General features: G+C 39.9%; 2 protein-coding genes across 4 annotated transcripts; one reads left to right on the forward strand and one right to left on the reverse strand.

Annotated features, from left to right (window-relative positions):
• Positions 1 to 10,184: 10,184 nt before the first annotated feature.
• HSPH1 (heat shock protein family H (Hsp110) member 1) lies at positions 10,185 to 36,115 on the reverse strand. Of its 2 annotated transcripts, XM_055317303.1 has the most exons (18): positions 35,651 to 36,115; positions 33,151 to 33,208; positions 30,756 to 30,896; positions 29,917 to 30,039; positions 27,696 to 27,795; positions 26,398 to 26,531; positions 25,757 to 26,001; positions 24,564 to 24,792; positions 22,815 to 22,921; positions 22,425 to 22,558; positions 20,157 to 20,365; positions 18,375 to 18,506; positions 15,709 to 15,846; positions 14,713 to 14,838; positions 13,428 to 13,535; positions 13,212 to 13,331; positions 12,657 to 12,818; positions 10,185 to 11,085 (listed from the first exon to the last, which is right to left on the reverse strand). In XM_055317303.1, exons 1-18 carry the CDS (start codon positions 35,755 to 35,757, stop codon positions 10,879 to 10,881), a joined length of 2,580 nt encoding a protein of 859 aa, XP_055173278.1. In that variant the 5' UTR covers positions 35,758 to 36,115; the 3' UTR covers positions 10,185 to 10,878. The 2 variants fall into 2 exon arrangements, with proteins under 2 accessions (XP_055173278.1, XP_055173277.1); XM_055317302.1 differs by lacking the exon at positions 18,375 to 18,506 and having other exon boundaries at positions 35,651 to 35,896.
• Positions 36,116 to 69,648: 33,533 nt separating this feature from the next.
• Positions 69,649 to 197,046, forward strand: B3GLCT (beta 3-glucosyltransferase). Of its 2 annotated transcripts, XM_055317461.1 has the most exons (15): positions 69,654 to 69,946; positions 84,808 to 84,857; positions 94,645 to 94,684; positions 100,553 to 100,662; positions 114,033 to 114,109; positions 114,584 to 114,695; positions 122,033 to 122,169; positions 135,250 to 135,313; positions 141,125 to 141,244; positions 142,913 to 142,982; positions 149,956 to 150,069; positions 152,792 to 152,891; positions 169,906 to 170,025; positions 177,097 to 177,241; positions 194,921 to 197,046. In XM_055317461.1, the coding sequence occupies exons 1-15, from the start codon at positions 69,700 to 69,702 to the stop codon at positions 195,086 to 195,088; spliced, it is 1,674 nt and encodes a 557-aa protein (XP_055173436.1). In that variant the 5' UTR covers positions 69,654 to 69,699; the 3' UTR covers positions 195,089 to 197,046. The 2 variants fall into 2 exon arrangements, with proteins under 2 accessions (XP_055173437.1, XP_055173436.1); XM_055317462.1 differs by lacking the exon at positions 177,097 to 177,241 and having other exon boundaries at positions 69,649 to 69,946.
• The last annotated feature ends 87,321 nt before the right edge of the window (positions 197,047 to 284,367 follow it).

Genomic DNA, 284,367 nt, shown 5'->3' on the forward strand with positions numbered 1-284,367 from the left:
AACCCCAGGATGCTTGGTCAGCTGCCTCTGAGATTCAGAACAGGGGCAAGACCATCTTCTAGACCGTGGAAGCCACTCGGCCCTACCTGAATCCTGACTAGTCCCAGGCCCCTCTTTGAGGCCAGCCTCTCCTCTCCATCCCTCATACCACCACCTGCCCTTTCTGATCAGGTCAGCCCCTCACCCTTAGTTCCAAAATCCCAAGGAGAATATTCTATAGTTTAGATGCTAGTCTGAAATAATATGGCCGGTTTGATATATCATGCCCTCTCCTCCCTCCCATCCCAATACACACTTTCCAGCCTCCCCTTTCACTTCTGCCTCTTGTTGTGGGAACTCTCATGAAGAAAGATGTCATGTGTGTGCCTCTTTATGATCATCGGAGGTATTGCTAAATGCTTACAAATTTTAATTACTGGCTTAATATTCCTATACAACAACAAAGGAAGCATATTTTCTCTGGGAGATTTTTCTCTGATGAAACACAGACAGGAAAACACTGTAAGAAAGACATAGGCAATATTTCTTCTCCTCCACTGTGGGGCAGTGTATGGGCTGAATGATGGCCAGCCAGAGCTAGCGCGTTCCAATCCCCAGAACCTGTGGATGTGACCTCACTGGGAAGTGGGTCTTTACAGATGTGATTAACCTCAGTATCAGGAGAGGGGGAGATGACCTTGGATTATTTGAGTTGTCCTTAAATGCCATCGTAAGTGTCCTTGTAAGAGAGGCAAAGGAGATAACATGGGGGAAAGATGACATGAAAAAGAGAGATGTGGCCACATGCCAACAGACACTTGGAGCCACCAGAAGCTGGGAGAGGAAAGGAAGGATCCTCCCTGCAGAGCCCTCAGAGAGAGTGGGACCCTGCCACCAATTTGATTTCACACCTCTGGCCTCCAGACCAGTGAAAGAGGAGCCAGACATGCAGAGCAGTGAGTGCTACAAAGCCACCAGAGGAGATGAGGCCCAAAAGATCACTAGACTTAGCTCCCGAAAGTTCATGGGTGATATCTGAGAGCAGAGCAGTTGGAGCGAATGAGCGTAAGGAGACAATGGACGCTGTGTTTGCAGAGCACTCCCCCACATGTAGACTTAGGAGAGTGGGCAGTAAACTGGAACCCTAAATTACCCACTGAGTAAACAGCCCCTGGAAATCAGAAGCACGTGTTTCAGGCACCAGCATCAAACCTAGAAAGAACCCCAAGTGTCCTGGGTCCTCCCTTCTGTCCATCTGGTGTCACCCTGTCCTCGCCCCATTGCCTCTGCCTGTTTCCTACCTGGGGGACCCTCTTGAATCTCGGCTGCAGCTGAGAATTGACTTTCTCCCCTTCCACATGCTGTCCAGAGTTTTAGCCAAGAGTGAATTTCAAACTCCATCTCTCACAGACACTGTAAAGTTGCATGACACAAAGACTTCTTTGGAATAACAGGGTTGGAAAGAGAAATCCACCTGTGGCCTATCCTGCTTTGGGTTTGTCTCATGGGGGCAGAGAGAGGGCATGCATGGGGCAGGGGGCTGCCACTGGCCCCTTAAAACAAGTCTGCAGAGAGGTCTTGCAGGCTGTTGGGACCAATTCCAGGCTGAGGCCTACACAGATCATGTTCCTGACAAGGTGCATCATTTCTTACATAAGCTAATAAATCCTCATTTACTTGTAAGAGGAGAAGTCAGAGTGTCACAGCCAGTCTGGACAAGCAAGGAGAGCAGTCTGAAGCTATTCTCCTGTTGTTGCTGGGGAAGTCCTGGGTCCCTAAGACAGTGACCAGCCTCTCCTCGGAAAATGGGATGATGTGGAGATGTTGGAGCAGGACTGCAGCTTCCACTGGAGAAGGAGTGACTCCTAGGGACCCTGTGCACCCCATATCCTGTTTCACTGGACACAGTGGCCCTGCTCTCCCCACCCTCCAACCACCCACCCTTCACCCGGGTCCATATATGGCCCAGTTGTTTGTCTACACTGAGAGCTTGAGGCACTGCCTCCACTCTAACTGGCCGTCTATTTTAGCTCAGACCTCCCTTCTGGGTTCTGCACCTGCGAGCCCCCCTACTCACTGGCTGTCTGCCTTGGTTCTCTGCAGACATCTCTTTTTCTTTTTCTTTTTCTTTCTTTCTTTCTTTCTTTCTTTCTTTCTTTTTCTTTCTTTCTTTCTTTCTTCTTTCATCTTCTTTCTTTCTTTCTTTCTTTCTTTCTTTCTTCTTTTTCTTTCTTTCTTTCTTTTTAAGATTTTATTTATTCATGAGAGACACAGAGAAAGAAAGAGGCAGAGATACAGACAGAGGGAGAAGCAGGCTTCATGCAGGGAACCCGATGTGGGACTCGGTCCCAGGACCCCGGGATCATGTCCTGAGCCGAAGGCAGACGCTCAACCACTGAGTCACCCAGGCGTCCCTCTGCAAACATTTCAAACTCAACACGCACGACGGTGAAGTCAGCTCTCCTCACTTCCCCCTCTAGCCTGGTCTCCTCCTCTGGGCTTCGTGTTGAGGAATGGCATCACTTCGCCCTGACACCAAAGTCAGAGACCTAGGAGTCAGCCTGGCCCTGCCCCTGCCGTTCATCTGGAGCCCACAGTGCACCAGGGCGGAGTGGAGCCCAAGCAACAGATGAGTGGGCTGAGATGTCAGGGGAGGTGAGCCTTCTGGGGCAAACCGTGAGGGCTGAGTTCAGAGCAAGGGACATTTATAACTAAGGAATTGCTTCGTTATTTCCCATGATTCCCAGTGACAGAGAAGGAGTAAGAGCTCTCTGCTTCCCTCTGGGCATGGCAGCCCATCTTTCCTGTGTACAACTTCAGGATTATCCGTGGGAGGTGGACTCCTAAGGCTGCCCAGCACGCACTGAAGAATCACTTCCTAGCCACTTCCCTAGCCCTGTTAGGGTGCTGCATATCTGCTCTGAGCTGCTGGGGGGAGCCCAGGGAAAGCGAATTAGGAGCTGGCAGGCACTGGCGGGGTGTGCCAAGCATCCTTCCATTCTTCTGGGAGCAGCAGCTCCTGCCCTGAGAAGTGCTCCTCCCTCCACTTTGCCCGGGGCTTGAATGGAAGTGCTCATGTTCTTACAGAGCTCACCTGTGGGCACAGTTTGGTCCCCAGGATGGCCCCTGTCACAAGTTTCCCCACCCTCTGACTCCTTGACCCAGGGAGGTGTGTGTCAGCACAGTCTGCCAGGGGACTTCTCGCCCTGCCCAGGATGCAGGTGTGCATGCAGAAGGCAGAGCAGATATCAGCGAGGACAGAGGAGAGGCATGCCATGCTCACACCAGGCCCCACCTTCTGGAAGCCCAGTTGCCCCAGGTTATCCACACGCTGGTTATTCAGTGCCCTTTAGTTATGTGCCATCACTCCTCTCATAAATTCCCTCCTTGAACCAAAGTACTTTAGGTTGGGTGTCTGAGAGGACTGTTTAGTACAGTGAAGGCAGCGCCTCCTCCTGAGGATCCAGCACTCATACCCGGAATATATCAGCTGTGTGTGGAAAATGTAGCGACCAGCTGTGTGCAGGACACACACCTATATCCCACCGAAACAATGATTATAAAGTGGAGATCTGCTATTCTGGATTTGGTGTTTATTTTATTTTATTTATTTGTTTATTCATGAGCAGCACACAAAGAGAGGCAGAGACCCAGGCAGAGGGAGAAGCAGGCTCCCCTGCAGGGAGCCTGGGATCATGACCTGAGCCAATGGCAGATGCTCCACCACTGAGCCACCCAGGTGCTCCTGGATTTGATTTTCGTAACTGTTAAGCAGTGGGCCTCTTTACTCTTGGATGTGTCTTATCTACTAATGGAAGAATGTTATGACCCAACTCATGAGATCACCCCCAATTTCTTTTATAAAGATGCAGTTGACCTAAGTGAATACAAGTACTATCTAATTATTTGACTAATAAAGAACCATCTTCTAATTCTTCAATAAAGCTCTTCTTAGGCAAAACACAAACAGTATTTCTGTAAAATGTCCAAAGTTCTCATACAAATTTAATTTACATCATTTAAAAGGAAGTTGGGCTGATAATGACAATCAAGGTATATAATCCTTGATTGTATCCTGGATCCAAAAAATAGCTCTAAAGGACATCTGGGAGACAAATGGACCTGATAATGCTATTGTGCCAGTGAGGGGTTCCTTGGGTGTGGCAACAAACTTGTGGTTTGGGAGAAGGAGGTCCCTGTTCTGAGGAGGTAGGTGGGGAAGAAAGAGGTGAGTGGAACCATGACTGGCCAAGTGTTCACTGCAACATTGTTAACTTTTCTAAATAAAAAGTTAAGGCACTTAAAAAGAATGCTACCTTGGTATTTATTGTTATTTTAAGGAAAAGGGATGTTATTTAGGCAACTCTTTCAGAGGCATTTGGTTTTTGTTTGGTTGTTTGTTTGTTTGTTTTTTAAGTAGTCTCCATGCCCAGAGTGGACCCCAGCATGAGGCTTGAACTCAAGACTGTGAGATCAAGGCCTGAGCTGAGCTCAAGAGTCAGATGCTTAAGCATGTGAGTCACCCAGGCACACCCCTCTTTCAGAGGTTTTTATGCTAGTAAACAGGATAATTCACAAATCCTGACAACTACCCCTTCTTCGGAACTGGGAAAATATTGTCCTCTGCTTATGGATTATAAAGCCATGGTTCCCAAGAGCGGTTTTGGGCACCATCTGTCTTTTAGAACATTCCTATCCTGAAGTGGTTAGCAAAAGGGTAGCCCTGGGCACCCAGCAATAATAAATAGACCGAATTCCCACGAACCCCACAGCAGCTGGTTGGTTCACTGAGCAGCAAGATGGGCATGCTTTGACTGCCTATGTCTATTTAAAGAGTCACGCTTTTCACAGAAAACATGAAAGGGAGGAAATTAAAAATATCAATGTGTTTGTGTGTGTGCAGTAATAACAGTAAGTAAACAGTATATGCTGATAGTAGAGAGGAAAAGTAGCAGAGGAAGTGATTCTCTACTCTTGGTGTGGCAAAGCCTTCACTGGGTGCCTGCTCTGTAGCAAGATCACCAAATGCTTCATGTATAGAAATGCCTTTAATCCTCACAACCACTTTATAGAGGGAGGAACTGAGCTCGGAGGAAATTGGCTGGAGCGGGAGGGGTGGGTGTCAATGCCAAAACCATGCTGATTGTAAAAAGTGGAGCCAGAATGGAAACTGCAGTATGTTTGACTGAAAAGCCATGCAAACACTTAATTTACTACCCCCTACAACCCCCAACTGAGAGCCAGTACTGGGTAAGTAGGAGATTGTTTCCTGATTCTCTCTACTATACTTATTTGATTTTTAATAATAAAAGACCAAAGCATCTAAAAAGAACACATTTGTAGGAGAATATGCAGAGGATGTTGGGGTGAGGGGTGGTGGTGATGCTGGGAAGGACCCCCAAGAGCACTAGCACAAATAACTACTACCATTCATTCAGTTGGCTGCACAGTTGGCTCATTCTCAATATGACTCAAGCCTTAAGGGATGAAAGCAGAAGCCATTAAAACGATGTACACAGCCCTATGGAAAAGCTCGGCAACCATTTCACATCAGTCCCCAAATTCTCCTACTGTGAAGTGACAGGACAGGTGTAAAGAAATTGGAATTGAACATCCCTAGCCAATGAGAAAAGGCTAAGTACAGAAAAATGTAAATAGATGAACATGAACATATACCAGTTTACAGAACACAGTATCAATGCTTGGGAAATGGAACTTCAAATTCTTAGGGCTGAAATGTCGGTTAACATAGATGCCATATAGTCAACAGCCCAGTGGTTCTTGCACTTGTACATTAGCCTCATCTGGGAAGTGATGAAAATCCTGATGCCAGGGTCCCATCCCAGATCAAGTAAACCAGAACTTCTGAGGGTGTGTGTGTATATATATATTTTTTTATTTTAATTTTTAATTTGTTAATTAATTATTTTTTAATTTTAAATTTTTTTAAAAAAAATTAAAGTTTTTTTTTTTTTTGTTTTTGTTTTATTTTAAGCCTCTGAGATCTTTTAAGTTGCAGCCAGTGTTGCAAATCACTGCTTCTAGGGCAGAGTTTAATGAAAAAGGCAAGCTTGGTTTTTGTTTTTTGTTTTTTAAGGAACAATTGTAATAGCCTAACAAAAGCGTGATAAACAATTGCAATTGTCTCACAGAACCAATACTCATCTTGACTGTTTTAGATTCACTGATATTTTGCTTAATCCTCATTCCCATCCCCTCTTCTTTAATGTCTCTCTCTTGATCAGGGTCAAAAACACTGGATTAAGAGTCTGTATTTCATAAAGAAAAGCTTTGGTGTTTCATATAAGCATGAGTTTAGGAAGCTATATACAGCCTGGTGAAAAAAAAAAACAGCAAATCTTAATATGGTTGAATTCAACATAATTTCAAAGAACAGAATGAGTCCTCTCATGAAGCATTTGCAATGATGCTAAAAGTGTATTTTGACAGTGCTGACCAACTTTTACACCTAAGTGCATGCTAACATTTATCACTCTACTGTCACAGAGAACAGAGGCTTTGAGTCCATCACATCTAAGTTAGTCGGACTGTCTTCCACCCCATTTCTTCACTTGTAAAATGGGAAATAAAACACCCCTCAAAGGATTGTGAAGCCTGAGTAAGAGCACCTGGCAGAGTGCTGGGTCACTTAGAGGCAGTTAAGTGCCAATTTCTGTCCTTCACTTTTTGTAGGATTTTGAAGTTCACTTTCCTTAGAATGGATCTCAAGGTACAGGGGTCAGTTTTGGTTGTCACAACAGGGGCATCTAGTGGCGACTAGTGGATGAGGGATGCTGTTCAATGTTATACACGGTACAGGGCAGCCCCCGACAACACATTTTCCAGCCCCAAGGGTCAATGGTGCTGAGGCTGAGATGCTGCCATCGAGGGATGCACAACATGAGAGACTTTGCCAAGGGTATGTGATATAGCTTCGGATAAGGAAATGGGAGATTCAGGAAAGTCAGGTGATCTAAAAACCATAGTATTTGGGGAGGGGCCTGAGGGAAGCACAGTTTGAACCCTTGGATGTGAAACTATATCCTTTTTTACCTAAAAAAATGTTCTTTCCACTATATCATAGTGCTACCTGTCCTTAAGCAGAATAAGAATTATTAAGGACCCACACTATGCTACAATTCTGAGAAAATAAAACCAGTAGACACTGGAATAGCGAATTATTCTAAAGCTTTCAAATGTGTCACACATGTTCATATTATTTACAAAACACATGCAAATACAGATTCAAAAGTAATGAATTTTGGCTGGTCGTCCTTCAGGAAGTACCCCAGTCTAGCAAAGCTAGACAGTCATAGCACATTTGCCACTGATAGCAGCAATGGCATAGCAGAAACTTCATCATCCTGCCCACTACAAGAGCTTAACCATGCGCAAATTACTCAGTTCTTTGGGAGAGTGAATTTATCTTGCCAAATACCTTTGAATCAAGACTCAATCTCTCCAAAAAAGTATGATATGGTTGTTTTGTGCTGATTACATATAGATAGTGAGATATTCCTTCACAGCAAATACCACAGGCAAGACAACAATCTGGGTATAAATTGACAAATGGTTATGTCCAAAAAAAAAATATTGAACACTGCTGATAAAAGCAAGTCATCGACAACAGCTAAAGTTTATTTCTTTGGCCTTTCTAAAAGTAACTCTTGATAGCTATTTTGTAAAGAAGCATATACTTTTTGATGAGAAATCAAGGACAAGAAAAATCAAGTAAATATTGAGGAATTTTACCCAAGAAAGTTAATCATTGCTCAGACTTCACCAATGTTCATGATGAACTAGACTTTGGGGGTCTATTAATGATTACTAAAGTCAGTATTTTTATTTTTTCAAGTTTTTATTTACATTCTGATTAACGTATACTGTAATATTGGTTTTAGGAGTAGAATGTAGTGATTCATCACTTACGTATAACACCCACTGCTCATCACAAGTGCCCTCTTAAATGCCCATTACCCATCTAGCCTGTCCCCCTGCCCACATCCCTATAGCAACCCCCAGTTTGTTTCGTACAGTTAACTGTTTCTTGGTTTGTCTATGTTCATGTTTTCTTAAATTCCACTTATGAGTGAAATCATATGGTACTTGTCTCTGACTTATCATAATACCCTCTAAAGAGCTCCATATACATTGCTAATGGCAAGATCTCATTTTTTGATGGCTGAGTAATACTCCATCATATAGACCACATCTTCTTTATTGGTCCATCAGTTGATGGACACTTGGGTCTCTCCATAGTTTGGTTATTGCTGATAATGTTGCTATAAACATCAGGGTGTTTATGTCTCTTCAAATCAGTATTTTTGTATTCTTTGGGTAAATACCTAGTAGTGTGATTGCTGGATCATAGGGTAGTTCTATTTTTAACCTTTTGAGGAAACTCCATACTGTTTTCCAGAGTGGCTGCACCAGTTTGTGTTCCCAGCAGTCCAAGAAGGTTCCCCTTTCTTTGCATCCTCGCCAACACGTTTCCTGTGTTAATTTTCCATCTTGATAGGTGTATCTCATTGTAGTTTTTAGATTTCCCTGATGATGAGTGATGTTGAGCATCTTCTCATGTGTCTTTAAGTCTTCTTTGGGAAAATGTCTATGTCTTCTGCCCATTTTTTAACTGGATTGTTTGGGTGTTCAGTTTTTTAAATTCTTTATATACTTTGGATACTAACCTCTCATCAGATAGGTTATTTTCAAATATCTTCTCCCATTCCAAAGGTTGCCTTTTCATTTGTTTCCTTGCTGTACAGAAGCTATTTAGCTTAATGAAGTCCCAAGAGTTTGTTTTTGCTTTCGTTTTTCTTGCCTTGGGCCTATCTAGTAAGTTGTTACCACCAGTGTCAAAGAGGTTACTACCTATGTTCTCTAGAGAGTAGACATTTTTAAAAATAATTGTCATGAAGTTACAATTTAAGTAAAAATTTAATATAAAATTCAACGCTTTGTTAAAAAGAGCACTTACCCAAACTAGTCCATGTCCTGAGGATTCTAGGTGATTACTAGATATATCTAACGCAGGCTCACACAATTGTTAATATATATCACAAAGAAGTCAACGTTGACATTTTTTTCCCCCACATCCAAAAACGCAATCCTGAGGTCATTTTATAAAAGACTTTACAGAAAAGTGATTGTACAGAAAATTTCTAACCTTTAATTACAACAACTTAGGCCAGATGATAGCTCCTTTATCATCACCAGGTACTTTTCTGGGGTGGAAGAAAAAGTTCTCCCATTCATATTTTTAAAATCTTTCATTTTTTATGGGCTTCCCAATAGTACACAGATCACTAACCTATCTTCATGTCTCAATGGGGGGCCACATACCCAATGAGTATATATTAATATGCATTAAGAAATAAGAAAAACCACAAGAGACAGACTCTATATGGTTACAAAAGGTGCAAAGAAATTACAAATTGGGAAAATGTGTGAAGTATCGGCAAATGGTTAAGAGTGTTACTAAGAACATTTTCTAGAAGATCAACATTCAAACATTATCAATAAGAATAAGATATTTATGAACTACAAATAGGAACACTTACAATGCTAAAGTACACATCACATACACAAAAACAAACTACTTAGTACTTAGTGGCCATTTTTGGAGTATGGGCTTTAAAATTTGAGTAACTGGAGTGCCTGGGGTATTTGAGGACTGTATCTAACCTAAGCATGCATGTCTTCCCCAGCAAGCCAACCCTTCTTGTCCTTAGAAAATAAGCAGATAGGATCCATTGCAGCCTCAGATAACAAAAACCTTCTCTCCACCAACACTGGGACTGGTTAAAATATTTGTATGTCTTTATATTGGGACTCAGGAAAGCAGTGAAGTTACAACACCTGACTATATTCACTTCTTTCCTTGGTTATACAGTTTTAAAAAACAGCCTACACAACCATGTAACACGCATACCTGTCCCAACACATCCCCATTACTAAGACAAGGCTTGAAGGATATGCAACAAGTTAATGTTCCCCTCCCCCCGCCCCGTGCTAGGGCTATATTCAACTTTATATATTAAAAAAAATTACTATAATAAATATATGCTACTTTTCTATCAGGAGAAAGCACATGTAATAACAGCAAAAAAGGAGAATCAGATTTTCATACTAAATAACTTCATTTCTGCTACAATGTATACACCTTCCCCACCCCTGATTCCATTTTGGAGTTAGTGACAAAACCGTTTAGAAATAACACCATAAGATGAACTTTATTTTAAAGCTCATAAAAGGCTTCACAATATCAGTTACAAACAGAATCAACATTTCTTCCAATTTACACCTCCACATGACAATGTACTGTATAACAAGAGATATAGTTGAAAGTTTTTGTTCTGCATGCTAACACATTTCACTAAGCTTTTGCTTTACTCATTGATTTTTAATATCAAAGCAAAAAGTTGTATTCTATTTTTCAGAATTAATATTAGAAAGCCCTTATGAAGTCAGACTTAGTCTTGTTTATAAACATCCACACCCACACACATGCTGAAATGGAGAGCAAAATGCAAGAAAACTACCTTGGCAGGAACAAATGCCTCAAGATTTTAATCACAGCCTTCTTGAACAAGCAGTACAGTTTTAGTTTCTCCAAAAGACAAAAGTCAATTTCATCCTTAGTGATGCAAATGGTAATACTGCACAGAAGCTTAGTATGAATTCACAATTCCACAGGAATCTGAAAGTTACCAAGGCAATTTTCCCTTTTAGGATCATAAAGACTACAGACTTAAGCTTTTTTCTCTTTCCATATAATACACAAAATTTCTAAACATCCTTAAAAAAAGAAAATATAAATAGTCTCAGTATGTTATGTAGAATCACATACTATGGCAAAAATATTTTATTCATTGAAGGACTCAGCCAACATAATATTATCTAGTCCAAGTCCATATTAATGGAATTCTTCTCATTAGGGTAACATTCCCCATTCTGATGTGGAGGCTCGGCACCAAAATTTTCTTTGCCTTCTAAATCTTCTTCCTTTTTATCAATATTTGGGCCATTTGGAGTTCTTTCCAGTTTGGGCGATTCAATTTTTGGCTTGGGTTGTGTTACGACGGGTTCACAAGTGTTATTCAACTCCTAAGCAAGGAAAAGAAAACCAATAAATAGGTTAACTCTGATCCATCTAGTCATTTTCAATTACTTTCCTAACACACCTGAACTGTTACTTTTCTACCAATCCCAATCATACACATCTCAAGGAATTCAATTTTCCCATTACACTTGCCCAAAACTATGGCTTCAATTCTGATCAAAAGAGAAAAGAGCACTGAATATTTTTCTATGATGAGTCAGGAACCTGCAAAGTACTAAAAGTACTAACTCAAATCTTATTACTTCATTTAAACCTCACAACAGGGATCCCTGGGTGGCGCAGCAGTTTAGCGCCTGCCTTTGGCCCAGGGCATGATCCTGGAGACCCGGGATCGAATCCCACGTCGGGCTCCCAGTGCATGGAGCCTGCTTCTCCCTCTGCCTGTGTCTTTGCCTCTCTCTCTCTGTGTGACTATCATAAATAAATAAAAAATTAAAAAAAAAAAAAAAACCTCACAACAATATTGAAAGGTAGAAATTATTATCCCCACCTATGCAAGAGGAAAGATGGTTCAAGAGAGGTTGGGTAACTCAACCTCAAGATCAAGAAAACTAGTGAGTGAAGAACAGGGATTCAAGCTTATAGCCCCTGACTTCAAAGGCTCACGATTCTTGGAGGCACCTGGGTGGCTCCCTCCATGGGTTGAGCTTCGGGGTCTTGGATTTCAGCCAATGTCATGATCTCAGGGTCCTGGAACCGAGCCCCATGTCTGCACGACTCCTGGGATACTCTCTCCCTCCCTCCCCCAAACTAGCATGCATGCTTGCTCGCTATCTCTAAAATATGTAAGTAAAATCTAAAAACAAAACAAAAGGCTCACAACTCTTTCACTGTGTTTGAACATTTTTCCAGATGGAAAGCATTCTTTGGTTTTCTACTCAACTTTCTCCAGAGCCTCACACACTCAGCAAGGCCTTTCTTGATAAAATACCATTCTGAGTCCTCCTCCAGTGCCCAGAATCTCCTAACCCTTTTGTCTACTTTATTTTTGTCTTCAGCATGTGACACCATCTGATACACTTCCTCTCATACTTGTTGCTGACAAGCCTTCCTCGAACCAGATGACTGCAACAGGGGCAAGGACTGACTTTGTCTGAAATTAACCTGAGAACAATGGCTACCATGTGGTAGGGGCTCAACAAATATGTTTTTGAATGAATAATGAAGAAATGGAAATTTTGAATGAATAATGAAGAAATGGAAATTTAAGAAAAGCATATAAGGTCTTCAATATTTTGTAGTATCAATGATGAACTCAGAAATCTGGTCTCAATCAGGAGGAGGTAAAAGATTGATCAAAGAAAGAGCTTATTTAAGGTTCACATGATTGCAGGATGCCTGGGTGGCTCAGTGGTTGAGCATGATTCCGAGGTCCTGGGATCGAGTCCCATATTAGGCTCCCCACAGGGAGTCTGGCTTCTCCCTTTGCCTGTGTCTCTGCCTCTTTCTGTCTCTCTCATGAATAAATAAATGAAATCCTAAAAACAAAGTTCACATGATTGCAACTTGAGTCCCGAAGAATACACAGCAGTAAACATTAGACAGTAATGCCTACCTTTATTTTTGCTTTAATTTCCTGAGCTCGTACAACTGGATCCTGATCAAGACTCTTTTTAGCCTGAGCATTCATGATATTATTCATCCATTCCATCACTTCATTAACAGACTTCTCCACCTTTTTCATCTCAGACTCATCAATATGATTGTATTTCTCATCCTGAATGGAAAAAGGCATGGTCATTCTGTAGACTTAATTACGTACAGTGGGGTGCCTGGGTAGCTCAGTTGGTTAAGCATCTGCCTTTGGGTCGGGTCATGATCTCAGGGTCCTGGGATCAAGCCCCGCATTTGGCTCCCTGCTCAGCAGGAAGTCTGCTTCTCTCTCTCCCTCTGGCCCTACCCCCGCTCATGCTCTCAAATAAATATTTTTTTTTTAAAAAAAGTATTTAACAGTAACCTCTAACCTGGCCCAATTTTCCATGAAGTTCAAAACTACCTCTGGTCTGAAATACCAAATTTCTTATTTAAGAAGATGTGTTCACAGTGAAGGTTCCTCAACTTACTATTAGCTTATTAAAACCTAAGGTAACTTACAACATACAAGACTTACATTATTTCGGAAGTCTGCTGCGATCTTGGCATAGTGCTGCAGCCTCTGTCCCAATTCTTCAAACACTGTTGGTCGTTCTTCAGCTTCTTGAAACCGAACTTTAACTGGAGTGCCAATTTTCTAAAACAAAATGTAATAACTTAACATTTGTTTAACTGCATTTCCAAAGTCTGTAGTCTAAAACACAGTGCTTTCTAGGGGGAGAGAAGGGCCTACCATTAATTCTTCCAACTTGTCCACATAGGCTTGTTTAGCTTGGTCCTCTCCTTCTTCATAAAGCCAGTTTTCTGTCTCTGTAAGCAGTCTCAAAAAATTTTGGTGATCCTGTACATGTAATGTGAGAGTCAGTGTATCAGTGGTAAGTTTACTTTGAAAGTTTTCATAACAAAACAGAGTCATCCTAGATGTGTTAAAAACGAAGTCACCAATCTTATTTCTCAGAAGGCACTCTGATTAGCTGGATTCTCCTTATGGAAAAGGATCAAGGAGCAATGAACACTAGTAGCTCCATACTTTTTACATGATGGATTAACAGTAATTCCGCTTACTGACTTAACAATAATATATCTCACAAGTCCACTCTAGGACAATCTGTACATTGGAATGGGGGGGGGGGAGGGTTATGGAAGAGCAACGATCTTGCTCTCCAAAGCAATTAGGTCTTAAGTAACTTTCTAATCACTCCCACAACTATCCAATACTGGAAAGGAAAGAGACAAGTTGACAATTCCATCACTGAAAAAAAATCATTCCGAACTAACTCCCGTAATGTATTTCTACTCTATCCTTAGGAGGCCTATCCTGCTTTGGGTCATCTCTCCTTCAGAATCCCGATTATAAGAAATCCAGGAAATGTCAGGGCAGAGCCAAAAACTAACATGTATTACAAGGTAGCCCAAGGATCCTAGAACTAAAATTGACCCTTAAGTTTCAATTCTTTTAACTCCAGAGTTAATCCCAAAACCATCCCAAATTTCTACCTGCCAATTGTTTTCCAAGCCCCATTTTCACAGTTGTGCTTTTGGGATTTACTCAGAGCCACACGACAACTGTGGGAGCTTAGAAAAGGCCTAAAGGGAATAATGTGCCCGATCAACTTTGGAATGACTGGAGGAATAAGTCTTATGGGATAAAACAATGACCATGACCAACCAAGGGAACCAGAGTCATAACAAAAAATAGAAACAAAAGGTCTGAGGTGTTTAAAACCAAGGATTTTCCCTTTTTCTCCTTCTAGCCCCCATACCTGTAGTGTCATGACTCTGAATAAATGTTTGATAGGTTCTTTCTGGATGGTAAAAACTAAAAAGTCATTGGGACGAGTTAAGAGTAAAACCACACCTCACTAATAAGCCTCTCTTCAGGACTTTGTTTATACAATCTGTTTCAAGTTTTCTGTTCTCAGAAAGCTCATTAGATAATCTAGTAGAAACATACATGTCAAATTTGATGTGAAACACTTTATGAGATTACCTAAATAAGAACAGAGCTCCACACATACCTGCTCAGATATAAATTTTTCATATGGTCCACACAGCTTGTCCCTGAACTCATACACATATTCCTCCACTGCATTTTTAGCATCGTTCCTTTCCTTTTCCAATTTATCCTGCATTATCATCTTACCCTGTCAGAAAACAGAAAAGGTTAATTCCAGCCTTAATCTTCTATTGTCTGTAACTAAACGTTAACTAGACTCTAGTGTAAATCAACAATTATACCAAAAAAACAAAAAAGTGTTAACAGTTCTAATTTATAACTCATGAAACATAACAAATCTTACAAAGTTCTTCATTTACTAAATACACATAGTGGGTTTTGATTTTTTTAAAGTTATGCAATAAATTACATAGCTTTTGCATCTCAGGTTTAATACCAAGAAAGAAAAAACCCAATTCGTTTTAATTTTCTTTTAGATCATTCTATGGTTGTCTCATATTGGGATTAATATTGGCCAATATATAATGTTCATAGGATGCTGGAACCATATTTGAAATCAAGGACTATAAGTAAATTTATTTACTTATTTATGAAATATTAACGAGGTATGATTATTAAATTTTGAAACACGTTGCCATCTCACTAAAACAAAACAAAACAACAAAAGCAAATCTCAAATTATTTCACATACTCTAGACTACAGAGAGGTACAATGTATTTTAACAGAAATATTTAATGTGGCCTGAGATACCAACTGTATTGTGCCCTGTGCTAGGACATCCTGGCATCCAATTTCTTCCAAGAACTTGGGCTATCAATTATCTATCACACAGAATGATCTATGGTATACATCTCTCTCATAGGATGCAAAACTGTGATTAAAACTTGTTAAAAAAAATTAAAGAACCACTGGTTTTGGATTCATCTTATTCCTAAAACTGTATAAAACTTGGGGTATGAGAAAGAAGTACAGCTATTTCTCTATTACAAATATGGGTAACAGGGCCAAACTACTTAATAGATTCCAGAATGGAAAATATTTACCTGTAGTACTTACCTCTGTCTCAATATACATGTTAAGGAGGTCTTTTCCTAACTGCCAGACCAAGTTGGCTTCAATAGGCAGCTCAACATTCACCACCTTTATTTTGGGCTTTTTAGCTTCTGGAGGCTGGTCAACTTTCTTTTCATTTGCCTTAGAAAAGGGGTAAAAAAAAAAGGGGGGGGGGAATTCTTAAATAATCCTTGAAAACAACAGCAAAATCTCCCTATCATACTTACTAATGACTTAGGCAAAAATAAAGCCCCTAAAATTCTAAGTTAGAAGAGTGCAGATCATCTAATTCCCACCCACTCCTTTTAAGCTGGCCTGCAATTACAAGTGAAATAAGTCATATTTTTCCTCAAGAATTCACCAGGATATTTTTCTCTTTGCATGTTAAACTTAATCTCTCCTGCTAACACTTTTCTTTATAGGTCCTTAATTTTTAAGCCCCATAAGCAATGTTCAGGACTCCAAAAAATCCAAAACTATTATTAAATTATCACATCTTTAAATACCAGTCTAGAATCTAACAGTAACTAAGATAGACTGTGACCAATGCTAAGCATATTAGAATCAATTCTATTCCTGTGATACAGTCCTGAGTCCCTATATCCCAGTATTATACCTGCTTCAATTACAATTAGCACTACACTGATGAGTCCCTTCTGAAGTTTCCTCCTGAATTTGGGGATTGTATATACACACACACATACATATATATGTATATACATACATATACGTATGTATACATATAAATATCCTTATTCCCGCCCGCTATCTGCCTTTCAGTCATAGCCCTTTTCACAAGCAATTCTGGGAGGTAAAAAGAGATAAAAGAGCCTTAAAACAGAAAATGAAATGATGCAGCAAATTCTAATGGTTTACTGCAGATTTTTCAAAATACATAAATACAGGGCTAAAGAAGTAAGTATCTCCTATGGCTTTTAATTTTCCAAGACTTTTCTATGTATTTCCCATTTCTACAGGTTCCTACCAGTTGAGAGGACAAAGACCACAATTTAGGAAACTCAGCTGCAAAACAGATCAGAAAATAACCGAGGGAATAAAACATACACCCTGACTGGCTGAACTGGTCAAGCAGGAGGGACTCATCATTATAATGAGCACCACCACTGGTTAATTCTGGCAAGTTAAAAGGTTGTTAGAACTCTAAGCAATTCATAGAAGAAACTGGAACTTGAAAGCGGTTCAGTGGCTTGCCTAAAATGGCAAAGACAGATGTGGGACTAGAACTCCTTTTTCTCAGACTTCTAGTTCAGTATTCCTGTAAGTCACAGGTCTCAGAAGTGTAGCCAGTTGTCTCACCAGCAAGGATCTAGTCAATCAGCAGCAGTCCCCATGTCTTCTTCACCCTAGAGCACCTGAGAACCCATCAATATACTGTGTATGCTCTGGGGGCACAGACCACAAAGAAAATGAATTAGAGGACACCTATACCTCTCAAAACACAGGCGTACGACGGATATTTGATAAACAAATGGATGACAGTACACATGTGGCAGTTAAAGTCAGCATAAGACTCTGACGGTACAACATTAAGACCAACTACTGACTAAACCAACATTATTACAAAATGGCACTCGACAAGGCATAAAGAACCCTCCAAAGGAGTGTGTGAGAACGTTCCAAAAGGCCTGACGCCAGCAGTCCCACTTACAACTAAGAACATTAGATAGTACCCAATGGCATGTTCCAGACAGGCACTGAGACTACCAGCACAAGTCAGTTAATACTCAATACTAAGTGAAGGGGAGGGATGGGACATTAAGCTGTTGTGGCAAAGAAAGCAATGCTGCTCTACCACCATCATTGTGGAGGACAGAAAGGCAGCTTTCAGAGTCAGGAACTAAAGCTCATAGGAGGATCCCCACAGGACCAGTCAGGGCATGGTAAAAACTGGAAACTTTACCAAGTGTAAAATGTATATTTGCCAATGAACAAGTCTGTAATTCATCTAAAGGTAAGAGAAATACAAACCACTAATGAAAGGCTAGGAATTTAACAAGCAACCTGTACAAAGAGTGAAGTTCTGCAAAGCACGGAATGATCTGAATTAACAATAGGAACTTTCCAGTATCTGACTATGAATTTTAAAAGTCTGATTAGAAGCTGTTGTTTTTCAAGGGACAAAGCACAAATATTGAATTTAGCTTCCAATACATACTGTGGAAGCCTGGCAAAGAAAAAGGACTTTGAAGTACAATCTGGTTAACAGCAGACCATCATCATTAACTTAAATTTGACAGGTGATTTGACAGGAGAAAAAGTTTACTAGACTCCTATAGCCCATGTATTTATCATCAGACTAATTCAAGTGAAAACTCATCACACAGGACAGGAATGTATCGATTTCTGTCCCTCACATGCAGATACCTCTGGCATTAGAGAAGACAAGAAATAATATGCATTTGCCTCCTGGTGCTTGAAGTGGCAGTTAATCAAGAGAAGCTTTCATGTCTAAAGCAGGATATTCAATTCTCTTAGTTGAGTTTGAGCACCTCTAAATCGTTTTAATTGAAAAACATGTAAAAAATTAGAAAACCCTATACAGAATAAGGTAACTTGGTGCTTGCTCTTGAAACTGCAGATTTAATGATATCATTAATGATCACATGTTGCAACATTGTCTAAAGGAATGAACTAGAAGAGTCACTCACTTTGTCAGCATCTGGGATTTTGTTTTCTTCTGAGGTAAGTTCAGGTGAAGGGGGAGACTGTGAGGTTTGTTGACCATCAGTTTGTACCTGGGGCTGTGTTCCAGCTTCACTGTTGTCTTGCTGGATATTTTTCTGAAATGAAAGCCCAGGCACAAAGGATGTAGAAAGCAGGTGTACTTATATAAATTTAAAAGGTTATAGGGCACCAAAGACAGTACACTCAATTTCTGAAATCTTAGTAGGTGGAAGAGAACAGATACTGGATAAAAGCAAAATAAACACAAAATATTTGAAAACTCCTTATGAATCTTAAACCTGTAAGAAATTCTTTGAGTGATAGCAGTTAATATTGTTAAATAACCAAGCAGTAGGCATTTTGATGTGAATGACAATCAAGAACTCTCCTTTAAGAAACTTTCACCTCACTTTACACAGCTATTAACTCTCAAAAGCAGAAGAAAGAGGTTAACTCCAGGCCTCTCTCCCAGAAACAAGATTCCAAAACTTAAGTTCACCAGCAACCATCAGCAGCTCGACTTACTGCCATTTCAATGAACTGAACAGTTGCATAAAGGAACCAGCTATCAGTAGTTCAGGGACTCATCATTTCAGCTTACAGATAGATACCCAAGACTCCTCTCTTCTCACCTTCTTTTTGTGATCCAGCTACTTCCAACTCAGAAGAACTCAGGATAAAGAATATGCACTACAACATGTTAGTAGACCTCAATCCCCTCAATCAGTGCTTGCTATAGTCTTCTCATCTTTGGGAGAAGCCCAAAACATTCTAAGTTACCTACTTTCTGCCCACCCTGAAGTCTCTCAAATTTTTCTTTCAGAGCTTCAAGATTCTAAGGCAGGTACTGAGTATACTGAAACAAGGCACTCATGATGTAAATAGATCCAAAAGATACTAAGAGATTGATACAACAGGCATTAGAATAATGGTGTCTGTAGCCAAATGGAAAAGTACAAGGCACTGATCATTCAATGCATTATTTTGAAATTTTTAAAAATGAGAACACAACTAAGGCTCAGATATTAATGTTCCTGAAATGTTCTAAAAATGATAATTAGGGATAAGAGTTGTCTGACCACAGGATACCACACTTAATCATATTCAACTAGAACACTGTTCCACTTGCCTCTTCGTTTAAGCTACTTCTGATTATTATCCAGAAGTAAACTCTAAGAGCTAATTTATTTCAAAGTTTCTTTAAATTCTTCTGCACTCATGCTAACTGGAAACATATAAATGGTAACTTTCTATATTCCATGCAGATAATTCTCTCCCTTCCCTCTCACAATATATCTCCCTTTCCTCTCACAATATAACAAATCATGTAAATTTTAAAAAAAGTCTTAAAATACTTAAGTCAATTTTGCAATAGATTTTTTTATGAATCAGCTTTAATATTTGGTATATATGTCACCAAATTAATTTTTTAAGTCTTTTTCTTTTTTTCTTAATCATCAGTCAACACTGCTTTCTCAATATGTGGTCAATGCCTTAAAAAAAATTCAGAGATACTTTATTATTTTGTAATCATTTATTACAGTCTTATTATATAATGTGCCTGTTCAAATTAAGCTATACAGAATTTAAGCAGAAGTCACCAAATTCTGGGCTATACATTAGCACCATCTAGCAACTGCTATCATTATTCCCCAAAATTCTAAATAAAATTAAGGAAAACATTTTTGAGAACCCTTCTCTAATTCTTTTCCTCTGGAGCTAAGTCAAATATATATTCAAACTCAAAGGCTTATACACAAACTTACATCAGTGTCCAAGTTTTCTGCTGGTCTCGGATTTGGACACTCCATGTCTCCTTCAACAGAAGACACTTCATTCTCCTCAGTTGGGATTTTCTCCACCATAGATGCTGTAGAGATGGTGAAAATGCCATGTGTATTGACTCGCACTTTGACTTTCACTCTAGATTTTTCTCCATCTTTCTGAGCAGAAACATTCTGAACTATGAAACGGCCTGGAACAAAAAGAAATTGACAATTTTTGAAGTGAATCTAAATGTCTGTAAAGAAGACATAGGCCAAGAAATACAGTTGAAAGTACGGCTATTCCCAAATCCTCCCATTTTCTCTACCAATTGAATTAAGACATAAATAACAAACATAAACTTAGTTGTATGGTATACTTCAATGCCTGGAATTATTCTCAATGTGCCAGAAAACCTTCAAAGGTAAAGCACTCTTGGGATTTTTATTTAATAGATACTGTAAGACACTAATGATAAATAGTCCTTGCATCCTCCTACCCTATTTCTCCAGATGGGTAAGCACAAACTAGACATGAAAATCTGTTACACCAAGTAAAAGGCAGAGATCTCAGGCAATATCAAGCACCAGATGCATTTTAAGCCTACAGGGTCTTTAGGGAATACTGTTTTTCTGACTGAATAATCAAAACATTTTCCTATGCCTTCAATAGGAGAGGTTTGATAAAACCTATTATCAAAACCTGAAATAATTATGCAAAATACAATAGCTCCAGAACATTACTGAGTAGGAGTTAAGAGTATGGACTCTGACCCAGAGTCTCTGGACTAGAATCCTAGCTGTGTAATCTACTGCAAGTTACTTAACCTATGTGTGCTTCTGTAGATAGAGTCGGTAAGTATTTACAGTGAGCACGTAAAACTACAGAACCAAGTGGTAGGCGTTAGCTATCATCTCCAATGGTCTTGTTATTTCAGAGGCTGCTAAACCAAAATGAAGTATTTGGAACATAGTATGTGCAAAGCACTATGTATGGGGGTTTGACATCTTCAAATTTCAGGTGCTGTCTACACAAGCACAGAAAGTTGCAGATCTAATTATCAGGTCAGTGAAAGATGCTGGAATAGGTATTCAGTAATGATCAAATCAATGGACCCTCAGGAAATAATTACTGTAAGACCCATCTAAAGTAACAGCATTTACTGTGGGGCTTCCAAGCGAAGATGAGTTAAAGGAGAGAGAGATGTAAGATCATTCTTCAGGTATGTGCAAGCTTTTCAGTTTTGGTGATAACCTATCGATTTAATGTCATACTGAAAAGTTTGGATTTCATTCTTTGCACGATGGAGAATTAATGCATAGAATCCAACCTATTAAAATTTTAGTTTCTATTCAACAATTTCTCTAATTTCTTAGCAATAAATTCGTAAAAATGGTTTAAAAACATAACAGCAAAAAACTCTTCTGCATCAGAATATTTTTAGTGTTAAGCAATAAGAAAGAAAACATAACTCTTCAGGTTAGACTTCTTCAAATAACTGTTATGAAAAGGTGTGGGGCAAGGGTGAGTCCCTCAACAGATGTAGCAATACTGGCAAATTTTACCCTCAGCCTGGAAAAGACACATGGCCGCTTAGGAAGATATCTCCCATAAATTTTCAGTTATCAAGAGTCAAAAGAGATGGATATTATCAAACCTCTCCAAGAAAAATGTACCAAAAAAGATGTACAAAAAATGTACCAAAAAAGGATTACAATAGAAAGGTACATTTGAGAAGTTGTCACAACGGTTTTAAACTGGAAGTAACAGTCTACCTAGAAGAAAGGTTAATATTAAAAATAGAGAGCGACTGCGTGGCTCAGTTGGTTAAGCATCTCCCTTCAGGTCGGGTCATGATCCCGGGGTCCTGGATCAAGCCCTGCATTGGGCTCCCTGGTCAGTTGGGAGTCTGTCCCTTTCCCTTTCCCCCCCGCTCATGTTGTCAAACAAATAAATAAAATCTTAAAAAAAAAAATGAATAAAAATAAGTGGTAATCCTTTAAGTAGAGACTGTATCAGAAGAGAAAAAAAAATACTAATGTGTCTGTCCCTAAACACAAACACATGGAAGAAACAGCAGCACTATAAGCAAGCTGATCTCTACAGGCAATTTATTCATGAATAAAAGGAAGAGATTTCTCCATCATCATTATTCTAAACTGACAATGCCTTTAACAAGGAATTATGTTCCATTCAACATCACTGAGGAGAAAAAATTTTACATTGGCACATCAAGTCTTTAAAAGTGTAAACACACAAAACTTACTTACCTATTTTTGCTTCGGGATATGGAACTCCCTGAGGATCAGAATAGAAAGCTTCTAACTCAAAAGGCCCCCTTCTCAAGAAAGTGAGAACTTTGGAGAAAGGAGCAGCATGGTTTCGACTAAACACTTCATGGACCCTAGAGGAAAGAAAAAGGCATTCAGTATTCCAAGCACTTAAGATTATGCTACACAAAATGAAAGAAATGCTCTGAAATCTTCACCAATTCTACTTCGCGATTTATTTACACCAAAAGGAGAGAAATATTGATAGGTTTGGTTGTTAAAGATCCCAAACAGATTAATCAGACCCTCAACTGCAAAAGTCATTTGTGTCAATTTTTCTTCTCCATATTAAAATACAGTATCTGAATAAAGTTATCTTCCGTTACATACCCTTCAGTATCTTCTGAATCATGGTTCCACACCAGAGAGATTGGAAAAGGAACTGCATCTGTGATGGAAAATTCTCTAACTTTAAATGCCGGGGAAAGAATTGCACACTTTAAAAAAAAAAAAAAAGAAGAGGAGAAAAGAAAAAGGATTACTGTAAGATCATGAAAAACTACATTCACCTTTTAATATAAAACTCTATTCAAATTGGATGGTATGTTTAAACTCAAATTCAGAATTGCTTACAGTAGAAGTCATTTTAAGTACAAAGGATTTTAATATCTAAGTACTAAGCCAATCAATAAATATAGGCAGATAATATAATGACTCTTAGGGATCCCTGGGTGGCGCAGCGGTTTAGCGCCTGCCTTTGGCCCAGGGCGCGATCCTGGAGACCCGGGATCGAGTCCCACGTTGGGTTCCCGGTGCATGGAGCCTGCTTCTCCCTCTGCCTGTGTCTCTGCCTCTCTCTCTCTCTCTCTGTGTGACTATCGTAAATAAATTTAAAAAAATTAAAAAAAATATAATGACTCTTAGGACAATTATTAACTAACAGCAACTTTCATAGGAGCTTAGGAATAAATCACTGGCCTTGCCAAAAATGCCCTGATAACAATTTCAATCATAAGCTGTATCGCTTTTGAATCTCTGTATATATCCACAAACAGCTCTGCCCACATCACCTTTCAAATGTTTAAGAAAGTCAAAAAAAGATAAAACCCAAAATGTTCGTATTTTTAGGTAATTTTATAAGAGAAGCAATGGTAAATTCAAATCTGGGGTGGATAACACCCATCGACACATGGATTTAGATTAATCATATAAAACTGACTACACGACTAAACTAAAAGTTAATCTCTGATTAGCACAGGATCCTTCAAAAGAGAGGCCAGAATAGCTCTACATCTATAGACATACATTTCCAATGTTCCGGGGAATTAGAGAAAAAGGCATACTCCATTATCAAGGAAAAAGCAAAAAGGAAAACTCCATGATGCATCCCAAGGATCCAGTGGATTTATCAGCAGTCATGAGCATCAACATAGTCTTCCTTTTTTAAAGTACTAAGTATACTCCTTCCAAAGATCTTTGTGTACAAAGACTCTTGCTGTTTTGTATTAAAAATAACTGTGCTAACTAGATTAAAATTTAAGAAGTTACCTTGAAACTTTAGTTAAAACTACTTAGTGACTATATTATTATCCTAAATATAAGTAGTCATTTTCCTATCAGTAACTTCCAGTTTTGGTGCTTTTGCTTTGCTGAACAAACTTAAACCTCTGAGCGGCCCTCTTACTTGATAAGGAAGTTACAATCAGTTTGGAGGAAGAGGAGTTATTTTCTAGAATCACTTGTTAACAAATACTTTTAGCCCTGCAAATCTTGTCCTAAATCATTTCCTTATTACACCATGTTGCAGTTCTCATTCTCTCTGCGCTTGGGAACTACTGTCACCACCACATAGCTAATTCGTGCTTTATTGTTGTTTCCTGTGTGCCCTCAGAATCATGCCTTTTCCTTAAGAAACATCAGCTGCCAATTTCCATTAATCAAAAATTTCCTCAATCCTCCAGATCTGAAGATCCTTTTTTCCCCACAGCCATGTGGATGTGCTTAGAAGTGAACTCCCCTGTGTTACCTAACTAGACGCAGGGCCTTGCTTATTACTATATGACCCCACCACAATGAAATAAAGTAGAAATGGGTTTAAAGAATTAGCCCCAAGAGAAAGAAGGGCCAAGAAAGCAGTACCTGTAGTGCACACCCTCTAGCTACTGCTTCATCTGCATTGAGTGTTGTGCTAATGTCCTTTCCGAAGAATCTGGCAATTTTTTCTTTCACAGCTGGAATTCGCGTAGTGCCTCCAACTATCTCCACAGCACTCACATCTTCGACTTTGAGCTGAGTTTGTTCCATCAGTGAGTGAAGGGGAACTTCTATCTTCTGCAGGAGGTCCGCACAGAGTTCTTCAAATTGTGCCCTTGGCAAACAAGACGAACACTATAAATCTTTAGAAACATGATCTTAAACCAGTATCCTGTCCAAAATTTTTTAAAACAGTATTAACTCCGTGAATTTTTTTTTCCTTAGACAACCTTGATTCCACATGGGCCAAGTTTAACGTATTATAATTTGTAACTTTAAAAAAATATATACATCTACAAAACAGGTACAGAAAAGAAATGGGGGAGAAAACTAGTTCTACTGGTATTACTGGAAAAAAAAATCACTTTTTTTTTAATTTTTTTATTTATTTATGATAGGCACACAGTGAGAGAGAGAGAGAGGGGCAGAGACACAGTCAGAGGGAGAAGCAGGCTCCATGCACCGGGAGCCCGACGTGGGATTCGATCCCGGGTCTCCAGGATCGCTCCCTGGGCCAAAGGCAGGCGCCAAACCGCTGCGCCACCCAGGGATCCCCCAAAAAAATCACTTTTATATTAAGATTGCTGTTTTACTCCAAAAACTTTTGTGAAACCATTATTCAATTACTGGCCTAGAAATACTAAGAGATGATATATAAAAAAAAACAAAAACAAACAAAAAAAAAACCTCCAACATGAGGGCACTTAGCAAAGATGTTTTTTAAAAACCTCTTTGCATGGGGCGCCTAAGTGGCTCAGTTGTTTAAGCATCCAACTCTTGATTTTGGCTCAGGTCATGATCTCAGGATTGTGGGATCAAGTCCCATGCCAGGCTCCGTGCTGGGCAAGGAGACTACTTGAGATTCTGTCTCTCCCACTGCCCCTCCCTGCCCTAAAAAAATAAATAAACCACCCCTTTGCAGAAGTGACCCTAGTTTCTAGTGATGTGAACAGTCCTAGTGTATAGATACAATCTTGAAATGTGGGCCACGACACTCAACACCACAGCTAGATTAACATCTGGGCTGTAGTTTCAGCAAGAAGTTCCTTCTATTTAATCTAGCAGAATGCAAGACGCACCTGTTCATCTTTCCTGAAACATCTTTGTCATTCATAAAGCACTCGATATTCAGTGGTAGGTCCGTGCTGTTAGAGCTCATTAGCTTTTTCAATTTTTCACACTCTTGATACAGACGAAGAAGTGCTCGAATTTTAGATTTTGCATCTAACTTGTACTTAGTTTTAAATTCTGTACAAAAATGTTCCACTAATTTTGCATCAAAGTTTTTTCCTCCTAAGAAAGGATCAAAAGCTGTGCCCAGTACCTAATTTAGTTAAAACAACAAATAATCTGGTTATTTTCAATCATATTTTTAATTAGAATCTTAAATATTGCTACTCAAACACTAATAGAATCAAAACTTTTATCTAAATTACAACATGAAATCCAAACAAAACGCTAAATCGCTGATTTACTTTTAATGGTTACATACAAGACCATCTTAAAAAACTGCTCTTTCTTAAGCAAGTATACTTACAAATATGCTAAAATAATTACATCATCTTTAGAGACAGCAACCTTAGGAATAATACCTTGTTGATATTACCCAAAACTCTTCATTACCAAGAACCACAAAGTCAAGAAGCTCAGTCGCTTTAAGTAATGACAAATACAACACATTTAATATGTTTTTGTCACTGAGTTCCATTTTATAACTTACCTTCAATTTTCCCTTGTTAAAGGCACAGGCAGACACTTGAAAAGCGGAGTGTCCCATATCAACAAAAACCACTATCCGAGGTTTCTCATCCAGGCCTGGAAGATCCTGCTTATAAATTCCATAATTCAAAGCAACTACAAAAAAATAATTATTTCAATTCTTTGGCTCACATTTTCTCACGAATTTCATCACTACCAAAATTATTATACATGCAGAAAACTTGACTATACTTCAAACACTTAAAGGTGAACACATTCCTTTTTTACCTGACTTTGAACTAATTTTCATGGCATCAATAACTTTTTCCCTTTCTGATTTTAGAACAATGCTCTATCACTTTCCAATGTATGAAGAGATGTGACAGAGAAAATGTACAAGGTGCAAATACAATGAAATGTAACCACAAACAGTAGCAGGCTCATTACACAGTACTTACATTTGAACCACAACCTGCCAGGAGACTGCTTATCCAAAAAAATTAAGAATTTAATACACAAGCTACAGCAACTGCAGTTCCTATTAGTTTCTTTTTAGACCCAAGGCAAATAAATGATCTACCTTAAAGAGAATGTTAGCTTTTTCCAAACTCTGAAACCACTGAATTTTTAGATACATATACCTTGAGAACACATCTTTATCGATGCTTTAAGAGTTTTAAAAAACATATATATTAGATACACACTGGAAAAAAAGTCTTACTTGCTTTGTCTGAATACACTAAATTGTAACTGACTTTTTGTTCACCTATAATCATAAAAAAACAGTAAAGGCTCTAGGAGGAACAGTGATTGCTTTGCTTACCACTATATCTGTGTACACAATACCTGGCAAATGATACAGTTTAAGTCAATATTTGACAGAAGATGAATGATCAAATGACTAACTGCATATATGCAGGAAATATAAGAGGGAAAAATTTTTTTAACTAATATTTATAGTCAAGGCAGTTGTGAAACCCCAAATTCTAAGGTTTTGAGAAAACTGAAGTATAAAAACCATGTAAGGAAATAAAAAACTAAATCCAAAACACGTGATTTAAAGGATTAAAATACATACATAAAAGAATTTCTTAATGAAAACAGATTCTCACATCTGGTAAAGTGACAATTTCTCATTAAACAAAAGCATTGGAAAAGTTATTAGAATTCTTTACTTTCAAATCTAACCCGTATTTTTTAATAGGCTAGGTTTTCTACAAATACATGAAAAAGTGTTTGGTGATGGTACCTGATGTGTCTTAACTCTAATTTTGATAGTATAATTCATTTCTACACAAAAATATAGTTTATTTTCCTTACCAGCTGTCATGTCATTCATAAGTCTTAGGCAGTTTAGGCCAACTATTTGTGCAGCATCTAATACAGATCGCCTCTCAGCATCTGTGAAGAAAGAGGGGACCTGGGAACAAGAAAGGAAAATTTTAACTAGTCTAGAATACGCATACAAATTCCTCACAACCACTTACTTATAATAAATCAACAACAGTCCATCTAAATAGGTGCCTAGTGAAGCCATAAAACATTAGAACTTCAGACTTAGTTTCCAGTAAAAGCATCTTAACTTTCAGAAGAATTAAAAAAAAAATTGCCCCCTTGGGCAGCCCCGGTGGCGCAGCGGTTTAGCGCCGCCTGCAGCCCAGGGCGTGATCCTGGAGACCCTGGATCGAGTCCCACGTCAGGCTCTCTGTATGATGCCTGCTTCTCCCTCTGCCTGTGTCTCTGCCTCTCTCTCTCTCTCTGTCTCTATGAATAAATAAAATCTTAAAAAAAATTGCCCCCTAATTGTATTATTAAAGTAATCTTTACTGTAACCAAATTTTAAACCAAAATAAAAATTAATCAGGAGTATTTGCTAATATTGCCGATTCTGTCTAATAGAAAAGTTTTTTGGGGCAGCCCCCCAGTGGCCCAGCGGTTTAGTGCCGCCGTTGGCCCAGGGCGTGACCCTGGACACCCGGGATCGAGTCCCACGTCAGGCTCCCTGCATGGAGCCTGCTTCTCCCTCTGCCTGTGTCTCTACCCCATTCTCTCTCTCTGTGTCTCTCATGAATAAATAAAATATTAAAAAAAAGTTTTAAGTGTATGCAATACCATTTCTAAGCTAATCTTAAATTTCTGACAGCTGGAAATCACAATGCTAAGTCAAAATTTAATGTTAAATATATAATTGAACTACAGATAAATACTGCAGGACCTTAAAGATAATATGGAGCTAATTCTAGCATATGCCACTACCCTATAGTTTTGCTATTTATTGCATTCAAGCATTAATAAATGGCGGGGTACATTCTAATTCTGTAGACCTGTTAATATTACAAAAACATTTTTAGGCAAAGCCTGTGGATATTCTTAAAAGGAAAAAGAGCAAAAACAGCTCACGGATAGGATGTAGTTTCTTATGGTGCTGACTTGTGCCTACAGCTAGGTTAATTCTTTTGATGACTTTCTAGGACAGCACTTTAACTAGGACACTCTTTAGGAGGAACATCTAACAATACAGCCACAGAATCACTTAACTAGAAAGTACCGAAGAGAAAACTTAGTATAGTGGCTTTCATTTTTTTCCCCAAAGTATTTGTAGCTGCTTCAGAAAGGGGCAAGAGCAGAAGTGGGTCTCTGCTCACCTTTCAAATCAGGAACACTGCTTTCATCAGTTTTCCATATTGCTTATTTAAACAAAGCAAAAAAGGAAGGAAGAACCACTGACTTATAATTCTTTAATTTTACCATATATTATTTTTTCCAAACGACAGCCAGATACTCCTTTAGTAGAATACCTTCTGTCCTGCACAGGCAATAGGAGAAATTTTTAAAGCCTCTGTCTCTATTCTTTCATATCCTAGGATACACTGCCGTAAAAGCTTCTGAATGGTCTGGGCAGGCCACCCTGCCTATGTTATAATACAAAGACCATGCATGATGTAGGTTAAGTCCAACACAGACGGCCTTAGCCCAGGGTATAATCACAGCGGATCAAAGAGTAACCACAGACATCTGGGAGAACAGAATTTACAGCTGCCTTTTTAGTGTTCAAATAAAAGATGACTTTTGTCCATTTCAAATACTCCTTGATAACCTACCAACTGCCCATTGAGGGTAACAGGCTTGTCAGTGTTAAAAACCTTAAGTTTTGTCACTACTGTTAGGGGACATTGTAAACCTCCTAATCAACCTGTTCTCAACTGATGATTCAATTTTGAAAATCTCCCATAAAGCATACAAATTGTCTAACAATGTGTAAACTCAGTGTATTAGAACATCTCTTGATTCAACCAATCAGTCTTTTTTTCCAAAGAGCCTCACAGGAGATTCTGATATGCAGCACATCCAGTCAAGAACCTCTGCAACTTCCGGCTAAAAACACCACTCAAACATTCTGAAATGCTCCTGAATACTATGGTAATATGGTCCAGTAGAATTCTGATCTCTAGTAATAGAACAGTTTCACACATTTGATACTTAAGAGTAGCAAAAAAGGCAAATTAAAATAAAACACATTGCCTTGCTGAATTCTACTTACTGAAATAACACAATCTGTTACTGGTTTCTTGAGGTTGTTTTCAGCAGTTTCCTTTAATTTAGTCAACAGCATGGCTGTGATCTGCTCCACACTAAAGAGATGTTCTTCATCCATGTACATTACCTATATTGAGGAAAGAAAATGCATAAAACATTATAGTACTTAAAGCTACATGCTAATACGAACTTCCAAATGTTATTACATATTCTGTTCCAGAAAATCTTTATTGTTGCAGTGGTTTAAAAAGAAAAAAGAAAAGGGAAACCAAAAGAACCCCCAAAAAACAATAAACTCTCTCTGAAAATGCAAAGGAGCAGAAGAAAAGCTAGGGCAGATTATTCCTCCATCCAAAGTACTAGTCAAAACATTATAGAAATCAGTAAATTTCCGCTCTAACTGAAGAAATGAATCACTATGACAAATACTACTTTGTGTAGATCCTTCTGCAAGTTTAAAAACAGATTTCTGGTTGCATTACATTACTGCTCTCCAAACAACCACAAATGGGCTGTTATGGAATAGACTTTAGTTTGATAAAACAACACAACTGAGATTTTTTTTTTTAACCACCACTAAGGTGACCTAAATTTTAACAGTTATGAAAGTTATGACACAAATTAAGTTACAGCAGTATATGCCACTTGAATAATTTTCAGACATTAGAACATACACCTACAGTTTACAACAACTGGACAAAAACAAAACAAAACAAAACACAAAAAAACAAAAACCTCACCTAATTAAGAAATTGAGTTAAATATTTATTAAGAATTAAGCATTTTTTCTATAGGTGAATTCCATTGCCTACTAAGTATTCTAAGGTTGCTCGGTTATATTACCTTTATTCCAACTCCACCATTTTTCATTGGAACCAAATCGTAACTTAAGTTCTCCTTCTCCTTTTGAATGAAGGGGTCATTGAATGCTCGGCCATGAAATCTTTTGAAGTTAGACACTGTATTGTTTGCATGAGTGATTTGCTGCAAAAGAAATTAGAAATTTCAATTTTTTTCTAATTTGAACATCAGCAATTACAATTTTATAAAAAGTCAACTGTACAACTCAAACCATTAAGAATATAAATAACTTTCTCCACAACCCTGGGAAATGCCAGAAGGTAGGCAGTGAGAGGGAACAGGAGGCGATACTGTCACCAGACTTTTTAAAAATCTGCAAGATAAAATCTAAGATGGGGAAACTAAAGCCCTGAACAAATCAACTGCATCCGTTTATTTCAGCCTTTCTCCCCACTAAGATTGTAAATTTTATACCTAATGTACAAATGAATAAGGAGATCTAGAAGCACTACAAGTCAAATTACTTTTTTTAAAAAAGTTAATTGTGTGTGTGTGTGTTTTTTTAAGATCTTCTTTATTCATGAGAGACACAAAAAGAGGCAGAGACATAGGCAGAGGGAGAAGCAGGCTCCCTGCCAGGAGCCTGATGTGGAACTTGATCCCAGGACCCTGGAATCACGACCTGAGCCAAAGGCAGACACTCAACTACTGAGCCATCCAGGTGCCCCCAAAAAGGTAATTGTTAACAGCCTAATAAATTGCCAATTGGTCAAGATAAACCTTTTGTGTAATAAAATACATAGATTGGGATAATAATTGGGAATGTTAATTATCTATACCAAAAAGCAAAAGAGGCAAGGAAAATTCAAGAAGTTTCTAAGTGAATGCCTTCAACTGCATATTTTTTATGATTAGGCTCTGGAATGAAAAGACCCATACTTCAAAGGATATTTTACTCGCAGAAGTCAGCAATGGGAACTTTATTTAAAATACAGAAATAATTCAAAGATTAAAAGCTGAGACTTCTTAAGTAACGAAAATACCAAAACAATTTAGTATTTACTGTTTCCTCTGGTCCACTTCTTTTAAAGGAAGACCACAAGTTGGCAGTGCTAGTTTTCCAAATAACATGGAATTGAAGCACATTTATACACTAAAATTCCCTGGAATTCTGAAACTGACTTGAACTGTATCTAGTAACCTATAGACCGGATCTGAGCCTCAACGGACTCTCCTCATATAACCACAAAAAAATGCAAGAGAATTTTAGGTCTGGTTATCAATATTCTAAATGGCCATATTTAGGAAGAGTTACTTCGCTAATGTGTCTCTATCCTTTTGAATATGTCATTTTGAGCGTTCATAGCTATCCTTCTTTCCTTCCTTTTTTATTTATCTTGTATCTCTCCCAACTAGCCTTATTATAGCATTCCGGGATTTAGAGTTTTGTTTCTGCTTCAGCAGTACTATTTTCTGTATCTAAAATAATTTTTTCAGGCTCTTTTCAAAAGCCTCTCAGGAGATATTTCATACTTCGTGCTCTTTTAACTTTTATTTTTTCCTCCCCAACCATAAGGGCCCACCAGTTATAACATGAGCATACATAAATTTTCTAGTCATGTTAAGCAGCAGGAGAAATTAATTTTAGTAGCCTATTTTAAAGCCTAATAGATCTGAAATACTGTCATTTCAATATGCACTAAATATAAAATATGAAGGAGATACTTATTTCCCTTTAAGACTTCAAAATCTCACGTGTACTTCATACGTACTTCACATTTGTACATTTCAAGTGTATCTGACAGATAACCCCTAAAAATAGCAAAGGTCTATGTAGAAAGTTTTTCCAGTCTTACCCTAATTATTAAGTAACCTGAAAATGTTTTGTTTGTTTGTTTATTTATTTATTTATTTATTTATTTATTTATTTATTTATGATAGTCACACACAGAGAGAGAGAGAGAGAGAGAGAGAGAGAGAGAGGGCAGAGACACAGGCAGAGGGAGAAGCAGGCTCCATGCACCGGTAGCCCAACGTGGGACTGGATCCCGGGTCTCCAGGATCGCGCCCTGGGCCAAAGGCAGGCGCTAAACCACTGTGCCACCCAGGGATCCCTGAAAATGTTTTTAAATACAGAACTTCTAGAAGGAATCTTTAACTCTTAAATGTGTATCATAAAAAAATCCGTATAAAAGAACTTCAAGGGCCTTATTTATAATTTTTAAAAATCAAACTAGAAGGTAGTAAAATTACTAAAAATTAAAGTTGGCAGATTAGGAAGTTACGGCAGATCTTAGGAAGAGGAAGGGAACAGAAGGAAAAATATCTATCTAAGGGCTCATAAATACTTACATTTCTAAAACTCAAATGAGCCAAGATATTTCATACTTTTGTATGCCTTTCAGATTTTACGTTGAAATTCTCTTAAAGAACATACCTGATTTTTGGCTGCAACTCCAATTGTTCTGTTTTTTGATCCAAATGAAATCACTGATCTAGAAGATATACAAACGACAATGTCTTAAAAACGTTAAAAGGCATAGACATGGATACCTTTAAACTGACAATATAGAAACTTCATCCATTGAGGAGGAGGGCAGCACAACTATAGCACAATTTTGAACTCTAAAGCTTTGGTCAGACACTCAGTGGAAGTCCACTTCATTGCCAATCCAGGTGGCCATCTTACCCAAGAACTCTGCTCATGGTTCAGGGGGCATTTGCGAATACTTCAAATACTAGTATAATTCTCCAGGTCCCCAATTATTAGGAAGTGGACACCAACTCTGAAAATACTCTGAATAAAAGACATTATTAACCTGTCCTTGGACACATAATTAACAAAATATATGTTATAATTCCACTTTTTGGTTGGCAACTCCACATAAATCTAAGTGTCACTGTCAAACCCACTGCTGTCTTGATACACCATCAGCCTCTTTAGAATCAAAAGGTTTATATAAACCCAAAGAAGTGTGCCTAAGTGATGTTTCTAGAGTCTAAAAGCACAAGAGAGGGCCGGGCCTCTATGGAAGACTCTACTTAAGGAAGCCAAGTAAAAATGATGCAGAACAAGTACCACAGCAGAGCGGAGTTGAGGGAAAGCAGTGAATAATAATTAGTTACATTAAGTGAGCCTTGAAAAGATGAAAAATGACTTCTGTGAGACAGGCTTCTCTGCAGTGGAAATGGAGTGGTACCACAGAGCACACAGTCTTATCAGGAGAAGGTAAGCAAATTAGGTTTTAAATCAGAAAGCAGGTAGGAGCGCTGAACAAAATGGGAATATGCGGAGGATATTAAACATGAGACTAAATCAACTTCAAATCTGCTATAAAGGGAGATACCCTAGACCTAAATTATCTGAGCAGGTGCTAAATAGCATCCTAAAAGCCAGAGAAGTGTTCAAGCAAAGGCCAGAACCTTCCAAAAACAGTGAATCATTCCAGGCTCAGAATAACTATTCACTTGCAGAATGACTTAACTCATTTTCCACACTGAAATTAATAGTAGCCAAAGCAAATAAGTGAAACGTCTATTATATCAAAAGATTAAAAGGAATTCCAATGCTGCCCCTGTTTACCTTTTATAGACCTATCTGTCGTCCTTAGTTTCACAGTGGTCACTACAGCTACATACCCAATTTTTTCCTACTCTCATTTGAACAGCTTTTCTTCCTTTTATTGGATCAAAGAAAACAAAGATACAAACTGTACCTAAGCACAAAAGCCTGACATACTGTCTTTCCTACTACACTGCAATTATAGAGCCCTTTACACAGCTAAAGAACAGACTGTAAATTTGCAAATAGGTAAAATCACAGAATAAGTCTTTCCAATGCTACTCGTTGTCCAATCTTTGCTTATTTTCCATGCACTTTCATAAATGGCCATCTGTACTCAAATAGTGACATAAATACAGTCATTTTACCTTTAGGCTTACTCTCTCATTCTACGTTTTTTACCTTGGGTTTAAGGCATTTAAATACAAACATCTACATTAATTTTCCGGAGAAGTAAGCAATTATTTTCATCAATGAACACGCAGATATATCTGCATGTATTATCTCCAGAAAACAAGCCCCTAGAGAAAAAGTTGCTTTAATAAAATGTTCTCTCTGTCCACCCCATGCCGCTGTAGAATATAACATTTAATTCAGTGACAACACTCCTCTCCGAGTTCTAGCACAAAGTGTGCGATTTTCACTTTACCTCCTTTATTTAAACTGTGCAAAATCAACAAACTACAACACGATTTAGGATGGCTCTCAGAAAATGAGCAAAAGGACGTTTCCATCTTCGCAAACGCGCCCAGGCACTAAGGCTGACAGCGTTAGCAACCGGGAGTGCGCAGGACGAGGCTTCAATGAAAGGAGAGATTCCGTGGTCGCTAACAACAATCCGCCCGCTCGCTGGGAAGCAGCAGCACAGAGGCTCTGGAAGCTTCCGTTCGTTTCGAGATCCACAATGCGGAAGAAAAGACTCCGCAGCCCCGCATCTGCGGTGCGCAAAGATGTGCTCGGGGGGAGGGGGACAAGCTGGGGGCGGCACCGCGAGCTCGGAGAAGCCGCGTGGGGAAACGGGGGCGGCCGCGGAAAGAGCCAACCGAGGCTTGCCAAGAAAAGGGACCAAGTCCGGGCTCGCCCGCAGCCCCGCGCCACGCCACTCTAGGACTTCCGCGGACCCCGGGAACCGCCAAGACCCCCCCACCCCACTCCCGCTCGCGGCCCGACCGCAAGCCCCCGCCGCTCCTCCGGGGCGAGCACCCGCGCCCGCACCCGCACCCGCACCTCCGGAGGGGCGCGCCGCTCCCCCACACCGCCCTCCGCGCGGCCCGGCGCTCCGCAGCCACCCCCACCCCGCACGCGCCCCCGGCCGCCGCCGGCCTTCTCCCCTCACTCCAGAACCTCTCCCAGCGCCCCCGCAGGCTCCACTTACGGGGTGCACCGGTCGCTGAACTCGTTGGCGATGGTCTCGATGCCCCCGGCCCGGGCCACCGCAATGTAGCAGCTCTGCGAGCCCACGTCCAGCCCCACCACCGACATGGCCGGCTCGCGATCCGGATCCGCCTCCGCCTCCGCCTCCGCCCGGGCTCCGGCTCTGGCTCCGGCTCCGGCTCCGGCTCCGGCTCCGGCTCTGGGGCTGCGTCCTCCGGAGGCCCGTCCGCTCCTTCGGCAGCCGCTTCCTGCCCCGGCCGCGCGCGGCTCCCGCGGACTGCGGCCGCTCCCTGTCACTCGGGCGGACGCGCGGACTGTCGGCCTGGCTGGCGCCTCCGGCTCCCCGGGGACGGCGGCGGCTCTCGGAGCGGTAGGCGCGGGAGAGGGCGGCGATCGGTCTCCGCGGGTCGCTCCGCAGGCTCGGGCTGACTGCCGCGGTCTGCACCCACCGCTCACCCGCGCGGGGCTGAACTACAGACCCAAAAGGGGAGGTCCCAATTGCTCAGCCTTATGTATCGCGCTGATCAGAACTTTCCAGAATCTGCGGCATTTACTCACCGGCGCCTCCACCGGCCCCTCCACGTGCCACTTCCGCTTCCTCCTTCTCGAGCCTTCTCGAAAGATTCTACCCAATGGGTGGCTGGTCCCTCCGGGGACGGCCGCGGTTGCCATAGTGGCAGAGAAGCCGCTCCAGCGCCATTGGCTCGAGCCGACCAGGCTGGCTCACCTACGTCCCCGCCCGCCCGAGCCACAGGCTCTGGGCCGTCCTAATAGAACGGACAGTGAAGAACGACTGGGAAAATCGTAATCCTTACAACTGACTAGCGGGTGATGGTGTGCGGCCCTGAGAGGCTGGCCGGGGGGAGGGGGGAACAAACCCCACGTCTGCGGAGACCCGAGACCCCGAGACCCCGAGACCCCGAGGGGGCCGACCAGCTGTCAACAGAGCATGTCGGGAACCGTAGTCCAACTGGCCGATGACGTGCGCCTTGCATGCCGGGATGTGTAGTCCCGGCCGCAGTGCGTGCCGGGACCGGGCTTTGTCTTGGGGGACTCGCGGGAGAGGCCGCGTTCCCCGTGGTGGTTTTGCGCGCCTTGTCTGCGGGAGGTGTTTTGTTTGCTGCTTGTTCTGCGTTTGCTTCTGTTGTACAGATTCCGCATTAGAAGAGGGGATTTCGGCTTAAGCCGCTAATGCTAGGCATAGGGTGTGTGTTAAATGTTCCTGTATTCGTCAGAGGGCAGGATATTCTTTTGTGGAATAAATAGGGTTTTCGTTGTTTTGATTTGTTTTTAAAGAAATCGTTTTTAGATGTGGCGGGATATGCAGGGCTGCCCGCGGTACCACTTGCCGCTTATGTTTCATGTCTGTCTGGAGCGGACCTTGCCCTCCCCTGCCGCTTCTCCCCGTAAATTGTTAAGTTGGGCTTCTTGGTTTGATCAGAAAACAGCTTTTGTTTCTTTCCCTGAACAGTGATGTTGCTATCAACTTATTTTCAGTAAGGAGACAAGTATGAAAAGAAAATAAATAAATGAATAAATAAATAAATAATAAATAAATAAATAAATAAATAAAAGGTGGAACTCTGCTGCTGTGATCAGGTCTTTTATACACTTCCTCTATCTTCAAGTTTTCCTAGAAACACAAGAAGCAGGGTTCAGAGGTGTAACTGGTGAAGTTGGAGGAGCGGTGACCTGAATCCGAAAATCTGTCTCCTGAAGAGTATGACAATTATTAGAAGGTTGTATCAGAGGGCACCGGAGTGGCTCAGTGGTTGAGCATCTGCCGTCCGCCCAGGTGGTGATCCTGGGGCCCTGGGATCCAGTCCGCAAGGGACTCAGCGCAGGGAGCCTGCCCCTCCCTCTGCCTGTGTCTCTGCCTCTCTCTCTGTGTTTCTCATGAATAAATAAATAAAATCTTTAAAAAAAAAAAATTGTCTGCTAGAAGGCTGTATTAGAGACAAGCTGGGAGGCCCAGCTTTTGTTAGATGTAAATTATACGTGCTTTATGATGGTTGGCCCGGCACTTAGACAAGCTACTGGAACTTTAGATGCTTCATCAGCTAACTAAAAGTGATTGGATTCTTAAGTTTGAAAATACTGGTAGCTGTAATTTTTGTTTTGCCTTGCAAAAACTTCTCTTGCCCCCATGTTGTTTTCATAACAAAATCTTATATTTTAAAATCCATGGAACCATAGCATTTTTGAGCAGAAATAGAACTTTGAGTTTTTTTGGCCTTCTCACTGTGGTTTTTTTTTTTTTTTTTTTTTTTTTTTTTTTTATGAGGAAACGGAAAGGAGAAAGGAATGGTACTTGGTCTTTTAGAACTAAACACCTTTGAGTCGGGTTCAAATCCTGGGCAATAGTAAAATATTTTATAGCTTAACCTCTACAAGTAGTACCAGCCTCCCAGAGTTAGACTTCATGGGCTTTAATTCTGGCTCTTTATATTTAGTAATTTGCCCGCTGTGAGATCTTGAGATAAATGCCAAGCCTTCTTGAGTTCTGCCTTATAAGGTTGTATATAAGGACTGAAAATGTATATAAACCACTAAACATATGTCATTATTATGTGATAGCTGTGTAATCTTCCAATACTTATTTAGGCCTCTGTGTCCTCATATGTAAAAATGGAGATCATACTATCTCATTTGGAGTTTGGAAGGATTATATCTAAATAAAACATCTAATATGGTAGCAGGCACTCAATAAATTGTAGCAACAGTAGTATTTTTCAAGAAAAGCCATACCAGAACTTATATCTCAGCTCACACTGCTGTGAATTCTGAATTGTACATTTTGTAGTCCCCTTTTATTCAACATTAGCTAATCTTTGGAACAGGTGAATAAGTAGGGGCCATATGAACTACCACATTTATTGCCTAATTAGGTAATGCTATGTTTATTATCTAATTAGAATCCTTGTTTTTGTTACTTTATCATACTTTATTATTTTATTACATTCTTAATACACATAATCTCTCACTGTCATAGTGTCAGGAATTTTAGGATGAAACTAAGAACAGATAAAAATAATACCAACACATCATTATTATGTAATTATGGAGCCAAAGGTAAACAAGCAATTACGGTGACTTTATTGTAAATCTGCTAGCAGCTATCATTGCAGTTACTGGGGTTTTTTTTCCCCATATTTGCTCTGGAGAATAAGACAGTCATCAAGATTAGAAGCAGAAGCAGCTCCCAAAGAACAATAAAACAAAAATGCAAAGACAAAAGACAAAAAGCCCAAACCAAAATGCCATTCAAAGAGGTAATGTGCAGTCAGTATAAAAAAGTTGTGATGGGCTTCCTTATAAGGAAGAGATGGTCAAAACAGTGGATATGTAGGTAGAATAATGAGTATGAATGTGCTCATGATCTTCAACTTCTGGTGTGAATCAGTATTATTGTGACCACCTCTGTATTCAGTACCGTGTCAGGTGGTAGGGGTTACAGAAGTAGGTAAAACTGGTTCTAAATCAAGATGAGTTTTGTATAGCTTCTCCAGAGTGCCCCTACATCTGAATACTCACCTATCTGAAATCCTGTCCACTTGAGTGTCTTTTTTTTTAAGATTTTAATTTATTTGTGACATACACACACACACACACACACACACACATACACACACACACAGAGGCAGAGACACAGGAATAGAGAAGCAGGCTCCATGCAGGGAGCCCAATGCTGGAGCCCTATATGGGACTAGATCTAGGGACTCAATTCCGGGACTCTATACCAGGACCCCAGGATCACGCCCTGAGCCGAAGGCAGATGCTCAACAGCTGAGCCACCCAGGTGTCCCCACTTGAGTGTCTTTCAATACTTGCTTTCTAAAGGATTTTTTCTTCTCATATATTAACTTGAAAATTATTTTTTGAAAGTTCTGATAAAACCTATTTTGTCTTACTTTTAAGTGACATTAGAAAGATTGATTACCTAAAAGTAGGAATGCATGGAAAAATCCTGAAGGAAATACTGTTGTTGTTTTTCCAACCTAAAAAGGATCATCATATTTTATAACAAATGTGGTTAGCAAAAATCAAATTAGATGATACTGTTCATATCTGCCCTTCCAAGTTTACTGTGGACCACTTTCCCCTTGGAACACCATGGCCTCCTTTCCCCATCTCAAAACCTTTGTGCCCCATACTTCCCGCCTAGTTCCCATGCTCCTCCTTGGGCCCTTGACTACGCCAGCTCCTTCTCATTCTCCAAGGCTCAGTTTGAAGCTCATCTTCTACAGAGAAAATTTCTGAAAGCCACCCAGTAAGTAAGTCCCAAATTGACACCAAGTGTTTGTTTAGTTGTTGAGGAGAAGCTGATTCCAGACCCCATGCCCGGGTGGGCACTCTTTGGCTTAAGCCAATCAGCATATTCCATTCCCCTTGCCCACAGTCGTTGGTTCAGGGGTGGGTACGTGACCTATGCAGTCCAATCAGGTGATTCTCAGTGCTATTGCTTAAAGCGCTGAGATGAGACTGTTACCTGTGTGCACCATCCCATCTCCCTTGCCTTTCTGCAAGCACTGTGATGTGAAGTTATGAGACCTAATGATTACAACCAATCTTACTACCATTCTGAAAAGGAAGCTGGATATAGACCCTTGGATAGACATCGGAGCCTAAGCATTAATTCAATCCTAAAACCCATCCTACTTCTGGTTGTAAGAGAAAACCATATTTTTTCTTACTGTTTAAGCTGGCCTAAACTGGGAGTTTCTGTTATTCGCTGCTAAGAACATCCTAATTTCCTCAGCGATGTAGGTCTTCCTTGGTTATATTATCAAAAGCATCTTCTGGTTATTCTCTATTGGTATCCATTTATTTCCTTTACAATATATACCACATTCTGAAATTATACTGTTTATTTATTTAGTAAGTTTATTTATTTATTTCCTCTCTTTAAATTGTATGGCTCAGGAAGGCAGTGACCTTGTCTTCTTTACAGTGCTGTAATGCTCAATAAATATTTGCTGAATGATTTGGATGATAGAAATATATCACAAATTTATTGGGGGAAAGGGGAAGCTTTGTCAAGCTTTTCTCAGATACAGAGTTTCTCAAGCTTGGTACTGTTGACATACTAGGCCAGATCATTCTTTGTTGTGTGTGGGCTATCCTAGAGTGTTTAGCAAAACCCCCAGCCTTTACCCACTAGATACCAGTAGCAGAAAAAAGAAAAAGTGTCCCTGATTGAGAACCTCTGCTAGAATATTCCTAAGATGTTATTTAGGCTGAACTGGCACAAATAGAGCATAGATGTGTTTGAGAGAAAATAGAATAATGTTTGATTCCGAAACCAGAGGCTATATAAGAGATGAAAGAACAGTGAATGAATGAACACTATGAATAAGACAGACAACTCCATCCTGTATTCCATTGAGTAGGTGAGGAGGGATGATGTGTCTCCCATTAGCTACAGGACCTGTTTGCTGTTGTGAACATGTGCCCTGCACATTCCAAGGAGTTGATTTTGACAGTGATTGAGAAGTCCTCTTGTGATTATAAAACATTTCAAACAAATATATGTAATGCGCCTATCTTCTTTGCCTTGGTTTTCTTACTTATGAACTAATCATTAGAATTCCTGCTGTTACTGAAAATTATTAAGCATTTCTTATATCATGGTTACCTTAACCATTCTATGATAGTAGATATAAGAGATTTTGTATTTGGATAACCAGGATCATTGTTGCTCTACATAATGTTCAGATTTCTCATCCCCAAAACTAAATTCATAGGCCAGAAACAGATTCCTCTTTTTGTTTTTCTTTTCTTTGTTTCTTCAGCACATGTGAGAGAAAGGAAAGGAAGGAGAGTTAGTATCCTGCATCTTCTCTTTTTTGAGCTATAAGGGGGTAAGTTCAAGTCCTTGATCATAAAGATGAGTCGTTTCACTACAGACTATTTAGATTTGCCTTGTTGAAAGGATGCACCTTCATTTCAGTGGGAAACAACCACCAAAGTGTTAGTGTTTTTGTTTTTTTATGAATCAGATAGATTCTGAGACCAGGATGTGTCTGAGTTCCAGAGATTTCAGCATTTTTATGGATGCTATTGTTAGATGGCACCTTAGAGTCATGGAACCAGAGTGTGTATATTCAGTTTCCCAAATGAATTAATAATCCAGTCAGGAGGGTAGGAGTGCTAACATGTTGAGGATTTCTTTTCATTGGGCAAGTTGGACTGTTACTTCATTTGTGCAGAGTGAAATGAAATCTCTCTTTCTAGATCCTTCAGGAAGAGTCGGCTACCTGATTACAAAATCAGATCTTGGAAAAATGGATATAATCACAAAAGATCAGTTGTCTAGCAGTGGACAGCTTGAATAATTGGGAAAGAGAGACACATGAGAATTAAAAGTCATGCAAATTAAAATTGCTTTAATTCCCCAACAAAAAAGGAGAAATAGCAAAAAGGCAGCAGAAATTCTTGCCAACTCCAAATGGTGAGGCACTCCAAAATAATAGCACATGCTTTCCAACTGCTTTCTATATCAACAAACATAAGGTTTAAGGTATGTTATGAGTAAAGCATTAGAGAAGATAAATCCCTCCAACCTCCCAGAGAGGGAAAAACACAATTACTGTTAGGAACCTGATATTGCTCATGACCCTGAAACCAGCTATTTAAATTGTGAAATATTAAGTCTCTTTTTCCTGAGGAAGTTTGTGTGTTGTTATTTTTCATTAAAAAAAAGTCCCCTCCACAAATATGTTCTTGTACTTTATTCTGTACTTGCAAAATCTCCCTTCTGAGGAGGTTTACCATTTGTCAACTGTTGATTGATTTTTTGACAATGTAAATTTCTCCTCCTTTGTCTCTTAAGAAAGGAACAAGGTCAGCCCCAAAACAAAAGGTCGGGGAATGTCTATAGTTCCTGACTCCTGCCTTTTCATACCTGCCTCCAGCCTCCTCATTTGCTATTGATTGTGTTTCCTATGTGGCCCAGAATGCAAATCTCTGACCTGCCTCTGCTAAGGTTCTTAACATATGTATGTTCTGTTCCTACCTGATTTGTCTCTGACCTTCCAAGGCCTAAGAGGCTTACCTGCAAAAGGCAGCCCCAGTCCTGTTTTATATTATCAACTACATCAAAGCAGTGAAAAAGGGGCTTCTTTCTCCTAGAACAAACCACTACAGAACTTTATTTCCTCTGGCCCTGCACTGGTCTTGCTTTATCTTTCAATGGTAAGAACATCTCCTAAGGAGGAGGAAGTATTGACTATGGCTTGTTACCCTTGAGGGACAGAGATGAAAGAAAAGAACATTTTTTGTTCCTCGGGAGTACAGGAAGCCCCACCCTTACAACTGTAACCTATGACCTGTCCTTGAGGATCACATCAGTCCTTGAACAGAACTCTTCCCTGGGGTAGGACTTATACATAAGAGAATGTGGAGATGCTTGGCAGGGATGGTGGCAGGAAGACTGTAATATTGAGGAGTGTTAGTGTTAGGCTGTTTCCAAGAAGGATTGCAAGGATCTTGCTGACTTTTTTCAATAGCAGTGGGTCTTTAGGAAATTAATTACAATACAATAAAACTAATATGGCCAAAACTTTGTGCTTTAAATATGTCATTACAGTTTACATAGTTAAAATGCCTATTGGCCTTCACCTTGAAATGCTCTTTTTCTAACTAGTCAACTTTGCACCTTGCTTATTTCAAAGTAGTCCTTACTATCACCTACAATGGACGAGCACCTTTGGTGTGCAAGGCCTTTGCTTTGTACTGAGACATGGTGGTGATCAGTCCACATCCTCAGCAAACTGAAGAGGACAGAGCTCTTAGAACCAAGCTCTGGTAAGGTTCAGGGCCTGGCCAGCAGGGTTGTGAATTTTCCTTTACAGTGACAGTCACAAGACAATCCACCAGCCTCTGTGTCTGGAATCAGATGGATCTGGGTGTAAATCTTTGCATCTGTAACATTTCTTGGGGAAATTTCTGAAATCTTATTGGTGAAATGTAGATAAGAAATCCTATTACATCATGGTATTGTGGGGACAATTAATTCAATAATATAGCATAAGCAAAGGGAGCATAATGGACAGTAGCTATGATTGTTACTGCTTTGATTACTTAATCTCTTGGTTGCTCCAATTAGCTTCATTCCCCTCCTAATCCTCTCCGGGTAGGGGAACCTGAAACTCTTTACTTATCCTCACCTTTCACAGTGCGCTACTTATATAGCTTAGACGATCAACCATCCAGATTTCAAAATGTTAGATCTGTGTTAATATCTCCACAGATAATTTAAAATCAGAGAGTCAGATTTTAGCAGGGACGTCAAAATGCCTCCTGTCATAAGAGATTCTTAAGAATATTTTGAATACCACAGATTTTAACTTTGTCACTGTCCTGGAAAGATAAACTTTATTTTCTTTACCTTTACTTCTGTTGAATTGCTTTTAAAGCCCTTTACCCACTGTTATTTTATCATGCGTTATTTTTCTGCTTAAGGGATTGCTACACTGATATTGCACATTTTCTAAAGGAGTAGTTTAATACCATGCACTAAATGGACCAGTCAGCCACCCGTGTTTATTCAGTACTGGAAGTTTCCCCTAGTCTAGTCATTCATCCACTCACCCAACAAATATTTGTGGAATTTTTCCCATCAGAAGTCATTGTGTAAAAGTGTTACAGTTGATTCAAAGATCATGATCAACATAAAAAAAAAAATTGCCTACCTGCTTGGGTGAGGGATATAGTGAGGCGTGGAAGTGGAAGACTACAGGGAGGCATAGGTGGGGCCAGGGCATGGGGACCAGAGAGAGCTATGTTCAGATCTTAGCTCTCTCACTGTAACTGGGCGACTTCAGAAAGTAGCTCAAGCACTCTGAGCCTTCCTCTTCAGAATGTGGATCTACCATCATTCACTCAATATGCATGTCCATTTTGTGCTAGGTATGTCTGCAGGTCATTTATTTATGCTCTCTTGTTAAATTCTTACCACAGTGCTGTAGGCATCTGGCCAGTAGGTCCTCACCCAATGCTATTTTATGTTTTCCTTTCCTTCTAAGTCATATATTCATTTAATAAACTTTGGGCCAAGCCCTGTGCTAGAAAGCACTTTTTAAAGAAAAAAAGACGGGGATCCCTGGGTGGCTCAGCTGTTTAGCGCCTGCCTTCGGTCCAGAGCGATCCCAGTCCTGGGATCGAGTCCCGTGTTGGGCTCCCTGAATGGAGCCTGCTTCTCCCTCTGCCTGTGTCTCTGCCTCTCTCTCTCTCTCTCTCTCTCTCTCTCTCTCTCAGTCTGTGTCTCTCATGAATAAATAAATGAAATATTAAAAAAAATAAAAAAGACATAAAGACCACACCTCAAGCTTCACAACCTCGTTGAGGAAACACAGTTTATAAGCAAGTAATTAATTATTCATGTAGTTGCTGTAATGGCACATAGAACATCATTGAAAATAGAAGTGGGACACTTACCCCAACTTGGGCCAACAGTGTACAATGGGGGGGATAAGATAGATACACCTGAGCTGAGGTGAGGAGGATGGGGAAAGGATACTCCATTTCTCTATCAGAGTATGCAGATACGCAGGAGGTGAAGGATAACCTGTAAGGACAAGCAGGTTAGTGTTTCTGAAGTGCAAGGGTTGAAGTAAGGAAAGAGCGACAATTATGTAAAAAAATGTAAGCACAACAGAATGGTACATACCAAAGACATGTCTCCAGATGGTCTCTGAGTACTAAAAGGTTAGTGAGGGTTCCAAGAACGTTCTTGACACTCCAGGAAATTGATCATAATAAAACCAGTATGGCCAAACCTTTGTGTTTTTAAATGTGCCTTTACAAATTGTGTAATGAAAATGACTATCAGCTTGCACTTTTTTTCAATTCTGTACGTTCTTCATCCAGAGAAATTTGGATAAGGCCAATTCACACGGGCAGGGCTTTTAGAAGCTCAATAGAATCTGGGCTGGTTCACATAGTTGGTTGGTGAAACCTGTAATAATACCAAAATGGTGCCTTGTGTCCTGACTGTTTTTGGATGCTGGGGACCCTCTGCTCCCTTGACTTGGGTCGTTCACTAGGCAACTGAACCCAAATCCAGTGGCCACCCCAAATAGGACCAGCGAGAGGATTCGACTTCCTCACTGCAGACACAGCACCAGCTCGCGGCGGTGAGGTGAGCGGGGAGTGGGGATCATGAAAAAGAAATCTCTGTCAAAGGATCTATGGGCCAAGAGTAAACCCAAATATGTCTGAGACAAGAGGTGCCATGTGAATAAACTGTAGAAATGAAAATGCTTATGTAGAGAGTAGGAATCCTAGAAATGTGAATTTATTCTCTTTGCCACCCAGGGGAGCCAGAGACTCATGAAAATCTTATACGAAGCTGCCAAAGTTAAAAGCCAGGGCATGGAAAAGCAATTGCAGGCAACAGAAAAACCAACCAAACAAACAAAATAAAACTAAAGGGAATTTGTTGATTCATCTAACTTGGGAGTTTTGGGGTGCATCTGGTTTAGGCTTAGCCATATACAGGGGCTCCTTTGAGCTTATTAGGACATGTTCTGTGTTTCTCTATCCAACTCTCGGCTAAGCTCTGCTCTGTGCTCCTGTCGTCCTGTCCTGGGGATGAAGTCAGGCCCTTCAGCTCCAGGTCGAAATGCTGTTTACTGCTCAGAAGAAGAGAGCGAGTGTGTGTGTGGAGGGGTCACATGTGTTCTCCAGATTAGCTCCCAAGGCGCTTCTAAGATAGGTACCTTCTATTGCGTCCTCATTTGACAGAGCTCAGCCTCACTGGATTAAGTGATTTCCCAAAGGACAGCTGGTAAGTGGTGGAACCAGCTGTTAATTCGGGAAGTCCTTCCATGATCGAAAGGGGCGGGTAAGTGCAGAGGGAGGGTGGAGAAGAATAGGGGAAGGGTAGGGTAGAGGGCATTGCCTGGCAGGCTTGGGTGACAGAGGTAGTGGGCGTGGGTGCAAGGCAATAAGAGGAAACAGAGCAAAGTGCTTCTAAGTAATTCCTTCCCTTTTCTTCAAGCACAGCCTAAGCCACAAACTTCCTCACAGGCAAATCCCAGAGAATGGAACAATGTTCCTCTCACTAAAAAGGCACAGGTTAATGTATCTGGTATTGAGCACTTTGTAGGTATAGAATAGGGTGAGGCCTCTGGAGTGTTGGTGGGGATTGTACTCCTCCTGTCTGAGCTCAGAGCAGATCCTAACCCTCCTCTAGGAAAGGGGCGCAGAGAGTCTGGAGCAGCTTTCAGATGGTGAGGCTGAGTTCCGAGGGGTCTCTTCTAGGATCTGGGGCCAGAGAAGTGTATCTCTCCGAGCCAATGAGGGCAGGGGAGGAGGCTAACAGGAAGAACTGAGGATTAACTGCATTTAGAGAAACCATAAACTGAACTGAGGTCTCTAGCAAGCAAGGGTTTGTGGCTCAAAAAGTTGGCATTCCAGTTTCTCCTTGAATTGAGGGCAAAATTTAGGAGTGTACTGGGTAATAGGAAATGAGGGAACGCCCAGAGCACAAATGAGCTGGAGGCAGATGAAAGCTGAGGCTGGAGGGAGCCAGGCTTTACCCTTGAAAATTTAATCAATCTGTGATGTGGCTATTGTAGGATCATAACCCAAGCCCTACGGTAATCGGTTTTATACTATTTGGATTTCTTTTCATTTTACCTAAGAATTTTAAAAGCGCTGTATTCTGTTTTAATTGTGTTTTAAAAAAAAAGGAAAGAAAAAAGGAAACACACACAAGAGATTTTTGTGAGCTATTTTAGGGTTGATAGTAATTGGATGACACCTAGCATCCCCAGGTCCTGTCCTGTCCTTGAGTTTCTACAGAGAATAAAGTCAGGCAAAGGGGACCCCGTTACTAAGAGGCTTTTGCCTGAAACCCCAGAGTAGAAATCTATTGGTGGGGAAGGAGATCCTTTTACTTAGGCTAGTGGCAAACCTCAGGGTCATCCTGAGCTTCTCTCCACTGAATCCACACACATTTACTGTTCTGATATTCATTCGTTCATTACATATTCATTAAGTGTTTACTACATTCCAGACACTGTTCTAGGCACATGGTTGTCAGCAGTAGCAAATAGTCTTGCCCTATAAGTGGAGGAGCCCTATAAGTAAGTGGAGCTTACTTTCTAACAGAGGGAGACAGAAAACAGAAAAAAAAAGAAAAGAAAAAGAAAAAATGATGACTTATGGTAAACCCTGAGAAAACTAAAACAGAATAAGGAGGGAATAGGTGTCTCAGGAGATTGTTCATGTGTGTGCGTGTGGGTGCATGCATGCACTTCTATTCTGAACAGGGTGGTAAACAAAAGAGTAGAGACTTGAATGAAGTGAGGGAGTGGCATACCAATATCTGGAGAAAGGGATTCTGGACAGAGGGGAAAACACATGCAAAGGCCCTGGGGTAAAAGCGTGGTTGGCATGTTTACCAAGGAGACCAGTGTACCCTGCATGGAGTGGTAAAGGCAAAAGTGGTAGGAGAGGGGTTTAGAGTGGTAGCTGGGATCATCTATGATCACATAAGACCTTATAAGCCACAGTAAGATCTGTTACTTGCCTCTGAGTGAAATGTAAAAGCCTTTGGAGAGTTTTGAATAAAGGAGAAACATGATATTCATGATTACCAAAGAATGACTCTAGGTGCTGCATGAAGTCTAGAGCAGTGTTGTCTGATAGAAACATAACATGAGCCACAAAAATGAGTCATACATTTTTAAAAAATTTTTCCAAGCAGCCACTGTAAATAGCAAAAAGAAACTGGTGAAAATAATTTTGGTATATTTAACTTAACCTTATGTCTAAATTATTAAAAGTATAACACCTATAATCAATGTAAAAATTAAGATAGAACATACCCATCTTTTAAAAATACTGAATCTTTGAAAACTGGTGTATATTTCATTCTTAAAGCAGAGTCACAGTTCAGAGGCTTAATAGCTCTGTGTGGTTGTGGTTACCATAATGTGTAACACAGGTCTATGCTATAGAGGCCAAGGGTGGAAACAGAGTCACCAGTTTGGACATTCTTGCAATGGTACAGATAGGAGATAATGGTGAAGAAAGATGATGCTAAGGGCAAAAGTGCACCAAGCATAAGCAATCCCAAGAAATAATAGTTTCTTCTTAAGGCATAAGCTAGAACTTGCAGAATTGCTCACCCCCACCTCTTGTAGGGAGAAGGAAGAACCACACTGGGAACAACTCCAGGCCTGACAAGACCTAATGGAAGAGAAGAATCCAGAAGTAGACTGTCTGTTCTGGCTTATTAGCATTGTAGCCTCTTCCTCATCACACTCTATCATGCAGCAAAGCTCCACTACCTCTTGCTTCTCAAATTATTATGTAGACCTTGAACATCTTTTTTTAACCCTCTTCCATATGTTATGCCTTGGGATAGGGAGCACGGGGAGGCCCTATTTTCCCCCTGAGGCCAGAATTTCCTCATTTGTGTTCTTGGTTTATTAATCCCAATGTATTCAATGATTGGGTTGAGTCAACCATATTTCTATTGCTCTCTAGAGAGATTAGGGGAGAATTCTGGGTTCCCCTTCCAGCATCACATTATGACTTTCATGGGTCTTAGCCACTTTTGTCTTCATGAGTGCCTTCCTCCTAATAAAATAAAAATTATTTTACTAAAGCATTGGTAAAAAGATGAATATATTAATAGTATATGTGAAAACTTTTTCTTCAACATAGAAGCTCTCTTTTTTTACTTCTGATTTTAAAAGAACTTTCTGAAAGAACTAGGGGTCTCAGACTGCTGTGCCAAATGGAGAAGTTTACTCATGCCCCTTCACAGAATTGTCCTATCTTCTCTGAATATCCCCCAAAGTCTGTAAGGTAAGTATTTGAGCCCCTCAGGCCTCTAAACTGGATCAAGATGAGATATTATTATACTCAGTGTCATACTGTATAATACGCTGAAAAGTCATCCATAGTTTACTTCCGTGGCTAACTAGGTTTGTCTGGCAGGTTTATATAGTAAGGTCAGATAGGAACCCAGCCCACAAAATGGAGGGCTAATATATAAAAATAACTCAAAATTTGCATCAACATATGAAACTTTAACCCTTTTATTTTTTCCCTACAGAGAAGTTAAAGTTGAGGAGACATACAAAAGGTATACTTTTTTTTTTTCATTGTCCCCTATTCTTTGCAATCTAGCCAAAGCAGTCACAGGTGGTCAGTAGATTCTGGAATCTTATTCCATTGCTCAGCCCAGGGCAGCTTCAATACATTCTGTGGTAGTCATCAGTTAGTTCAACTGTGGTTTGGTTCTCCTCCTTCCAAGCACATTGTGGGATAGTGCTTTCTCTTTAAATTTGGACATGTTCATGTGATCTACTTTGGTCAACAGAATGGGAGTAGAAGTGTCATGTGTTACCTCTTGGTGAAAGTCTTTAGATAGAATGTACAAATTCTATGTTCTCGTTCCCTGCCATGGGTCCACCGTGTTGCAGATGTCGGGGTGAAAGCCTCTGTCTTGGATGAGGACACCATAGATTAGACCCCTTCAGATGGACATATTGTGAGCAAAGATAAGCCTTTTAACTTTCTTTCTTTCTTTCTTTCTTTCTTTCTTTCTTTCTTTCTTTTCTTTCTTTCTTTTCTTTCTTTCGAGTATTTGATAATGAAGCATATCTGGGGCTGGAATATGTCCTTAGTTGTATTTCTCCATTTCCAGATCTCCTTTGAGTCTAACTTTTCTAAAGTTCTCCAGGGTCGATATAAAACATAAGAACGTAACAGCATGCATTAGACTATAATATAGTTTAATCATATTCAGTGACCTGCTTCTGGTGACCTCTCCTAGAAAGGATGACACATCCTATCACCCACATGTGTCTGCACAACTTCCTTTTCCCAGTGAAATGTGAGCAAAAGTGATATATAGTTGACTGTATTCTTCCCGTCCTGCTATGGCAACTGCTAATGTCCCGGGTAGAAGCTGTTCTGTCACCTTGGGTCCTAGAGTCAAAACGACATAGTACAGAGGTACAGCTGACCTTTGATAGACACGTAATGTGAGAGATAAATAAATCTTTATCATGTAAACCTCTTAGAGTTTGGGGGTCATTTCTTACTGCATCATAACATGGCCTAACCTGACAGATACAACCTCAAACCCATGAAATTTAGAAAACCTCAGAAAATTATGGAACTGAATATTACCATTGAAGAAGAGGAATCTTCAGACCTTCTCATTGTGTTAGGCCTGCTTCTCCAGAGTGGATGGAATACTTTAACCAATTTTATCCTTATACTCAACTCTATTAGTACTTCTACAGAAAGAGGACTTGCTGGTCCAGTGGACTAGAATTCAGGGCATTACCTGGCCTATGATTTGCTTGTGAGCTGGTCTTAAAGGTCAGGCTGGACAAGAGGCACTGCCTTTTTTACATTCTGCCTCCATAGAACTAGGCTCTGGGAAGAGTATGTCAATCCTGCCCATTCAGTTGCTTGGGCAAGTGGACTCGCTGTGCTCTACAGATCCAGCCATCTAATAGTTGGAAGGAAAGCCTCCTGACCTCAACTTTACTCAGCTGTATTAACCATGGGTATATCCTCAACCGTATGCATCCAGCTTAATGATAGCTCAACAATAGGGTTATTATTCAAGCAGTAGCTCATCTACTATTCCTCAGATGTGGGACAGTCAGGAATAAACCCCCATAGGAAAGGAGGAAATGAGTGGTCTCTTACCCCAAACATGAACTCAAACACTAAACAACTTCTTTCACTGCTTTAAACTTACTATCAATTTCTTACCTGTAGGATTCAGCAGAAATTTAACATTGTCTTGAGGGAGAAGTAAACAGAAACAAAATAAAGAATAAGTGCTCAATCAAGACTCTGTATAGACATATTTCAAATAAGCTTTTTTAAATGGAGTATTTGGGGGTTGGTTATTGGAACAATGCTGGGAAATGAAGCTATAGAACATCATGTGGAGTCAACATGCACTTACTGAGCCACCTTCCCATCAGGCAGGTGCATGCCGGCTTTCCTCCTAGAACTCACTAATTATTAATACATAATATGTTGCCTACATAGCTTGGCCATCAGCATATAATTTAAACAAAGTAGGATGAACATTGGAGAGGACCATAACATAATAGTATTTTTTAAACATTCTATTTTTAAACAAGTATTTCACAGTCAGATAATTCTCATAAGAAAAAGCACTGAGCCTTATGCCCAAAATGAATAGAATTTTCAAAAATGGGAATTGTGACTATTTAAAGTATATTCCTATTGGTTTTTTTCTTTGATTCAAGTCTTGCATGAATAACTGGGCTTTTGGCTTATTTGGGGAGACTTTCACATTTGTAATTAATGACCCAGTCCTAGCTGTGATGGTAATGTTCAAATACTTCATTTCAAAAACAAACCCCAGATTCTGGAATTTTTCATAGCTCCAGATCCAGGATTGGATCATCATTTATTTGTGCTCTAAAGCATAAATCCAGGACTGACAGAAAGAAAACCTAACTGAGCCCAAGATTGGGGCAGTTTAAATGAAGGAAGGTGATTCACTTGACTTTAAACTGTGGCTGTTTGGATAACTCAGTCAATATACCAATTTCTTCACTGTCATCCCTGAGAAATTATGGGAACTTGAAATAATTTATAAGAAGTGATTTTTTTGTTATTAGGCTAATTCAACAGATATATATAAGCACCTAGTTTATGTGCAGATGGAAAGGCCAATTCAACAGGGTATTGAAACAGAATTGTAATAGGATGCAATAGATGCTACACACGAGATAGAATTATGTACCAAGGGAAAAAAAAGAATTGGGTACAAATGATGTGACTGGGCTGGGGGTGGGGTAGGGGCAAAGAAAAATACTAGAATTTGTTTTGTATTTTTTACCTCATATTTTAAATTTTTCTGTTTTTGTGTGCTTTCAGATAATATATAGCTGGTATAGTGACACCCATGTAATTTATAAATAGATATAGATAGATATATTGCATAATTAATTGTTTAGAAAGCAGTGCTAAAGGAGAACAGGAACAGGAATCATTTGATCTGAAGTGTGGGAACTCGGGATGACTTCCCCAAATAAGCAATATTCAATCTGAGTCATACAGGAAGACTGTGATTTTGCCAGGCAGAGAAGTGGGGGGACCATCTTAGTCAGAAGAAAAATATAGCAGTGTTTTCTCCTATGTGTGAAACAACATGTCACTTTTATGAATGGGAATGTGCTCTGAGAGAGTCCTGCCACACTGGTGGGACATGTGAGGCAAGGGAGAGGTGGAGCCAATGGTGGAAAGGTTGAGACCAGAGTATGAAGAACTGTGTATGCAAGTTCATGAACCCATCTTTTACCTCACAGGAAGCAGAGGAGGAGAATCAGATCTTTCTACTGCCCCCATTGGACCAATCTGTGGGATTCTCCTCTTGGCTGCGATCCTAAGAGTGGTCTCTCTCTGTTGGAGGAAGAAGGAAGGTGATTCAAAACACTCTCCAGCCTTACCTAATACATACAATGTAGCTCTGAACAAGAAAAGGTCTCAGGCTTTTCACAACTGGACTGTGATGAGTCCTCCAGCACTCTGTAACCAAATCAATATTGTTGGTTAGCACAATATCGATCTCAGACATGTGGTTAGGTAAGTATTATCATTGAACTCACTCTTTTTTCCACTGTTAATCATATTTTATTCCCATTACTAGATAGCCATCTAAAAATCACAAATAACCAAATCATGAAATTGAATGCAATAATCAGCAGTACATTGTTGGCAACTTGTTGTATTAGCCATAGTTCATAGTTGCAAGCAGCAGAAGTCACTCTGGCTGATTTAAGAAGAAAAAGGACACAAAGGTATTGATTAGCTCAAATAATCTGGGGGGGGGGGTGATGGGATGCACATAGGGTGAAGGCATGGAGCCAGGTTTGGAGGCCAGAAAGTCAAGAGTAAGTCCTCCAGTCATGCTGGAAATTGATCCATTGAATCTGCTGCCAGCCCTGGGTGTTGCTGCTTACATTGTTGGTGGTACCAACACTAGGGGAACCAGATGTTCACTGCAGAGTGTATCCTGCAGCACCCCCAGCTTCTTGTTCAGAGCCTGGGGAATAAATGTCTAATTGGCAGAGTCTAGATTTTGCCCCTGCTTTCTAGCTGCAATGCAGCGGGGGAAAGTGATCAGGCTCTGCATATAGTATGATGAGGAATTTCCCAAATGGAGCAAAGGGACTCAGATGCTGGAAAGTAAAAGGGAAAGCTAAATGTCCACTTTCTTCCTCCATCTTATCTTCCTGGCACTGCCAAATCTGGTTCCTGCCCTACCTGTCAGATTGCTTTGTCACTAGCTTCTTTTCCTGCCCTTGACTCTTCAATGAGGACAACCCGATGGTGTTATATAAAACAGCCATTTTGGTTTTCCTTGGTTCCTGGCACAGATCTCCTAAAACCCTTGGAATTTCCTAGGTGATAAGGGTGACAGAAGTTTCTTTTGTTGAAGTGCTTCCTTGGGATCTCCTAGATAGCTTCAGGATAGAGTCTAGTTGCCAGAAAGATCAAGCCTTGATTAGAAGCTTGGAACTTTCAATCTCAATCCTTACTGCTTTGCCACCCCATCCCCACCCCCACCCCCCCAGGAGAAAAGAGATTGAGGCTAGAGGCTGGAGATTGAATTAATCACCAATGGGCAGTTATTTAATCCATCATACCTATGAAATGAAACCTCCATAAAAACCTATAAATGATGGTATTTGGAGAGCTTCCCTCAGTGAATGTATCTATGTGCTGGGAGGGTGGTGTACCCCAGCTCCAAGAGGTCCAGAAGGATCCTGAACACAAGTGTCTGCCTTCGGCTCAGGGCATGATCCTGGGGTCCTGGGATTGAGTCCCACATCGGGTTCCCTGCATGGAGCCTGCTTCTCCCTCTGCCTGTGTCTCTGCCTCTCTCTCTGTGTCTCTCATGAATAAATAAAATCTTAAAAAACAAAACAAAACAAAAAACAAAACCTCTTGTGCTCAGGATCCTTCTGGACCTCACCTATATACCTCTTCATCTGGTTGTTCATTTGTACCCTTTATAATAAACCAGTAAACTTAGGCGAAGTGCCTGTATGGGTTCTGTGAGGTGTTCTAGCAAATTATTGAAACTGAAGAGGTTATAGGAACCTCAGATTTATATAGCCTATCAGTCAGAAATATGGGTGGTCCTGAACTTGCAATTTAGCATCTGAAGAGGGGGCCATCTGTGGGAGCCTTTTAACCTATAAGATCTGACACATACTCCAAGTGAATGGTGTCAGAATTGAATTGAACTGATGGATACCCAGCTATTGTCAGAGACTGAAGATGTGGTGTTGCAAAAGACACCAAATATTTGGGATCAAGATGGAAAAAACCTAATAGCCAACAGGATGGTGCCCCTAACTTGGTGTCTTGCCATTTGCCCCTCTCTTTTCTTATTGACTCCTATGGATTTTTTCCAATTCTTTTTTTTTTTTAAGATTTTATTTATTTATTCATGAGAGACACACAGAGAGAGGCAGAGACACAGGCAGAGAGAGAAGCAGGCTCCCTGTGGGCTGCCCAGTGCAGAACTGGATCCCGGGACCGGGATCATGACCCGAGCTGAAGGCAGATGCTTAACCACTGAGCCACCCAGGTGCCCCTTCCCCCCCCCCCATTCTTTTGTGGTTCCTTTCAAATCTGTATTTCAGCCACTAACCCTTCTCTGAGTCCCAGCCCTCCCATCTATCTGCTTACTGAATGTTTCTATTTAGATGGCCCAGCCTTACCTCACATACAGTTTGTCAGAAAACCAAAATCTTTTACATCAATGTGTTCTTTTCTCTCACTAATCTCCCCGTGGTACTTAGCAACGAGGATTCCCAAGTTCAGAATCATGTTTAATTCCTTCTGGCTAATCCTAAATCTTGGGATCCCTGGGTGGCGCAGCGGTTTAGCGCCTGCCTTTGGCCCAGGGCGTGATCCTGGAGACCAAGGATCGAATCCCACGTCGGGCTCCCGGTGCATGGAGCCAGCTTCTCCCTCTGCCTATGTCTCTGCTTCTCTCTCTCTCTCTCTGTGACTATCATAAATAAATAAAAATTAAAGAAAAAATTTAAAAAAAAATCCTAAATCTTTCTAATTTATCCTTCATGACAACTCTTGCATACACTTTCCTTCCTAATTCTGCACCCGGGCTCCAGTTCGGCTCCTCTTTGACTTAAGCCTGGACTATTACAACAGTCTTCAACCCACCTCACTGTCGTCTGTACTCTTTCTCGTGCATCCTACACTTTGCCACGAGAGTTTTCTTAATGGGCTACGTCCATGAGTGTATCAGCCTCTTGACAATGCAATGGTTTCCTTCTGACTATTGGAGAAAGTCAGCCATCTTGATTCAACTCCTTTCCTCTATTCTAGCTTTATATGGTCTCTGATTTAACCTCAAACATTTAAACAAAGTAACAAATATTATCCTGCAGGAATCATGGAAGGAAGATGTTGATTTCAATCTTTCTGAGGTCCTCTAAATTCGATGCCTGCAGTATGTCTCCTTGCAGTCTCTTCTCTTCCATTACTGCTGCCCCATTTGATTTGTCCCCACTTTCAGCCAACCTCTGAGTGCTTCAGTGAGTCAGGGCAGCTTCCCTGAGCAGAGGCATAGGAAGTTTTGGCGTCTCGAGTTTTGGGGTTTCCTTCCTTCTTCCCTTTCATTTTATATTCTTCCAAAGGAGATGTCAGTAGATGTCACAAAGCACGAAAACACACAAACAGGATTTGCCTATCTTTGAAAGCCACTGACAATTATTTAAGCAAGATACCCTGACATCTGCTTGACTTAAACTTACTGAAGCACTATTTCTGAAAATTGTATTTTCATTTGCGTAAGATATTATCATGCCACAGCTATTTTATTATTCTAGAAGTTGAAGAATTACAAAGGAAGTACCTTTTTTTGGAAAAAAAAAAGAGATAAAAATTTGGTTCTATTTTGGCTCTAGTTTTTTCGATTAAAAATAAATGATGTCTGTATCTCTAAGCCTAACATTTCTCTTGTTGATTAATGAGAAGTCCTCAGGGCCCCATGGCCTACTTTCATGGGGGCCTGGTCAGCTGTACCCTCCCTTCCTAGGGACTTAAGCCCTCAGTGGGGCCAGGGCTCCTCTCCTGGGCTTGCTCCTATCCTCTCCAGACAACCTCCTGTCTATTCTCCCCCTTGTGCCATCTTTGTGTACTACCAATACATTTTCTGACATGATCCCCTGTAGCCAATTAGTCTACTGGCTCTCTTGCTAATGTGTCTGTCACTTCCCTGGCTTTATGTCTTTTTCTCCCCCACCACTTTTCCATTTCTACCGGTTTGGATCCTTCGCTCATTTCATGACTTCTATTCAAACCCTACCTTCTCCCTGAAATCATCCTTGATTATCCAACCCAGAACTTTCTTTTTCCCAAGAACACTCAAAACTCTTCAGTTCATCTGGACTTCCCTGCTAGCCGCCTCATTCAGCAATGATTATCATGGTTATTTGATAAATAGTAAAGATCTATACAAAGGTCAGCTACAGAGACATATTTGTAGTCTTTTCTTTCTAGATAAATGGTGAGTTTCTGAAGGGCAGAGGCTAAGTACTGAGGACTGAACCTTACTCTTGCCCTCTAGTATCTAATGCAGCCTCTCTTCAGAGCAGCTCCTGGGGTGATAGAAGATGGGGGGCTCACAGGGAGTGGATCCCGGACAGTCATTGGCAGGATCCAGCTCCCCTCTGTTCTGGCTATGAGGATGGCACCTGCCCCACCCTGCAGTAAAACCCGCGCAGAGATGACTGTTCACTGTTGCTGGAGGCCTTTGATGGCTGGTGTTTGGCTTTCCAGCAGGCGCCTCTACTACAACGATGACTGTGAAGGAGAACTCCAATTGAGATAGCAGGCAACCTGCCATCAGTGACAATGTTGCACAGCTGGCCTGGAGGGTCACCCGGGCCAGCAGCAGACTTGGCAGGACCAAGAAAGCCTTTGTAATTGTAAGCGACTGAAATGTTCAGGTTGCTTGTTACCACAATATAACTTGGCCCACCTAACTGATACTTATTTTAAATCCCTAAGGATTAGGGGTTTAATTAGGCAACGGAAAGCCAAAGTGGTATCCTTGGAAATTAGGATCGTCTATTCACGCAATAAATCTAAAACCAAATGGAGCAATTTAGGGCAAGAGAAAGGATTTTGGAATCAGACCAGGGTTTGAGTAATGGCATCTACGATTTACAAGGTGGTTTTCTTACCTTTTGGTCCCAGGACCACCTTAGACTCTTAAAAATTTTTGAGGACCCTGAAGAACTTTTGTTTATGTGGGTCATTTCTATGAATACTTACTGCATTAGATATAAGACCCAAGAAATTATGATAAATAACTCTATTTTATATGATAAATAACTATATTTTCCAATAGAAAAAAGTCGGGAGGGGAGTGTCACTATTTCACATTTTTTAAATAAATTCTTTAATGTTTGGTTTAATAGATGAGTGGATTATTTTCATATTTGCTTCTTTATTGTATCTGGAGGGATATATTGTTTTGGATGAGAAAAGTGAAGAAAATCCAGCTTCACAGATACACAGTTGAGAAATGGAGAGATTTTAAGTAAAGTTTTAATTGCAGACATTCTTTGATACTACACCAAAACTTGAGATAACTGGGAGTTTCTTAAACATTTGTTGTGACATGGAATCTGAAGCCATTATCAGTGAACTTTTTTATTTATTTTTTTAAATAATAAATTTATTTTTTATTGGTGTTCAATTTGCCAACATACAGAATAACACCCAGTGCTCATCCCGTCAAGTGCCCACATCAGTGCCTGCCGCCCAGTCACCCCCACCCCCTGCCCTCCTCCCCTTCCACCACCCCTAGTTTGTTTTCCAGGGTTAGGAGTCTTCCATGTTCTGTCTCCCTTTCTGATATTTCCCACTTATTTTTTCTCCTTTCCCCTTTATTCCCTTTCACTATTATTTATATTCCCCAAATGAATGAGACCATATAATGTTTGTCCTTCTCCGATTGACTTACTTCACTCAGCATAATACCCTCCAGTTCCATCCACGTTGAAGCAAATGGTGGGTATTTGTCGTTTCTAATGGCTGAGGAATATTCCATAGTATACATAAACCACATCTTCTTTATCCATTCATCTTTCGATGGACACCGAGGCTCCTTCCACAGTTTGGCTATTGTGGACATGGCTGCTATAAACATCGGGGTGCAGGTGTCCCAGCGTTTCATTGCATCTGAATCTTTGGGGTAAATCCCCAACAGTGCAATTGCTGGGTCGTAGGGCAGGTCTATTTTTAACTCTTTGAGGAACCTCCACACAGTTTTCCAGAGTGGCTGCACCAGTTCACATTCCCACCAACAGTGCAAGAGGGTTCCCTTTTCTCCGCATCCTCTCCAACATTTGTGGTTTCCTGCCTTGTTAATTTTCCCCATTCTCACTGGTGTGAGGTGGTATCTCATTGTGGTTTTGATTTGTATTTCCCTGATGGCAAGTGATGCAGAGCATTTTCTCATGTGCATGTTGGCCATGTCTATGTCTTCCTCTGTGAGATTTCTCTTCATGTCTTTTGCCCATTTCATGATTGGATTGTTTGTTTCTTTGCTTTTGAGTTTAATAAGTTCTTGATAGATCTTGGAAACTAGCCCTTTATCTGATACGTCATTTGCAAATATCTTTTAGTTTTGTTGACTGTATCCTTTGCTGTGCAAAAGCTTCTTATCTTGATGAAGTCCCAATAGTTCATTTTTGCTTTTGTTTCTTCTGCCTTCGTGGATATATCTTGCAAGAAGTTACTGTGGCCAAGTTCAAAGAGGGTGTTGCCTGTGTTCTTCTCTAGGATTTTGATGGAATCTTGTCTCACATTTAGATCTTTCATCCATTTTGAATTTATCTTTGTGTATGGTGCAAGAGAGTGGTCTAGTTTCATTCTTCTGCATGTGGATGTCCAATTTTCCCAGCACCATTTATTGAAGAGACTGTCTTTCTTCCAGTGGATAGTTTTTCCTCCTTTGTTGAATATTAGTTGACCATAAAGTTCAGGGTCCACTTCTGGGTTCTCTATTCTGTTCCCTTGATCTATGTGTCTGTTTTTGTGCCAGTACCACACTGTCTTGATGACCACAGCTTTGTAGTACAACCTGAAATCTGGCATTGTGATGCCCCCAGCTATAGTTTTCTTTTTTAAAATTCCCCTGGCTATTGGGGGTCTTTTCTGATTCCACACAAATCTTAAAATAATTTGTTCCAACTCTCTGAAGAAAGTCCATGGTATTTTGATAGGGATTGCATTAAAAGTGTAAATTGCCCTGGGTAACATTGACATTTTCACAATATTAATTCTGCCAATCCATGAGCATGGAATATTTTTCCATCTCTTTGTGTCTTCCTCAATTTCTTTCAGAAGTGTTCTATAGTTTTTAGGGTATAGATCCTTTACCTCTTTGGTTAGGTTTATTCCTAGGTATCTTATGCTTTTGGGTGCAATTGTAAATGGGATTGACTCCTTAATTTCTCTTTCTTCAGTCTCATTGTTAGTGTATAGAAATGCCATTGATTTCTGGGCATTGATTTTGTATCCTGCCACGCTGCCAAATTGCTGTATGAGTTCTAGCAATCTTGGGGTGGAGTCTTTTGGGTTTTCTATGTAGAGTATCATGTCATCGGTGAAGAGGGAAAGTTTGACTTCTTCTTTGCCAATTTGAATGCCTTTTATATCTTTTTGTTGCCTGATTGCTGAGGCTGGGACTTCCAGTACTATGTTGAATAGCAGTGGTGAGAGTGGACATCCCTGTCTTGTTCCTGATCTTAGGGGAAAGGCTCCCAGTGCTTCCCCATTGAGAGTGATATTTGCTGTGGGCTTTTCGTAGATGGCTTTTAAGATGTTGAGGAATGTTCCCTGTATCCCTACACTCTGAAGAGTTTTGATCAGGAATGGATGCTGTATTTTGTCAAATGCTTTCTCTGCATCTATTGAAAGGATCATATGGTTCTTGTTTTTTTATTTTGCTGATATGATGAATCACATTGATTATTTTATGTCAGTGAACTTTTATATCCTGGTACATGAAACTCCATTGGTCTCTGAACACAACTTTCTAAAACCCTTTCATGATTTTGTAACATTATGCACAGGTCATTTGGAAAATATTGTTTAATAAAACTAACAGAACATCTTCCAAATGTTGACACAGGTCAGTATATGATATAAAAAATGACATTTTTTACTACCACCTTTGATTTCGTGGAAAAGTTTTTAAGGATTGGGAAGCTATTTAGCTCATGTTGCAGATACAAATTTTCCAAAATTCAAGTTTCATGCCAAAGCTTGAATTTTATTGTTGGCAACAAATACCATCCAGTTGTTTTCCTTGAAGTGATAGGCTCATTTTGTTTATTTTTGAGAAAATGTATGCCCAGTCCCTAAGGTTGAACAGCCATATTTTGTCAGTCTGTCAACTAAAAATGGTCTTCTGTGAAAAAAGAAGCTAGTCCAGCTTGCAGCTTAAGCAATCACACAAGTGCTTTTTCTTGAGATGACATGATAGTTTGATGTACAGGAGGAGCACTTTTATGCCACACCTCAGTTTTGCCCACAAAATATAAAAAAGATATGTACTCAGTGTATAATTTAATAAAATGAGTAATTTGTAGTGCTTCACTAAGCAGTAACTTGGCTTTTATGTCATTGTTGCTACTGCCTTGATTAGTGCTAAGGCAATAGCACTTCTCCCCACACTGCTTTTGTACCAGTGGTAGAAACACAGAGATAAAAGCAAATAACATTTTAGTATCATCACAAAAAGTTTTGAGAATTGAAAGAAATATTCGCCTGAGAATTGAATAAAATATTATTTAACAAGAAGTAATGCATGTAAAACCCTTAGTAGAGTGCCTGGTATATAAGTGCTTATTAAGTGTTAGCTATTACTATTAATCCATAGATTTTGTAAGGGTATAGCTGTCATTAGTAATAGTAGTAATACTGATAATCTTCCATTTTTCCCCAACAAATACTTCCTCTGGCAGATCTCCATTTTAGTTAATTGCTTCATCTGTCTCCTGTGATCTCTTTTTCCAGCCGATGTCTGTTCACCCACAAGAACTGTACTATTGATCTGACCTCTGTTGTACTTTCACAGTGATCTCTTCTTTTCCTGCTGCTATCACCTTGGTTAAAGAGCATGACATTGTGGACAGAATTGCCACCAAAGGCACTTCTGGCTCTTGGTATTTGACCTGCCTAAGACTCAGTTTACTACTCCATAACTTGAGAAGAAAAATAGTCCTTTTCCACACATTTTTTTGGGAAGGTTACATGAAGTAACATATTTGAAAGTTAACTAGCTGAGTGCCCAGCTATAGTGTATGTTCCACAAAAATTAGTTTCCCTTCCTTTATCCTTTTCTCAGGATTTTGTTTTGTTTTCTTTTTTAAAAAAGTTTTTATTTTGGGCAGCCCGGGTGGCTCAGCAGTTTAGCACTGCCTTTAGCCCAGGGCATGATCCTGGAGACCCGGGATCGAGTCCCACGTCAGGCTACCTGCATGGAGCCTGCTTCTCCCTCTGCCTGTGTCTCTGCCTCTCTCTGTGTGTGTGCATCTCACATGAATAAATAAATAAAATCTTTAAAAAAAAAGTTTTTATTTTAAATCTAGTTAGTTGACCTACTGCATTATATTAGTTTCAGGGGTACTGCTTTGTTTCTGTAACCACTCTTGCTTCTTTTCCTTCCTCTCTCCAATTCATCCAAAATGTCACCATTGAATTACTTTTTTATAGCAGAGCTCTGTCATGAAATTAGTACACAACACACATGAACTGGGTACACATTACGTACTGGGGTTTTTGATAGCGGTTGCAGACTTAGGACAAAAGATATACCTTGAGAGCTACAGTCTTATGGTGGAGGGTTTGAAATATCTCTCCCATCTCTCCATTGTGGTCCCTGCCACACTCCACTGAAGGTCAGTCTCCTTAGCATGGCATTTAAAGTCTTCTGCACAGTGGCCCAAACTGGCTTCACTCTTCCTATTTCTTATGTGCTGGCCAAACTGAACTCATCAGTCTTTGATCTCAGAGGTCTCGGCTTCCATGTTTCTGTGCCCCATGTTCTCTCTGTTGGAATGTCCTTCTCACCTCCCCTAGCTGTGAACAGCCCATCTGTTCCTTAACTCCAGTTCACCTACCCCATGTGTGAGACCTTCTCTGGTCCCCCAGGTGGAGGTGCTGTCCTCTGTGCACTTCTGTCCTATTTCCTTCAAATGCATCTTAGTTAGGGTACTTGTCATATTCTACGTGAGCTCATGGCATTTATGCACCTTTTAGTCCTCTCAACCAGATTGTGATCTTCCCAGAATATGCATTTCTCTTCCCAACCTTAGCAGGTCATATGAGGGCCTTATATCTACAGTTATACTCTATGACATGCTTATTGATGGATAAATGAAAACAAATTTTTCTTCATTTTGTTGAGTTTATTAACCAAGATCCTACACCTGGAAGTGGATATTATAAAACAAATGACTAGTTATTAGCAGCAGCACCAAAAACACCAATACATTTCCTGTAAGCTGCTGTGCATTCATGGCCCACAGCTTTTATTCTTAAAAAAAAAAAAGTCTTAATAAAAGCACAATATGAATATTTATTTATTTATTTACTTACTTACTTATTTACATTCTCTTCATTTACTTTCATTACTTTCTGGTAGTTTCCAATATACAAGTCTTTCATCTCTTTGGTTAAATTCATCCCTAGGTATTTTATTCTTTATAATGCAATTGTAAATGGAATTCTTTCTTTCTTTGTCTTTTTTTTTTTTTAAGATTTTATCTATTTATTCATGAGAGACACACAGAGAGAGAGAGGCAGGGACACAAGCTGCAAGAAGCCCGATGTGGGACTTGATCCCAGATCCTGGGGTCACGCCCTGGGCCAAGGGCAGACGCTCAACTGCTGAGCCACCCAGGTGTCCCTCTTTCTCTTTCTGATAGTTAACTATTAGTATATGGAAACACAACAGATTTTTGTGTACTTTGTATCCTGCAACTTTACTGAATTTGTTTTATTAGTTCTAAGTATTCTGATAAATTCTTTAGGGTTTTCTTTTTCTTTTTGTCTTTAGGGTTTTCTATATTTAATATCATGTCATCTGAAAATAGTGCAGATCCCACTTTTGATGGGAATGTAAACTTGTGTAGCCACTACGGAAAACAGTATGGAGTTTCCTCAAAAAAATTCAAAATGGGTGAAAGACCTAAAAGTGAGATAGGAATACATCAAAATCTTAGAGAACACAGGCAGCAACATCTTTGACCTCGGCTGCAGAACTTCTTGCTAGAGACGTCTCCAGAGTTAAGGGAAACAAAAGCAAAAACCCCTATTGGGGCTTCATGATGATAAAGCTTTTGCACAGCAAAGGAGGCAATCAATAAAACTAAAAGGCAATCTATGGAATGGAAGAAGACATTTGCAAGTAACATATCACATAAAGGGCTAGTATCTGAAATTTATAAAGAACTTATCAAACTCAATACACAAAAAACAAAGAACCCAGTCAAGAAATGGGCAGAAGGCATAAACAGACATTTCTCCAAAGAAGACACACAAATGGCCAACAGATGCATAAGAAAGTGCTCAACATCACTCATGATCAGGGAAATACAAATAAAAACCGCACTGGTCAGAAGGGCTAAAATTAACAATTCAGGAAACAAAAGATGTTGGCAAGGATTAGGAGAAAGAGGAACCTCTTACATGGTTGGTGGGTATGCAAACTGGTGCAGCCACTCCCTAGAACAGTATGGAATTTCCCCAAAAAGTTAAAAATAGAACCATCCTACAACCCAGGACTAGTACTACTAGATATTTGTCCGAAGGACACAAACATAGTGCTTTGCATGGGGCACATGCACCCCAATGTTTATAGCAGCAATGTCCACAACAGCCAAACTATGGAAAGAGCCCAGATGTCTATCAACAGACGAATGGATAAGGATGTGTTATATACATACAATGGAATACTGCTCAGCCATTAAAAAGAATGAAATCTTGCCATTTGAAACAACATGGATGGAACTAGAGGGTATTACACTGAGTGAAATAAGTCAGTTAAAGAAAGAGAATTACCATATGATTCCACTCATGTGGCATTTAAGAAACAAAACAGATGAACATAGGAGAAGGGAAGGAAAAATTAGATACAAACAGAGAGGAAGGCAAACCACAAAAGACTCTTAACTCTAGAAAACAAACTGAAGGTTGGCGGAGGGCAAGTGGGTATGAAGATGGGGTAACAGTGATGGCCGTAAGCAGGGCATGTGATGTAATGAGCACTGGGTATTATATGCAATTGATGAATCACTAAATTCTACCTGTGAAACTAATAATATGCTATATGTTAACCAACTTGAATTTAAATTAAATAAAAAGTAAAAATAGAACTAGGATATGATTCAGCAACTCTACTTCTGGATATTCATCTGAAGGAAATGAGAACCAATTCAAAAAGATATCTGCACCCCAATGTTCATTCACTGCAGCATTATTTACAATAACCAAGCTGTGGGAACAACCTGTGTCCATTGATGGATGAATGGATAAAGAAAAAAGAAATAATAAAGAAATAAAAAAATAACAGTCTTACCATTTGCAATAATATGTATGGACCTGAGGGCTTTATGCTAAGTAAATAAGTTAGACAGAAAAAGACAAAAGCTGTATGATCTCTCGTATATGCAGAAAATAATATATATATATATATTGTTATTATTATTATCAAGCTCATGGATGCAGAGAATAGCTTGGTTCCCAGAGGCTGGGCATGGGGGAGAGGGGATGGAAGATAGGAGATATGGATGAATTATGTGTTTGTTTTTAGTTTAAATAGTGTAATAATAAAAAAGAATCATCACAGAGGGGAGGTAAAATATACTTAAATTGCTTTATTTTCTATCTTTTTAAAGATTTTATTTATTTATTTATTTATGAGAGACACAGGGAGAGAGGCAGAGACCTAGGCAGAGAGAGAAGCAAGGCAAGCTCCATACAGGGAGCCCAATGTGGGACTCAATTCCGGGATCACGCTCTGGGCCAAAGGCAGATGCTTAATCACGGAGCCATCCAGGCATCAAGGGAGAAGCAGGCTCCATGCACCAGGAGCCCGACGTGGGATTCGATCCTGAGTCTCCAGGATCGCGCCCTGGGCCAAAGGCAGGCGCCAAACCGCCGCGCCATCCAGGGATCCCTGCTCAATAGGGAATTTGCTTGAAGATTCTCTCTCTCTGCCCATACTCCTGCATGCATGTATTCTCTCTCTCTCCCTCTCTCAAATAAATAAATCTTTTAAAAAATGTTCCTGAGGTGCCTGCGTGGCTCAGTTAAGTGTCTGCCTTTGGCTCAGGTCATGATCTCAGGGTCCTGGGATCAAGCCCTGCTTTAGCTCCCTGCTTAACAGGGAGCCTGCTTCTCCAGCTCCCTCTGTGCTCCCTCTCCCCCCGCCCCCCGTCTCTTTCTCTCTCACTATTTCTCAAATAATTTTTTAAATAATTTTTTAATGTTTGTAAGTAATTTTATTGCTCCATGATAAATGCTACAGGACAGGTGTAGGAAACACTTTGGAACATACAGAGGGAAACACTTTGGAACATACAGAGGGAAAAACAGAGTGGTGGCCATGGGAATCCATCAGTAAGGCAGAAGTGACTTGTGCAAGGTCTTAAAGGAGAAAAAGGTTCCTGGCCTGAGAAAAAGAGGAAAGGCATCCCAGATGGAGGCACAACGTACACAAAGCAAATCAGCCCAAAGAAGTGTGGTGTTCTGGGAAGTGGCGCAGACTTCTTATCCAGCCCCCTCCCAGCCTGCTACCTCTCTCCCACAACTTGGAAGTTTCTGTTATTAGCAAAGACTAAGAGACAGATTTCAACTCTCCACTCTCTAAGGGCCCTCTCACATGGCTTCAGGAGAGCACTTCTCTTCGCACACAGAGAAGCAACCGTCCTTTTACCTAAAGAGGCTTAACTACAGGATTCTTAGAAACTAACAGACCTGAACCTAGGTCCAGGAAATAAAAGTTACCATCTTGGCAGGCCCCAGGACAAGTCCAGAAATCCAAAGTTATTGCCACTTCGTTTTCTGTACTTTTGAAGATACTGTATGGTAATAAATACTTCTCTGCAAAACAATAACACAAAAAGCTATATCCTAGAAACTTCTGATCAGAAACAGATCATCTACTTGACTGTTTTGTTCTCCTTTCTAGAATCACATATCCTCCTGTTTCAGTAAAGATCAGGAATTACTCCTAATAGGTGTGTCAACAGGAGCAATAGGAAATAACTGCACTTGACTTCTTTTTTAATTTTTATTTATTGATGATAGTCCCACAGAGAGAGAGAGAGGCAGAGACACAGGAGGAGGGAGAAGCAGGCTCCATGCACCGGGAGCCTGACGTGGGACTCGATCCCGGGACTCCAGGATCGCGCCCTGGGCCAAAGGCAGGCGCCAAACCGCTGAGCCACCCAGGGACCCCTGACTATCTATGGTTTTACGCATATGTCTTTATATTCTTTCTTGGCATTTAGAAGATTCTTTTATAAATTACTAAACTGTTTTAAGTATGTTGTAATAGGCCCTCCTCCCTCAAAAGAGGGGACTCCTTGCTCCAGGGGAGGGCCATACTTTCAGGGATCAGTATGGGGCTGGCATCTGAAATCAAGATGAGTGAATCCCAGGAAGAGAGAGTTAAGGCTTGCTCTTTTTTCAGATCACAGTCCTAGAGTTTATGAAATTTATTTTTTCCTGTTGAGAGCTGTCCCCCTTACAGCTGGTGTTTCAGATGGCAAAGGAGGCACCGAGGTAAGCAGTTACCACAAATCCGTTAGTGTCCTCACGAGCACAGTTTGTTCTCAGAAATCCTTAACTTGTTTTTGGGAGATGGAACTCCCAGGAAGTCCATTTGTCATATGACTAGAGTAAGTGAAAGGTAATCCTTTTTAAAATGTGAGTTATGGAGCTTTGTAATGTGCCATTTATCTATGTCTAGCGTGGAGCGGAAGAAGGCCAGGGCAGGTTATTACATAGAGTGTACTGTCTGTTGTCTTGAGGTCTCCATTCCCCACACCTTGTTCCAGCACACAAAATACTCTCAGGGGGTGAGTTTTGATGAAAACATTGATTGAGCACTTAGAGTTGCTAGTTACCAAACATCAAGTAGGTATTTGAACACATTCATGGTAAGCAAGCTGCTCAATTATTAGGCTTCTGTGTCTATTGACACATACCTTGGTTTAATATTCAATATCAATATAGGTGAGGAATAATTTTCTGGAAGAAAGCTAAACACCTTTGAAAATTGGAAATCTTCCAGAACTCTTTACCAGGCAGGTACATTTTGGAATATAAAAGGGATCAATGCAATCATAAATTTGAAAAGCTTCACACACACACACACACGCACACACACACAAAGGATGGATTCTTACATTTCTTTTCCCGTTTTATAAAAATAATATTGACATGTAGCCACAAAACCTGGCTGAATGGAACAAGATGGTACTATTTGCATTCACGCAAAATGGCTAACACACAAGATATTTAGTTCCTAGTTTTAGGAAACCAGAGAGAGAAAACCCACAGTCTCCAGACTTCCTTTTTTTTTTTTTTTTTTTTTTAAAGATTTTACTTTATTATTTATTCATGAGAGACACACACAGAGAGGCAGGGACACAGGCAGAGGGAGAAGCAGGCTCCATGCAGGGAGCCTGACGTGGGGCTCGATCCCAGGTCTCCAGGATCAGGCCCTGGGCTGAAGGCGGTGCTAAACCGCTGAGCCGCCGGGGCTGTCCTCCAGACTTCCTTTTCAAAAACACTTGCAGATGTTGTACCAAATGACGATACCACCCTAACGTATTCAAGGTTAAACCCCTTAATGGTCTTCACGTTTATAAGGCTCAAGACAACCTTTATTCAGCACCTGCTTTGCTGTTATCCCAACATCCTGTATTCCTACCACCTGACACTGGTCTTCACTTAATATTTAGCGAGTGGGTGAATGCTGCGCGTTCATGTGAGAGACAATGGTATTGTGCTTAGCACAATCCTAGGTAAGAAGCAGGCGTCCACAAAACATGATAAAGTATGAACGGCCACACGGACACAACCTGCAGGGGGTCATATTCTAATCTTAGGTAAGTGATTGGCACTTGGTTCCACATAGTTTCTGTGGGAGAGCCAGGAGTCAAGGCTGGGGGGAGGCGCAAGGCAGTCAAGAACCATTAGAGGGTTCACCGTTCGTTTGTTAGGGCTCTGCCAGGCCTCTGCCGGCGCCACCACACCCCCTGGGGGGCTGGGAGCCCCGTGACAGTCCCATGGGGACGAGAGGGACCCTGCACGTGAGCTCACTCCCTTTCTCTGTATTCCACGTTAATTAATTATTATCAGACGTTTTGAATAAAATCACACCCTCCCTCTTCCATCGTGAACACTTAGAGTCACATTTATACGAATTTACATCTACACAAACTTCTACTGAAAGCCAAATTCCAGGCCTAAGCTGTTGGCCAAACCCCATTAAAAAAAGAGGATAGTAAGTAAATTAGTTGAGCCGATTAAAAACACCTTCATCAACGCAGAGCATGGGTGCCGACAGTATTAAGCTGAACTACCGATGCTTGTCTTTACAGCAGACGGTGCGTTCGCGGGGAGGAGAAGCGACTCCGGTTTCTGTGCCGCGTCCTCCACCCCCCAGTCCCTCAGTTTGGGAGTAAGGACGGGACCTGCGGCGGTCCTCCAGGAGACCCTGGGAAGGGAGGTGACGGAGTAAGGTGGAAGGACACGGAGGCGGAAGCCGGGGCCTAGTGAGGGACGAGGAGGCGAGGCGAGGAGAGGCGGGGCGGGGCGGGGCGGGGCGGGGCGACTACCGGCCGAGGGGGCAGGGGCCCCGCGTGGACCGGGCCGCGGTGCGGGCGCGGGGCAGCCGCCTCTGCCGGGTCGGGCGCGGGAGCCCAGCGCCGCCGCGAGCCGCGCAGGACGCTCCCGATGCCGGCCGCCAGGGGGCGCGGCCGGAGCCGGCGCGGCGGAGCCCGAGGAGGGAGGAGGGGAGCCGGCGGAGAAGGGTCAGCCGCGGCGGCAGGGGCGGCAGCGGCGCAGCTCCGCTCCCCGAGCGTCTCCCGTCCCGGCGCCCCAGGAGGGCGCGCGGCTCCCGCCGCAGGGATGCTGCCGCCCGCCCGCCGCGGCCGCCGCCTCGCGCTCCCGGCGCTGCTCTCGCTCCTCACCTGCTCGCTGGGTAAGTAGCGGGCGGCCCGGGCGCGCACGGGAGAGGCGTGTGCTTCCCGGCGCTGCCGCCCGCGTCCCGCGTCCCGGGTCCCGCGTCCCGGGTCCCGCGGCCGCGCGCGGAAGGAGCTGCCGGGCGGCCCACCCTGCCCCGCGGGCGCCCGTGTCCCGCCGTCCCGTCCCCGCCGCGCCGGCGGCAGCGCCCTCTCGCGGCGTCCGGGAGGGGACCCGGCTCTCCGGGACCCCGGGGCGCGCCGCGCCCGCCCCTCTCGACTGCCGGGTCCCGCCGCCGCCGCCGCCGCCGCGGCCCCCCTGGCGGCCGCCGCCCGCCGCCCGCCTCCTTCCGCCGGGAGCTGGCGGCCGGCCGAGCCGGGGGGGGGGGCGAGGCGCTCACCCCCACAGGAAGCGCCGACTGAGTGTGCAACTGCGAGAAACTTTGGGAGCGGGGACGCGGCGGCCGCGGCCCGCCCCCTGCCTGCCGCCGGCGCCCCGCCCCCTCGCGGCCCCCGCGGCCCCCGCGCCCCCCGCCCTCCGGAGCGCCCCCCGCGGCCCCCGCCCTCCGGAGCGCCCCCCCCGCCCCGCGCCCCCGCCCCCCCTCCGGAGCGCCCCCCCGCGGCCCCCGCCCTCCGGAGCGCCCCCCCCGCGCCCCCCGCCCTCCGGAGCGCCCCCCCGCGCCCCCCGCCCTCCGGAGCGCCCCCCCGCGGCCCCCGCCCTCCGGAGCGCCCCCGCGCGGCGCCGGGCTGGAGGGAGCGGGCCCTGCGGCCGGGGCCTTGCGCTCGCCCCGCGCCGCCGCGTCCCGCAGGCGGGCCCCGCGCCCCCAGGGCTCTCCGCGAGGTCTTCCGGCCGCGCCGCGCCGCGCGGGGCTCGGGGCTCGGGGCTCGGGGCTCCGGGGCTCCGGGGCCGAGGTGCCAACTTGGCGGAGTCCTCGGCCGGGAAGGGAGGCTCGGGCGGGGCGGGGCGGGGCGGGGCCGCCCGGGTGCGGCTCGCGGCTCGCGGGCGTGGGGCGGCCCCAGGCTCGGGTGGCCGCGGCGGCGAAGCAGAGGACACTTGTGGAAACCGTGCCCGGGGCTGCTGCCGCCGTCATGCCCCTTTGCTTTTTGCTTTTTTTCTTCTTTTCTGCTCACGACCGTTTTCTCCTCTTTATCGTCACGTGATGTGGCAAAAGTTTTTTTTTTTTTTAATCATTCTAATTGACATTTATGAAGAGATTTGCTCAAGTTTGACACCGTGGGGGACCCGTGACGCCCTTTTCAGTGTTCTCGGGGTTATTTTCCTCTAACCCGGACTTCTGTGCGTCCAGTCCGCCAAAAGGCAGTAATTTCAGATTTTTAGAAATGGCAGAATGGTGCAGTTTAGGAGCAGATGCAGCGTTATTGCACACTGCTTTTTGGTAGCCCACCGGGACCTTTACAGCTCATTTTTATTCGGATTTATTTATTTAATTTTATCTATTTATGATAGTCACAGAGAGAGAGAGAGAGATGAGAGAGAGAGAGAGAGAGAGGAGAGAGAGGGGCAGAGGGAGAAGCAGGCTCCATGCAGGGAGCCCGACGTGGGACTCGATCCCGGGTCTCCAGGATCGCGCCTTGGGCCAAAGGCAGGCGCCAAACCGCCGCGCCACCCCGGGATCCCTTTATTCGGATTTAAACTCCCCGAATAAGGACGTCGTTTGCGTTCCCCCTTAGCATTTCGGTAGGTGCTCAGTCAGTGTGGGAAAACCGAGTGAGATTAATGGTTAATTAATTGTCCACACGCATGATTAAGTAAGCGACAGTGTAATTAAAAATTTCCGGGCACCTTGGGCACAGAAAGCTACAATTGACGGCGAGAGCTTCTGAACTTGGAGATCTGCTTCAGTGGAAGGAAGACGGCACCGCTGGGAGGGGGTCAGCCCTGGAAGAAGGGGAGGTAGGGGGGTGGGAAATGGGGGAGTGACTCTTGGTTGCCTTGGCTGGCTCGCTGCCTGGGAGCTTTGCACCTAATCCAAACGGGGTGGGTGGTAGCTGAAATTGGCCTTCTATTTATGGCATTGCGCTTTATAATGGGGTACTGGGGCTACAATATTTGTACATGATATAGTCCAGATATGGGCTGGAATACATATTTGTATTGCCATGTGCATCTCCTCCCTCCTCCCTCCCTCCCTCCCTCCCTCCCTCCCTCCCTCTGTTTCATTGCGCTTAAGGGAATATCTGTACTGCCCAAACTTGATAATACATTAAAGGACTGTCAGAATGAACCAAAATGTCAACACATTTTTAGAGACGTCTGTTAACATTGTGAAGTTGTCAGATAAGCACAATAAATAAGACATAGAACCTATTAAAAGGTCCCTGTGAGACATTTGGCTTTGTGAACTGGCTTTCACGGGTTGGTACAGGCACGAAGCTGTATTTTTATTTTTTTATTTTGTTTTATTTATTTATGATAGTCACACAGAGAGAGAGAGAGGCAGAGACACAGGCAGAGGGAGCCCGACGTGGGATTCCATCCCGGGTTCGATCCCGGGTCTCCAGGATCGCGCCCTGGGCCAAAGGCAGGCGCCAAACCGCTGCGCCACCCAGGGTTCCCCCACGAAGCTGTATTCTTTGACGTCTGAAGTAAATCATAAGCTCAGTTGATGGAGCTCTGCTTTGGTGGTGGTCGGGGAGCACCAAGATGTGAAAAGATGTGGTACCCACTCTCTGTATCTCCAAACCAAATATCTTAGAATCCGGCTAGAACAGAGATTATGATACAGGTTCTGAGGCATGTGAACAATGTTGATTGCTTAAAAATACTCTTAATATACCCTTAGAAGTTTGACTCGGGTATGTATAGTTTTAGCTTTTTTACCACAAACTGTAGCATACCCATTGAGTTTTTGGAGGACAGTCAATATAGAAAATTTATTTTAAGCCCATATGATTATACAGACCAAATTCACTGCAACTTCAATTCTTTAAAGTCCAATGCCAGTTCTAGAATCAGATTTATTCACACCTCTACGTCAGCCACCGTGTGGCTTCTAGTGGGTTGGAGCTTGGTTTTCTCCTATAAAACAGGAGGCATAGACTAGATAAAATACCAGAACTTTGCCATTTCTTACGGTTTTAACATACTGATTCTATTGTGGCAGAGACTGCTCTCTGCCAACTCAATAACCTGTAGTTCCTTCTTTTCCAGACTAAAAAACCTCTTAGATAATCAAGAGTGTTGGGTGACTGTATTTGGAGATAGAGCCTCCAAGGAGATAATTAAGGGTTAATGAGGCCTTAAGGGTAGGGCCCTAATCCAGCAGGACCTATGTCCTTATCCTTCTCTGAAGTGGAAGAAATGCCGGGATGCATGTGAACAGAGAAAGGACACAAAAAAGAAGACTTCTACCTATAAGCCAAGGAAAGGGGACTCAGCAGAAGCCAGCCCTGTTGGCCCCTTGATCTTGGACTAATAGCTTCCAGAACTGTGAGGAATACATTTCCATTGTTTAAATCACTCAGTCTATGGTTGCTGTTAAGGCAACACTAGCTGACAAATTCATATAGGGAGTGAGGGGAAGGATGCAGGAATGTCATGGTGGTGATAGCAGTGTGTCCAGTGAGAAAACATTTCCCAGTGGTCCTTGCAAGCCGGGGTAGCCACTGAGTTATCTGTAGAGATTTTTGGGTGGGTCTCTTGGTAAAGCTTATTAAAGGTAGCTGACCCAGTTGGGGTGCATCCTTTTTTTTTTGGTCTTTGTTTCATCTTCTTTCCCATTGTCTGTAAACCTGATGACTGGAGCCATGGCGGTTATCTTGTGACCATGAGGTGACCTTGAAGACAGAAGCAAGTGGTAAGGATGGTAGAGCAGAAGGGATAGCACCACCCAGGTGCCAGATAGATGTGGGAAACCATGCCAGCTCTAGGTCACTTATTTCTGACTTCTATTGCAAGAGATTAAAAATAAACCTCTATCTTGTTTAAGCCTCAATTGTTTCGGTTTTCTATTACATGCAGCAGCTAATGCAATATCTGTGAGGAAGCTCAATTGAACCAGCGGTAAAATAATAAGATACTTTTATCGTTCTTATCCCTGTTTCTGCTCTGTATGTGTCAAGATTGAATTTGTTAGCATCTTTCAAAGTTAGGGTTGATTTTTCATTCTGGTCCAGTTCTTGCTCAGATTCTTTTCATTGCTGTCAGTTAGACATTTTAGGACACCAAGAGCCAGATTCTGATCCCAGGTTATTTTGTGTGTGTGTGTGTGTGTGTGTGTGTGTGTTTAAACCCTGTTTATTTCTTAAGCAAATATGATTGATACAGATTTCACCCATCTGGATAGATTCTTATCCAGGTAGCCTGGGGTCCCCAAGTTGGTATGGGTCATGGGCTTGACCCACAGGAGTTTGCCTTTAGCCAACAGTCAAGCTCTTTATGGGGGGGTCATCTGTTTCAGATAGGATAGTGGGGGGTGGGGAGGAGCTATCCCGACCCTTTTGTTAACTTGCTCTAAGGCAAACATTGTGGATAGAGTTCTTGAGCCAAGTTCTAGTAACTGACCTCATTTGGATGACTAAGGGCCAGGTTGTTTTTTGGTTTTTGTTTGCTTTTGGGTTTTTTTTTTTTTTTTTTTGTTTTGCTGCTTTGCTTTTCATTAGAAACAGTCATAATTTCTAGGCACAAAGGGATTATTTATGGGGAATTTGCAAATGTATATTTTGCTTCTTTGTAGCATTATGGGTAATCTACCTTTGGTGTTGCCAGATTCTTGCTTTATAAAGGTATATGGGAGTGTTAATTCCATCTTTCCCAACACAAAGGAAAAATTCTAGTGTCAGGGGTTCATCAGATCTATTATTGATTGAGAGTTTCCCTTAATTCCATGTTTCAAAGCTCTATTCACTAAGCCACTCCCCAGAGAAACCCAATTCAGTGTAGGCGCTGATTTGCACTCCTAGGAAATGTTAACAGTTCAAAAATAGTATTAAAAGAAAGAACTGAAAAAAAAATAAAAGAACTGTACTTGGAATTTTTTTCATTTATTCAAAAAGTGTTGAGTATCTACATGTGTTAGGCACTGGGAGTATGCAGGAAGAAGACAGATCTAGTCTAGCTTTTCCCTATGGAGCATGCAGTCTCAAGGGGAAGGTGATATTAAACACTACACAGAAACAAATTGCATTGTGCTCAGTGCCTGGCCAGGGAGTTTGGGGATACTGTGAGAATGTTTGGCAGGGAGATAAAGGGCTTTAACCTGGAGTCTGGAATGGTGGTTCTCTACTGGGGGTTGATCTTGCCCCTCAGGGAACATTGGACAATGGCTAGAGACTTTTTGGTTGTCAGGGGGATGATTTGGCAGGGAATGCTACTAGCATCTGGGGCTGGGGTGCTGCTGAACATCCTTCCAGTGTACAGGACAACCTCTCCTCCAAAGAATCAGAGATCTGGTCTAGTGTCAATAGTGTTGGGTTCCGGGTTGAGAAATCTTGGAGTAGGGGCTCGAGGAAGGGATATGGGGACTCAGACCTGAAAGAGAAGCAGAAATCAGTTAGGGGAGGACGGGCATATGCCCAGCAGGGGCAGGAGGTTTTTGCAGGAGGGATACAATGGAGAAAAGACAGGACTGGAGAGGTCCAGAGAGGGGCTGAGAAGTTTAGTAGGGCTTGGGCAATGCAGGGTCTCCCAGAGGAGCATAAGGCTCTTGGACTTTGTCCTTAGAGCAGTGGGAAGTGGCTGAAGGGCTATAATAGGACAGTGACATGATTTAACTTCCCGTTTTAGAAACTCACTCTGATTGTCCTGTAGAGAACAGGGATTAGAGGGGGCCAGTGTGGATGCGTGGGACCAGTGAGGAGGCTGCTAGAACTAACTACGCGAGAGATGATTAAGAGTCTCTGAGACACGGCGGTTGATGGGTACAGTGGGCCGAGAGAAAGGAGGGGGTCACGGATGAATCAGGCTTTTCTCATGAGCTGTGGGTGGCTACTGGTGCTGTTTACTGATACAGGCGCTAATGGAGAAGGACCAGATTTAAACATTTTTAAAAAATTGTAGTTAAGTAACCTAAAATTTCTTTTAACCATTTAGAAGTATACAGTTCAGTGGCATGAAGTACCCAGACACTGTTTCTAAAGTTTACTTTTAATTTGAGGTGATGATGAGGAATTCAATTTGGACAAATTGAGTTTGGGGGGATGTGAGATGTTCAGGTGCCATTTCAGGTGGGCAGTTAGATTTGTGGGTCTGGAGCTCATTGGAGAGGTCGACTGCAGAGATATTTGGGAGCAATTTGAGTAGATTTTTATTTTATTTTTTTTTTAAGAGTAGAGTCTTAATTGTCAAAATAAATCCATTTGAGCTCTTATTCAAAATCTGTGTGTACCCAAGATTTGGTAGAAGCTGGGGCAGAAAATAGTTTTTATCTGTATGATGTAAAGCTATAGGTTTTACACACACAAAAAAAACGAGTAAAGGTATCATCGAATAAGATTTGAATGTATCTCAATTATAGCAATGCTATTTTCTCCTAGGGATATGACTTATTTTCACTCCTAAAAGAATATTTTATGGTCTGTAAAGGTGATATGTTTTAGTTTACATCATTGCTTGCTGTAGGATGCTCGAGGCTCTTTACACATCATGCTGAATTTATCTTCTCTAGATCCTTGAGGGTGGCTCTTCATTTATGAGGTGAATGAAGTAAAGGAAGGTTAATGGCCAAGGCCTGTTGGAAAAATAGCCCTTGTTCCCTTCCTTTGAGCATCTGGCTAGTTATGCACCCCAGTGTGTCAGCACACAAGAGAATCACCTTAGTGTCTTGAAGAATTCCCTTTGTTAAGGGCTGCTTTGTTAAAATGTAGATTAGGGCAACCTAGCTCTAGATTTTTCTGACTCAAAAGATCTGAGAGGAGGCCTGTGGATTTGCATTTTTGTAAGGCCCCACGTGGGTCTTGTGTGCTGGCAGGTGCAGGAACCCTGCCTGGGCTACCCGAGGCCCAGGTATAAACTGGGACTCTTGCCAGATATTTCCTCATGTATCTGTACAATGTAAAGATGATTGCTGGTTGCTTTGTCTTTAAAATGAAATAAGGAGCTGTTTTGGAGACAGCAAAGCATGGATTTGAGACCTGATGTGTCCTGCTCAGATATTTCATCTCCTTGGGAAAGGAACCAGAAACCCCAGAATTCAAACTAAGCAGTCTTTCTCTGGTTCCGGCATCCTTTTGGAACTGGCAGGTTTTCAAATGCTACTGGAGGGGGTGTAGCAGGGGCAGCAGGAGTTTCAAGAACTAGAGAGTAAGTCGTTAGAGCAAAGGTGTTTGGACAGTTGATGAGTTCCTAACAGCATTAGGACATCTCAGACTGTGGCTCCCATGGATTCAGTGGTACTGACAGGGAGAGCTTCTAAAACCACTTTTTGTGTTGCAGAAATAAGATACCCCAAATTTAAGCGTAGATTGTATTTTTTTTTAGATTGTATTTTTTTAAGTTAGACACCTAATTATTGAGTACTACTCTTACAATGCAAAGGAATTATATGAAGTGCTGATTTTTTTTGTGGTTGAGTTTGTTCTGGAGTGGGTTGGGTGGCCAGGGATTCTTCTGCCCCTTACCTATGACTCAGCCTATGAAACATGCTTATGAGGGTGGTGTTTTGCATCTCTCCCCCGAACCTCTGTTTCAGTTGGCATATGGGTCTTCATAATATTTGTTTAAATGAGATATGAACCAAAGAACCAAAAATGACCTTTTTCTTTCTAAAATATACAATTATTTCCTATTTCTTTCTATTTTCTATTTACTGTCCTTCCTATAAGTACATTTACCCTCCGGCACAGGGAATATATTGGTCCTGGCCAAGTTTGTTTACCAAGTGAAGAAAAATTTGTATTCCAACCTCCTTTTTCCCATTGACTTTTTTTGATAAAACAGAGGATGTGTTTCAGGTGGAGTAGGATCAATAGGGGTAGGTACTGAGCGGCTCAAAAGAGGACTATCATGTCTGTGTGCTCACTGCCACACTGAGGCCAGCCCCCCACCCCCGCCAAAAAAAAAAAAAAAAACCCTCCATCACTTCTCTTGGTGGATCACCTAGTAAATGTTGCATTCGAACCCATGGAATGGGGCATAGCAGTTCCCTGGCCCTAAATGATGTCCAGCTGTCTCCTTGCGGAATTGTGGGGCATCCTCCCCAGTGCAGCACATCAGTTCCTGAATTTGCTCTTTGGTACCTGAGCAAAACTCTTTCTTCCCATAGGCTGGGTACTGTCCTGAACCTGTACATGCACCAACTTACTTCGTTCTTGTTTTGTTACCCCCTTTTACAGGGATGGAGGCAAAGACCCTGAGAGCTCAAGTCACTGGCCCTATGGCACCTAGCTACTAAGTAGCAGAGCCTAGATTTGATGGCACGAGGTGTGAGTCTAGATTCTGTGTACCTGACCAGCGTGCTGTGCTAGTCCTCCTGGTGCAGTGGGGCCTGGAGGCCAGGTCTCCTGTACTGCAGCCCCTTCCCATTGCACTTAAGAAGCTTTAGGGAGAGAACGCCTTAAAAGAACATCTTATAAACTCCTTAAACTACTGCCATCTCTCTAGCTTCTCTCTGCCTGGCCATTCATTTTTGTCATCTTTTTTTTTTATAAATTTATTTTTTATTGGTGTTGAATTTGCCAACATATAGAATAACACCCAGTGCTCATCCCCTCAAGTGCCCCCCTCAGTGCCCATCACCCAGTCACCCCCAACCCCCGCCCACCTCCCCTTCCACCACCCCTTGTTCGTTTCCCAGAGTTAGGACTCTCTCATGTTCTGTCTCCCTTTTTGATGTTTCCCACTCATTTTTTCTCCTTTCCCCTTTATTCCCTTTCACTATTTTTTATATCTTTACAGTTGTGTCCTGAAATGTTGGAGTTCCCTCGTTCCTGTCTTTCCATCTAGTCTTGTGGCTTTGGTTCCCTTGGACTGTGGGGACACTGTTGGCACCTCTCCTCTTGACCTGGGTACAGGCTAGGGCTGGATATATCGCCTTGAATGTCCCCAGCATCTCAGGATATTGGGAACTAAGCTGACTTTTCTGCTCCCCTTGCTTCATTCTCCAGCTTGTGAAGGGCCCTGGCGCATACCTAGCCACTCCCTCTGAAACCCCAACTCACCCACACTGCTCTCTCTCCCTCACCGGCCCCTCCGGACTTTCCCTTCCCCACCCCATCCACTGGTAGGGTCTGCTCTAGCCTGTAGGTTCTGCTGCTTTAATGGCCCAACACCTGCTTTTGCTAACAACCTGCTGTGCCCCCGCAGTGCCTCACCTGAATTCCTTCTCTTATCTCATTACCTGGCTCCATGAGCTTCCCAGGTGGCATGTTTATGCCTTGTTTTTTTGTCCCTCCACAGCCCACCCGGTGCTACTCTACAAACCTGTCTAAGACACACATTTCAGCATGGCATTGGTTTTCTTAGAAGCTTTTCATGGCCCTCACAATAAAAACAGACTCTGACTAACACTGACCCCTTTCATAATACGGCCTCTATTGTCTCATCTCTAGCCCCAGTTACTCCCCTTCCCCAAGTATCTGTGCCCTAGTCTCTCCCCTCCACTACAAGTGTCCATGCCCCAGCACTTCCCTCCCCCATATATCTGTGCCTCCCTGTCTCTCCTGCCCCTAGGTGTCCATGTGCTAGTACTCTCTCCCTTCAGGTGTCAGTGCTCTGGGTATACTGGACTATTAACCAAGCTTTGTTGCAGAAGCCTATTTCCAGGCCTCCTTGCTCTTGTAACCTGAAGTCTCTGCTGCCTAGAATATACTGCCTCAATCATGACGGTGAGCTTGGTACAAGTAGTGCTTAGGTCTCTGGAAGCCTCCCCTTCCCTCTGCTGCCCTGCCTTGGGTAAGATGCTCTCTGTTCCCACCCTAGGTGCTCCCTTAGGGACTCCCGTTAGAATGACAGTCATTAGAGTGGACACTTGAGGGCTTGGTTGTTGACCAAGGGACCTGTGTGTCACTTAGCTCCTTGGGCAGCTGCTGCTTCATCTTATCCAGCCCCTAGCATGACATGTGGCACTAGTAAACGCAGCCACTCTCTGATTTTCTGTTGCACAAATGAAAATGTAAACTAATAGTAATGACAATAGCTGCTAAGGCCCAAAACATTTAGCATGTGCCAGGCCCTGTTCTAGAAATATAACGCATGCTAAATCATTTGATCTGTGGCTGCATGTCAGGGCTGGTTGTGTCCTGGGCCCATGTGGAGTGCGAGGAGGTGGGGGCCCCATCCTCAGATTGGGTGGTGGTGCCTCAAGGTACGTGGATGGAGCTGGTGCCCAGCATGTGCACCACCCCAGGGACAGCAGATTTGTCTGAAGAGGAGGAAGGAAAGGCAGGCTCGGTCCCCATCGCTGGGTTGATGCGTTTGTTGTTTCCCTGTAGCTCTGCTGCCATGGATTATCTTCAAAGCAGGTAATCAGAGCTAAGTAAATGATCTGTGGGCTGTGCATCCTGGCGCTTTGGGCCTCCCCTCCTCTGGACCACCTGGAATTCAGCCTGGAAAGCTCTGGGGAGCTGGAGCCACTCGGGGAGGAGCTGTGCTGGGTGAAACATTTTGTAAGTAGGTCACAGGAAAGCGAGTGAAGCCCCACAGGCTCCCTCTCACAGTGTGTCAAAAGGAAATGTGGGGCAGAGCCAGTATGAGACCCTGGGCCTCCCAGGGGTCCCGGCTGCAAGCTTCCGGGGGTGTGCTGGGGCTTTGTTCTGGATGGTGGGGCTGGGGACACCCACTTTCATTTCCTCCCTCCCTCCCTCCCAGCTTTAGCGTAGGGCCTGCGACCACCTAGACACCGCCCAGACTGACAGTGTTCATTGCACCACCAGCGGCATCATTGCAGCATCTCCTGAGCTTTTAATATGCTGAGCTGCACGCTAAATGCTGTGTCTATTATCTCACTTAATCCTGGCAGCACCCCTCTGACTGGGCTTATTTAGTGTCTCAGTGGTTTTTGTTTTTTTTTTTTGTGTTTAACACGGTTTCTATGATGGATGTTCCTGGGAGAATCTGGGAGGACATACCAGGGACTAGGAACAAAACGGAGTTACGAGCTAGGAGGTACACTCATCTTTCCTGCATGGGCATGGGGTCCTTCACTCCCTCCCAGGAAAAAGAAAAGAAACTTGATTAGTGTTGCTTAAATGTGTTGCAATTAATTTCTCTCCAGTTTTCTGGCACTCTGGGGGCTTAGGCTGGCCTATAAATTTTAGTCCCAGGTTACTTGTAAAATCTTGATTTATCTCTTAGAATAGGTGTGCTAACACATTAGTTGGCTTGAATTATTTAAAGTTATCTCGGAAAGGTCTTATTTCTATTGCCCGTCCTGATTTGCACTTTAAATATAGTTCCCTGTAGCAATTCACAGGAATTCATGTTGAAAATAGAAAAGGGAAAATTACTTTTAAACAGCAGTTTGGCATATAAGAACATGATTTACCTTGGAATAGTTCTCCAAGTGCACATTAAGGCCAAGCTTTCAAGAATATTTTTTCCCCACTGACTCTGGAAATTAGTATGAAGCTAAACAGCAAACATCCAGCCCCAGGTGGCCACTCCCTTTGGCAGAGTTGGGGGATCATTTCCTCCCTCCTCTTTCCCCCCACCTCTCAGGCACGCTGTGTTAAAGCCCCACTGTGTGTTCTTATTAGGGTCATTGAAGGTGACAGGTAATTTCTTCGCTTGCTGATTTTTCTCACTTTCTCCTTTAATTTTACCATTTCTCCTGCATTTGCAGCAACTGTGAAAGCCAGGATTTTGTTGGTAGGAATTTTGTAAAGGATTCATTATTTTAAGATTGGGTTTATTAGTGGCATAGCATATTCTGTGCCTTCAAAATGCACTTGGTTCCTTGGTGATTTGTTTTATTTAGATTGTAGAAACATAAAGATAAAACCAACTAGTATTTCTGTAAATATTAAATGAGGGTTATCTTGCCATATGATTTACTCTTATACCTAAAAGTAACTGATACATTTCTTACTTTATTGCTTAACTTGTTTATTTTTTAAGTAAGTTCCATGCTCAATGTGGGACTTGAACTCATGACCCCAAGATCAAGAGTCACATGCTCTACTGAGCCAGCCAGGCACCTCCTTGTTACTGCTTTAAATATTGTCTACTTTATTTCTGTCATGGGGAAAAAAGGAGTTCTTAATTTCACAGCAGAGTGTGATCGGGACAAATGACAGGTGTGTGTGTGTGTATGTGTGTGTGTGTTTTAAAGATTGTATTTATTTATTCATGAGAGACACACAGAGAGGGGCAGAGACATAGGCAGAGGGAGAAGCAGGCTCCCCGGGGGGAGGCCGATGTGGGACTTGATCCCAGGACCCTAGGATCATGCCCTGAGCCAAAGGCAGACGCTCAACCACTGATCCACCCAGGCGTCCCTGTGTGTGTGTGTGTGTGTGTGTGTGTGTGTTTAAGGATATTTTAACTTTAGGCCTTTGTATTTTCAAAGGGAACTAAAGTCTAGTTTACTCTTCATTTAAGTGTTGCCTGGATAGAAGTATGCTATCTTGATTATGACAAGGAGGATTTGTGGAATTCACTTATTTTATTGGGAATGTCTTCCCTCCATATAATTCCTACATGAAACATTGTCAAATGACATTAGTTGCTTGCTTATGAAAGGCGATGTGTTAGTAACTCTCAGAACCAATACCAAATAAAGACATGTTTTCTTCAGTATAGAGTCTGCATTCTAAAGGGCTTTCATGTTGACATACTCTTCTTTTTACATAGCCATCTGGCCTGCAAAAAAAGTGAGGAAAGACTAAATCCTGGTTATTAGATGATGAGTCACTGAACGTGTTAAACCGAGAAGGTTTTTTTATCTTGACGAAAGAAGGAATTCTAGCCCAGAGAGCTTTGACTGTCTGTTTGAAATTAAGAATTGATGGAGTCAGCAGAGAAGGATTTTGAACTTAGAGTTGTGTCTTACTTAGATTGACCATGGTTTTTGTATCCTGCAAGTTGTTGGAATGTTCTCTCTCTTGGAAATCTGTGGTGCTGAGTGATATTAACGTGTGGTGACTTCCCTATATACTATTCATTAATAGTTCCTATTTTTGGTATCTTCTTGAGGGCTTTAAGTATGCATGCTAGTTTGGAGGAAATAAAATATGACAAAAACAAAGAATTAAATACCCAGAAGAATTTAAAATGGTGTTTGGGGTTAAATCTCTCCTTTCTTTTTAGAATTTAATGATGATTTGGGCTTTGTGGTTGCCTTCTTTTGTCTGTGTGTGTGTGTGTGTGTGTGTGTAAAATGAGAAAGCAGATCAGACACTCCTGAGAATAAGTTGATGTTGGAGGACACACTAAATTCCTTTATTTTGCTTGGTGGATGCTACTTAGAGGAAGGAGTAAACAGCCTGTAAATAATGGGATCCCAGCGCCATTGTAAAGAATTGCATATATTCATTCATTGATTCATTCATTTGATATTGATTGTCCTCTGTGTGCTGGCTGTGTCCTAGATATGGGGCAGATGGTAAATAAAATCACATTCCTGCCTTCATGGAGCTTACAATAAACTAATATGTAAGACAAGCAAAAAACACATCAATATGTATTATATTAGTGGTGGTAAGTGCTCTGGAGGAAAAGAAAAAGTGGGGAAGGTAAGGAGGGGTGGAGTTGGGGACTTATTATTTATATGAGGTGGTCTCAGGGAGGCCTCCTGTAACACCTGCTGTTAACTAAATTCTACACATAGAGGTTCCTTTGGCTTACATTTCAGTTCCACCCTGCCTTTTGAAATGTCATCCCAGAAATGGAAATGATTAAATGACGTCAGTCATTTGCTTCTTAGTGTGAATGTTTTCGATTATTTCCTTTGAGCATGTGTTATGTGGAGAGAGAATTTGAGGCAGTGGCTGTCTGGGCTTCAGGGTGGGGAGGGACCAGAGGGGGTTTCTGAATGGGGGAAGTGGTCTGTTGCTTCTCAGGAGGGCCTCTTCTGTTACATGGGGGAAACCTGCTGAAACTCCTTGTATGATACTACTGTTTCATGGAATCAGCTGTCCTGCACTTTTAGTACATTACTGCCCTATGCCATTGCCCATTTTCTCCTGGGGATGCTAATTAGAGAAAGCAGACTCTATGAGGTGTTTTCCTCTTAGCTCTTCAGGAGGGATGCACTATAAAATTAAAGTATGTTATTTTTTTGTCCACTTAACCTTCCTGACTATTGGGTTTATTTTGCTTTGTATTTTCCAAGTGTTTCTGTCATGTTTTGTTTTTCTTGTTCTTCTAAATGTAGAGCCCAGGTGTGTCTGTAGGGATATCTTTATCTGTTTATGGGCTCCAACTCAAAACATTAAATCATTTTAAATAGAGAATGATTTTAACTCCCTGACTCTCTTGGCCACATCGCGGTAGTGGGCTCTGTTACCTCCTGCCTGCATGTGGCAGCATTACCTGCACCCCGCTCCTAACCTGGCAGCCCCGGAGACTGAAAGCTTGCCCCAGATTTAGCTCTGTTGCCTGCCAGGCTCTGGCAGTGATTATGTGAGTAGGAATTTGTACTGCTTCCCTCTGGATTCTCGGGAATTCCCCTTCCCAGAATCGAGGTTGCTAAGAAGGTGTACTTTGTACCCGTAGACACAAAACAGTATACAGATTCTAATTTCTTTGATGTAGTATTTTTTAAGCTGGTAGCCTAAGCACGTTGGCTCCCCACCGACGAATAATTTCAGGTCCAGTGATGAAGGTGGCCTGCGGTGCTGGTTTGTAGCAATGCAGCTGCTTTTAAAAATGAGCAAAGTGTGTCTTATTGAAGTACTCTTTTTTCCTTATTTTAAGCACCAGTGTTGAATGTGAGAATGAATCCTGATTGATAATTTTCATGTAAAAATGTTTTCTCTTTTCCAGCTTTTGCTTTGGTTTCTGAAGATACAAAGGAAGAGGTCAAGCAATCTAAGGTACTTTTCTCATCAAATTTACTCTTCCTGTCAGAGATTCATTTGTATTTTTTTTAATGGGTGCTATAATAATTTCATCTTTCAATAGTTACCAATTTTTTTAATGAATTAATGAAATGTTGGTCAACATAGATTTTTAATCCCTAGTGGCAACCTACAGATAAGGTTGATGAAAAAAAACCCTTTAATAGTTAAAGCAAAAAAAAAAAAAATAGTTAAAGCAGACCAAGTAGGTTTCACATTTCATTTTAAGAAAAAGTATTTTGAAATGGAGTAAGACATTTTAGAAGCTTGCCTGGATACTGTGGTTTTTTCTAGTCTGATTGTATCTAAACATGGGCTTCATTTTCCCAGTCTGAGAAAGTAGTCTTAGGCTATGTCCCCGGGGTCACAAGAGCCTGAGTATCCTTCTCCCTGAAGGTGGCACTGTGTAAGAGACCCCAAAGGTGACTTCCAGGCTCCTTGCACAGTTGTACCCAGGAACCTCGGATAGACCCCAGGGGACCAATGGAGATAGGACAACACTTACCCAGATCTCAGAGCTGCTGCTTTTTTCATCATTGATTATGTTCAAGAACTTCACCTAGAGTTTACCATTTAGGCTTTGCATTAGATGAGTTTAGCAGATGCGAAAGAGAAACAATATATTTTTTTTTTAATTTTTTTTTTTTTATTTATTTATGATAGTCACACAGAGAGAGACAGAGAGGCAGAGACATAGGCAGAGGGAGAAGCAGGCTCCCTGCACCGGGAGCCCGACGTGGGATTCGATCCCGGGTCTCCAGGATCGCGCCCTGGGCCAAAGGCAGGCGCCAAACCACTGCGCCACCCAGGGATCCCCACAATATATTTTTTTAAATGAGAAACGGTAGTTTAAGAATATCAATTGTCTTGGGATGCCTGTGTGGCTCATTGGTTTAGCGCCCGCCTTTCGCCCAGGGCTTGATCCTGGAGTCCCGGGATCGAGTCCCACATCGGGCTCCCTGCAAAGGGCCTGCTTCCCCCGTCTGTGTCTCTGCTTCTGCCTCTCTCTCTGTCTCTCATGAATAAATAAATAAAATATTTTATTAAAAAAAAGAATATCAGTTATCTTTATCATATTAGTTAAGGCTCAGTTGACTTTAATTTTTTTATCCCACAGTTAGTGTAAAAGCATTTTTTAATAGGAAGTCTCTTTTGTCAACAGAGTATTATCTGTTCTAACTGTATTGTAGGTTTCCTATACAGGAACAATAATAATGATTTCCTTTGGTTTTAAGATCCTTTGTGTTTAATAAAACATTTTCCAACATTTCACTTAATTTGATTTTCCCAATGATCCTCAATGATCTCAATTGCTAAGCAAACAGATATTCCCATGTATAGGCATACCTCGGGGCTAGTGGGTTTGGTTCCAGACCGCTCCAGTAAAGTGAATACTGCAATAAAGCGAGTCAAATGAATTTTTTGGTTTTCACTGCATAATGAAAGTTGTGTTGATACTATATTGTAGCTTGTCAAGTGTGCAATAGCATGGTTAAAGCATATACCTCAAATGAAAAGTACTTTATTGCTAACAAAAAAAAAATGCTAACCATCACTCCATCACTTTTGCTTTTAGCGAGTCGTAATCTTTTTGCTGGTGCCTCCACCAGCTCTTGCCTCAGTGTCAGTAGCTACTGACTGAGCTGCGTGGTGGTTGCTGAAGGCTGGGGTGGCAGTGGCAATTTCTTAAAATAGGACAACAATAAAGTTTGCCCCATCAATTTACTCTTCCTTTCACCAATGACTTCTCTGTAATGTGTGATGTTGTTTGATAGCCTTCTGCAGTAGGACTTCTTTCAAAACTGGAGTCAGTCCTCTCAAACATCTGCTGGTGCTTTATCTCCTAAGTTGATGTACTTTCTAAACCCTTTGTTGTCATTTCAACAATCTTTACCGTGTCTTCACCAGGAGTAGATTCCATCTCAAGAAGCCACTTTCTTTGCTCATACATGAGAAGCAACTCCTCATCTGTTCAAGTTTGATCATGAGATGGGCCCATTTTTTAAAAAAGTTGAATTAGAGTTGACACATACTGTTACATTACTTTCAAGTGTACAACATACTGAGTAGACAAGTCTGTATATTCTGCTGTGCTCCCCACAAGTGTAGCTCTCATCTGTCACCGTACAACGCTACTGTAATACCATTGACTCTATTCCCTGTGCTGTGCCTTTTATCCCTATGACTTATTCATTGCATAACTGGAAGCCCGTACCTCTCACTCCCCTTCATCCATTTTGCCCATCTCCTCCACCAGTTCCACTTCTAATTTTAGTCCTCTTGCTATTTCCTTGACAAATGTAGTTATTTACTGCCTCTGCTGAAGTTTTGAATCCCTTAAAGTCACCCACAAGGGTTAGAATCAACTTCTTGCAAACTCCTGCTAACGTTCATATTTTGACCTCTTATCATGAATCCTGAATATTCTTTATAACAGGTAGAATCTTCTTTGCCCAGATCCATCAGAGAATCATTACGAGGTCATTAGCCTTATGAAATGTGTTTCCTTTTATTTATTTATCTTTAATTTTAAAGAATTTTCATTCCAGTTTAGTTAATATACAGAAGTCATATGGTTTCACATGTACAATGTAGCAATTCAACAATTCCATGTATTACTCAGTGCTCATCAAGATAAGTGTACTCTTAATCTCATTCACCCATTTCCCCTATCTCCCTACCCATCTCCCCTCTGGTAACCATCTGTTTGCTCTCTATAGTGAAGACTTTTTTCTGTTTCTTGTTTTGTCTCTTTTTTCCCCTTTGTTCATTTGTTCTTAAATTCCACATATGAATGAAATCATATGGTATTTGTCTTTCTCTGACTAGCTTATTTTGCTTACCATCATACTCTGGCTCCATCCATGTTGTTGCAAATGGAAAGATTTCATTCTTTTTATGGCTTAATATTCCATTGAATATATACACCACATCTTCTTTATTCATTTAATGATGGCACTTGGGTTGCTTCCATAATTTGGCTATTGTGAGTAATGCTGCAGTAAGCATAGGGATATCTATATCTATCTATCTATCTATCTATCTATCTATCTATCTATCTATCGCCCTCCTTTTGAATTAGTGTTTTTTATTCTCTGGGTAAATACCCAGTGGTGCAGTTGCTGGATCATAAGGTAATTGTATTTTTAGTTTTTTGAGGAACCTCCATACTGTTTTCAATAGTGGCTGTAAACAGTTTGCATTTCCGCTAACGGTGCATGAGGGTTCCTTTTTCTCTTCATCCTTGCCAACATTTGTTTCTTGAGTTTTTGATTTTAGCCATGAAATGTGTTTCTTAGATAAGACTTGAAAGTCAAAAACTCTGATTCATTGGCTGTAGAATGGATGTTGTGTCAGCATGCATGAAAATAACATTCATCTCATTGTCTCCATCAGAGCTCTTGGGTGACCAGGTGCATTGTCAATGAGCAGTAATGTTTTGAAAGGAAATTTTTTTTTTGAGCAGTAGGTCTCAACAGTGTGCTTCAAATATTTAATAAACCATGTTGTAAACAGACGAGCTGTTATCCAGGCTTTGTTGTTCCATTTATAGAGCACAGGCGGAGTAGGCTTAGCATAATTCTTAAGAGCCCTTGGATTTTCAGAATGGTCAGTGAGCATTGGTTTCAGCTTCAAGTCATCAGCTGCATTTGCCCCTAAAAAGAGAGTCAGTCTGTCCTTTGAAGCTTTAAAGCCAAGCATTGACTTCTCCTCTGTAGCTATGAAAGTCTTCAATGACATTTTCTTCCATTAGAAGGCTGTTTTATCTATGAAGAACCTTTTGTGTAGTGTAGCCACCTCCATTAATTAACTTAGCTAGATAATTCTGGATAACTTGCTATTGCTTCTATACCAGCATTTGCTGCTTCACCTTGTACTTTATGTTCTAGAGCTGGCTTCTTCCCTTAAACCTTGTGAGCCAACCTCTGCCAGCTTCAGACTTTTCTTCTACAGTATCCTTACCTCTCTCAGCCCTCACAGAATGACAAAGTTAGGGCCTTGCTCTGGATTAGGCTTGGGTTTAAGGGAATGTTGTGGTTGCTTTATTCTTCTGTTCAGACCACTCAGAATTTCTCCATATCAGCAAGGTTTCTCTTTCTTATCATTCATATGTGCAGTGGAGTAGCACTGTTGATTTTTTTCCAAGAACTTTTCCTTTGCATTTACAACTTGGATAATGTTTGGTACAAGAGGTCTAGCTTTCAGCCTATCTAGGCTTTCAACATGCCTTCCTTCCTAAGCTTAATTTAAAGTGATTTAAATTACTTAAATCATTTAAATCACATGTGACTTTTCCTTTCACTTGAACACTCAGAGACCACTGTAGGGTTACCAGTTGGCTTATTTCAGTATTGTTGTGTCTCAGGGGCTAGGGACCCAGAGAAGAGGGATGGAGATGGGGAGCAGCCAGTTAGTGGAATGGAACACACACATTTGTCATTGATGTTTATCATCTTATATGGATGCAGTTCGTGGCTCCTCAAAACAAATACAATACTGACATTAAAGATCATCATAACCACATGTAATCATAATGAAAAATTTGAAATATTATGAGAATCATTAAATTTTAACACAGAGACACAAAGGGAGCAAATGCCATTGGAAAAATGACACTGATGGACTTGCTCGACAAAGGGCTGCCACAAACCTTCAATTCGTAAAAAACACAGTATCTTCAAAGCATGCTAAAGCAAAGTGCAATAAAATGAGGTATGCCTTTATAGCAGAGAAAACTCACCCTCAAAGAAGTTACATGATTTGAGTGAGGTCATGTGGCAATTAAAAGGTGAAGTCAGAATCTAAATTTCCTGAATCCTTGTATTTTTTCACACTGTAATTTTATATTATGCAGCTTTGTGCATTATAACATGTATGTGTGTTTGGCAGTAATAAAGCTTATTTGTAATGAATTTAAAGGGCTACCTAAGTGATATTAATAGGGAATTAAAACTGCACAGTGAATTGAGAATTGCAGCATATACTTTCAAGCATAGGTTCTAACTCACCTTTTTAAATAGGGAAATATATATGTCTTCTTAAATATACACACACACACAAACACATATATGTACACACACACACACACACACACATATATATAAATATATATAGAAATAAGGTGAGTCTTGTATCTTAGTGTCATCTTTCATGTAAAGGTATTAAAGTCCTTGAAAAATGTCCTTAACCCCACCTGCAATTAGGCCATGGAGCCAAAAAAAAAAAAAAAAAAAAAGCCATTAATCCCCTGAGGAGAGGCAGCGATAAAATGTCTACTATAGACCATACCTGAGACTGGGAGCTAGAGAAGAATTAATTTGTCTAAGGTCGCCCAAGGTCTGTAGATGAACCTGGAGATAGGAGTTAAGGCTCTTAACAACAACCATGGTAATTTGCGATTATCATTAGTTGATTGTCCATGAGGGCTGGTCTCCCCCATGCTGCTCAGGAACAGCCACCTTCTGTCCCCCTCACCTCACTGCTGGCCTTAGGGGCCCAGGCAGGGCTCTCTCTAAAAGGCAGGCAGCCCCGCTCAGGGAGGGGGGTGGGCCCACCCCATGTAATGTTCAGACTCCCTGGTTGGCATCAGGTAGCTTCACATCCAAATTATGGGTGCGGCCAGTGCCCTGTTGTACCTCCTGGGGCCTGCCCTTTGGGCCAAGGTTCCTCTCCTAGGTTCCTGGTCCCTGGCACTGACCTGGACTCTGACCTAGCTCAGCTCTCAGGGGAACCTGCTCCCCGCCCCCCCGCCACTCCCTGGCTTATGCTTCAGGCTGTGATGCTGCCTCAACCATGGCCATGTATGTGCTTCAGCTTGCACTTTTGCCTGTGGTGGCTTATGACATTGTGCCCTGGGTGATGGAGGGATAGAGTTGGACACTGTGGTTCACTTCCCTTCTCTAATACTGATATGCTGTGGGATTGACTCACCTTCACTGCCTTGGTTTCCTCATCTATGAGATGGGATGATCTAATTCAAAAAAGCTGTTTTGAAGATTGTGTGTGTGTCCATCCCTTTAAACAGTGCCACACCCTATTTAAATGTGTACCTGATACGACAACAAGAAGTATGTTACTCAGCCTTGCAAGAGGAACTTTAAAAAAATCAAAAGTAAAAAGAAGGACAATAGACCTTATTGCTTTTTATCAGTTAAATTTCTTTTATGGTGTTAGTTGAGTTCATATGAAATAGATGATGTTCATGATGAAACAGAGTTGGATTTAACAACTATCGAGCATTTCCTTCAGGTAGATGCTATCTATGCTCAACATTTTATTACTAAATGAAACTCCCACAGCAATCTTGTGATGTAGGTCTTCTAATTATTATTCCCGTTTTACAGAAGAGAAACTGAGGTGCTAGTCAGTAAGTGGTGGGGGCAGAATTAAAACAAGGACCAGCTTATAGCTGAGTCCATTGATGAACACATCTTGATCAATTCTTTTTTTTTTAAAGACTTTATTTATTTATTCAGGAGAGAGATTGAGAGAGAGAGAGAGAGAGAGAGAGAGAGAGAGGCAGAAACACAGAGGGAGAAGCAGGCTCCATGCAGGGAGCCTGATGTGGGACTCCATCCCAGGACTCCAGAATCACGCCCTGGGCCGAAGGCAGGCGCTAAACCACTGAGCCACCCAGGGATCCCCTGATCAATTCATTTTATTCAACATCGGGGGGTGGGGGGCAGTTGGTTGTTTGCGACTGGGTACAAGATGCCATTTTACTTCTCTTCCTAAAAGATTTTTTTAAAAAAGATTTTTATTTACTCATCAGAGAGAGAGAGAGAGAGAGAGAGAGATCGAGAGAGAGGCAGAGGCAGAGACATAGGCGGAGAGAGAAGCAGGCTCCATGTGGGGAGCCCCACGTGGGACTCCATAGCAGGTCTCCAGGATCACGCCCTGGGCCAGAGGCAGGCACTAAACCGCTGAGCCACCCAGGCGTCCCTTAAAAGATTTCATATCAAATTCTTTTGAGGATGTCTTGTCTTCTTTTCATGGAGGATTTGTAAATGAGGCAGTACATATGTGGATTGTGAATGTTGAAATCTATCGTGCCTTAATAAATAAAACCTGTACCAAAGGGTGATTTGGATTTGTCTTTTCTCAGCTAGGGTAAGAGCTGTTTGTGGGGTGGATACATGAGTAAGAAATCTCTTTCCTATCTGAATAATAATTCAGTTGACTCACAAAACTTTGAGTTTTGTGAGCACATTTTGACTGAAACTGATAGTCGGTGTAAGAAACATGTGGCAGCAGAGATAATAAAACAAACCACGTGTTTCTTCTTAGGAAGAGCTAAGCATTTTCACGAGGGAAGCTGGAGACAGAATTTTAAATGTCCTGTCAATTCGTTCATTTAGTCTAATTTTCTTTCTCAAAGGGGAAATTGCCCAAGACCATTTTGGTTCCATTTAGTTCACTTAACCATTCTAGGATGTTTTATTTTTACAGTTTACAAATTGAGCCATTCACAATTGTTAATCATTTCTGAGCTATTGTTTTCAGCCAGTTGGAGCTGCAGGGCTTAATAACAAATGGAAAGATTTGTAATTTTGGTTGATTTTCTTTGGTTTCACAAAGAGATGTGGTAGGAAGTCCAGTTGGTTTCCAGCGTAAATTAGGAAACAAGGAGTTGAGGGTATTTTTAAAAAATCTTTCAGCTTATTGCTAAAGGAGACTTTTGTTGTGGGTATCACTTGGAGCTCACTCTCAAGTGTGCTTTCTTCTGATGCATATTTTCTGAAGAATACCTCTGGAGAAAGACGGCATACATTATCACTTGGATGTGCAAAAAGAACATTGGAAGGAGCTCAGAAGACCTAGATTTTTATCCTGGTTCTGTGGCTAGAATGCCTGTTGGACTTTAGGCAAATCCTTTACCTGTTCTGAGTCTCTGTTGTCTCATTTGTAAAAGGGGAGCATTGGTTTACATAATCTCTAATGCTCTCTCTTTTTAAAAACATTATGGTAAAATAAACATAACATTAACCATAACCATAACCGTTTCTAAGTGTACAGTTCAGCAGTATTAAGTGTATTCATACTGTTGTGCGAACAATCTCCAGGACTCTTTTCGTCTCACAAAACTGAAACTGTCCCCATTAAACAGCTCTCAATTCTCCTTCCCCAGCCCCTGGCAACCACCCTCTACTTTGTTTTTATGAATCACATTGTGTAGTGGAATCATACAGTATTTTTTGTGTCTCGCTTATTTCACTTAGCTTGAGGTCTTCAAGGTACATTGGTGTCATAGCATGTGCCAGAATTTCCTTCCTTTTTAAAGCTGAATAATATTCCATTGTGTATACACTATATTTTCTTTACCCACTCCAATGCTATTTTTAAATCTAAGCTTTCAAGTTTTCCATGATCCTCACTTCCCAGCCAAAGCTGTGGCCTTGAAAGGAGTGGGCAGCTTGGCCAAGGGGTGGGCAGCAGGTTAACGGTGAATGCTCAGCGGCATTTCTGGTTCTGAGGCTGGCGCTTCTTCTCCGAGGGTAGACAGACTGTGGAAGATGCAGAGTCGATTTGTGCTAACTTATGATGGTAACCTGACTTTGGTTCAGCACAAAGAAGTGGCTAGAGCATTCCAGTGTTTTTTAGTGGGCTTTTCCAAAAAGTCCATGTTTCATTATGATTAAGTAAAATGTCACTTGATCCTGAGGCACAACAGATCAATACACCACAATGAGGTTCTCCTCTGCTTTGGGGTATTTCTACTCTTGAGACAAAGATAATGGCAGGAAATGCTGCCAAAGGTAGACGGTATCCTATGTTTCCCTCTCTATCCTCCCTGTCTACCGTCATGATCCCTTTGGCATTCTGAGAATTTACATCTCTGTGTGGCTGTATCTTGGCTTGGAAGCTGTTCCCCATTTTGTTGGTAAAGGCTCATGAATGCATTTCTTGTTGCAGCCTGTGAAGAAAACTGAAGGATATTTGCCACTGTCCAGTTGTTATAATTATAGTGAATGGCAGTCAGAAGCAGAAAAGGGCAATTAGAGGGAAACTTCTTTTCCTCGTTTGCTGGAGAAGACAGGGAGGATGGCAGATTTAGTGGCTGACACTTTGCACTTTGGCAGAGAAATCTTTTATGAGCCCCTCCCCTAATCTACTCAGGATCAGGACCAGGTATTTCTGTGCCCATGTCTGGATTTCTGTCTTCCAAGCTCTGTAGCTGTGAGATGCTTTTTCTGTGCTCGTGAGTGCTCCTGAGCCACAGGCTGCCTGCTTCCTCGGGCTCTGCTGAGGCCCTCAGTACTGCTCCTCAGGTGGAGGAGCACATCATGGTGATGTTCTGGATGACAGTGTGTCTGAGCCCACAAGATGATAAATACCATAATTAGTGGAGCTCATCTTTGTGAAAAACACACTGCCAGCATTGATACTGTTTGTTTTGTTTACCATGCTTTTGAATTCACAGGATTTTTAAATGAACTCACCCCAGAACATTGTGAACCAGTTAAGAGTTAGCTTTAGCTCCATCTTACCCAGGAGGAAAGAGGCTCAGTTCAATTAAGTGACTTGTCCAAGATCACATAAGAAAGGGGCAGCCCCGTAGGAGGCTCCTGTCATGATGCAGAAGTGTATCATCTCTGCTCACTCCCCCATACATTTTGGTTTGTTTCTTTAGGGAAGCATTGCCAAGCTCTCCTCTTCACCGTTTTCACCTAAATGTTACTGTGTACCATGCATATTTATTTGGTGTTTTGCTAGCTTTGATATGTGGAGAGATTTATCTTTTTCTCTTTTGTCCAAAATACAGAATTTGGAGAAGAGTGGTGTCTCAAGGAAAAGTGACATAGGTAAGTAATGCTTTTTTTTTTTTTTAACTTATGAGTATATACCCAGGTATATATTTCTTTTTTTTTCTTTTTTTTATATATTTCCTATAAATTATATTTCAGTGAAGTGAATTTCTGTTTCTTATTTTATTTATGAGGTAAATATCCTTGGGCAAATACATGTTCCATCTTGGGCCTGACCCAGCATCTACCCTCATGAAGACATGGGGAGAACACTTTTCAGATTGACATGGTGGCATGTGATTTGTACCAGACACAACTGCCAATATGTTAGATTGAATTCGTTGACCCTCATTTATTGAGTTTCCAATTAGGGTGGATGACTGTGCCAGGTGGCCACTGTAGGGGCGATGGGGATGAGTAAGACACAGTCTCTGTCATTAGAGGCCCACACTTAGTGGGAGAAAAGGACTAACCTCTGCCTGGAGCCAGATTTTCTACATGTTGACTTGCAGTCATCACTTTCCCTGGAGATCAGCTTACCAATCATATCAGTCAAACTCATCCTGAGAACCCTAGTACAGAAGCAGCTTCTTGGATCCTTGTAGACATCCTGTAGTTTCCCTGGCCCCTCTGTACCCTTACTCATACTCCTTTTCAGAAGATTGTAAGCATCTTCAAAAATGTGACCATGAAGTCACAGTTGTTGTTACTATTGTCATTTTCTTATGAGAAAAATGCCCCAGTGTGTTGAGAGGGTAAAGCTGGTGTCTCCTTGGACAGTAGAGAAAGGGCACATTTTCTTTTGTAGGCTTTCCTTTCATAGGCCTGGGTTCTGTGGAGTCTAGAAGGCAGGAGAATGACCCTGGGTTTTTTTTGGGAGGATAGCTTGTGCTGGGGCCCCAGGCATGTATGCCTTCAGTTCTGAGACTGGCAGATTGAAGGAGCCATATTGGTTCATTGTTTTTTCTTCTTTATATTATGACATCCTGGATGCTCAGCCACTCCTCCCCATGTGGAGATGTTCTCTATGCAGCCAACATTTGTGATTTTGGGTGTTTGTATGTTTATTTTATGGGAGCTTATGGGGTTTCTGGGGCTCCTTATAGAAAATGATTATATTTTACTTTTAAGGAGGGGGTGGAGGGGGGAACTAAAGAGAGAATCTTAAGCAGGTTTCACCTCTAACATGGAACCCAATGTGAAGCTTGATCTCACCACCCTGAGATTGTGACCTGAGCCAAAACTGAGAGTCAGACACTAACCAACTGAGCCATCCAGGTGTCCTGAAAAATCTGAAAATGGTGATTAACAAGTTGCTAGTCTGGGATATGGGCTTTAAAGTACCAAGGGAAAGTTACCAGAATAAGTAAATCAACATTCTTACAATTACAAATGGCAAATCTAATCATATGTGATTTGGTATCAGCCTATCCAGAGAAGACCCAGGGGCCTTATTTGCCACAGTGTTAACATGGGTCTGCAGGACGGGGATGGGCTACCAAAGCAGTCCTCTTAGAAGACCAGTCTCACCACACTCAGGTTGGGGCGGCCTTTTTTCTGTTTTGGCTCACTGCCTAGTCAGTAGGTTCATGGGTGACAATTATTTTCACCAAGTAGAACACAATTGAAGTGGTCTGTCGTGTGTGTGTGTGTGTGTGTGTGTGTGTGTGTGTATGTGTATTTATCCCTCAGCCTCAAGTCCTAAGGCCTCTTGCTATTTGACTTTTATCAGAAGAACTGCACACCGATTCCTCATCAGAAAGACAGCAGCAGGATGGAATCCATGTTTTTAAATTACCTCTGACCAGGAAGGATTAGCACTTAGTAGGGCATTTGGCACATGATAGGTGCTCAACACCTGAGAAATAGAGAACCTTTGATTTCTTTCTCCTTCAAAGAATTATTATTTCTCCTTTAGGGATCTTTCCTAACCACTTCCTTGGTTCTGTCATCTTTTCTTAGTACTCTGCTGCTTACTGTTGGCCTCAGAACTGTACGGGTTCTTTCCCAGCCTTGACTGATTTCTTTACCTTCCTCTTCTGGCCCATCATGCCCCTGATTGTTGTCAGGCACTCAAGGTATGACCCATTTATTGTCCATTCCTGGAGGAGAAACAATGACCATCTGTCTTGAGTTTTGATAGTGTTTTCTGTTGGCAAATTGCAGTGTGTTCAGAGAGGTGTGACCGACGTGAAGAGGAAATAGGGGGATCGTCTTATTTAGCTCAGTTGACTGGGCAGCAGGAGTTTGAGAATCAGAGGCTGGAACAGCATAGGCAGAGAAGACTGCCACTAAGGTCAGTCCTGGGGTCTAGACTCAGACAGAATGTGATCAGTTAGGGAGAGCTCAGGATGTCTGTCAGACAAGTCTTTCTTGGAGCTGAGATGAGGAACATCAGGAGTTTGAGTATATAAACAGTTTTTAGCACCTAACTATGCTAACTTGTCCCTCCCAGTCACCTCCCCTGCCAACCCCCAGAATGGAGGTGGGGCTGGATGGCTTCTCAGTGATATTGTGTCATTCATTATTACTAGGGTTTTAGGAACTGGGTTGGGTACACCCTTCCTCTTTTGCCTTATCACCGGTAACTGCCAATCCAATAAGAATGGATCTTACTTCTTAGCCATACTGTTACTGTTTTCAGAGCCCTAATTTCACTTACTCTCCCAAACCTTCACTGTTTCCTCTGTCCCTCAAACTCCTCTCACCTCTTCTCTGGGCATCCCCAGGACAGTGTCCTCATTGCTTCTTCTGGGAACTCCCCACTCTTTGGGGTCCCGGATGGCTCTGTGGCCCTACCCCAGTTTGAAAGCTTTTAATCTATAGATCCATTCTCTTAGTGTGGCACTTAAATCCTTCACAATCTGATCTGGTTGAGCCAGCCTCCCTCTCTAACTTTATCACTGACTGTTCCCTTCATCTTTTTCTCAGAAATGCCTGACAGACTCCCCCGGTCATCTACTCCTGATGCTGCAGAGAGAAGGCAGGCTGTGGGCTCTGTGATAACCCTGCTTCCTTCTCTGCCACCCTCTGTACCTGAGTCTGCAGATAATTGCTGCATTTTAAAGGAAACTCAGGAAATGCCCCTTTCCAGAAACCCTCCTTACATTTGCTCCCCCTCCTCTGTGCTTCTCTAGTTCCTCTGCTTGGCTTTGTGTTGTGAGGGCTGCCTTCTGAACTAGGCTCAGGCTTTTACTTGCTGGGACTGTGCAGCCTTGCACAGAGCTTTGAACTCAACACAGATTTAGAGATGTTTGCTGGACGAGTGCTCATAGCTCACGTGATCAAGGCGTGATGATTTCTTAGTAGCAGAAAAAACAAATACAGCTCATAGCATGTGACTCTGGTCTAAGCAAAGGGGAAGAATTGACTTTTTTCCTCCTTGTAAAGCCTCTTCCCCATGAGGAAGAACTGTTGTTTTTGTGGGATCGGTGAGAGTTTTGCTTATCTGGTAGAAGAAAAGGCAGAAGTTGATTGCTGCAGAATTAACCTTTTGACAGATGGATTTGCTCTTTTAAAAACTCTATTATGAATTATTTTGAACATACAGGAAGCTACAAAGAGTAATGGGCATCCACGTATCTACCACCTAGTTTAAGAAATATAACATTCCTAACATAGCTGAAGCCTTTTAACTATGATCTTAGTTTGGTGTTTATATCATTCTCATGTAATCTTTTATATTTTCTGGTCACATATGATATGGTATGTGTATATATATATTTTTTGCATTTATATAGTATATATCCATCTTACATATATTTGTGCTTATCTTCTCACAGACCATTGATTTATATGGTTATTCCTTTGTAGCTGTTTTTTTTCAATCTGTAGGATTCATCTATAATATCCACCTGGATTGACGCATCAAGTGCTAGTTAATTTCCATTGCTGCGTAGTATTCCAATTGTGTTGTTGTTAGTGGATATTTGAGTTGCTTCAAAATTTTTACTTTTACACAATCCTTCTGTGAGCACTCTTGTTATATATCCTTTTTTTTACAGGTATGCAAGTTTCTCAAGGATGATTAGTAGGAGTGGAGTTTCTGGGTCATTGGGAATGTGTCTTCAGCTTTATTAAATTTTGCAAAAATTATTCTCTGAGGTTTATTTATTTCATTTCTAACAAAAGTAAGTCTTTATAACTCCTCTTTTGATATGTCACTTAACAGCAATGTTTCAGATAGTATAGAATGATAGATAGAATATTACATTTCTGTTGAAATTATAAGATACTTGTTTAAGTCTTATCTGTGTGTCCTATTTATACAGCCAAGAAACTGATTTGAATTAGGTAGGTAGGTACGTGGAATGTTCATATTTATATAAACTCCTACAGGAAAAGAATTAGGTCATATTCAGTAGGTTGTTGAGCATTTCCTTTTAAATTTTTTATTAAGTTTTAACCAAAGAGCATTTTGGATTATTTTTAGGATCTAGATGGCTCACTGTGGAGCTATTTGTTGTATGAATATTTGAATGAGTGAATAAATGAATGGAACTATGGAACTGAACATAGGAACAATAAAATTTAAGGAATAAAATTAAAACCAGGTTACGTCTCTGAATCGAGGTATTAAAGGGAAAGGCACATGGTAGGGGGCAGGTCCCCACCATTGCTGTAAACCTGCCTGGAAGCTACAATTTATATGAAGTCTGCCTTCCGCCAATGCCCCTGTCTGGTGGCAGGCTGCTGACATGATGGCTGTTTCTATCTGTTGCTTTATTGTAAGCTCAGAACCTAATGTGTTTCTCCATTGTGGGGACTGAGCAACCATCTTTGCTGTCAAGCAAGTAGTCTTCCCTGGTCAGGTGGGCCTAACATACGAGGGTTTACTTTTTGCTAGCCATTGTGAGAAAGCTGGCCACCCTGAGGTGAGTCCCTAGGGGGCTAGTAAATACTGCCAGTGTTATTGTAGATGGGCTTTTATGCAACACTTCATGTTGAAGCCCTGCTCCTATAGAATTGTGGCTGTTTTCCTGGAGATAACACTTAATTCTGGCTAGGTGCCATGGTAAATAGAGTAGAGATTATTGAGTTATTTATTTGCAAGTACTTGTGACCTAATGGGTCAGAAGCAGTCCCTGTTGAGTGTCATCTTAAAGAGCCATCCAGAACATTCTTGAAGTCATGTATTAGTTTGCTAGGGCTGCTGCAATAAACTACCACAAATTGTGTGCTTAAACAATAGAAATGTGTCTCACAGTTCTGACGGGCAGAAGTCTGAGATCAAGGTGTGGGCAGGGTTGATTTCTTCTGAGGCCTTTCACCGTGGCTTGTAGATGGCTGTCTTTAGTGCGTGGCTTCACATCATCTTCCCTCGGTGTATCTGTGTCTAGATTTCTCTTTTTGTAAGGATACCAAGTATACTGGGTTAGGTCCCCCACTAACAACCTCACTTGAACTTGAGTGCCTCTCTGTAAAGACCCAGCTCCAAGTAAGGTCACATGCTGAGGCCCTACATGTTAGAACATGAACATATGACATTTGTGGGGTTGGGGCAGGGGGCACACTTCAACTCATAGCAGGTAATAGTGCAGTGTAGGATTATGTGTGAGTTGTTAGGCGGCTAGTTGCAAACAAGATTTTCAGCTACTGGGGAGACTAGCATTGTAGACACTTTCCTACTTTCTCACATTTACAGTCATCTTTCGACAGATGTAGGAGCGGATTCACAGTTTGCTACCACAGATTTGATCTAGTACAGTGAGCTTATTTACTTGCTAACTTCTAGGAAGGATGTTTCAGAGATCAGTTTAAAAAGAGATTTTTGTTGCTATGATTACATTTACATTGATTTTTTTTTTCCCTTAAGAGTTTATGGCCTGAAGGCTTGCCTTACAACTTTTTTTTTTTTAAATCCATTTTTAAGTTTATTTCAGTTGAAAAATAAATACCTGAAAGCTTTTTTTCCTTTGGTTCTAGATTTAAAAGGAATTGTATTTGTCATCCAGAGTCAAAGTAATTCTTTTCATGCAAAGAGAGCGGAACAGTTAAAAAAAAGCATCTTAAAGCAAGCAACAAATCTCACACAGGTATGTAGTGATGGCTGGGATGTCTGCTAGTTACTTATTTGTTGTTACTTTCACGTTTTCCAAAGTCCTCCTTCTGTAGATAAAATCCATTTTATTTAGATGAGAGTAACTCTTCTGACTTGTTTGCTTATTTAATACTGACTTGTTTAAAATGCTCTTGTTAATTCCTGATGCTCAAAGCATTGTCTTCTAAATTCTTCCTATTTTTTTTAAGAGACTTGCATAATTCTGTAGGACTCTTGTGGTTTTGTCATAAAGTATAAAAAAAGTGGAAGGAATAACATTTTAAAAGCAAGGCTTAAAATAGCAGGGATAATTAATGTTCAAAATTTTAGTAGCAGGTTCTAAGGCAATTTTCATGTTGAAATAACATTTTCATTAACCTTAGTGTGGTGTTTCCTCCATGAGTCTCTTAATCAGTTTTTTAATTGGATATCATTAATTGAACTTTTGAGTTGATTTGTAATGTAATATCCAAGAAGGATTCTGGAGAGAAAAATCGACACATGCACGTACATTTTAATAATGTTTAAAATAGGCATGAACTGAATCTACAGCTGCTATGAATAATGCTGAAGGTCTGAGTAGACCTTCAGCAGGAAGGTAGGAAGGTCTACCTTCTTGTCTTGCCATAGAGGTGCTTTCTTCTTTGGCTGAGCAGAAGAAACAGCCCTCCCAGCGTGGTCGCTACACTGCATTGCTATGGCCTTTAAGACAGAAGTGCTTGTCTGTAGATGAATTCTATCCCTCAGCTCTCGGCAAGAACTCTTTGACAGGAGATGTGTATCTCTGACCGATTGCTTTCTTTCTGCAATGACTTAAGGAAGGTGGAGATTTACTTCCCCTCACAAATAGTCCTGTTGGTGGATGGGCTAGGGGTTGGCAACTCTGCTCCAGGATCCTTCTGTTTTATTTCATGGGCTGAAATGTCTTGTCCTCGTTGGCATGGTTGGAACTGGTTTACTACCACTACATGGGCATTCCCATTTGTGGAGGACAACCAGGTTCCTTTTAAGGATATGACCTTGAAGTAGTATACATATTTCCATCATTTCCCCCTATATACCATTGTCATGTGGGCACACCTAGGCTGGGAAAGGTAATATCTAGTTGGGTAGCCTATGGATCCAGCCAAAACGCCAGGAGTTCTAGTCACTGAAAGGAAGAAGAGACCAATTGACATCTCTACTAAAGTCAGGATTTTGTTTACACATCAAGGACTCACCTAGTCAGTAGAATTTATCTATGAACCTCTCATTCATTCTCATTCATTCATTCATTCAATATTTACAGAGCAAAGCACTGAGCACACAGGTAGCAGCAAAGTATAGTCCTTATACTTAAAGAACTCAAGTCCAGGAGAGGAGAGAGGCCCATTAAACAGGCAATTTCAAAGCAAAGTGGCAGTGCAGAAAGACAGTTACTGCATGATTCCACTTACATGAGGTATCTAAAATAATCAAATTCATAAATCAAAGACCAGGGTGGTTGTAACCAGGGGAAGGGGAAATGAGTAATTATTACCTGGCATAAAGTTTCAATTAAGTAAGATGAATAAGCTCTGGGATCTGCATTCCAGCATTGAACTCTGTTGGACACTAAATACTTATTGAGAGGACAGAGCTTATGTTAGATGTTCTTATCACGATACAATAAAAATAAAAAATAAGGTACTATTTCCTAAAATAAGGAAAATAGGTGAGGTTAAGGAGGGGGATAGGAGCAGGGGAGGGTTTCTCTGTAGACAGCCAAGTGAAGGCAGCCAGGTGAGAAGCAGAAGCATGTTGCATAGGAGGCGGGCAGTGTGGATACCAACCTGGAAGGTTAGGTAGGGACCTGATGGCCAGAGTAGCCATGAGCCCTCTTAAGGCCCCAGGGCCTTTCTCAAGGCCTCTAAGGGGGCACTCTGAGCATTTGAGAAATATTTGAGATCCGAGACATTTAGCATCCCTGGCTCTTGGCAATACATGTCGGATGAACCAACAGTCACTGTTACCAAAAGCATGGCCAGTTGAAAATGACTGCTAGGGAGAGCCATTAGGGCCTCAGCATGTCAACTCTATATTTTAAAACCATCACTCTGGTATTTGTGAGGAAAGCAGCTGAACTGACCCAAGACTGCGGCAAGGAGTCGTTGGGGGTTGCCTGGGGGTAATGCTGCTCAAAATGAGGGTGCAGACTTCTGCTAGTGCTTCATCACAGGCAGTGTGAGAAGCACTGGACCAGGGGCAAGAGGCAGAGCTGGTGGTGGCGGCGGCCTTAGAGAGGATGTGAGGCCAGAACCAGGGCAGTTTGGGTGAAGGGCTGGAAAGTCAGGACCAGTGCCCAGCAAGGACTGAGGTGGGGTAGGGTGGGGCCACCATCTGAGTCTGAGGATGGGTTTGTAGGTACAAGATGACTTTTGGTTTCTATAGGTGATGTCTGAGGTGGAGGTGTCAGCTGCTGGAGGCTGGATATTTGTTTGCTTTAGACTCAGGAGAGCAGATTGTCCAGAAGGTGGTGGATTTGGGATCAGGAACATACATAGGTAGTGGCTGAAAGCCTGAAGGTGCTGCTTCCAAGGGGAACAGTGGAACCCTGATGAAAAGCAGGGTTTGGGGGCTGGGCAGAGCAGATGCAGCCTTCTGGGGACACAGGAGTGCGTGAGACACAGAGAAAGTGCGTTGTCTGATTTCAGGAAAACTGAAAAGTCTTGCAGGAACCCCTGCCTGTGCACTTACCTCAGGAGGTGTTGCCACCCAGAGGGCTTTGCTGTTGTTATTGTTATTGTTATTTTTATTCTTAATTGTGGTTAAAAAAAAAAAAAAAGAAAGCAAGCATGTAAAATTTGCCCTCAGCCATTTTTAAGTGTAAGTACTGTAAAGTACATTCACGTTGTATGCCAATTTCCAGAACTTTTTGTCTTCCCAACTGAAACTGGATCCATACCCATCACACAACCCTACTTTTCCTTTTCCTTCAGCCCTTGGCAACCAGTGTTCTGCTTGTCTCTATGAATCTGACTATTCTATGTACCTCATATAAGTGGCATCACATAGTATTTGTTTTTTTTTTTTTCTTTTTTTGACTGGCTTATTTTACTTAGTGTAACATCCTCAAGGTTCATCCATGTGGTAGCCTATGACAGGATTTCCTTCAGTTTTATGGTTGAATGGTTATCATCATTACTTGGACAGCCTTTCCTTTGGGTCCTGGGGGTAGCCTTGGTCTACCGTGATGGCCGTTTTCATCCACAGGCACTACTTTCCTGGAATGCTCCTTTGGCATTCCACATGGGCCCCCCTGCGGTGCCCTTTCTCCTACAGGGCCTCTGGCCTGCTTTCAGAATCCAAAGGGAAGCAAGACCTGCTCTGTCCTCTTTGTACCCCCTGACCTGTGGCATCCAGGGTAACGCCACACACTGACATTAGAAACCGCATTTTTAACTGATACATTTTCTTAGCTTTTAAGTCTTAGAAAACAGTTCATTTCACTGAAGTATTTACCTTCTCTAGAACTTTATTTCATGCTTCTAATTTTAGGTTTTACATATACTGAATTTTTATTGTCCTTTCTGTTTATCCTTTGTGGTTTAGATAGCCTGTTTAGTAGGTGTCTTAGATTGCCACTAGGTGGCAATATTGGTTTTACATTTAAAGACACGTAATTAAGCAACATCATTAAGCAAACCCTTAATTTCTGTGATAATAAATGGAGTATAGACTAAAGCAATAAGGAAGCTTCCTTTTAATTATAAGATAGTCTATTTTTCTTATTCTGAAATTCTTTCCTGGGATGGAAGCCAGCTATGAATACTGAGGTAGTTATGATAAAACTTTAACACTTGGATTTGATTTGCTCACAAGATCCAGCTCTTTGGTAGTTGAAATGGCCAGAAAGATTTTAGTGTCTGAAACTATGCTTGATACTAGTTATTTTTTTCTCCTTATAGAGTTTTTTATGCTATGTATGTGATTAAAAGTCAAATTTTAAAGATCCAAAGGCAGTTGACAGCTCATACAGGGTCTGTGGACAATACTTGGGGTGGTATTGAGATACCCTGACCTAGAACTATGTGAAAATAGGGCAACAAGGTTGACTTCGGAGAATTAAATGAGATGCACAAAACATGGGGAGTGGGGCCAAGTCCCTTTAAGAGGCAGGTATGGCTCCCTACTGAAAATTTAACTGGAACTTGTTTTGAGAGATTGACATATTCTTGAGAAAGAATTGACAACTCATTCATCAGCCATGGAAGTGGAGAAAGGGAGAATCTAAGGTAGAAGTTGTCAGGGCATCCCCAGCACTGTGATGGGGAGCATGCTCACTCCTTCGAGGAGGGGTCAATCCCATGGTTTGGCAGGTGTGCGCTTTAGCTCTAAGTGAACAAATATCTGAGGCCCTCACATTATTTGGGACCTGAACCATGAAGTGTTCAGGTTTCAGTTTTGCATTTCCCCATAGATTTGCCCACCATGAGCATTCACCAATGTTGCTTGCCAAGGGAGGAATCAACAGTGTTTTACCATTTGAATATTTATTTGATAGGCCAAAATATCTATTCCTCCCACACTACCAGATGTCTAGAACTGCTGTTTATTTATTCATTACTCTTGTCAGGTTGCACTTGACTACAAAATCTGCCAAAAATTAAGGTGCAAAAATTTAATGGTTTCTCTGATTATGCATTTCGTTCTAGCTGTTCTCTTTGCTTTGGCAAGTCATTATGTATGCCTGCTTTGCCTCAAGGTGCTAAGATGTGGTCTTATTAAGAACACAAACATTTTTATCCTTCTAAATGTGAATATAAAGACAGGAGGCTAAACTAACTTTCTGTCTGAAACCTAGCTCTGTACTGGGAGTTGTGGCTAGAATGGTAAATCTTTTTCTCTTGTTTCTTTTTTTTTTTTAAGCATTTTTTTTAAATTTTTATTTATTTATGATAGTGAGAGAGAGAGAGAGAGAGAGAGAGAGAGAGAGAGAGAGAGAGGCAGAGACACAGGCAGAGGGAGAAGCAGGCTCCATGCACCGGGAGCCCGACGTGGGATTCGATCCCGGGTCTCTAGGATCGCGCCCTGGACCAAAGGCAGGCGCCAAACCGCTGCGCCACCCAGGGATCCCTTTCTCTTGTTTCTAAAATAATTTGGCTCACTGTGAGTTGTCATGCCCATTTCCAGTTTTGAAGCTTATAATGCAGCTTCTAATGGCTCTGTAGTTTATAGTTATATGCTTTTTCTAATCAGAAAGCCAGCAGACTTTACCAAGTGCTCTTCTGTGTGCAGAGTACTGTTCTTGATTGCTATGGAATAAAGGGTTAGAAAAGATGATCTAGCTGTTTGAGTTCCTTATGAGGTAGACGGTAACTGTTTCATAATGGAAATGGAAATGACTGTATCATTAAGTAGATTGGCTGTTTAGAGTTTCACAAACGAAAAAGCCACATGGAGGGCAGCCCGGGTGGCTCAGCGATTTAACGCCACCTTCGGCCCAGGGCCTGATCCTGGAGACCCGGGATTGAGTCCCACGTCAGGCTCCCTGTATGGAGCCTGCTTCTCCCTCTGCCTGTGTCTCTGCCTCTCTCTCTCTCTCTGTATGTCTCACATGAATAAATAAATAACATCTTTAAAAGAAAAAGCCACATGGAGCTGAGGCTAACAGAAACCCATAAGAGTTTGTGCAACAATCTCTTAAATAATCAGGCACTTGAGTGTATTTTGTTTGTTTGTTTGTTTATTTATATTGTATTATTTATTTATTCATGAAATTAACAGAGAGAGGTAGAAACACAGGCAGAGGGAGAAGCAAGTTCCCTGCGGGGAGCCTGATGTGGGACTCGATCCTAGGACCCTGGAATAGTATCTTCAGCCAAAGGCAGACGCTCAACCACCGAGCCACCCAGGTGCCCCATGTATTTCATTTTCAGTGCTTACTATGTGCATAGCATCTGTGGGTCGGTTATGATTTGACTTCCCTTTTTTCTGAACCTAAGAAAACTCCTTCTTGAATGGATGTTTCTGTGAAAATACTTGTGAATATATATATTTTGTGTGTGTGACAAGAAGTGGGAGCAAACAGGTTGGCCTCTGTGAAGATACAATGGGAGTATCTTATGCTTATGTTGTTGCTGGAGAGGCCATACTCTGAGGGTTGTACCTTCCCTCCTGGTACCTGGGATCTAGTAACCAAGGGGAACCCAGACTGTGAAGTATTAGATATTAACACTTACCTGAAGTTACAGAAACTAGTATTGTTCTCCAAAGGAACTTCAAAATAAGATTAAGTTGGAAACAATAAAGGGAAGAATATAAAGCATCATGGTTTTTTGGGGCGGTGGTTTGTATTTTTAGTAGGTTCTGGTAAAACAAAAATTCTGGCACCATTTTGAAGACTCTAAAATGTGAGCTTCAACCATAGTATAGGGCAAGGGTCATACTTGTTTGGGGAACCACTTTGCATGGGGAAGTCAGCCCCTATAGGAGTGAGTGCACCAGGGAGGGAAGGCCCAAGCTCACAGTGGACACAGGACCTGAGAAAAATATGGGCAGAAGCACAGACAACTTAACGGTTCTGTTTTTCAGGCAACCTGCAAATACAGAAAAGAAAGTTCAGAAGTGGGATATTATGAGTTTTTGGGGGGGTGAGCAGCTGTATATATTACATTTGGTACATTTTCTGCTTTGGGCCAAATGGAGCTGAACTGGCTGCTTAGGAACTCTCCCGCACTCTCCCCACCCACAACTAAATAGCTTTTGAAAAGAACAGACACTTCTAATTTACTGTCTTCTTTGGTGGCGTGAACTTTATCTGAAACCTAGAAGAATCTTGGGCAGCCTGGGTGGCTCAGCGGTTTAGTGCCACCTTCCGCCCAGGGCCTGATCCTGAAGACTGGAAATGGGGAACCAAGTCCCCCGTCGGGCTTCCTGCATGGAGCCTGCTTCTCTCTCTGCCTGTGTCTCTGCCTCTCTCTCTGTGTCTCTCATGAATAAATAAATAAAATCTTTAATAAATAAATAAATACCCAGAAGAATCTCAACCTTAACAAATAAATGCATTTTTTTCTTATTCACAGAAAGTTTTGTAAATCACTAGTTTCTTGAGGAGACTTAGTCCACAGGCTTTGGTTCATAAGTTAAAAAAAAAACAAAAACACACACACTTGTTTCCGTGAGATAAGCCAGGAAAGCCAGAGCAAAACCTTTTGTAGATCAGTATGAAGAAGCTTGAGAAAGATGATTTTCTGTTTTTAGAAATTTTTTTTATTGTCAGGGAGACTGTGTGAGGCACTCCACTGAAAGGTTAGCTTTGACAGTGTGTCACTGGCTATCACTAAAATCTTTTTAGGTGAGAACAATTGGATGCCTAATTACTTACTAAAGATTCACGTTTTGTAGTAACTGATAGGTGTTAAGACATCACATTAATTCATTAAACTGGAGACTTTATTACATTGCTGTTGAGTAAGAATTTATTCATCTATCCCCTCATTTAATAAATCCTTATTGAATATTTATTTTAAACAAGGACCTGGGCAAGATGCTGTAGGAGAAAATAGGAATTGAGACCCACATTGCTCCAAGGGCGGTTGCTCAGCAATAATGAGTTCATCCATACTGTGGAAAAGGCCCTGTTGTGAGCATTTGTCTCTTTTTGACAGAACCCCTTTCCTGTTCTGGAGAACTCTATCCCTATGAGTCTGTTGGGAGCTGGGTCTTGGCCCAGTAAGAATGTCAGAGGCCAGATGCTGGGTTTAGGGGGAGGCAGCCTGTGATGGAGTGTGGCCAGGCAGACCTTGCCACATAGAATTGAGTCTGGAGCCAGGGGTCCACAGAAGCCAGTCACTTGAGAGAGCTCACTGTTTGGGAAGTGACACCCATACCCGGTGGCTAGAGGTGGCCTATTCCTGGTGAGTGGCTGTGCCCGTCCTCCAGCAGGCTCATCCTAGTAGGGGAGACACCAGACGTTGCTGCGTGAAGCAATAGTGGCCTTGCACTCTGAGAACACACACAAGAAGACACCCAGCCTTGCCTGGAAATGTCAGCAAAGGCTTTGTTAGGGCATTTGAACTGAGCCTTGAACAAATGGTAAAGAGTTTGCCAGACTCCTGCTGGAACAGGTGTGAGGACTCTCATGGATGAGGCAGTAATCATGTGTCTCACTGGGTATCAGGGAAAGGGTGACTGAAAGGAAAGTGAGGTGCTCTGTGAGCTAGCGTATGAGCTTATGTTTAGAGAGGTGGGCTTGCGGGGACTAGTGAGACATCTGGTCGGTGAGGCCAGGGGCTGGAGTGCAGAAATCAGCTCATTTAACTCTGTGAGGTAGTTCCTGTTATTCTCCCCATTTTGCAGAGAGGAAATTGAGGCTCAGAGAGATCGAGGGATTGTGTAATAAGACTAGAAAAATGCATTTGTTCTAGAATTCTTTTAAACCTTTACCCAGGAGAAAAAAAAGGATATTACCAACTGAGATTGATCAGTTCATCTAATCACAGATCATCAAAAACAGTAGTGTTCCTGCCTAGGAGTTTTAGGAAGTTGTTTTGTACTGCAAGCCGAAAAACTGAGCTCCAAATGAGCACATTCAGCTTTGGAAAACTATGTTATTTAACCTAGGCTATTTTGTTTTCAAATTTAGACGTTTAAAAATAAAATACTTTGTACTGTAAAAAAAAAAATGCCCATGCTGGCATCACTGATAAGTAGTGCAATACCATGCACCTTGGTGCCAGTGGGCTCCAGAGCCTCTGCTGTCTGCTCTGCTGCCTTCTGACACACAGATTGGGCTTTGGTGCTGCAGCTGCTGTGCAGAAGTAGTTCCTGTGGCCTCTTCTCTCTATCCATTTACCTGGCTTCATTTTTTTTTTATACCATGTATCTCCGACATGATATTCTAGATTTATTTGCTTCTTGCCTTTCTCCTTAATTGGAACGTGAGATCCAAGACGGCAGGGATGCAGCCCTGTCTTTCTACAGCTGTTTACTGTGTTCTTAGAACAGTGCCTAGGACACAGTAGTTGCTCAACAAACACTGTAAGATCAGTACTAATCTTAATAACCATCACATGTGTAGCATGTGCCAAATGTGTGGCATGTACTAACTTTCTCGATCCCCAGGGCTAATGTTGTCCCCACATTAGAGATGAGATAGTAACAGCCACAGACAGCAAGGAACTTGCTCAAGTTTGCATGGCTCAGAGGAGCCAGAGTGAGGGTTTTTTTTTTTTTTTTTTTAAAGTAGGCTCCACACCCAGCATGGAGCCCATTGTGGGGCTTGAACTCATGAGCCTGAGATCAAGACCTGAGCAGAGATCAAGAGTTGGATGCTTAACCGACTGAGCTACCCAAGGCACCCCCAGAGTAAGGATTCTGATGCAAGTACCTTGGCTCCAGAAATCAGATCCTTAAACACTGAGCTGTATGGCCTTTCATGAATGAATGAATGAATGATTATTTAAAACAGATGTATACGTACTATAAAAATGTACTTAGTAGCGCATTTCAAAGTAAATAGTTAATAAAAATAAATGTTATAAATAATGAGGTAATAGCTTTCTCTTATTAGGAGACTGGTATCTGGGAAAAAATATATTTTAATATATAGGGTCAGGTTCCTGGGAGATATGTTATTACAGCATCACATGTAATCTATTGGTTCATAAATGAATACTGGATTTTTAGACTAGTAAATCTGTCTGATATGTGTTCCAAACAGCATATCAGACATCTTTATCATCATCCTCATAAGATATACTTCCTTCTTAGGGGAGAAATTATAACAATAAACAGATGTTACTTTTCATCATAATTCATGTATTGGCCTAAAAGCTCAGTTCAATGGATAAGACTTATATACAGTTGGAATTTGGAAACACAGTTGAACTGGAATCTTTCAGAGCCATTACCTCACACTGAACAAATGTTTTGGCTTTTGCTTTCAAATTTAGTACTTTGTCTGAATGATGAGGTTGAATTAGACCATAAACTCATATACTGCTAGGTTTATACTTTGAATTAAGGTACAGGCAAGTTACAAGTATTGGGAAACAGTCTGCAGAGAAGGAAAAAGGCCAGCAGCATGAAGTTAAATTTGTTGAATCCTTCCCAGACAGAGATACAAAGAGTAAAGTGATCCAAAACCAAATTTGCCTAATAATTAAAGTTATTTATGATATTTAAAATATTAATCTGTTTTCATCCATGTTCAAGTGTTGGTTCTTTCATTTATACTTTTTCCTTCTGTATGCTCAGCTGTGGAATCAAACCCCTTTGCCAAATGCAGGTGGTGGATTTGTGTGAGAACCAGGGAGCCAATTAGGGTGTTGATTTTGAAGGTGTTTATTCTTCATAATTTTTAGTGGCTTTAAGTGTGAACATATGCCTTGATACAAAATGTGTTCAAAGGAAGTACTGAATGCATGTCCAGTAGGCTTTCTGACCTCACAGTGCTTGTTAGGGGATCAGTAGATGCTGATGATGGAAGTGAAGGTAGACTGGTTCAATGAGATAAATAGAGTTGACATAAAAGTTTAATTACTGTTCAACTTATTCATTTTCTTTTCCTCTTCTGTCATATGCCCATAGTAAGCCCTTTGTATTTTTAGCCTGTTTATGCTTGCCTCTGTTATGGCATGATCACATTATTGATAGAATTTTCCTTTAACCTTTTGTTTGAAATAATAGTATTGTTGGGTGAATAGGTATCATTTAGATTGCCACCAGACAGTGCTGTATGCATGAGTGCCTTTACTATAGCTTTTATTCCAAATGGCTCTTATAAGGAGGCCTAAATCTGGTGGTGGTAGATAGAGCAATTTTATATAATTCCAAGTAGTAAAAACTGAGATGAGATCATTTGATGGAAAATTTTATTGTGACCTTTTAGATCTTAGAAGTGCTAGTATATACGTACATGTATTATTTATATGTAGTATATATGTACATTTATACACATGTATATAAATACACATATATACACACATATACATATATACATACACACATATATATACATATATATATATATATATAAAACAAGAATAAAAGCTCTTGGGCCTTTTTGAGTATTAGTGGATGAAAATTTATCTACAATGAAATGACCTTGGGTTAATCAAGAGTTAAGACCAGGTTTTGAATGCCAAGGTAGGCATATTTTTGAGATAAAGGTATTCACACACCTTTGGAGATAGTTATCAACACAGCGCACTAGTTTTGAAATGTTTCTATTTGGAGATAAATGGGTACAGAAAACTTGATTGCCGTTTTGTGTTCACTGACTGAAGCAAATATGAAACCCAGGCATATGATTTAGTAAACAGGAATGGAGATAGGGATGATTATAATTCCTTAGTAATCCACAAAGTTTATTTTAGAGTAGAATTTAACTCCTTTGTGCTAAGACTTTGCCTTTTTACTTTTATTGTCATGACAAGTTATTCATTAAGTGTGTCTTGGCATCCTTGCCAGGAAGGTGCCCTCACAGCCTTTCCGTGATACCTGTTGACATCACTTACATACTTCTTATAACCAGGAAGGGTAGGATTTGTATGGAAGAAGAATTCTGAAGTCTATTTATTTTTCTGCAAGAAACTTTAAAACTTAACTATGTTTTAACTACATTAAAGAATTTTAAAAGCATAGATATAATACTTTGGTCATCTTGACATAAATTTTTTCATTTTTCTGGTTTCTTTCCAGTCTCTGTTCATATATGAATTTGTTTTACAAATTGGGAATCATGTGTTTTTCCACTTAACATAAAGACATTTCCATGGTTACAAAGTCTTCATTATTATACTTTCAATTGTTACAGAATAGGTCATCTTTTTTTTTTTTTTTTTTAAGTAGTCCCCATGCCCAGCACCCAGCGTGGAGCCCAGTGCAAGGCTTCAACTCACAAACCTGAGATCAAGACTTGAGCTGAAATCAAGAGTCAGACGCTTAATGGACTGAGTCACCCAGGCGCCCCTTACTTATTTTCTTGTAAAACCTTTTAAAGTATTTTGCTATGTTTCATTTCTAGCTAGTTCATATTAGCGTGCCATAATTATTTGAAAATTTTATGCAACTATTAATATCATTAGTTTTCTTCATACATGAAATTTGTTAATATTATTAGTTTTCTTCACACGTGAGTTTTGTTCTCATATAATCCCTTATGAATATACATGTATCTATGTACGTATATATACACATATTCATATATATATATATATATATATATATAGCCATTTCTTAAAAGTCAGTGAAAATTACTGCATAATTCATAGTCAACAGCAAGAAAGCCTGGAATTATATTGAGTATACCGAGTAACTAACTGTTAATTCAGCCTTTCAGCTTTTTTTCTCTTTGACGTGTCATACTGTTAGTCTGATTTAACCTTTGATTACTATTCTTGCATTTCATATTTATACATGAAAGTTAAATACTACATAAAATAAAGACATGAGGCTTTATTTGATAGTTCCCAAGATTTATATTGAAAACCATTCTCCTGAAATAATGAGCTTATACAAACTTAAAGGCTGGTATGGAATCTACATTAGTATAGTAATGGTTCAGATATTTAGGCACTTATTCTTAATGTCTTTTGTCTGCATCAGTTACCAAGAAATAGAATAAAACACAGAATATACTAAAGTTTGTTAGGGTGATATTCAAGCATATTACTATATATCTGACTCTGGGCTAGTAATAATGTGAAATATATTGAATAGTGCTTCAAAGCTAACATTCATAGCCTTAAACATATTAATCTCTCTCTTTGTGTATATGTATGCATATTTATTTAACTATAGATGTGTATTATTTTTGAATATTAGTTCATCCTATACTTATAAATTTTGAATTTTCTATTATTACTATCATTGTTTGAATACCTAAGGGTTATATTTCTAGTATTTAGAACCGAAACTCTTCATTACTATAGTGTTTTAGTTTTTTAAGGGCACTTAAATTTCTTTTTACAGGAGATAAATTGGACATTCTATATACCCTCTTGTTTAGCTGAAGTGTTTTATTTTCCATCTGCTACCTGTGGTGTGTAAACAGTGAAAGTTGTTTCTGTGCCTCTGCATTATCTCTGACTACTTCTGGGCTCTTCCCTTCATATCACCTTTGCAAGTCTGCAAATTTCAGGTCATCTACTGGTATCATCAAAGGCCATTCTTGGAGGCCCTCAGTACTGTTTCATGCCTGGGTGATACAGAGATTCTGTGGATTCAGCCAACATCCCACATTTCTAGTATCTCCTGAGAAGGAAAAAGAGAGTAGTTAGGAGAGTAAAATGCCAGGTCTCTGAAAATACCTGCATTTAAAATTGAGTCTTTTTTTTTCTTTAATTGAAGTGATCGTATTGTATTTTTATTTATTTCTCCCCTTTGATAATGTTTCTTTAGGAACTCCCTAGAGTCCTCCTTCTTCATCAGCTGTCTAAGCAGGAAGGTGCATGGACGATACTTCCACTGTTACCACAGTATGTTTAATTTGAAATGTGTGAATTTTGATGTTTCTGCCTGAACACTTCTCTGTTCCTTACCTTTCTTACTAAAAGTCAATAAGTAAATTTGAACTCTGTTTTTATGATTACTACATTACCCAAATTTCTTGATTCTTTTAATCATGAATGGCTTCTATTTTTAAATATGTTGCTTTCTTAAAAGCTAAAAGGTTGATAGGTCTGATATTTATATTTGAAAATAATCTACTTTTCTGGACTGGTGTCATCATGGAGAGAATTAACTTTAAGAACACTAATTGTTTTTTAAACCATTAATATCTTGCTTTCCCATAATCTGAAACTATCCATTGAAGAAAAATGTAGGGGAAATTAATCTAGATTTCTTACAATCTTCTATGTCTTTCATCTGTTTCTTGTCTGTCAGTTTTAAACCTTTATTATAAAATCATTTTACAGAAGTGATTACTATAACCTGTTTCTCTTTGTCAGCTTTTCTGTAACATATAGCAGAAATTCATCATGGATTTTCTTCTGTGAAGAAGAAACAAGGATACAAATTCCAGAACTCTTAGAAACACTCAGAAGATATGACCCATCAAAGGTGAATACAGTTTTAATACCTGTATTTATCCTTTGGGGGAAATGCTTAAAAGAAGATTTAATTTTGATGAAGAGGTTTTCCAATCTAATAAAAACACTTAATTTAAAATTAAAAAGAATGAAATAATAGTTGAATATCTAGAAGCAATGTTAAAATAATTCTTTTTGAGGTTTTTATAGCTTTTGGAGGGATAGAACCTAAAATGAATCATTTTTAAATGACAATCTATTTACATGTGTTAGCAATTTCAGAGAGGTAAAAAGCTATAATGTAGAATTAAGAAATAAGTTTAAATTGCTTGTCTCTCTTTATCAACAATAACCACATATTATTTTAGATGAGAAGTGTTTCTTGGTTGCCAACTGTTTATCAAGCACTATGATAGCAGAGGCTAGGACAGACAAGGATCTTGATGATGTGGATGGTACAGAATGGCAGGGAGAAAACAGACCATTAAGGGAGCAATGAAAAGTGAGAGGTCTTATAGTAAGGGAAACATAGGGTGCTGTCAAAGCACATAGCAGGGCATCAAACCTTACCTCTGAGGGTCACGATAGGAGGTGATCTTTAATCTGAGTCCTGTAGGATGAGTAAAAGTTAATCGGAAAGAGTGTTTTAAGCAGAGGGAACAAAGTTTGAAGAGGTGTGGGGGTAAGTGGTGCATCTCATATTAGAAGTTCAGTGCTACTTTCTGTATCCTTATCTTTCATATTTTCAGATTTTATTTTGGGCAGATGTGATGTAGCAATTGGATCTTTTATTTCTAAGTTTCTAGCACTGAACAGAGTACTTAACACTTAATATGTGGTCAATGAGTTTTTGTGAATGACTGATTAACCCTGTAATGTCCACTTTTTTGCTGGGCTAGCCCGTGTCTCAGGAGGATGCCCTAGAGATATGTCGAGAGTAATCAGGCTATTCATTTCTCTTGGAGAAGCCCAGGTTATACCCTGATCACCATATGGAATCCTTTAAGCTTGAAATAAGTAGACTTGGGCCCTTTCAGGTACCACTGGACACCTGCCCTACCCCTATTCTGGTGTCCACTCCAGAACTAAGTCAGGTTTATTGAGAATGTGGGGAAGGAAAGGTGGCTTCTGGGTGCCTGCTTGGTTGTTTGTTGATGTAGATAAATAATGTTGAGCGACAGTGATCATTCTCAAATACTGGAAAGTGTGTTACCTTAACAAAGCCACTGGTTTTGATGTTCTTTAAAAACTGTTAAGAGTCCATTATGATTTCTCTTTATGCTTTTGCTTTCTAGAAAGATACAGATATAATTGAATGAGAAGGTTGTTAGGTTAAAAAGAAAAATCCTTCAAAGGAGAGAAGAATTATGAATGTGTCTTATCCCATCTTTTCAGATGATGCTAACCAGCATCTATGTACTTTGGCCATGTTTTGTGTAAAACATTTGTTAGGCTGTTATGTTTCCTTTTGACTTGAGAAAAACTCCCAAATCCTTTTTACAATGTAGGAGTTTTAATCTCCTTCTAGTGTTCATTTCACCTGGAGATTATTTTTCCATTATCCATATAGCTCTAATTCTGTGCAGAAGATGGTGACTCACTGTGCTTTTTAATGAAAATTGGAATGATAAATTTAAAAGTTCAAAGCAAGTTCATGAAAAGCAAGTACAGAATAGAGGTAAAATGAGATGTTTTCCCCTCCTTTCTGAGCTCAACCTTTAAAAAAAAATCAAGGATGCTTTATTTCTTTTGAAACTAGCATTAGGAAATAAAGATTACATAATGTTCAAGTTAGCTCAAACTAGTGTGCTTCCCCCCCACCCCCACCATTTGAAATTTTAGAAAAAAGGTATAAAGTAAAACTGGCTTTGATAGTGATACAATAAACTATATTCAAATAATAATTGTGTAGTGTGTTAGAATATCAATCTTTTTTTGGATTCTGTTTTTTTTCCCCTTCACTCTGTTGTTCTTACTAATGCAAATTTATATTGTTACACAGTATTTTACATGGAAAATTTAAATCCTTATTAAAGTAGTCATCTTTGTTAAACTGCCTTTCTAGGTGATTTCTATAAATTTCTTATCTTGCTGAAGTCTTTCTTTTTTTTCCCCACTGTATGCTTTTAATATAAGTGTGCATTTGCTGAAATGTATTGACATTTTAATAGAGGTAAAACACAGGTGCTGGTAAAGAGTATTCTAAGATACTAGTAGAACATTGTCTGAATTGTTATTTTACAGTTTATCTTGATTGTAATTGTCTTAATTACAATTATGTAATTGTTTTTATTATATATTAAGAAAGTTGTTAAGAAGGATGAGGGAATGCCTCTTTCCACAGATTTTGTATAAATTTCTCCCTTAGTTTATTTTTTTATTTTTATTTAAAAAAAAGATTTTATTTATTTATTCATGAGAGACACACAGAGACAGAGACAGAGACAGAGACATAGAGAGAGAATCAGGCTTCCTGCAGGGAGCCGGATGTGGGACTCGATTACAGACCCCAGGACCATGCCCTGAGCCAAAGGCAGACAGACGCTCAGCCGTTGAGCCACCCAGGCATCCCTCTCCCTTAGTTTAGATAATAACCCCTTCCCCTCCAAATATTGGAAAACAGTCTTAACAATCTTAAACAATCTATTCCTTGGGTAATAGCTGGACACTGCCACTAGGAGTTAAAACGTAGAAACAGGTTCTGCATAAAATTATGTTTGCAGCAGGAAATTATAACAGTGAAGGATTAGCAAGCAATGTACTGAAAATCTCCTGAGGCATTTTTTTAAACAAGCTATATTGATATGGTATGTTAAATGTGATGATTTTCATATTCGGTAATGTTTAGCAGTTTGATAAAGTCCTATGTTACTGATTTTTTAAAAAGATCTTGAATTTCTCTCTTAAGCCAAAGCCATTTACCTTATAATTATCCCCCTTGCCCAGTGATGATTTAAAATATCCATAAAATATCAAGAGAATCAAGAGAATCATGATGTAGCTCTATACCCTAAGTGCACAGTTGTATTGATGGGTTGCACACAGGTTCAGTTATGACCTATTGGTGAATTGACCAAAACCAAGGGTCTGGGAGGTATTTGGGACAATTTCACAATCAGAAGAGAGAATATGTTGTCCTGCCTGTTTTTTTATTTTCTGATCAGGAACAGGGAGTGTGTTGGTGATGGTTGGATAACAGAGAAAATATGCAAAACTTTTAGAATTTAGGAAGCTTGAATGAAATTACTTTTTAGAGAAACTTCTCTAACAGGGTGGTTGCCATTTGAAGCTCTCCTGGGCTTGCTCCATTCATTTAACTAGTGAGCACTTATTACATGTTAGTTATTCTGGTGGGGATATAGCAGTCCATAGCAGCAAAATGGACAGTTTCCCTCCTAAGGAGGGGGATGTTCTCGTGACAGGGGGAGATAGGCAAGGAGCAAAAATGCAAACAGCGTCTGATGGTAGTAAGAGCAGAGCACAAAAAGAATGAGAGGGATAAGGGATAGATTGGGGGTGGGCTTACTATTCTGTACAGGGTATCAGGTCACTTTTGAGCAGAGTATGAAGGAACCCAGGGAGTGAGCCATGTGCTCCCTACTCCTGTACCAGACGGCTTACTCCATACCTCTGCTTGTCTAATCAGAACCCACATTCAACATATACAAGACTGAACTTAATGCGCCTTTCAAACCTCTCCCATCTTTAGTCTTCTTCATCTCAGAAATGGCAGCACAGTCTATCCAGTTGCTCAGAGAAAAAAACCTACAACTCATGATTGATTCTTCTTTTTCTCTCAATCCTATGTTGGCATATCTCATTGACTCCACCTCCAAAATATACCTTCTTCCATCCTCTCTCCATATTTATTACTGCCTCTCTGGTCCAGGCTACCATCATCTCTTGCCTTGAAAATTATTAGAGTCTCCTTGCTGGTCTCTTGGTTTCTACTCTTGCCATCCTAGTAATCTAGCCTCTTGGTAATTCAGATCATACCACTCATCTGTTCAGAAACTTCCACTGGTTTCCCATTGCAACTAAGATAGTTTCACTAGATTCAGCATTTTAGGTTGGCAGTGATTTTCTTCTATCACTGTAGAGATGTTCCATTGCCTTTTACATTCTATTGTTTCCATTGAAAATCCAACCATATGTCTTATTTTAATTCCTTTAAAAGAAATGTGTATACCCCTCTCCCCTCAAGCTACTTTTAAGATTTTCTCTATCTTTGGTCTTTTCAACCAACATATGCCGCTATGTGGTTTCCTCTGTACTTTATTGGTATTAATAGAGCTTTTTGAATCTATGGCTCGGTGACTTTTGTTAGTTCTGGAAGATTCTAAGCCTCTATTTTTTCAAATGTTGATTCAGTTCCATTCTCTTTCTCTTCCTATTCTGGCCTCCTAATTTCATATGTTTTAGACCTGATTCTCACTGTTTCTCATATTGCTTTAGTGCTCTTTTCTCAATTTTCCTCCTTTTGTTTTCTTTTTTTTTGTGTGTGTGTGTGTGTGTATCACACAATAGTGTTTACTGACTTACTACCTTCCAAGTCACTAAGCTTTCCTTGTTCTGTGTCTAATATCCTATTGAATTCCTAAGTTTGGTTATCACATTGGTCAGTTTTAGAATTTCCATTTGACTTGTTTTTATTTTTCTAGATCTTTGATAAAATTCTTCATCTTTTTACCAATTTCCTTAAATATATGAATTCTACTTATTTTTTTAAAGTTTTTTTTAATTTTTATTTATTTACGATAGTCACAGAGAGAGAAAGAGAGAGAGGCAGAGACACAGGCAGAGGGAGAAGCAGGCTCCATGCACCGGGAGCCCGATGTGGGATTCGATCCCGCGTCTCCAGGATCGCGCCCTGGGCCAAAGGCAGGTGCCAAACCGCTGCGCCACCCAGGGATCCCGTGAATTCTACTTATTTTTTTAATAACTGCAGTACTTATCTGTGTATCTTTCTATTTCTCATTTTTCTCTTTGCTTTTGTTCTGGTGCTGTTCCTTGGCATGCCTGGTAACTTTTTGCTAAATGCCAGATAGTTTACATGAAAAAATCAAAGAGGTGGTGGATGATATCGGTGCCTACAGGAGGATTTAATATTCTTCTAAGTTGTAGACCTTGTTTAGGTAGATCTATTTACAGACTGCCCTTACTTCTAGACCTCTTTCTTCCAGCAGACCCTGTACATGGGCCTTGGGCTCCCCAGTACCCCTGCTGAAGACTTTGATCAGCAGTTAGCCTCTCTCCTGCTCCTTTCCACTTGGTTCTTGATTCTTTTCTATTTTTTTTTCCTTCCCAGGCTAGGAGTTGAAAAGAAATCACATGCAGTATTTGGGGCTCACTTTTCTGGATCCTCTTAAATCTGGATCCTTCTAAGCCTCTTAAATCCTTAAATATCTTCTTGGCAGCCTCCAGCTCCAACCCTTCTCTCAGTCCAGCAAGGCTGTGGAGTCCCAGATGCTGCTTTCTGTGGTGTGCCCTTCTCTGCTATGGGAACAACTGGTAAATTCCTTGAAGGTAAAAGGAGGTGATTACAGTGTTCTCATAGATGGGCTTCTCTTCTCTCTTGGATATTTGCCCTCATCTACTATTTGTTTTTGTTTTCTGATGCCCTTAATTATTTGGTTTAAGTATTTTTCTCCAGCTTTAGTGCTTGTTCTCAGTGGGAGAGCCAGTCTGATCCAGGCTATTCTGTTGTGGCCAGAAGTGGCAGTCTTCCACTGCATTTGGAGTAAAGTCTACATTGCTCCCCACTGGCATCTGAAATCCACCCTGGGCCGTCTCCTGTCTGTCTCTTTTATACCATGTTTCCCCATATCCAGTATATTCTACCTCATTGGACTTCTTTTTCCATCAAATGTATCAAGCTTGCTTTCACCTTGGGACTTTGTAGTAACTGCCTTGATGGCTCTTCCCCAGATTTGTACCTAGCTGGCTCCTTGGTATTGTTTATTCTCAGTTCAGTTGTTAGCTCACGAGAGGTTTCTCTCTCTTTCCAGGGAAGTCCCCAGGCACTTGGTTTTATTTTTATCCTAGCATATTGCAGTCACCACCTGACCCTACTTTACTGATTTTCTATTTCCCTGCTATTGTGTAAGCTGCGTTCCCACCTGGTGTGGGATAAATGTCAAATGTGAATTGATAACAATAATAAATGTTAATCGAATGAATGAATAAATGAATAAGATAGACACTAATTCTGGAAAGAATTTTTCAGATTCTCCTTTGTAAACCTCAGTAGGGCATAAAGGAACACTTGTTTTCTTTGCCTTAATAGCATTTTGGTATGGAATTTTCTGTAAAATACACTTTTATATGTCTATGGCATAATGATGACTAATATTTTGCTCATCTTGTTGATAAACTAAATTACTCTCTTTGTAAAGATTATGTCATGTTCATTACCATAGAGCATTAATTATGTTTTTGTTAAAATTCTTTAGAAAGTAATAACCCATGCTAATTCTATATCACCCAGAGTACTTAATTAGCTAAAATTAATGATATGACTTTGTTTTGGGTCATATGTGAAATGGCTTTTTAAAGAAAGTGACATTTATTTATTTTCAGTTTTTATTTTTTTTGGATATACATTCAAAATACATTTTATTTTTATTTATTTTATTTAAATTCAGTTAATTAACATATAGTGTATTATTCATTTCAGAGGTAGAGTGCCACTGAGTGATTCATCAGTGTTTATTTATTTATTTTAAAAGATTATTTATTTATTTATTCATGAGAGACACAGAGACAGAGACACAGGCAGAGGGAGAAGCAGGCTCCATGCAGGGAGCCTGACACGGGACTGGATCCCAGGTCTCCAGGATCACACCCTGGGCTGAAGGTGGCGCTAAACCGCTGGGCCACCGGGTTGCCCACACTCAGTGTATGTCACATCAGGTGCCCTCCTTAATGTCCATCGCCCAGTTACCCCATCCCCTACCCCCACCTCTCCAGCAACCCCAGTTTGTTTCTTTATTATTTATTTTATTTATTTATTTTTTCCCAGTTTGTTTCTTATAGTTAAGAGTCTCTTATGGTCTGCCTCCCTCTCTAATTTTGTCTTATTTTTCCCCTCCCTTCCCCTATGATATTCTGTTTTGTTTCTTAAATTCCACATATGAGTGAAATAATAAAATTGTCTTTCTCTGATTGACTTATTTCACTTAGCATAATACCCTCTAGTTCCATCCAGGTTGTTGCAAATGGTAAGATTTTATTTTTTTTGATGGTGAAGTGATATTCCAGTGTGTGTGTGTGTGTGTGTGTGTGTGTGTGTGTGTGTGTGTGTGTGTTGTGTGTGTGAGATCACGTCGTCTTTATAAGAAAGTGACATTTTATATCTTTATTTAACAGGAATGGTTTTTAGGAAAAGCATTACATGATGAAGAATCTACAATAATTCACCATTATGCCTTTTCTGAAAATCCTACAATTTTTAAATATCCAGACTTTGCTGCTGGCTGGGCCCTTAGTATTCCACTTGTAAACAAGTAAGAACTTATTATAGACTTTGTGTGTGTGTGTGTGTGTGTGTGTGTGTGTGTGTGCGCGCGCGCGCGCGCGTGCATGCACATACAGGTCAACTTTTATTTCACGGAGTACGGTAATTGATGGATCTCAAGTGAGCTTTGCTGCTGGAGGCAGTGTGTGGTAGAGTGGGAAGACCTGGAGCAGGAGTCGATATCTGAGATTCTTGCTTCTGCTCTGTCACTTACTAGTTCCCTCAGACAGATTACTCAACCATTCTTTATTTTCTTTTCCTCACCTGCAATACAGTGAATAAGAAATTGGGGGCCCAATGGGAGGGCATATAAGTACTCTGAGAACTCTACCTACAGAGGTGTTATTACTATTATTAATGGATCTAGTTAGCTATAAGTATGCCTTTGATCATCAGTAAGAAAATGAATCAGTAAACATGTCCAGGGTGGGAGTTGATGGCAAATTATGTATGTCAATGTTTATGTTTCAACAGAGGCCAGACAAGAAGGACAGTTACCAGAGTCTCTGTAGATATCCATACCTAGCTATTTGTGTGTATAATTGCAATAATGCTTTTTTCAATGTGAAAAGTAAAGGTAATTAAGTTGTAATTCAGGAGAAATATGATTGTTGACAGACTCTTAATTCAAATGCTTCAGGTTAATTATTATGTTTTTTTTCTTTAGGGAATGGAAAGTTGATAAAACATTTGTGGCCTTTATATCATCAGAGATGGAAGGGCTTCTGTTATTTATTACATTAGATACACTGTTTCTAGGGTTTTGAGTCTTGGGAAACTTTATAGCCGATTGTAGAAATACAGCATAGTCGTACCTTGTCATTTGTGACTGGCCAACACTTATTGACTACTCCTTTGACATTTGAAAGTTTTTACAATATAAGACCCTGCTTCCCAATGTAGAATCCAGAAAAGGACAACAATAACACCTCCATGTTGTGTAGCCTTCCTTCCCAGTAGACAGCAGCTACATGAGGTAAGCTCTAATAGGTTGATGCACTGTGGAAAATGGTTTTTGGGAACTGAGTTATATGGAGAAAGAGACAACATATGCTGGTCCATTTGACTTGAGAGGTCATATTAGAGGAGGGGTCATTTGGAGGCTGGCAGCTGAGAATAGCTTCCTGATGATGGCAGAGGCCACAGCTCCTCAGCTACCCATTTCTGTAGTATAAATCTGGAGGTTGTCCTTGGAGTCTTAGCCTAGAATATCTTTATTCTGATTTTCCAGTAATCTGTGAGATATTATATGTATTAATGAGTCTACTTTGTGCTTGAACTGGCCAGAGTGGATTCTGTTATCTCCAACTAAAATGTGTGTTGGACCCATGGACCCATCCTGAGAATACCAGGCAGGGATGCCCTGCCCCCAGCCTATGCCAGACATGCCTAGGAGGGCCACACACTCTCTCTGCTCCATTCTTGGAAGGGTTGGGCAGGAGGGGAAGGGGAACTAGAAGAGAGAGTTGTTATTCCCTTCTTACCCTACACTGATTTGCCTGGCTCTGCTCTGCTGGAGTGAAGGGAAGATAATTGTTTCAGTAGCCCAGGGTCATCTTTATTCTCAAATTAATTAAGCTTGGGTTTGCTGCAGCTTGAAGACCAGGAGCCCCCAGGACGCTCTCTTCCCATTATGTCCAGAAGCCTTATGTTTGGGCCCAGTTCAGCTACCTCTGTTCTGTCTGGACTCTCCAGAGCCATGAGTGGCACATCCCAGCCCTGGTTGTTCCTTGTGCCTTACAGATTCTCACCCTGGCAGTGGCTTTCCTCTGGTCTGTCCTCACTCTCTATACTTAGCTTCATAGCCTGAAATTATGTGAGCTCACTTCTCTACAGAAGTTCTCGAGGTTCTGGTTTCTCTGACTTGGGGGTTATAAGCTCTTCCTAAGTCTACTTGTCTTCCATTTTCTGGAGAAACAAGTCCCTTGATAGAGGGACAGGTACAGCTATAATTTGTCTTGTGCAGTATTCTGAGCACAGATCCCACCTTCTTCTCCCAAGGTGGAAGAGAAACCCACGGACCTGCAAAGACCCCATTCAGTAAGCCTGGAATATAACTGTCTCTCTGAAGCCAGCATAACCCCTTTCTCCATTCTTCCCTTCTGATATAGGAGACCACTCATCCAGGAAACAAATCCTGTAGTTTAGAAAGTTTCACTTTTTCCATCCCGCATCCAGCAAAGACCTTGAAGGCTCCCTAATGCTGGATACAATTCACCTTTTACTGAGTTCAGTGTGATAAGGAACTTAATTATTGCTTTCCTTTTGACTTTTAAACCAAGTGGATGGAAGTAATCTGTGTTGGACAGATCTTTGACTCCTAGCATCCACTTAAAGGACAGTGTAGCCTAACTCATTGCTTGGCAGACAGGCAGTTCTCTTCTACAAAACCTCTTGGGTCTGTGAATTCTGCCTTCTGGCTTCACTGCTTATAAGCTGGAGAGGCAGCCAAAGTTCTGACAGGTTCTGTTGGCTCTGGCTTATGCTTGTCTTATAACTACCTCATGTTCACTATATGACTAACTGCCAGGGGCTTTGTGAATTGTGGCTGCAGTTTCTGTACTAGCCAAGGTATTCGTCTTATTGAGGGGAGACTGTGTTATGGATGATTTGGTGTTCCATAGATGTCACACCAGCACATGCTTCTCTTCTTGTCATCTTTACGAAGTCATTGAAAACATCTATTGATAAGTGCTGCTTACTGTCTTTATGGTCAAGCTTTGCAATATTTTCTACTGAGATATGGGAGAGGACTGAGGGCTTCATGTCATTGTGATATGGTATGTAAGGAACTTCATATGGGAATTGGGGCCAAAAGACTAATCTTTTGTATAAGTTTCAAAAATTTCCAGCAGTTCACCCATAACTCTGGCATGATAGAGGAACAAGGCACCAGTTAACCTTCTGCATTCAGTGTCATCTGATTTCATAACACTGAACGATTGCCAACAAACTGCACAATGTTTGTAGTTAATTAATATCCATGGTCTTCTCTGTGCTTCATCTCCCTTTTTCTGCAAGTGAAAACAATCCTGTTGTTGAAGATGCTGGTCCTCAATCTCTCATGCTTAGTACACAGCCTCCTGAAACCACATACAGCATCAGTTCATCCTAAATTTGGTTCCCCTTATTGATTTAAGGCAAAAAGGGCTACATGTTTTGTTTGTTTTTTGTTTCTTTGTTTATGTTCAGCAGTGGAGAACCTCTCTAACCATGGAATGTAAGTGCTATTCCTCAGTCACTAGTTGGATCTTATCTGATTGAAGTTGGTTGGGTCAACTTTAGGCAATACTAAATCCTGAACCATTAATGGTTACAGCGAATTTCAGTGCTTTGGTTAGGATCAAACTAATTCTGACCCTGAAGCCCATTTGTTGGGCTTAGTAATTAATCAAAATAAAAAGTCTCTTTTAGGGCATCCCGGGTGGCTCAGCGGTTTGGTGTGGCCTTCACCCGGGGTGTGATCCTGGAGACCTGGGATCGAGTCTGGCATTGGGCTCCCTGTATGGAGCCTGCTTCTTCCTCTGCCTGTGTCTTTGCCTCTCTCTATCTCTCATGAATAAATAAGTAAATAATCTTAAAAAAAGTCTCTTTTAAAAATTTTTTAATTTAAATTCAATTAGCCAACCTATAGTACATCATTAGTTTCAGATGTAGTGTTCAGTAATTCATCAGTTGCGTATAACACCCAGTGTTCATCACATCTCATGCCCTCCTTAATGCCCATCACCCGATTACCCCATCTCCTCACCCACTTCCCCTCTAAGAACCCTCAGCTTGTTTCCTAGAGTTAAGAGTCTCTCATGGTTTTTCTCTCTCTCTGAAGACTTCTCCTTCAGTTTTCCCTTCCTTCCCCTGTGATCCTCTGTGCTGTTTTATACTCCACGTATGAGTAATACCATATGATAATTATCTTTCCTGGTTTGATTTATTTTGCTTAGCATAATACCCTCTAGTTCCGTCCACATTGATGTAAGTGGTAAGTATTCATCCTTTCTGATGGCTGAGTACTATTCCATTATATATGTGTGTGTATACACACACACACACCACATCTTCTATATCCATTCATCTGTCCATGGACATCTTGGCTCTTTCTAGTTTGGCTATTGTGGACGTTGCTGCTTGGACATTGGGGGTGCAAGTGCCCCTTTGGATCACTACTTTTGTGTCTTTGGGGCCTGGTAGTGCATTGCTGGGTCACAAGGTAATTCTATTTTTAAGTTCTTGAGGAATCTCCATACCATTTTCCAGAGTGGCTGCACCAGCTTGCATTCCCACCAACAGTGTAAAAGGATTTCCCTTTCTCTGCACCCTCACCGTTTGTTGTTTCCTGTCTAGTTAATTTTAGCCATTTTGACTGGTGTAAGGTGATAGATATTTCATTGTTGTTTTGATTTATATTTCCCTGATGAGAAGTGATGCTGAGCATTTTTTTCATGTGTCTGTTGGCCAGGTGTAGGTATTCTTTGAAGACATGACTGTTCATATCTTCTGCCCATTTCTTGACTGGATTCTTAGGGGTTTTTTGGTGTTTGAGTTTGAAAAGTGCTTTATAGATCTTTGATACTAGCCCTTTATCTGATATGTCATTTGCAAATATCCTCTCCCATTCTGTAGGTTTCCTTTTAGTTTTTTTAGTTATTTCCTTTGGTGTGCAGAAGTTTTTTTTTTTATCTTGATGAAGTCCTAATAGTTAATTTTTGCTTTTGTTTCCCTTGCCTTTGGAGATGTGTCTTATGAGAAGTTGCTATGGCTGAAGTCACAAAGGGTTGCTGCCTGTGTTCTCCTCTAGGATTTTGATAGATTCCATCTCACATTTAGGTCTTTCATACATTTTGAGTTTATCTTTGTGTATGGAGTAAGAAAAAGGTCCAGTTTCATTCTTCTACACGTGGCTGTCCAATTTTCCCAGCACCAGCACCATTTACTGAAGAGACTGTCTTTTTTTCCATTGGATATTCTTAACTGCTTTGTTGAAGATTAGTTGACAATAAATTTGAGGGTCCATTTAAGGGTTTTCTATTCTGTTCTAATGATCTGTGTGTCTGTTTTTGTGACAGAACCATACTGTCTTGATGATCACAGCATTGTAATACAGCTTGAAATCAGGCATTGTAATGCCTTCAGCTTTGGTTTTCTTTTTCAACATTCCTTTGGCTACTTGGGGTCTTTTCTGGTTCCATACAAATTTTAGGATTATTTGTTCCAGCTCTGTGAAAAATGTTGATGGTATTTTGATAGGGATTACATTGAACATATAGATTGCTCTGAGTAGCATAGACATTTTCACAATATTTATTTTTCCAATACATGAGCATGGAATGTTTTTCCATCTCTTTGTGTCTTACTCAATTTCTTTCATATGCATTCTGTAGTTTTTAGAGTACAGATCCTTTACCCCTTTGATTAGGTTTATTCCTATGTATCTTATGGGTTTTGGTGCAATTGTAAATAAGATCGATTCCTTAATTTCTCTTCCGTCTTGTTAGTATATAGAAATGCAACTGATTTCTGTGCATTGATTTTGTATCCTGCCATGTTGCCGAATTGTTGTATGAGTTCTAGTAATTTTGGAGTGGAGTCTTTCAGGTTTTCCACATAAAGTATCATGTCATCTGTGAAGAGTAAGAGTTTGACTTGTTTTCTAATTTTTTTTGAGGTTTTATTTATTCATGAGACACACACACACACACACAACACAGAGAGAGAGAGAGAGAGAGAGAGAGAGAGAGAGAGAGTCAGAGACATAGGCAGAGGGAGAAGCAGGCTCCATGTAGGTAGCCCCATGTGGGACTCAATCCTGGGACTCCGGGATCACGCCCTGAGTCAAAGGCAGACGCTCAGCTGCTGAGCCACTCAGGCATCCCTTCTTTTCCAATTTGAATGCCCTTTATTTCTTTTGATTGACTGATTGCTGAAGCTAGGATTTCTAGTACTATGTTGAATAGCAGCAGTGAGAGTAGACATCTCTGTCGTGTTTCTGACCTTAAGGGGAAAGCTCTGTTTTTCCCCATTGAGAATGATACTCACTCTGGGCTTTTCATAGATGGCTTTTATGATATTGAGGTATGTTCCTTCTATCTCTATACTGTGGAGAGTTATAACCACAGGATGCTATATTTTGTCAAATGCTTTCTCTGCATCAATTGAGAGGATCATATGGTTCTTGCCCTTTCTTTTTTTAATGTGGTGTATCATGCTGATTGATTTGCAAATGTTGAACCACCCATGCAGCCCAGGAATAGTCCCACCCAGTCATGGTGAATAGTCCTTTTAATGTACTATTGGATCCTATTTGTAGTATCTTCGTAAGCATATTGGCATCCATGTTTATCAGGGGTATTGGTCTGTAATTCTCCTTTTTAATGAGGTCTTTGTCTGATTTTGAGATCATAAGTTAATGCTCACTTCACAGAACAAGTTTGGAAGTTTTCCTTCCATTTATATTTTTTGAAACAGCATCAAAAGAATAGGTATTATTTCTTCCTTAAATGTTTGGTAGAATTCCCTTGGGAAGCCATCTGGCCCTGGACTCTTGTTTTTTGGTAGATTTTTGATTATTGCTTTAATTTCCTTGCTGGTTATGGGTCTGTTAAGATTTTCTCTTTCTGGGCAGATGGGGTGGCTCAGTGGTTTACCACCACCTTCAGCCCAGGGCCTGATCCTGGAGACCCGGGATTGAGTCCCATGTCAGGCTCCCTGCATGGAGCCTGCTCTTGTGTCTCTGCCTCTCTCTCTCTCATGAATAAATAAGTAAAATCTTAAAAAAAAAACAAAAAGATTTTCTCTTTCTTCCTGTTTCAGTTTTGGAGGTTTATAAGTTTCCAGGAATGCATCCATTTCTTTCAGGTTGCCTAATTTGTTGGCATATAGTTGCTCATAATATATTCTTAAAATTATTTGTATTTTCTTGGTGTTGGTTGTGCTCTCTCCTCTTTCATTCATGATTTTATTTGGATCCTTTCCTTTTTTTTTTTTTTAAACGATTTTGTTTTATTTATTCATGAGAGACACAGATAGGGAGGCAGAGACACAGGTAGAGGGAGAAGCAGGCTCCATGCAGGGAACCTGACGTGGGACTTCCCTGGTCCCCAGGATCACGCCCTGGGCTGAAGGCAGGTGCTAAACCTCTGAGCCACACAGGGATCCCCCTTTCCCTTTTTTTTGATACATCTGGCTGGGGGTTTATAGGTCTTAATTAATTCAAAGAACCAGCTTATAGTTTTGTTGATCTGTTCTATTGTTCTGGTTTCTATTTCATTGATTTCTGCTCTAATCTTTATTACTTTTCTTCTTCTGCTTGGTTCAGGCTAGATTTGCTGTTCTTTATCCAGCTCCTTTCAGTATAAGTTTAGCTTGTGTATTTGAGATTTTTCTAATTTTTTGAGGGAGGCTTGTATTGCAAAGTACTGCCCTCTTAGGACTGCCTTTGCTGTATACCAGAGGTTTTGAACAGTTGTGTTTTCATTTTCATTAGTTTCCATGAATCTTTTTATACCTAAAGGATATTAATCTTTTTAATTCTTCTCTAGTTTCCTGGTTGACCCATTCATCTTTTTTTTTTTTAATTTTTATTTATTTGTGATAGTCACAGAGAGAGAAAGAGAGAGAGGCAGAGACATAGGCAGAGGGAGAAGCAGGCTCCACGCACCAGGAGCCCGATGTGGGATTCGATCCCGGGTCTCCAGGATCGCGCCCTGGGCCAAAGGCAGGCGCCAAACCGCTGTGCCACCCAGGGATCCCACCCATTCATCTTTTAATAGGACCCTCTTTAACCTCCATGTGTTTGAGTTTCTTCCAAATTTCCTCTCGTGATTGAGTTCAAGTTTCAAAGCATTGTGGTCTGAAAATATGCAGGGAATAATCCCAATCTTTTGGTATTGGTTGAGGCCTGATTTGTGACCCAGTATGTGATCTGTTCTGGAGAATTTTCCATGTGAACTTGAGAAGAATGTGTATTCTGTTGTTTTAGGTTGGAATGCTGTGTATATGCCTGTGAAGTCCCTCTGGTCCAGTGTCTCATTTGCCTGGGTGGAGTTGATCTGCCCTTGTTTCTTTTTTTTTTTTTTTTTATTGTATCTTTTTTTTTTTTTAATTTTTTAAAATTTATGATAGTCACACACACACACACACACACACAGAGAGAGAGAGAGAGAGAGAGAGAGAGGCAGAGAGAGGCAGAGAGAGGCAGAGACACAGGCAGAGGGAGCAGCAGGCTCCATGCACCCGGAGCCCGACGTGGGATTCAATCCTGGGTCTCCAGGATCGCGCCCTGGGCCAAAGGCAGGCGCTAAACCGCTGCGCTACCCAGGGATCCCTGCCCTTGTTTCCTTATTGATCATCTACTTATATGATCTGTCCATTGTTTATATGATCTGTGCATTGCTTTGAGTGGTATGTTGAAGTCCCCTACTATAAATGTGTTATTTTCAATGTGTTTCTTTATTTGGTTATGAAATTTTGGTTATTAAATTAATTTGGTTGATCAAAATTAAATTAATTTGGCTGTTCCTAAATTAGGAGCACAAATATTTATAATTGTTAGATCTTGTTGAGCTGACCCTATAAGTATGATATAGTGTCACTCTTCATCTCTGACTAGTCTTTGGTTTAAAATCTAATTTGTCTGATATGAGGATTGCTACTCTAGCTTTCTTTTGGGGTCCATTAGCATAGTAAATGATTATCCACCCCCTTACTTTCAGTCTGGAGGTGTCTTTACGTCTAAAATGACTCTTCTACACAGCATTGATGGGTCTTCCTTTTTTATCCAATATGTCTTTATGTCTTTTGATTGGAGCATTTAGCCCATTTACAGTCAGAGTAACTATTGAAAGGTATGAATTTAGTGCTATTGTATTACTTGTAATACAATACAGGTTTTATTAAACAATACCCTGTTTCTGTAGATTGTCTCTGTTTCTTTCTGGTTGATATTACTCTTGGGCTCTCTCTTCAGTTACAGGATCCCCCTTAATATTTCTTGCAGGGCTGGCTTGGTGGTGACAGATTCTTTCAGTTTCTGTCCTAGAAGCCCTGTATCTCTCCTTCCATTCTGAATGACAGCCTTGCTGGATAAAGTATTGGATAAAGTATCCAATATTTTATCCAAGCTAGATAAACATGGCTGCATGTTTTTTTCATTTATTACCCTGTATATTATCATGCCAGCCCTTTCTGGCCTGTCAGGTCTCTGTGGATAGGTCTGATGCTGGTCTAATGTTCCTACCCTGTAGGTTAGGAACCTGTTGTCTCAAGCTGGTTTCAAGATTTTCTCTTTATCTCTGAAATCTTCAAGCTTCACTATTATATGTTGGGGTGTTGATCTATTTTTATTGATTTTGGGAGGAGTCCTCTCTACCTCTTTAGCATGAATGCCTGTTTCCTTCCCCAGGTTAAGGAAATTCTCAGCTATGATTTGCTCAAATATACCTGTGGCCCTCTCTCTTTTCATCTCCCTCAGGGTTTCCAGTAATTCAAATATTTTTCATTTTATGGCATTGATGATTTCCTGAAGCCTCCCCTCAGGGTTCATTAGTTGTTTTTCTCTCTTTCCTCAGCTTCCTTCCTATGCATCAACTTGTCTTCTATGTTACTTAATTCTGCCTCATTTACCTTAGCTGTTAGAGCATCCAGTTTAGACTGTATCTCAAAGCATTTATAATTTTGGCTTGATTAGGTATCATTTCTGCACTAAGAGATTCTCTAGTGGGTTTTTTTTTTTTTTGCTTTTTCCAAACCCGACTATTAATTTTATACTTATCCTGAATTCCATCTCTGACATTTGACTTATATCCATATTGATCAGATCTGTGGCAGAGTATTACCTTTGGTTCTTTCTTTTGTTGTGAATTCCTCCTTCATTTTGTCCAGAGAAGAATGGATGATGAACAAGTAAGTACTATCAAGAATATCAACTAAGACCCAAGTGAAATACACTAGACAAATCCCAAGAGGTCAGAAACCAGAAAAAAAAATAAAAAAAAACAAAAAGAGAAAAAAAAGTGTATATATGGGGGTAATAGAGAATATCATCCCACAGGGTGGACAGAATAGGGTGATCCACTTGACCCCGAGTGAATTTGGTCTGTGTGTTAGAAGATACTACATACCAAATTGTAAAGAAAGCAAAACCTATGTATATATACAAAATTAAAATTGAACAGTGAAAGGAAGCCAAAATGAAGAATATATCTATAAAATGTAAATGTAAAAAACAAAGAGTTGATAAAAATAAACTAGTTGAAATGGGAAAAAAGAAAAAAAAGGAAAATTTTAAACTGAAAGATAAGTGAATTGTGAGAAAAAAAACCCATGAATTCTATATATTATTTTCCCCTAGTACTGGAGTTTTACAATCCTGTGTGGCCTGTACATTTGCTGTTCACCTGTTCTTCCAGTTGGTCTTCTGGAGGAGGGGCCTGCTATGCTGATTCTCAGGTGTCTGTGCCTGGGTGGATTTGCCCTGCCCTTTGCCAGAGGCCTGGGCTCAGTGTAAGCTGTTTTTGGTTGCTCTGTGTGGCTTTTGTTTCCTCCAAGGTTTCTGTGCCTCTTTTAGAGGATCGAAATAAAAATGGCTGCATCCTGATCTCCAGCCCCAGAGCTGAAAGATTGCAGTGCTGTCTCTTCAGTGAACCCTCAGGAATAGATGGTCTTCACTGGCTTACAAATGGGGCTGTAAAACTCAGTGGAACTTCTCCTAATGTGGAGTCGAAGGGGCCCCCTGTCTGTTGCAAGTTTCCAGGCTTGCTGATTGTGTCTTTAGAGCTTGTGTTTTGGGACATGACTTAATGTCTTCTAAAAATAGAAAAGCTGAATATCAAGTGTTTGCCAGGAACTGAATATTTGATGAGGAAATATTTTATCTGAGTAATTAGAATTTCTGACCTTATTTATTTTTTTTTTTCTTTTGGCATTGTTGGTTACTGAAATTAGCATTTGGAGAACCCTCGTGCTACCTTGTTGTATAGAAAAGAGAAACCTAGTGTCCACTTTTAGGACTTGCTTTTTAAATTCGGTAGACGCCCTGCACACTTTTAGGACTTGACCACATTTGTAAGTTGACTGACTTAGGCTCAGGGTGTTAGAGGCAGACTTGTCCACATGACCTTCTTGATGCTGAGGTAACCATCACTTAATGTTATAGTAGACCTCATGGGCTGCCAGGCACATCCACTTAAAAATGTCAGTGTATGTCTTTGTGTGTCTTTGAATTAGTCATTGTCCATCTTAATGAAATTCTGTCCGTGCCCCTCTGAGGTCTCCCTCAAATACAAATGTTTAAGAATTGAATGAAAAAGAAACTTAGAGTCAAAAAATCAGAAAGCACATTGAGGGTAACAAGGCATTATATTGGTATTTATTGCCTAGTAAAAAAGGGGCCTGTGATGCACGGCCATCTAACAACGGATGCCAAAACCACTGGGTTCCCACCACAACTCCGTGCCCCTGGCCTGTGGCAGGAGGTGCAGGTTTATGATTTTCTCTGTCTTTGGTATCTGAATGTGGTCTGATCAGATTTTGAAGGCACTTGGCATAAGTCCAGATTCCAAAATTACCTTGATTCTGTTTATTTATAAAAACTGGCTCTAACTGAGCAGGCTTCAAATGGGATGAGAATCCACGCCAGGGCAGATTTTTTTTCTCTTAACATATATTGGGAGTGTCTCTGAGAACGTTGTCTCTTTATGTATCCTCACCCACTCCTCCTGAAAAATCTGTGGGCTGGTATTGAGCAGGAATGTGACTGAGATTACCTGGGCTGCTTTTGGAGCTACCTGCCCCCAAGCTTCATTAATAATCTACACCTGGACAAATACTTTAATACTAAACTTAAGTGATAACCTGTGTCTTTCTTTCCTCTAATTAAAAGTAAATTTTAAAAGAAATCTTTGTGGTTCAACTAGGCTGAAAACTCAGTAAAGAGTTTGAAACTTATTACTACATTTCCTTTTAAAACCACTATTATATCTTTATAGTTAAAATATGTGCTAGGGGGTTTGTAATAGAAACCAATGGTCTAGCCTGTAGCCCTGTGATGGATATAGAACCGTATGGCATTTCAGTGGTCTTGGTATGTAAGTCTACCTCCTGCAGCTTGGAATCAAAGAATATCTTGCCCTCATTTATTCAGGCAGCTCATTGAGTGCTCCTTTTGGCTAGGCACGGTGGCAGTGCTGGGGATACAAAGACTCCATAGCACAGAGAGGCACGTATACACAACAGGATGTAACATGTTTGATAAAGTTAATGGGGCTTGCTTCCTATTCTAGGAGCAAAGGAATTTTCCATTTATGCCGGTGGGCAAGTCTGGCAACCTTCTCCAGGAGAGGCACCCTTGAGTTTGATCTTGACCAAAGGTTTGCCAGGTAAAGGTTGGGTGTGAGTGTACTAGGCAGATGTACAGCAAGAGATACCAGCGGGCAGGTATGTGCTGTAGGTATAGCATAAGTAGGTAGGGTAAGTATGGAGGAGTTAGGGGACAGTGGAAGGACTCTCATCGGCATGGCAAGAAGCCAGTGAAGATTTCTTTAAGCAAGAAAAGGACTTGAAATGTTTTTTCTTTCCAGAAATCATATGCTTTCTTCCCCTAAAAACACATTTGGATTATGAAAAGGAGGAGACTAAAAAGTAGCAACTTCTGTTTCAGTGTCATGCAAGCTTTTTTTTTTTTTTTTTTTTTAAATCTTTTCTGTCTTCTTTCTCTGTCAGGAGTCAATATACTTTCAGGAGTCAGTAAACTTTGTGGCTTTGTTTTTAAGGCATTTACTATATTGTGTTGTAGTTTATCTTATTTGCCAGATGTTGAAACAATGCTACATTTGCAAAAAGGCTTGCCTTCATTTCCTGCTCAACAAATAACTCCATTTTCACAGGGCTTTGCCTCAAGGAAATGTGAAACTCTTAATTTTATCTTAAAATGTGTGCTTTTAAAAAAAAATAAAATAAAAAAAATTGTGCTTTTAATCTGTTTTCAAACATTAGAAAGTCTCAATGTGTTGTTCTTGTTCAATGCTTCTTCTGATTAAGAAAAAAAAAACCACCTCAAATTGTATCTATTTTCTAGGCTTACCAAGAGGTTAAAGAGTGAATCCCTGAAATCCGACTTTACAATAGACTTAAAACATGAGGTACGTCATGGCTTCTTTGTTAAAAGTCTTAGTAATCAAGAATCCATGTATTTTGATATAAAAGGTGTTTTTTATTCCCTAACAGTGTGCCCTCCCCCAGTGCATCTATACATCTTCTCCCCACCAAGGTAATTCTCCCGAAAATTAGGTCTTTCTCTGTAAGCTCATTTTAATCGTGTAGGTGGAGAAGGAGCAGTGCAAGAGATTGCATCTGTGATTCTTAATATTTGTATTTTTTTAAAGCTAGGTAGACTGGGTGCAAAGGTGGATTTCTAAAAACATGCAAAACTGCCATTTAAAGGATATTTGCTCTTATTTGGTACTTTGGTTGTACACATGTCTTGGTCTTGTTTCTGTGCTTGACCCTCTGGGGCAGAATTGAGCCAGTTGGTCCCAAGAGGCAGCCATGGCATACCAGTTGAGACCCGAGCATCCTTGGTATTTAGTGGACATCTGTGACCCACCATCCTGAAGGCAGGTGGCAGGTGTCCCATCATTAATCATTACTGAATCATTGTTAAGAAGATTTCTTTGTGGGTTTCATTCACAAGCATAACTGACTGCCTAAAACAGCCCCACCTTTCTCTGCAAGAATCTGTATCTTAGGACAGCTAGATCGGTCTTGACACGTAACTCAGTCCAGCAGTGCTGGCAGCCTGCCAGGAACAAAAAGGGCATACACAAGGCTTTACCTTCTTTTTTTTAAAAAAAATTTTTTTTTAAATTTTTATTTATTTATGATAGTCACAGAGAGAGAAAGAGAGAGAGGCAGAGACATAGGCAGAGGGAGAAGCAGGCTCCATGCACCGGGAGCCCGATGTGGGATTCGATCCCGGGTCTCCAGGATCGCGCCCTGGGCCAAAGGCAGGCGCCAAACCGCTGTGCCACCCAGGGATCCCAAGGCTTTACCTTCTTGGATGTTTGCATGTAATGAAATAGTTCATTGGAAGAGAAATAAACATGTAAAAATCATTCTTCCTCTCCATAGAGAGGAAAGAATGACTAATCAAAAGCACAGGTCTGCCTAGATATTTTTGAAGAAGATTGCACTTTTTGGTATAGATACCCAGGTTCGGGAATCTATTAGATACTAAATACATAGAAAGAGTATTTCTAATTTATGTGAAAGGTATGAAGATCAGTCAAAATATCTATGATGTAATCACCTGGCTTAAGAGCTGGAACATCACCTCACGTTGAAGCTACCTGAATGTGACTTTCCTTGTCCCTTTCACTCTTACTAGTAAACATTTTTTTGAAATCTCTCTTCCTTTTCTTCATATTTTATAGCATATGACTGTATCTCTGAATAACACATTATGCAATTTTGCATCCTTCTGGACTTCATATAAACAGATTTGTACCATGAGTATTGTTCTAACTTGAAACTCATCCATGTTTTTCTGTGCAGCAGCTCTAACAAACTTATTTCCACTTTCTGCTTCAGTCTCTTCTATGGCTATGCCAGTTTACTTATCCATTCTCCTGGTGGTGGGCTTCTGCATTGCTATGGGTTTCCTGCTATTACAGTCATTACTTCTATGAGGTGTTTTTTTTTTTTTTTTATGTGCATCATGATCATTGGCAGGAGTTTCTCTAGGGCAGAGGCTTTTAAACTTTTTTTTTTTTGGTACTGTGATCCACTTTAAAAACTACATTTTTCTTTGTGACCCAGTATATTTGCATCTGTTGTTATTGTGTTACTGATTTCTAGCTTAGTATTATTGTATCTATATAACAGTAATTAGGAATATTTTTAGGCTTATGTGGTGGCCTGGTTCATGTTAAATTTTCGTGAGTAGAGAAAAAGATATATATGCTATAATTTGGGGGGTGTAATATTCTCTTTATTAAAGAAGAAATAGATTTAATCGAATAAGTTAACCTTCCTTCTCCTTGTTCCCTCCTTCCTTCTCTCTCTCCCTCCCTCCCTTCTTTCTACTTTTGTCTGCTTGATCTATCATTTATTAAGAGAGGAATGGGAAAATCTTCCATAATAATACTGGAGGGTATTATGCTGAGTGAAGTAAGTCAATCGGAGAAGGACAAACAGTGTATGTTCTCATTCATTTGGGGAATATGAATAATAGTGAAGGGGAATATAAGGGAAGGGAGAAGAAATGTGTGGGAGATATCAGAAAGGGACACAGAACATAAAGACTTCTAACTCTGGGAAATGAACTAGGGGTGGTGGAAGGGGAGGAGGGCGGGGGGTGGGGGTGAATGGGTGACGGGCACGGAGGGGGACACTTGACGGGATGGGCACTGGGTGTTATTCTGTATGTTGGTAAATTGAACACCAATAAAAATTAATTTATAAAAAAAAAAAGGAAATAAAAAAAAATAATGGTGCATTTGACAGTGCTTCCCCTTGTAACTACCAACTCTTGTTTTTTCTAGTCTGACATTGTATTTTTTTTCCGACGTATTAATTAGATGCATGTAAGTTTAGAATCTTTACATCTTCGTATGAAATCATCTTTATCTCTTGTCATGCTCTTTGCCCTTGCATGTATTTTGTTGCGGTGATTATGTCTATGCTAGCTTTCTTTTAGTATTTGCTTCATAATTGTCTCTCATCTTTTTCTTGCAACCCTTTTGTGTCCTCTTTTAGATGAATTTCTCTTAGAACTATCTTTTTTTTTTTTCTCTCAGTTTGCCAGTCTTTGTCTTTAAACCAGGTAGCAAAATTTACACTTACATTGAACACAATTACCATTATATTTGAACTGATTTCTAACACTTCATTTTATCCTTCCCCCCATTTTCTCTCTGGAACTTTTTTAAAAAACTTCCATACTTTCTATATAGATTATTTTTTGTTCTTTCTTTTTCCATTTTTTCCTCCCCTGCTATTTTGGAAGTTCAGTCCCCATGTTTGTACCTTACTGGTTATTTTAAATATTTTAACATGCATTCTTAACCTGACAATGGCCAATTAATTGATGTCCTAAAAATTTGGCAGATGTAGAATAGTTGAACTCTGATTATTTCCCTCACAATTTATATGCTCTTTGTTGTCTAGTATTTTTGTTCTCTTTTTTTAACTCCTCCAATATTACCTTTATTTTATACAGTTCATAGTCTGTATTAGCTTAACTGTATATTTCCCAGCGTCTTTGCTTGGTATCCCATCTAACTTCTAAGACCTGCTGGCTGGGATAATTTTTTTGGACATTTTTAAAATTCAAATTCAGTTAATTAACATATAGTGTATTACTCGCTTCCGAGGTAGAGTGCAACTCAGTGATTCATCAGTTGCATATAACAGCCAGTGCTCATGACATCAAGTACCCTCCCCCTTAATGCCCATCACCCAGTTACCCCATCCCCTTACCCCTACTCCCCTCCAGCAACCCTCAGTTTGCTTTCTAGAGGTAAGAGTCTCTTATGGTTTGTCTCCCTCTCTGATTTCATCTTATTTTACTTTTCCCCTATGATCTTCTGTTTTATTTCTTAAATTCCACATATGAGTGAAATCATATGATTTGTCTTTTCTGAATGACTTATTTCACTCAGCATAATACTGTCTAGTTTCATCTAGGTCATTGCAAATGGTAAGATTTAATTTTTTATTGATGGCTGAGTAATATTCCATTTTATTCCACACACACACACACACACACACACACACACACACAGTATCTTCTTAATCCATTCATCTGTTGATGGACATCTGGATTCTTTCCTTAGTTTGGCTACTGTGGACATTGTTGCTATAAACACTGGGGTGCATGTGCCCCTTTGGATCACTATGTTTGTATCCTTTGGATAAATACCTAGTAGTACAATTGCTGGGTTGTTGGGTAGCTCTATTTTTAACTTTTTGAGACACATCCATAGTGCTTTCCAGAGTGGCTAAACCCAGATGGGATCATTTTTATTCTTCTGAGGCACATCTTTTAGCATTTCCTTCAATGAGGTGGTAAATTCTCATCTTTTTTCCTTTAAAAACATTTATGTTAACTTTGTTCTTGAAACATAGTTACCATGTGTTTACAACTCTGGGTTGTCAGTCATTTTCTGTCATCACAGTGGCCTTACTGCACTGTGTTCTGGCTTCTGTTATTGTTGTGGGAAAAAAAATGGTCTTACATGGCTTCTTTGTAGGTATCCTGGCATTCTCTCTGTCTGCTTTTAAGATTGTTTGTCTTTGGTGTTCTGCAGTTTCACTATGAGATGTCTAGATGTAGATTTTATTTTTTTTTACCATCTGCATAGGATTCGCTGATTTTTTTTTTAAAAGATTATATTTATTTATTCATGAGAGACAGAGAGAGGCAGAGGAAGGAGCAGGCTCCTGATATGGGACTCCAAGATCACGCCCTGAGCTGAATGAAGGCAGACTATTAACAGCTGAGCCACCCAGGCATCCCACTGACCTTTTGTATAATAGAATTGTTAAGTAATTTTCAGAAATTCTCAGCCATTGTCTTCTCAAGTATATTCTCACCACCATTCTCTCTGTTATCTCCTCCTGGATCTTTCCAACGGTGTGCTTACATTCTGAATTTTTCTCTTACATTTCCCACCTCTGTTTTTGTTGCGCTGCATCTCAGACAGTTTAAGAGCTTTCATCTTTTAGTTCACTATTTTTTATTTACCTGTGTCTAATATGCAGGTAAATAAATTTAATTTTTAATTTAAATTTAATGCTTATCCTAACCATTAATTTTTTTCCTTTTAATTATTTTTTATTTTTAGAAGTTTAGTCCTTTCTTTCTCAAATTTGCTTATTTTATATAATCTTTGAAAAGAATTTTTTGCTGAAGCTTGAAAGTTTTCTCTTCTTTATGAAACCATATTAAACATAGTAATTTTATAATCTGTGTTTGATAATTCCAAGACCTGCAGTCTTTTGGGTCTGATTATGTTGTGTCTGCTGGCTCTTGGTTGTCAGCTCACATCTTTGTGCTTTTTGTGATTTTTCTCTGAGTAGTCTTGCTTAGAACTGTATCTGTGGTAATCTTTTGAGCCCTACAGTATGGTGGGAGTTCCCCAGGAAGGGTTTACATTTGCTTTTCCTGCTGCTACAGGGTTATGTTGACTTGGGGCTTCTTTGAATTACTGTTTGAAGTGTTTTGGACCATGTTGGTGACACAAAATAGGGAAGCCTGGGTTTTGATTACAAAATCTCAGAGAAAATTTAGAGATGATTTTTCCCCTCCATCTAGCTCCAAAGTCCCAGCTTTATGTGGGGTTTGCTCTTAGACATCTCTCACCTTGGGTACATCATAGGCTTTATTTTCTTAACTCTTATCAGAAACTCAGCATCACCAGAGTTCACCTATCTACTGAGTAAAACTACCCTCGATGCCCTTTTTCCTAGGCTCTTCCTTTTGCATATTCTTCCTCATAAGTTCTATACTTCTGTGGCACTTTAGCAATCCAATTAAAATCATTTTAAAGATATTTTATCCAACAGTTTTAGATGTTTTCAGCAAGTCAGTTAGTCAAGGTATGTAGGTACTGTATTGTAGAAAACCAAAATCATGGTAATATTTTCTTTTATCTTTCACTGCAACGCTTTAGAAACCTTAAAATAGCTTCCCTGAAATTGCTTATGACAACTCTGGAATTGTTTGGCAGTCAGAATATGGATTCTTGTTAATGAAAGATTAGATTGATCAATGTGAAGTTACTATTTTTATAAGTAAAAAAAATCTGTTGAATATTGTCAGATTGATATGCTTCAGTCTAAATGCCCTATAGAAGATGTGATCTGCTTTTCTTTGAGATATTTTGTACCTTCTTACACTTGTGGCATTGGCAGTGAGTTCTTTCATTTGCTGCTGGCTCCTGTCCTGACAGATTGCCCTCTACATCTGGGACAAAGGCGATGGGCCTCCCCTCACTCCAGTGCCTGAGTTTTGTACAGATGCTGTGGACTTCTACTGTGCTACCACCTTCCATTCTTTTCTACCACTTTGTGTAAGTAATAGAAGAAAAACTTTCTTGCATATCAAAGGAAAATCTACCTGCTGTGCATAACGTTGTCCTGGCACTTTAAGTATATACTGAAAAGAACTCAACATTTCTTATGTGCCAGGTAAGAAGTTTTTGTCACATTTCTACTAATAATCCTAATCAGGGAAGCACTGTTGTTATCCTGTTTACACACAAGAAGAGAGGGGCACTGAGCAGTGTTTATTCAAGGTCACACAGTGAGTCTAGGGGAAGGGGGAGTGAGGACTACAATGGCAGAGACTCACTCCAGAGCCTCTGTGCAGAGCTGCCTGCCACAGTTCTTTAGAGTCAGTGTGCCTGGAATCATTTCTCTTGATGATACAGCATGTGTCTACTGGAATATCTATTTCATTTCCTAGAAGAGTGATTTCAGACATTTCCTGTTATATCTAAGCTTTCTCCTCAAGCCCCTCTCTTCTCAGCTGGAGACCTTGGTTTGATCTCATCTGACACTGTCCAGCAGAACTTTCAGGATGAATGTACTTCTTATGGCATAACCTTGGTCCAGTCCCTAGGATGAGCCTGAAGACCCCTGAAACTCACTAGGTTGTTAACAGTTTGTCCTCAAAAGGGAAAATATATTCATCACCCTCAAAGATTGTCTGTTCTTCTCAAGGCAGTCATACAGAAGTCTGTGGGTTGCATTTTCAAAGATGAATATATGTACACACACACACACACACACACACAAACACACTGCAGTAATTGGAGAGAATCTGTAATGTTTGCTAAGTTCCTGAGGGGGAAAGCCTGTCTCTCTAGATATGATACTTACTTGTTCTTTAATGCTCTTCTTGACCCCTAGTGGGGTCAACCTCCTAGTGTCTTGAGTAACGTGACAAAGCTGTGGTTAGATGTCACTATAAACTGGCTCTAGATGTTTGAGTCATGACGGAATGTTATTAGAGGCCCAAGACAGATGATAAAGGGGTCAGAACACCCCATGAAGCAGTCTGTGGCCTCATGTATAGGCTGTCCACAGGCTGTGTGCCCCTTTCATGTGCGTGGTCAGCTGGGGCTAGGCCAGCACAGGGCTCCTAATTGCCCTTCCATCCCTGCACCCAAGTGTTTGAAATAATCCTATTTTTGTCAGAAAATAGAATGTTACTGTAGGGTAGACTTGGGTAGACAATAAAGGAGCCATAGAAATACTTTCAACATCAAAGTAAGACTGGCCCCACAAAAGGGAGTCTGCTCCTGTTTTACACTGAAACATCCCCTGGTTCTCTCCGCTTGTCAAAATCTTCAACAGCTGGGGAGAGGAGGGGAAGGTGACTAACATTTCCTGGGCAATTATAATGTGCTAAAAAAATGTAGTAATAAAAGCAGCTTCACTGGTGGCTATTCTGACCATTTTCTAAATGAGCAGACTGAAGTCAAGAGCTGAAGAATGTTGTCTGGATGACACAGTGTGTACAGGGCAGGGCTGGGATTTGGGCCCAAGTCTGGCTGATGTCCGAGGCCTTGTCAGCCTAACAACAGTTCCTGTTTTTGCTTAAAACTTAATCTTGGAAACAGATTTGATGTCCTTGACATTGGGGAATGTCACCCCTACAGTATGTGAGATCTAATATGGGTGTGGATGTGGGTGTTAATATGACATAGACTCATATATGTTTTCTTGTTTTCTAGGGAAATCCAGTGAAGAAAGAGAATATATTTTTTGCAGTAAAAACGTGCAAGAAATTTCATGGTGATAGAAGTATGTTTTGTGTTACTCATTTCTGTTGACCTTTTAAAATCCCAACTGCCTTTTTAAAAAAAGTACAAACCAGATAGGAACTCAAGGGATAATGATACATATATTGTTGAAATGAAAGCAGTTACTTAGTATTCCTCATTGTACCACTTCAATCACCAAGATCAATTAGAAGGGACCGTTTGTATCAAAACATGAGTGGCCCTAGCCCTTCTGAATACTGTTCAGAGCAGTGTTTTAAATTGGAAATGGGAAAGCGCAGCTGTGACAATCTTGGACACGATGTATGAATAACAATCCATTCTGCAGAACAGTGTCCTATTATGTCCATGTGCCATCTCTGAATTGTATGAAGAATGTTAGAAGGGATTTCAAGGTGAGAGACTGCCAAAAAAGGATGTTTTCTTTGAAGACTAATCCTTCTTTTTGCATTATGGCAGATGTGCACATTGGAGCTTTGAAAGATACCTATTTGCTCATGAGTAGATTATACTGCAGAAAAGGCAACAGGTGGCTTATACACAGTGGTCCCTTAAGGAAATCTTGGCATGCAGATGAATGTTTTTATTCAAGTTTTTGGTGTCATTACAGAATTCTACTAAGTTATGGTGATAATGTAAAAAAAAAAAAAAAGCCCATCCTAAATATAAGTAGACATAATTTCTTTCTTTTTCGCCTTATTTCAAGCTGCACTTTTCTCAAATTGAAAATTAGACAGTCTTTTGCATTTTCTAATTTTAGCATATATTTTAATTTTTTTTCCGTGAAAAGACTGTCGATTTCATCAAGAGTGTGATATTTATGTAAAAGAGATTTCTAAACCAGCTGTCATTTTCATGGGATTGGAGCTATGGGGGACGTTCATTTATATAATTTTTTGATAATATAATACTTACAAATTAACTTTAAAGGGGAACATTTTCCAAATAAAATAATATTATGATTTGGGATTGAAGTGTTGTTTAAGATGTTGACATCAATTAAAATCTGGTTATGGTGTACAGTATCTTAAAAGTACATAACTATAAACCTTCGTGTTTACCTAAAATAGTCACAGAAAGTACCAAGTCCTATTAAATCAGCCTAATATGTGCACTCATTATGTAAGGAGTCCTAAGGACTATTAGAAATCAATATAGCAGTTACAATTTTCATCATTCACAAAATTGACCTAGTTTTAATATCCTTTTGCTTATTTTAAAATCTGGAAGGGTGTTTGGGAACAATTTTTAACATATAAAAAAGCATCAAAGGAAATGAATGAGGGGACTTTTTTTTTTTTTTAACAACCAGCAGAAGTATTCAAATTGATATATTTGATCTTGAAGCTGCACTTGGGAGTAGAGACTGTTTTTATGATGTTAAGAATGGTGGTGGTATTTTCTCTTTTGAAACATTCTCTTTTGAAACACCGTTCAGGTGTCGGTGAGGCAGTAAAATGAGGGACCAATCCTGTTGTATTTTTCAAATTCTACAGAAATGAAAAATAAGTTTGCTAATTTTAATTTAGTAATTTTGAATGATCTAGTTTATTGCTTTATTTGCATAATGTTGAGATAATCATTTTAGATATCTGTGAAACGCTTTTATATTTGAATTTTGAGTCAAACGTCTTTAAAAATGACAAATCTTTTTTTTTAAATAAATTTATTTATTATTGGTGTTCAATTTACCAACATACAGAATAACACCCAGTGCTCATCCCGTCAAGTGCCCCCCTCAGTGCCTGTCACCCATTCACCGCCACCCCCCGCCCTCCTCCCCTTCCACCACCCCTAGTTCGTTTCCCAGAGTTAGGAGTCTTTATGTTCTGTCTCCCTTTCTGATATTTCCCACACATTTCTTCTCCCTTCCCTTATATTCCCTTTCACTATTATTTATATTCCCCAAATGAATGATAACATACACTGTCCTTCTCCGATTGACTTACTTCACTCAGCATAATACCCTCCAGTTCCATCCACGTTGAAGCAAATGGTGGGTAAAAAATTACAAATCATAAGAGCCTCTTAGGAACATTAAAACCAAACCTCCCAAAGCTGGATGCATTGATTTGCTGCTGTGAATTTGGATCTGGGGTCATTGAAGCCTGAGACTTAATTAAAAGGTATTAGGAGGCTTTCACAGTTGGGTTTCTGTGACAAGCTCTCTTTAAACTTGGATGTTTGTTTGCAAAGATAGTCTGGGGCAGCAGGATTTTAGGCACTTTGATGTCCAGGTTGCTTGATGGAAATGAGCCTGCCAGGCCACTGGGCTCCTCTCCTCCTTTTGGAAGGTAGTCTAACCACCAGATGGTCCAGAAAATTAACCAGTAATCCTATCGGTTAAATTGACAACACCGTATTAACTGCTTCTATATTTATCTTCTTTACGTTTTCTGGTGTGTTTTTTTTTATATACGTTGTATTATCTGCCTTCATGTTGACAATTCCTTATGATGTGATAATTAATTTTGTTCCCTTGGTAGTGTAGAGAAAACTGAGTGTGGGACAAGACACAACTGGCCCATGTTCTTGTAGACTGTTGAGTAGGTGAACTAGGATTTCTGGCTCCAAATCCCAAATTCTTTCTGCCACAGCAGACCTGTAGTGTAATCTCCTTGGATGTATTACAATCTTAACACTTGATAAATGGTATTTGATATTCATGTTGACGTTCTGCTAGGCTCAAGGTCACTTTTGACTTGGCCAGAAGGTAGGAAAGTAGGCTTTTTATTTTCAGTAGGAATGGCAATAGCCAGAAACTGAAATCACAGAGGACCTAAAATATAAACCTAGCTGGGCATTTAGACTGCCACCCCTGTCCAAGCATATAACTGCTATAGTCAAGCAGAATACATGAACCGAGGTGGGTTTTTTCTTTTTTCTTTTCCTGTACACTTTGTGGTAGAAACACTTTAAGTTACAAAAGCCAAATGACAATGAAGGAAAAAAACCCAAATAAGATTGTATATTTTACCTTTGAAAAACTGAGAGCTGTCTATACTGTTCATTATATATCTGGTGGCAGGTTCTCATTGTGGATGCACTGCCCCTGGGTACAGCAGAGGACCCCCAGCAATGCCTCTTACTCCTGGCTCCTTATAATGTTGGCCATGTCCAGGGTGAGAGTGAGGGATGGAACTTCTGTTAAAAGCTCCAGTCAAGGCAAGGGAATGTATACATTGAACTCATTTTTCTTTTTTTTATTTTCAATGAAGAATTGATAAAAAGGCAAGTTCCAAAATTAGACTATTTTACCTCTTGTACCTTTTTTTGCCTAACAGTGAAACAAATGCTTATGTAACTGCTTTATGTCTGGATTCTTATTTAAATGAAATAAAGTATTCTCAGGACACAGCAAAAATATATTCTATCTTTTGGCTTAAGAAGGAAATACATATTGACACCATCGAAATAGCAACACACTCTTGAGATGCAAGCAGTTAGTAGGATTTTAAAGAAACTTTAAAAGTATTATATAAAGCAAAATAGGCATAGCATGTAACATATTTAAGCAAGGAGAAGGTCTCTGGAGTTTTAATATTCAGCTTGTTCACTTCCTCTTGGGTTATGTGTTTTTCCACTGTGTGACGTGAGCTGTCAGAAAATGTTAAGAATTTTTTTTGCACCATTTTGCCATGCCGTTCCTGTGCATCTCTCAAGTATCTTGTGGCAGCCACAGTTTTGTTCATCAAGTGGTGGTGGGTCGTGAGATGTTCTCCTGCTGCAGTCTCCTCTGATTAAAGAGGTAAAATTGCTATTTGCTCAGCATTTAGTTCCTTTTTCACAGCTTCCTGAGCACCTAAAAATGAACACTTTATTCCTTTCAGACTGAAAAAACAAAATACCCTGTTATCTTTATGGCAGTCATCTTGTCTGGAAAGAGGCAAATCTGAACAAACTTATTGAAAGGGGTCTGTGGTAGCTGGGTGCTCTTTGGTTAGAGAGGCTTACAGGTACTGTGGTGCAGTCTGCTTATTTCAGACATGAGACGGATTACAAGGCAGCCAGGTAAAAGGCTACACTCTATGTCAAATGATGTGATCAGATTAATTATTAAGGAGAGGGAGGGAGTCAGGTGCTGCCTCGTTCAGTTTTCCTCCTGGCTGTTGAAACAGATAAAGACATTCCTGATTGCCCAAAAATGTTGTTTTAGATCAGCCCCAAGGGTTGCTTTTCGGGCTTCTGTATACCTCATCTTTAAAATCAGAGGGTGTGTCTCTAACCCTCTCCTGTGGAGAGAGGAGCAGCCAGGGTTCTGTCATTGATATGCATACAGAGACTAGAGGTCTATTTGTCAATTGAAAATTGCAGATTTCTTAAGATCAAGAGTTATTCACATTCGATTGCATGGTAGTTTCTGTACAGTGCTTGTGTCTAGTTCATTTTCATATGTAATCATTTTTGCAAGTAATCTCACCAGGGGTGAAAATGTGTGTTCTGTGCCTTGTAGCGAGACACATCTCCTCCTGCTTCAAGTCTGTAAAGCCATGTGGAAGATTTATACCATCTGTGCAGTGGGGTATTTTTTTTAATAGTACAAGTTTTACTTTGCTCCAATTATAAGTTATCTTGTGGCAGACCTTCTTGAAAGAGGCATTCACTAGTTTTATTAGGTGGTAGAAAGTATGCTTCTCTGTATTGAAAATGAGATAATAGATCATGTAACTATATTGAAATATTTTCTCAAAGTTTAATATCCTTAGGAACATGGTGCCTCAATATAAAATATTTTATAAATAGAATGAATTCAACTTAGAATTCAAGCATTGTTAATAAAATAGTAAAATAGACTAGTCTTTTAAAAGTTTTAGGTAATTTTGAGTCAACCCCAGATGAAGATAAAGGCTTTACTTGCTGTCCCAGAAGATTTAGCATTAGCTTTAAATTCTTTATAGCTGGCAGATATGACAAATGCCTTGGGAATTACAGTAATTAGGGGACAGATATTAAAATCTGCTGAATGCTTTTGGGATTATAGAATCATAGCACCTTACTCTATTAAAATGGCTGGTGTGTTTTTATACAATTGGTAATGGTGGCAACAGTCTTGTAGCAAATGACAAATTGCCTTTATGAATAAAACCTTCCTTTAAACTAGTTCCAAAAATAGCCCTAAGCCTTTTGTTAGCACTTCTACAAAAGCCAGTCCTTCTTCAACTATTTATTGAACACTTATTACATCCCAGACACTGGGCCAGGTGTGGGGAGCAGGCGCACAGTAATTCTTACCTTGAGGGAAACTTCCGTTTCAGCTATTTCAAACGAAAACTGAAAGCAAATGGTTAGGTACAGCAAAGAACTCACTCACAACTTGATTTTAATGTCATTTAAATCAGCCAAGAAGAAATATCTCCCCTGCTTAATAAAGCTATTAGAGCAAACAGAAACTGGAGGCTAAAGGCTGAGGACAGTAAAAGCAAACGTTTGCACAGGTTGCATGGCTGAATGCTGGGGACTGAAGAAGATTCTTGACATTTCCTCACAGCTTCTGCCAGCGTCATGCAAGGGAGGACATTTTACCCAAGAGTGAATTAGTGGCAGCAAGCTGCAGGGAGCCCTTTCAGGGGTAAGTCCTCCTGCGTGTTATATGCAAAGCGAACTGCCACTGCAGTGCCAAGGTGAAGATTTTCATTGTGCTACGACATGAAAGTATATTATTATTTTTTCTTTTTTCTGCCCTTCCCCCAGCAGCCTTATCTGTTATTTATGCACCTTTATCCGTTTTGACATGAAGAAATCTCTGCTTTTTTTATGATTGCAGAAGTATGTCTTAAGGTCTAAAAGTTTAGTGCGTTAAAATAGGTAATTTAGATTATAACAAATGTCCAGAATTCATGGGTCTTTCTTAAAAGCTAGTGAATAATAGATAAAATGGTGCACTTTTGTATTTTATAGACAAAGGCTGTCTGAGTTTGACTGAGTTTGTTGGCTTGCATAGCCAAACACTTAGAGGTAATATTGCATTGGGAGTTTTTGTATATGTTTTTTTTGGGCTGGAGGAAAAGGAAAAAGATGAAGGATCTGACAAAATCTCTAAATACTGACCTGAAGATCTAGTTCACTTGTGTTCTGAATCTCTACTCAGATTCTTAAATTGCCAGGGCTGATCAATTTTTTTTCTATTAAAACAGCAGAAACCTCTTTTCAAAATTTAGAGATTTGAGAGAGAGAGTGGCTTAAAAAAAGTATATGAGAAATAATTATGCAGATATTTGGTCAGGTGAATTAATATCAAAGAGTAGTCAGGCAGAGTTCTGATCAAGTGTGGAGACTGGAGATGCTTAAAGATAGCTTTAAATTACAGAAAACCGGGGAATTTTTCTGTTGTTTGTGTTTCTTAAAACAATTTATCTCTTAATGGTAGAGGTAAAAAATCTGCAGTGGTTATCAGTCTTTCTTCTTCCACATTTTTCAGAAGTGCAGCACAAGAATATGCAGTGGGTCTCAGGGTCATGCCCTGGATAGGATTGTGTGGTTCTGTTGGAATCATTGAGTGTGGACGTGTGTAGTTTGAGAAGCTCCCTACACCTATTGTATGAGAGATAAATTTGTATCTCAGCCAGAAACACAGAACATTCCTATTCCTTAGAACTAATTATATTCCCCACTCCTCTAAGAAGCATTTTAAAAATCCAGTAGTGAATTTTAAATGCAATAGCCCATGGGGGGGAAGAGGAAAATTAAGCACAACAGTATAAACAGACTAGAAAATGTATCATTACATGGACATGGAATGAGGAATCATCAGGAACGGAAAGTGTTGGGCTCTAACGTACATTGAAAATGGCTCAAGAAGAGGGTGGGTTCCACTCATGTGCTGTCATCACCTAACAGCCTGACATTTCTTAGGGTAGGAAAAGCTAGCAGGTGAAAACACCTGGAGAAGAACAAATAATGGTTCTCTTCCTTTATAGGTGATTATGCTGCCCTTCAGAATGCTAAGTCTCCCTGCATGACTATGTCAGTGACTGTCACTCCTCTCATTTTTTCAGTTCCCATTGTAAAGCAGACCTGGGCGGGCCAGGCAAGTCTCATTGAATACTACAGTGATCATGCAGAAAGTTCCATTCCTACAGTAGATCTGGGGATTCCCAATACAGATAGAGGTGAGTCCTTAATTCATACTACTCTTACTCAGAATGTCTATTCTGAAATGTAGTAAATAAGGATACAGATGAAATGTATTATATATAAATACTATGATTTTTGCCTTATGTAAATTTCACTTCCTCCCCTCCCCAACATCTTTACCCATGGATTTGGACCAATTCTCTTGGATTAAGAGCTGCTTTATAAATACTAAGAAAAGATTCTAAGTTCTTAGGCCATATAGATATGACCAAGCACATGACAATTAGGATTATTTAATGGATCCTTTTATACCTTAATGATTCATTATGACCATAATGGAGTGTCCAAAGTTAATATTATCTTCCCACACAAAAGTTGTCCTCATTTAATTTTAGTAGTTTACCCAGCCAGGATTGTTCTGTGACTGCTGTTTGCCAGCTGCCAAAGCCCTGGAAGTAGGGAAGATAGGAATGAAGCCTATGGTGTCTATCCTCATGAAGCTTATGGTCTCACATTTTGTACCTACCTCTCGAGTAGCACTTACCCACATTCTACATGGTTATGTGTGACATAAGCTCCATGATATTCATGTATTTTGTTAATATTTTAATTAGTAATTGATGATAATATACCTGTTTTTCTCTTCAGATTGCAGGTTTTCTAATTAAAACATTTTTTATTTAAAAAAAAATGGAAGTAGGGGCACCTGGATGGCTCAGTGGTTGAGTGTCTGCCTTTGGCTCAGGTTGTGATCCCAGAGTCTTGGGATCGAGTCCTGCATCAGGCTCCCCACAGGGAGCTTGCTTCTCCCTCTGCCTATGTCTCTGCCTCTGTCTGTGTCTCTCATGAATAAATAAATAAAATCTTAAAAAAATAAAAATTAAAAAAATGGAAGTAGAAATTTGGCCACTTTGGGCAGCCCGGGTGCCTCAGTGGTTTAGCGTCTGCCTTCGGCCCAGGGCATGATCCTGGAGATTCAGGATCGAGTCCCATGTTGGGCTCCCTGCATGGAGCCTGCTTCTCCCTCTGCCTGTGTCTCTGCCTCTCTCTCTGTGTCTCTCATGAATAAATAAATAAAAATCTTTAAAAAAAAACAAACAAATTAGAAATTTGGCCGCTTCACTTTCAGATGCTTTTTATCTTAGTTTTTTTTCTAGTATTCCCACCACATTATTTTCTTTAGTTTTCTGGTTCCCCATACTCTTTTATGAATAGAAAAAGAAGTAGTAAGTTGATTGTCTTGTTCTCTCGAGTAATTTATCTGGATTGATTCATGGTCACGTTTCTCATAAGGCCTTGATTGATAATATACAATGTAGAATTAGATATGCATTCCTGTAGTTATCAATTCTTCTGACAAGGTTAAATATATTACTGAGTCTGTCTATTGCTTTTGCTTTGGAAAAATGATTTTAGATTGAGGGTTTTTTTTTATTAAGTTTGCTTTTTATTTTTTTTTTATAGATTTTATTTATTTATGAGAGGGAGAGAAGGCAGAGACATAGGCAGAGGGAGAGGCAGGCTCTTTGTGGGAGGCTGATGTGGGACTTGATCCCAGAACCCCGAGACTTGAGCCAAAGGCAGACCCTCAACAGCTGAACTACCCAGGTGTCCCAAGTTTGCTTTTTGGATTTCAATTTAGGTTGCCTTTAAAAATCATTCATTAATGTATTCCTCATTTGATTTCTTAATTGGTGTTTAGTCTAATATTATTATTGCTATTTATATTCTACCTTGTTCCAAATGGAGTTTGAGATGGCTTTCAAATAATGGTTAAAAATTCATAAAGAGATCAAGAAAAATGAAAATAAAGGTCAAATTGAGTGGTTTAATATTAGCTTGTTCTCTATTGTGTCAGCAAATATCTTGTTGAAATCAGGGGTATATTACTATTTATTGATTTGAGTACTATTCCCAAGCATTGTATTCTTATCTTGGGCCCCAGCATCTTCCATTAAAGCACTGACTTTTATCTGTTGGCATCCAAAGAGCTGTAACTCTTGGCCACCAAGAACACTGTGCTTTGAGAGCAGAACTTGCCAGGGTATCTGGCATATGGGAAATTAATAGTAAGTGTTTACAAAGTAAATGAATGAAGGTATAATCTCCTCCTTTTGTACTACTGTTCTGTTACCCTATTAATGTGTACTTGGGGTTCTAACAGTTCTTTCAGAGTAAGAATATCTAAGGAAAGGTGCCAAGCTTCTGTAATTTCTATGAGACTTAGAACTTTGGAGTGAAGGTACTAGTCCTAGTTCTACCTCAGATTATCTAAGTGACCTCCTTTCTCTCTCTGGGCCTCCCATTTCCCCATGTGTGAAATAAATGGCTTAAACTTCATGATCTCTTAAGTCCCCACCCCTTCACTATGTCTATAAAAATTGTAAAAGGATAATTTTAAAAATTTCTACTTGTGCATGTGTCAGCACATAAGGTTTTACTTTTAAAACTTTAAAAAATGTTTTAAAATGAATTAAGTATGTATTTTTTTAACTTTTAAAAAAGATTTATTTATTTATTTTAGAGAGAAAGGGATAATGTGGTGGGGAAGGGCAGAGGGAGAGAGAGAAACTCAGTTTCCCCACCGAGTGCAGAGCCCAGTGTGGGGCTCAATCTCATGACCCTGAGATCATGACCTGAGCCGAAACTAAAAGTCAGATGCTTAACCACCTGTACCACTTAGGTTCCCCTAAAATGAGTTATATATGTATTTTAAAGAAAATATTTCACTGTAAGTTTTCTTCTTGCCTTTCCTAGGTCACTGTGGAAAGACATTTGCCATTTTGGAAAAATTTTTGAATTACAGTCATGACAAAATAGCATGGTTGGTCATCGTGGATGATGATACATTAATAAGGTAAGGAGTCCTTCTCATCCTAGGGTGGCTTTAGATTCTACATGTATTCATATTCAGAAACTATGATGGGTACTTCTGCTTCTAGCCAAGATTTTCCAACAGGAAATAGATTTACCCTCACATCTGAAACAACTCCCCCAAAAGTACAAAATACATGAAATGAGGGTTTTTAAGACAAGACATTGGACATTAGGGAACAAAGGACAATGACCCATGAGACATATGAAACATAGGAAGTAGGTTCTATGACAGCCTTAGCTAATTGCCTTAAGAACATGTAAACAGCTGCTGAGGAAGGGGAGCCTAGGTTGAACCTGGCCAAACCTTGAGTTGAAGAGATGACACCAAGATCCTGGAGTGACTGAGGCCATTAGTTTATAAGACAGAGCACCAGAGAGGGAGAGCTGCATAGAAGGGGAACACTGGAGATCTGTGCGGGGCTCCCTTCAAGTATTCAGTAAAGTATTGATTGGTACACATATGCATGAGGAAACTACTGGAGGCTAAGGAGAGAACCAGCCAAAATGATGAGAGGGTATGGTGGCCAACACACAGGGCTGAGTATAGTACCTATTCTCACTAGCCAGACAGGGAAATCCTGGATTCATAAGTGGGTAGAGCATATAGAAGTGTTTTGCTTTAATAGTGGGAAACAGCTAAGGTTGGACTAAGTAAGTACTGATCCAGTCCTGCCTAAGGAATCTTAAAAGAACCCAAAAGAACAAATTGTTTTCAAGTAACTAGTCTGCATCCAAGAACAAAGCTCAAGATTTCTAGAAATACCAAAATATCCATAACCCAAAAAAGATTCACAATGTTTGGCATTCAGTCAAAAGTTACCAGACATGCAAAGCAACAGGAAAATGAACCCATAATAAGAAAAATTAGTTGATTGAAATTGCCCCAGAAATGGCAGTGTTAACTAGTTATTTTAATTACCAGCTCTGTTAGTTATAGCTTAATAATTCTTCCATTTATTCAAAAAAGGAACATGGAAGGTGTAGCAAAACTGAACTGCTCTATGTTGTCTGAGGTGAAAAATCTATTGGATGGGATTTTTTTTAGATTTTATTTATTTCTTTGAGGGAAAGAGTATGAGAGAGAGCATGAGTAGGGGGAAAGGCAGAGAGAGAAGGAGAAGCAGATTCCCTGCTGAGCAGGGAGCCCACTGTGGGACTCAATCCCAAAACATTTAAAGGAATATTTTCCAAATTTGATAAAAACTATAAATCAACTTATCCAGACACTGATTCCAGATCAGTGAACCCCAGACATAACTGTGAACATCTAAGCAGAGCACAATCACCTTCAAAAACAGGGTCTTTTATAATAACATCTTGTATAGCATTATTACATTTGTAACCACTTCACTTGGTCCATTTGTATATCAATCTTCAGTAATCTACATTAAAAGTTCTGCCACATTTTCTTCATATTTAGCAGCAATAATATCTAATTGACCAATAAGTTCATAAATGTGTTTTTTAGTTTGAGCTTGTCTCCTTTTCTTTGCAAGATTCTGACATCATTCTTGATCGCATGAACTTTGACTACTCCTAAGTCATGAGGCTGAATAATTGCAAGAGTTAGAGGCAGATAGGAAATTCAAAAACAGAGGGGCACCTGCATGGCTCAGTTCATCAAGTGTATAACTCTTGATCTCAGCTCAGATCTTGATCTCAGGGTCATGAGCTCAAGCCCACTTTGGGCTCCATTGGGCATAGAGTCTAGTTAAGAAAAAAAAAATTCAAAAAATGGAAAAAGAAAGTGGCCAATAAAGGGAAAAAGTGAAACTAGAACAAGAAAGAAAAAGGAAAATTCATATCTGGAGTTATGAATAAACACCCTAAAGTAAATAAATTCAAATAAAAATTTAATAAGGGACATGGCTGAAAATTAGGAAAACAATCCAGAAAATGGGGTCAAGTAGTTAAAAAGGTTAGAAAAAAAGTGGTTAAAATGAAGAGGCAATGAAGTCCAACACATGCATAATTGGAGTCCCTGATTGAAGAAAAAGCAAAAGAACAGAAATAAAACTTAAGTTACCAGAAATAAAAGAGGACTTTAATGTGTATGTTGAAAGGTCCTACCTAGTGGGTGCCATGGAAAATTGACTTGGGATCTTCAACTGCACATAGCTGGGTAAAACTACTATATTTTGATGATAACTTCCTCTTGAGTCTTGAGGCAAAATGATGGAATAACCTACAGAGCAAGAAAGTAAGACTCGCATCAGACTTCTCAGAATAACACAAGTATGGAAACAATAGAGGAATGTGTTAAACTCAAAAAACTGAATCCCAAATTTTCTATGTAGCTATGATTCTCTTAAGTGTCAAGGCTATGGAAAATGAATGTCCATGAAATAAAGGAGTAGTATGTGCATGCATCCTTCTTGGGGAATATATTAGAGAACTTCATGCAAACAAGACAGATGAAATTTGGGCAAGAGGACTGATGGTGAACATGACATAGATTTAACTGTAAAGCAAAAACAGGGTTGGGGAGGTGGTAGAGGAATAGTATAAAAATGTAATATGTTTTGACAAAGCAGGAAGTATGCAACTTTAAAAAATGGAAAGAGGAGCATTTGGGTGGCCCAGTGGTTGAGCATCTGCCTTTGGCTCACATCATAATCCCAGAGTGCTGGGATGGAGTCTGGCATCAGGCTCCCTGTGGTGATCCTGCTTCTCCCTCTGCCTGTGTCTCTGCCTCTCTCTGTGTGTCTCTCATGAATAAATAAAATGTATATATATTTTTAGAAGTAAAGAAAAGGGGAAGTAGAATGAGATCATGGCTTATTGTATACCTAGTAGATGGGATTCAAAAGATACAATGTAAAGCTGACAGATCTAATACTGTTAAATAAGAAAAAAAGCCTAAGAAGGCATAAAAAGTTAAATACAGGATAATGGGAAAAACTTTCTCAGCACATGGAATGTTTTTTTAAAGGAAAAACTAAAGAAATACAGTAAACAGTGTATGTATAATTAAAACCCAGAGTAGTTTCTGTATTATATCAAATATCAGTCGTGTCACTAAATGCAAATGGGTTTATTAACTCACCAAAGAACTTTTCAAATTGGCTCATAAAGCAAACCCCAACTCTATATTTTTATATAAGAGACACATAAACAGTCCTTCACAAAGCCTAAAAATAAAGGGATGGATAAAAATTTGGCAAACCAAAGAGAATAAAAAAAATCAATTCCCAACTCAGAAAGTTGGAAAAGAATCACAAAGCCAATGCAAAAAAAAAAGACAAGGAAGGAAATAATAAAGATACATGCAGACATGATGAGGTAGAGAAAAAGATCAAATTAATGAAAATTCTGTCTCCTTGAAAAATTGTATTAAATGCTTTTCTCATTTATTGGTATCTCCTGGAAATCAAAGTGCACAATATATTTAGTATGCCAGTCTCTGTGAGAATGAAAGGGAAATAAAGCATACCTATGTCTCCTTATCTTTACAAAAACAAGTGAGGGCCAGATGAACCAGTAAACCATGAAGTTGGTTTCTAGAAGGGTTGGGTGGGAGAAGAAGATAGATGGTGTGACACTTCTGAATTTATCTTTTAACTTAGTTGGGTTGGGAAAGTATGCTCATATTTTACATATTTGAAAACAGTAAGGACTGGAGAAAAGTCAGTAAGGATAGAGAGAAAACTGAAGCAAATGAACTCAACTGTGTTTCAAATGAAAACATCATCACACCAAAGGAAAAATGCAACTGATGCAAGTAATGGGGGAGATGGTATTTAGAAGGTGTGGGAAGAGGTAAGGAACGTCAGACAAATCCTGAATTTTCAGTTGGTCTGATTATTTTTTGGAGTGGTGTGGTAAAACCATTCTGAGGATTTTAGGTACACTGGAGGCACACTGGAGGATTGAGTAAATGGGATTAGAAGCCAGGGTTCTCACTGTGGAAGAAGGGAAATATGGACATTGATTGGGACAGGTCAATGGGGGGGTAGATTGGAAGTAGAGAAATTTCTAACAACTCGTAATTTTTGTCAGACTCATGATTTCTAAAGTACGTGTATGTGCACTTGTATGTTTCCTAGTTCTTTCTCCTAAAGGAGACTACAAGCAGATATCCCCGTAGCACTGGCTAACTAGAGAGCAGAACTGTGGTGCTGGCTGCTCCACTGATGCAGAGAAATAGCAGGTTCTAAGGCTTAGGCAAGAAGATATAAAGACATTTGGAACATTTTTTTTTTCTTTTAAAGACTTCCTTACTTTCTGGTATAAAAAGAAAAGTGCAGTTTAGGAGGACAAAGAAACAAACTTTAAATGGTTTCCCAATGGCCAAGTCTTGGACAAACATCATATAATTAAGGGCAAAAATGAATTATAAACCATTAAAATTGGGAATCAGTGAGTTCATGATTATAAAAAGTAGAAAATAGGTAAATAAATGGGGGGAAGGATGGTATATTAAATACCATAGAGTGGGTAGTTTAAAACAACAGACATTTTTTTTTTTTCTCACAGTTCTAGATGCTGGGAGGTCCAAGATCCAGGTGGTGGTAGGGTAGGTTTCCAGGGCCTCTTCTCTTGGTTTGAAGGCAGCCACCATCTCTGTGTCCTTTGTGTTCTGTGGAGAGAACTCTGAGGCATCTGTTCTTAGAAGGACATTAAATCTGTTGGATCAGAGTCCTCCTACCTTATGATCTTATTTAACTTTGATTACCTCCTTAGAGTCCCCATCTCCAAATATAACCACACTGGGGGTTCTGGCTTCAATGTATAAATTTGGAAAGGGACGAAATTCCATCCCTAGTGGGTAGACTCTTGCTTCCAGGATAATGAGAAGTTCTGACTGGTAAATGTGGAGATAGTGATGGAGTGGGAAAAGCCATCACTTTGTAACCATCATAGTAAAGATTAAGATAACAATCATTAATGGATGTTAAACTAGGGGTACGTTTTAATAGGGCCAAGGATATTTGCTGGTGTTAAAGTACCTGCCCAGACTCTCAGAGTTAGCAATAGAAAGGTATAAGATGTGCAGGTGGCGGAAGAGGGCCCTAAGTTCACCTCATCCCATGGAAATACCTACATAACACCTATATTAGTGTAAATAATCCAGAAAATGACCCAAAGACTGGTAGAACAGAATCTCTATGGCTGAATATAAAGGGGCCATGTCAAAAATGGTAGGAAGGGCAAAGAAGCAGTCAGGAACCAGGCTGACCTATGGAACTGTCCATGGGAGGGCCACTACAAGTATGGAGCAGACCCCACACTGGGCACCTTCCCAGGACCTGCACTGGTAAGACAAATCCTTATAATATTTAGCTTTGAAAACTAGAGGAGATTAACTTTACCAGCTTTTACAATCAGTGGAGCTTAACACCTAGAACTTCAAAAAATCATTGGCTCAGCTCTGGGAGAGCTAGAGGGCCACAGGAAACTTGAGTTCCCACCCATAAAGAGATAGCATAACAGCCCCACGGAGATACAGAATAGAAGCAGCAGTTTTAAAAACCTGGGGTATAGGGAAAGGAGTTTTGTTTATTATCTCAGAATATATGCTGGAAGGGCAGGGTTCTTTAGGAGACTTCTCCAAGAACAAAAGAGCTGGCAGACACCATTTCCCTCCCCCACCCCCTAGCCTACATGGACATGTGTAGCAATCAGCACAGTGCTAACACTCTCCATGTAGTTTGCTAACCATCTGCCACCTTCCCAGCCCTGCCCCCTTTTCCCCCACCCCTATACTTTTCTGCAGACTGCCCCCTTCAACCAGGCCTTGGCAGGAGTTCTCTAAAGCAGCACCAGATCTCCTTCCGCAGCAAACTGGGGCAAAGCTTGCTGACGCTATACACCCCATCCCCTCCAACAAGCCTTCAGCAAGAATGCATCCAGAATGGTGCCACAAGCCTGGAAATGTGCAGGCATCCCCAGGAAGGGGGGTCACTCTGGGGTGACTCCTGCCCCTGGGAGAGGGTAAGATAACCACACACACCAGTTCTACTGCAGCTCCAGCAGTAACCTGGGGGCAGACATATGGTCTGACTTCTCAGTGGACGATGCAGGGAGAATGCCCTGCAGTCCGATACTAATGCATCTCTGGTGAATAGCTGGTCTTACCCAACTCATCCCCACGGCAGTCCCAGACTAGCCTATTAACAACACAGGGGCCAAATCCTGCCGCAACAAAGAGAGCAACTGCAGACAACTGGTCTGAAGGCAAAAGCAGCCTAGCCAAACAGTAGGGCACACTCAACACACATAGGAGACATCCCTGAAGTTTAAGATTCTGGTGAATAGGGGATATTGTACTATAGGGCACCACAGGACCTATTCTTCATAAGGCAACTACTTTCAAGATCAAGAGCTATGACTGTCTCCTAGTACATAGAAATAGACACAGAAACTTAAACAAAATGAGAAGACAGGGGAATATGTCCCAAATGGGTAGGACAAAATCACAGTAAGAGAGCTAAATGAAACAGATAAATAATATGGCTAAGGAATTTAAAGTAAAGGTATCCACTGGACTAGAGAAATGAGTGGAGGGTCCTACAGAGACCCTCAACAGAGATAGAAAACAACTGGAGATGAATAACTCAGTAACAAAATAAAGATACACTAGATCAGATAGTAGACTAGCAGATACTGGCATCTATGTTCATTGGGTATACTGACCTATAGTTCTTTTTTGTAGTGTCTTTATCTGGTTTTGGTATCAGAGTAATGCTGGTCTCATAGAATGAATATGGAAGAAAAGCTTTTCTTCCTCTTCTGTTTTTTGGAATACTGAGAATAGGTATTAGCTCTTCTTTAATATTTGATAGAATTCACCTTTGTGAAGCCTTCTGGTTTTGGACTTTGGTTTGTTGGTGTTCAATTTCCTTGCTGGTAATCAGTCTGTTCAGATTTTCTGTTTCTTCCTGATTCAGTTCTGGGAGGTTGTATGTTTCTAGGAATTTATTTCTTCTAGGTTACCTGAAACTAACATGACACTACATTGATTGCACTGGAATTAAAAAATAGCAATGGAAAAATAGTAACTGTCCAGTAGAGAAACCGGACAACAACATTGACTGGCTGGTCAGAATGAGTACCACCAGTGAAGAACAGAAGGACATCATGTATCAGACACAACATCACATAAATAATACTGTGACTGGGAATGTATATGCTGGACTTTATCATGAGGAAACACCAGATAAACCCAAGATTATGATCATTCCATTAAAAAAACGGGGAGGTTCTTTTCTTATTTAAAGTACCAGTGTCCTGAAAGACAAAGAGAAGCTGAATAACTATTGTAGATTATGGGAGGATAAGGTGATATGAAAAATAAATGCAATAAGGGATCCTGGGCTGCATCCTGTACTGGAGGGAAAATGTGCTATGATAGACACGGGGCCAACTGATAAAATTGGAATATAGGTGGTAGATTAGATATAAGTATTTGTTTTAAATTTTGGAATTCTAATTAAGGCTGCTATGAACCTTTGTGTACATATCTTTGTATATATATATATATATGTTCATTTATCTTGGCTAAATACCTATGAGTGGAATGGCTAGAACATATGATAGGTATAGGCTTAGCTTTTTAATAAAATTACCCTATTAATGTTAAAGTTCTTGAAGTTTTTAACTTTTCCTGTTCTTAGGAGATATACATTGATGTATTTAGGGGAAAGGGATATAATGTATGAGGCTTACTCCCAATATTTTAGAAAAGAGAAAATATATGTATATGTACATGTATATGCACATGTGCACACACATTGGTGCATGTATACATACATATGTATATATATACACAGATATATGAATATCTATATAGAGAGAAAGATTGAGAGAATGATAAGGCAAATAGGGTAAAGTTAACAACTGGTGAATCTGGGTAAAGGATATATGAGAGTTCTTTCCATTGTACTACTCTTGGAATTTTTCTATCATCTTTTTTTTTTTTAACAGTATCTTTTTTTTTTAAAGATTTTTGTTTATTTATTCATGAGAGTCAGAGAGAGAGAGAGAGAGAGAGAGAGAGGCAGAGACACAGGCAGAGGGAGAAGCAGGCTCCATGCAGGGAGCCTGACGTGGGACTCGATCCTGGATCTTCAGGATCAGGCCCTGGACTGAAGGCAGTGCTAAACCACTGAGCCACCGGGGCTGCCCTATCATCTTTTTTTTTTTTTTTAAGATTTTATTTATTTATTCCTGAGAGACACACAGAGAGAGGCAGAGACATAGGCAGAGGAAGAAGCAGGCTCCATGCAGGGAGCCCGATGTGGGACTCCATCCCTGGACTCCAGGAAAATGCCCTGAGCCAAAGGCAGATGCTCAACTGATGAGCTACCCAGGCATCCCTGGAATTTTTCTGTAATCTTGATGTTATTTCCTAATGTTAAAAAACAAAATCCATAGTAGATTAGAGTAGAATTTCATCTGGATTTTTAAAAAATCATTATTCTAACAAGGCAAAAGATAAATAATATAATCATCTCAATAGATTCATAAAAAGTATTTGACAAGATTCCATTCATGAAAAAACTCTCAACAAAAGAAGTATGTTCCTTCTAAACCCAAACATAATAAAGGCCATAAATGAAAAACACACAGATAATCCTCAAATGATGAAAAACAGAGCTTTTCCCCTAAGATCAGAAACAACACAAGAATGGTCCACTCTTTGCTACTTTTATTCATCATAGTACTTGTCACAGCAGTCAGACAAGAAATAAGAGGCATCCATATTGGTAAAGAAGTTCAACTGTCACTATTTGTAGATGACATGATATTATACATAGACAAACCTAAATATTCCACCAAAAAAAACCCTACTAAAATAAATGAATTCACTAAAGTTGCAAGAATCAAAATTGATACCCAGGAATTGGTAGTGTTTCTATACACTAATAACAACATCACAGAAAGAGAAATTAAAAATACAGAACTTAAAATTTCACCAAAAAGAATAAAATACCTAGGAATTAACCAAAGAGGTCAAAGACCTGTACTCTGAAAACAAGAAAATCCTGATGAAAGAATTTGAAGATAACACAAACAAATGGAAAGTTATTCCATCCTCATGGATCAGAATATTGTCAAAGTGTCCTGTTACCCAAAGCAATCTACAGATTCAATGCAATCCCTATCAAAATATCAGCAGCATTTTTCTTAAAATTAGAATAATCCTATAACTTATATAGAACCACAGTAGCCAAAGCAATGCTGATTAAAAAAAAAAAAAAGCTAGGGGCACTTGGGTGCCTCAGTCAGTTAAGCATCTGTGTTCAGTTCAGGTCATGATCCCAGGGTCCTGGGATCGAGCCCCACATCAGGCTCCCTGCTCAGCAGGGAGTTGGCTTCTCTCTCTGCCCTGCCCCTTTACCCACTCATATTCTCTCTCTCTCTCTCTCTCTCTCTCTCTCTCTCTCTCTCTCAATTCTCTTAAATAAATAAAAAAATAAAATCTTAAAAAAAAAAAAAAGAACAAAGCTGAAGGTACCAGAATTTCAGATTTCAAGATATACTACAAAGCTGTAGTAGTCAAAACTGTATGGTACTGATGCAAAGACTGACACATAGATCAGTGGAAAAGGTTAGAGATCCCAGAAATAAACCCCCATTAATATGGTCAATCTATGACAAAGGAGGAAAGAATATACAATGGGGAAAAGATAGTCTTTTTAATAAATGATCCTGGGAAAACTGAACAGCTACATTTAAAACAAGGAAAATGGACTGTTTCCTAATACCCTACACAAAAATGAATTCAAAATGAATTAAAGACCTAAATGTGAAACCTGAAACCATAAAAATCTATAGAGGCACAGGCAATAATTTCTCTGACATCAACCATAGTAACATTTTTTCTAGGTATGTCTCCTAAGACAAGGAAAACAAAAGTAAAAATAAACTATTGGGACTACATTGAAATGGAAGGTTTTGCACAATGAAGGAAACCATCAACAAAGCAAAAAGACAACCTACTGAATGGGAGAAGATATTTGCAAATGACATATCCAACAAGATATATAAAGTTAATATCCAAGATATATAAAGAACTACAGTACCAAAATAATCCCATTAAAAATGGGCAAAACATCTGAATAGACCTTTCTCCAGAGAAGACCTACAGATGGCCAACAAAGACATGGAAAGATGCTCAATATCAATAATTTTGAGGGAAGTCAAAACCAAAACTACAATGAGATATCACTACACACCTGTCAGAATGGCTAAAGTCAAATGCAAGAAACAAGAAGTGTTGGCAAGGATGTGGCTAAAAAGGAACCCTCCTGCACTGCTAGTGCTAATGCAAACTGGTATAGCCCCTGTGGAAAATAGTATGGAGGTTCCTCAAAAAGTTAAAAGTAGGAATAACATAGGATCTGATAATTCCATTATTGGGTAATTACTCGAGGAAAAGGAAAACACTAATTTGAAAAGATATATACACCTCTACGTTTATTGCAACATTATCTGCAATAGCCAAGACATGGAAGCAACCCAAGTGTCCATCGATAGATAAAGAGGTGGTATCTATCTATCTATCTATCTATCTATCTATCTATCTATCTATCTATCTACCTACCTACCTACCTACCTACCTATCTACCTATCCCACACACATACATACAGTGAAATATTACGTTAGCTATGAAAGAAAGATCTTGCCATTTGTGACAACATGGATGGACCTGGAGGGTGTTAAGTGAAATAACTCTTTCTCAGTTTGACTTATGATTCCACTAATGAACAGAATATTAAAAAAAACCCAGCAGAATCAGAATATAAATATGGAAAACTGATGATTGCCAGAGAGAAGGGAAGTGGGGGGGGGGCACAAACTTCCAGTTATGGAATGAGTAAGTCTTGGGAATAAAAAGGAGAACATAAGGAATACCATCAATGGTATTGTAATAGCAATGTCATGAGACTGATGGTAGCTATACCTGTGGTGAGCGTAACATCATGTGTAAACTTGTCACCTCACTAAGTTGTACACCTGAAACTTAGATAACATTATGTGTCCACCACACACACACACACACACACACACACACACACAGATCAGTTTTATGCAGTTAAAAATCTATATGCAACAGTAAGCTGTGTTAATATAATTTTGATAGCACATAATCTTTAGTGTTGCCATATTGTTTTTCTTCATTTCTGTGCCTCAAAATTGTCTGAAATGGTAACATATTGTTAAATAAAGTTCCTTTCCTGGGTGAACAGCCAGTCTGCTTGGACAGAATTGGAGATTCATCTGCTTTATTCACATTTCTAGTTTTTACCAAAATGAACCATATGATGGTTGTCAGACCCAGTTTATGATTCTCCAGCTTTAAAATGATATTGTGAGTAGGGAAGTGATTGACGTTATAAGGAAAAGAAACCCAGATGAGATATTAAGTACCAGTTATTTTAACCTCAGGAATTACAAGTTGGGGGCTGAATCGACATTTTTATAGTATGCAGGAGGAAGAGAAATACTCATTTCTTCTCAGGTCAAGAACGTGATGTAAATTTGCCCCAGAGGTCTTTGAGGTTTTTTTGTTTGTCTTTTGGTGGTGGTGGTTTTGTATTTTGACATACAGACTTTTACTAGCCAAAAGTCAGTTTCCTTAGAAATCTTTAAGAATATATTTTCCATAGCCGAATGCTGTCTTACTGGGTATCTGTACACTTTCGTACCTCCCCCTGCCAAGTTATTAGCTGACTTTCTGAAGATAGATTCCAAACTAGGTGCCTAGAATGTTTACCTTCTGTGCCTAAAATATGACAGTTTAAAAGATAACGTTTTTCTGGTCACTCAGAAATTATCTACATTGTCAGAGGCCTTGACCTCTAGCCAGATATAAACATGATTAACAAACTTATAAACTCTCAGCACCACATTTTTAAGTGATATTTTCATGCATTAAATTTATTTTCTTCATTTTAAGTTTTAGGCTTATTAGCTGGGGTATTTGTGTAAGTTGCATGAATGTGGATTGGAATGGTGTCCTCTTTCTTCTCTACTTCATACATCTCCACTTTGACTTCTTAAGACTCTACCTATCCCCCAAAAGAGGAAAGTGAAATTCTAGAACAGAAGAATTTATGATTAACAATTTAGAGAGGTGCTTGCTATCTCCACCTCTTGCACATGCATGGTGCTCATCAGGCTTGAGAAAGATTGAAATTTATTTAACCAATTAAAAAGAATCCAAAATTGACCAAGAAACAACTCTTTTCAGGGAACACTGATTAATATCATTAGAGAACTGAGGATTTTTGTGGAGACCTGGCAAGCTCTAGTTTAGAACACACAGTGGAAGGACTTTATAATGCATTTGTAAGTGATATAAGTTCTTCAAACATGGAAAAACTAGCCTTTTCAACATCAACCTTTGTCTCACCCTTGAAAAATATTTCTGTTTTATTTTCCTATGAAGTCTTTTTCTTCCTTCATCCTTATGGCAGCTGTAGTTGTAGGTGTTTTTGACTAGCTCCTGGATATTCTCATTGCCCTTTGTAAGCTATCTCGTTGACATATAACAAAGAAGTATGGGTTCCAGAGGTATAAATAGACATAAAAAGACAACTCATGTGCCCTTACTCAGGAGAAAACTGTGCATGGCTGTATGCAATAATTGGAAGGTTTCCTGGAAATCCTCACTGCCTAAATTCCCATTCCCCACCTGCCAGCCATGTGCCTGACGTGGATCTCATTTGTACCTCAAAAATTCCATTTGTGGGGGTAAACTGGGTGGCACAGTCAGTTAAGTGCCTGACTCTTGGTTTTAGCTCAAGTCATGATCTCAAAGTCATGGGATCGAGCCCTGAGTCATGCTCTGCACTCAGCCCAGAGTCTACTAAAATTTTCTCTTTCCCTCTCCCTCTGTCCCCCTCCCAACTCCCCATGTGCTCACATGTGCACTCTCTCTAAAATCTTGAAAAAATTCCTTTTGGAATCCATTAAATTAAAAGATACTAAGTGTTAGAAAGTGGCAGAGGGTCAGTAATGTATTCTCCAGACTGAGAAGGTACTGTAAAACCAAAAATGAAGCAAGCTTCTTCAAACCAGTCACAGTTTTATTCCTAGGGTAACTTACTGAGAGGCTGATGGACAGATGATCCAGGCTGAAATATGCTCTTATTCTCCACCCCTATTCTCAGCCTCTGTCTGGACCTTTCCCCTGCTCTTATGGAGTGAGGGACGTGGTGGGGAGGTCATGGGTAATTATCTTAAGTGGTACCATCTGTGCACTAGAGGGGGAGAACAAGGTAAAGTCCTCAAAATGGAGTCAGTGTTGTCAGCACTCCTACTCTCTCCACCCTTGACATCTTTATGGCCTAATCTTTGCACACCATTCTTTCACAGTGACCTTAGTACCAGACAGCAGGAGGTGACTTGTATCCTGGTGCCAGCAACAATATTGGAGCTTAACCAGTACTACTCCTTGATTTTTCAGGATTTCTCATTCTTGAGGGGGTAGGGGTGATGACCAGTCTAACTACTTCCTGCTGAAAAGGGGTGTAGATCAAGATTTGAGGAATGAAACTGCCTTGCATCCAACTGCAGAGATTCTGTTAGTACTAAGTTGAGCCCCCATCGTTTATGGAGCCATTATTTTGGAAGTCTTGCATATAGTCTTAGCATCTTTTTCTATTTTATAACAAGGGCAATTAGGTAAGTTCATTTGAAGAGCGGTTCTCGTTTCAGGAGGTGGTCCTGCTGGTGGGCTTTCAAAATCAGACCTATAGTGTGCAATCTGTCAGGTAGAAAATAAGCCATATATGCAAGGAAACCAAAAGAATGCAGGGTCCAGCCTAGTTTTAGAGGTAAACAATCAGCATTCAAAGATAATCAGAACTAGAATCTAACACCCATAAAGACAAATTACTGAAAGAATTTTTTTCTCTCTAAGATCATCCTCATTTTTTTTAAAGATTTTATTTATTTGAGAGAGAGGGAGAGAGCAGGAGAACACAAGCACTGGAGAGGGAGAAGCAGGCTGCCCATCCAGCAGGGACCCTGATGCAGGGCTGGACCCCAGGATTATGACTTGAGCCAACAGCAGCCACTTAACCTATTGAGCCACCCAGGTGCCCCTAAAATCACCTTCATTTCTATCAAAGGTAGCCAAATTCAGATTAACTTGTTTGCGGGGCACCTGGGTGGCTCAGATGGTTGGTTAAGCATCTAACTCTTGATTTTGATTCAGGTCATGCTCTCATGCTCTACGCTCAGTGTGGAGTCTGCTTGAGATTCTCTCTCCATTTCCCCTTTGCTTCTCCCTGCCCGCCTCCCCTTCAGCACCCCTTGCCGCCAAAAACAAGATTAAGCTATTTGTAAAACAAGTCCAATTTTAACAAGCTTGCCTTAATTATTATTTTTAAGCCCAATTATTTACATAAATGCAGTAAGAATAGCAGCTGGTCATTAGGTTCTTTTAAATCTGCTTTACTGGGACTTCTCAAAAGGAATTTCAGATTGAGCCTTTAACAGCCTTTGGAGACTGCAAGCCAAGCCAAATACCTCCCATCAGACTCACCTGCAATCCATTTAGTTTGGGTTACTTCCTCTCTTCTTCGAGTTCCCCCAAATACCTGTGGTTCCTGAGACTGACAGGAAATGATCTTCCTTAATCTCCTGGTAAGGCTCTGAGGAAGCCTGTAAGCAAGGGACCAGGCTGATTTTTTTCCAAGGGGCTTCCTTGGCTCCTTAAAACCAATCTTAGTTCCTTAAAGCTGTCTGGCCATATCAGAATCTATGCAGGTCTCTCTTAAATAGGACCTTCCAGTCACAGCCTTGATAATATAACCACCGTTTCAGTGATGTCCTGTTACAAGAACCATATTCTTACTGAACTTATATAAATAACTATAATTGATTTCCCATTTTGTTGTTGCCACAGCTTCAGCCAAACCCTTCTGGATGTGAACTTACATTCAACTCACATTTGGCATTAATATTTCTAAGGCCTTTTACTACCATTTTTGCCTTTATTTCTCCCCCAAAATTTAAGGTGTTTCTGTAGACAAGTGTGCATTCAGCCAGTGACTGTTAGAGCTAGTACAGTCTGTTGGTTAGTGCAAGATCAATAAATGATTAATTTCATATGGGGCCCTCTGGTTGGTCCTTCCTGCATGCAAGAGAGGGCAACACTGACCTAACTCCTGTCTCTAGGGGTAGGTGGTATCCACCCCTGAAATTCTGCCATTAGCAGAGGGTCCCTTGACAACACACCTGCCTTTTAGAGCCTTCAAGGAAGTAAACTGCTTTCCCTTAGGCAATGCCTTCTAGAGGCTTAGCAAGACCCAACTGAGTTGTCTATATTTTCTCTTGGGGTCCCAGACAATATTAGATCTTGCTACCATTGTTTACAAGATCTTGATAGGCTTCTTTCCCACCACTTCATCATTGAGGGGATCCTTTATTTTTCCCTATTTTTCAATCTATTTCCTTTTCAGTTTTGTGTAAGTTGGCTACTATAGTGGCTATCATAGCAGTGGGCTGTTTAGCCACAGGGACAAGAACAGATACTAAAGTCTGATACCCTGCCCTTGGGGCTGACTGTGAGATATGAACATTGATGTAAGAGAAAAGTAATTCTTCATTTGGGCCACCAAAATACTGGGTGTAAATGGTGTGTTTCATCCTCGGTTCTTCCACAGGGGTCCAGTGCAATGGAGGGGAGGGAGTGTCCTCCTTGTTAAGCCAGGTTTTAAGTGCCTGCAGGTCTCACCCATGCCTGCAGTATACAGTCTTGGTCACAAGGCAGGTTGAGCAGTGGCCTAGGCCATTTTTGACATCTTAGGAGTCCATTTACAATAATACCACCTCCTCCAGCATCCCACAGTCATAACACTCAAGCTGCCACCGCTTCTTGGCCCATTTGCTTCTCCACGATCTCAGGCATTTTAGGGCATCTCCATATTCACACACTGGCCTGAAGTGCTCAAAATACATGGCCAAGTCTCCCCACAGGGTCGTGGCTAGCCAGCCTGGGATTTCCCCTGCATGGACCATGGGCTTCCCCCGGCTTGGCCGTTTCACCCATGACTTGTTTCATTGTCGGTATCCTGCCCACTACTCCAAGCATTAGTAGGTGCAGGAGGGTCAGTAAAGTATCTTCCAAGACTAAGAGGGCACTTTAATACCGAAAAAGGAAGCAAGCCACTCCATTCTGCTTACACAGTTTTATTTAGGGTAACTTACTGATTGATGGTCAGTTGATAGGTCAGGACAGTAATATGTAGCCATTCTGTGCCACTCTCCAGCCCTTCATCCCTCAGGACATGGCGGTGCTGTCTCAGGGTAGGTATCTAAAGTGGCACCACTTGTGCACTACAGGTGAGAGCGAGATGGAGAGCCAAAGATGGAGTCAGTGTTGTTAGCACTCCAACACCAAGTACACCTGAAAAGATGTGGCAGTTAGTTCACACTCACTGGGAAACAGGACTGGTACACTGGCCACCTTTACTTCATTAATCTGCCACCCTGTTCACCCAACCTAGGCAGCTGTGTTCTGGCAGGAGCTTTTTAAAACTGAGCCTGGGGGCACCTGGGTGGCTGAGCGGTTGAGCATCTGCCTTCAGCCCAGGATGTGATCCTGGAGTCCCGGAATTGAGTCCCACATTGGGCTCCCTGCATGGAGCCTGCTTCTCCCTCTGCCTGTGTCTCTGCCTCTCTCTCTCTCTGTCTCGAATGAATGATGAATGAATGAATGAATGAATGAATGAATAAAACCTTAAAAAAATAAAACTGAGGAGTAAGCCCCACGTTTTTTAGTTTTCCTCCTGTTTCTGGGAATATACAGCTTCCATCAATTCTTCTTTCCTTTTTTTTTTAAATGCATTTCTTCTGTAAATCACTTAAATTTCATTTCTAAGTGATTTCAGTAAAGTATTATACTATCAGTATATCTATATACAGACAATTATACATATGGTATAACCAGTGGGATGTAAGAATCACAGACTATTTACCACGAAAAGAGATTTTGAATTAAGTCCTTATTGCTTATGTTCCCTTTGGAATTTAGCATCTCCAGACTCCAGCACTTGCTTAGCTGTTACGACTCCAGTGAACCGGTGTTTCTGGGAGAGCGGTATGGCTACGGCCTGGGCACTGGCGGCTACAGCTACATCACGGGAGGAGGAGGGTAACTATGACCATAGTTTTCTGCAGATACTTTCAACATTAACTTCTGTTTCCATGATGTAGGGCTGGGTCTGTGGTGGTTGGATCTGTCCTGATACCTAAGTGCTCTGTAAATGGCAGTTGTTTCTTTAACAGGAAAGTGAACAAACATTAAATTTACTAAATACAAAAAAAAAAAATCCATGGTAAAGACTATTTTACACCATGAAGAAATATAAATGGGTGTCAAGGTACTTGGTAGAAATGTCCCTATAGGAATGATTGCTTCTAGGTAGCCAATTAGTTTTGATTGTTTAAATGAAAAAGAAATTTGGATATAGATTTTATTGCCAGAAAATAAGCCATTAGATTTTCAAATCATCTAGTGCTAATAAATCACATTTAGGAAGAGTAGTATAGAAGTTTAGACTTAAGCAATTAAGTGATATTTGTATAGGATTTATAGGTTTTGAATAAAAGTGAAAAGTCAATGTTTTTAAATGAAGCATCTGCCTAATCTCTTGTGGGGAAAGATTTTAATTTGATTTATATGGGTAAATCAATTGAGCAATTAGTCTGTTATTTCTGTAGTCTTTGCTATAGGGGTATGTACAGAGAACCCTAACTTGGTATCAATTATAGTGATTTAAAGTCCATCAACAGGTATTTGTTGCATGCCCACTCTGTGCCAACGCAACATTCTTGGCCCTGGTGTATAAACCTCTGAAGGGTCGGGACTTGGTATTCTTACTTGGTAATCCCCTAGAGCATAATGGTTCCTGCTGCAGGACCTCAAGAATCACGTTCCAGATGTTCTGGTTTGGTCTAGCTAATTCAGGGGTTAATATAGCTTGGATGTGGCTCTTTCCTAGTGATAACTAAGCCTGGGCAGGAGTACTAATCTTTTTGAGCAGTGCCATGCCTCTACCTGAGCTCATTAGCAACAGGGATGGGTGTCCATGTAGGCCTTTGATAAGACTCCAAAGGGGAAGGCTATGGAGTACTGATCTCTTCATTTAAAAAAAAAAAAAAAGGCTCAAGCTATGTGCAGCCTTATGGTAATGCATTTTGTTTTCAGTGGGTAAGGGTCTGGTGTTGTTTTTGGATCAGGGCATGGTATCTGTTGAGTAAGAACTCCTTACCTTTGAAAAGGATCTTATTTGAATATGGGTTTATGTATTTTGTAGCACATGGGTGTTTGTATACTTTTAACACAGAAGTGACTTGTGTCAAGAAAACTATTTTGTTATCTTCCTTGCCTGTTGGATTTCAGTGTTATTTCTGAGACTGGCCTGTGATGCCTGAAGTGGCACTTGACCTCGCCTAGCCAGTATCGTCTCATCACTCCAGTTGGTTGCTCATTCACTCCACAAGCCTAGTGAGTGCAGGAATAGGGGATGCAAACAAAAGCCATGGGAGCTCCTTCCTTCTCTATGATCAGGCTAGGCCAGATCAGCAAATACCCTGCATGAGAGTCACTGATCCCTTTCCTAAGCCTGTGGTGGCTGAAGACAGCATCTTTAGCCTTTTATACGTTCAACTTCTTTCTACCTTGCCTACCAGGGACTTTCTACTGCCTCCAGTTTTCCCATCTTAAAACTCCTTCCTGCCACCACACCCTCCCTCTTCTCCCCCTCGGATCATCTTAAGAACTCATCTTTTCTGCTTCCCCAGCCCACACTTCCATCTGGCCCCCACACTTGGCCTTCCACCTAAACTATCCTGCTGGGGTCTCTGGCGGTGTCCATGGAGCCAAATCCAGTGGCTCAATTCCAGTTTTTCTCAGCAACCTTTGACAAAGGTGACTGCTTACTCCTTGAAATGCTCCTTTCTCTTGCTTTCCAGAACAGTGTCCTATCCTTGTGTATTCCTGCCATTCCCATTATTCCTTCTCAGTTCCCTTTTCCTATCCCTTAAATGACTGTGTTTTCCAGGCATCTTCTCCAGTGTCTCTTCTTTTCTTGATCTGTATTCTCCTTGGTGATCTTATCCACCCCTATGACTGTGCTGAAAGCCCCCAAACTTCTATCCCCAGACTACAACTCTTCTGACTTCTGGACTCCTACCTCCACCTACCAGAGGCCGTGTCCACTGGGGTGAGTCATAGAACATGAGACCTAGCACTGCCATCCTGACCTCATCTTCTGACTCTGACCCCTGATTTAGTGTTTTTCTGGTAGTCTCACCTCAGGGAAGACATGTTCCTGCCCCAGAGACCTGTGAGTCTGCTTTATGTTTCTCCTCTTTATCCCCCAGGACCTTGCAGTTAATCTAGTCACTTTTGTCTCCTAAATACCACTTCTGTCCCCACTTCTCCAGGTCTAGTCTGGGTCACACCACCTCTCCCACATGTGCTCCTGCCACAGTTCCTCATCTCCTCCACTGCTTGCTGTCAACCACACTGCAGCCACAGAAACCCTTCTACAACTACATCTGATCCTGTGGCCCTCTGGCCCAGAGGCCTTCACTCGCTTCCATTGCTTTTATTCTTCCCCAAGAATGTGAACTCTTTCCTACCTTTGGCATCTAAGATGGTCTTTCAGATTCCAACAGGAGTCATGCTGGTCTGGGAACAGGCCTCATTTTAATCACTGTCAGTTTGCCTGGTCCACAGCCTACTTAGATGCTGCTGAGGCCACTGCCATGGGGCCAATGTCTCTAGCTGGTCTCCTTCCTCCTGTCCTTTGCCCCACCTTGTCCTGAAAGTTGCCACTGCTTGCTGCCCACCTGAGAAGGATTCCTCTCTCTAGAAATTAGTTCTTCCGGATTTCATACCATCCATCTCTTCAATAATTCCATAGGTTAATGTGATTTTAATTTTATTTGGATTTTTTTTTTTTTTTTTTGGTATTACCATGGGAAATGAAAGTCTTTTGCATTCTTTTATAACCTCCTGTTACCTTTAGGATAAAGTCCAAATTCCTCATCTGGACTTACCAGGCCTCTCATGACCTTGGCAGATGCTGTTTTACTTTTCTAGCCTCGTTTGTGTGCACTGTCATCTTAAAGAGTTCCTGAACTTACTTCAGCTCCTCAGAGGCATTTCTTCTTTTCTCTTCCTCCAAGACTGGCATCTGCTGGTCTCTACATAGCACTGTGTCCCCTCCCCAACTTTCTGTCCTCCTCACCTGGCTCATCCTTCTCTTTTTTTGGACATAATATAGCTATCATTTATTCCTGGAAGCCGTTGGCCTAGTCTGGCTTCTCAAATCTGGGTTTGATGCCTTTCAAATGTACTTTCGTAGCATATTATGCAAACCATTATCATTTAATTGCCTATTTACCTTTCTATTTTCCACCTAAATTATGAGTTATTTGAAGGCAGCACCTGTGTCTCATTTCTCATTATATCCTCACTTCCTAGCATAGAGACTCATTTTTTACAAGATACAATGAATAAATGAATAAACAAATGCATGAACACAGACTTGATCTGTATATAATTAACGACCAGTATAATGTTTTGTTTTTAATAGCATTTTTACAAAGATGCAGAAACATTAATCATGAGATCATCTCATATCAACCTTTGAAAAAAGCTGCAGACATCATGTTAAATGATTTCTCAGTAGACTTATGATTTTTTTTTGTAAACAGCAAGCCAGGATCAATTAATGGCTTATAAAATCTATGAATGGATCATGACCATCATTTAAAAATGCTAACATATAAAATGGAATAGAATAAAATAGAAATATCATAGGGTATCACATGTAGCAAGGATATGTATTGTGAAATTTTGTTTCAGTTTTATACACACAGCACATATAAATGGTTGTAGTATGAAGTGTTTGTGTTCTCTCTCTGGTTCACAGTCAAGTTAAGTTTTTGTAAAGCCTTGCCTTGAACCATCTCTCTTAAGCCCCACTAAGCAGAGCTGAATTGGGAGTATAGACTCCATAGTGCTTTACATATAGGTACTCTGTATTGTTTGAAAAATGAGACCTTTGCATTATTTGAAGCCAGTTGTCTGGTGTTCACTTCTTTGCTTCCTCCTTGGATATTTGGGTGTCTGCAGATAGTTTATTCAATAACTGCTCTCCTTTTTGCAATACTTACCTCTGTCTGAGTAGGAAGCTGGCTCTGGATGTCATTATTATTCTCTCTGGCAGCCTCCTTGCAAGAGGCTGAAGGCAGTGTTCTCTAGAGAGAGCCCTGGCTTGCTCATCTTCTGGAAGACCAAGAGCAGTGGGCTTCTTTTCTTTTTTCTTTTCTTTTCTTTTCTTTTTTCTTTTCTTTTCTTTTCTTTTCTTTTCTTCTCTTTTCTCTTTTCTTTTTCTTCCTTCCTTCCTTCCTTTTCTTCCTTTTCTTCCTTTCCCTTTCCCTTTCCCTTTCCTTTAGTGGCCGTGTTTCTGATGCAGTTTATCTTCTGTATGTGCTCTTGATCCGCATGCATGGCCTTAGGCAAGCTCCAGTCTCCCGTTTCAGTCTTTCTTATGCTTAAAATTAGTGTGTTGTATATTAAAAGAAATAACTTAGAGCCTCTCAACATCTTTTTAATATTTAAAAGTTGGCATATGAACATACATACCATGATGTGTCTAGTAAAAAAACCATCTTCCATTTTGTGGGACAACTCTTCATTTTGAAATAACTCATCAGCATAGTTATAACCAGGTGTTATTAGAGGCTCTTGTGTATTTATTCTGTGTGCATAACTGATGTAAGACTGTTCTGTGTATGGAAAAACAGAAAAAAATTACTAATAAAGATTTTATGCTTCCATTTTATCTTCCTATATAGCTAACTTTTTAGAGAGTGGGCCAAAATAAAAGAGTGGGCTTTCCCTTTCTTTCTCATTCTATTAGATGGTGACAAAAGAAAAAAAAAGTAAACTCTTTTCATTTAAATTTAGTTCAAGATAAACAAGATTACAGCTCTGAAATACAAGTACAGCAGCCCTTGAACAGTTGGGTTTGAATTGGGTAGGTTGGCTTACATGCGTTTTTTTTTTTTTCCTGATAAATACAGTACTATAAATGTATTTTCTCTTCCTTATGATTTTCTTAATAACACTTTCTTTTCCATACTTCACTTTATTGGTAGGAATACAGTTTATAATACATGTAACATACAGTGTGTTAACTGAGTATGTTATCAGTAAGGCTAATAGTAGGCTATTGGTAGGTAACTTTTAGGGGAGTCAAAAGTTAGCATCAGATTTTTTTTTTTTTTTAGCATCAGATTTTAAACTGCACATGGGACTGGCCCTTCACACTGCATTGTTCAAGGTCAACTGCAATATACTTAGGAAATTCCCCTGTAGTACCAGATGGATGTGGCAAGGGCAGTGTCTGTCTCTTGTCCCCTTACACAGATCCTTTTCCTGGGGTCAGGTAGATGAGCCAGATTTTGACTCAGCACAAAGGTGCTATCCAGTTGCTGGGAGGCACTGAGACTCTGAGAGAAAGAGGATTTCTGGTGAGTTTTCAAATGTGCAGGTTTCCTTTTGGGACAGTTCATAAGAACTGTTTCTTCTTTTGGTACAGACCCATTCTCTTATATCAGCTTAAATAAAGAGCTTCTTTTTCCTCTTGTCTGGTCTTGTTTCATCCTGTCCTCTGGCATCTTAGCCAGGGCAGAGTAACTGCCATGTGTGTGGTTGTCCTGCCAGCACTTGCCCACTAATGTTAAACTACACTGACCTGAGCCCAGCTGAGTGTGGAACCAACATTTTGCATCAGGTATTGTACTCAAGGTCTTTGTCCTGTTTTCCTTCACACTAGACTGATTCATATAGAACTCCTCCGCCCCCCCCCCCCCTCAGGAAGAAGATCTTTATAAAGGCAGCTTAATTCTCACTTATTTGATGCATCAAATTCTAGTGAGTGCTTGCTGTATGCAAGGCCCTGCTTTGGCTCTGGGAACATGTGGATAAACTGTAGACAGTTTTGCCTTCAAGGAAGTCATGGCTTATTGGGGATGAATTTGTGAACCATATTAGTCCTTTTAGCCCTATTGGCTATTGGATTATTCATAATATGAGAAAATCCATTACTGCCATAGGGCCAGAATGGTCCTATATTTTAGGACCAATATGCCTTTTAAAAAGAGGATTTATTGCAGGTACTTGGTACAAAAAGTGTTGGAAAGGGCCTAAGGAATAAAACGGTGCAGGAGGCTCTACCTAGAGCTTGGTAATTCTAGAAAGCTACTACTGCCCCAAAGGCTGGAAGAGCAAAGCAAAGGCTGTATCCTGGAGCCCATTCATGTGGGTTGCTGTGGCTGCTCATGCTGTTAGGACACCACACTGCATTTGAGGCAGTCACAGGACTGGCTCTCCACTGCTACTGTGTTTCTGCCATTAACACTCTGCTGCCCACCATCTTCTGCCTCTGCCAGAGACCGCCAGAGCCAGAAGTAGATGACTTCGCCCAGTGTAGTGCCTCTCATTGTCAGATTGAAACCAGGTCTTAGCTGGCAAGGGAGTCTGAAAAATACTGTTTTAAAATTTCTAGCCTCTTGCAAATCTGAGGAGGGTACAGAAAGGCAGGACCGTGCATGAGTTCCACCAGAAAGTACCGAACATACCAGGTCAAGTATCATCATAGTACTGTTTGAGGTAGACCAGTCTCTCCTTTTCTCTGTCTCCTTTTTCTTTCTGAAAATCACCTAAGTAAGCTTCTGTAGACTAGAATCACTTGGACAATGCACAGTGGTTTCAGTTAGATTTGATGTCAATGTCAGTCATCACCTGTATGAGTGAGGTTTACCTGGGCCCATCTACGTGCTGGGATTGTTGGTGGATGTTGTTATTGATCTCACTAAGAGTGTGAAAACTAAAGAACTATTCTAATTTTCCATTGACATGTTAGGAAAAGAACATTGTATAGAACATTGTATAGTATTCATTTGTAAGAAATATTCAAAAAAATAAAATTACCTATTAGATAGCAAACACTTCTTCAAAGTAAATTTTCCTTTCACAGAAAGCACAGAACACTTCCCCAGAATAACTATTAACATCTTTACCAGGAATGTATCCTCTGAACTATATTTCCTTTTTTTTTCCGAACTATATTTCTTTATGTAGATTAAAGGTCTTGAGATGCTGCTTACTGTAACCCTTTGCTCTGCTCTGGCTTCCCATTAGAATGGTCTTCAGCAGAGAAGCAATCAGGAGACTTCTTGCCAGTAAATGTCGCTGCTACAGCAATGATGCTCCCGACGATATGGTCCTAGGCATGTGCTTTAGCGGGTTGGGAATCCCTGTGACACACAGTCCTCTCTTCCATCAGGTGAGAACAATGTTTTTATTCCTACCTCAGAGGGAGAGAGGGGGATTTTCTTTTCACTTTAAGGTCCTATTTCATTTCCTTCACATATTCTCTGGAAACAATCTTGAAAACAATGTGGAAATGTTCAAGGGGGGCATCCTTAACAGACCTCTTTGTCCAGAGGATTGATGCTGTACCATGCACAGCAGGAAGATGGAAGGCAGAAATCTCTAGAAAACAAAATGGGGTTTGACTGGTGTCCTTGAATACAGGGCCAAGGGAAAGCTGTTCTTTTTTCCCCCTTTATTTTTGAGTTAAAAAATTGATGGCATTTAAAAATTATTAAATGCTATCTGGAAATATACAGGAATGACCTAATATTTCTTGCTATATATATGCCACCACATGTATGTAATTCTGTACTGTCCGCAGTTTTTTTTTTTTTTTAAGATTTATTTATTTATTCAGAGAGAGAGAGAGGCAGAGACACAGGCAGAGGGAGAAGCAGGCTCCATGCAGGGAGCCTAACGTGGGACTTGATCCTGGGTCTCCAGGATCACACCCTGGGCTGAAGGTGGCGCTAAACCACTGCGCCACCGCCACTGGGGCTGCTCTTGTCCGCAGTTTTTACGCTGTCCATTGATTGCCTTTTTATTGGGCTTTCTCCCCGTTGGTTGTTATTAAGCTGAGTGGCTAAGCTCTTTTAAGCTTTAATTTAGTATCTCAATGAGCATATAATCTGGGGGTGGTTGTAGTCTAAGATGATGTGTACCAGAGATGGTTGGTACTAATAACTTCACCATACTGCACTTTGGAGAAGGGAATCCTCTGAACTATTTTTTGTAGTTTTTAAGAATCATGTCAGTGAATGTTCTGATGTCATAAGGATAAATAATGTCTTATTTATTAACCAGTAGCAAATGCTATCATGGCAATATAGAAAATTGAACATGACATAAATAGCACTCTAGGAAATAACTTGAACAATGCGAAGAAAGTATGTGCATTATCAAAAAAGGCAGGATCCATTTCTGCATCTCAACCACAAGGGAAAATGGAAACAGACCTTTCATAATAAGACCTCTATGAGAAACCTTCATTGGTACCAGTCAGGAGTACTTGTCCATCTTTTAGAACCTTGAGAGATCTTACCCGTTTTAAGCCTATGTGTTGTGTTACGGGATGACTTAGAGAAGCAAGTTATTTTCTCTTGCTCTCTCTCTTGCTCTATCTTATAGTGTTTCACTTCTAGAAAAGGAAGGGTAATTAAAACTATTGGTGTTTAAGGGGAATGATTGTTAATTAGGCAGTGTTAGATTTTTATAGTGGCCTTTTTCACTAAGGGAAGAATATGCTAGTAAAGAAAATGATAAAGAGGAAAGAAAAAAGGAAAATACTCTCTAAGTAAAAATCCTTTGAAGATAATTTAAAAATGAAAAAAGGTGTCATTTCCCAGACTTAAAAACTCTTGATTTCTCTATTTTGCATAATAAATTTTAAATCTTTCCAAAATCGTAAAATATTCTTAAAACTTATGCTCCCCAACAGATACCACTATACCTTCTAATTCTTAAGCCTCTTTTAGGGAGTTTGCTATGATTTCAAAATTATTTCCCATGTATAATGCTGAACAGTGATCCAAACAGTGTATTTGTTCATATTGAGAAACATATTTGAGGCAAAAAGATAAAAATCTAAGATTCCTGAAGAGTTAGAGATAGAGTGGGCCTTGGGAAACAATCTCAGATACAAAAAGTTGCCTGGGACACTTTCCTTATCTTTTTAGTCAGGGAAAGTTACTGTGAAATCATAGGCTTAGAAGGGGATTTAAGGAATGTGTAGTATGTCCTTTTATTAAAAACAAAGGATCTAGCGCATGTGATTTTCTGTTCTTCCAAAATTATGTGCCACCAATTCATTCATATGGCAGCATGCCATGGCTAGTGAATCCTCTGTGCAAAATTGTCAAAATACTTATTTCAGGAGAAGCATTTATTCCTGAAAAACTGCTATAGTTTCAGTAAGTCCAACAGAGTAGGAGGCTTTCGGAAGCCTTTCTGCCTGAAGCCCTCCCAGCCTCCACATCCCCATCCATCCCAGCTTGGAGAGAGGAACAACAATTTGGCCTGGCTGAGGAAAATGGCAGCTTTGCTGTCAGAGGGGTTGGACTTGATGTGGGTAGGGAGAGATAAAAACCTATAGATATGTCAGCTAAAATAGTCAAACTTGGTAGGAAACAATTAAGAAAAACCTGTACCTTTATGGGCCTGAGGTTGCAGTCTCAGATATGGTAAAGGGTATCTACACCAGAAATTTAATACATAGTACCCTGGAAATAAGAGAGAAATAGAAAGGCTATAAAGCTCTCCACAATTCTCTGACCTGGTGGGAAACCATGTGCATGCACATGGACCACTGGATGAGTCTAGCAGAAAGTAAAAGTAAAATCCAAGCCATGTTTGAGAACCCACCGAAGCTTTGAATGCACTTTCCAGCCCGGGTAGAAGCCTGATGGGCTTGAGCGTAACCTCTTCCTATATCATAAGTTGGCCACAAACTATTTAAGCACAGGGGTGACCTCTAGTAAGCTAAGCTACAAGATAAAAGTAAGAACTAAAAGTTGAGTGGAGATATCAGATATCATTGCAGTGAGAATGATCCCACAGTGTAAATCCAGGCAAGTTACTTTTTATAAGGAATTTTATTTTATTTTTTAAATTTATTTACGATAGTCACAGAGAGAGAGAGAGAGAGAGAGAGAGAGAGAGAGAGAGAGAGAGAGGCAGAGACATAGGCAGAGGGAGAAGCAGGCTCCATGCACCGGGAGCCCGATGTGGAACTCGATCCCGGGTCTCCAGGATCGCGCCCTGAGCCAAAGGCAGGCGCCAAACTGCTGCACCACCCAGGGATCCCTACCTTTTAAAATGTAGTAAAAATAGATTTGTTGTTAGAATACATTTTCAAAATAACCAACTTCCAACAAATTATCATGAGACAAAGCAGAGAGATATACTGAGGCAAAAATGTAGAAATAGAAATGGACTCTGAGTGGGACCAGATATTGGAGTTGATAGACAAAGGCTTCAAGAAGCTAATAAAATTAAAGTCCTAGAATCAAAGGGCAATATGAGGAGAATGACTCAACAAATGGTAAATCTTAATAAAAAATAGGAACTATGATTAAAAGCTAATGAATGGTTATGGAATAACATGGGAATGGTTGTAAAACCAAATAATTGAGACATTTTCTGGGAAGACATAATAGTGGATTTAAGATGGCAGAAGAAACAATGAATTTGAAGGCAGATCAATAGAAATTACCCAGTCCAGAGAATGGAGACAAAAATAACTAAAGAAAAATGAACAGAGCATTAAAATACTTTAAAGTATACCAACATACATTCGATGGGAGTTCTAAAAAGTGACTTGAGAGAGAATTGGATTGAACATTTTTTTCAAAGAAATAAGGTTGAACTTTCCCAAATTGATGAAAAACATTAATGTATAGCTCTAGAAGGCTCAACAAAGCTCAAGTAGGATAATCATGAAAAGAATCATACACTGACATGTTATAGTCAAACTGTTGAAAGATGGTGAAAAGTGAAAGTCTTAAAAACAACAGAAAACCTAATGAAAAGGGAAAGAAAAAATATAGTTACTGGCTAATTTCTCATTAAAAATAATAGAAACCCAAAGGCAGAAGTCCCAAAAGAAACCAATCAACTAATGATTCTATATCCAATAAAACTATCTTTCACAAATGAAAGTGGAATAAAGATATCTGCAAGTAAACGAAAAGTGAGATAAATCTTTACTAGTAAAACTTCCCTACACAAGAAAACTAAAGGAAATCCTTTGGGCTGAGAGGAAACAGCACATGGTAATTCGAATATATAGAATGAATGGAAGAATACTGGATAGGGTTAATATGGAGGGAAAATATAAAAGACTGTGTTTCTGTATACATATACATATATATGTACACACATATATATGTGCATATATATATAATTAAAAGAAGAAAAGTGTGTGTATAAGCACACATAAACATACATATTTTCTCTCTTAATTTCTTTAACAGACATAACATTGTTTAAAGCAATAATTATAACCCTATTGTTGGGTTTATAACAGATAAATGCAATATATATGATAATAGTGCAAAGGCAGGGGAAGGAAATGAAGCTATATTATAGCAGTTGATTTTATTGATTCAATTCAATTTTTTAAAGATTTTATTTATTTATTCATGAGAGACAAGGTGGGGGGGGGAGAGAGAGAGAGAGAGAGAGAGGCAGAGGGAGAAGCAGGCTTCCTGCAAGGAGCCCAATGTGGGACTCGAGCCCAGATCCCAGGATCACTCCCTGAGCCAAAGGCAGACGCTCAACTGCTGAGCCACCCAAGGCATCCCTGATTCAATTCAATATTAACCTAAGTTAAAGATGCATATTGTATCCTTGGAGCAATCTCTGAGAAAATGATTTTCAATATATAGCTTAAAATATCAATACAGGGATTTAAATATACACTAAAAGATTTTGTTTAACAAAAAAGTCAATAAAGGAGAAACAGAGGGACAAAACACATGAGACCTATAGAAAATAAATGGCAAAATGACTGATAAAAATATAGATATATCAATTATTACATTAAATATCAATGGACTAAACTCCTTTAGTCAAAGGCAGATATTGTCAGATTGTATAAAAAGCAAGATTTGACTATATGTTGTCTATAAGAGTCAAGTACACTTTAGATTCATAGACACAAATAGGTTGAATGTATAAGGATGGGAAACACAATATGTTACGCTATGTTAAACACAATAGACTTTAAGAAGAGGACTATTATTAGAGACATTTCATAACCAAATGTGAGTACATTAAGAAGATACAATAATTATAAATGTATATATATATATATATATATATACACACACACCTAACAGACCTTCAAATACATGAAACACAAATGGACAGAATTGAAATGAGAAATGGACAAATACTAACTACTTACCCGACACAGAATGTTTTATCTGACAATAGCAGAATGCACATTCTTTCCAGGTGTTCATGGAATGTTCTAAAGGATAGGTCATATGCTAGATAATAAAACAATCTCAATAAATTTTAAAGGATTAAAACATACAAAATATATCCTCCCAGCAATGCAATGAAATTAGAAATCAACAGAAAAAAATAGAATTTCCAAATATTTGGAAATTATACAACACATTAAAATAACCCTGGGTCGGGATCCCTGGGTGGTGCAGTGGTTTAGCGCCTGCCTTTGGCCCAGGGCATGATCCTGGAGACCCGGGATCGAATCCCATGTCGGGCTCCCGGTGCATGGAGCCTGCTTCTCCCTCTGCCTGTGTCTCTACCTTTCTCTCTCTCTCTGTGTCACTATCATAAATAAATAAAAATTTAAAATAAATAAATAACCCTGGGTCAAAAAAGAAATCATAAGGAAAATTGGAAAATATCTTGAATAAAAATGAAAAAAAAATAACAAAAGTATTTAGCATAGCTATATAGGGAATGGAAGGAAATTTATAGTTTTTAAACATACTAGAAATGGATAATGGTATTAAATCATTAAAGATCTACAGTGAAAAATGAATATTATCATTCAAATAGCTATATAGGGATTTAAGGGAAATTTATAGTTTTAAACATACTAGAAATGGATGTTCTTAGCAGGGCGGAGGCAAGGGACAAGATGGCAGAGGAGTAGGGTCCCCAAGTCATCTGGCCCCATGCAACTTACCTAGATAACTTTCAAATCATCCTGAAAACCTACAAATTTGACCTGAAATTTAAAAAGAGAACAGCTGGAACGCTACAGAGAGAAGAGTTTGCACTTCTAACAAGGTAGGAAGATGGAAAAAAGAAACAATCAAGTTGGGGAGGCCCCCACCCCCCACCCTGTGAGCCGCTGGGCTAAGAGGGGTGGCGAGAACCTCCCGGACAGGAGAGCCCAGCCCCGGAGAAGCAGGAGCTTTAAAAATCCATACTGGATTCTTCCTGGACGGAAAGGCACTCGCAAGGAGCTCGGGCAGGATTCCAGGAGGGGCAGTGGAGCCCCCAGGTTCCCGGGGTCACTGACAGAGGAAGTGTGCCTGGGGAAGAGCATGCCACACACCACAGGCCGAGCTCGGTAAAGGGCTGAAGCATGCCCGGTGGGGCCCCGGGAGCAGCTCAGGCAGCGGCTCCATTTGGAGAGGGCTGTGCGGCCCCAGGAGCACAATTCCAGCAGCACAGGCCCCGGATCCCACGGTGCCAGGGGACACAGCCCAGGATCTTGCGCTCCCCCGGGATAGACAGAGGCGGAGAGGGCACAGGACAGTGAGGACGCGTCTGCCGCCATATGCCCCTGAGCTGTGCAGGTCAGTGCCCCCCGCCCCGGAGAGCATCCAAGCCAGTGCAGACTGGGAGACTAGTAGTTACTGCAGGAGCTGACTCCAGAGATGGAGAGCTGGCTTTAAGGATGATGGAGAGCTGGCCGCCAGTGGTGTTCTTCCTCCTGGTGTGACCTGTGCCTGGGAGAAGCGGGCCTGCCAGGGGACAGGGGCCTCACAGCTCCCACTGAGCCCACCACCTGGTACGGGGCGGGGCAGCACCCCCAGGTGCACACACCTGAGAATCAGTGCAGCAGGCCCCTCCCCCAGAATACCAGCTGGAAGGACAGGGGAAGAGCAAGCAAGTTCTTGACCGAGCAGCACTGGAAAGCTCCAGGGGAAGTCGAGGGATTTCCAGTATATAGAACAAGAGGATATCCTTCCTAGTTTTTTTTTTGTTTCTTTGTTTTGTTTTTTTCTTAGTTTTTTTCTTCCTTTTTCCAGTGCAACTCATTTTTAGCCACTCTGCACTGAACAAAATGACTAGAAAGAAGAACTCCCCACAAAAGAAAGAATCAGAAACAGTACTCTCTGCCATAGAGTTACAGAATTTGGATTACAATTTGATGTCAGAAAACCAATTCAGAAACACAATTATAAAGCTTCTGGTGGCTCTGGAAAAAAGCATAAAGGATTAAAGAGACTTCATGACTGCAGAATTTAGATCTAATCAGGCCAAAATTAAAAATTAATTAAATGAGATGCAGTCCAAACTGGAGGTCCTAACGACAAGGATTAATGAGGTAGAAGAAAGAGTGAGTGACATAGAAGACAAGTTGATGGCAAGGAAGGAAGCTGAGGAAAAAAGAGAAAAACAATTAAAAGACCATGAGGAAAGGTTAAGGGAAATAAATGACAGCCTAAGGAAGAAAAACCTACGTTTAATTGGGGTTCCAGAGGATGCTGTAAGGGGCAGAGGACCAGAAAGCATATTTGAACAAATCATAGCTGAGAATTTTCCTAACTTGGGGAGGGAAACAGGCATTCAGATCCAGGAGATAGAGAGATTCCCGCCCCCCAAAATCAATAAAAACTGTTCAACACCTCGACATTTAATAGTGAAACTTGCAAAGGTAAAGAGAAAATCCTTAAAACAGCAAGAGACAAGATATCCCAAACTTATATGGGGAGAAATATTAGATTAACAGCAGACCTCTCCACAGAGACCTGGCAGGCAAGAAGGGGCTGGCAGGATATATTCAGGGTCCTTAATGAGAAGAACATGCAGCCAAGAATACTCTATCCAGCAAGGCTCTCATTCAGAATAGAAGGAGAGATAAAGAGCTTCCAGGATAGGCAGAAACGGAAAGAATATGTGACCACCAAACCAGCTCTGCAAGAAATAATAAGGGGGACTTTGTAAAAGAAAGAGGAAGCCCAAAGAAATAAGCCACAAAAACAGGGGCTGAATAGGTATTATGATGATACTAAATGCATATCTTTCAATAGTAACTCTGAATGTGAATGGCTTAATGATCCCATCAAAAGATGCAGGGTTTCAGACTGGATAAAAAAGCAAGACCCATCTATTTGCTGTCTACAAGAGACTCATTTTAGACCTAAGGACACCTACAGCCTGACAATGAAAGGTTGGAGAACCATTTACCATTCAAATGGTCCTCAAAAGAAAGCAGGGGTAGCCATCCTCATATCAGTTAAATTAAAGTTTATCCCAAAGACTATACTAAGAGATGAAGAGGGACACTATGTAATGCTTCAAGGATCTATCCAACAAGAGGACCTACAACATGAATATTTATGCCCCTAATGAGGGAGCTGCCAGGCATATCAATCAATTAATAACCAAAGTAAAGACATACTTAGATAATAGTACACTAATACTGGGAGACTTCAACACGGTGCTTTCTGCAAATGACAGATATTCTAAGCACAACATCTCCAAAGAAACAAAAGCTTTAAATGATACACTGGACTAGATGGATTTCACAGATATTTATAGAACTTTACATCCAAATGCAACTGAATGCACATTTTTCTCAAGTGCACATGGAACTTTCTCCAGAATAGACCACATACTGGGTCACAAAATCAGATCTTAAATGATACCAAAAGATTGGGATTGTCCCCCGCATATTTTCAGACCATAATGCTTTGAAACTTGAACGCAATCACAAGAAGAAATTTGGAAGAAATTCAAACATGTGGAGGTTAAAGACCATCCTCCTAAAAGATGAAAGGGTCAACCAGGAAATTACAGAAGTATTAAAAAGATTCATGGAAATGAATTAGAATGAAGATACAACCGTTCAAAATCTTTGGGATACAGCAAGAGCAGTCCTAAGAGGGAAATACATCGCCATACAAGCGTCCCTCAAAAAACTGAAAAAAACCTCAAATACACAAGCTAACCTTGCACCTAAAGGAACTGGAAAAAGAACAGCAAATAAAACTTACACCCTGCAGAAGAAGAGAGTTAAAAGATTCGAGCAGAACTCAATGAAATAGAGACAAGAAAAACTGTAGAACAGATAAACAAAACCAGGAGTTGGTTCTTTGAGAGAATTAATAGGATAGATAAACCATTAGCCAGCCTTTTAAAAACAAAAGAGAAAAGACTAATAAAATCATGAATGAAAAAAGGAGAGATCACCACCAATACCAAGGAAATACAAACGATTTTAAAAACATATTATGAGCAGCTATACACCAGTAAGTTAGGCAATCTAGAAGAAATGGACGCATTTCTGGAAAACCACAAACTACCAAAACTGGAACAGGAAGAAATAGAAAACCTGAACAGGCCAACAACCAGGGAAGAAATCGAAGCAGTCCTCAAAAACCTCCCAAGACACAAAAGTCCAGGGGCAGATGGCTTCCCAGGGGAATTCTATCAAACACTTAAAGAAGAAACAATACCTATTCTAATGCTGTTCTGAAAGATAGAAAGGGATGGAATACTTCCAAACTCTTTCTGTGAGGCCAGCATCACCTTAATTCCAAAACCAGACAAGGACCCCACCAAAAAGGAGAATTATAGATCAATATCCCTGATGAACACAGATGCAAAAATTCTCAACAAGATAGTAGCCAATAGGATCCAACAGTACATTAAGATTATTCACCATGACCAAGTGGGATTTATCCCCGGGATGCAAAGCTGGTTCAACACTCGCAAAGCAATCAACGTGATAGATCATATCAATAAGAGAAAAAACAAGAACCATATGATCCTCTCAATAGATGCAGAGAAAGCATGTGACAAAATACAGCATCCATTCCTGATCAAAACTCATATTGAGAGTGTAGGGATAGAGGGAACATTCCTCAGAATCTTAAAAGCCATCTATGAAAAGCCCACAGCAAATATCATTTCTCAGTGGGGAAACACTGGGAGCCTTTCCCCTAAGATCAGGAACATGACAGGAATGTCCACTCTCACCACTGCTATTCAACATAGTACCAGAAGTCCTAGCCTCAGCAATCAGACAACAAAAAGAAATAAAAGGCATTCAAACTGGCAAAGAAGTTAAACTCTCCCTCTTTGCAGATAACATGATACTGTACATAGAAAATCCAAAAAACTCCACCCCAAGATTGCTAGAACTCATACAGCAATTTGGCAGTGTGGCAGGATACAAAATCAATGCCCAGAAATCAGTGGCATTTCTATACACTAACAATGAGACTGAAGAAAGAGAAATTAAGGAGTCAATCCCATGTACAATTGCATCCAAAAGCATAAGCTACCTAGGAATAAAGCTAACCAAAGAGGTAAAAAACCTATCCCTAAAAACTACAGAACATTTCTGAAAGAAATTGAGGAACACACAAAGAGATGAGAAAATACTCCATGCTCATGGATTGGAAAAATTAATATCGTGAAAATGTCAATGCTACCCAGGGCAATTTATACATTTAATGCAATCTCTATCAAAATACCATGAACTTTCTTCAGAGAGTTGGAACAAATCATCTTAAGATTTGTGTGGAATCAGAAAGACCCCGAATAACCAGAGGAATATTGAAAAAGAAAACCAGAGCCGGGGGCATCACAATGCCAGATTTCAGGTTGTACTACAAAGCTGTGGTCATCAAGACAGTGTGGTACTGACACAAAAACACACATAGATCAATGGAACAGAATAGAGAATCCAGAAATGGCCCTTCAACTCTATGGTCAACTAATATTTGACAAAGCAGAAAAGGCTATCCACTGGAAAAAAGACAGTCTCTTCAATAAATGGTGCTGGGAGAATTGGACTGCCATGTGCAGAAGAATGAAACTACACCATTCTCTTACACCATACACAAAGATAAACTCAAAATGAATGAAAGATCTAAATGAGACAAGAATCCATCAAAATCCTAGAGGAGAAGACAGGCAACACCCTTTTTGAACTTGGCCATAGCAACTTCTTGCAAGATACATCTGTGAAGGCCAGGGAGACAAAAGCAAAAATGAACTATTGGGACTTAAGATAAAAAGCTTCTGCACAGCAAAAGAAACAGTCAACAAAACTAAAAGACAACATACAGAGTGGGAGAAGATATTTGCAAATGACCTATCAGATAAAGGGTGAGTATCCAAGATCTATCAAGAACTTATTAAACTCAACAGCAAAGAAACAAACAATCCAATCATGAAACGGGCAAAAGACATGAACAGCAATTTCACAGAGGAAGACATACACATGGCCAACAAGCACATGAGAAAAATGCTCCGCCTCACTTGCCATCAGGGAAATACAAATCAAAACCACAATGAGATACAACCTCACACCAGTGAGAATGGGGAAAATTAACAAGACAGGAAACAACAAGTGTTGGAGAGGATGCGGAGAAAGGGGAACCCTCTTGCACTGTTGGTGGGAATGTGAACTGGTGGAGCCACTCTGGAAAACTGTGTGGAGGTTCCTCAGTTAAAAATGGAACTGTCCTATGTCCCAGCAATTGCACTGCTGGGGATTTACCCCAAAGATACAGATGCAGTGAAATGCATCTGTACCCCAATGTTTTTAGCAGCAATGTCCACAATAGCCAAACTCTGGAAGGAGCCACAGTGTCCATCAAAAGATGAATGGATGAAGAAGATGCGGTATATGTATACAATGGAATATTACTCAGCCATTAGAAATGACGAATACCCACCATTTGCTTCAGTGTGGATGGAACTGGAGAGTATTATGCTGACTGAAGTAAGTCAATCAGAAGAGGACAAACGTTATATGGTCTCATTCATTTGGGGAATATAAAAAATAGTGAAAGAGGAGAAGAGAGAAAATGAGTGGGAAATATCAGTGAGGGTGACAGAACATGAGAGACACCTAACTCTGGGAACAAGGGGTGGTAGAAAGGGAAGTGAGTGGGGGGTTGGGGTGACTGGGTAATGGGCAATGAGGGGGGCACTTGACAGGATGAGCACTGGATGTTACACTGTATGTTGGCAAATTGAACTCCAATAAAAATATTTTTAAAAAACATACTAGAAATGGTACTGATATTAAATCATTAAACATCTGCATTGAAAGCAAAAGAATATTATCATACAAATCTGAATTAAGTGGAATAAAAGAAATATTAAAGGTTAGAGCACAAGTCAGTGTAGAAAACAGAAAAAAAGAGAAAATTAGTTAAGTCAAAAATGAGTTCTTTTGGAAAGATCAGCTAATTTGGTAAATGTTAAGCTAGATTGCTCAAGAGAAAAGGAAAGAAGACAGACATTACCAAGGTTGATAATGAAAGAGGGGACATCACTGCAAATCATACCAAAATTGTGCCAACAACTTAGACAATTTAAATAAAATGAGAGAAATTTCTAGGATCATGCTCATTAGCAAAACTTTTTAAAAGTATTTGAACCTACATACATTGATGGAATGGAATTAAAGGAGTGAGAATACTTCCCAATTCATTTTATGAGGCCAATATTAGTCTAATATGTCAAAGACACATATTGTTGAGGTGCTTGTGTAGTGCAGTCAGTTAAGCATCTGATTCTTGGTTTTGGCTCAGGTCCCCACATCAGGGGACCCTGCATCAGGGCTCCACACTCAGTGGGGAGTCTGCTTGGGTTCTGTCTCCCTCTCCCTCTGCTGCTCCCCTCCCCCCCACACACACATGCTCTTTCTTTCTCTCAAATATATATTTAAAAAAGATGCATATTGTATCCCTAGAGCAAGAACTTAGAAAATCACTCCAAAATGTTGCTAAAAAAAAAGTAACAAAGGGATTAAAATGGTATACCACAAAAGTAAACTACCAGCTGATATTACTCTTGAGCATAGATGGAAAAATCCTTAACAAAATATTAGCAAATTGAATCCAGCAATGTATAAAAGAAGTTATATGCCATAACCAAGTGGGATTTATCACAAAAATGCAACAAAATTTGTGTAGTGATTTGGCAACAAAATATCTGAAAATGAAGAAAATAATGTTATTCAAAGTAGCATGCAAATGAATAAAATACTCAGGGATAAATCTAAAAAGGAAGTTACACTGTACAATAAAATTCTGAGAGAAATTAAGATATAATTAAATGAAGAGATATATACCATATTTATGGATTAGAAGACTCAATATTGCTATGATGGCAATTTCTCCATCGACTTTTTAATATTCATTTAAAGTGAACTATATTATTTCATCTTATTCATTTAAAATTAACTTATTCTGAGTGCCTAAATGAAGTGTTCTGGATCAGAGATAGATTTTTACATTAAGTACCTCACAATAAATAATAAGCCCATCTTGCCCTCACTGCCACTCCCACTGCCTGGAGGTAGTTTTTACCTTCAGGGAAGCATATGAGGGCCAATTCACTTTCCCTGCACAAGTGACTAGATACCCCATAGGCAAGGGACAAAGAAAAATTGTTTTCTCCGCTTTGAAAGGTGAAGCCTTCCTTACTTTAGCATTTTGGTATGCAAATAAATACGTCATTCTTCCTTGAAATGTAACTGCATTCCCAGGTGAAAGTGTTCAGTTCTCTCTGGCGCCTTGGCGCACTTACCCTCTGGACCTGGTTCAGGGATACAACCATTGGCTTCTCCAAGAGATAAGGTTGGTTTTACTCTCTTTGGGGATCAGATCAGTTTAGACAAATGGAATGTGAAATGTTTCTTTTAGGCTTTAGGGCTTTTATACAGGAAATTTTATTTCCCTGAATCCCCCAAATTCATCTATAGATTCAGTGCAATCCCTATCAAAGTCATAGCAGGCTTCTTTGTAAAGATAGACAAGCTGATCCTAAAATTTATATGGAAATACAAATGATTCTTAAAAAAGCAAAATTTGAAGATTTACCCTCCTGTGATTTCAAAACCTACTATAAAGCTATGATAATCAAGACAATGCATAATTAGTATAAGGATATACTTATACACATGCATACACACACATCAGTGGAACAGGATAGATTCTAGAAATATATCCTCTCATTTATGGTAAACTGGTTTTTGACAAAGATGCCAAGGCAATCCAGTGGAGAAGTAGAACAGATGGTCAGATGGTGCTGAACAATTATATATTCTACACAAAAAATTGAACCTGAGACTTGACCTCATAACACAAAAATTAATTCAAAATGGATCATAGTACAAAATATAAGTACAAAATATACTAAAACTATACACTGCTGGAAAAAAAACTGTAAGGATAATTCTTTGTGACCTCAGTTCAGGCAAAGATTTATGGCATCAGCAGCATGACCCATAGAAGAAAAATTCATAAATTGAACTCATATAACTTAAAAACTCCTTGCTCTTTAAAATATATCCTTAGGTGAATGAAAAAATTCATAATCTGGGAGCAATATTTATAAATTATGTATCTGGTAAAGATCTTGAATCCAGAATATATAACAATCTTTTACAACCCAATAAGAAAATAGAATTTAAGCTGGGTAAGAGATTGAATAGACATTTCGCTAAAGAGGATACATAAACAGCTACTAAGCACATGGGAATATGCTCAACATTATTAGTCATTAGGGACATGCAAACTAAAATCACATCTATAGAACAGCTATAAGCAAACAGATCATTCCCAGTGCTGATGAGGATATAGAAACCTGGACCTCTAGTGGCAATATAAAATACAGTTTCTTTGGAAATGTTTTGGCAGTTTTTAAAAAGTTAAACATACATGTGGCAGGCACTTTATGACATAGACTTTATGACATTGGTTCCCTCCTGCTGGTATTCATACCCCGTGTTTCCTTTCCTGAGTATGAGCCAGTAGCACATGGCAAAGGTGATGGAATGTCTCTTCTATACTTAAATTACAAGGGATTGTGACTTCCATCTTCCTTGTAGACTCTCCCTACTTCCTTCCTGGCTTGCAGGTTTTGTTGGAGCAAGCTGTAAGGGGGCAGGGCATGAGAGTGAAGCCTTCAGCTCAGTAGCCCACCATGAACTGAATAAGCCCACCAGAAACTAGTAACCACCCAGTGAGCTTAGAAGTGGATCTTTTCCTAGTTGAGCCTTCAGATGAGATCATAGAGCCTGGGCTGACATCCTGATTATGATCTTGTGAGACACCTTGAAGCAAAGGTTGTAGCTAAGTTGTGCCAAGACTCCTGACCCATGGAAGCTATGTGATAATAACTATGTATTGTTTGAATGGTATATCCACTCAACATAATACTGCTCAGCAGTAAAAGTAATGATGCAGCAATGCTAAGTGAAGGAAGCCAGGCACAAAACATTCACAGTTTATGATTCCATTAATAAAGAAATTTCTAGAAAAAGCAATACTATAGAGAAAATGCAAACCAGTGATTTCTTGGGACAGTGAGGGTGGGGATTGACTGAAAGTGCATGGCAGGGAATTTTGGGGAAATGACTATAATCTTTTAAAACTGGATTTGTGGTTGCTTAATATGGAAATCTATTAGAAATTTTCAAACTACCGTGACTGTGTGAATTATATGGTATGTAAATCAAATGTCAATACAGCTAGAAAAAATATTTTTGTATAAGGAAATACAGATTTAATCTCCATTTGTTGCAGTGTTCAATGTGCTCTAATATTTACAGATTAATTTTAATTTCACCTAATGGATGTACTTCTCATGCAGTTTATGCCACCTCTCTCTTTCTGTGCACAGCTTTCCATCATGCTCCATGTCTGTTCCTAAGGCCACCTCCCTCACCCCAACCCTGCCTGTTTGGTACTTCCTTTTGGCATTTTGGGCACAGAAATGTGATGACCAGAGTCCATTTAGACTTCTGGTATTATGGACACCTCTGTGAATCCATTTCACTTCTCCAGTTTTGTCTTCTTCTTTTCCAAAACTGCATTTTCCAGAAACAATGAGCACATTCTAATACTAAACCAGCTCTTCACTCATCCATGGCTCCTAACATTCAACTATAATCATTTCTGGAATCTGCATCAATAAAGGGAAAGATATTATGCATTTCTTTTTTTCCCTGTGAAATGCATTTGTGTCTCTAAGAGTTCATTTTTAAATATGAAAAAAAAACAAGCCAAGATTTGTTTCCATGCTTTTCTTTCTTTCTTCTGGGAGCATTGTGGAATTATCTGAGAACTGAATTGAGAGTATATTTTCCCTGGGGTTTCTTCCAAGCCAGTAAACTCCCAGAGGGCCTTACAAGTAGGTCCCTCAGCTAATACTCAGAACTTTCTCAACTCTGTTAGACTTTATTCTAGTGCGTATTTTGATCTTTGTTTCACTCTCTTCCTTTAAAATTGTCTTCTTAGATTTTTAACTCAATGAGCACTTAGAATTTTTAAAGGACGATGAATGGTTGGTATGGAAGTTCTCCCCCTACATTACTTTGAAGTATTCTGAGCAGATATTGTGAACACTTATCAGAGCAGAATATTTGTACCATCGATGGATAAAGCCTCCCAAGGAGGCTAGGGCAGCCAGGACACTGCTGATGTGCTAGGCTTGTGCCACACAGAATCAGGACCAGCTTCAGGTGTCCTTGTAGAACACTGGACTAGGGGCTAGGCACCTGCTCTTGTCCCCATTCCAATATGTGCTAGTCATGTTACCCTAAGGAAGTTTTAACTTCTGTGAGCTCCAGTTACCTCCTATATAAATTGAAGATGAATCAGGATACTCTGACCATCTTGCAAGGTTGTTTTAAGGGTTGAATGAGATAAAATTTAATAAAGGTATTTTGTAAACCATTTAAGAGAGTTTATAGTATTCTTATTAAACATTTAAGCATAATGTAATAAAGTAGGAGCCTAGAGAAGACTTTTTTTTAAATTTTTATTTATTTATGATAGTCACACAGAGAGAAAGAGAGAGGCAGAGACACAGGCAGAGGGAGAAGCAGGCTCCATGCACTGGGAGCCCGACGTGGGATTTGACCCGGGGTCTCCAGGACTGCTGCGCCACCCAGGGATCCCTAGAGACTTTTTTTTAAAAAAAATATCCTATCCAGCTTTAATAAAGCCAAGACTATTTTAGTATTGATAACCCCGTGAATTACTATAGAACACAGATAGTCTATATAAATCTGTAAACAAGATAAACATTGAAAGTGTGTGGATGCTTTGTTTAGAGTAAAAAAAAAAATATCTGGTTTCTGTTTCCTTTTATACCCTGAAGGATATTTCAATCTCAGTCATCCTAGGTTGTGTCTGATTCTGCTTAAACTTCATTTTGTAAATTCTAGAAAATATTGAAATTACTGTGGACAAAATTTTTAGGCTCTCTTTAACTACTAGTTACTCAATGTTTCCCTTGCCATTTCTGGAGTCAGACTAGGTATCTGGGTAGGAAGAGAGTGTTGCGTTGCTCACATTTCTCCATGACCTCTGATGAGCTCCACATTTTCCTTCTCTGAGAGGCATACACCTAATTACACGTCAGGGCAGTGGGCAGGCAAGGTGAACCCCAAGAACTCTTCACCCCATTCTTACACACACACACACACACACACACAATGTATAGTCAGAGTTTCTTTAGACAGGCCTGGGAAATAGCAATTTTTCTGCCTTTTACAGAAGTTGTAATAGTCACTTAAATAACTTACAAGGAAGGCTTTTTAGATTTATTACCATTGTTGAGGAATTTCCTGGAGGTATGACTATAGATCATGGAAGCAAAAAGTGGTACATATGGATATTAAATTTAAATTAAATTAAATCTCCAGTCTCCAATTGGAGATACAAAAGCCAAAGCCTCATGTCAGCAGGAAGAGGGCGGAAAAGATTTTCCTTTTTGCCTTTAGATTCCCATAACCCATATCAAATATTGAAGAAAATCAGTCATTTCGTAAATTCAAATGCTATTCTGAAGCAAAATTGTTTTCAGCGAATATAGGAACATAATTCTCTGTTTCTTCTTCCTGCAGGCTCGGCCCGTGGATTATCCTAGGGACTACCTTTCTCACCAGGTTCCCATATCCTTTCACAAACACTGGAACATTGATCCAGTAAAAGTGTATTTCACGTGGCTGGCACCCGGTGAGGAAGACAAAGCCAGGCAGGAGACACAGAAGGGCTTTAAGGAAGAGTTATAAAGCGTGCTAGCCTGGGAGCACAGTTTGGGTCGGAGACTGGCATCGTCCTGCTGAGCGGTGAGCATACTGTTGCCACATGCCACATGGCATTGGAAGCCTTTTGACTTTAGGTTGAAATTACATATATGGTATTTTTTGAGGCGGGGGGCAGGGAACAGAGTCATAGGGAAAACCCTGGGATTTTTTTTTTCTGGGGGAAAAAAAGCATTTGCTTTTGCATTATGCAATTATTGTTAATATACAATGATTACTGTGTATTTTTTCAAGTTGTGGTATAGCAGCTTTATTACTGTCACAGAAAAATAAATGGTACCAGAAGTCTCCCTCCTATTTTCTCTCTTCATTATAAAGTGTCAGATGGGTATGAGACTGGAAAGACATGGCTGTATTTATATATGTGCTAGATACATATATGTGTGTGTATATATATATATAGTACATATAGAATATATACTTTATACATATAGTATATATTCTATACTTTAGATAGAGGAGGCAACATCTGTTGACATGGATATTGCCATGGTGTAAACTTTTTGACTGTATTATTGATGATGAAAATTATTTTCTGGTTATTCAGTAGGAATAATGCTGTAGTAAATATCATTCATAAAACATCATAAAAGTCTAGATATGAAGTCCCCCATAGTCTGTAATCAAGGTTGTTATGTTTTATCTATTGTTCTGTTTTTGCCTCATAAAAAGAGAATAAGAAGTCTTCTGTTAGAACTTTCTATTTCTTTAGAGGTTCATCTGTGTTCTATTTCTCCCCAAAGCCCTATCTTTATGACCTCCTTGTAACACAAAAGTGTACTGGATGCTGCCAGAAAATAGTGTTTTCAATATTTAAAGACAATGTTGTCATGATTTATTCAAGTCAGTGAGCTCTGTGTAAGTCTCAGGAAGTGAATTAAATTAATTTGTACCTGATGTTTTACTCTTATTTTTCCTTGAATGTTACTTAATGACTCCCTGCTGGCTCATAATAGACCCTCCAGTGTACCATGAAACCCTCGTGGAAAGACAGCATGGTGATTTGGCAATTACCCTGGTTCTTACAGAATGAGATTTGAACACAGTATTTTTTATTTTCAAATCATATCTTTAATATATAGTAATTTAACACATTATTAATTTGTAAAAAGTACTCTGATGTTTTAATTATAGAATTCTGTTTTTCTAAGAGTGTTTGCATAAAATTTGATTTTCGTATGTCTTAAACTAATTTTGGTCTAGTAAAATACTTTCCTTTTTTTAAAAAAATAAAAATTGCTATTCGTTAACTTTGCTTATAAGGCTCATAATTATAGTGAAGCGCAGGGTTTTAAAGCCATACCACCAAAAGTACCCATGTGTGTTTTTTTTTAACAATATTTTTTTCTTGTAGCTTAGACTGGACTCATTTCCAAAATGATGCAATAGTATTTTTACCATTGTTCCAAATTAGCAAATACCAGGACTGGTGTGTTTTCAGTGGTACCTGAATGCACTGGATTTGTTTCTGTGAAAGTGGATTTTTGTGGCCTGTGCAAGGAATGGATCGGAGATGATGAACTGGATGTGAAGCACCCTAAGGATTTATAGATCTATCAAACTATTGGTGGTGACATCAGCATTGTTGTCATAGCTGGGCTGGTTGTCATGGCTACTGTTGCAGAGGCCTCCGGGTCACCTGTGATAAAATCCCCCTGGAGGGCCTGGCTGCCTGATCCAGTGGAGAAGAGGCTTTGGTTCTTCCTGCTCCTGCTCCTACTTGCCACACTCAGAATACAGCATATTCGTTTGATAGGACTGAACCAGCATCTGTATGTGAAGAGCCACGTCAAGTTTTCTTATGATCAGTGCCTTCTACTGATACCGGAGCACCTCCTCTGGTACTTGTTGGTGTTTTGTTAATTATGTTTAGTTTCTGGAACTATGTAAGCCTAACCACAAATAAAAGGTCTTTGCCTAAGTTACTCTTTCCTCCAATGTATTCATTAGTCCAACCTAGAGTGGGAAGGGCAAGGGGAAAAAGAATTAATGGAGTCAGTGGGAAAAGCTGGTGGCTTGGTAAACAGTTTTCAGAGAGAAAAATTAATAAGCTATCCTTTTTTAAATATTTTATTTACTTATTAATGAAAGACACACACACACAGAGAGAGAGAGAGAGAGAGAGAGAGAGAGAGGCAGAGACACAGGCAGAGGGAGAAGCAGGCTCGATGCAGGACTCGATCCCGGGACTCCAGGATCACGCCCTGGGCTGAAGGCAGGCGCTAAACTGCTGAGCCACCCAGGGATCCCCCAATAAGCTATCCTTTTAAGAGAAAACCATCAGACATTGAAGATATATTTATACTAAGTCCATGAAATGATCATCTATCTTATTATTTAAAAGTGGGGATGTCATTTTGGAATGGATTCCCATACAGTTCCTATCTTAAGAAATACATTTTGGATCTGAACTTCCCAGGACAGATATTGTCCTAGTCACATTTCTTTTGCCCCCCCCCCCTTTTTTTTTTAATAGGCAGAGGAAGAAGCAGGCTCCATGCACCGGGAGCCCGACGTGGGATTCGATCCCAGGTCTCCAGGATCACGCCCTGGGCCAAAGGCAGGCGCTAAACTGCTGCGACACCCAGGGATCCCCTCTCTTGCCTTTTTAATAAGCATTTACTCCCAGATGGTTATTTTTATCCTAGGGATGTCAATAGCTGGAATGCTATTTTTGCTTTTAAGGCACTTCTGATATAACTAAAGCCACGTTATCTATGTAGGATTTTTACATCTTGTAGCTAAATTAGAAATTTAGACACAAACATAGCCCTTATGGAATGTTCAGGAAGATAAAACAGTAGCACAAAGTGATTATTTGCACAGGTTTATCAATGTTTTCTGAATTTCCTGATTATTGAATACCTTAAGTGTTTCCACATCCGTATCCATTAAAATTGTTTGTTTTTCCTCAAAAATCCAATAGAAGAATGCTGGAAGAATTTTAAGAATGTTTCTATTGTCTTTCATTCATAATCAGAGATGTAATTTCAGGGCACCTGGGTGGCTCAGTTAAATGTCTACTTTCAGCTCATTATCTCTAGTCCCTGGGATTGAGCCCCACATGGGGGGTGGGGTCCCTGCTCAGCAGGAGTCTGCTTCTCTGTCTGCTCCTCCCCCGCTCATGCTCTCATTCTCTCTCTCAAAAAAAAAATGTTTTTTAAAAATCAGAGATATAATTTCTGTGGACTAAAATGAATGAATCAATCAATAGATTCATTCAGCAGCTGTTTATTAAACACCTACTACGTAGCAGACATTCCAGGATGCCCTTTATCTGTCCTCTTCGTCACTCTGCCCCTGGCATCTTTGAATACCTGGCACACAGTAGGTAGTGTTGTTTTATATTCCCATGAATTCTATAAACATGTCACCTGCAAAATGTGTTTTCCTCCTCCCTGTAGAACGTGAGGTGTTTGTATCTCATGTTGTCTTTTAGTGCATGTCTTCCCTTAAGAGGCATTTATATTCCTTGTAGGAGTAACCGTAGGTGGAAGGAGAAGGAATGTAAAGTAGTAAACAAGTGAAGGAACAAGATAATTTCTCATAATGATAAATGTTATCATAAATTTTAAGATAGAACGTTCTAGGGAATGTCCTATGTGATGAGAATGATCACATAGAGAGTGAGGTTGGCACAAACAGGATACCATGTTAGACCTGGAGACTACATTGGGTGGGAGTGGTCAGAGAAGGCCTCTTTGAGAAGGTGATGTTTGAGCAAAGATCCAAAGGACTAGAAGGGATCAGGAATGCAAGGTATATTCATGGATTGTTCTAGGCAGAGGGAACAGGAAATGTGAAGGTTCAAAGGTGGGAACAAGATAGTTGTGGGAAAAGACACAACTTCGTGTGTGTGGCACTGCTTAGCTATCATCATTGTGTGACCATTGCTTAGCTATCATCATTACCTGACATCCATGCGATGTCAAATAAATAATTGATAGGGAAATCTGGAGATCAGCCAGAGGAGTCAAGCCTGGAGATATAATTTTCGAACTCATCAGCATGTTACAGGTTTTGAAAATCACAAGATTGAATGAGGTCATCTAGGGAGAAAGTACAAGAGAGAACAGAACAAGGAGGTCATCTAGGGAGAAAGTATAGGAGGGAACAGAACAAGGGCAGCCTGAGCAGGTCAGTCAGTGAGGTGGGAGGGACCCCCAGTGATGTATAAAGGAAGCCAAATAAAGATTTTTTTTAAGAAGCAGATGGTCAGATGTGTCCCATGTTGCCAAGGGGTCCATTAGAGAGGATGGAGAAGTGACTATGTGATTCAGCAGCATGGAGGTGACCTTGATAAGATCACTCCCAGTGAATGGGGTAGCATGGGGGAGGGAATGGATTCTGAGACTGCAGAGAACAATTATAAACATTTTTTTTTGGGGGGGGATGAGTTCAAGACAAGGGGAAGCAGCCTAAGGGGGGGCATGGAGACTAGGTAGTTTGCATTTTAAGATAGAAGATTCTAGGGAATGTCCACATGTGATGAGAATGATCACGTAGAGAGTAAGGCTGGTACAATGACTACATGGGCAGTCTTGGCGCAACAGGACAGAATCCAGAGTTCAGTGGAGGAATCCACTCTGTCGAATGGGAGAAAGTGTAGGTACAGAGAAAGAGTTTTAGATTTGCTGACAAGAAAATGTGAGTGTTTGAATCTGATCATTTTTTGGTTTTAAGGTTTTATTATTTGACAGAAAGAGAGGGAGCCTGCACAAGTAGGGTGAAGGGCAGAGGGAGAGGGAAAAGCAGACTCCCCGCTGAGCAGGGAGCCCAATGTGGGGCTCATCATGCCTTGAACTTAAGGCAGAGGCATAACTGTCTGAATCACCCAGGCACCCTGAATTTGATCACTTCTATTGTGAGACAGGTAACCTGCTGGGAGTGACTTTTCACATATGTTTGTTCCTATGAAGAGCTGTGATGTGAATAATACATAGAGCTTACTCTGCTTGGCACTGTTCTAAGGGCTTCACACATCAGCTTATTTAATCCTCACAATAACTCTTCGAAGTGAATACTATAGTTTTTCCCAGTTTACACTGGGGGTAATTGAAGCACAGAGAGATTGAGTAACCAGTTAAAAGTCACACAGCTAGCTGGTAAGTGGCACAGCTGGGTTTTAAGCTCATTTTGGCTCCAGAGTCTATTCATTGAATATCTGTGGACTTTGACCTCTAAGAAGAACATGTAGCACTAGCACAGATAAAGATGACCGAGAATCCAAGAGTCAATCATAAGTAACCCTATATTAGAGAGATTCAAGGCCAATGTGATTATATATCAGATAAATTATAGAAGCGAGATGTGTTGGGTGGTTAAAAAAAATGAGGAAATGGCTACCTGAGATTGAATTTTAAACTCTGTACCAGCACTATGGACAACAATACATCTAGAAGGGATGAAGGTACTCCTGCACTGTGACTCCACAGTTCTACTCTGAGGCATATGCCCTAGTGACACTTGTACGCCAATGCACTGAAAAGCATTTACAGCAATATTCATAGCAGCATGCACAGTTCAGGAGAGCCAAAAGCTGCAACTAGTTTATGTGTCCCTTGCTTGAAGAACTAATAAGTTGTGGTATGTCTTTATAATATCACGTCATGCAGCAATTAGTATGAATGTACTACCGCTACATGAGACCTCTCCATGTAGCAAATTTAAAGTCACAGAACAAAACGTAGTAGGATTTCCTTTGAATAATTTAAAACCATGCAAAATGAAACAGTAAACCCAGAGATACATACCTAAACAAATAAGGAATACGGGAATGATAAACACAGAATTCAAGACAGTAATGACCTCTTGGGGAAAGTGAGAGGGATATGCGGTCAGACACATGGGGGCCTCAACGGTAACCTTAATTTCTATTTCTTAAACAAGTTGGTGTGTATATGGGTGTTTATTTCATAAGTAGTCTTTATGCCTGATACATGTTATAAACACTCCCTGTTCAACATTTAATTTTAATGTAATTAATGACAAACTATTTATTTACTTATTTATAAAGATTTTATTTATTTATTCATGAGAGATACACATAGAGAGAGAGAGAGGTAGAGACACAGGCAGAGGGAGAAGCAGGCTCCATGCAGGGAGCTCGACATGGGACTTGATCCTGGGACTCCAGAATTACGCCCTGGGCCAAAGGCAGGCACTAAACCACTGAGCCACCCAGGAATCCCCCAAACCTGATTTAATTAAAAAACCCAAGAGTGTCTTGTTAAGCATCTAATGTGTATTAATTTCTGGTGGCATCAGAAACAATTATCACAAACTGGGTGGCCTAACAAAAGCAAAAATGATTATCCTTTGTCCTGCCTGTGGAATTCTGGGAGTCTAGCAACCTTCTTTCATTTTGTCCTGTTTCTGTCACTTTGGGTCAAACAGGCATCATTTCTGCTTGTGTAACAATCTCAAAAACCCTGTGGGTCTCCTGTGTATGTCAAGGGGACTCATGCAATGGGACGAGGGGCTCCTCCACAGATCCTTCCTGATGGTCTCATCTCTACCCTTGGCTTCTGCTCCAATGGCTACGCCCTTGGCTTTCTCTTCATGGCATTCCTTCCTCAGCATCAATCTCCTAATTTGGGCATCCTTTACAGTCTGAATTGGCTAAAAATCTCCCAAACTGTCAAGTTCAGTTTCCTTTTTGCTTCACGGTTTTTCTATTTATCTCTGTCGTCTCAAATGTTACTACAGGTTACAAGAAGAAACCAGAGCACGTTCAATACTTTACTTGGAAATCTCAGCAAAATATTCAAGTTCTTTGCTTCCAAGTTCTACTTTCCATGTAACTAACTATAGGACATAATTTAGCTAGACTTTCTGCTATTACAGACCAAGGATCCTCTTTCCTCCAGTTTCCAAAAATATTTTCCTTATTCCCTTCTGAGTCCTCACCAGCAGGGCCTTGAAAGCTCAAATTTCTACCAACATTTTGTTTATAACAAGGTATGTATTCTCTAATGTGACATAGGTTTTCTTTCCCGTGCTCCTTGCTTCCTCCTGAGTACTGGCTGGCAGAACCTTTAACATCCATTTCTACCAATAGGATATTTAGGGTAATGTTTGCTTTCTCATCATACATGTAAAAGTTCTTCCAGCTTCCACCCATTACCCATTCCAAAGCCACTTCCACATTTTTAGCTATGTATCATAGCAGCATCTTGCTTCCCAGGGCCAAAATTTGTACTTGTGGCTGCTTTAATAAATTACCACAAACCTGGTGGCTCAAAACAACTGAAATTTATACATTTATAGTTCTGGAGGCCAGAAAGCTGAAATTAATATTGCTGGGTGAAAATCAGAGTGCTGGCAGGGCAACGCTTCCTTCAGAGGGGAGAAATCCATGCTTTGCCTCTTCTAGCTTCTGGTGGCGGCTGTATTCCTTGGTTTGTGGTGCATCACTCCAATTTCTGCCTCTCTGGTCACACTGACTTCTCTCTTGTCTATATGTCAAATATCCATGTCTCCACCTCCCTCTCATAAGGACACATGTAATTGCATTTACAGCTCACCTAGATAACCCAGCATAACCTTCCCATCTCTAATCACACCTGCAAAATCCCTTTCTTGCCATATCAGCTAACGCTCACAGGTTCTAGGAATTAGGACATGGTTATCTTTTTGAGAGACAGCATTATTCAGCCTACTTCAGTGTGCTGACATTCACTGATAGGTGATGACATGAGCAAGCAAGTGGGCAAATTGGGGGAGTCTATGGATGACATGCCCACTCATTCATTCATTCACTCATTACTTACTTAACAAATATTTTTAGTGACTATGTTGTGCCAGGCATTGTTGCTAGATGTCAGAAGGCACTGGGTTCTCAATGGTGCCACTTAGATCATCCCACATCAGGAAACACACACACCCACACAATACACAGATTTTTCTTTTTTTAAAGGCATTCTTTATATGGAGAAGAAATTAGTTTAGAGGCCTGCATACCAGTCTACCGGACCTTTTCAGACATGTCTATATCTAGAATTTCTTTTCACTATTTTTACCTTCCTGCTTTATTCCTCCTCTGAGTTTCTTCTGATTCCACATCTGGAACTGGGAATTACTCTGTTCCTTTATGTTTAGGGTAGAATAAGCACTAGCTTAAAAGGTCCTAGCTCTGTGCAATCTTGGGTGATTCACTGTGTGTCTCTGGGCTTCAGCTTTGTAATCAAATGAAGCAGATTGAACTTGAAAATGTTATGATTCTACTGTCTAAATATAGGGCCTATATTACTAAATATTCCATTACTAAATATTCCTGGTGGATGCTATTTCTACATTTTTATGTTCCATTATGAAAAGAATTTTAAGACTTCAAAGTTTTCTAATTAAAATGAATTATCTGCTCTATCAATCTGGAAAATTGTGTCCTATTAAATTTAATCAATTTGAAATATACTTGGCTTTCATTCATGGATTTAGAAATATAGGAAAACTAGGTAATGAGACAGTTTTAAGGTCATTTTTTTCCTAGATGTGAAAATTAACTTTGTGTCATTAAAAAAAATATATGTTTCTATTATGTTCCAGATTCTGGACATGGAATGGTGAGCAAAAGCAGACAGATTTTCTGTCCTTATAGACTTTATAATCTAGGGCACAGATTCCTACTATTTTACTAAAACAATACTCATAATAAATGCTGAGAAGGACTTGGTCTTTGATTTAAGATATAAAAATAAAAAGTGGCTAATCCTATGAAGGAGTAAAAGGAGACCATTTCAGGAAGAAGAAACTGCATATGCAAGGGCCCAGTGATGGTGGCATTACGTCTTCTTTAAGAAACTGGAAAAAGTTGGAATGCTCTAGGATCACAAAGAATAGCCCTTTGTAGCTTGCTTTCTTCATATATAATATATCATGGACATCCTACATACTGTTAAATATTCTATAATAAAATCCCCATGTGGTATTTCACTGCATATTTATACTATAATCTAAAAAATTCTCTATTATTGGTTATTTGCTGTTTTCACACTTTAAAAAAATACTTTACTTATTTATATATTTGAGGGACAGAGCAAGCACAGAGGGAGAAGGAGAGGCAGACTCCCTGCTGAGCAGAAAGTCCAATGTGGGGCTCAATCTAGGACCCTGAGATCATGACCTGAGCCAAAGGCAGATGCTTAACTGACTGAGCTATCCAGGCCCCTGTTTTCACACTTTTTAAAACATTTGTTTATTTGAGAGAGAGTGCACGAGCACGTGAGTGGAGTGGGAGGGTGGGGGGAGTTGAAGGGGAGAGAATCTCAAGCAGACTCCCTGCTGAGGGCAGAGCCTGAGGCAGGACTGTATCCTATGACCCTGCGATCATGACTTGAGCCAGAATCAAGAGTGGATGCTCAAATGACGGAGCCATCCATGTGCCCCTGTTGTTTTTACACTTTCATTTAATTTTTAGAAGAGATTAAATGAAATAAAAGGATGATTTGACTAAGATTAGACATTAAGGCAAAGATTCTGGGTTAGATTAGTTATGTTGGTCAAAGCAAGTAGGTGGGTTGCAGGACTTTAACTTTTTAAATGAAAAGTGTTATTTTGAAGAAAGTGAAAGAAAATAACAACCATCTCTAAAACAATTACCAACTCTTCCTCTTCATCTTTCCTTCCCTTCTTTCTCCTTTCATTCTCCTGTTTAATTATATATACATCTGTATCCCCTATTTATAAACAGTACTGTGGTGCACAGCCTAATAGCTAGATGTTGGTACACATTCAAGAGTTCAAGACTACTTCTTTAAGCTAAATTCCTACCTGTGAAACATTTGATACAATAAGATATTGTAATTTGAATGCATTTACTATGTATTATCAAAGGGTACTCTAGCAATGTGTCAAGTTATACTTCCACCAGTCCCACAGAATTTTTCATATTTCATAACATTTTTATTTTTTATGGGAGCCTTCTATTTTCTTGAATGTCTCCTTTCCGTTTTGATTCAAATCTACTTACTAGTCTATTATGCTCTAGGATTTCCTGATAAATGGGCTTCTGCTTACTATCCTTGTGTCCTTTACAGATCCCAGCACAGAGCTCATGCTCAATAAATACTTGTTGAAGAGCATTAACCTATAGTTGAGTCAGAAATGGTTAACACAGGATAGACTATCTTGATTCTTCTTCTGAGAAGGTACTTTCCTCACTCTGTGCTTTAACTTTTTAGTTGTGTGTGTATCTGTTTGTTTTTTTTTTTTAATTTCACAGATTTCTGCACTATATGATCTAAAGACTTTCTGACTCCCAGATGCTAAAGGTGTTATGAATCTACTGAACTTGAAAAGGCAATTTATAAAAGTACTTTCTAAAAGTGAGTAGAGAATTTTGTTTTTTTATTGTCCTTTGTAACAAAAGGACCTTGTTCTAGCACATGGTGGACATGATTCATTGGCCATGGCCCAGTGGGAAGGTGGGCATGGGAGGATCCTATTCCCTTCATCATTGCCATCATTACCTACTCTGGGCAAGCCAGCTGCTCCTTGTCTTTCATCAACTGTTGGGTTCCTTTCAGGTTTTTAATAACCTGTGGTGTGATGAGATAAACAGGGCAGAGGAGATGGCTTGCTGTCCACTAATCACCTTCAAGGCTGCTGCCCACTGTGACAGCTTTGGTCTCCCTTTGTTGGTGGGCCTTGCCCTTCTCCTTCTTGTGACTCTTCAGGGTTAGTAATTTACATACAACCTTTTCCCTCTGGTCTTTACCCCCTATGGATGCCCAGATTGTTAGGGGATGGAGTATCTGTATTAATCTAGAAGGAATTCTGCCTCTTATCTCCTGCCAACATTATTTGCCTTGGATTAGATAAAATTTACGCATTTTGTATTACCATGTGTTGTGATAGTCCAGCTCAGGGAACACAGCCTGACCTGCATTTTGGGCTCAGCAAATATGTTAAATGAGGGACTGAAATTACTTCACATTTTGGCTCAGCAAAAAGAGAGACAAAGAGAGACTTGAGTCCTGCACTGTCATATTCAAACACACTTTTCGCTTCCTGCAGGCCAAGGCAGTCTGGTTGCAGCAGGAGCCAGGTGGAAAGGGCAAAGAAGCCTCCCATGATCTGCAGGTTTGACCAAGGAGGGAACATATCCATAACCACATGAAACTAGCCTACAAAGAGCTCCTTGGTAAGATGATTTGTCTCCATGGCCTCCCACTTTTCTGAGTATCTTTAACACCCATAGATACCAGGAACCTTCCACAAGCTATCACATTCTGGTGTACAGATCCCTAGACACAGTTTTGGGAGTCTGACAGTTCTTTGTGATGATTCTGATTTTTCTTTTAGATAATATGATGAAAGTAATCTTAGCATTTTGATGACCAACTATCATCTTTGTGTCTATGATTGTGTTGGCAACAAGCAGTCACCAATGTCAAAATGACAACTGCCATTACATTCTCTTACCAACTCTAAAAGTAACTTTCCCTTTGTAGAGAAAAGTAACCAATGAAAGTAACCAATGAAAGTTTTTTTTTTTATGATTTTCCTTTTTATTTAATCAAAGACTGGTGGATAAACATAAATACAGCACAATTACTTCAGATCATTCTTCATATTGTATACACACAGACCGATGAACGTAATCTGAAAGAAACCTGCAGTCGGCAATGAAATGCATACAGCTTTTCTTTCCCTCGCTCAAAAAAATTTAAAAACACACAAACTTAGACTCTCATCAGCACACACTCTCCTGTGACAAATGATTCAGACATAAATAGTGGGTGCAAAGAAACTATATGCCAACATATGTAGAACCTTTGTTAATGAAAACCCCAAAGCAGCCGTAAGGATGAAGGTACATTCAGTGACTGGTAAGTAGCTGTGCCCCAAGGGGCGCCATCGACAGAGGACATGCTGCAGAGAAAAGCTATGTACACACACAATGAGAAAATAAACTGCAAGATCAACGCATGCATGTTTAATACTGGAAAAATCACAGCCCTCCAAAATTTCTTCACGTTTGTTATAAAAGCCCTCTGCACTCAACTAAAATTAAAATGATCTTAAAAGGATAATACTTGTAAAGTTTACTTAAGTCTTTTCAGCCAAATTTTCACAAGAATTTAATTAACATATTAAGGGTTTGATTTTGATGTGAAAACAACGATTTGGGGCAAATAATGTGCTACTTAATCATTAAGTCAGAAAAGAGTGGAGACAGACCTGGTTCACAGATGGCACTTTTGTGCATCACCAAGGCCAAATGATGTCAGGGCATGCTAGGGAAAGATGCTTTCCATGTGTTTATGTAACCTGCATTGAGGCAAAGTGGAAGCAATAACAACAAACTTTGATATACTATTAGAAATGAAGTGAATAAGCCATTTACTGTTTTCCTTCTGGAATCTGTTTTTTTTTTTTTTTTCATTATTTGCAAGACTGCAAATGAATTTCAGATATTTTCAGGTTCTAATTCCAGCAATAATTGGATTAGATATCCATTTAAAGTAGATTTCAATAATGCCATAATACTAACCTTGTTTTCAAAAGGCCAAACTGATGTAATAGTGTTGCCATATTCTACTATCAGCATTGTTTTGTTACCTTAATTGGTTTATTTACTTAATTATCATGAATCAGCAAAGTGTTTGTGGATACATGGGATTGTCAGCAAAATGACCTCAGAGGCTCTGGCCAGGTACACTGGATAATTTCTGTTTGCCCCTCAGATCTACTCTCTTCCCTTCTTTGTGACATGGGGAGGCCCACTGGCTTCCAATCCGGCTTAGCCAACGGGAGACACTTGCAGGAGACCAAAAGTGGAGGAGGGTGAGCTATTTTACTTCCTACCTTACTGTTGGACCACTGTGGCTTGGGATGCCCCTCTATTAAAGCTTCTGCTCCTGCTGGAGAACTTTTCCCTTGCAGCCCCTCTGTGTGTGGTCCCAGGAACAGTTCTCTTGCCCGACCCTTTCTGGGGCGGGGGTGGTAGTGGTGGTGGTGGTGGTAATAGCTTCTTACAATTGCTAGTGTTGAGGTACTACTGCAAGATTGGTTTTGGTTTCTCTAAACCCTACCCACTCCTTTGCTTTTTAAACTCTTCTCAATTACCCAATTTGAGTGTGTGATCTGAGTCCTATCAGAGCTGTGACACCCCTTTCAGAGTTGGCAGTGAGTTAGCTGGGATAAGGTGCCCCCACCTCCCAGGAAGACTGGTTTCAGGGGAAGGCAGCCTCCTTCTTTGGGAGCACAGCCTCATGATGCTAAAAGCATCCACTATGTCCTGCCCAAGCATATGGCCCATGCACGCCAGGAGAACAGGGAGAAACATATGGATCTATGAGCCTACGGTTTCCAGCTAGCACCACGGGACAGTCATTGGTGTCTACTTGAGTCCTTTTGATCAAAGTCTTGAGGTCATTAATAACCTGTTCAATATACTTCTGTGAGCAAGGATCTTAGGCAATTGGGTTATTGAAGTCAAAATGCAGATAGAGTCAAAACAGAACCAGACCTCGGGTTCCACTTTTTTAGTATTTTTTTTAAAGATTTTATTTATTCATGAGAGATGCAGAGAGAGAGAGAGGCAGAGACAGGCAGACGGAGAAGCAGGCTCCATGCAGGGAGCCCGACGTGGGACTCCATCCTGGGACTCCAGAATCACACCCTGGGCTGAAGGCGGCACTAAACCGCTAGGCCACCAGGGCTGCCCCACTTTTTTAGTATTAAACCTAATCCTGGCAATGTAGTTTTAGGGAACAAAAATCCATCACACTAAACTAATTAGTTTTCTTGGCTTGGGAATGTTGTTTGTATTTACTTTGTATATTAGTTTTGCTTTTATAGTTGTATAAGAGCAATAACAAGAAATTGTTATGGACTGAATAGTGTCCCCACCAGATTCATATGTAAAGCTCTAACCCTCCCTGTGATTGTATTTGGAGACAGGGCCTCCAAGGAGATAACTGAGGTTAAATGAGATCATTAGGGTGGGACCCTTACCTGATAGGACTGGTATCCTAATAAGAAAAGAAACTAATGATCTCTTTCAAACTATACATACATACAGAAAAATGACCATGTGGGGAGGCAGTGAGAAGGTGGCTGTTTACAGGCCAGGAAGAGAGGCCACACCAGAAACTGAGCTTGCTGGCACCTTGATCATGGACACCTAGCCTCCAGAACTGTGAGGAAAAAAATTCTGTTCTCCTAGGCCCATGTCTATGGTATTTTGTTGTGATAGCCCACACAGACTAATACAGAAATGTGCAATCAGTTTTGTTTGTACATGCTTAAGTAACATTACAATGAAAATAATTAAAGATGATGGCCAGATTCCAAGAGCAATGTTACCTGAGAAAGGGCTTTATATTTTTCAGATTTAATGAAAAAGGCTTTGTACTTAAAATCTGAGAGTGCTGGAAGCCATGATAACTGGATTTTAATTTTGGCTCTACAATTTACTGTGTGATGCTGGAGAGGCTAATTAACCTCTTTCTCATTTTTCTCTTTTGTAAAATGGGTATAATAATACTTCCTGTCTTTTATGGTTGTTGTAAGGAATAAAGGATTTAGATAATATAATGCATCAAAATACTTAGCATTGTATATGCAAACCTACGATAAAGCCCTGTCTTGTGTTTTAAAATTATCCATGCCATTTTGCCCCTAGTCTTCTTAATTCTGGTAAAATTTCCTAGTCAAACAAAAAGTTACTGATAGAGCCATGTATCTAACTTATAATCCTTGTGTGCTATTAGTAAATAGCTCTTATTATTAAAAAAATTTTAGGCAGAAATAAAGGATATAGGCCATTCTATAATTCCTAAGCAATTGGGATTTAGTAATGTTTTCACTAAGTAAGAAATCCTGAAATAAAAAAAAAAAAAAGACAGTGAGAGATATTCTAGGCAGGATTCAGGTTGGGCTGCTGGATCTAACAAAAGTGTAAATTATTTGCTTGCACAGTTGCTTGCTCCTTTGGTATAGAAGAGGTGCACTGGGCATTGTTTAACTGATGACTTTTCCAAGGACCCAAAGAATTAATTAAAAATGTAGATTTCTTCCTTTCTCTTATAATCCTTTTCACTATTGCTTATATTCTGGATGGGAAAAATTAGAGAGGGAGACAAACCATGAGATACTTCTAACTCTGGGAAACAAACAAAGGGTTGGGGGGATGGGGAAGTGGGTGGGGGATGGGGTAACTGAATGACAGGCAATGAGGAGGGCACTTGATGAGATGAGCACTGGGTGTTATACTATATGTTGACAAATTGAATTTAAATTAAAAAATGTAAAAAAAATACAGATTTCTTTTCATATTAGGCAACAGAATCATGAAACTCTCTGAAAGTAGATCACTTAAATCTGGAAAACTGTGTGGAGGTTCCTCAAAGAATTAAAAATAGATCTGCCCTACGACCCAGCAATTGCATTGCTGGGGATTTACCCCAAAGATACAAATGCAGTGAAATGCCAGGACATCTGCACCCCGATGTTTCTAGCAGCAATGTCCACAATAGCCAAACTGTGGAAGGAGCCTCGGTGTCCATCGAAAGATGAATGGATAAAGAAGATGTGGTTTATGTATACTATGGAATATTCCTCAGCCATTAGAAACGACAAATACCCACCATTTGCTTCGACGTGGATGGAACTGGAGGGTATTATGCTGAGTGAAGTAAGTCAATCAAAGAAGGACAAACATTATATGGTCTCATTCATTTGGGGAATATAAAAAATAGTGAAAGGGAATAAAGGGGAAAGGAGAGAAAATGAGTGGGAAATATCAGAGAGGGAGACAGAACATGAGAGACTCCTAACTCTGGGAAACGAACAAGGGGTGGTTGAAGGGGAGGTGGGCGGGGGGAGGTTGGGGTGACTGGGTGACGGGCACTGACGGGGGCACTTGATGGGATGAGCACTGGGTGTTATGCTATATGTTGGCAAATTGAACTCCAATAAAAATAAATTTTAAAAAAAGTAGATCACTTAAAGATGCACGCTTAGACTTTTTGGGCACTTGGTATCTCTGAGGTATATACCCAAAGTTTCAATTTTCAATAGGGAGGAATATAAGACAGAACATGGAAACCATAGGCAGGGATTTCCATACACCTTCCATATTAGTTTTCTTTGGCTGCTGTAGCAAATTGCCACAACCTAGTAGTTTAACACAACATAAATTTATTATCTTGTAGGTCTGGAGGTCAGAAATCTGCAATGGACCTCACCATGTTAATCACCAAGGTCTCAATAGGGCTGCTTTTTTTCTGGGGTTCCTAGGAGAGAATCTATTTCCTTGTAGCTTCTGGAGGCTACCTGCATTCCCTGGGTCCTGGCTCTTTCTTCCATCTGCAAAGATAGCAGCACATGGTATTCAAATCTTACTCTAACTCTGACCTTCCTGCCTCCGTCTTATAAGTACTTTTGTGATTACACTGGATAAAACTGAATAATCCAGGATAACCTCCCAATCTCAAAATTTTTAACTTAATCGTACCTGCGTACCTTTTGCCATCTAAGGTAACATACTCATAGGTATGTTAGGACATAGGAGGATAAGGACATAGACATCTCTGGGGGGCCATTACTCTACCTACCACACCATTTTAGGCTCTGTCTTACCTGGCTGGAAGTCAAACATGCTTCTATTGAGTACTACTTTGAGCTACATGTATGCTTACATTCAATGTGTGACCAGTGCTTTTTCTGCCAAATCAATTCCACAGGCATTCATGTACACCTTGAATGTAACTGGCATTGTTCTGAAATGCTTTTAGTGACAGCTATACACATTTCTCCCTGTCATCACACAAAAGGTCTAAAATCTACAGACTGTAGAGGCCCATTGACCTATGTGTAACACCTCCTCACCATGGCTGTTTACACATGATTATCACTTCTGGGTGTTCTCACACCTCATCAGGGAAAGCAGAGTGACTTGGACAAATAAGCCACTTAGAGCAGCTCAGAGAAATGTTGTGCACAATGTGAAGTAAGAACTGCTTGATGATAAAGCTGGAAGCTAGGCTCTTGCATCATACATTATAATGCTTACTACTTTCAAATGGTAAGATCTCTGCACTGACACTTAAAATGCTCAGCATCTGCCAATTTCGAAAATTTCCAGAGTGGCTCCTTAAGAACCAAAGGCAAGGAAAAATAACCTTGAGAAGTCACAGCAAATTTAAATGAAGTTCTGACAAATAGTTTTAGAAGCCTGTGGAAAATAGAGCTTGTTGCTGCTTTTGAGAGGATTGCATTCCAAGAGATGATGAATCCAACTGCATTTCCTCCAGACAGTGAAAAATGAATTATGATTTGAACAGGAATATTCTGCAAAGTACAAATTAATACAGTTCTGCTTTTATAGCATGTGTCACTATTAATACATGCCCTTGGTCCAAGACCAATTGGTACATTTCACTGGAAGGAAAACCTGGGACCTCTGAAGAAGAAGTTGTATACCTGTTTTCAAATCATCTTGTATTAAGTTTTACTACTTGCACTTTGAGAGAGCAGAGAACTAAGTACATGTTTGAAGAAACTGACAAGCTTACATGGGCAACGTGACAGTCCACATCAGATCAAACAAGCCTGCAGACAGGTAGTAAGGTCTAGTCCGTAACAGTGGACGGTTAAGATGAGGGAAGTACAGGTCATAAAACACTGCAACAGCTCAGAACCATTCCTGGAGTTTCATTCCATGAAACTGAGGCCCTGGAACTTCACAATGACTGATGTGGAAAGAATGGAGCGGATCAGGATCTCCCGATCTGGGCCCTGGCATTTGTCTCCAGGATGTGCCATGACAGCAAACTTCAGCTTAATCTAATTTGTCCAATACCTTCAACACAAAACAAGCCTTCACCATCCCACCTACTTCTTTGGTTCCCATCTCAAGTTTGTTTTTCCCTTGTGTATTCTTATTTCCAGTTCAGCTTTTTAATTTTTAGTTGTTTTCAGCAGTAGGGTAGATACGAGTCCACCACACCTCTGAAAACAGAAGACCTAATTTCCTTGAATATTGAAAAGACCTTAAATAATAAACACAAGTAGATTGATATAATGTTTCTGAAATGTAAAGAGAAAATCTATTGTCACTTTTATTCTCTAGTTATTAACATAGTTTCTTGGTGTGATAATGGCATTTACAGAGCTAGGGGAAGCAGATTGCCATCACAGGATGGCTGAATTTACTGTTAGAAGATTAGGACTGAGAGCTGATTACTTATCGCACACAGATTCAAGACTGAGACACAAGAATTCTATGAGCTGCAGGTGAATATTCTGAGAATCTAGTCATGCCTACCATGTCAGTGAAGAACCCCAAATAGACAAATGCCCTTTTGCTCAGGTAAGTTTTGCCCCCAGTGTATCATGCTTTTTTGAGTTTCAGCCTCATTCAATTTTACTATAACCTCTTTCATCTTTTTTATCTCCTGATTTGGTTAGATAAAATTTTGTAGTCTGCACTCAGATTTCAGCTACTCTTTTTGATATGTAGATAGAGGAAATGATTTCTGCACATCCAATTGAGGATTAACCCTCTTCATATTTTATGTCATTTTTTCAAGCCAGATAAGAAAATATTCACAAAACATCTATCTAGCAAGTTACTTATATTCCCAATATATGATCAATGATAGGACAAACAATTCGATTTATAAGTGGACAAAAAATGTGAATAGACACTTCTCCCAAAGAATATATATGAACAGCCAATAAGCACACAAAAAGAAGCTCAATGTAATAAGTTATCAGTGTTAAACTCTCAAGTCAGAGACTGTGAAAACTCTGAGCTTTATTCTCTTTGCAAGTTAAGAAGTAAGCCTATTACAGTTTGATGGATACTGGCAGAAGAACATGAAGCATCTGGGTCAGAAAAAATGATTACTTTTAGCAATAGTTGTAGCCAAAGGTAAACTTTTGTCTCTGTTCCCTGAGCCTCAACTCTCGAAGGACCATGTGCTCAAAGTTAGGTGTTTCCTACACATAGAGTGGGAGGCATTTCTGGAGTAGAACCCAGAGATTAGGAAATTTCTTGTGGTCTTATTCAGGGGCTACTAGAAAACTTGCTTATCCTCTCCTCCATGGAGAGTCATTCTCTTATTACCCTGCATTATAAGCAAATTTGCTCTGTGTAGAGGAAGGAGACAGCTCTATCTTTACCATAATAGTAATGTAATGTATATAAGGAATCTAAGTGAATCTGCTCCAGGAGGAGTCACTTCATCTGTCCAAGGCTCTTTGTTTATACAAATGTTCTTGCAAAGATTGCTCAAAGCAAATTGGCTGTTAATGCCTACACATTTAGAAATTTAAGATTCGAGAGGAATGGTCTCACACACTAAAACATGATTTTAGGTCACTCACCAAACAGGTTGGCGTAGCACTATTTTGGGTCACAGAAGGAGCCAGATGCAACAATTTATTCCTTACCTTAGGAGTGATATTTTGACATGCTCTATATCACTAGGCCTCTAGAAACATCACTGAGGTGGAAGGCCCCTGGAAATCTGTAAGATTTACTTTCGCTTTCTGACATGCAGTGTCTTACCAATATATCTAGTATAGTTGTTACTTCCTGATCACCAGACACAATCAGCATAACATCAGCAATGCAATGGGCCAGCATGATGTCTTGTGGAGGGGAAAGGTGATCAAAGTCTCTGGGGTAAGACTTATGACAAAGAGATGGAGAGTAGACATATCCCTGAGGTAGGACAGTGCGGGTGAATTGCTGGCCTTGACAGATGAGAACAAATTGCTTCTGGTGATCTTTACTAATAAGAACAAAGGAAAAAGCATTTGCTAGGTCAATAGTTGTGTACTAGGTACCAGGGTATGTGTTCTTTCGCTCAAGCAATGAAATCCGTATGTGGAACAGCAGTTATATTTAGAGTGACCACCTGATAAATCCATTGTCGTTCTTCAAGATCCATCTGTCTACTACACAGGCAAAATAGTCAAGTTGAATATGGATGTGGTGAAAATCACCACCCCTGCATCTTTCAAATATAATGGCATTTTCTCTGTAGTCCCTTCAGAAATGCAGTATTGTTTTTTATTTACTCTCTTCATATGTAGAGGCAATTCTAGTGACTTCCATTTGGCCTTTCCTATCTTAATAATGCCTACTCTGTGGACCAGGTAACCAGTGGTTGATTTTGCCAGTTCCTAAGTAGGTCTACTCCAATTATGCAGTCTGGAACTGGGTAGGTTTGAGGATCTACTAAGTCCAATGTGGGACTGATCTGAACTAAATCTATTTATCACCTGCCATCCAAAAGCCCCTGTTCTCACTGGTGGTTGATAATGCCACTGGTGGTGGCATTTTGGGTCCCCAGGAATTAATGTCAGTTCAAAGCCAGTGTCAAGTTATCCCCAAGAAATCAAATTATTTCCCTTTTCCCAATTCACAGGCTCCATATGTCCCTTAGGGGGAGAGTCTGAAAGACAGTACAGATCTTTTTGGCAGTTCAGTGGGTTGTTTTCTTCAGGGGGGTTGTCCCCTTACCTTCATCCATGGTCTGGATTTGAAGGCTGGAAATTAAGTGAGTAACTATTTTAGTGATTCAAGTCAGACTTCTATTTACTTGACCTGGAATTTTTTTACTTACATAGATCAGGTAGGAATTTAGTAGGCTGCCCATCTATTTCTTTTCTAGAGACACTGAGATCAACTAGACAATGCCATTGGTCTCGGCCAGTTAGACTATTTTGATTATTGTTTTGGTCCCACCGTCTATTACAGTAACCACACTCACGTTGTTTTTGGCAGTTAAGTGCCACCTCTTAGCCCCTGCCACCCTGAGACTTCATAATTTACATTGCATTTAGAGATCTCAATTTAGTGGTAGCAATTCCCCCTGTAATTTCTGATCTACAGAGAAGGGCAACCATAGAGCTATTCAAGGATGCTGGAGCTCCCCTCCCAAATCTGTCTCTCACAATCGTAGTAAAAAGTGTGTTCTCTGGTCTCTCCCAGGGTGGGTGAGCAGGATTTATATGGTAAATCCATATTAACATTCTTATGTCCCTAAATCTTTAATTAACTTCCTCTGTAACATACCAAAGCAGTTCTAACATTTGGCTACTTTGGTCCATATTTCAGTTAAACGAACAGAGCTCTTCCTAACCTCTCATGCTGAAACACTGAATTCAGAATTCTGCTTAGCGAGCCCATCTTCATAATTTTAGCCTCACTCAACTTTTTATTTCTTCCAACTTCATCCCACATCTTTAAGATCCATTCCCACACACACTCCCATTCCCTATCTATGTAAATTAGAAAGATCACACAGTTCTCTTGGCATGTATCATACCTCCTCACATTTTGGACTCCAGGTAGGAAAAAAAAATAGGTATAAAGGACTCCCCTGGGATGACTGATGGAATTTGAGTATGAATTGTGGATTAGGCGCTAGAATTCTATATTATATATTCTGAGTTTGACCTTTGTGCTGCAATTATTTGTGTTCTTGTTCTTAGGACATACACACAAATCTGAGCAAAAATAGCCTACCAATTCTTTAAAACATAGCCAACAGTGAATTTCATTCCCAGGCTTCAATCATACCATTATTATGTAGCTCCTGATTTTTTTTTTCCAAAAAAATTGTTTCCTTTCTTACCTTTTAAAGCTGACATTTAAAATGTTTCATCATAAGTTTTACTGAGGAGAACTATACAAATCTGGTAAATAAGATGAAAAGTTGATTATTTGAACTTTTAATATCTTGCTAGGAGCATTTTCTAATTATCCAGTCAGAGGATAATCTGACTCTTCAGGGGATAGAAGTCTGACTTAGTTTTGTTCTTGATTGGGGCCAAGTCATTTTATAATTCTGTCAAGTTACAAGTTAGCTGGTAGAAAAATGATAAGGTATGTGAACTTTTCTAGTCTGTCTGCCACAGCAGGTAACCTTATGGGTTATGATCTTATTGCCCCAAAGTATATTAGCCAATTTTGTTTCTAATATACCTATACTGTTTAAGTGTTCCTTTTTTCACTGACTACATAAAATCCCAGTTTCTCATTTCCTGTTTAAAACAGACTTGTCTCATGATAGTTCCTTCTGTAATGGGTTAACTAAAACTTTGACTCATCTATTTATATGGTTTTTAACTTCTATTTGTATAATAATTACATTTTTGACATTTTGTGAGTTGTGCTTTGACAGTTCAAGTAGTCATAAAATATGTAATTATAAAAATTAAAGTAAAACTGCTAAATCACTCTTTTGATCTATCTAGATGAATCCAAATACCATGGCAATTTAATAACTACCATCATTCATTTTAAAAATACAGGAACGATCTATTCTTCAACAATCAGAAGCTTTAAATCATTGCTTTTCCTCCTTAATTCATGCCCAGAATTCTCAGAAGTCATTTATTAATAATTCATCATACCTCTTGGCAAATAAGTGTATATATATAATATGTATATATGTATATAAAGATATATATGCAAATATATATACATTTTTACTTACATACATATAAAATTGTTTTAAAATTTTTCCTCTGACTCTGAGGCTTTAAATTTTAAAAAATCAATTTATCATTATAATTATTATGACCAAAACAACAGCTACATGTTACATTTTTTAAAGATTGTATTTATTTATTCATGAGAGACACACAGAGAGGCAGAGACATAGGCAGAGGGATAAACATGCTCCCTGTGGGGAGCCAATGCAGGACTTGATCCCAGGACCCCAGGTTCACAATCTGAGCCAAAGGCAGACACTTAACCACAGGGCCACCCAGGCGCCCATATGTACTACATTTTTTAAAAAAACTATTAAATATAAGAAACTATTTTGTTGGAAATGCAACTCAATGAGATTGGTGGAGTGTGTTTATATGACTTTTATATATCCATGGATGAATATTTATTGCTATTTTAATTTTTATTGACCAATAAGTAGACAAAAATGGAGGAGATATTATAGCATCTTAATTCTTTGAAATCCTGAGTTACATGCCAAAAATTACATAGCAATTTATTCTTCCAAAATGATGTTTAGTGATCTACTAGCTAGTACTAATTCCACTATATCATCTTTCAATTTTGTTGACAGCAAAGAACTAGAAACCACCTCACCTATATAAGGACTTTTACTTAGTCATTTCCCATTGCTGACACCAAGATTTTGAATGGATCCTTCATTTTGCACTTGGAGGTTTGCCTACCCAGAGCAACATATCATAGTTAAATCAGGGATAGGAGAGTGATAGGCCTTCCTTTCACAAGAGTAAAAGGAGGGATGGGGAAGAAGCAGCTAAGCCTGCACTACCAAGGGTACATATGCAAGTGCAGATCTGGAAACTGATCCTGTTAAACATCATAACCACTTATGTAGTTTGAAGCCTGCTACTCTAGATAATTTAGCTTATGACTTTGTGATGCTGCCAAGTAGGACTCCCTCAGGCACCAATGCCAATTTTTCAATGGGTGTAAATGACTTCCCAGTACAGGTGCACTGAACCCACCATATTGGTTGTGTAATTAACCTCAAATAACCTGCGAATATAGTTTCAAAGAGAAATTTACAAAATGAAGAAAACACAACCTACAGATTTATATCAGAATTTGACAAAATTTTTTTGATGGAAAAGCAATTTAAGATGAAAAATATTCTGTATTATTAGAAGCTAATAGTGATATTTTATTCTGGCATATTAATGCAGAAAGTTGCACTGACTCACTTGCCTGGAATTGAGAGCAGAATATCCTGTCATGTCCCCAGTGCAGTGATATGAAGAAAGGCAGTCAACCAAAGAAAGTTAGCAGAACACACTAGTGTTTGAATAGTCTAACCAGAGATATCATTATTTGCGGGATAATCAGTTCAAACAACATAAGAGGGGAAAACTATATTTTCCCCTTCTCCTCCCAATAAGCTTTTAAGGAAGGCAGCCCAGGTAGCTCAGCAGTTTAGTGCCGCCTTCCACCCAGGGCCTGATCCTGGAGATCCGGGATCGAGTCCCACATCAGGCTCCCTGCATGGAGCTGCTTCTCCCTCTGCCTGTGTCTCTGCCTCTCTCTCTCTTTCTCTCTCTCTCTCTGTCTCTCATAAATAAATAATAAAATCTTTTTAGAAAAAGGAATTTATACTTAAATTTCAGCAAGTTATCAGTTTCTATTCACCTTGTTAGATTCACATATTGGTTCTAAAATTATTACCAAAGATTTTTTTTTTTAATAGGCTCCATGCTGGGCATGGAGCCCAATGAGGACTTTGAACTTACTACCCTGAGATGGAGACCTGAGCTGAGATCAGTAGTCCAACGCTTAACTACCAGTCTGTTCTCTGTATCTGTGAGGTGTTTTTTTTTTTTTTTTAATTTCTGCATATCAGTGAGATCATACTGTATTTAGTTTTCTCTTATTTCACTTAGCATAATGCCCTCAAGGTCCATCCATATCATTGGAAATGACAATATTTCCTTTTTTATTACAGCTGAATAATATTCAATAGTATATATACCATGATTTTTTTAAAGATTTTATTTATTCATTCATGAGAGATACACACACAGAGAGAGAGAGAGGCAGAGACACAGGCAGAGGAAGAAGCAGGCTCCATGCCAGGAGCCCGACGTGGGACTCGATCCCGGGTCTGGCTTCATAATTTCTGTTGGTAAGTCAGTTGTTGTCCTTGTATCTCCCTGGAATTAAGACTTATTTTTTTCTGTTTTTAAAATTTACTCTTTTCTTTGGTTTCCAGGAATGTTATTAGTGTGTGTAGTTGTGGTTTTACTAATATTTTTAAGGTCTTGTGTTTATAGAGATTCTTGAATCTGTGGCTAATATCTTTCATCAGTTTTAGGAAATTATCAGTCATTTGTCCCTTCAAATATATTTTTGTCTCATTCTCTCTTTTCTTTCCTTATAATACTCCAGGTATATATATATTACAGCATTCACTCCACTAATTATAGTTTATTTTTGTGTTTTCCATCCTTATTCTTTGTGGTTTGAATTGTGGATTGTTTCAAATGGCTTGAAGTTCCAGTTCTTTTTTTTTTCTGCCGTGAATTTTTTCTTATTCTTAAAATCAGTAAAAGGAATTTTAAGATATAGAATTTCCATTTGACTTTAAATAGATTCCAGTATTATGGCAAAATTCTCTATTCTTCATCTATCTTCTGGATTATCTGTTTCTGTTGTTTTATCTTTTGATAATCAGTTATTTTTTTCCTGTTTCCTGCCATGCCTGTTATTCTTTGATTGAATGCTGGGCATTTTATATGAAATACTATATCAACTGTGGGTGATTTTATCTCCCCTAGAGATGATTTAATTTCCTTTTAGGAGATAAACTGGAGGCAAAAATTTTATCTAATCAGGGCTTGAGATGATTCAAGCAGGATTCCAGGCTTTCTGAGAACTGGTCATTCTGTTCATCTAGGTCTTGGCAGTTTATAAGAGTCTCAGCTGAAAACATGAAATATTTACCGGATCCCTCTTCCTTGTCTTATCCTTACCTGCAATTTTACCTCCCCTAAACTCTTGTTCCATCATGTAGCCATTTAGTAACTATTTTCTGCTTAATTTCTTGGCCTCTTGACCCAGAGTAGTTTATGATGTGGCAAATTCTTTGAGGAAAAATGTAGTATAGAATGATGCAGAATGTTGTACTCACTTTTCTGTGGCTTCCTTTACTTTAGGATCTTAGTCCTTCAAGTTTGACTGCCTTATTAATCTTGCATTCATTTTTGACCTCTAACTGGAAAAATTTCTAGGCAGTTATTTTCTGCTCAACCTCAATCTTTTGCATTAAAAACAAGCGATTCCCTGAGGGAAAGGGGGACAAAGACAGTCCAGCTCACCTAGTATATTGTCCTTTACTCTTAATTATTTATTGCTGTGTAATAAATTATCATAAACTTAGAGACTTAAAAGACAGATTATGTCAGTTCTCAGGGTCAGGAGTCCAGACATGGCTTAGCTGAGTCCTCTGCTTCCAGCTCTCTCATGAGACTGCAACTAAGGTATCAGCTAGGGGTAGAATTTCATCTCAAGGTTTGATCAGGAAAGAATCTACTTCAAACTTGTTCAAAGGCTGTCAGAAGGTTTTAGTTCCTTGCAGGCTATTAGACAGAGGGCTTTACTTACTGGCTAGCTTTTGTCCATAGAATGTCCTCAGTTCCTTGCCTTATGGGCTAATCCAACACTTTCTTCAAAGTATACAAGCTGAGAGCATAATAGACTCAGCTGGTAGGATGATAAGTTATAGTCCTATGTAATAGAATCACAGAAAGGACAGCCTTTGCAATATACTAGTTATTGGCAAATCACAAGTCACACTTGAGAGGATTACTCAAAGGCATGAATACCATGAAACAAGGATCATTGGGATTCATCTGAAAGTCTATCATACCTACCCTGCATGTTCTGCCTGCCTTAGCCAATTTTTGATAACCAGATTCAAAAGCTTCCTCCCCTCCCCCCTACCAAAAGTACATGTATACTGTTTTTTATAGTTTTCCTTGATGGAAAATTTGGTCTAGTATGTTACCTCATCAGTGCTGCAAGTGGAAAAACAGTATATATGCACTTAGTTCTATTGTGGGAAAAAATAGATAACACAAAATTTACCATTTTAACCATGTTATGTCATATGCAATTCAGTAGCATTTAGTGCATTTAGTGTTGTGCAACCATCATTGCTACCTAATTCTAGAAAATTTTTATCACCCCATGCCAGAAACTTTATATCCATTAATCAGTCACTCTGATTCCCTCTCCTCCAGGCCCTGGAAATGGCAAATCTTCTGTGTCTATGAATTTCTCTATTCTTAATAATTCTTTTGTATCTGGCTACTTTCATTTTGTATAATTGAAAACAAGTTTCATCCATGTCATAGCATGAGTCAATACTTCTTTTCTATTTATGGCTGAATGATAGTCAATTTCTGAGTATGCTATATTTACTTTTTATTTTTTAATAATAAATTTATTTTTTATTGGTGTTCAATTTGCCAACATACAGAATAACACCCAGTGCTCATCCCGTCAAGTGCCCACCTCAGTGCCTGCCACCCATTCACCCCCACCCCCAGCCCTCCTCCCCTTCCACCACCCCTAGTTCATTTCCCAGAGATAGGAGTCTTTATGTTCTGTCTCCCTTTCTGATATTTCCCACACATTTCTTCTCCCTTCCCTTCTATTCCCTTTCACATTATTTATATTCCCCAAATGAATGAGAACATATGTTTGTCCTTCTCTGATTGACTCATTTCACTCAGCATAATACCCTCCAGTTCCATCCACGCTGAAGCAAATGGTGGATATTTGTCTTTTCTAATGGCTGAGTAATATTCCATTGTATACATAAACCACATCTTCTTTATCCATTCATCTCTCTATGGACACCGAAGCTCCTTCCACAGTTTGGCTATTGTGGACATTGCTGCTAGAAACATCGGGGTGCAGGTGTTCCGGCACTTCATTGCATCTGTATCTTTGGGGTAAATCCCCAGCAGAGCATTTGCTGGGTCTAGGGCAGATCTATTTTTAACTCTTTGAGGAACCTCCACACAGTTTTCCAGAGTGGCTGCACCATTTCACATTCCCACCAACAGTGTAAGAGGGTTCCCTTTTCTCCGCATCCTCTCCAACATTTGTGGTTTCCTGCCTTGTTAATTGTCCCCATTCTCACTGGTGTGAGGTGGTATCTCATTGTGGTTTTGATTTGTATTTCCCTGATGGCAAGTGATGCAGAGCATTTTCTCATGTGCATGTTGGCCATGTCTATGTCTTCCTCTGTGAGATTTCTGTTCATGTCTTTTGCCCATTTCATGATTGGATTGTTTGTTTCTCTGGTGTTGAGTTTAATAAGTTCTTTATAGATTTTGGAAACTAGCCCTTTATCTGATACGTCATTTGCAAATATCATCTCCCATTCTGTAGGTTGTCTTTTAGTTTTGTTGACTGTATCCTTTGCTGTGCAAAAGCTTCTTATCTTGATGAAGTCCCAATAGTTCATTTTTGCTTTTGTTTCTTTTGCTTTCATGGATGTATCTTGCAAGAAGTTACTGTGGCCAAGTTCAAAAAGGGTGTTGCCTGTGTTCTCCTCTAGGATTTTGATGGAATCTTGTCTCACATTTAGATCTTTCATCCATTTTGAGTTTATCTTTGTGTGTGGTGCAAGAGAGTGGTCTAGTTTCATTCTTCTGCATGTGGATGTCCAATTTTCCCAGCACCATTTATTGAAGAGACTTTCTTCCAGTGGATAGTCTTTCCTCCTTTATCAAATTTACTTTTTATTTACACCGATATCATGCTGTAGATCTCATTATGCTTCTTACTCTGTTTTGACTCATCTCCTTTCTTAAAAGGTTATTTTCCTTGAGTTATAATGTACCTTAAAATTTCCTAATATTAAGTGCACAGTTAGAGGAACTCTGAAAAATACATGCATTCATGAAACTACCACCATCATCATTACATAAAACATTTTCATCTTTCAAAATGTTCCCTCATATCTCCTATTGTCAATCCCATCTGCCTACTGGGGCCCTAAGTGTCCACTGATGTGCTTTTTGTCATGATAGTTTTGCTTTTTCTAAAATTTCATATAAATGAAATCAGAAGTACAACATCCAAAGAATGGGATTTACATAGATAATATAGAAATTAGAGAGCAGAAATTATCAAAGAAATAATTTTCTCCAATCTTCTAATTGAAAGGCTCTATTCTGTCTAGCATAATAAAAAAAAATGCAACAAGCAAAACATAAGAACCTCCTACACTTACACACAACAATGTGAAATTTAATAGAACCAAGGATAAAGGGATAATCCAAAAGATCCATGAAGAAAACTATAGAACTCTTACACAAAAGGAAGAATAAGATGGGCTTTAAGCAATTCTAAATGTCTGAATCAGGGGGATCAATACCATTAATGTGCTAGGAAATTTATTTAGGACTTGGAATGTTATACAAGCCACACTATCAGTCAAGTATGAGGAACCAGTAAATATGTTAGTAAATATGCCAGGATGCAGAGATTGTATTTCTCATGCACTATGTACTACTTCTTAGGAAGTTACTCCAGTTCCAGCCAAATGAGATAGTAAACAAAGGAAGGGATCCAGAAAACAATGTCTCCTACTAAGTTGAACAATAAAGGTTCCAGAGGGACAGAATGCAGCAGGCCTAGAGAAAAGCAGTCCAGACTGCAGCAGGAAAATGGGACAACCCAGAAGGGAGATCTGGAGAAAAAGAAAATCCATAGACCACACAGTACTGTTGAGATGCTGGATGAACTTAAGAATGTGATAAAGGGGGATCCCTGGGTGGCGCAGTGGTTTGGCGCCTGCCTTTGGCCCAGGGCGCGATCCTGGAGACCTGGGATCGAGTCCCACGTCGGGCTCCCGGTGCATGGAGCCTGCTTCTCCCTCTGCCTCTCTCTCTCTCTCTCTCTCTCTCTCTCTCTCTCTCTCTCTCTGTGACTATCATAAATGAATAAAGAAAATTTAAAAAAAAACCCTTAAAAAAAAAAGAATGTGATAAAGGGAGGAAATGCTAGCAAGGCAATTAGTATTTTGGAAAATAAAAGCTGTAAAGGAAAGAAACATCATAACACAGCCCTGCAGTGAATATTCACATGGGCATGATAATGTAAATATGTCATTGATATTTAAAACTTGAAAAATCTCCCTACAGGAAAGGAACAAAACAGTTATTATTACAGAATAGCATATACAAATTGTAAAAGTAAAAGCACATTTGACAAAATTTGGGAAGGCGAGAGAAATGGAGAGAAGAGAAGGAAAGAGTAGGAAGACTATTATCCTTATAGTCTGAAGGGTGGAAAGGAAATAACTAGAATTGATTCTATAAGAAATAGTTTAATTACTTGAAGTTAAAAAAGGTAGAGAGGTACACATAGGTGATGTAACTGTATTAGGAGGAGGTGGGGAATGCAGGTAACGGGATCCCTAAAGTTGCTAAGCAAAAAAATGATAGTGAAAGTATATTTTCTAAATATACACAGGTGAACACCAGAAGAATTAGAAACTAGTGCTGAAAAGTGCTTGCCCTGGGGATCTGGACCGGGGGAGGACAGGATCAGGGAAAGAACATTTGCTTTTAATTACAGACCTTCTGTACTACTTGATTCTTAAAACTATATGTATGTGTTTTTTCAATAAAATGTGAAAGCACTAACATTTTAAAAGCAGTGAAATTAAGAAGATGGTGCTGATTTGAGAACTAAGGTTTAAATTTATGCAGAATTTGGTGAACTGTAAATAGAGTTAGATTTTTGTCCTAGGTGATGGTAAGATCTTGAAGAATTTTTATCAAGGTAAAAGCTTATAGCAATATGCATACTAGAGAGAGATTTTGAGGGATTGATTAGTGTGGTGTAAGATTAGAGACAGGAATTAGTAAGGATGCCATTGCAGTAGATCAAGTAAGAGGTGACAAGGGCCTTGGCTAAAGCAATGGAGTAGAATGCAAGGAAGAAGGCTGGTTTGGACACTGGGAGTTTGGTGGAGCCATTCCCAGAGGCAAAGGATAAGAGACGGCAAGCTGATTTAGGAAAGAGGAAGGTAGAGTTTAGATTTGGTCATATTGCATTTGAAGTGCTTAAAGTGGCCTCTGGAAGGCCATTGGGCCAGTTAGGAATGTGAGTGTATAGCTCTGCCAGGATGTTTGGGGGAAAAACCACAAAACTACCTATGATCCACAGAACCCATGATTGTGGGTTAAATCACTCAAATACAGAAGGAGGATCCATGGGCCATAATAAAAAATGTCAAGGTTAATTGACAGTAGGCAGAGGAAGAGAAGCATCTGGGGACTGCCTCAGAGAACATTAGCCCATCCTGATCAGGACACACTTCTCTTAACCTAAGCACCACTTTTGAGGTTAAGATTTACCCTTTATTTTTCAGAACTCCTGGTATAGACACAGTATGAAACCCACTTTATTTTCACACTCCCTATCACAACTGTCTTGTTACGTGGCAAAAAAAGTGGCAATTATTTAGTGACAAACATAACTGTAGAAAATAACCAGAAAACCTAATGAAATTTTCATCTCTCACTTAATTGTTATGTGGTATACAATTTTAGTTGGATAAGTAAGAGTAGTTGGCACTTGGTCAGTACATTTACTGGTACTTATTTTTCATGTAGTCCTTGGCTATCTTGTCTTGGTTATCTATTTCAATACAAGCAAGTTAGCTCCTTTCCTCTTATAATATTACAAGCAACTAAATCTTTGGAAAAAATAACAACAATCTGGACATGAAGTCCATTTGGTAAACATGAAAACAAGGGCTTAAAGGGTTCAGCTGCACTATAACATGCAAAAAGTGATAATATCTCCATGGAAACCAATTATGCTTCACTTTCTCACGGCCACCAATATTGGGAGAACTGGGATCATAAAAACCAAAGTAAACTCTGAGTTGACAGATGGGTCATAAATATCAAGTGTTTGCTCTCAGTGGAGGCATGAAGTCTCCTGCAAGATGATCTATATCACAAACACTTGAGCACACAGCTTCCATATGTCGCATATGCTATAAGACAGCTCTATTCCTCTTAACCCAAACTCAGCATCCTGCCTCATTACTGCACAATAACAGTGTGATGAATGATGTTTCTTTTATTATTTCACAGCACTTGATTTATATGTTTTCATCTTAAATGGGTCCACAGAAATAGTAATTTAAATCACTTTGTTGACCTGAGGTTGAATGATAGGTCATTCAATCAATACACTCACACCCACACACAGACACACATACGTACAGAAGGAGAGAGAGAGAGAGAGAGAGAGAGAGAGAGAGAGAGAGAGAGAGAGAGAGAGAAACTGATAATAATGATTAATATGGAAATCCATCCATACTCAGCACAAAGAAAGAACCCTAGTAGATAGATGTTCATTGCCATTAACTCAGCCAGGTTCTCCTAGAACAATCATTTTTTCAAATCAACATATACAGAAAGAAACATTCTGACTCTGCAGTTTTAAGTGGAAAAAACAAATGAGAAAGTCCAAGAGATAGTGGGAGGTACAATCTTGTATTAGAATTTGGCCTTGTTTAGCATTGATTTAGGAGTCCCCATTGGGCTAACCAGGTTAGCTAATGAATTTTGGAGAATGTAGAAGTAGTAGTATGAGGGTTTCTCTAAGACTGAATAATAAACACTTCATGATTTTGCTATTATGAGGAGAACTGATCTATGTCATGGTCTGGAATAGAGAGTGATAATTTTGTTTAGATAGTAAAACAACCAGAAATCAAATAATTTATTTTAGAGATCCACAAATATTGAATTTATTTCCTCGTGAAGCCAGGAACCATTTCAGATGTGTGAAATGATGTATTTGGAAAAAGAATGCAAAAGATTTAGCAAGATAACAGAATTTTCTGTAAATATCTGTCTACTATTAATTCATTAAATGTGGTCACATCTACTGACTTTTGTTAACAGATAAGCAGTGACAGCTTCCACATGCATGAACACTATTTACGGGAGAAAAATATTAAAATTAAGAAAATAGTTCATCTACTTTCCCCCCACATAATTTTATGGGAAAATACTACTGTTAAAAGTTGAGCACTAGAATACATTAGCCCATTTCATTGGGAAACTACTCTGTAGGAATACCTTTTTGAGAATCACTGTTTTAACTAATACGGAAATTAATTCCAAGGCACCAGAAGTGCATAGCTCATATTTGCCCTTCATTACTGAAGTAAACATTTGCCTAATTAGTTCATTTCAAGAAAAGAAATTGAGTCTTCCATTTGTCACATTGATTCAAAAGCCAACAAATTCTTCTGTCTGTATTAAGTGGTTGAATTAATAAAACAATACATCACCTTGCTCTAGAAATTCAAGACCTTTTGAACTATTGCTGCAATTTGAAGTAAATAAGTAAAAATTGTTGTCATTCTCCCCAATCCAGTTTGCAAGACCTAAAATTCAAATAAGAAAAGAGATACTGAAAATGTCAACAGTCAGGGTAATGCTATTTCAGGTGAAATCCCAAAGAAAGCTGGCAATGTGAAAAGCAAAAGGAGAAAAGGATGAGAACACCAAGAGAGCAGAAGAGAACAAAAATAAACAGGAGAAACTGAATTTTGGAAAGAGATAATAGTAATTAGAACAAAACCACATATTTTTACAAGAATGGCCCTTTTTGTCTCCCTTCCAAATGTGGCAGGGCAAGGAGAGGTAGATGTGTGACTTTTCACCTAAAAATTGTCAAGAGTCACTAGATTGGAAATAAAATCCACAGAAAGTACAGACTGAGGGAACCTTACAAAAACCATGCTAAGAGAGAGAGGCAAATTAAAGACAAACTGCCTGCCTCCATCCTCCCTAACCTGTCAAAGCTGATACCCGGGCCTTTTCCTTGCATTGTCAGGATTGGCTTTGCCATGCAGGCTGAAAGGGCTCCAGCAAAGGACCAGCCAAGATCTATATCCATACCTGTCCATTCAAGGGAGAAACTTTTAGCTCTATTCAGGGATACAGTTCAGCATGCAAGTGTTCTTGTTCTGATGGAAAAAGATCTCTACATCTGGATTAACTCTCATTGGCTAACCTTTCCTGAAGGCTAGGCTTCACTGTCCCTTTGGCCAACCCCTCTGAATACATTTTGATTCTGGAGTTTGAGAGAAGTACTCAGACCTGTTGTAGATTGGGGACACCCACATTAATTTTCTTTCTCTCTTCCATCCTCTCTTCCTTCAATGTAGCCATTGTGCCAGACCACTGTTCTTGGCACTGAAGATGGTGATGTCAACTTTTAGGAAACTTACATTCAAGAGAAGGGAAATGGACAATTAAGACAGAATTTATGTTTCAAATTTTTATAACATCTAAGAAGGAATTGGGATAATGTGGTAGAGAATAACTTATAGGGAAGTTTAAGAAAGACCTTTATGATAAAGTGCCAAGAATGAAATTGGCCCCACTCTTATATAAGGCCCATGAGGATGAGGACCTTCTTTGTTTTCTGACCTTAGCCTGATATGGTTTCATGGGTGCTGACAGAAGACATAAGATTTTGGTTCGGGAACAAAGCACTTTATTTCTCAGGACACAGAAAGCCATGGGAACTTCGTGTTCACTCGGTCCCTTCTGCCCCCAAATCCAGTGGGGGTGATATATAGTTGTTGCACACACAATGGGCTTGTATTATAGGTGAGGAACTCAGATCAGAGTTTAGGGAATATTTTTAATGGGTTCCAAGTAAACTAGCCCATCTGTTGTCTCGGAAATACATTATTATATTGAACAGTAAACAAACTATGCTCCAGAATGAGGCATAGCTTCTATCTTTCATGGCTTTTTGCTGTAAAGACATCTTTGCAAAGGTGGTCTAGAACAAAAGCTGTCAGTGCTCTGCTTGTAAGACATGCAGAAATAGGAGAGACCTATGGAGAACTGCCTTCCAAAAATGTGACTCTGATTAGTGATGTTCACCATCAGGGCTGAATTTCAGAGTCTTCTTATGGTTGGGTGGGCCATGTGACTACTTCCAGCCAATGAGTTATGAATCAGCACTGCTGATATGGAACATTCCAGAACCCTCATTTCACCCCTTCTGGCATAGTGACTATCATGTTTGAGATGGTGGCTATTCAATAAGCCTGAATCCAGAGTCACTAAAATGACCAGAACCCTCACCTGACCCATGATTAAGGTAAAACATAAGCAAGAATTAAATGTTTGTTGTTTAAGCCAGGGATTGGTAAACTATAACCCACAGGCCAAATCTGGTCTGTAGTCTGTTTTTTTATGTTGCCCATGAACTAAGAATGGTTTTTTATATTTTTTAAAGTGCTATTTAAAAAAAACCTAAACATACAGAAAAGAACATGGGACAGAGTCCTGTGTGGACTGAAAAGCCTAAAATATTACTATTTGGAATCTAGAAAATGTTTCCCAATCCATGGTCTATGTAGCCAGTCTGGCTGATATGAAGGAAAACCAAGAAAATATGCTATCAGGGAAACTAAGATAGGAAAAGGATTTGAAAAAGTAGCCAATGACAAAGGTCACCAAGTTAAAAGAATAAGTTTCTGCAAATAAGCCACTGGATTTGAAAAATGCAGAATTTACTGGGGACTTGACTAGTTCAGTTTCATTTAGAGATTGTAGGACAAAAGAAAACTGGACTGGGTGAGCATGTCAAGTGACGAAGTGAATATAGCCTTTTGCAGAAGGTTTGCTGGGGATGAGAACAGAGCAATGGAATGGGCTATAGGGTCAAAATAGAATCTCTTTGTTAAGATGTGAGATACAACAGCATATGAAATACTGATGGTATCAATCAAGCAGAGAGAGAACATTGCTACAGGAATACAGAAAAAAGAGGGAAGATTGAAAGAGTGAACTCCTGACACAGCAGAGAGTGGATATGATCTGAGTACGGTGGAAGAACCCACCATTGTTAGAAGGAAGGCCTTTCTCCCATTGTGATAGGAAGAAAACGTGTTTGCAAATGCAGGAAGGCCTTTGGATTCCACTGTGGGAAGATAAGGTTCTTATCTGATGACTTCTACTTTTCAGTTAAAAATGAGGCAAGGTAGGGGGGAAGACGGCTGTTGAGAAGATGGTGGGAGAAGTTTGAGGGATGAAGAGAAAGTCGAAATGCCTCAGAATATGAGAACGTGAGCTTATGATGAGGAAAACAGTAGAGGGGGAGGGTTCTGTGTCCCTTTGAGATTGATGATCATGAGTTTAAATTCTGTATGACAGTCTGGTTTTGTGATATCTCTAACATTTTAGTGTTTGGATGCCAAGTGAAGAAAGTGGATATTTGGGTATAATAAGTTTTGGGTTGTAGTGTAATGAAAAACAATAGTTAAGCTACTATGGGGTTTGTTTTGCTTTGTTTTGTTTTGTTTTTAAGGGCTGTCTTGAGGAATTCCCTCCAAAGGGACACTCTAAGCTTAACCACCAAGTTCGTTACTTTAGCACAGTTGGTTAAGAGCATATGTTCTACAGCCAGAATATCCTGGTTGAAATCCAAGCTCTGCCATTTGTAGACCTCAACCGAGTTATTCAACCTCATTTAGAACAAGGCTAATAGTTGGGGACTGTCCTCATATGGTGGTGGTGAGAATTAAATGATTGTTCTAGTAATCTTTAAAACAGTGCCTGATTCATAAAAAGTGTTCCTAACTGATCTTGGCATCTAGATAGGTGCCAGAATCTTCAGGTATCCTAAGAGCCAGATTAATAATCAATTTGCCAAGCTCTACCTTGGCGGCATGTGCCACCCTGCCTTCATTTCTCCTAGTCTTTCTTCCTCTGGGGGATAAAAATGGTGCAAATATGTTGAGAAATGTAAGTGTTCCCTAAAGCTCATTTCTATTTTTCCTTTTCCAAACCATTTGCAGAATTTCTGCAGACCGAAAATGTTCACACAATGAGTGCTGTAAGTTTAGCATTAGAAAATGAGGATTTGCGGGATCCCTGGGTGGCGCAGCGGTTTGGCGCCTGCCTTTGGCTCAGGGCGCGATCCTGGAGACCCGGGATCGAATCCCACATCGGGCTCCCGGTGCATGGAGCCTGCTTCTCCCTCTGCCTATGTCTCTGCCTCTCTCTCTCTCTGTGACTATCGTAAATAAATAAAAAATTAAAAAAAAAAAAAAAAAAAAAAAAAGAAAATGAGGATTTGCTAACATTTTTGGAAAGTGAACTCTAGAGGTCCAAAGGAGAGTGAGCTGGGGGAAGCCTGTAATAGAAAGGACCCCCACCAGAGGCATTCTGCTGCACAGCTTTCTGAGATAGGTAGGGGGAGAGTCTCACTAGCAGATGGCACATGTTGCTGGCCCACTGGGCACAGCAGGAAAAACCATGCACATGCAATTGTCTAATGAGGTGAACACACTGGCACCAGGAAGAGAAGGCCCTTCCCTCCTGCAATGTCCCTCTACAGAACTTTACTGACAAAACTTAACATCATGCTTGCTGCAAAGGAGAAATGCTTAAATAAATGGTCTCTCTCCAATATGGCAGAACAGGTAACAAAGGGTAGATTGGAGCTGAAAGGTAATCAACTGATAACTGGCCTTGTGTCCAAAGGCCACAAGGGCACCAAAAACACTGATGTACCAGTCCAATGAAGTCCTAGAAATGACCCACTAAGAACTGCCTAGCTGCTTTTTCAATTGCATCTGTCTTATAAGAGGAGAGACTGCTCTACCGTTTAACTCTCAAGATTAGGACTAGGGGGGAAAAAAAAGATTAGGACTAGGGAGCTGTTTATAGAGCAATGAATAAGTACCCAGGCATCTGACATGTGATTAACGCTGAAGAACTCAACATTCAGTAATTAATTTTAAGCCATGAGATTCAATTTCATTTATTGTCCTTAGTGTTATTTAAAAGAAACAAAGGAAAAAAAATTAAAAAAAATAAAAGAAACAAAGGTACATAAAGGTTCTGAATTGCTTTTCCTTTTCCCAAAGATTGAGTAATCTTCTAGCTGCCAGGATTTCCCCTTTTGGAAACCTTCCATTAATTCTTATCTACTTAGATTCCTCTAATTTCTTAACCAGATATAGTGTCAGACAAAGTGTAACTATCATAGGTATGCCTCTTTCTAGAGCTACCCCCAGGGTACATTGGCCTTGGGAAAATTTTTTTGTAGGTTGCCTGTCTGTATAAGCAGTTCAATTAGAAATTGTATTACAAAATTCATGGACCCATGGGAATTATAGAGATTTACTGATGAAGACTTAAAATAATGGGGGTACTTCTTTATTCCAATCAGTGGATGTGAAGATTCTTTGTTCTGTGTCCTATGTAAGTGAGAGTCAGCCCAAATTTAGTGTCTCAGTACTATTTTGGTGGCCCAATCTCATGTGATCCTGTAAAAGAATCACTGTGGCAGGCAGTGGTAGTAACCTGCTTTTCAAGCTGCTTCCTATGACTTTGTACCTCTATGAGGCCCCAGGCTGACTCCTGAGTATGAATTCCAGAACTCCATAGGGCTTCTAGTCTACCCTACATGTGAGGAGGAAAGCTGGAAATTGCTCCCAGAAAAGAAAATGGCCATATCTGGGGTTGGCACACCAAGTACAGATGGCACGGCTAGTCCCAACAAGTGCCAGGCTTAGGGCAGGTGGGGGGGAGGGGCTTCCTTGAAGGAAGGCATTCCAGGGCCCTGAGTCCTGAGGCATGGGGCCAGTGCCAGGGATCTGTTTCCCTGATCTAAGAGCCGTATTGCCTCTTTCCACATCTACCCCATTATATGTTTGACTGTAGAGATCTCCCACTTGCTTTTTTCATTTTAACTGAAGATACGCAAAGCAGTTGAACCACACAGCCCAGGACACAACAAGTTGGTGGTAAGGCTTTGACCAGAACCCTGGGCTCCAAGCCAGTGACCATGTCTTCATGTCACATGGCTTCTGTATGATTTTTCTCTTGCTCCTTCCCTTCAACATTTAGCACCTCATTCTGTTTCCTGGTGTCATGGAATGAATGTGTCCTTCCCCCCAATATTCATATATTGAAGCCCTAATACTCATGTGGCTGATTTTGTTGATAGGGCCTCTAAGGAAGTAATTAAGGCTAAATGAGGTCATTAAAGGGGGGCCCTGATCCAAGAGGATTAGTGCCTTTATAAGAGTGACACCAGAGAGTCTGCTCTCCATCTCTCCCATTGCACAGGCACCAAGGAAAGTCTATGTGAGGACATAGTGACAAAGTGGCCATCTACAAGCCAGGAAGAGTTCACCAGAAAGTGAATTTGCCGGTATCTTGATCATGGACTTCCATTCTCCACAACTGTGAGCAAATAAGTTTCTGTCATTTAAACCACCCAATCTGTGGTATTTTGTTATGGCATCCCGAGTAGACAAGTATACTTGGCTTTCCAGGGAATGTCCTAAACCTTTCAAAATTCCTTCTAAACCTCTCTTTGCAAATCTCCCTCAAATTCTACCTTTTTGTCACCTCACTCCTTCAGAAGCTTGCCTTCAGGTAGCACCTGGCACATAAACTACAATGATGATTATTAATATTACACCTTCTGTCTAAGATATTTACTTTAATCAGGACCACTCCGGGATAATTCCCTAATTCCAAAGAAGTGTTTTAGCAGTGGGCTTTTTAAAACATGAAGAAATGTGACTAAGTAATTTAACTTTGCTTACACAGGCCTTTAGGAGCTCTTAAATCTCTCCATGAGAGTAGCTGCTTTTCACTTGTGAATGGCATCAACCTCAATCTTTAGACCGAAGCAGTCTTCTCCTTTTCAATATCCGGGCAAGAAATATCTATTTTCCCACAAAGAATAGAGAAAATAATTATATTTAGAAATATCAATAGGTCACTATCATATCATTTATTTGAAATGGGATGGTTATGTATCATCTGTTCATTTTTTAATACTTACTGATATATTTCTCTATTTACTTTGAAAGATACTATAGTTCAAGTGGGAATCATGTTGTGAACTCCTTTTAATACTCAGTGAAACAAAAGCAGAACAGAATCATACTGTATCCAAGTATTCATCAAATCTGTTAGTTTGTTGAATAACTGAAGCTGAATTAAAATATCTATTAGCAACGCATTAAGTTACCAGTAAAAAATTAAACTCACAGAATCTTAATAGGGTTTTATTTTTATCACATATAAATTATTTTTGAAGTAGGTAGTTTCTGGCTTTGGTTTAGCTGCTCAAAAATGCCATCGGAGACTAATTTTATTTTTATATTTTGCCCTGTCATCCTTAGTATGTTGCCTTTGTCCTCATGCTTGTGCTTCATGATCAAAAATAACTGCAACAAATGCAGATACTAGAGCAGCATCCAGAGCGCATCCAGAGGCAACTTACAAGTATCTAAGAAGGCTTGGAAAATGGATATTGTCTGTGGCAGAGTTGACTAGTTAAGACAGAATGTATGGCTTGCAAGTCCTAAAATACTATCTGGTTATTTACAGAAAAAGTTTGCTGACCACTGGTCTATACCACATCTAAGCAATTCCTCTCCTAAGTGCATGGTTCCACAAAATGAAATGTTCAAAAGAGTTCATAGAAGTTTTATTACAATAGCTCCAAACTGGAAAAACAACTCTCACCAAGAAGAAAGGGAATAAATTGCGATCTCTTCAAATAATGGAATACTTCCTAGCATTTAAAAGAAGTAAACTATTGGTAGATATAACATGAATGATGGTCACAGGTATATTGAGCAAAAGATGCCCGACACAAAAGAGAATGTAATTTTGTGGTTCTATTTATATGAAATTCAAGAGCTGGTAAAATATCAGAAGTTAGAATAATGGAAACTTCTGGTGATGGTCTATAAACAGGGAAGCCACCTAGAGGAAACTTCCATCATGCTGGAAATGTTCTGTCTCACCCAGTATGTATACATACACAAGTAAGAAATCAAGTGAGTATACTTTATGTACTCTATTATGATGCCTCATCAACGAAAAAAATGCATGTTTATTATAGAATACCTGGAAAGTATAGCAAAATTTAACAAAACATTTAAAAAACCAGGCATAATCTTGGTATTCAGAGGGCAGCTGCTCTTACCATTTTGCTTTATTTTCTTCCAGCCTTTTGTTTTGTTTTTAATAGTTTTAAATCTACCAAAAATTGCAAGCACACAACAAAGAACTTCCTCATCCCTTAAACCCAGATTTTCCCTTACCACTAATATTGTGGGATATACTTCTCCCAAACAATACTATTTATTCCCTTACATTGCCACTGTGCAGACCTCTGAAAATCAGGAAATCAATACTGGTACATTACCCTCCCATCTATAAACCATTCAAATTTTAACAACTGTCCACCAAATTTTAAATTTTAACAACTGTCCACCAAATGTCTTATTTTCCTTTCTGGCTCAGCATCCAACCTAGGAACATGTGTTATATTTAGTGATCATGTCATATCAACTTCCTTCAGTCTGGAACAGTCTTTTCCTGTCCTCATGTCTTTACAAAGCTTAAAAAATACAGTGGTCTATAGTATGGCCACCAGCCAGAGTTGGTCTTATGTTTCCTCCTCACCAGATGTGAGCCATATATTCTAGGCAGAGATAGCACAGAAATGATGCTGGACTCTTCTCAGTGCATCATGTCAATGGCCACACAACGTTTACTGGTCCCACTAAGACGCTGATCATGATCACCTGGCAAGTTAGTGTCTGCCAGCTTTCCTCACGTAAAGCTGCTATCTCTCCCTTTGTATTTAATCCATCTTTTGTGAAAGATGGTCTGAAATTATCTTCTTCCTCAAATCTCCATCCACCAAACCTCATATTCATTGACAACTCCTGCTGGCATCAAGTGCTGCTGTGATGGTTTGACTGTCAAGTAGTGATTTTCACCATTGCTTCTATACACGTTGGCTGGTATTCTATTTTAAGGATGAGCTTTCTCTTCTTCCCTTTGTATTTATTAACTTAGGGTTAATATGGGCTCCGTGGTTATGATTTTATGTAATGGGTTGCAATCCCACATTTTGTGCATATTTCTAAACAGGGAAGTAATTAAGAACTGAATCCATTTGGATTATTTCAGAAGTTCTCTCCTTATCAGTGAAAGAGGTCAGAAAACAACTTCAAGAAAAACACATGGCAGACAAATTTCCTTGCCAGTCATAGTCACATATATGGTGCATCAAAGTTCCATCCATTCTTATAAGTCACAATAAGTTCCACAAAATACTGGACCCACTCAAGGAGAGAAAAGGCAACTTTCAAAAAGGATTATGTGTTATTAAATGAGACATTTACTCCATTATATTACTTCCTAATAGCACTACATGGGATTATGTTTTCCAAATTAGGTCCAGGAAGTGGAATAAGTAATTAATCTATACTCCTCTACTCAGGGGCTATCCACTGGTTAATTAAAAACAAGACCAAATAAAAACTGCTCCATACATATCCTCAAAGGAAAAAGAAGAAAAAAAGAACAAAAAACAAAAAAAGTTCACTAAGATGTACCAAATTACTCTCCAGAGTGTAACCAGGAAGGAGTCTCAACAATTTGAGCCAAGAATGTTTCAGTCATGGCAAGCATGCCTTCCTTTTAAATGAACAAAACTTTTTGAAATAAAAGATCAAAGAATGGTACTGATCACTTTTCTTATCATGCACAGCACTTAACATTAACTAGTATTTAAACTGAGTTAGACCATACCTATGGGCCTTGTCTCACAAGAGTACATGTGGTTAGATACAGCAGGGCATTTGTCATTATTGCAAAAGCATATTTTAATTCTTAATCTTTAGTTCAATTTAAACATTGTGTAGCATGTGGACACCACTTTAGTGTCCTGCTTTTCAGCAGTCTTCAGTGTTATAGGCTTTATTCTTAGAGAATGTCTCAGTAGTAGAGAGATCATTTGAGGTCAGTGTTGGTCCCAACAAGCAAGAAAGGAGACTGTGGAGAGTAGTGTCTCAAATACCCATTGTTCTTTCATATTTATGAATAAAGACAGAGAGCACTGAAAAACAGACTCTGGATGCATCTGTTGTGGACTGGTGATAGGTCATATTTTATTATAAGCATCTTGCTCTGTAGAATCAAAAAGTTCAAGAGCATATGGCTCTCTATACGTTAACCGTACCTGCCCAGCTGTCAGGCATGGCTGGTATATGTTCAGATGGGAATTTGGATAGGCTGTAAGGTGATTTTTTTTTTTAACTAATGGCTCTTTCACTGACAATACAACTGTTTATGTTGCTAAAGTATCTCAGCACTTATCTATTTGAAATATTTTAAATATTTCAAATTTAATGTTGGCCTCAAATTCCCTATCAAGGCATTGACAGAACCACATGGAGTCTCTGCAGTTGCTAGACAGTGGTATGCCCACTATATATGCTAAAATTTTTCTAGATTTGGTCAGTGGGGGCCCCTTCAAGCTGGCTCTTACTCTTTTGTTCCAGTAATTCTTTTGAGTATCTTTGTATTTTCTGGCAAAAAAAAAAAGGTGGGTGGGTGTGTGCTATTCCTAATCTGGTGATGGAAACAGCTATTCCACTGAGGAGCTCTGGTTCCTTTTAGTAAAAATGACATTTAGATGCCAAGTTTTATTTGAGCAATATGCTCATTTCTACTGGGCAGTCATTGCTTTCAGGCCCCTTCAGCAGACAAAGTTATGTATATACACATACATACATATATATTAATATACACACATATATAACAGCTGTAACCATTCCCATATCTGTGTATACATATTAAAAATCCCCACAGTAATCAATGCATCTAATTCTAATTCAATAGTAGATTTTTTTCTAGCCTTTCCCTTTTCTACATTGGCAAATCCCTTCTCAGACCTAATCAGAAGGTTCTTTTCAACTGGGATTTAAATTGGAGGAAGAGGGGATCCCTGGGTAGCTCAGCGGTTTAGCACCTGCCTTTGGCTCAGGGCGTGATCCTGGAGTCCCGGGATCGAATCCCACATGGGGCTCCTGGCATGGAGCCTGCTTCTCCCTCTGCCTGTGTCTCTACCTTTCTCTCTCTCTATGTCCATGAATAAATAATAAAATCTTTATCTTTAAAAAAATAAATTGGAGGAAGAAAAGTCAAGATTGTAAGCCTAGATGTCATAGATGCAGTATCATATGGCAATAAATCATTATTGGCTTTCTGAAATTTGTTTATATACGGGTCCACTTCTCTAAGTACTTGGTGAGATCATAATGGCTCAGAGTGGCATTACTTCACAGAATAAATTGGGGTATGATGGACCCCAGATGTGGGACAGAGCTTGGCAATAGCATGCCAGGATCCCAGAGGTAATGTGAGGTAGAGGTTCCCCTGAGGAAGATTTCTTTATATCCAATCTCTAGCCTAACCTAGAAATGTTCTAGACCACATGCATCTAGAAGGCGCATCCTCTTTCTGGCACTTTGGGCATCATTGGCATACCAGCATCTGGTAGGCTGTTTCAAAGTCAGGTTTATCAGAGGTGCTTCTTCAGAATGCATTTTCCCCCTGTCCCCAGTTCCCTACCTCCTTATGATGCTGGTTATTCAAGAGTGCCAGAGGTCGTCTGATTGCTCTATGAGTGGCATAATGGGGCATAGTGGTGAGGAGGTTAGAGTCCCTGGAGTCATATTGCAGAATCTAGAGACAGAAAACGGTTTGCCTGTTGGCTGAACTTGGCCCATGGGTGGTTTGTTTGATCATTTTTTTTAATTATGATTTTTCAAATAAAAATCCAGATTTCTGACTTTTCTTGAAAAATGTGAAGATCTGGCAACAAGGGACCCATATTCCTAAGCCCTGCAATCAGCTAGAAGTTTAGGAGGAGCAAGTGTTCCCTGTCTCCCCTATTCATTCACATTTACCAAGTAATGTAGCCTTCCCTGGAACTGTCAGCACAGTGAATGGGATTTTCTTTTCCTCTGTATTTGCTTTGATCCCTCCATCACTTCTTTTATTTCAGGGCCAGCTTAGGGCCACCAGTCTCCTTGGAAGTAGAAGTCTAGCACTGCAGGCAGAGGCCAACTCTGGGCCAGTCAGGAGAGATGAGGCAGGAGAGGATGGCAGCCTATACCAAGACTGGACTTCAAGTTCATTTTTGAAATGAAAAGTAGAAAAGAAACTAGGGTTTCTAAGCATCTCAACCTATCTCTTCACTATACCATGTAGCTAGTAAGCAGAGGAAGAACAGAGTTGTAGCAGAGGAGCTCAGAGAGAGAGGCTAAAGGCAAGCTGCTTGCTTTCCTTCCTGGCGACATACCTATAGCACATATCCTAGATAGCCCTCTGGTCAGAGTGCGGTCATGTGAACATGTGATAGTTGGACACATGTAATGTAAATGTATGTACATCACTTCTCTTTTTAAATTTTTTAAAGATTTTATTTATTCATGATAGAGAGAGAGAGAGAGAGAGAGAGAGAGAGAGAGGCACAGAGACACAGGCAGAGGGAGAAGCAGGCTCCATGCCGGGAGCCTGATGCGGGACTCGATTCTGGGTCTCCAGGATCACGCCCTGGGCCAAAGGCAGGCGCTAAACTGCTGAGCCACCCAGGGATCCCCTGTACATCACTTCTAAGCCTAGCCATTAGTCATCTCTCCCTTTCCCCCTAATTCATTTATAAACTCTTTCCTAGTTTTAAGAGTCACAGATTGAGTAGAGGATTCTGAGGTCTTAAAGGATGAACCCACATGCTAGGAGCTTAGGTTCCTGAAGGACTCCCTGGAACAGAGTGCTCCTCCTTCATAAACCTAACTGGACTCTAATGAAAACAAGAAATAAACTTCTCTGGTTTTAGGCTACGGAGATTTGGGGGTTGTTAAAGCAACTACTGTATTCTGAGTAGTATACTGGCCTCAATGGATTAAGGGCTTACTAAGTTACCTCCAGAAAGTTCAGTTTCCTTTGAGGTCAGATTTCTTACATAAATGCTACATATCCAACTACTTCTAACTTCTTTCCATCCAATCACTATCTCATTACCAATAATCTGGCTTCTGTTTCTGTGACTCTCTTCTTTTGGAATGTGCACTTTCCAAAATTTATAACTGCCAAATCTAAAATCCTTCCCAGTTTCACTTGTGTCCTTGTGGTATTTGGCACTGTTACCCAAACTGTTTTTTCTAAAGTTCTTCCTCCACCTTGCCGGGTTGGGGGGTGGGGGTGGGAACTTCCCCATCTCTACATATGGGCTCTAGGAGTAGGACTGTTTCATATTCCAACTCTACCACCACTTACTAGCTGGGTGACTTTGGGCAATTTCTTAACTTCAGCAAGCTCACTGGGGCTCTTGTGAGGATTCAATAATATAAAGTTCACTGAATGAATGCAATGAATAACTACAACAGCTCACTGAATGTTAGCCAATGTTACTACTATTAATAATGCAGTATCTTGATTTTCTTCTTTCTTCTCTGGCTTCCCTTCTGTAATATTTTTTGGCTCTTCTTTCTCTCCCTGCTCCATTGATTGTTGGTTTTTCCAAAGGTTATTGTCTTGGAACTCTTCACATCTCATTTTTCCTCTATGACTGACAAACCTTTCTGTCAGGTTCTGAGTGTTCAAACAAGATTTATTTCCAATGTGTGTCCTCTATACCTCTTCCCTCACACATCATCAAAGCAATCAAATATATATATATATATATATATATATATATATATATATATATGAATAGACTAACTGAGTTCTTTCCCTGAGGTTTTATGGCACACCCAGGCAGGCTGCATCAAAAAAGAACTCATCAAGGACATGAATTATGTCAGATGCTCTGCTCACTAGAACTAAGTGACTAACCAGATGACTTGGTAGAGATTTCTTGAAGGAATCATGACTGCCCACTGAGTAGTTATAAAGACCTTCGAAGGTCAAGAAGTATGGCCCTTCACTCATTACTTCTGGTCTTCTGTCCTACATACATCCTAATCTAGGATTATTTTAGTTGGCTTATTTTTCTTTAGAATGGGCTTCCCAGGATGTGACCCACAGAATATTTGACCTTTAGAATACTTGTAAGAAGGAGGTTTTCAGAGTTAAGTATTTTTTTTAAATTTTGTTAGAAATTCTCAGAACATGTTAGTATGTTCTTTATCTTTCTAAAACCCTAGGAAGCCCTGTTCAAAAGAAACATGAGACTTAAGTCAGCCTAGCATCTTCCAAGCTTATATGAATCCTGAACCCTATTGACATTGCTTTTGGGTTGAGTCCAGTTTGTGGGAGTCCTTCAGCTGTGCAGGAAGGTGCAGCAGGGATATAGAAAGAAGAGCCCCAGTTACCTAACAGTTACGTAAGTGATAGCTAAGAGCAAACAGACCAGAGAGGGAAGATCCAGCACTGTGAGAAGCAAGGAGATATGTGCTGTGCTCCAGAAGTCAAGGTATCTGAGAGATTTAAAAAAAATATGGTATGGTCAGCTACATAAAATGACATAATGTCAATGAATTTGTTCACTCCTACATTGAGTCATTCTAAAATAATTTTTCAGATGACTGGCACCTACCTAGGGATTTATATTAGATACCTGGCCAAGATTAGTTTAGTAGCAGTGAACAAGACAGACATATTCTAGCCCTTGTGATGGAGGAGACTGTATGGACAGCCAAGACTGATGTGAGCCACTGGGTTGAGCAGTCCTTGGAGCTCCAGGAATGGAGCATCATGGAGAAGAAGGTTGCATGAAATTAGGTTGTTCTGAGTCTTTTATGATAGTTTGGGAAACAGAAGAAGAATGTAAGAGAAATTGGTGAAGACAAAGAACCAGGCACACTGGATACACTTGAACAAGTTAAAGAAGCTTCAGAGAAATCTTGCTTTTTGATTATTGGTTCAAGGGAGTGACTGGGAAACATTATGCAGTGTACTGTTTATTTCCTCTCAGACTCCACAGGAATAAGTAAGGCTGGCACTTCTAAAGAAGTCCTTTCAAAATGTTTTGAAAGAAATTCCAGAGAGGAAAAGAGAAGTCTCTGGGCTGATTGCAGCTCAGCATAAGGAGCATGACTTGCACGTAAGTTGGAGTCCTTGACAGGATTCTCGGTTTCTTATAAGGACATTCCTCATGTGGCCATGGCACAAAGGCCATGGAGCAGATATGGTACAATGGATGCCCAAGAGCCAGAAGAGACTAGCAGATGTGCTTCATTAACCTATATAGTGTTACAAAAATTGAATTAGCTGTCAACATGTGAAAATAGGGAGATTTAGCATAAAATATGGATTTCTAGCTTCTCTTGAAAAAATGGAGAGTCTGAGCAAATTGACTAGATCTGATAAACTGTTTCCTCCTTTATATGGGGCAGACACCATATTTCTACACCTGAGTAGATTCATTCACTTACGTTTTATGCCTGGTCCTTGCAGAGATCTGACTTGGTGACCTTTGCTAGAAAGTATTGTTGGAGTTGATACGAGGATATTACTTTTAATCATGTTTTCAGGCAACATGATGAAATCTGGGCTTCGTAAATCCCTGGGGCCAATAAAATAAATGAATAGGCTAATCTAGTTCCTTAAAATTCTCCCCAAATATACTTGGAATACCTTTGGAGGTGTGTCTCATAGTTGTATGGCTTACTGCATTCACTTTGTTCCTCATTTTTGTTCCGACTTGTAGGACCCAGTGCTATAGTAGCTACTAATACACAATGAAATGAATATTATGGGCATTATGAAATGGCTGAAAATCCCCACCTGAAGTGAAGATAAAGATAATATTTACTTTTTCAATGTCACAGAGTCATTATGACAGTTAAATGGATATTTGCAAAGTGTTTCAAAACAAGACTTGATAAATAGTAAGTAGCTATAGCTATATTTAATAAAAAAATTTAAATGCTATCAATGTTTAATTTGATTGCCAACTCATATTTACTTTTTCCTACTATTCTCTCTCTAGCCTGGGGTTCATGCAGAAAAATGATTTATTCCTCAGGTCCCCTATGTCTGTTCTTGGTCCTAATGAGAAAAAGAAGGACTTGCCACCCTTGCATATTTTATTCTCTATATTCACAAGCTGCATAAGACTACACCCCTGAGTCCTCAAAGCCTTACAGTGATTTTTAGTGAAAGAGATCTTTTAGTTTTTATTTGCTCTTGATTGTACCCTCTCCTTCTGCCCTGTATACCCCAGATATGAGAAGGACATGGTGCCTGGACAGAAAGAAACTAAGTCACAGAGGTTGAATAACATCCAAATTTATATCTCTCATCCCAATGTATAAACTTTATTCCCACCTTTCTCTTCCTGTAGGAAGGGTTTTAGGACCTTGCAGCTAGGTCCTGTAGCTAGCTCAGGGTACTTCAGAGAGCGAGCCTGGCTCCTCAGAATCCATCAATGAGCACAATTTAGGGCCCTAGGATGGCTCTAGGACACAGCTCTCTGGGTTAAAACTAGGAGTCATCTTCCAGTGGCTTCTGTGCCCTAGTCATCTTCACAGCCACAGATGCACATATTTCTCATTTTCAGGGTGGTAATTCTCTCTGGGGTAGTAGTGGCCATCTCTACCTTTGAGTACCAGTTAATAAGCTGGAATAGTCTTCAGCAAGGAAAGTTAGTATAATCTCTATTTTCTGTCATCCCTTCCTTGCCATCTCTACTCACAACCAACTAATGACCAAATACAAAAATAAAATTTCATCATTACTCATTAAAGGTTGTTTGAAGAAGTGATACTACTGCTGAATACACCACACTATGTATGTGTGTGTATATATACACACACACACAACACACACACACACTTTATTGGAGTTCAATTTGCCAACATATAACACCCAGTGCTCATCCTGTCAAGTGCCCTCCTCAGTGCCCATCACCCAGTGACCCCATCCCCCCACCTCCCCTTCCACTACCCCTTGTTCGTTTCCCAGAGTTACGAGTCTCTCATATTTTGTCACCCTCTCTAATTTTTCTCACTCATTTTCTCTCCTTTCTCTTATAATCCCTTTCCCTATTTCTTATAATCCCCATATGAGTGAAACCATATGATTGTCCTTCTCTGATTGACTTACTTCACTCAGCATAATACCCTCCAGTTCCATCCATGTCAAAGCAAATGGTGAGTATTCATCCTTTCTTATGGCTGAGTAATATTCCATTGTATATATAGACCACATCATTTGTCTGTCAATGGACATTGAGGCTCCTTCCACAGTTTGGCTATTGTGGACATTGCTGCTATGAACATTGGGGTGCAGGTGTCCCAGTGACCACACAAAATATTAAACCAGTCAAGTGCTTTCTACTTTCAGACACTAAATAGTTTTTTTCTTTTTTCTTTCCTTTTTCTTTCTTGAGAAAAGGAGTTTTCTTTCTTTTTTACATTCTTGAGAGATTTATTCATTGCTTTCCTTAAAGTATTATGTTTACTACTTTAGACATCACCACAATAAAAGGATACATATATGTATATATTACATAATATATTACTTATATATAACTTTTTAATATAACAGTATGTCTATGTAATGCTTTTAAAGCAATGATATCTGTAACCTTATGCACATGCACAGGTAGCACTATGTCAACACCAATCATTGTCAACACAGCTGGGATGAAATGAATGCCCACAGGTATTTTATTTAACTCAGATACTCCCCTTTTGAGACAGATAACAATATTTTCATTTTACAGATGAAGGATCTTCTTCAGCAAACTTGGCAACTTGCTCAAAGTCACACTATTGTATTGGTTAAGTACCAAGTGCAGATCCAGCCTCCGGTCTGTTAAGTCCCAAATCCTTGTACTTCCAACATTTGCTCTCAACTCTGAGGGGTAAAAGGCTCTGAGAGAGAAGACAAGTGTTTACAAAACACACTTGGGATGAGTCTTCAGAACACCCAGAAGTTTCTTGGGCTGGGTCTCTGCTTTATTTCCAGACAATTACAGGGAAACTACATTGTCAGATTATAGGAAAGATCTGCTGCCAATGATGCAATATAGCAGTTGATATCAGGGAGAGAAAAAATAGATTTGCTAGTTCTTTTATGATTAGAAAAATGGAGTTTTATAGAATTTGACATAAATGAAAGCATTTTCCAAGAGGATTGGGAAGCAAGGCTAGTAATATTCTTTAAAAAGGTCAGTTGAGTTTCAATACTTTGAGTGATTTGTATGGAAGCTCTCTGAGTGAGGTCAAGAACACAGTTACAGACTCTAGGACACAATGGGCCAAGGGTCCCAGCCATTGATAGAAAGACAATTATGCAGGTCCTGACCAGAGAGGAAACTTAGCTCCATTTAGGGCATTATGAGGATTGTTATGAATAGCTATTACTGTGAGAAAGGACATAATGGTCTCCAAGATGTCCTAATGATGTTAAAAACAACACACTGCTCCAACTTAAATATCAGGAAACTATTCAGAAATCCTCAGAAATAGGTTTCTGAACCAAAATGGCCCTTGCACTTCTTGCCTACTTTAGTCTATGGCATCTTTGGGACACTTTAACTTTGGTTCTCTACATAAGTCTTATAATAGGGTACAGCAAACTAAATAATGCCCTTGATATTAGTGATGTATACTTTCAGTAATAAATATGCAATGGTATTCATACAGTTGTTTCTTCTTATGACTGATAATACAAGGTCATATTAAATGAATTTTTAACGAAGACAGTTTTGAGAGGGAGCTAAGCTAAGATGATCCAAACATACAAATTTCTGAAGGCCTCACTGGATTGCATTTCATCACTTTTATCACATTATTTTATCTCCCTTAAACCAAAGTAATTCTTACTAAGCCCTCTCCTGTAAGGCTGACAGAAAACTTAATGTTCATAATAATTGGGATTCCCTGCAGGATGGTGCAACGGTTCTCCCATCCCCTTACACAAAACAGAATGTTCGGGATGTCTTTGTCCACACTGGTTCCTTGTGACATCCGGAGCCTCTGTTGCTTCCCACGATGACTTTGCCATATTCCCACTTGGCTAAACTGAACCACACTTCCCAGAATTCCCTTTCCCTCTGTGTTTCCTGTTAGCATGACCCACCAGGGGGATTCTCCTGAGAGTTGGAGAAGGTAAGGAAGACAGCAGCTATTTTACTGCACATTCACATCAGTCCTGATCTGTTGATTCATTTAATTGGAAAGCAGCAGCAACTTGTCCTGTAATTGGTCTCCCTTCCTTTTGGAACTTCTTTCAGTTTGTTTCTCTGACTCCTGATCTGGTTAGGTCCTCAACAGAGGACCCTGGCCTCTGCAAGTCACTCTTGTTATGAAGGGCATAGGCAACAAGAATTGATGTGTATTACCCTAGCTTCTTGGGGTTCCAGATCATGCTTCTGGGGTTCCAACCTGTTCATGACCTTCTTTCCTGTCAGCCAGCCTGTAGGTTCTGGGTTCCAGCATTAGATGTAGAAACAGCTCCCATGAGTGCTTAAGCCAATTCCCTTTAATAAGTCCAAATATTTTAATCTCCTACTGTTTATACTTCTCTGAGTGAACCTTGACAAATGCACTTCCACACTGCTCACTGAGGGTAGAAGCCTTTGTCAACATTGGAATCCCGTGGTCTAGGGTTGGGTCCTTCCTACATATATATCTACAGCCTCTCCTTATGAGACCCTGTCACTGTCCCAGATATGTGCCATGTGGTTCAGCATAATTCTCTATCATGGTATGTACAATCTTTCTTAGTCTGCATGACTTTGCTTCATCATCTTCCTCTGGGTATTTATGACATTTTTTCAATAGATAGGCTTCCCGCCATTTCTGCTTTCAACCCCAGTAAAAACTTACTGTGAGGCAAGCTAGTACAACCCCTTACCTTCTTGGAGTTGCAGAGATCAGTGTAGGGGAAAAAATAAAGGAAAACAAGCATAAAGATTTTAACAGTGATCCCACTATAGGAGGACACAGCTGAAGATGTGCATAGAGATATACTCCTTAGCCAGGAGTTCCAAAAGCCAGCTGTTCCTAAATTCTATGCTTACCAAATCAGGAACTTCTAGGGTGGGGTACAGGGAATTTGTATTTTTAATTAAAATTCTCTCAAGCAATTCTCATGTATAGCTAAATTAAGAATTGTCTTATGCCATTTTCTCTATATTGAATGTCAGTTCTCTGAGTGGAGCATTTGATGGTGGTGGATAGCAAATAGTAATAATCCTCCTATATAAGGATCTGGTGTGTAGGCTACTCCATATGGCTAAATATGCATTTGTGTGTTAAGTTAGAAGAGACAGGGATAGGGTTGACATTCTATTATAAAAGTTAAGAAATTTTCTTATTCACTATTCTTATGCACTTGGGAGACAACCCATCTGAGAAAACATGAGCAGGGGGATTATAATCAAATAAAAACACATGTTTTGAGGTCAGGATTGGACATTCAGTGTGGCTGCAGCTCATGGACTGGGGGTTGGGAAGGCCAGAGATGGGTGCAGCCTCCACATTTGTCTGAGTTCCCGTGGAGGCAGATAGGTTGAGGTGTCCTACCGGCTATGGCTCAGGCTGCAGTAGCTAGATTCTAGAGACCTGAGGAGTTTTAGTTTACTGAGGAAAGAAACACAGGCAAAAGCATAATGATGATGGAGACTGTCCAATAAGAAAACAAAGCCTGACTGGTGCAATGCTCTGTGCTGGGTCCCAATGGCAGCATTCTTGATGGACATGAGAATATGAGGGCTCTATGTACTGGTGACCTTTCTCGTTTGGAATGAGAGAATCTTTGTGAAGCAATGGATCAGGTAACTGGAGAGTTACCATGGGAGGCTGCCCAGAGGAGGCTGCAGGACACTGAAGACAGAATAATTGATGAAGATGAAGGAATTGAAGCTGACAGAAATATTAACAACCCTGGTCTTGCCCTAAAACAGAATTGAAAGAAAATAATTCAATCTATGAGCTGTTCTTCCATAGTAGTTTGTATTCTGGGAACTTTTCCCCAAACTTCTTTCTGATAAGCCAAAGCTGTCACCTAGTAAGAAGAGAAAAAACTCTACAGGAGAGAGTCCAGCAAACACACAGCTGCTAGAACCTCAGCAAGGAAGGATGCCTTCACGTGGTTTGGAGAGAAATGCTTGCACAGAAGAGATGGAACCCAGGAAACTAGTTTCCAAACTAATGGTGTCAGATTTTAGAAGGCTCCTGTGTCCATGAGCTTACTAGACTCATAGAGAGACTTGACAGTTTTATGAAATGGGTGTAGTAATTAACTTTGTCTGTGATTGGGGGTGGGAATCTCATTTGGGTAGACAATTTGTTGAATTCAATTTCTTGCCAAGAAAGCTTGTCTCAGGAGCAAAGCCATGTTTTACTGAAAGACACAGATTACTGCAAATATTATTTGTGATAGCAACAGTAGAAGCGGTATGTAAGGACAGCTTCAATCATTTGTACACTGTCTAAGCCCCTAAGACTCATTCAGAATGTTCTCTTTACAATGAAAGACATGCCCTGAGAAAGAAGTCTTGTCCTGCTCTGATAGTCCCCTGGTGGCTGAATCACAGCTTAGTTCATACTCAGGGACTCTGTTTATAGCAGTTGAGTATCAATATAGATGGTGAGAAGATGAGAAGAAATTAAGAACTTAATTTCTAAGAAATATAATGGAGGCCCTGGAGCTTTTATATTAATTGTCAATTAATACAGCTCTGTTGATCCAATAGTCAGTAGAATCATGGCTCACCTCTTTGATTCTGAAAGTGTGCTGCAAATACAGAGAAAAGTCTCCCTCCCTCCCACTGCAATGCTTATTTTATGCCAGTGGTGTCCCTTGGTCTTCCTTGCATAACTGACAAGCCAAGCTATTCAGTGAGTTTGCAAGTTAATGCTGAGTGATGGTACAAAGATTAGGAGGCAAATCAGGTACAATTTAATTTAACTATGGGAGAGTGGCCAGTTGATTCTGAGGAAGAAGCTGATGCTAAGTCAGTCAAATGCAGCATCAACAACTTCTGCGGTTAACAAAAAGTTACACCTCCGTTAGCAAGGTGAGTTTTATTAATGGTTAATTAAGAACATGATGAATGAATTTCTTCACTGAGCAAGTGGCACTGAGATTTAGCTTGAGATTGATAGTCAATTTGCCTGGTACTTAAAGTATTGTGCATTAGACAAATATTAGTGGAGAGTAATTTCCTGCCAGCAGGGATTCATCATGGGTCATCTAAGCCAGATTATAAGACACCGTTAGGGGTACACAGGATTGAAGTTTTTCATTTCTCAGGAAGAGCTCTTCTGTGTGGCAAGAACTGAAGCAAAAGTGAAATGACAATCCCTTTACAGCAACAGAGTGCACACTACAACTCCGAAAAGTATATGTGGAGCTGGCTCTTGTATCACACTACAGAAGATAGTCATTTTTTTTTTGTCCTAGTTCTTCCCCTTAGTAAGAGTTGAATGTTTGTGCAGAAAAAAAAATGGTTTATTCCAAAGAGAGATGAATTTTTAGAAAGCATCCCCAGGCCTTTTTGAAACCCATGCTGAAATCTCCTTGCTGCACGTGGTGTAAATGAGGCACAAGCCTCTTCTAGTTCTCTGAGCCTGTCCCAATGCCCCTGCTCTAGTTCTGTCTGCAGCCAGGAAGACTTCTAATGATTAACATTTAAATATTTGATGAATGCACAGTAAAGCTATTCAGATTTAAACCAGTACTGAAATGAGGCGTAAACCAGCTAATGGTTTCTTAATTTCAGACTTGGGAGATGCAAACTGTACTTTTCTGAAGTGTATTTGAAAAGATCCTGCTCTCAAGATCATGGTTAATGGGATCAATTTTCAAAGTTGTTTCTAAGCTAAAAAATTTATTCTAGTAAAAACCAGAATGAGAGAGAGAGAATACTTATCCAGTTAGGGGATAAGGTATGATGGTGGCTTTCTAAAACATGACTAAAATTATATTTTAGAATATATACGTGTGTGTGTATGATACAATATATATGATACTATTACTACAGAATCTATAGGAATGACTGGGTAGCCTTTGAACAAATGTCTGTGCAATGAAAAGGAAGCAAAACGGGCCCAAAGCAAGTCTCTCAAATTGTTGGTAAATATAGGAGAGAATTAAGATTCTGTTAAGAACCGAACAGAACCTGTTTGAGAAGTCTTTATCTGACACCATACCTATTTTTCTGGGGAAAAAAAAGATACTGAATATTCCTTTTTGAACTCTATCTTCTTGCATATATTTTTACAAAGATGGTTTCCTTCATCGTTGTGATATTTTACTATTTCTGTTGCATTTAGTATGACTTCTGCAGCATGGATTAGATGTTAGTTTACTATGTTAATACATGAGAAAAAATGATACATTCATTTCAAAAAAATGAAACAAATGTATATTTTCTTTAAATTCTGAAGTAGAATTTTGTTTGGTGTTTTTGACTGTTGGCAACATAAGGAAATGAGACCAGTTTTCAAATATTAAAGAAAAAAACTGCTACTTATTCTTATGGTACAGATGTAAACTTTAGAGAAATAACTAGAGTGGGTCCAGAGCCACAAGAAAAATGTTTACTAGCAAGGCATATTTATTAATTGGGATCAGAAACTTGTTGTTGGTTTTTAATAGTTTGAAGACTTATGCAGTACTAGGGAAGTCCTGAAATATGCTGTCAATTTTACTTTAAAATGATAATGTGATGTTTGATATATTATCTTTTTTGATGAGACTTAAGTAATTTTCGGGAAGAAAATCTAGTTTCAGTTCCCATGACCTTTACCAATTATTCCAGCCACACATAAGGGATAGCTGGGATCAATGTCCAAGTGTAAGTGAAAGCTGGAGTATTTTAGACTCAAGACATGGAGGTGTGGATCAGATTGAGATGCCAGACAGGGAGAGAACCTACCTTAGGAGTGTGTGAACCATTCCTCATCTCCAAGTGATCCTGCATTGTTTATTTACTTTTTTAAGTATTATGATTATTATGCAGATTTATAGATTCAGTGTATTTTAATCAATCCCAGTCCTTTTTTTTTTTTTTTTTTGATGCTTAAGGTGTCCCAGATTTAACCAGTGGGACCCCTTAAATTGGCTATTTTGTTCTTTTGATGTGACCCACTAGTATCTGGGTACTTTTGTGCTTTCCAGAACAAGGTTGGTTGACCTTCTTTGTCCTCCATCTCAGATCCGGAAATCAGTCAAGTTTTGTTAGTAGCATGATTAGGATGATATTTTGAAACCAAAATCTTGATACTAATGGGATGTGATACAAGGGATATGGCATCATGAATGACATATGCTCATCAGAATGTTAAACTCGAATCTGATCAAGTTTTTATTTTTTTAATTTTTAATTTTTATTTTTTAAGATTTTATTTATTCATGAGAGAGAGAGAGAGGTGCAGAGACACAGGCAGAGGGAGAAGTAGGCTCCATGCAGGGAGCCCACATGGGACTCCATCTCCGGTCTCTAGGATCACGCCCTGGGCCAAAGGCGGCGCTAAACCGCTGAGCCACCCGGGTTGCCCTGATCAAGCTTTTAGAACTTTCTTTCAGTTTGCTAGGAATGCAGGGAGTAGAGGAACAAGTTAAAAGACATAGTGATGAAACCAGCATCCTATCAGACATTTTTTGGGTTCATAAAAAAGTCAACGTCATAAAAAATGTGGGTGGATGGTTACAGATTTGAAGAGACTTAAAAGACATAGCAAAAGCAATATGAGATCATTACTTCAATCTTGTTTTGAAAAAAAACCCTATAAAATAATTCCAGAAATTACTAGGGAAATTTTAATGTAGATTCATTATGAGATGACACTATGTAATTAATTTTTTGAGCTGTGGCAATGGTATTGTGATTGTTTAGTTAAGTACTTTTTGATGATACAGGATACAGTGTTTAAGGGTAAATGTAATGATATCAGTAGTTTGTTTAAAATGATTTGATAATAAAAAGCAAAATAAAAGAGTAAATAATCATAAAAAATATATAATGTACATATGAAGCAAATGTGGCAAACTCAACAATTTGCGAAGAATTTTTGCATCTAGGTGATGGGTATTTATTGTTCTCTCCTCCTCCTTTTCTATATGTTTAAAGTTTATTATTATCATGATAAAAAAACATTAAAGAAGGCAAAGAAGAGGAACTTCCCAACTTTGGGACATAGGAAATTTATTGCTCCTGAGATCTTTACGTCAATGTTTCTATGTTTTTTGCCCAAAAGATGATACCACTGTCTTTCTAGCTTCCAAGTCAAAAGTCTTAAAGGTCTTCCTCATCTCCTCTTTCTCTTTCAGCGTTTTCACTCAACAAGCACAATGTTTTTCCAATGATACCTTCTAAATAGGTCATGAATCTCCCCCTACTTTTGTTCACTATCCCAGGGACCCAGCAGCAGCCTCTGACTGACCTCCTTTCTCCACGATCATATTCCTCACACCCATTCAGCCCCAGAGCAAACCTTCTACAGTGCAATCCCCATCATGCTGCTTCTCCATGACTCCCCATTGCTTAGAGGATAAAGTCCAAGCCCCTAGCATGGTGTGCAATGCTGCATGACCTGCACCACCATCCCTGCCCCAGCAACACAGAGCTCTACTTATGTTATCTTCTCTGTGATGCCCTTTGCCTCCTCTTCCCTGTGCTGACTCCTCATGAGCATCCTCAAATCCCCAAATGCAGGCGTCCTTCTTCCCCAGGACAGTTCCTCAGCCATACTGTCACCTTACTGGGCTGCAAATCCCCCATAATAGTATGTGTACCTCACTGCTATGCATTTGCTCATACTTGTGTGAGGCACCAGATTGTAGTGATTGGAGCCAAAGTGCCTGAGTCTGAATCCCAGCTCTGCTCCCGATTCGCTCCTTGTGCAACCTTGGGCAAGGTACTTAATCATTTTATGCCAGTAGTTCTCATCTATGGAGTCAGGATGATAATAGAACTAACCCATGAAGTGCTGAGGATGAAGTAAGTGTTTAGAATAGTGCCAGGCACGTTATAAGCACTCAGTAAGTGTTAACTATTACCTGAACTGTGTTCCTATTTTCTCACTAGATATTGGGCTCCTTGAAATGAGGGGCTGTAAATGTAGATACTACCATGTGCCAGGCACAGTGTTAAGTGCTTGTATTTCATTTAATCCTCTCAAATGAGGTAAGTGCCAATTCTTCCTCCTTACCTCGTCTCCCACTTTCCCCTCTCTACCACCCCCACCCCTCGCCGGCTCTTCCCTTTCTCCCTTTGCCCTTCCCTCTTTCCACACACATTTTAGTACCAAACCTATGCCATCACCCCTATTTTACAGATGAGGAAATTGAGGTAGAGCAAGGATAAGATGTTTATCTATATGCATGTAGTTAGTTCAGTGGAAGCCCCATAGGTTGGTGTGCAGAATGCCTGACTCTGAAGTTGTTTCAGGCCACATTGTGCAGCGCATTCTTCTTTGCATTGATAGCATGTAGCATCTTGCCTGCCATGTAGTGCTCACTAAGTCTTTGTGAAATGAATGAATGAATGTGAGTAAATTAAAATGAGAGAAGAGGGACATATGGGTGGAGGTATGATGAACTCAGATTTTGATGTGGGCATAAAATGCTCTGAGCACCCAGGCAAATAGAATACAGGAGATATTTGGGAAGTGCAGGCTCAATGTCAAGCCACGGGTGTGCTGAGTGGATGGGGTGGGTATCCTCAAGGATACATGCATCAGTTCTTTGAAACTTAGTCTTGCATTTTCCTGAGAATTCACATTAAACTGAGCAATCTGGGTCAAAATCTGCACTTTCTTTCCTTCTGTGGATAATCAGCATTTTTTTTTTTTTGCCTCCCCTCTTATTCTCCATAATTCCTCAAAGATTACTCAGTTTCCAGGATTGTGTATACACATTTCCTCATGTTTTTAGCTCTTCTAAGCAGGGATTTAAAATAATTAGCTGCTAGCAGTTCTCTTATTACTTCTATAGTTAGATATCTTCTGCTTTCTTGGGGATATTTTCAGTTTGAAAGTCATTCTCCTAGATGGTACTGTCTGGGGAAAGGCCAATTTCTATTCTGGTAGTGGGCAGAAGGCCATTGTCACTTCATCAGAGAAGCCTTCCTTCACCATCCTATATGAAATAGTCCTCCAATTCCCATCACTGCTATATTATCCTATGTTATGGCCGTAATAGTTTTTATTGTCTTTGAAATTATTTTGAGCCATGTGCACTGTGTATTGCCTGTCGTCTCTATTGGAATGTAATGTCTCTCAGGGCAGAACCTGGCATATCCCACTCATTACTGGTATGTGTGTTACAGGTACCCAAAGAATACTTGAATGAATGAAATGAGGACACAGGTGGGATGTGAAAAAAGGAAAACACAGAAAAAGACAAATGCAGGCAAGAGCCCTGATGTGCCTCTAGCATTGTACTTATTCCTACCAAAACACTTTCCTTTGGTGCTTTATCTTCTATTTTAATTTTCTATTCTATTGTTCTATTGTTTTCTATGCTATTCTGTCTCCAGTGCTGGCCTGTGGGCTCTGAGAGCTTGGCAATGCTCAATAACTTTTCCATTCATTTCATTCATTCATCCCTCACATTTAGTCATACAAGATTTCATGAGTATGACTATAGGCTAGGCGGTGTTCTGGGAGCCAGAGGTCCATATGTGATTGAAAAAAGGAAAAGAGACCAGATGTTGCCTCTTTTGACTTGATAATTTTGCCTGTGGCTAAGCCAGCAGCATCTAAGAAATATCTCTTGTTGCCCAGGGAGGCTTTATTTAGAAGCTGTTAGCTTCAGGGGAGTTATCTGCTTCTTGTAACCTGACCTCAGTTCCCAAGGAAACCTTAACCAATCTATTTATGGGTTGAGAGGGTTAGGATCTTTTATTTATTTAACCACTTTCAAAAAGTATTGCACTGATCAGGCTGACTTTTTATTTTAAATGAGGCTAGGAGTTTACATTTCTTTGCATTAGAAGAAGAGTCATTTGTTTCAAACATATATTCAAACTGAATGTAGGTCACAGTCTACGTTCAATTATGACAATATACTCTGCATTTTTCATGTTTGTTGGTAATATATATTTAAAAGTTTTTGATTATATATACATATATTACGTACATACATACATATATATTTTTTGTATTATGTGTGTATACACACACACACACACACACACACACATATATATATATATATATATATATATTTTTTTTTTACTTAAAAAGAGCTGCCATACTCAGGATATGTGAAGTATGGGGAAAAAAGTTGTTCTTCTAAAAGAATAACTTTTATTTTTTTAAAGAACAACTTATAGTATAAAAAACAATATTCTCACCTATTAACCAGATTTGAGAACATTAAGTGCTTACTTTTAAAATGACATTCATGCATGTTATTTAGGATACTGTGCCTGAAGTGTCTACCAAGAATAAGCATGTAATTTATGAAGTTCTTTTAAAAAATTATCTTACACGTCCACCATCACCTCCTTCTCCTCCATATGGACTTCTTTAATCCTTGCTTTATGGCTTCCTTTACCCTCATAAGCACTCCCCTTCTACGTCCTTCCCTCATCCTTGCAAATCCCATCGTTTTCCATCACTCCCCCACTCCTAAGCCACCTCTTTTCCTTCTCACCACCTCCCCCAACTGCAGGCCACTATCCAGCATGAGGGCATTTCCTTAGATGTTGAGTCAGTGCCACTCTTCGTCCCCTGCTGGGTAAGCTTCTACCTAACTCTTTGCTAATAGTGTGTGGAGTCTTCTGGCTGGAGCCACTGCATGTTCTAGTGATTGTCCTGAAAAGCACACAAATGGGCCAGCAGAATGGTTCTCTTAGTTGTCAAAACTCAGGCTAGTAAATTTTTTCCACGTCATTTATTAATTTTACCTGTGCTCTATAAGTTCAAAGGACTATGCTGTCATATCTAACTATTTTGTTAATATCTGCAAGTGGTATTCATTTTCATTTAAAAAGAAAAAAGGAAATCATTGGTTTCTTCCACTTGTTTCATCTGTTTCAGATTTAGAGAAAAAAAAATTTGCAAGTGTTTTTCCAAATAGCATTTCTGGACTTTTGAGAAAGATTCACCATTGATTCCACATGGTTTAGCATGAGAGGAATGTCAGAAATAGGTGATTTTGGTATGTCAAAGGTATCATCCAAATGCTGAAATACTTTGTTGCATTTCATTATTTTTATCAAATTATTTTGTTTCTTATTCCACATTGTGCAAGGGATAAGGCTTTGTTCTTAAAAACAACAGAAGTTTAAAATATCACCTTAAAGAAATGGTCTCTAATATCTTCTGATATGAGATCAGAATATGTAAATACCATTTCTTTTCAAAAACCAATTGAGCTTGAGTTTGAGCTTGGAGCTTTCTGTATTATCTCCTCCAGCTAAAGCAATCCTTTCTTCCAAGTCATGCAACAGGTTTATTTGGGACACTGATCAAATGTATGTTTTGAGATCCAGGGGAAAGCTCCTCTCTGTTGCTCTGACAAGGGTTATTCTTTGATAGTGGCCTCTTACATGCTGGCACCTGTGTAGCGTGACCCCATGCATTATAGATTCAGCACTGGGCTCTGCCAAATTGTGGGGAGACATTTTTCATGAAAAAGGATATGGTATGGGCGGCTTAGGAAGGCAGTTCTGTTAACACATAAGGGTTCATTTGAACCACCACAAACATCGTCACATCCTTCTATCAATGCACAAAGATGGACTTCAAGCTGAATTGAGGTTTCTGATATTTTTTTCCTGGGCACTACCCCTGTGACAATGTAAGATGAATGTATTCCAATCCACCTGAGGCCTGGGTCAAAAAAAGTAGAAATTTCAAAGTAAGAAATTTATGACTGGGGCAGCCCAGGTGGCTCAAGGCAGCCCCGGTGGCTCAGCAATTTAGCGCCGCCTTCAGCCCAGGGTGTGATCCTGGAGACCCGGGATCGAGTCCCAAGTCAGGCTCTCTGCATGGAGCCTGCTTCTCCCTCTGCCTGTGTCTTTGCCTCTCTCTCTCTCTGTCTCTCATGAATAAATAAAATCTTTAAAAAAATAAATTAATGACCATTAGATTTCCATGAGAATATGTAGAAGTCTTATCAAGTGATGCATATAAATGTTTCAAAATGAAGGAGTGTGAACAGGAAGTCACTAGCAAAACTAAATCAGGACATGTGCCATTTCCAATTAGCAGAATAAAAACTATCTAATTTCAAGTCTAAGTGCCCATCATCTAATCTCTTCTACATGCGCAGGTACATTTCTTTTTAAAAAAATGGTTCAATGCCATGCCACGCTAAAGAGATGATTTGATAGTCCTCTCCATAGTATGCTCTTCCCTGCCCATGCCCATTGATTAAAGCAAGTCAGGGCCTTCCAAAGATCTTCTAAAATATAACCTCATCCTGTTATTCCACTGGCTAAAATCTTTTCCACAGTTCTTCATTGCCTACTGGATAAAGTCCAAGCTTTTTTTCCCCAACAGGCCCAGGCTTTCACTATCTGCCCCGATCTCTGCTCTGACTTTAGGATGTATTACAATGGCCTAGAATCTGGGTTTTTCTCATGGATCATGCTGACTTCCTCAACCTGCACCTTTATCACTGTAACCATTTATCATGGCATTGTCATGTCTATTCTTTTGTCTGTCTACTTTGGAAACCTGCAAGTCCCATGAGAGCAAGGACTGAATTTTAATTCGCTATATCCAGTATCTGGCACAAAAATATTTGTTGAATGGATAAACTATTAGATGATATATAGGCATGCTGGGCTTAATACCTCCAGAGTCTCTGGAGAATAAAAAGGAGGTGAACATGAATAGGTGAGGCTATGGGACAAGCTGAGTACAAGTTTGGTTGATACAAGTTCCCATCCTAGTGTGGCAAATTATAGCATATTCAAGAAAATAGGACTCAGACAAGTTACCATGCTGGGATTAAAGAAAGACTCAGTAGACCAGTGGATATCCCAGAATGCACTGGAGGAAATTCATCAAATACCATGCTTAGGAAGGTGAAGAAATGGCATGGAGCTGATTTCACAGCTTGGCGGTCTCCTGTCTCTGCATCTGAGTAGAGCTGGAGGAGACCAGCAGGGAGGATAGAAATCTTGGAGAACTCTCCAAACACATATCTTTGGAGGATTGCATGGGAGAGAGTTTCATTAATCCATTTTGTTTGTGATTGGGGATCCTTTTAGTGGCCCATGTAGTAAGATAAAAAGAGGACAGAGATTTATACAGGTCTAGAAACCAGAGTAAGGTTAGTACTGAATGTTATCCACCTCCTAAGGAGAAGAATGGCCATGGAGAACATTTGAAAACAATCTTAAGTATGGATCTATCCCGTTTGGGGGCCACTATAAGCAAAGGACACACTATAGCCCTGGAATAATTCTCAGGCTACTTGGTTTGTATGTTGGCCATATTTCTCTAAAGAGATTCTTGGCGAGTTCAGCATTTGAAGTTCAAAGGAAATGCTGAAAAAGTGAAAGTCTCACAGGAATAGCAGGGCTGGGGACTCTCCAAAAGGCTGCATTTACCCCCCACATAGTTCTTGCCATTCTACACTTACTGTCATGCTAATTTATATGTTCTTATCAAAATCAGGGGGGTGGTAGGAAAAAAACAAAAACAAAATCCCATCTTGGTTGGTGGCTCAGTAAGAGAGGCTACAGCAACCCCGAGCTCATCTAGAATCATGCAACCATAGGAGAGAGAGGAAATGCAGAAACGTAACTCAGAGCCTTTGACTCTAAAGTTGCGAGCTGGTTTACCAGGCTCCTCTGCGAATCTGACCCAACTGCCCACTCCCTCTTGAAAACCTCCATTCATTTCCCTGAACCTACTCTCTCCTCTCACTTCCTGGACTTCTGGCTGTCATGGCCAGGGCTCACTATGGGCTCTTTTTACTCTGCCCAAATGTCCACCCTCCCTACTCTCTGCCCCTGGGCCCTTTTTTTCTTTTCACTCTATGACTGGCCACTGGGCAGTCTCACATATGGCATGACTTCAGCTACCATCTCTATGTTGGTAACTCCCAAATACTCCTTTCTAGGTCTCTGTGGACAGTTCCTGGCTAGCAGAACTTGCCAACTGAATGTTGCACAGGTGCTTCAAGTTTAGTATCGCCCTTATTCCCTCACCACCCAAACTTCTGTCTCCTAAGCCTTGCCTTCCCTGGTAAAACTATTGAATGCCACTCTCATACAGTTGTTCAAAGGAGCTGGCTCTAATCTACCCTGGATCCTTTACCATCCTTTGCCCTCTCCTTGGCCAAGCATCAAACAGCAAGGTCTAAATCTCTCTGAAATCCATCCCTTCTTCTCAACTTTGTCACTTCTATCTCCTGGACTGGTAAATGCCAACTTCCCTCTGGCTTTCTACCTCTAACACTGCACTCCCTGCTCTATCTGTATTGCTACCTTTGTGAACTTTCTAATGTGATTTTAAACTTGAGGCTTTCTAGCTTTATGCAATGTTTCCTTGCTATAACCCCTCTTGCAGTACCATATCTCCTTGCATGTGGACTGCTATGACTATAACTGCCTGCTGCTTTCCCACTTATTTTTTTCCTAGAACACTCCTGCAATACTACTTGTATTCTCCTGGGATGTAATGTGAGTTTATATCAGACCATAGTAAATTTGAATGTGAGCAAATATGATATTTTCGAATGCTGAATTCAACTTTGCTCTTGAGAACAGATAACTCATTCCTTCCCATTTTGACATATTCAATCTAATCCCAGATTTTTTTTTTCAATACACTCAAAAGTTGTTTCCTCAACCACTGCAAAGTTCAGAGCTTGCCATGGTGAAGTAAGTGTTCTGCTTCCTAGGGTTTCTTTTTTCTCCACTTTCACCAGCCTTCCTTTTTGGAGGTGACATTAAGTGCCTAGGGGATTGGGGGAAGTGGACTAATGTACTTTCTAGCACTAAGAAAGGGATGTCTTGTCTCCAGTGAGCATAGCTAGCTGTCCCTGCAGTATCTGTTGAACGTGTCAGTGGTCTGGGCATCAGATGTCTGGTTCTGGGATCCATTAGGTTATGGTTCTCTTGCCACCTGCTGATGTCCTTACCACTGTCTTCTTAACTTCTAGACCTCAGACCCCTTCTTGGCCACTCTTCCTCTCAGAATTTCAAAATCTCCTTGAAGATCTAGGAACATTAGTTGAATTTCTCCCTACCCTATGGTGAAGCAGTGGGTCTAAGAGGTTCCTCAGCTTGGTTGTACTTGTGGCTACTCACCATTCTCCTACCATGGCATGGACAGTGCTGCACCAAATGTGGGATAAGCCCTCAGAATAATAAACTCTCAACAAAATTTACTTATTTTCTATAAGGTTTATAAATATTTCATTTGAAGAGATGTCTTCGGTAATAATGCAGACTCAATAATTTGCACACTATATTTTGTATTATTTTAGGATGCATGTATATCTAAATGGCCAGATATCTCAGAAATACATCTTCGAAGCTGTCAATCTGATAAGACAATGTAAAAATAATCGTAGTCATGCTGTAAACCAGAAGTCTGGGTGGGCCAGCGTTCTGCGCCCTGGTCCTTTGCTGCTGCTGTACGTTGACACTAATATATTAATTTTTTTTATTTTTATTTATTTATGATAGTCACACACAGAGAGAGAGAGAGAGAGGCAGAGACACAGGCAGAGGGAGAAGCAGGCTCCATGCACCGGGAGCCCGACGTGGGATTCGATCCCGGGTCTCCAGGATCGCGCCCTGGGCTAAAGGCGGGCGCCAAACCGCTGTGCCACCCAGGGATCCCAACACTAATATATTAAATGGGGAGTGTGCTTGAAAAGCATATGTGAAATCTGGGGAGGGATACATTTCCTACTCTAATTGGTCAATGCTTAGTTACACGTTGAACGAGAACAATGTAGCCTCTGTTCAGCATTTAAGGAAAATGTTTCAGGAACCAATCGAAAGGCAGAGTTTGTCCTCCCTCCCTCCCTCCCTCCCTCCCTCCCTCCCTCCCTCCCTCCCTCCCTCTCTCTGTCTTTCTCTTCTGTTTGGTGTGGAAAAGCCTCTGAGGTGTGGATCTGGATGAAAGGCAACATTAATAGAAAACAGGATCAAGTGGCATCCAGAGGCCAGGATTTCCCTTGCAGCGTGACCTTTGCTCTGTACCCCAGGGAAAAATGAATATGGAAATCATGTACTTCTCTGAGGAGAAAGGAGTAGCAACAACAGTCAGTCGCAGGGAGCTGAAGAATGTCTCTCAGAAGTCCCTGCAATTGCTCATGGGCGATAGACGATGCTATAAGCCACTGACAGCAAACAGAGGACGCAGGACAGGGAGAACTTCAGGTGAAAATAACCAGCTTTCCCCAGAACCAGGCTGAGATCTCCGGTGAGGGCGAGGGCGGCTGCTTTTCCTCAGGGACACTCCTCCTCCTCCTCCTGCTGCTCCTCTGCATCCTGCCGGTGCTGCTAGCTGACACTTACTGAGCGCTTCCTCTCTGCCAGACACTTTCTAAGAGCCTCACACACATTAACCCATTTAATCTTCACAACAACTCTGTGAGGTAGGTCCTATTAGTGCCATCTCCAGAGGAGAATGAGAAGCCAAGATATAATTTACTAGAGGTGGCACAGGTGGTGGCGGAGCTGGGACACAACCCCACACAGGAGCAGCCCACAGTCCTGGTCTAAACTCTAGGACAATGCCGCCCACAACTTTTATTCATGTGCAGCACAGGAGACCACAGACGGCCTGTCCTGATCATTTATTCCTGAGAGGTAGCCGTCAGCCTGGACTTGATGAATGTGCTCTGCAAGCCACCTATGCCTAGGGGCAGAGGAGAATGAATTTATTATTCCACCTCCCCTGGTAGCAACCACACCCTACCAAATCTTACTCTGGGCCAGCCCAAAGCTACCCCAGCCCAAAGCTACCCTGAAGCATCGATGCTATTTTTGAAATATCACATTTTGTCTGAAAATTCAGGCTATTTTGTACTTGCTACCTAGTATATTCACATTTACTTTTATACCCTTCCCCGCCCCAAGCCAGGCCCCATATTGATAAATGGCAATAATAGGTTCTGATTGATAGACTGGGCATAGGTCTATCAACAAAATCTGCTTCTCTAAAGGATAAAGAAGTCTGGGCAAATAGGGTAGACAGCAGAGAGAACAGCTACATACCCCCAGTGACAGATGGAGATCTGAGGTTCCAGGGCCCCAGGGTAGGCTCGTGGAAGCAGATACATAGCAGTTGATCACTGTCCCCTCTCAGGCCAGGCCTTGTAGACTGGGAACACGTGCTGGAGGCCCTCCTCTGTGCAAAGTGCATGCCACTGCTCTCATGTTGTGCCAGGTACAATATGAGGGGCCAGCACATTTGGGCATGCACATTCTCCTGACTTAGTGCCCCCCACCTCTTCAGGCCAACACCACCTGCACCTTTCCCAATTTTAGAGCTGTGAACTTGAATAAGACTGAGACATCCAGGGGCCTCTTACAATTAGACTACAGGGACAATCCTGCAACAATAATGTTTACTTGAATGCTTTAGGAAAATATACACATTTTATTGAGTGGCTTATGTACCCAACACCACCACCCCCCAACCTTCTGCCACTTATATCCAGACCTAAGCACCCTCTTTTTGGGGAAGCATGGCAATGGCATTATAGTACCAGGGTTATGAACATAGGGGCTTGGGGAACCAGATGGGACACTGTGGAGTAACAATTTCCACAGGACCCAAGGGCTTGGCTCAAGCACAGAGTCAGTGACAGTCACCCATGTCCCCAAAGTCCTGGACCTCGACCCCATGCCTTGGTGTTGTCTGTGCGGTGGGTGCCTGTGATTAGAGAAATGGTTCAACGGCCTTTGGTCCCCATGTGCTCATTTTTTTCCCAGGTTGGGGAGAGCCATGTTCCTCTAGTTGGCGGCTGGGGCTCTCCGGGGTCACCTGAACCCAGTGACTATCCAAGTCACTGCTCCTCAGGGGCAGAAGGACTATGGCGCAGGAACCAGAGGCTAAACCAGGGACACGACAGGGAAAGCTAATCATGTAACTGTATTTTGATATGCCATTTAACAGAAGTAAAAACCCCTTGAAGTATTTAAGCTCTTTCATCCATTTTCCTTTGCACAACCCAGCAGAAACATCATGTCGAATCAAAACTCTCTGATTCGACTCTTACAAGCATTTAAAAAATCTTAAAATTTTTTAAATACTAAAAAATCACATTATGTGTATCTTGGCAGCACATTCTTTAAAGTATGCTGTCAAGACCACATCTTTGGATTACAATTTCATAAAATGACCTTACTCTCCAGGAATAAATAGCATGACAGCATGGTTTTGTTTGAGTGGCTGTGCCAGCAGCAAGCTGGCCTTGAAAGATATCTTCCCGTGTCTTGGCAGGACAGCGGGGTCTGGGTAGACCTATAAGAGGAACTTGTGTCTCAACCTGGCCCTGCCTTTCAAGGCGTATGGAATTTTGAGCAGATTCCTTTACCTTGCTAAGGTAGTTTCATCTGTAGAATGGGCACAATAATATCTAACCTATGGGACTGCTGCATAATGCAAGTTTAGTACAAGGACACAACCAACGACTAATAGTTTTGATTCTTATTTTTACTGCCCAAAGTCCTACAGTTACTAAGGTGCCAGGAAAAGGCCTGCTTCGACAATATCCTCGTGCCCTGTTCTTTTTTCATTTTAACTTTTTTAATGTTGTAAAATAAAGCTACAGAAAAGTGCATAAATCCATGCAGTTTAACAAATATTTGTAAAACTGACAGTCACATAAGTACTGCTGAGGTCAAGGGAAGGATGCTAATGGTGCCACAGGAGTTTCTTATAGGGTTCATCCCTTCCTATCCTTCCCTCCCAGAGGTTAGTCTCTCTGTCACATGGCTCCCAAACAGACCTGGTGTGGCTTGCTGAGAGTAAAGCTTCCTCTAGCAGTGCACAGCTCACCCTGCATCACAGCATACTGAGCTTTAGAGGGGTCTGAAAGACCCAACAGACAGCCTCCCTTCTCCCATCCTCACATCCCATAAGGAAGACAGGTGAGTTGGCACTCACAGGCAGCCTAGCCTCTCTTTTCCAGGACAGAGGGATGGCTGCCCACACTGATGGTAATGAGCACACCGAGAAGTTATACTCCAAATATTTTTTATTTCCATGTCTTCTGCCCATCTTTCCTCACCATAGGCCAAGGTCTATTGATTCTTTTACTTATCATGTCTTCAGACTCTTCTGTGCATTCCCAGCACCATGCTTACTGAGAGAGGCACTGGTGACTTGTTTTTTGGGAGATTGCCTAAGTTTTCAATATTACGGCCAGGAAGGATATTATTTTCTACCAAATCTTAACACTCTCTCATTTGCTCTTGCCCCTTAAATGTATTAATTCTTGAGTTTGGTTTAATCCTATTTTTGACTTTGTTCTCAAGCACTAAAAAAGACTGGTTTGATTAGGATAAACTTCTGCATTTTGAAAAGCTTCCCACTTCATTCTCTGATTCACTGTCAAGTGCCTCTGTGAACTTCAGGGCAGGGTAGGAGGCGCAGGCTCAGTCCCTGCCATTTGGATGTAAGATTTTCTTGTGTGGGGGATGCAGGGGCAGTGAGTGACCTATCTAGGCCACCCCAGCTCCAGCCCCATGCACAGCTCTAGCCATCACTTATGTGAAGACTTGCTGAACTCATTCTAGGAACTCTTGGGCTGCTGGGAATGGGGATCCTGGGTAAACTGTGACTGGGTAAAGACCCTGGTTATACAAATCTTGATTTATGGAATTATTTAAGAATTTATTATCACAAATATCTCATTTTCCAGACGCATCCTAGTGGTATTCTGTAACACCACGTACGATAGATGAAGTCACCTATCTAGGAGTAATCACAAACCCTCTGAGAGGCAAGCAGCAGCAAGAGGTGCTATCAGTACATAAAGCATCAGGAAGGCCACCCCTTAGAGAGTCTCATCACTTAGGGAGGTCCTAGGGTTAATGTCAATATTTGAACATTTGCTTCTCTACACAATCACTCATGTAAGTTGGTATAAAATAAGGGCTTTTTCAAGGAGCAAAGCCTTGAAAAATAGTAAATGTTTAGTAAAAACTTCCTGGATTAAAGTTAGGTTATATAAAGCTATGGTTTCTTGCCATTAAAACAACTTAAACTTGAATTCAGATCATTAACCATTTTGGCAGTAACCAACAACCAGCAAAAATTGTGAATGCTTACTATATATGGTCCTGAATATCAATAGTTGAAAGTAAAAGCTTAGAGGTTGAGAGAAGTAATGATTCCAAATGCATAATTTTCCTGTGGAACTACAGAAAGTACTAAGATACTTTTTCTAAGGATCTCTAGGAACTATAAAATCTAGTAAAAATTGGGCAAGTGAACTCTATTTTCATCATTCCCCTAGATTATCTATTGTACTGTTATTTTATATATATATATATATATTTTTTAAAATATATATATATTTTATTGGAGTTGGATTTACCAACATATAACACCCAGTGCTCATTCCATCAAGTGCCCCCCCATGCCTGTCACCTAGTCACCCCATCCCCTGCCCACCTCCCCTTTCACTACCCCTTGTTTTTTCGCAGAGTTAGGAGTCTCTCATGTTTGTCACCCTCTCTAATTTTTCTCACTCATTTTCTCTCTCCTATAATCCCCTAGATTAACTATTGTACTGTTAATTTAGCAAAATGAGAAAATTAAATACCTCTTTGATGAATTAGATATATTAATGTCACTGTATACTCTTAGTCAAGACCAAACCAAATGAAACACAGACAGCTGGAGTGATTACATCTAATCTCATTAGAGTACAATTACAGGTGTCAAGAGAGATGGCCAGAACACTCCACACATTAGAGTTGCTTTTAATTTGAAACAGAACTTATTCCATAACATGTCAAACATTTAAAACAACTTGGTGGAGTGTGGGAGAGGTAATCAAGACAAAAAGGATATGACTATGTTTAAAAGAATAAGTTACATGTTGGCCTGAAAAATTACCGTAGAATTCGTAGTGTGTAACATTTAAGAAATCTTACTCTTCACACCACTAGGGCATTCATTCTTACATGCATTTGTGCAAACATGTACATGTGAAGTCAAGTCTAAATTAAAGGAGCACAGAGGGTAGAAGCAGGCATAGGAGGGAACAACATGTTCAAGACATGGAGACAGGGGATCCCTGAGTGGCGCAGTGGTTTGGTGCCTGCCTTTGGCCCAGGGCGCGGTCCTGGAGACCCAGGATCGAATCCCATGTCGGGCTCCCAGTGCATGGAGCCTGCTTCTCCCTCTGCCTGTGTCTCTGCCTCTCTCTCTCTCTCTCTCTCTCTCTCTCTCTCTCTGTGACTATCATAAAAAAAAAAAAGACATGGAGACAACAGAGCACAGAGAAGTAAGGTATTTTCTATATTGTTGGGAAGCAGACATGTGTACTGATGGTGGGGGTGAGGATGGAAAGATAAAGAGAGTTGGATAAGTAAGGGCTGACCCAGCAGAGTCTGTAAAAGCCAAGATAAGGAATTTGGACTTCATCCTAAGAGCAATGGAGGACTTTTGAGGGATTTTAAACAGGAAAGTGACATGATCATGTTTGCATTTTAGAGATACTTTGGCCTGTGTGTGCAAAACAGATTAGAAGGCAAGAGTTATGGAGTTATTAGAGAGGGTGCTGAGGACAGTTTTACAGGTAAAAATAAAATGCGTGCTATCCTTCAATGTCTACAATTTTGAAAATCATATGCTCATAAGATGAAAAATCAGATGGAAATTATAGATTTGGAAGTCCTCTTATAATTTATATCTTATCCAGTGGAACTTGATTTCAGGATTAAAAACCCTCTCTTCAGGGACTATATATATCTACAATGGTGTCCAGTGTCTGTCCAGAAGAGAAGAGATTTAGGATGTGAGTATCATGGGAATAACTACCTCTCAAAGTGTTTTTGAATCAAAATGATTTTAATTATGTTAAGGATAGTGAAAACTGATGTCCTTTTGGTTTTCTGAGAAACGAGTAATAGCCCAAGAGCCAGGAATCTTCGTAATCCCCACATCTTGATGAATGATTGAATTCATGGCTTATTTTTGTTTTGCAAAAAATTTTATTTCTCAGCATGATGAACTTATCCTATCTAGGAAAGTTTGGTTTTTGTCCTATCTTGAAAGAATGCCAGGAGAGAATATGAGTAAAAGTCACGCCAATATAGTGTTGATGGTTTTGTAGAATGTTGTGGTTTGGGCTTGAAGGTTTTCTTCAGACAAGAAAGTATAGCATTCATTTCAAGTCTATTTTTTTTTTCCAATTTAAGGGCATACACTGTGTATTTATGTTCTGGTATACACCACTACCTATGTTATATGAATACTTGTAATATATGTTTTGGAAATAGTTGGGAAGAAGATCTAAAATGCTATATATAGCTTCTTTAATACTTTAAAAATCATTCTTCAGTAACCCATAATAAATCTTTCTCCTCACTTAATCCTGAGGGAAATCACTAGAAAGAAAACTCAGTTGGATTTGAGAAGGTAGATACACCAAAACTCCTAAGACATAATTTGTCACTTAAAAGACATTAAGAAAAAAAATAAAAGTTTTATTTCATTATCTGCTTTGTCAAATTTCTTAAAAACCCCATTTTAAACTTTGAATAATACAGTTTATCTCTCTAAAGTATGATTAAGTAGATAGATTCTAACTCGACCTCATCCTCTATAGGCATAGCTTCAGGGCATTCACTTTTTTTTCCTCCTTTCATGACATTTTAGTCTAATCTCAATGTGACAGATTCAGATATCCTAAAAGCAATGTTGAGAAGATTTCTGCTCTCCTTGGTTTATGCCTGGGAACCTGGCTTCTGTGTATGCGTTGGACATGCAAGAGCATCATCAATGTTAATCAGCTGACTTCAACACTGAAGGCAGTGAAGACATGTAACAATAGAAAAGTGCTCAGCCAAGAGACAAACGTGTCAGGTTTAGAAGGAAAACTTCAGGTTGGCACATCCTCAAAGGGGTTTGGTTGGTATGCTTTCTTTTCCTATATTTTAGTTCAACATTTATTGTTGATTTACCTGTGTGTACTAAGGCAACATGGGGAGTATAAAAGAAATGCAAGAACTATCTCTATTGCTCTAAAACTTATAACAGTTGGGAAGATGAGACACCTATACAAGTTAAATAAGACTGTATACAAACAAGAAAATGAATGAAGTAGACTTTGGGAGTATGGAGCGAGGAGAACAGGTGGCTTTCAAGGAGGAAGGAGGTAAGGGTAGGTAGCAAGGTAATATTGAAGAGAATTTGGTAGAGGTATGGTCTAGAGGTAGAGGAGAGAGAAGGAACAGCAACATAAGCAAAAATGCAGAGACATGGCGCTATTTAGCATGTTCTAGGCTCTCTAGGCTCACTCTGAAGGAATCAGAGTGATTAGGGTGGGAGAAAGTGACAGATTACATTGGAAAGGAAAGTTTGGGTCAGATTGTGAAGAATTGTGAATTTCATTCCAAGGAGTTTGATTTGATTTGTTGACAATGGGGCATCATCTAAATAAAGTTTTAAGTGGGAGAGTACAAGTCACCTCATAAAATATACATCTTAAATTTAAAATCCTTTTAGAATTAAAAATAATCAAAGCAGAGAAAAAAAAAAGACAACAAAATGAGGCTGCTCTTGCATCAGACCTTAATGTCTTTTTTTTATAGCTGGGGAGGTCTCTGCTCAATGCTGTTCAACATGCTAGGGGATATGATGATAAAAGAAACATATGGATAAAGTAGAGGAATCTCAGGATTCTTTTAGGGATCCTGAGAGTCTTAGAAGCAAGCAGCCTAGTGAGCTACAGGAGTCAGGAGACACAGAAAAACATCTGCCTTAAGAGGGTTCCCAGACCACATAGCTGGGGCAGGTATTACAAAAACAAGAGCAGAGCGGATGTCCCCAGTCTGAGCCATCTTAGCATCTTCTTCTACTGGGTCAGTCTCCCCTGCCTTCACTCTGGATCTGCAGATCCGCAAGATTCTTGGTAATTGCCCTCTCTAGCTTTTTCCCATCCTCCCCCAAATCTGGATAAAGAACCAAGGTTAAAAAGTAGGTGACCTGCCCAAATTCACCCAACCAATCCGGCACAAAAGAACTGGAAACTGTGTGCTTTTCTTAGTATCATGGAACCGTTGCCAAAGGTGTCAACTTCCACCCCAGGGGATTCAATGGCTCCAGAAACCCGGATTTCCAAACTCCAGACATGTTTATATAGTTTTATGGCGGCTACTTTTCCCTTAAGTTCAACAGACTTCTAGAGTTCAACACCTTGCCTACACCATCCAGACCCTTCTTCCTGTGAAGCCAGACTCTTGCAACCTGGGTCCTGCTGGCCCTCTGAAAGAGACAACAGTGAGGGGCAGCTAGAGTATAGATCACGTAGGTAACCTGGTTATCTATAGGTTAGGTATTAGGGTACTGGGTGGCAAGTTAAGAAACAAAGAAGCAAAATGACCAGAGGTGGGCAGCAAAGTCTGAGGCCCTGCTCTATGGAGGTTTACATTAATTACAGGCACAAAATTGGCAAAATATACTTGCTATCAGCTACTATGGCAAGAGGATGGGGTGGGAGGCTGGAGAGTGCAGCTTACTGCCTCCTGTATAAGCAATAGATTGCTGTCCATGTTTTGGACTAGTGGGGAACACTTTTCACCTCTAATTTCAAACAGGAACTGACCTTTTATGTTGAAACTGTAACCCATCCACATTGTTTTTAATCTAATGGTGATAAATTTGAGCTAATATTCAGCTGCTGAGCTGGATTTAAAACACCTATCTGATTACCATAGCATGTAGGAAGAAGCTGGGTCCCACAGAGAGAATGCAATTGCCAAAGAGAACACAGAAACAGGCACAGCAGGATTGGACTCTTAGGGCCATAGCAAACCTCACAGGGCATAGTTCAGGGAAGCAGAGCCTGCCATAAAACAAATGGGAAGGACAGGGTCATTGGCAGCTATTTTGTGAGCAACTTCCTAAGCATAAAGTCCAGTTATAAGGGCACCAAATCAAGAAGGGGATACACAAAGAAGATATTCTGTGGAACATGGACATTTGGGACATGAGGAAGAGGACCCAGACTAGACCAGGATGGTCCCCTCATCCACCCTGGATAAGGATTGTCATTGATCCCTTTAGTAGGGAAGAATTCCAGATTCAAAACATCCCCCACTGTATACACATTGAGTTTATAGCCAGTTTCATCTGCCCCTGAGTATATACATGGCCCATTTGTAGTGCCCCTACCTTTCTCCCTATTCTGGATTCCCACGTCTCTTCCCAGCAAAAATTCTGTTTTTTCCCCCTTTAAGATCCCTCTTCCAAAACATTCCTCAGGATTTCTAATTGTATTTTCATTGGTAATCTGAATATCCCTACTTCTAGGAAGGTAGAAGTTCATTTCCTTCCTGAAGCCCCTGGAAGGAGGCACAGTGACTTACATCCTAAAAACAAAGCTCACATGCTTTACAACCTCTCTGGCCTCATCTCCATGCTCTGGCCACCTCCTACACAGGCCACTCCCCACATGGCTACTCATCTCCTCTGGATCACCACTCCACCAGTATTAGAGCACAAGAGACATGGTTTTGTTCCTTTGGACCACAGCCCCCTCCTTTCTGGAGCATACTCCTCCCCATGGGAGGGAGAGCATGTTGTGGGTAGGTGGGCACAAAAGTTGGCTCAGGGACACACAAGATATCCCTCCTGTCTGGCACATCTGCTTCACCATGCCCTGTCAGATCCAATGGGCTAAGCTTCCTTATTCACAGGAATTTTTCTCTTAGGACCCTCCTTCTCTTTAGTCTGGCTTCCTCTGGAGACACTCAGTCCAGCAGAAATATCTAAATATACATTGATTTCACATGTCCCCACAGGGTTCCTGCTCCATCAGATACATCAAGAGATATGTCTAGACACTGCTATCCAGTGACAGTTAAGAATCTTCCCAATGTTCCACGACAGTTAAGAACGGTCTGCCTGGAGCATCACAGCTGACCTCTGGGTCAGAGGTCATGAGTTCTAAGGTTTCTCAGGTGTGGCCTGGATAAAAATGCCCTTTTACATGCATATAAAAACCTATATAATTTTCATTTTGATGTATGTGTTCTAGTCATATTAAGTGTATTGTTTTGCTCTATTTTCATATAAAATCCTAACAAAGAATTCTAGGTATTTTTCTATGCCCGTAAATGGATTGGGTAGGCCCGAAGACTAGGCTCCCAGAGTTTAGGAGCCCGTTGGGCAGCATTCTTGCTAATGAGGCTGATTTCTGCAGGGGATGGAGTACTGACGTAGGGCGGGGTAGGAGCAGAGAGGGAAGTTGAACAGGCATCAGGAACCTAGGCAAAAATTTGGGTCATGAAATGGTCAAAGTTCTGTCATGATCTGCTAATAGTCATGGGCAAGAAAAGGACATAATATTTAAAACCCTAAGTTAACCATTTTTTTCATTGTAGAACTATTTTTACTTTGAGTTATTAAAGCAGAAGGATACATAAAACTACCGTTTAAAGAATAATTATTAAGCAAAACACCTATAATGGCCTAATAATGTGTTTCCTATAAAGGCAGACTATAGTCCTTGAACTTGACTGATGTGAGAGCTTGTAGGGCAAATAGGGGGAAAGGCTTGGTAGAACATGTAAAAGACTAGCGGGGAGGGTTGGAGGTGAGCAGGAAGGAGGTGGGGATGATGGTGTATGATTGCTTCGTGGTACATACACACCAAGGTCTGAAAAGACATTGATCAGGAAGGCATGAAACCAGGAACAGCAGATCTGGGCTTTTGTCCCCCCCCCCCCCCAACCTGGGTCTTATTGGACATGTGACTGAACAGAGCACTTAATCCCATTGAGCCCTGCTTTCTGCATCTATAAAACAGAGTAATTGTACTATCTCTTCATGTTCCATGAGATTGTTGTGAAAACAAAAAATGTAAGTTTACTTAAGTCCTTCAACAACTGAAATAGTATTAAGTTTAAATTCTATTGCTTCTTCTTATTTTCTCCTATGTTGTTTGATAGTATATGAAAGTGAGTTTTAGAATCTGATTATAGCTCTTAATTATTTTGAGGAACTGGGCTAGGTTTTGGGAAATGTTCTCAATCTCTCAAAACATCTGGTGAGGATTAGCTGAGGAGTAGCCATGGTGACAATTTGTGAGAATCAGAACAGCTGTCAAGATGGAAGTCTGGCTCTGAGCTAGTCAACCCACTGCAAACATACCTCCTACCTACTCTAGAAAAGGCTCTGCTTGCTCTTTGACATTGGAGTTGTTGTTTTTTTCAAACACAGTTTTGAGACACTTGTTGGTTAGTTTTGTTATTGTAAGAGCTGTTTGTTTCTTATTCTACCAGGGGTATCGGATTTTGTGGTCTCTGCCTTCGCCTAAGGGAGGATAATTCCAGCTCACCACTTTGGCAGACATTTTGTTAGAGTTAAGAAGTGCCTTGGTTATATTCCCAGTTTTACAATTAAATAGGGTGTATCGATATAAGACAAAGAAGACACTGCAACTCCAATTAGTTGGCTTTTAAAAAATATATTCTAGAAATAAGTTAGCAAAACATATATAATTTCAGTGTAGCTTTCTGGGTCAAGATTTAGAGTACCTTCCACGGGCTTCCATCCCCGTCTAGTTGAGAACAGGCACACCTGACAGTTTAGTGGAGTGGCTAAGACCCTAGGCTTATGTGTTACGCAAATCAGGAGTAAAATGTTGGCATATATCTTTCCAACTATTTTTCAGAGTGCAATAGGCAAAATAAATTTCTTTTTCCTTTTTTTTATAAAGGTGGGACAATATTTCATGTCTCAGTAAATTGCGTTTCTAACTTAATTTATAGAAATCAATAGTCTACGTTATTTAATATCAATCTGTAGCTTATAATGTCTGCTTAGTATTTTACTGTATATATTTAACCAGCCCTCTTAATCTTTATTTAGATTGCTTTCAATTCTTTGTTTTTGTCTAAGTATAGTTGACACACATCTTATATTAGTTTCAGGTATAACATAGTGATTACATAAGTTTATATGTTATGCTGTGCTCACCACAACTGGAGTTCCCATCTATCACCATGATTACAATACCATTGACTACAATCCTTACACTGTACCTTTTGCTCCTATGACTTACTGATTCCATAACTGCAAGCATGTGTCTCCCACTTCCCTTCACTCATTTTTTCTATTCTCCCCTCAGGCAACCACTAGTTTGTTCTCTGTATTTATGGGTCTATCTGCTTTTTTACAATTGTTTCAATGGCTTTGGTTTTTAGATTTTACAAATAAGTGAAATATGGTATTTGTTTCTGTCTGACTTATTTCACTTAGCATAATACGCTCTAGATCCACCCTTGTTGCCTAAGATTTAATTGTTTGCTTTTATTAATACTGCTGCAATTAATAACCTCATAGAAACTACTTATTTCTGATGATTTCATTAGTATTAAGGATGGAGAGGAATCTTTTCCAAACCTGTATGATTATTTAAAAAGTTTTTCATAACACTGCAAAATAACTTCCAGAAAAGTTATCAACAAATAAGAGAGAACAGTATTTCTGTACTGATAGAAATGACCTAGGAGAGAGAAAAACTGATGTTTGGTAGTAAGGGCAGCATAGTCAAAACAATGTCCTTGAGGAAGTAAGAGAGTATGGGATCTTAGTGCCCAAATGGAGTGGGGGTGATTTTAAATAGAAACAAGGAGAACTTATCTTTGGTAGAAAGCAGGAAGGTACAGTATGTGGGGGAGGATGCTAGAAGGTTGACAGTGTGGTGATGGGAGAGAAACTCTGATTGCTTCAAATTTCTTAGAGAAGTAAAAAACAAGGTCATGAGTTAGAGTGAAGGCAGTAGAGAAGATGAAGGTTTAAAAGGAAAAGATGGTAAACTATAGTTGATTCTCATTATTTGTGGATTTAATATTTGCAAATTCACCCATTTGTTACAATTAACTTGGCACCCCCAGATCTGTACTCTCAGTGTTTTCAATTGCAGATACATGCACACTTAGAACTGTGAAAAATTGTTGTCACCCAAGATGTACACTCCTAGCTGAGACTGAACGAGATGACATTCTGCCTTTTTGTTTCAGCTCTCATACTATAAGAAAGTGTCTTTTTCACGGTCTACTTAGAGCCAGATTTTTAGCATTTTGTGCTTTTTATTGGTGATTTTGCTGTTTACAATGCTCCCTTCCAGGCATAGTGCTGAAATGCTGTGTCTAGTGTTCCTAAGAGCAAGGAGGCTGTGGCATGCCTCATGGAGAAAATATGTGTACTAGATAAGCTTTATTCAGGCATGAGTTATAAAGCCATAATCTGTAAGCTCAATGCTAATGAATCAATAATATATATTAAATAAGATGTTTTTAAATGAAAACTGACAAAAAAGTGTTATATGCTGCCAGTTGATGAAAATGTAGCCAAAAGCTTACGGGAACCTGACTCTGTATTTCTGCTAGGAGCACTGGTTCAGTATGCATTAGTTCACTGTTGCTGGTGACTTCAAAGGATGTAACTGTAGTGAATAATGAGAATTGACTGCACTTTTTTTAGAAGAACAGGAGAGTGAATGAAATAGGGAAGTATAAATTATAGGCATCATAAAGTAAGGGTCCAATTGACTTAAAATTGTAAATTTGAAGTAAGATCAATCACTGTGATTTTGTGTTTTCCTCTAGTCATATTAGCTGTACAGATACATATGAAATATGCAGACAGTGGGTTTTGGCTAGGATTGTGATTTTGCCAAAAGAGTATGGTAATGCCAGGGGTTGAGAGTGTATGCAAGTGAGTGGTTATGATAGTGCCCCTTATGGCTTATGTCTTTGTGTGTGTATTTTATTTATATATATTACTAATTTTTTCAGTGTAGAGGATGTCAAGCATACCTTTGCCTCAAGATGTGAGTTTCAAAAGGTACTTATTTCTAACATTCCTCCATAAGAATAAGGACTGCTTCCCAAGACACATAAACTATGATTAATGTATTTGATTGGGAGAGACCAGAATTTGACAGCAGCTACTGATGGACAACCATCTTTCATTGCTTACTTTATACTCACTGAATACTTCCCAGAAAATCAGCCATCATACAGATTTATATCTTTTTCGGTGTGGAATTCAAGATTTTCAAGTTTTCTGAACTCAATTTGTCAAGATTAGAATCCATGTTTCACCAAATACTAGCAAGATAAGCTCGTAAATCTGGTGGCTATGTTGTGGTTTATTAAACCCAGGTAAGACAACTATTGATATCATCAAATTTTATTTGTCATACTCAATGAAACTTTCTCCAGCAGACCACCACTACATTCATCAATTGAAGCTTTAAAAAACAAAACCTTCCCCAATCAAGAACTAGTAAATTGGAAGACTAGAACAATTTATGTTATCTAAAACCACCAAATTTTAAGTTGAATATATTGTTTAATATGCCATTGTAAAAAATTATTAATGTTAATGGTATATATGTGTTAGTTAAAACTTATTTTCCTCCAAATTTCAGAATTCTATTATTTATAAGTACAGCAACTTCATTTGGCATAAATTTTTCTAGAGAATAAAAAGAGGATATATCCTGACTGATCTTTGAGGTTAGCCAAGTGTGGCACCAAATTCAGACAAGGATCATATAATAAAAGAAAATTGTATTATCTTTATCTATATATATCACTCATTTATATACATAAAAAGTCCTAGGCATGGTAAAAGTATACTAAATTCAATAATATAAAGGACAGAAATTATACTCTGACCAAGTTGGGGTAATCCTAGAGATGCAGGAGTGGTTACTATTAGAAAAATCTCTAAATGCCTGTGTTCTCCTCTAGGCTTTTCATAGATTACTGCCTCACACTTAGGTCTTTTATTCCTTTTGATTTATATTTGTGTATGGTGTTAGAAAATGGTCCAGTCTCATTTTTCTGCACGTGGCTGTCCAATTTTCCCAGCACCATTTATTGAAGAGACTGCCCTTTCTCTTTCCTGCTTTGTTGAATATTAGTTGACCATAGAGTTGACACATGAGTGGCCCATTTCTGGGTTCTCTATTCTGTTCCACTGATCTATGTGTTGGTTTTTGTGCCAGTACCATACTGTCTTGATGATTACAGCTTTGTAATATAGCTTGAAGTCAGGCATTGTGATGCCTTCAGCTATGGTTTTCAACATTCCTTTGGCTATTTGCAGTCTTCTCTGGTTCCATACAAATTTTAGAATTATTTGTTCCAGCTCTGTGAAAAATGTCCATGGCATTTTGATAGGTATTGCATTGAATGTATAAATTTCTCTGGGTAGCATAGCCATTTTTTTTTATAGATTTTCATTTTTTTTTTATTTACTTATGATAGTCACAGAGAGAGAGAGAGAGGCAGAGACACAGGCAGAGGGAGAAGCAGGCTCCATGCACCGGGAGCCCGATGTGGGATTCGATCCCGGGTCTCCAGGATCGCGCCCCGGGCCAAAGACAGGCGCCAAACCGCTGCGCCACCCAGGGATCCCTAGCATAGCCATTTTAACAACGTTTATTCTTCCAATCCATGAGCATGGAATGTTTTTACACCTCTCTTCCTCAATTTCTTCCGTAAGTGTTCTGTAGTTTTTCTAGTACAGATCCTTTACCTCTTTGATTAGGTTTATTCTTACATATCTTATGGTTTTTGGTTGCAGTTGTAAATGGGAGCAATTCCTTAATTTCACTTTCTTTTGTCTCGTTAGTGTATAGAAATGCAATTGATTTCTGTGCATTGATTTTATATCCTGCCACATTGCTAAATTGCTGTATGAGTTCTAGCAATTTTGGAGTGGAGTCTTTTGGTTTTCCACATGAAGTAGCATGTCATCTGCAAAGAGTGAGAGTTTGACTTCTTTGCCAATTTGAATGCCTTTTATTTTTGTTGTCTGTTTGCTGAGGCTAGGACTTCTAGTACTATGATGAACAACAGTGGTGAGAGTGGATATCCCTATGGTGTTCCTGACCTTAGGGGAAAAGCTCTCAGTTTTTCCCCATTGAGAAAGATACTCACTGTGGGTTTTTCATAGATGGCTTTTATGATACTGAGGTATGTTCCCTCTATCCCTGCACTATGGAGAGTTATAATCACAGGATGCTGTATTTTGTCAAATACTTTTGTCTGCATCAATTGGGAGGATAATACGGTTTGTGTCCTTTCTTTTACTAATGTGATGTATCTTGCTGATTGATTTGTAGATGTTGAAACACTCTTGCAGGCCAGGAATAAATCCTATTTGGTTGAGGTTAAGATATGGGCAGAAGACATTTCTCCAAAGAAGACATACAAATAGCCAACAGACACATGAAAAAATGCTCCGCATCCCTTGGCATCAGGGAAATATAAATCAAAACCACAATGAGATGCCACCTTATACCAGTCAGACTGGCTAAAATTAACAAGACAGGAAACAACAAATATTGGCGAGGATGCAGAAAGACAGGAACTCTCTCATATTTTTGATGGGAATGCAAGCTGGTATAGCCACTCTGGAAAATGGTATGGAGGTTCCTCAAGAATTTAAAAATAGAACTAACCTATGACCCAGCAATTGGGTCAATAAATACTACTAAGTATTTATCCCAAAATACAAATGTAGTGATCTGAAGGCATACCTACATCCCAATGTCCAAAGGAGCAATTTCCACAATAGCCAAACTGTGGAAAGAGCTGAGATTTCCATTAACAGATGAATAGATAAAGATGTGGTATATATACAATGGAATATTACTTAGCCATTAGAAAGTATGAATACTTATCATTTACATTGATGGGGATGGAACTGGAGGCTATTATATTGAGTGAAAAAAGCCAATCAGATAAAGACAGTTATATGTTTTTACTCATATGTGGAATATAAGAAACAGTGCAGAGGATGTCGAATAAGGGAAGGAAAATTGAAAGGGAAGTCATCAGAGAGGGAGAAAAGCCATGAGAGACTCTTAGCTATAGGAAATAAACTGAGGGTTGCTGGAGGAGATGTGAGTGGGGGGGATGGGGTAATTGGGTGATGGGCATTAAAGAGGTTATGTGATGTGATGAGCACTGGGTGTTATATGCAACTGACAAATTATTGAACACTACATCTGAAAGTAATGATGTACTATATGTTGGCTAATTGAATTTAAATTAAAACAAATCTCTAAATGTAGTCAACCATATTGATACAGAAGAAAAAAGTACAGACATCTCAATAGGGGCACAAAGAGAATTTGGGAAAATTCTATACTTATTCATGATTTTTTTTTTTTTTTACAAAAAGCTCTTGGTAAAGACATGGTAAGAGATAGAAGATAACTCCTTTAAAATGACTGAGGTTATCTTTTCAAAACCTACACCAAACTTCATACAGGTGAAACAGTTGAATCATCCCATTAGAAAATCAAGAACCCATTACTACCATGTCCTTTCTACATTATGTGATGGTTCTGGATAAAGCAGTACATCAAGGAAAAGAATAATATAAGGATTAGAGAGGAGAAAATAAAATTCTCATTATTCACATCAGATTGTCTACATAGAAAACCCAAAACAATCTTATTTGCCTTAGTGTAAGATATTCATTTAACTTCATTTTAAAAACTTCTTACATTTCTTTCAAAGATATATTGTTTACTTCTGTGGAAAAATAAAAACAATAAAAATTAAGAACACAAAATTAAAGAGGTAATATTGTTGCAAATTCTCAATAGCATAATGGAATCATATTTATTTTCAAATGACCAAATATTGACATTTTATGTGGTACTCCTTTAATATATATTTGGAATAATCTGTTTCTTGGAAGTTTGACAGAATAACTGGTTTGAGCAAAAACTGATGAAAACTGAATAATATCTGTAATCTCATTAATAAAAATGTGCCAGGGGATCCCTGGGTGGCTCAGCGGTTTAGTGCCTGCCTTTGGCCCACGGCGTGATTCTGGAGTCCTGGCATCGAGTCCCGTGTTGGGCTCCCTGCATGGAGCCTGCCTCTCCCTCTGCCTGTGTCTCTGCCTCTGTGTGTGTGTGTGTGTCTATCATGAATAAATAAATAAATAAATAAATAAATAAATAAATAAATAAATAAAATCTTTAAAAAATAATAGTGTACCAATGTCAATTTACTGATTTGGATATTGTACTATAGTTATAAAAGGCGTCACCATTGGAGAAAGATGGGTAAAGGGTTCATGGGGTTCTATTCCATCCTTTTTTGCAACTTTTTGTAAATCTAAAATTATTTCAAGATAGAAATTTAAAAAGAAGACACGTCTTGTTTACGACTTTCATTTAAAAAATTTTAATCAGATAGAAATCATGTAGCACTTATTTCTTAATCTAGCTCATTGTTGCTCACATTAACTAGAAATGGAATCCCTTAAAAGGCCTGTCTCCAAAAAGCAAAATTTTCACATTTGTGTTTCTCAAAGCTTGCAATATAGAATTTGATCTCTGCAGTAGTAAGGTCATGGGTATTAATAGTTGTTGGCTAAAAAAAAATCCCAGGGAGGTCATTGTCACCTATAGTTTTCTGTCACCCATCCAGATTCTACATTAGTATAAACAATCTACACTTAATTGTAATTAAAGAGATAACCATGGATGGTATCGTCTACTGAGTGATGTGCATAAAGCTTCATAAATATAGTTTAACCCATTGACAAGAGGTAATAATCGGCACATGATTGTAGCAATTCCTCTAACTACCTATGCATCCTTTGGTTTCTAATACCAATTTGAAATCACTTTGATTCAGTTGGCCATAGCTCCTCAATTCCGTTTCCAGTTTCTGGAGTTTCAAAGATCATTCTATGCTTTACCTTAGAAGTTCTCCCTCTATGCTCCCAGGTGTGGAGGCATCTCTGTAACTGACCAGAAGAAACAGTTTTGTCATGTCTCCTGTCAGAGTTGCACTAAATGCACTCAGCCCACTATGTGGCCCTTGGCTTGTCATTTTAATGGATCGCTGGGCAGCTGCTGTAATGGGAGTCTATCTAAAAACACCACAAACAGAGACCATCTTCAAGAGATGCTCAAAGAGGAATGAACAATGTGAGGCTTTTAGTTCTTATCAAATGTCAGCCTTTTTAAAGTTGAGAGTCAAAAAGGCTTTGAAAAAAGTCACCTTGTGACATGACAGTTCTATCCACTCTATTTTTTTTTTTGAGGGTTAAAGGGTTCAGTTTCATTTATACAATTTATTAGAAAAACTAATAGCTAAGTGTTTAAAGCCACTGGGCTACTTTCCATTTTAAAAGTCTACTTCTAATATTCTATAATTAAAGTGGCAGAAATATTTTTACACAATATGGCAATTTCTTTTTCTGACATAGGTTTTCATGTGTGTCTCCGGCTGACCCACCAGACATATATGCCTGAAATCTTTGTTCTGAAGAGATTTGCCCCAATGATGGGAGGAGAAATTCAAGCACCACTGGAGCATTCCAGGCTGCCAAAGGTCTCTGTGGTAGGAAAAATGAACATGCTTTCCTATGCCTCTGTACAGTAGGAAAGTAGTAAGAGGAAGAGTTAACATAGTTTGAGGATAGTGCCATGTTCTGAGGTAATCAATGCCCCTCTGGCTGAGAGCCTTTTCTGTATATTGCAAAGGGCCGATCCAATTTTTCTTCCTTCAGTCTTCCACGGAGCTTTTCTGGATTTTTAATTTTCTTCATACAGAGGTCATCTCCTTAGATTACTAAGAAGTGGGCCACTTGATGGAAGAAAATTGAGTCAATTTCCTCCTTCAGAGAGCATCTCAAGTAAATTGTTTTTTTTTTGTGTGTGTTGTCATATGCTTCATTGAAATTGATTTTATCTAAGTTAACATTAGGAAAACGAATTCTAATTATTTTCAGATATTTCCTACCTATATCCTGTAAATATCTTATTTCCAATGACTCATCCTTGAGAAATAGGTACATTTCATAGATAGATAAAGCAATGCTCATAGAAGACAAGGATCCTTACTTTTAGTTGCCAAAGGTTCTCAGGTTCCGTTACCGCCCTTGATTTGACTTGCATCATCTCCATCTTCTCAACTTTGAGGTTAAAGTAATCTCTAATGACCCTGATTTCTGAATCATTTATTTGAAAACCAGTCATTTGAAGCTGAGGAAATAGAAGTAGAATCCCAGCTGACTTTTAAGAGTAACAAGCAGAAATCACTGTTGTAGGCTCTATCTTTCTTTACTGGACTTCAATTTAATAAAGTGAGGGTGTCTTTCTTACTATTGGAGGATTCTCTAACTGGTGTTTGCATCCCTCACCATTATCATTTTTTTTAAAGTTCTTATTTAAATTCCATTTAGTTAACATACGTTATTGTACTCTGATGGCTGGACATGTAGTACTGAGTAAGGAGGTGGGCCACAGGGACAGAAATAAGTGTGACCCTGTATACATGTCTCCTGTAGTCCCCTATAGATGCAGCTCCATATGATTATGCCAGGAGCCAGCCTCAGAACTCTTGCATCCATTATTCCAAGGAAGACACAACTATCCAGGGTTGACACTCCAGATGAAACCCACTTGCCATCCCAGAGCTAACAAAGGGATGAATTACAGATTCATAGAGGCTAAGAGAGGAAAATGATTTCAGAAATATAGAATATGATATTTTTAATGAAAGAAATAAAATGTACTGACATCTTACAGAATGAAAGCCAATTTAGTAAAAGTGTTAGGAAAGTACATTTAGGAAGGGGAAATGCAGACAAGAACCCTCTCCATCTTGCTCTAGCATATTAGATAAGCCATATATAAATGATTTGCTATTACTTGTTGGATCTCTGTTTTTTCAGTTTGGGTAATAGAGAATTGATGACGTGACAGGTCAGCTAATCAATATTGGTGTGTGCCTACTGAGTGCTAGAGACTTTGGTAGACAGTTACAAATAACTAAATAGAAGTATTATCTAATATTGGATAGTGAAAACTTGCTTGAACACAATGACTGTCATTTTTAGTGAGTGATTTGGATTTTTTTTCCTGTTAAAAGTTTATACTTAATCCCCAAAATAAGGCAGCAATGTGTAGTGGTTAAGAACACAGACTGTAGCTAGACTGTGCTCTTTGGGTCAAGTCTAACTCTGTCATATTATGGCCTTGTTACATTGGGTAAGTTATTCAAGCTTTAAAAATGAGGAAAATAATACCTATATTGATTATTATTAGTATTAAATGAATTAATATTTGAACACTGCTCAGAACAATGGCTGGCAAATAGTACCATGCCAGTTTATTTTTTTATTTATTTTTTATTTTTTATTTATTTATGATAGTCACACACAGAGAGAGAGAGAGAGGCAGAGACATAGGCAGAGGGAGAAGCAGGCTCCATGCACCGGGAGCCCGATGTGGGATTCGATCCCGGGTCTCCAGGATCGCGCCCTGGGCCAAAGGCAGGCGCCAAACTGCTGCGCCACCCAGGGATCCCCATGCCAGTTTATTAAATAAACAAAAAAACCTCTCTTAGATTGTGTTAACATGAAACAACTGTAGATATTATCAAATCTAGTTGAATTGCAATAGATATGATTATCTCTGTCTTTTAGTTAAAGAAGCCAAGACCCAGAAATACAAAACATCTTAGCTAAGGGTCCAATAATTGGCAAAACTGATATTTATATCCATTTGCACTGCATATGGAGGCATGTACAGCCACCATCAACACTGAGACAAGGTCCTCCATAAGCAAAAAGATTACAATTCATTGAAGGCTCAGATAATTATTAGCATTTTTTGGCAATAAATTATTTTTAATTAAGTTATGTATATTTTTAGACATAATGCTATTGTACACTTAATATAGTACAGTATAAACATAATTTTTGCATGCACTGAGAAAACAGAAAAAACTTTTGTCTTGCCATAGTCACTTTATTGCAGTGGTCTGGAATGAAATTCACAGTATCTCTTGAGGTATGCTTGTACAAAAAGCTTAACTGACATGATGGTGAAACCAGAGGGGAGAACTGCTGGTTCCTTTGCCCTGGATAATGATACCCAACATTGTCAATAATTGGATTATTTTTTGTGTGGTATCATCCCACTGACTGAATTTGATTGTTTTGTCTCTAAATCATTTTACCCGCATGACCATAATTATCACAATAAAAATAGCAAACATTCATCATCAATGAATGTTGATATATCCCTTGTTTCAGGCAATCTGATCTGCCTTCAATAAAGAAAGTAGTTTATAGATGAGCTTGTATTTTCTAGAATGTTATATAATGGAATAATACACTATGTCCCATTTTTTTTGGTCTGGTTTCCTTCATAAATGTTTTCAGAATCATTTATGCTTTTGCTTTTTATTGCAGAATAATAACCCACTGTATAGTGTTATAGGTTGAATTGTGTCTCCCCTACCACCCCCAAAAAGATATGGTGAAGTCCTGACCTCCAGTATTTGAGAATGTGACCTTATTTGGAAATAGGGTTTGCACAGAGGTAATCAAGTTAAAATGAGGTTATTAGGGCAGACTCTAATCCAATATGACTGGTGTTCTTATAAAATGGGAAAATTTGTACACAGAGAAATGCACAGAGGAAGGGTGATGTAAAGTCTCAGAGAGAACTTCAACTTCAAGTCAATAAATTCCTGAGGCAGCCAGAGGCTAGGAAAAAGACCTAAATAGGATGGATCTCTTTCATAGCTCTCAGAAGCAACCAACATTTTGGCTTTCTAGCCTCCAGAACTGTGAAACAATAAATATCTGTTGTTTAAGCCACCCACTGTATTATGGCAGCCCTAAGAACTAATACATGTGAATAAACAAAATGTTTTTGTCCATTTAGCTCTACTGATAAACATTCGGGTGGTTTTCAGTTTT

This window comes from Nyctereutes procyonoides, unplaced genomic scaffold, assembly GCF_905146905.1.
Source record: "Nyctereutes procyonoides isolate TBG_1078 unplaced genomic scaffold, NYPRO_anot_genome, whole genome shotgun sequence".
Lineage (NCBI taxonomy): Eukaryota > Metazoa > Chordata > Mammalia > Carnivora > Canidae > Nyctereutes > Nyctereutes procyonoides.

Excerpts from the sequence above, each read along its gene's own strand:
- B3GLCT (XM_055317461.1), top strand. The coding sequence starts at position 69,700 with ATGCCGGCCGCCAGGGGGCGCGGCCGGAGCCGGCGCGGCGGAGCCCGA. Across the intron at positions 69,947-84,807 it reads GCTCCTCACCTGCTCGCTGG|CTTTTGCTTTGGTTTCTGAA; the intron begins GTAAGTAGCGGG and ends TCTCTTTTCCAG. Across the intron at positions 122,170-135,249 it reads AGTATTCCACTTGTAAACAA|GCTTACCAAGAGGTTAAAGA; the intron begins GTAAGAACTTAT and ends TCTATTTTCTAG.
- HSPH1 (XM_055317303.1), bottom strand. The coding sequence starts at position 35,757 with ATGTCGGTGGTGGGGCTGGACGTGGGCTCGCAGAGCTGCTACATTGCG. Across the intron at positions 22,559-22,814 it reads GATTCAGAAGATACTGAAGG|GGTCCATGAAGTGTTTAGTC; the intron begins GTATGTAACGGA and ends TCTTTCCTCTAG. Across the intron at positions 11,086-12,656 it reads AAATTAAAGCAAAAATAAAG|GAGTTGAATAACACTTGTGA; the intron begins GTAGGCATTACT and ends TTCCTTGCTTAG.